We start from the raw sequence: 244,439 nt of genomic DNA, 5'->3' as shown, positions 1-244,439 counted from the left end.
CTTTCCAATCACCACTTGCTAGGAGGTTATTGCCAGATCTGAGGACAGGAGGGTATTACAAACCCTGCCATTACACCACAGCAGACAGGACGACTTCTTAAAGTCCTCAGGGAAACAAATGCCAAGGTATGGGCCCAAGTGTCCAGCAAAGCACTTAGGTGTGTGCCTAAGTCTATTCCTATTCATCAAAGCAGGTGCTTAAGTTAAGCAGGTGCTTAAGTCCCATTGAAGTCAATAGCAAAACTCCCATTTTCTTATCTTAAAGATGAACCTCGACTCAAAGAGACATGGAATCACCAATGTACGTGTTCTGAGTGTCAGCTACTGTTATACAGGAAAGCAGCACTGGCCAGTGATAATGTGGGTCAGAGTTGAGATTGTGTTTGATCTTTCAACTCAATTTCATACATTTAAGGAAATGAAGTTTAACCTTCGCTCAGATTTTCCCGCCTTTCCACAGATCGTTGTGATGGTAACAAGGTTTCCCCCTTAGCTTAGTGCAATGTCTTTCCAGCCTTCACATCACCTCAAAGGGCACTCTGAAAGGCAACGATGTAAAAACAGCACTTCTTACGCATCACCCCGTTCCCTGTGCATAGTCAGTGCTCTGTGTGGTGCTCACGTTAGTGACAGAAATACATGTTACAGAGCCCCTCAGGAGCCAACAAGGCAAAGTGCGTGCAGGGCTGTATTCTGTTTCTTCTCGTGCAATGGCAATGGTTTACTAGGGCTTGTCTACATTACCAGCAGGATCGACAGGCAGCGATCAATCCAGCAGGGGTTGATTTATCGTGTCTAGTCTAGATGCGATAAATCAACCACCGAGCGCTCTCCCGTCGACTCTGGTACTCCACCAGAGCAAGAGGCACAGGCAGAGTTGACAGGGGAGCGTCAGCTATTGACTCACTACAGTGAAGACACCGCTGTGAGTAAATCTAAGTACGTCAACTTCAGCTACGTTATTCATGTAGCTGAAGTTGCAAAACTGAGATCGACCCCGCCCCCCAGTGTAGACCAGGCCTAAGTTCCTCTGGTCATTGGAGCAGGGACAGGAACATGAGGTCTCCCCCTCCTCAGATGAATGCCCTGACCATCCAGCTATAGAGTCACTCTCAGTCTGGCTCACTTTGGTCCAGTTACTAGTCACATATTTTATACAAAGCAGAACAGCTTAGGAAAGCTCTGCCCCAGAATATGCCAGCCCAGTGGCTAGGACACTCTCCTAGATGTGGGAGATCCAAGTGCAAATCTCTCCTCCCCATCAGGCAGAAGTGGGAATTGAACCGTACATTCCCACATCCCAGGTGAGTGCCCTAACCACTGGGCTCAAGGGGAGTAGGGAGCTGGTGCTGCCCCCACCCCCTCCAATGGCCGTTTTGTGCATAGCACCTAAATCCTGAAACAAAATATTTGCCAGAACTATCGGCAAGTTTGTGTCCAATTCAGGAATAGTTTTGGCTTGACTGAAACTGCATTTTTGGGTAAATAAACTAGTCAGCCAAAAAAATTCACCCCACTCTAGCCCTAAAGGTGGGGTCGAAGCATTTACCCAAAGACAGTTTCTTTTTTTTCTTCTTTCTTGTATCGGGAGTGCATGGCACAGCTAACATGTGGCATTGCTCTGAGAAAGGAGCTTTCATAGACGGTTTAGTGGACTTCTGCCCTAGGGTCCCAGCGCAGAGTGAGCTATGGCTGAAGATGAATGACTCGCATTGAACGGTCATGCTCATCGCCATTAGTCATGCAACGCCGAGTGCTTCGGTGCAGATCAGTTTCCGAGGAAGCAGATCCTGCTCAGGAAGCACATTCTGCCAAGACATCACGAGCAGCTTCTTTCTACAGAGTCAATTCTCACATGACCATGCCTTAAACATTCCCATCTGTTTCTGTACGGGGTGGCTTCACTCTCTCTCACTCACTTAGTCTTTTGCTAATCAAAAATTAAATAAATTAAAAAAAAATAAATAAAAATCACATTAAAACGCCCTGTTTTTGCCAATTTCCAGGGGCACCAGCTGGGATTTCTGAGCGCTGCTGCAATGAACCCACTTGGGTTCTCTCACATTGTGATCGGAGCTGGCTCCGAGGGGCCCCAGAGAGAGTCCATGTATCAGAGCTGTCATTTTAGAGCAGCAGGATTCTGTAGAGTCTGCACAAAGGTGCAGCAAAGCCTAGGAAAAGGAGACTAGCTCCATGCACCAGCAGGACTCTCCTAGTCACCACAGTAAAGAGATTTACCCACATTTACCAGGGCGGGGGGACACATGGAGGCTGATGATCAAAGGTAAGAAGCCTCTGAACATGGGCACTTTCCAGCCCATCAGCTCCTGTGAAAGCTAAAGAAGATTAGACAGCTCCCCTCTCTACTGACATCTTAGCTAATCACTGGGGCCCTTGCTCATGGCCAAGTAATCCCCTACTCTACAGCCATCTCAGGCCTAGATTACACTTCAAGGTTTTGCCAGCATAGCTGTGTCAGTCGGGGGGGGAGGGGGGGGGGGGAAATCACTCCCTAGCCAACACAGCTATGCCAGCAAAAACCCTAGTGGAGATGCAGTTACACCATCAAAACAGTCCTTTGGCCAGTATCACTTATCTCATTCACAGAGCTGCTATAAGCTGTACTGGCAAAAGACCTCTTTGGCCTGTACAAGAGAAGACTCCTCTAGCCCAGGGTTTCTCAACCCCTGGGTCAGGACCCAAAACTGAAGCACCAGAATATTTCAAAGGGTGGTGTGGCAGCTCCTGTCCCACGGGGCTGGCTAGGCTCACCTCCCTACTCCAGGCACCTCAACCTCTGGGGTCCCAGCACCCCCCAGGTGTGGCCCAGTCACCATGATGACAGGAGTCCGGGTAGGCCAAATATGAGTGAGTGGCACTGCAACCCCACGAGCCAGGTCACAGCTCCACTCACACACATTGGGTCTAGTCAGGGTTGCGGGCCCAAACCTGAGCCATGCTGCAGCCCCAGAGGTCATGCCTGGAGCAGAGAGCCAAGTCCAGCCAGCCCCACAGCACAGGAGCTGCAAGTAAGGTGACCAGACAGCAAGTGTGAAAAATCAGGAAAGGGGGTGGGGAGTAATAGGTGCCTATGTAAGAAAAAGCTCCAAAAATCGTGACTGTCCCTATAAAATCAGGACATCTGGTCACCGTAGCTGCAGGAGCCGCCATTGTGGGGTGAATGCCAGGCAGGACCCAACCCCCTCCCCCCGACCCCGGGTGGGGGGCAGGATCCGACAAACCACCCAGGGTGGGATGAGCAGGGCAGCTGCCCAGGGCGCAAAGCTGTGGGGGCAGCTCGGGCCGGCGACGCCAAGTGGCACAGGGCTCAGGGAGGGAGCGCCACCTCCACCCTGACTCACCTCAGCAGGCCACCAGCCTGTATGGGCTGGGGGGACACAACCAAAAAAATCTACGGGGGACACGTGACCCTGCGTGCTCCCCCCAGCATAGCCTGTGGCAGAGAGTGCAAATATACTTGCTCACCCCAGGGCCCAAAAATGCCTAGTTACAACTCTGCCCCAGGGCTTCCACTCCCAGACAACATACTGGGTGGTAACAGGCCAGAAACATTTACAAATGGGTCCTGAGCCCAAAAAGATTGAGAACCACTGCTCTCGGGGACTTTGCCGGTCTAGCTATATCAGAAAAGCTATACCAGCAAACTCTTTCTAATGCAGGCAAGTCACCACTCCACTACAGCGCCTCCAGGCACAGTATTGCAGCTCTCTCCTCTCTAGCACCTCCTGCTGACGGATGGCTGCTCCAGCCCAGCAGGGGTCTCTCTCCCTATAACTAGGCCTTCCAGCCAGGCCATGATTCAGTCCCACCCCTTTCGGAGTAACAAGTCCAAAGTCCAAATATCCTTACAAAAAGGTCCTCACAAGTCTGGCTCTGAGCTCCATGGTCCTCACACCCTCTTGGCTAAAGGCTTTCCAATGTCCTTAGCTTATATCAGGAGGCTTGATGCCACTTTCTCCGGTGGCTGGTAGGGAACCTGGGCCCTCCCACTCCACCAGGTCCCAGGCCAGGCGCCTGCTTGCTACAGGGAACGTCTGTCTATTCCAGTCTGCCCCTCCTGCCTCCCTGGGCTTCTTCCTACCTAGGGTTACCAATTCTGGTTGGACATACTCCTGGAGGTTTCATCACGTGATGTAATATTTAATTGAATATTAATCTTTAATTCTCTGAGACTCCAGGACAATCCTGGAGGGTTGGCAACCCTATTCCTACCACAGCCTTTTACCAGGTCTTCTGCCCATAACCTGTCTAGGTTCACCTTCTCTGGGGGCCAAGATTCACACCAGGCTCTTCCCGCAATCCCCCAACAAATCCCCACACTAAAAATACAAAAGTGAACTTCCTTCTGCCCTCCTTGGCCTTGGCTTTTCATCCCTTTCTGGCTCCTCAGCTGAACCGCTCCCAGGGCTCTCTGCCTGGCAAGCCAGACCCGGCCCCATTATCAGGGTGCACCACTGGAGCTTGATCCACGTCCCTTGGCTGCTCAGAGTCCCGTCTGGCTCCTTCTCTACTCAGGACAGGGTCACAGGGCCAACTCTCTCCCCAGGCCTGATCCTCTGGATCTCACTATTCTCTAGTTCCAGAGTAGGGTGACCAGATGTCCCGATTTTATAGGGACAGTCCCGATATTTGGGGCTTTTTCTTATATAGGCTCCTATTACCCCACACCCCCGTCCGGATTTTTCACACTTGCTGTCTGGTCACCCTATTCCAGGGTGACAACAAAGCTCCTCTCCCTGTCCCTGCAGCCCCTTCTGTTCTAAGCTTCTGCTGTTTATAGTCCCCTCACAGCCCCTCCCACCTCCCCAATACAGTCTGGTATGTTAAGTGGTCTGTCAGGTCCGCTTTAAGCTCTCCCTTGCCTGTGTGGGGTACACACAAGGCCTCATTGAAATCAACGGGACTACTTGCAGAGTAGGGGACTACCCAAAGTGAGGAAGGCGGGTAGAATGAGCGTATATTATTTGATATTACAAGATTCATGACCTGAATGCACGACTGTATGACACGCAGCCATGAATTCCTCTTTGCCGTCTGATTCAGATGCCATTTGAAAAGCAGTAGGCTTGATTTGCAGCGTCAGTCCCATCACAAAATCCAGCAGTTTCATTTCATTCAATGGCAAGGCTGTGTTACGATGCTCATTACCCGATTCAGCATCTTCAGTATAGCTTAGATTTGACCTTAATAGCATAACTTCAACCTGCTTAATACACCCATGCTGTGGATTCGAACTGCCCCTCTGCTACTTTTACTGTATGCGGGGGAATGTTCAACAGACAGACCCACTTGAGAGTTTGCATAATGCAGCTGGGCTCTAAATAGCAGTTTTAAATATCCAACACCATCACTTTAAAATAATGATAACCTCAAACAATAGCCATTGTAGGAACACATGTCAGTGAATATAACGATGGTCTCAAGACACTGGGCTGTGATTTTGCCAATGCATAAATGAGGAAGTTAAAGACAAAAATATAAGTTGTCTTCAAAAACCCACCTTAACACGACCGGCCAGACTCACCACTTCCCTGTGTCTTGTGTCAGCCCAGCCTTTACACCAGAGTGTGTGTACTGTAGATATAAAAACAGACATGAGTTTGTTTTAGCTACCAAAGTTCTGGTCCTGAAACTGGTGCACATGGACATGAAATTAAGGGGGCTGCACACAGCTCCACCTGGGCAAATCCATTTGGAGACTCAGGCCCTCTATAATTAACTCCCATAGCTTGCATTCCCTCCCTTCCCCTTAAGCTAATAGGGGTTGAGTTCATCAGACAGACATTCTGAATACACAGACCTAATGCAGCCCATCTCTCACACTAAGGGCAAAGAAGTGTGGAAATTAAAAAAAAAAAAATCAATCTATAATGAAAGAGGTGAATCCCATGCAGAGCCATGAGAACTGGCCTATAAAGAATGTGCAGTGTTTCGTTTATGTCCAGTAGAGAGCAGAATGTCATTGCAAATAAATTTCGCCCAGTAGGGAAAGCCTATGTGCAATGAGGAAGTGAGACCTTCCCCACAAAATAAAGCCAAGAGTGGTGGAAATCAAGTGTTACCTGGACAGACTGAAGATGATGACACTCAATGAGCATCATAATCCAGTCTTGCAATGGAAATGTATTCATGGTTTGTAATGCAAGTGATGCTTATTACTGTTGCTATCTACGTAGGTGAGGTTTCCCTGAAGAACTTTTTGCTGTAGTATCTAAGCACTGATCATTGTCCAAATCCTCCTTAAGAAATGCAGGTCTAATACACTATAGCTTTAAATTATTATGTGTACTGTATTATAGTCACACCAAGGAACCAGCTGAGAGAGGGGTTCCATTGTGCTAGATGTTTCACAGACACATAGACAAGACAGGCAAAGCATAGGAGGGGAAACAAGCACAGAGAGGTGAAATGACTTGACCCAAGTGACAGGCAGTACTGGGACTAGAACCCCAATCTCCTGGTTCCCAGTCCAGTGCCCTGTCCTCTGTGGCACACTGCCTCAAAATGAGAATTCATCATTAACATTTGAGATTCATTGCTGTGCCATGGTGAGCTCTGCACGGGGACAGAGGGGGAAGCCCACAGGTGACTGTATCTCCTCTGTATTGGGGCTGATGCAGACTGATTCACCCCAAATAGAGAAGAGTAAAGTCTGTAACTTCACCTGGCTGCCCAAAGCGCCTATGGGCTGTTCTGGCTACTAGGAGGCCTGCTCAGCCCAGGTTCAGGCTAAGCTCTTTGGGGAGTTCTCCGCACAGTCATTACAGCTGCAGGCTGGGAAGACGTCAGCCCTGAATTATGAGCAGAAGAATGTATGGGGATGGTCATGGTCCCAGTGTTGCAATCTCATTGCAATATTTGATGTTTTTGCTGAATCCCCAGCTGTGGAGTCATGTTATTGCAGGAGAATCTTAGCATGCTTTTTTTGTTTTTAAAGAAGTTTTTAGCCCACGTGGTTGGGAGAAAAGCTGAAAAAGGTCACCCTGCAAGGCTCAGACACCAGAAGACAAAGAAAACGAGCCACGTCTATTATTTGGTAAAAAGAACAGGAGTACTTGTGGCACCTTAGAGATTAACAAATAAGGTGCCACAAGTACTCCTGTTCGTTTTGCGGATACAAACTAATACAGCTGCTACTCTGAAACCCGTTATTTGGTAAAAGCCCATGATTTTTAAGCCAGTCTCAGGATATTCTAGAGTCTGACTCAAGGGGGATTGGCAATGCTACAGCTGCTAATTTGGGGTTGGGGGTAAGAGTCTTCTGCCTCTTTCCTCCTATTCCTACCACCAGTTTGGGGAGGGGAGACTGGAGGTAGGGGAGTGCACTGCAGGGAGCTGGATGCTGCTTTGGAAGAGATGCATATGCTGTGCCCTGGGGCTTTGTCTCTGCTGGGAGGAACAGGACCTAATTCTCCATGGCCCTGGGTTTCCCTCACAGTAACAACTGAGTTTAGAGGCTGCCCACAAGTTTAACCATCTAGTTTTTTAATTGTGTGTGACTTGGGGGCTACTGAATTCTCTCTCTCTCGCTCTCTCTCACCTACCCACCCACACTATTGCAGACAGACTAGTCTTGGACTATGGAAACTCAGGTTCTGATCCAAAGCCCACTCAAATCAGTGGAAGCCTTTCCATAGCTTCAACCGGGGATCATGGTGGATAATGGTACATAGCACCTGCTGATCTTTAATAAGAAGAGAGTGATTGGTTGCAATGAGTGCTTTCGCAAGTTTCCTCTTCAATGTTGTCTTTAATGAGAAATCAAAACTAATTCTGTGGTTTGTCAGGAACTGGTCTGGGCAAAAGTTTCTGGATGGGTTGCTTTGATGGAGATGGTGTGAATGGGTTTTGGGAAAAGCTTCACAATAGCTTTGAGCAAGGATGTGGTCTTAGTCTCTTAGGACTGGTCTACACAACCGCTTAAGTCAACATACTTTATGACACTTGGGGGTGTGAAAAAGTCAAGATCTGTAAGGGGATGTCTACACTTGGAAATTTACTGAAATAGCTATTCCAGAATAATCATACATAAAATAAAGTAATAAATGTAGTTATTTCAGAATAGTTAATTTTGTAAATTTCCAAGTGTAGATAAGTCTTTAGGGTTGGCTAGACTGGGATTAAAAGATGTGTTAGAAAATGTTAATTAATAGGTTCCAACTGCCCCCAAGTCTAGTGCAGATAAGGAGCGTATCCTGTCACGTGCTATGCTAGGAGAATTACAGCAATGGGAATGGGAAGAGATTTGGTTTCTGGCTGTGGGTTGCATCTGAAGAAGTGAGGTTTTTTACCCACGAAAGCTTATGCCCAAATAAATCTTTAAGGTGCCACCGGACTCCTTGTTGTCTGTGGGAAGATTCAGCAAATACCCAGGACTTTGGGAGACATCAAACTCTTATCTCCCTGATAATTTATTGCAAACGCACCAAGAGCCTGCCATGTGGGGGAGCAGACATGGAGCAGGCTGATACAGAGCCGTGCGCAAATGCTGGAGGAGCCTGCCCATGCCTGCTTGTGCCTCTTGCCAAACAAGGGAGATGCAAGCATCAAACAGCACAACTGTGATGACTTGAGAAACACTGACACTCCCTCCCACAGGAGTGGTCATGGCCCCTAGTGCAGACACTGAGTACAGGCAGGTGGAGCAAGGAACCGACTGGGTGGTAACTGAACACCCTCCACAATGGCCATGAGCCCAGCTGTGTCTCTGGAGGTGCCCTGGGACTTCCTGCATGAGCATTCTTGAAAGGATGAATTTCTCTAGGATGTACAGCTGTGCCAACAGATAGGCAATTACACTTTTCACCCAGCCACTGCAACCCGTAATTAACTAAGACCTGGTCTGCACTACAGATGTAAGGCAGCTTATGTCGTCCTAACTGTGTAAGCGTCTACACTAGAATGTCGCTCCTGCTGATGTAACTCGCCAACTACCCCGACTTAACTCCACCTCTGGGAGAGGCGGAGCACTTAGGTCGGTATAGGTAGGTCGATGCAGTGTCAGGGTAGACACTGTGTTGCTTTATATTGCCTGTTACTGACTTTCAAAAGCCATCCCACAGTGCCCCACACTGACCTTTCAATCGTGCAAGCGCTCCTGGTGAGGATGCGCACCGCTGACAAAGGAGCGCAGTGTGGACATGCAAAGCGATTATTACTGCAGTGGCTTTATGTCGCCGTAACTTAGGTCAACATAATTTTGTGGTGTAGACTTGCCCTAAGCATCAGGAAAGTGGTCAACTGGTAATGACCTTTACTACAATAGTCCCTGGCTGCCCAAGTGAAATCCTGGCCCCATTGCGCTGGTGCTGTAGAGACACTGGGGGTACGTCTACACTTAAACTGCTACAGCGCCGCTGTGCCACTGCAGTGTTTCAATGTAGACACTGCCTATGCTGATGGGAGGGGTTCTCCTGCTGCCATAGATAATCGCCTCCCTGAGAGGCAGTAGCTAGGTAAGGGAAGAATTCCTCTGTCAACCTGGGGCCGGCTGCACCGGTGGTTAGGTCGGCATAGCAATGTCTCTGAAGGGTGTGGGTTTTTCACCCACGTGAGAGACTGTCTCAGGGGGCAGCTTTCACAATGAAGGAAACAGGAAAAAGATTTATCAGGACAATATTTGCCCCCTACCTTATTTGTGTCGCTATTAATCATCTCTGAGCTTTAGTAGACACTCTCTCCCATCTCAACCTTTCTGGTAGCTTGTGCCTCTGCTTATGATCTCAGGCTGAAGTGTTCAGCACTAGTCTTTTGGGGTCCAGCTGGAGACAGATTTGTAGAGGAAGGTGGCTCTCTGCTTTCTGAAAGTCAGGCCCTTTAGTATGTCTCAAGCTAGGCATCCTGACCTGAGGCAGCCAAAATCACTAGGAACTCTGGCAAATTTAGGCTTCAGTCTTTAGCCACATGAGTTACTGTGTTGTAACAAAATTCCCCGATATAACTTAATTGCAGGGTCATATAGGAAAAGAGGAGGATAGGGGGAGGAGCAAACACCTAACTCACTGGTAATCACAATGGAAAAGTTAAGACAAACATGTATTAAAGAAATAGATTTATGTTGAAATTTGCCATTCAGAAATTCTCCCATCGAGCCATCTCCTTTCCTCCATGCCGAAAGCCCTGACAAACATATGCTAAACATCCAGGGGCGAAAGTAAGTTAAAGGACTTACCGGTATGCCGGAGTCCTGGGCAGGGGTGTGGCCTCAACCAGAAGAGGCGGGGCCTTTAAATCACTGCCGGAGCCCTGCCGCCGCTACCCCGGGACTCAGGCAGTGGGGCTCGGGAGGCAATTTAAAGGGCCCTAGGCTCTGGCCGCTGCAGGGAGCCCAAGGCCCTTTAAATCGCCAGCCTGGGGAAGCCAGTCGGTCCGGCACCGTGTACCGGCTCTTGCTGGTACGCCGTACCAGACCATACCGGCTTACTTTCACCTCTGTGAGCATCCCATGCTCATGTAGAGCTAGTGAGGATCCCAAATAACCACTGGACAAAACCATTTGTCACTCCATCGCTCTGGGCCTTAGTTTCCCTATCTGTAAAATGGGGATGAGAATCCTCTTCTCCCCACACCTTGTCTATGTCGATTGTAAATTCTTTGGGACTCCCTCTCACTAAGTGTCAGTGGCCAGAAGGGACCACTGTGATCAACTAATCTGACCCCCCCCGCTCAGGCCATGAGAATTTCCCCAAGCCGAGGTGCTGCACAGATGCCTGGCTGGGGCAGCTGTGTTCTACTCAAATACAAATACTAGTGATTAATAATCTGACATTCCTGGGTCTACTCCAAGCCTTTCGACACTTTTCACTAACTCTTGTAGCAACCCCCGAGCAAAAATAACTCTGTTTCTGCCAGTGTGGCTTTTTTCAGAGCATACTGAATCACAAAAGACTTTCGCTGGCATGGAGCTAACTTTCCTCCCTGCATGGCAACATGAAGCAGTAAGCGCTGGTATCTGCTGCTGATTCAGCCACTCATGTATCTGACTGGGTCTGAAGTTGATGCACATTCCAATGTGATGAAGCATTCCTGGGGGCAACTGCACAATATAAATCAACTCAGGTTCAAGAGAGGAAGCCTCCAGAAATCATCCTGCATCTGAACCCGACAACCAGCATGGAGGAGCAATGGGGTCAGACTGGTGTCAGTGCAAAGTCATTTCCTTACAAAATAGGAGGCTGCTAGGAGCTTCACTTCCCTGTTTGGAAATATTGGTCTAAACCCAGTAGGGGGCATGATCTGCTGGCCAATTCCCTGGATGGGCTGCTGATCCTGGGGGGGATGTCTACAGTGCCATTAAAAACCCGCGGCTGGCCCATGCCAGCTGACGAAGGCTCGCAGGGCTGTTTAATTGCAGCGAAGATGTCCAGCCTCGGGCTGAGACCTGGCTCTAGGACCCTGCAAGGTGAGAAAGTCCCAGAGCTGGGATGTCTAAGCCACAATTAAACAGCCCCACAGCCCAAGCCAGCTGGCACAGGCCAGCCTCAGGAGTCTAATTGCAGTGTTGACATGCCCACAGCTAGGTCTATCGGTATGTCCCCACAACTAGAGATGGAGTGGCTTTGCAGGATCAGGACTGTACCCTAGAACCCAGCAATGACACTGCTTGGGCCTGTTCACACTGTGTCTGGGCAAACTTTGTTCCATTTGTTCAGCTGGCACCAAATTAACTATTATGAAATAGCCAGTCACGTTTTATATTAAGGATCCATTTCTCAAGGGTTTGTGACAGGCTAATGCAGGATTACGGTGTTAATACACGGTTAATCAATTGGTACAGATGTTAATCTGGCCAGGCTTTCTCAAGGAATTTTCAAGCTATTTTTCAGCTGGGGTAGTTTCTTTAATTGAGTCTTTTTAATAAACCAATCAAATTCTTACTTCAACATCTGGGGAAACATAGCAGTCTTCTCCCCCGGTTAGTCTCTCACGCCTGTATTTCCAGCAACCAGATTTTCTGGCTCTTGTCTCAGCAATACAGATTCCCAACCTCTCTCCCCATTCATCTGTTTGGTTTTCTAGAGCAGTTCCCCTCAGCAGAGGCTTCAGCAGCAATCCATCAGGGCCTCTGACCCCTCAATTCCTTATTCCTTCACACTCCCTGCCACCCAGCACCAGTGCTGCTGAGAGAGAAGCCAACACCTTGGACTGTGAAGGAAGCTAAGAGACAAGAGACTCACGCCAATGTTAAAAGCCTCGGATTCCAAGGCTACCAGCTATTTTCATTTCCTTAGGCGCATTGCAGGAGATTTCTGACATACTCCGGTAACATCAGTGCCTGGGTTCACACAGCAATTCTCCCAGCTGCAACAGCCCTTTCCTCCCTCAGGTCTCTGGTGTTAAAAGCAGGCGACGCTCCCAACACTCAGCTGAGTGATATTCTTGTTTTCTGATTCTGGTCAAAAGCAAAATGCTGCTGCCACCATCCCACACCCCAGCCCCACCTGCCCGGGGAGCTAAGATCCTAAGCCACTGGGGCCCAGAGCCTCAAACGTAGGTAGGTGCCTAACTCCCACTGGAATCAATGAGAGTGAGAGGCTTACATACCTTTGAGTGGCTGGGTCTAGCAGAATAGAGGCCTGAACTGCGAGCCTCTTCCCAGGAGTAAGGAACATTTCCAGCATGGCTGTGTGAAAGGGATCAGCCCTGTTCTGTTAGAGCCGGATTGGCACCTTCCAGGCCGGCAGCGTGGAGCTGCACAGGACCCGCAGCCGGGCAGGGGCTCCCCCTCTGCGCTGGCTGGCATGCTGAGGGGACAGAGCTGAGGCTCGACCTACACCTCACCCTGGCCAACACACTGCCCACACACCTGCACGGGAAGAGGATGAATAAACAAAAATACTTTGCTAGTGCTTTGCATCCACAGCTCTCAAAGTGCTTTACAAAGGAGGTCATGGTATCACTAGTCCCATTTTCCAGAGGGGGAAACTGAGGCACCAAGGGGTAAAGGCACTTGCCCAAGGTCACCCAGCAGATCAGTGGCAGAGTCAGGTCTCCTGAGTCCCAGTCTTGTGCTTGATCCATTAGACAACACTGTCTGGCAGCAGCTACAGCCCTCGCCATCCCCCATGCTTGGACCAGCAAGGCAGGTAACCCATGCAGGGGAATGAGGCAGTGCCCTACAGTTTCCCCAACCCCCTTAACTCCCCTGTGAGGTGGGTATGGGAGGCAGCTCCCAAGTGAGCCCTTCCTAAGCGTGGATCTTAGCTCTGAGTGAGCGGGGTGGTAATTATGTTCCCTCAGACGGAAAGCAATGGTGAGCAGGGCTGGCCTCTGCGGGGACGATTCAAGTGCCATGAACACATCGCCAAGCCAAACCTTTGAAGTCCAAGCGCCCCTTCACTGAGCTGCCAACGCCTTTGTTCAGCAGCCTGTTCCCTGGTAACAGCTAAGGGCAGGACAAACGGCTGAGCCAGGCACTTGCCGCTCATGGCATCACTGTCATCAGCTGTTACTGGGGAAACTGAACCCTGAGTTCAGGTCTTGGCAGAAACAGGAAGGAAAAACTGAGCTGCAGAAACTCAGACTTGCGCTGTGTGAAGCAGGGTGAAAACGCCTTCTGTGAGCTATGTAGGAATGGAACCTTTTATTTTCATCCTCTAAAAAAATGTTTTGCTGTCGTTCTCCCCTGAAGGCAAATGCACAAGTGGTGTGAAAGAAACAAGCAAGCACCAAATGCCTTATTGATCCCATGCTCGATGCAGTGGGGACAGCTTTAACTGTTTGATCAGGCCCAGGTACTGATCTTGGGCTGCAGGACTTAAGCACCATGTCAGAAGTGATTTTTATGCTTGATCGGCTTTGGCTGTAAGCCATGCTCCAGCCCTGGTAATGAATTCTGTCAGAGCTTCAGATTGGAACCTCAGTCTCCTAAGGTGAGAAGAGAAGTATTCAAAGAGTAGGGTGGGATTGTTAGCTATGTGACTTCTATGCACCCTAACAAGCCCTCTGCAGCTAAAATCCCATCACAGCCATTAGCAAATGCATCACTTCCAAATATTATTCACTCAAAATAGGCCTCCCTTTTGCAAAACTCACACCACTTCCACTGCACATTTAACGCCTCTTCACAGTTGTTTCCCCCTTCCCCCCCCCCCCCCCCCCCACACTTAAGAATCAAGAAGGTTGTTGGGTTATTTTAACAGAAACATCCAGAGTCACAATGGTAAGGAAGAAAAACAGAAAAGCCCAGGAGGTTTGGTAGGGCTATAAGCCATCATGCAGTGTTGCCTAGTGGTTAAAGCACTGGACTGGAACACAAGAGACCTACATTCTATTCCTGGCTCTGTCACTGGCCTGCTGGACGCCCTTGAGCAAATCTGTGCCTCAGTTCCCCCATCTGTAAAACGGGGATAACAATACTGATCTCCTCTGTAAAATGCTTTGAGTTCTCCAGTTGCAAAATGCTAGATAAGAGCACGGTATTATTCATAAACCAACCCCTAACTAATGCGGGTCAGGAGCAATGTTTCCCCTGGGCCAGGTTACCCCATAACTGCCCACTGTGGGGCTTCTTGCTCCTTCGGCTGACGCAATGGGTGCTGTCCACTCTCAGAGATGGAATTCTGGACCCGATGGACCATTGTTCTGTGCAGAACGGTGACTCCTCTGGGCTTGGGTGTCTATGATTTAGGGAGAGCAAAGGCCTACTAGACATTGTTATACATGGGCACGTCTAGAATGGAATGATCACGGTCGGGGAACTCCTCAGGCTGCTGCTGGGGAGAGGGATAGCTCAGTGGTTTGAGTATTGGCCTGCTAAATCCAGGGTTGTGAGTTCAATCCTTGAGGGGGCCACTTAGGGATCTGGGGCAAAATCATTACTTAGTCCTGCTAATGAAGGCAGGGGGCTGGACTTGATGACCTTTCAAGGTCCCTTCCAGTTCTAGGAGATAGGATAGGATATCTCCATTAAATTCCAAGTTCAATCCTGGAGGGGGCCACTTAGGGATCTGAGGCAAAAATCTGTCTGGGGATTGGTCCTGCTTTGAGTAGGGGGTTGGACTAGATGACCTCCTGAGGTCCCTTCCAACCTTGATATTCTATGATTCTATGATCTTTCTGCCAGTCTGTCTGGAGTGGCACACAAATGGGAGTGCCAGCCTGAGAGCCAGGGCACAAACCCCAAACTGGCTAGGAGTTCTGTACTGAGGTTTCTCCAACCAAGTACCAAGCATGACCTGCTCAAGCCCTAGAACAGACTTACCATGAAGTCACAGACAGTTCCCTGGGGCAGTCCAGTCTATCTAAGCCTGCCTCTGTGGCACATGGCCCTTTACACCACAAATCACAGTAATATTCAGGTTACTCCCATTCCCAAAGGACCAGTCACACACCCCAGACCTTACATCCAAGACACTTGGAGCCAATCTTACAATAAACTTCAGATTTATTACCTAGGAAAAAGACATGAGAGTTATTTCCAAAGGTAAAGCAGGTAAGCATGCACACACAAATGAGTTCCAGTCTTAGGTTTCAAAAGGTAATAGAAGCTGCTGTAATATGCCAGCTCTATATGTTCTTTAGGGCTAACGAGCCAGGAATCCCTTGCTTATGCTTAGAAATTGCCCTCTCCAAATTCCAAGCCGCAGAGGGATCATTCCTACTTGACAGGGATTTGTGTTCCCTTCACCCAGCATAGTCTCCTCTTTTGGGGCATGGGGGAAGCAATCAACAGTCTTTTCTTCAGTGATGTTCCACATGGCTTGCCTGGTGTCTATGGGGCTTCTTTGGTTGCAGAGGAGATGACACCTCTTGTGGTAAACTAAACTAGTCTTTCACACTCAGTAATGCTTCTCTCCGGGAGGGAGGGGGGGAAAGAGGGGAAGAGAGGTTGTTTCCAGTTTTAGCAAATACTTAACTATTACCTTAGAACAAAGGGATACAGAGATACAGAAGATCAATACATGCAGCATCCTACAAGCATTTCATAAAGTCCAAACATTAAAGATATTCTTATAACGCTAACATCTATTTGAACAGTGCTAACACACAGGTGAGCCAGACTGGTTTCCAGCTGAGCATTTGTTAGTCGTCAGTGAGGCCTACGGCCTTGGCATGAGTTGGCGTCTGGTTTCCATTTCCGTTTCACTTTCCATTTGAGCTGAACCATTCAACCTTCCTCTCTCTCATGGCCTCTCTGCTGCTGGACAACAGCGGAAGCGAAATATCATTTTCGTCACAACTTTCTAGGGGACCTGCTGAGACCGGAACATGGCTGGGGCAGGTAGGAGCCACGTCTGCAAATAGCCTGGGGGGCAGCAGTTTCTGCAGTGTGCCAGCAGAGCTGCGGGTTGGTTACCAGGGGATTGAGAATCACACAGCTAGATCCCCATCGCGTCACACCCACTATGGGTAGAGCAGGGTGTTCCACGCAGGAGGATAGGGCGACAGGTTGCTTTGGACACGTCAGATTACTAGTTATCCTCACATGTGAGGATGGTGGCAGCTGAATAAGAGACTCTCTGAGCAGGCCCCAGCTTTGCCTGTGTTCTCAGCCCCGGCAGAGGGGAGGTAACAGGCGCATTCCCTCAAACAGGCCGCAGGAGATGGGAGGAATTGCGGACATTTACCTGAACTGAAGCAGCTGAGCAGATCCTCGCACCTTCTGTCCCAGTCTAACGCCACTCAGGACATGTCAGGAAGCCCCAGGCATTTCTTCCCAACGCTGTGTGTCTGTCTCCCTGCCATTAGGCCTCGCCAGGGACCAGCAGAAAACAAGCTCTTTTAGCTCCTTCCCGGATTACAGAGAAACGCCCCGAAAAGGGTCACTGTCAGACTGGCCCCTCCTCACTGGAGGGCCGGCCATTCTGAAAGGCAGGTCACACTGCCAGGCTATTGTGCCAGAGAGGCACAAAGGGAGGTTTCAAAACCCCAGGATCCAGTGTAGGGAGAAGATTTATTAAGATGGCAGAGGTACCCAATTCCCACTGAAAACCAGATTTCAATGGGGGTCGACACCTGCCTGCTACTTAGGGCTTTGAAAATCTTCCCTTCACTGGCAAAATACAGCAAAATACAGAGTTAGGCTCCTAACCTCAGGCCCCGATATTTAAAATAAGTCTCAGCCTTAGATTTTATTCCATACAGCAAAAAACTGTGTTAAAAGCTATTAAGATTGCAAAGTGAAGCACGCAAGCTTGGCCATAGTGCAGGGGCCTGGACTAGATGACCTCTTGGGGTCCCTTCCAGTCCTACAATTCTAGGATTCCATGACCAGGTGGCTTTCCCCATCTGTCTTCATTATAACACAGCCATCACATCCTCCCATGCCGTTTTTAACGCAGGGTCCCTGTCTCATTGCAGGTACCATGCATCCTGAATCAGCAGGCCCTATGGGTCATTTAAGCCATGTTTAAAGAGGTGCTTTGTGCCTTGTGCAGGCTCTCTGCTCCAGGAGGAATGTCATGCCAAGTGAGAGGCTGGCTGGTGCAGTGCATGCAGCAGCTGGCCAATATATATTTTTATCCTCTCAGGTTGCTGTGGGGCTCCATGCTCCCTAGACGGCACACTGTCCAACCCCTGCGCTGAATGAGGCAGGAGCCTGGTGGTTCAGACAGTATGTGATCAGCTAATTAAGGACAGTACATTCATGCACTCACTGATTACGCATTGTCCCAGGTCCTACAGAAAGAGTAGTTTAGGACCATGTCATGAAAGGCTGTGTTGTAAAGGGAGTGACATTTTTCTACCAAAATCTTTTTCTGCAAAAAATGCAGATTCAGTGACACCAAAACGTTTTGCAAATTTGAGTCAGTTTCGAGGGGGGTGGGGGAGAAGGTAAAAAAAAAAAAAAAAAAAGCTCTGGAAAAAATCAAGACGTTTAATTTTGACATTTTCAATATGAAATGTTTTGATTTTTTTGCTTTTTTCCTTTCAAAAGTTTCCTTTAATTTTACTTTGAAAAATTCAGAATCATTGTAAAGTGGTTAAGCTCAGAAGGAAACATTGCGATTTTGGGAAAACAATGTTTGGTTCAACCTGAAACCACATTTTCTTCTGACTTTTCCAACACTGCCAGAGAAGCGGAAACTCCATTCCTGGCCCAGCTCTGATGCACTGTACTGCATGTACACATGGTGTCAGGGTTACAGATCTCATTCTGCAATGAGCTACTTGTCAGCAGATCCCATCTCTCACATGACTCATTTCAACCATGCAGAAGATCAGGGCAGGATCTGGGTTCTCATTGCTAGATCACTTTCTACCCCAAATGCCTGAGGTGCTAGAGGTAATCAAAAAACAGTTTTTCCCTCCTATTCTGTACTTCAGAATGGCTGAATCCTTTCTGTTGAAATGCTCCCCAAACATGTGCTGCTGAGCTGTAAAGAAACATGGAAAATTTCAGCCCCAAAGCTGGACAAAGCTATAAGCAGCTAGGAAAAGGATCTTCACAGTGGAAACACTTGGACAAGCTTCCCTCTGTCCTCCACTCATCACGCATCTTTGTAGGCAACTCGTGTCATGTATTTCATTACCCTTGTACTGTAACAGGTCGCTATGGAATGTTTTCCATCAGCCAGCTTTGGCAGGAAAAAAAATGCGGTCTCTGAAGTGTCCCAGGATGCTTAAAAAAACATTGGGGGGGGGGGGAGTGCGGGGGGGGGGGGAGGAGAAACAAAACACCTTGTGTCATTTGGGGGGGGAAATCTTTTACCAAAGGAAACAATTTGCCTTGGATCCAACTCATCAAACCCCCCTTTCCTGATGCTCATGCCTGAAGTGCTGAGGAAAGAACTGCCAGTGGCCAATCAATCCTTCCGGCTGCGCATCAGAGAGGATGAAGGAAAGGCCAGGATTGGTGGAAGAGAATCCGTAGGGAGAAATCCCACTGAGATGGTTGGCTTTAGCAGAGGAGCTTTTGTAGTGAGCAAAACTAAACTCAAAGCCCACGTTAAAGCAAATTTTAACTACAGCGCAGTATCTAAAATAAGACATAAGTGTGGAGATGTCTCTCTCCCTACTCTGGGGGGTGCAGCTCAGAGTATGACAATATTGCCCAGTTCCGCCAAACGCTGGCAGGAGTTTACCTGTCAAAAGGAGGAAATGGGGACCCAACATTTCCATTGCAAAAAAACCTGGGTCATCTTCCCAGCGTTCCGACTGCCACCAAAATGGGGACTGGACCTTGAACTCCTCACATAGGCCCAGGTCAACCCATCCCCCGCAACGCTTCCACAATCCCCAAGATACCGGCTTTGCCACATGGAGAGGTTTTCCTGTCTGGCATACAGGAAGCCTCTCGATGAGCAGATGCCCTGGCTTCTGGGTGGAGCTCAGTGCATGTGTGTAGTGGTCAGGGGATCTCCTGTGCTCCTTGCCAGTGGCCTGACCCAAAGCCAATTGAAACCAATGGAAGTCTTTCCATCAAGGTCAATGGGTTTTGGATCAGGTCCCTTGCTTGGGCCTGTTCCCTGTCCATGCCCCTCCCCCCAACCCGCATGGAAGGTCACGTTGCTACTACTCCATTCACTCAATCCCACTGGAATGTGTTGGGGTGTGGTGTGGATCCATGGTCCATGTACATGTCTCAAGTGGGGTTCCACAGGGATCTGTTCTGGGTCCAGTGTCATTTAACATCTTTATTAATGATCTGGATGTAGGAGTAGAGAGCATAGTGATCAAATCTGCAGATGCTTGCGGGGGGAGGGGGTGTTCATAAACACTTTGGAGGATTGAGCTAAAATTCAAAGGGGTCTTGATACTTTGGAGAACTGGGCTAGACAACAAAATGAAATTCAACAAAAAGACAAATGTGAGGTGCTACACTTAGGGAAGAAAAACCAAATGCACAAATACAGAATGGGGGATAACTGTCTGGGCAGCAGCACTGCTGAGAAGGCTCTGGGAGTTGTGGTGGATCACAACCTCCACATGATTCAACAATGCAATGCTGTTGCCAAAAAATTCCCCAAACAAACCCAAAACAAACACACACAAATGCACTTTTAGGTGCATTAACAGAGAGGCACAGCATGCAAGTCACGGGAGGTGATAGTACCACTCTACTTGGCGCTGGTTAGGCCTCAGCTGGAGAACTGTGTTCAGTTTTGGTCACTGCTGCATAGAAAGGATGTAGAGAAACTGGAAAGGATCCAGAGGTGAGTGACAAAGATCAAAGGGATGGAACACAAGCCATATGAGCAAAGGCTGAGGGAACTGGGTATTGTGATACAGCATGGCCAGAGGGCAGCAGGATAGTAATAGATGGGAGATATGTAAGCCCCAGGATGATGAGAACCTTATTCCCGGTAGAGGGAAGAGAGGTTGCTATAGATTAATTAGAGCACCTGAATCCAGTCACCTGATAAAAAACCCCTGCTTCAATCAGAGAGAAAGGAGTTGAAGCAGAGTGGTTTAGTGTTGGAGCAGAGAGCAGTTTGGAGGAGAGCAGTTCGGAGAAGTGCTGTGGCGGGCCAGAAGACCAAGACCCTAGGTAAAGGAAAACCCAGTTTGTGCAGAGCAGAGGGACTCCACAGAGACAAGGGGTTGGGAGAAACTTGGCCCAAGTGGAGAGAGGGCAGGAAGCCCCCACAAGCTAGAGAACCGGAGAGGGAAGTAGCCCAGGGGAAGGAATCGCTAGTTCAAGTGGTCTGCTGCTATCCCTAGGGCCCCTGGGCTGTGACCCAGAGTAGAGGGAGGGCCCGGGTCCCTCTCTCTCCACTCCCCTTCTCTGGGACACTAGTGGGACAGTTGATACCCCAGATCAGAGGTGATAAACAGTGCCCTGAAACCCCCCACAAGAGGAGAAAGTGCGGGACCCATCATAATAGTGCCAGCAATTTGCCACAGTATGTTTAGTTTGGAAAGGAGGAGATTAAGGGGGGGGACAGGATAGCAGTGTTCAGATATTTGAAAGGCTGCCATAAAAAAGATGGAGAAAAGTTGTTCTCTTTTGACACGGGGCAGGACAAGAGGCAATGGGTTCAAACTACAGCAGAGCAGATTTAGATTAAATGTCAGAAAAACTTCCTACCTGTGAGAACAGTAGGACAATGGAACAGACTGCCTAGAGAGGTCGTGGAAGCTCCTTCACTGGAGGTTTTCAAGAGGAGGCTGGAGCCATCTGTCTTGGATGGTTTAGACACAACAAATCGTGCATCCTGACAGGGGATTGGACTAGAAAGATGGTCCTTGCAGGCCCTTCAAACCCTATGGGTCTAAGCAGAAGCCAGTCCCCAGCTCCCAGTAACACTGCCTTGGTACACCCCAGACAAACCCACACAGCCCCAGCTCCTGGCTGGCATGGAGGACATTCCACAGGCTGGGGGCAGAGGGGAGGGAGTGATGCTGCTCTGGATCCCCCCCAAGCTCATGTCATCCCCTCCACTTGGAGAAAGCAGGGCAGAGGTCTGAGTGCAGCTCTGTATCTTGGGAGTGGCTTCTTTCTGGGGGAGGGGAGAGAAGGGTACGGATCTAGCACATTTCTGAACTCGCAACAACAAAAACCCAGAAATATCTGATGGGGAGGGTAAGGGGAGGGCAAGTGAGAAACTGCTCTCTCCTTTCCCCTATATAGGAAACCCCCCACCCCGAGACACCCACACAAAGCCCTGCAGTCTAGAAACCACTGCAATTTAAACAGCGCTTAGTTCAGGCATTGGGATCCTCCCATTTCTACTTTTGGTTCTTTAAATAATACTTAAAAACCATGGGGTTTTTCTTTGACATTATCATAGAATATCAGGGTTGGAATATCAGGGATGACCTCAGGAGGTCATCTAGTCCAACCCCCTCAATGCAGGACCAATCCCAAGACAGATTTTTGCCCCAGATCCCTAAATGGCCCCCCTCAAGGATTGAGCTCACAACCCTGGGTTTAGCAGGCCAATACTCAAACCACTGAGCTATCCTTCCCCCCTGGAAGTAAATAAGGCCCCGATCCTTCAATTGAAGTCAAAAGGGCTCTGTACAGGGGCCTGGGAAGAGATCAGTGCAGTATCGGGCCCTAAAAGATTAAAACCAAACACGAAATGGGTTGTCTGTGTAATTGCAGGGGGTGTAGAGATCCAGAATGCACAGAAAAATGGCCCATGGCCAACGAGTAAAGCAGAGCAGTGATTAGATCATGGGGAAACGTTTGGGGGGAGGAAAAAGCCGCAGATGCGTCACAAAGAGTAAGATCCCATGACTGGTATGTGATGCAGCCCCTTTACATGTGACCATGCCAGCATCAGTTTCACTGTACTCGGAACACAACTTCTTTAGAAAGCCAAATGGATGGGAATCCTTCACTGCGCCTCAGGGCCGGAAGGCAGCTCAGACCCTGGTTCCTTCTGGTGATACAAGGGCTTTTATGGGGAAAAACTCCTCCGAACTCATGTCATTTCCCTCTCCCATCAAAGCCACAACTGTGACAGCATCACTGAGGTTAAAATGCGATGTGTTTGCATATATCTTAAGAATCCCTACAGCCGCATGCTACACAAACACAATAAAAACCATTCATTTAATGTTTAAAAACGCAAGGATGCTAGCTTGAGGCTCTGGCTGTGCAATCGCAAAATCTGAGCCCATGTGACAGCCAGGTCTGCATAATAATTAGCTCTGGGCAAATCAGTGAATTTTGCCTTTTTGGTTTGAGAGTTGCCTATGAACAAGCTCCAGTTTCAGTCAGATTTATTCATTATTCAAAATTAGGCACCAGGCAACTCGAGGGATGAACTCTGGGTCTGCCCATTGTTCTCAGGTGGTGGTTTGTTTCTGTTGGACTAGTTAATATTTGAACGTGGAGAGACGTTTGTTTGCTTTGACTCCACACACACACACACACACACGTCACAGGCAGCTGTGCTAAGGTTGGGTTCTCATTGGTTTCCCAACTCTCCGATTTAGAATAGTGAAATTTATCTTCATGGTGTCCACGTACATTGCTGCTAGTGAACTGGTCCTCTACAATCAGAGCCTGATCCTACTCAGACCTAGACACGTGCTAATTTCACGCACTGCCAGTAGCCCCGCTGAAATCAACCGGGAGGCACAGCCTCTTCTCTACTAAAGAAACTGGCCTATGCTGCACCATTCTAACAGTAAGAGGGCTATTTACAGTGGAAGGCTCCCCTTTGTTTGGGGTTTTAAATACTTCTATAACACCTGGCATTTTGATAGCACTTTATATGTACAGAGCACTGAGATGTTAAATTATTGATCTGTAAAACATGCCGGATAAATTGGTGGTTAAACTTTATCCTCCCCGGTTTACTGATTGGGAAATGGTCAGAAAGATGAAGCAACTTGCCCAGGTCAATGGAGTGACTCAGTGGCAGAGGTAGGATAAGGATTTAAGACCTCATGGCTCCTGTGCTCATCCCTCCAGATGTTGCTGTGACAGAGATGGCAACTTCCTGCCATAGCCTGGAGCAGGGCCAGATTAACTCTCCTGTGGGCCTGGGGCTATTAGATTTTGTGGGGCCTCTGTATGCAAGTCTTCCTCCTAATTTAAGACAAAATGATCACAATTGAGTTTAGGCTACTAACTCTATACTAAACTTGCCTTTTACTTAACATAAAGTCATTCTGTGGTTACATTTCAGTCTTAAAACATGTAGAACAGAGGTTCCCAACTTATTTGGCCTACCGCCCCCTTTTCAGAAAAAAAATTACTCAGCGCCCTCCTGGAAATCTACCTTCTTTAAGCTAACAAACAGAAAGATGCAGTGACAAATTTGCGTTCTTTTATGTATCTATATTTCTACCTACGTCCTACAATTTAGTAAAGAAAGATGTTGTTGTAAATAAGACACCTTGAAGCTTGAAATCATAAAATTATTTATTAAAATCAACCATAGTAAACATTTGCATTACACACAGAAAATTAAGATAACGAAGGATGATAATAAAATAAAAATTACGAACAACATTAAAAATAATCCTAATGAGAAGGATGAACCTGGTGCTGCTATCAATTTATTAATGTTCGGCTCTATTTTTGTCAGCAGCATTCTTAAATCACCGCAATTAGCTATTTGCAGTCGGTTTCTTTTTTTAGTTAACAGATTTGTGACCGCACTGAACCCACGTGCCACTAAATATGATGAAGGAAATGCAATTAAAAACTTTTGTACTATAGCCCTTAATCCAGGATAAAGTGTAGGTATCTGCTTTTGCAGCCAGAACTGTTGGTTGCCGTCTTTGAATTTAAATCTCAATTCCTCATTTGTTGTTACTTCTATCAGTTCTTCTTGTAATTTTGGAGATTCTTCTGTGTTTGTACTTGAAAAAGGGTCCAAAACCCAATCGAGTATGTTCATTTTAAGAATATCTTCAAATCGTTGATTGATGTCAGAATGGAGAGCCTCCAAGTGCTGACAATAGGTAAGCAAGTCTTCATCATGTTTTTCTACTGTTGATAAATTTGGAAACTGGCTGAATTCTCCTCGTCTTAAATTTTGTTTGTACAGAAGAAGTTTTGCCACAAACGCGGAAATACCAGTTTTTGTTTTGATTAAATTCAGCTCATCGCCTTGGAGCTGTAAATTTGTTTCATTAAATTTATTAAACAAGTCTGTCAAATAAGTTATGTCATTTTTGGAATCAATCAAGTTGGCTCGTAAAGCATCATCTTTGTTTTCTAGGAACTCTAGCACTGAGTCAAGGAGTTTATAAAACCAATCCAAGCAGGCACCTTTTGATAGCCAACGAACTTCTGTGTGAAGCAGCAAGCGATTGAATTCTTCATCGTTTTCAATACAAAGTTGTCCAAACAATCTGTCATTCAACGAATTGCTTCTGATTTTGTTGATTGCTTTAATGACATAACGTAATGACCTATGTAGGGGTTCACTCAGATTTTTGGCAACTAAATGTTGACAATGAATGACACAGTGTACAGCGAATAAATTCGGAACCGCTTTTTTTAAATATGCGAGAAAACCCCTATAGCGCCCTATCATCGCTGGAGCACGATCAGTAGCAACTGACAAGATATTACTCAGGGGGATTTCTTTTTCTTTAAAAAAAAAAAAAAAAAAAAAAACTCTTCCAATGCATAAAATATAGATTCTCCTTTAGTATCAGTTTGCAAATTTTTAGCAAATAATAATTCTTGGCAAATTATTTCTTCTTTTATGAATCGCATGTATGCTAAAAGTAAGGCTTCATTTCCTGGCAAAGTTGACTCATCAAGCTGTATAGAGAACTGGGATATTTTTAAATACTCACATAATGAGTCTTCAAAAGCTTTAGCCATTTCATCAATGTGTACTGTACTGACACAAGCCTGCTATGATTTTATTATTAGTAAGCACTAGAGACACAAACGTACGGTAGATATGTAAGAAAATGTATAAAAATACTCACGTGTAAATTGCTGTTTTATTGAAACAACAATAATACAATTTGCTTTGTATGTGATCCGTAATCCGTAAAGATTGAAGGTATCAAATATGAATAAAATTTTTTAAATACTTATTGCACTATTGTTAACTGCTTTTTACACAATTCAGAAACAATCTAAATTAGATTTCATACATGTCGCCTATTTATAGTATCGTATTGTAAACAAGTCATTACACGCACATATTCCTGCCGATGCATGCTGGACTTCCCGACAATGCGCGACACGCTCGCCTACCAACACTTGCTTGTTAAGAGCTGTTGGCGGACTTGACACCTGATCGGTTATAATTTGTGAATTGATTTGGAAAATAAAGTAATCGCTACAACTTTAACTCTGTTACACAACAGATGAAACATGTACGAACGTTTTTTCAAAATTTTCTTATATTCTCTTCTTTCTTTATGCTTCCACCGCCCCCTTATTTTTATTCAACACCCCAATTGCACCCGAGGCTACTATTGCCCCCCTGGATCGTTCCAGCGCCCCCCAGGGGGCGGTATTGCCCACTTTGGGAACCTCTGATGTAGAATATAGTTAATTCAAAATAGCCTTCTTCTTACCTTAGAACAGCTGCTATATTAGTTTCTTTCTGGGAGGGAGTTTGGGTGCAGGAGGGGCTCCAGGCTGGGGCAGAGTGTTGGGGTGCAGGAGAGGGTGAGAGGGGCGGACTCAGGGAGGGAGTTTGGTGCAGGAAGGGATTCTGACCTGGGGCAGGGGGTTGGGGTGCAGGAGGGGCTGCAAGGTGTAAGCTCCAGCCGGGAGGCGCTTACCACAGGCAGCTCCCGGCTAGCAGCGCAGCGGGGTTCTCAGGCAGGCTGCCTGCATGCCGTGGTCCCACACCACTCCCGGAAGCGACTGGCTGCTGGCATGTCTCTGGGCACCCCTTGGGGGAGGGGAACAGCGTGTCAATGTGCGCTGCCCTTGCCCGCAAGCACAGCCCCTGCAGCTGCCATTGGCCAGTTCCCAGCCAATGGGAGCTGCGGGTACGGTGCTGGTGGCAGCGTGCGGAGCTGCCTCCCCTCCCCCCCACCAGGAACCACAGAGAGGTGCCAGCAGCTGGCTGCTTCTGGGAGCCGTGTGGGGCCATGGCATGCAGGCAGCCTGCTGAGCCCAGCTGCGCCAGGGCCTTGGACTGCAGCCCCTAAAGCCCCTGCGTTAATCTGGCCTGGCCTGGAGAGACTTCATTGAATGAAGCGTGAGAATCTTTGGGGTCTGTTGTATTAAATTAATTTGGTATGGTTGTGGGCCGTGACTGCGTGTAACCTGGCGGGGGGCGGATCTGAGACTTGAATCACAGGGGAAACCCCAGGTGTGGTTTTGAAGGACTGACACCTACCAGAGTCCGAGGCTGGACTTGGGGTGACCTCTCGTAAGCTTTTTATCACGCTGGTGGGTTTTTTTGTTGGGTTTAGTGTTTTCTCTGGAATATTTTCACCTGAAGAATAAAGGTATTTGCTTATAGATAGCTGTGTCCCTTTTCCAGCTGCCTGTGGTAACTTAACCGCAGGAATTCCAGCTGTTCCGAGCCTCCGAAGAGCCACCCAAGGACAGATACTGGCCTGTTTAGGCAGGGAGCTGTGCACCCAGGAAGATTCCCTACCAGGAGGGAGAGAGATGCTAGCTGAGAAGCTGGGATCCCAGGGTGGATGCCCTTGGTGGATCGCAGAGGGGGAATGTGTGTACCGTTGATCTCACCTGTGACAAATGCCTTTTCCTAACTAGTGCCCCAAGTCTGGTTTGAGACAACTCAACATCATATTAGCTGCATTTTTTTTAACCCCTCAAAACAAACAAAACCTCGCAGCTACTTGCCCCAACATCTGCAATACTCTAGTGAGAAGGCCCAGCTAGTGCTATGAAAGAGTTGGCCACGTCTATTTCCATTGGTAAGAATTTCACCTTTCCACACGGGATCTTGCATTCCACCTGCAGAGCCTGCACATGTCCCGGTACCCAAAGGATGATTGCAAGTGCAAAGCCAGAAATAAAGTTCCTGGGACTGTAGGTGCAGCATCAAGTCTCTTCACTGGTTGTGTAACAGAACGGCTCTTCAAGTTCGCATGGATGACTCACTGTCTGGGAGGGCGCGCCTGACAGTAACGAGTGAGGTATTCTTAACCAGACTGTCTGCTGTAGAACTCAGGGCCGGGATTAATTATCACCTGCAGATGCATTTATAAACATGAGTGTTATTTCCAGTTAAGGGAGGAGATCTGGAGATAGCAACAGGCTGAAATGGGCCAGTCACAAAGTCAAGTTCTGCCAAGGAAAAGAACCATCCCAAGAGAACCTGCAGAGTAAGCATGGGGAGCAGAAAAGGGCGACACAGCTCAGGGACTGGCAGGAGCCGGCAGGCTGCTGGAGTGGTTGTGACCCAGGTCTGCAGTGATAAGTTATCACACAACTGTTTGCTACCCTAACGGAACTGAGTTCTCAGTGCAGTTCCTGGGGCACAAGGCTTTGTCTACACTAGAAACCAGTGTCTCTTTTCCAGCTGCCCAAGCACCAGCTAGAGCATTGGGATCAATTTTCAAAAGTACCTATGGAGTTAGATGTCCAACCTCCATGGACTTTGAAACCCTCTGACAAGAGCAAGTGTAGACCATCCTCAGGGGGTTTTCCAACTGACTCATGAAGCCCTGCTTTGCTCAACAGAACAGGGTTTTATAACCCTGTGGCAACACTGGCTGAGCCAGACTTTGCATCATTGCTGGCACTCCTGCAGCCACACAATTGCTGGGAAACAGGGAGGTCGTAGTGAGGCTTGGAAGGATTCGATTTTTTATCAGTAACGGTGTCGATTTCACCATGCATAGACCAGCAAAAAGGTATTTCAATTGATAATAATCAACATTTACAGAGAGGCAAAGAAAGAAATAGGCTGCTGGAGAACTTACACTGCTCTACAGCCAAAATGCTTCTGAAATAAATGTAGTCAAATTTTACTAATTCTGGGTCACTGAACGAAAACGATGCTTAAAATTGTTGATTGGCTCTAGTTTTCAAGATATGCTATTGGGTCAGTATATACGTCCCTTGACTTGGGAATGGCGGAGGATAAGTGAGTTATAAAGGGAAAGGATCTCAATTTAAACCAGAAATGACTAAAATACATCTTTGACTGGATCTATGAATAAATCTATGACTGGGTTTGGACAGTACTTGCTTTTTAAGCAAAACAACGAATGATGCAATCTGAAGCTGGTATTGCATCATACATGATATGAATTGCATCGTGTTATTCCTAGAAGTCATGGATGATGCAATCATAACGAAGCTTACATCACTCTGCTGAACAAATTGCCCTATATCAGCTCTAGAAATCATACAGTGTCGTGCTCTCTTATTTGTCAGTGTTTGATTTTGCAAAGGGACACATTTCTGTTTAGCCAAAGTGAGCACAGATGCCTTGTACTTGTGTGAACAGTGCAGATCACCACAAACATAGCAGAAGTTAAGTGACTTTTGCATCACAAAAGCCCAGTATAACCACTATGGTTAAGAAAACCTATCACCTTTATTTCGGCTGCAAAATTGGAGATCAGGACAAGAGGTGGGCCCCACACATATGCTGCAACACTTGTGCAACAAATCTTCGCCAGTGGTTGAACAGGAAAAGGAAATCTATACCTTTTGCAGTGCCAATGATTTGGAGAGAGCCAACAGATCATACCAGCAATTGTTACTTCTGCATGGTGCCTCCAGTTGGGAAAGGTGTGTCAAAGAAGAAAAAGTGGACTGTGCATTATCCAAACATTCTATCAGCTATATGCCCAGTATCCCATGGAGAAGGACTGCCGGTTCCTGATGCACCAGAATCATTCTCACTTGAGTCAGACGAGGAAGAGGAAGAGGATGAAACTTCTGGTCCTGAACTATCAATGTCACAGGACCCACATTTTCTCCCATCCTCCTCCTCTGAACCACACCTCATAACACAAGGTGAACTGAATGACCTTGTCAGGGATTTGGAACTACCCAAGAGTAAGGCAGAGCTGTTGGGCTCCAGACTACAGCAGTGGAATCTCCTGGCAGGTGATGTTAGGAGTTTCCATGTTCCGTGACCATCAAAAGGATCTTGTCCCATTCTTCTTCATGGAAGGTGATCTTGTAGCCTGCAAGAACATCGATGGTGTGATGGCAGCCCTCAACATCGTTCACGATCCACATGAGTGCAGACTGTTCATTGATTCATCGAAGACGAGTTTTAAAGCTGTTTTACTGCATAATGGCAATGTTTTGCCATCAATTCCAGTTGGTCATGCAGTCCATATGAAGGAAACCTATGACAACATGAAACAACTTTTGAGGTGCATAAACTATGACCAACATCAGTGGCAGCTTTGTGGCGATTTGAAGGTTGTTGCTCTCTTGCTTGGTCTGCAGACTGGATACACAAAGTACTGCTGTTTTCTCTGCGAATGGGATAGTCATGCAAGAGATTCTCACTACATCAAGAAAGATTGGCCACTCCGACAGTCATTGGAGCCTGGGAAGAAAAGTGTTCAGCATCCATCACTTGTTGAATCAAGGAAGATTTTGTTACCACCCTTACACATCAAGCTGGGTCTGATGAAGAACTTTGTCAAGGCCATTGACAAAACACAAGCAGCTTTCAAGTACCTCCATGGAAAATTTCCAAGGTTAAGTGAAGCTAAGATAAAGGAAGGTGTCTTTGTTGGTCCTCAGATTCGTGAACTTCTTCGAGATGATGCATTTGACCATGTACTGCGTGGCAAGGAAAAGACGGCATGGAAAGTCTTCCAGTTAGTGGCAATAAATTTTCTCGGAAACAACAAGGCAGACAACTACAGGTTGTTGGTGGAAAACCTTCAAGGCATACAAAAGCCTTGGTTGAAACATGTCACTAAAGATACATTTTTTGCACTCTCATCTAGATTTTTTTCCTCCGAACTGCAGAGCAGTGAGTGACGAGCACGGCGAGCGATTTCACCAGGACATTGCAACAATGGAGAAACGCTATCAGGGCAAATGGAGCCCATCAATGCTTGCAGACTATTGCTGGACAGTGACAAGAGATGCTCCATTTAATGAATACAAGAGACAAGCCAAGAAGCGCTGAGTAGACACTGAATAGGACTAAACTATGTACATAATAGTTTTTTGCCTTTTGTTTCATAATAAATTTTATTTATATAACCCTTTTGCTGATTTTTAAAGTGTTACATAAACAGGACAGGTGAAATATTATCACGTAAAGCAACCATAAACACATGAAAAGACCTAGGTTTACAATTTATGATTAAAACTCTACTATCTACACAATATACATAGACCTAAAATGTAAAAACTTAAATATCTTAGAAACAGTAGCCAATCAGTTGTTTTAATTGTCATATTTGAATTCAGCACATCAAAATACATAATAAATAGCTCATTTTATCTCTGAAGCAGGCGACTTCTCAAAAATTGTAGACCAGTGTTATTAGGGTTTGATTTAGGGCTATTCACTGTGTAGATTTTGACATGTGATGCTGACTATGTGTGATTTAACAGTTATAAAGCTTTAACGTTTTGAATCTCAACATCTCATATCATTAAACAATTACTGTCTGACCCCCAATTGTCTTACTCCTCAATTTCCCACAGCTGTAAACATTTAAACCAATGAAAACTGGGGGAAATACTTAAAAATAAACATTGCTATTAGCTGTCAAAATTAAAATAAAATAAAAAATTCTGCCAACCCCAATCATTTTTAGTGTACAGTAACTTCTCACTTAATGTTGTAGTTATGTTCCAGAGAAAGGCGACTTTAAGCGAAATGATGTTAAGCGAATCCAATTTCTCCATAAGAATTAATGTAAATGGGGGGGGGGTTAGGTTCCAGGGAAATTTTTTTCACCAGACAAAAGACATACGCACGCGCGCGCACACGCACACACACACACTCACTCACAGTATAAATTTTAAACAAACAATTTAATACTGTACACAGCAATGTTGGTTGTGAAGCTTGGTTCTGGTGGTGAAGTCAGAGGGTGGGCTATTTCCCAGGGAATGCCTTACAGCTAAATGATGAACTAGCAATCAACTGAGCCCTCAAGGGTTAACCCATTGTTGTTAATGTAGCCTCACACTCTACAAGGCAGCATGAATGGAGGGAGGGGAGACAGCTTGGAGACAGAGCCAGAGACACATACCCTGTGTGAGAGAGAGAGATGCGCATTGCCCCTTTAAGTAGGCTGACCCCACTGTAAGTATATTGCCTTTTTAATTAGATCATAGAATCATAGAATATCAGAGTTGGAAGGGACCTCAAGAGGTCATCTAGTCCAACCCCCTGCTCAAAGCAGGACCAATTCCCAGCTAAATCATCCCAGCCAGGGCTTTGTCAAGCCGGGCCTTAAAAACCTCCAAGGAAGAAGATTCCACCACCTCCCTAGGTAACGCATTCCAGTGTTTCACCACCCTCCTAGTGAAATAGTTTTTCCTGATATCCAACCTGGACCTCCCCCACTGCAACTTGAGACCATTGAGATCAGCAAGTTGAGACAGAAGCTGCTGCCAGGAAGCTCCCTCCGTCCTGAGGCTTGTCGTGTCCCCCCTCCCCCGCTCTATGAAAATGGGGTAAGTGGGGTGCAGGAGCAGGGGGGAGGGGGACACCGACATTAGCGCGCCCACTGCTCCCCCCACACAGCAAGCAGGAGGCTCCCGGGAGCAGCTCCAAGGCAGAGGGCAGGAGCAGCACATGGCAGTGGGGGGAGGGACAGCTGAACTGCCCAGCAATTGATAGCCTGCTGGGCGGCTGCCGCACAGGGAACTTAGGGGAGCGGGGAGCTGATGGGGGAGCTGATAGAGGGGCTGCCAGTCCATCCTGGTTCCAAGCCCCCACCCAGCTAGCTGCAATGGGCTGCTCTTCCTGCAAGCAGTGGACAAAGCAGGCGGCTGCCAAACAACGTTAGAAGGGAGCATTGCACAACTTTAAACGAGCATGTTTTCTACTAGATCAGTGACGTAACAACGAAACAACGTTAACCAGGACAACTTTAAATGAGGAGTTACTGTAGTAGCTTCCCATATAGCCTCATCTCTCTCTGTCACACACACACACCTCAGAGAGACCAAGAGCTGACTTGATATGGAAACTTCTTACCTGTAGAGGTCACCTCTGTAGGGCAGGTCTAAGGTGTGCTGGCAGGGCAGCGTGGGAAGGAGGTGGGCACTGCTGTGGTTTGTTCAGCTAAAAGCAAACTCAGGCTGTTGTGCCTAGAGCACTGGACTGGGACTCAGGAGATCTGGGTTTTGCCACTGGCTTGCCGGGTGACTGTGGGTAAGTCACTTCACCTCTCTGTGCACCTGTGAAATGGGAATAGTGAAACTGACCTGCTGTGTAAATGCTCGGAGATCTCTAGGTGAGGAGCGTGATATATAAGCTAGGGGTTAGTGACAGCGTGGTGCCACTTAGCAGCACTAGTGTTTGTTTTGTGGAAGGAACAGAAAGCATGCTTTACAAATAAAAGCAAACTACAACCCCTTTCCTCCCCTTCTCCTAACCTCACTAGGAATATCTCCATCACTCTCATCACTGCGCACAATCCAGAACAGCATGCCAAAGGCAGATCTCCAAGAAAGAAACCAGCAAAGGGTGCTGAGACATTTGTCCCTTCATTTATTGGCAGTAACAAGTGTTATTTTATTGCCTGTCTTTCCACTCAGAATAATAAGGCCGCATACCCAGGATCTGATGGTTTAAAATTCCAGAACCAGGTACACAATTTTTGGTCAGCTCCCACCTTCTGCCAGGCGGCAGGTCCTGTTCAAATCCTATCCCACCACCCATCAGCCAGCACCTCAATTGCACTAACTCTCTGGGCTGTTGGATCAGGGACAAGGTGGCATTCCAGAGCTCCGGAATCCTCACAGAGAACATCCTGCCAGCCAACCCCTCTGTGTCGCATCCAGGGGATCTGGCAAAGCCCCGTCCCCCCAGTTTATTGCCTAGGTCAATCTGTACCAGAAATGAAGGGGTTGAGTAAGTAAATGGAGAGCACAGTAGCCTTTCAACTCCGGAAGTCCAGATTAAAATCTTTCTTTAAACCACCAGTGAAAATAAAGTGCAGTAGGTTTGTCCTAGTGGCCGTGGGTAATGCATCACTCCCTCGATGTGGCAAAATAGGCACAAGCAGTGCTCGTGTTCGTGAAAGCGATGGTATGGCTGGAGGTCAGGGCTGAGGGGCCTTAGCAGAGCGAGGCCTGAAACTCTCACCTGGCCAGTCTGCAACATGCTTGGTCTGAACTCAACCTCCAGACTTCTCTTAACTAGATAAAACACAGACTAAGGAGTGGAAACGGGCAAGAAAATGCCCCCTTATAGATACCAGTATAAAACACACTTTTAACTATCAGACAAAATCAGCGGGGGTAAATAACTACTGACCCATGAAACTGATGGCTATTTTACATAACATTTTTGCCACTGAAATGACCTTGGCAAAAACAAGGGCTCTGAATCCAACCTAGTCCCTTCAGCGCTCAGACGCTAAGCTGAGGAGCTGAACTAAGGAAAGCCCAGTGACAGGCACTGGTAAAGCAAGCAGCATCCGTTGCTAAGCAACCTTCTATGGTTCATTTATTTCTCTCAGCTGGGGACCAGAATGTGTCCGGGTGACTTAGTCTGTACCAGACATGACTTCACAAAGCAATTGCTGAAAGCTTTAATTAATGTTCAGCAGGGGGGAATCCAAAGTGGGGCACAAACCCACAGTTAATTACACTCCAGAGCTACTCTTGCACTATATCCAGCTTTTGTCATAAAGGGTCAGTTTTCCTTACTCTTGGGGGGGAGGAGGTCAAAGTGAGAGTGTCTTGGTTCCTTGCCATGGATGCTTTAGAAATACATCTGAGATTAGATAAGGGAAAGCAGAGTAAAAAAAAAAAAAAAAAAGGACTTGTTGGAGACTCAAAACAGATAATTCACTTACTGCTAAAAGAACAGGAGTACTTGTGGCACCTTCGAGACTAACAAATTTATTAGAGCATAAGCTTTCATGGACTACAGCCCACGGTGCCACAAGTACTCCTGTTCTTTTTGCGGATACAGACTAACACGGCTGCTACTCTGAAACCTGTCACTTACTGCTGCTGAATTCAACCAAACGCCTTGTTTTGGCAAAGTGTGAATAGCCTTATGGAAAATCTTACTCATATGAAACACTGGGAAAATGTTTCCCCATATCACGCTCTTTGCCTTCCTTTCATTAGACATGCTGATTCTAATATGCAAGCAGGTAATATTTTTTGTCCTTTCCTCCATTGATTTCATGAATAACATTAAACACTTAACACTCTATTATGGTTATAGAATAATGCTTGTAATTATTGTATTGTTCACCACTTGTGGCTCATTTGTCCCTCGTGTTTTGCAACTTTATCCGGCGTTTGGTTTTCTGTGACTCAAGCAACATTTCTAATAAAAACAGGTGGTCATTTACAGCTCAGAAAGCAACGATTTTTGTAGTCAAATTACACAGGCGGCAAGGCGGCAGACATTGCAAAAATGCCATCCCTAAAGAACTCTATGGAAAGCCTGTTATCAAAGCGAGCAATCTGATGATCAGAGATGTGGCTGGGAGGTAGCCACTAATCTGCAGTGGGAGCCACAGTGCAAAAGAGGAGGACAGGCTCTGTTACTTTTCAGTAGCAAAACCCACATCTTACGAAGGATCAGGGCCGATTATGTTGATTTAGGTCATTTGAGCCCATGAGGGGGGAAAAAAAGGGAGCCCCTGGCCCAGACATGCCAGGATTGTTTAAGAAGCAGGGAGCTGGATGGTCTATTTATTATTGGCCATCTGTGCCTTGTTGCATTCAGGAACGAAAAACAATTAGAGCTTTGCAAGGGGCATTCTGTGCAGTCATGATAGCATGTGAGTGCATAATATGGACTGTGCTCTTACCACTCCCTCCTCTCACAAATCCTCTATTCCTCCTCCTCCATCCCCCAGGAGAGCTGGAGGGATCCACTCCCACTGGTCTTCAGCTCCAGAAGACAGCACCAGCACTCAGGGTAATCAGCTGTCCTCCCGGCTAGGAGACAGCGCCCCTTGTGGTGGTTAGGCCAAACAGCACCTTTAATGCAGAAAAGTGAGTTCATAGAATCATGGAAAATTAGGGTTGGAAGAGACCCATCAGGAGGTCATCTAGGCCTGACAAATGGATCATTATGGCTCAGGAATTGGATGTTCTCTTTTATTGGGCCCAACAGCAATTCACTGCATTCTTCGGCTTCATGTTTTCATGCAACTTCTCATCTACAGTGAGCAGCAATGTGGAGTGGCGAAGAGACCCCGGCGATGAGGGAGGGATAAAAACGTAGCACGAGAGAAGCCGCTTGAACAGTGCCTTACGTTCATGGATTGCTTTTCAGCCTGAGGGAGACTGAAGTGCAGCACCAGTGAAATGCAGCCACCTCTGGGCAGAACGGGGGGCATCCAAGCAGATTGCAGCACAAAGCCAAACATTTCCCTTCCCCTCACTAGGATACAAAAGCCAAAAAAGTTGATTCCTGGAGATCTTTAATATTTCTCAAGAGTCGGCAGGACCAGGATGTGAAATCCACTCCCCTCCCCTCCTCTCCCCAGATGCTGCTACATAGTCTGCCATGTATTTATGCTGGATGGATGAACGGCTGATTCACCGGGGGTTCCAGGGACAAGCAGATATTCCAAGCGCAATGCCTAGACCCCCCATTACCTCTCTGAGCTGAACTAAGACTTGTACTCAATCCACAAGACCAGTCTTGACCTCCATTGTCTTTATCTAAGCACAAGATTAGTTCAGCTGAAGCCTCTCCACACACAGGTTTGCGAATCCCATCCACTTCCTTGTGGAACAATGCTTGGACTTATTTATAGCTCCCCCCCGGAGCCAAGAACCAACCGCAAACTGGAAGTAGGGCCAAGCCAGCTGGTTGGGGAAAATGCTTATGTTATCACCAGCCAAACATTCTCCACCCCCCTCGCCCTCTTCCAGTCTGAGCTCCAGTACGTTACTGACACGACTCACGTGGGACCAAAGGCTGCTTCAGCCTGGAGCTGCAGCCGCTGGGCCTTTCCGCTCAACCAGGACGGGAGTGCGGGTTAAAACAAACATTTGTATTAAAACACCACTCAGCAAACTAACCTTTGCTGTCTTCTAATTTGCTCACGTCCTCTTCACACTTACTCTCCAGCATTACTATAATCAAAGGGGAGAAATAAGTTCTTTCAAGACACCTGCGACAGCCGGTTCTCCTGTGCCCCCGGAGCAAGTGCTTCCTGCTGGGCCAGACCCCAGCGGCTGTAAAGCAGCCCCCCGAAGTCAACGGGGTTATCCTGATTGACACGCTGCTGCTTCTTCGCAAGGACAGCTTTCACCACAAACAGGGAAGGCAAGATTAGCTATTCCATCTCGCTAACTGGGCTAGTGAGCATTTCAATCACAAACAGCGAACAACAAAAGCCAGCTGAATCAAGGGGACCGGAGCAAGTGTAACCCACACACCTTCTGGTTGTAGTGTTCTGTCCCATCTAGTGGCACCGAGACCACTTAAGAGAGAGACTCATTTTGTCTGCTCTACAGCCTTAGCTAAGAGCCAGTTGGCTTTTAGCTTATGTGGTAGAGTCTCATGCACTAAGCTCCAGAGGCCCCAGGTTCATTCTCGCCCGCTGACAACCGGGGTCTGTTGATGTTATACAAGCAGAATGAGATAACCTGCAGATCAAATGGCAATAGCTACTGACAGGGTGGAAGCCCACAAAGGGATCTCTGATCCTCGCCCGTAATTCCAGAGTTTCATTTAAAATGTTCATGGCAATCTGGACTTTCAGAGGCCAGGAGCTGTGGAGGACAAGGCAAGATTTTCAGAGATGTAGGCTTTTCTAGGGACACTGATAACCTAATGGGGACCAATTCTCTCTCTCCCCCCCCGGCCCAACATGGATTCTTTAGTCATTTAGAAAAGATGCTGAAAAATAATGATGCAAGATGATCACTTGATTTTGATGGCTTAAGCATAGGAGAAAATTGTGAGACTCCATTTCCAAGATGACCTTAACCGTAGCGTGTAGCTCCTACGATTGGTCCAGAGGTAGGAAAAAATAGCAAATAATTCCTTTTAAGTTAAGCGATAAGAGACAATCAGAGAAACTCATAACGGAAAGCAGCTCAAATGGAACAGAGAACTTTATGTAAGGCTACAGAACAGGAACCCACATTAATGTTTCCAAGCCTCCTCTATAATGAGAGGAATTTCAGGAGAGGTGGAACAATAAAGGGTGAGACAGTCACAAGGAGTGCACAGATGGTGGCACAACAGAAGGAAAAGCCCAACGATATAAGCAAGATGACTGAAGCATGGGGCTGGCTTTGATATCCAACATGTCACAATGCTCTCCTGTGCCAAGACACAGCCACTTAAGAGAGAGCCTCCCTGATTCCCACAGTGCATCTGTGCCAGCTTCCACTCACTGGCACAAGTTAGGGCAGACACAGGGCTGGTTATGCAGGGACTGGACTCCCATTAGGAAGGGGTGTAGCGAGCCACTGCCTCCCCCCAGCACGCCCCAATGCCACGGTGTGGGAGGGCACTCAGTGCAGGAGCCAGCTGCATCACTTCATGCCAACTCAAGGCTCTCCTGCCCCAGGGGAATTCTCAGCTGGCCGGTTGTTGGTGCAAAACAGCCAGAACAGAAGAGATGATTCTGGGGTGAGGACTTTGTATTTTGGGGGCGGGGCATGGTACCAATTTTCTCAGGTTCTTGTTTATTCCTAGATTCCAAGGCCAGAAGGGACCACTGTCATGTAATCTGACCTCCTATAACCTCTAGTTAGCCGCTTTCCCTCTTACCTCCCCGGTAGGGTGATCATATTTTCCCAAAGGGAAAACGGGATACCCCTGGGCTGGCCTGAGCTCCTCCCCGCCCTGCACGGGGCTGGCCCAAGCCCTCCCTATCTCCTATCCATGCAGGACTGGGTTGAAGTCCCCCTCCCCCTGGGCCAGCCTCAGCCCCCAGACTACCCGAGCCCTCCAGCCTCCAACCCACCCAGGGCCAGCCTGAGGTCCCCCTCGTAACTGGCACATGGGGCTGGCCTGAGCCCCCCTCACCACATGGGGGACTGGTCCTCCGAGCCACCCTGCTGCCAACGAGCCCCCTCCTTTCCCCGCGGTCCCCTTTCATCCTGCCAGCAGGGCTGGTAGTCCGAGCCCCCTTGCCACCTGCCCGCACCGGGCGGGCTGGCTTGCCCAAGCTGCTCTTCCTCCAGCGCAGGGCTAGTGTTGCCACTCACCATGCCCCCCATCCCTCTGGGCCCCACTAGGGGTCCCACCCCACATCAGTTGGAAAGAGCAAATGGGACAAATGCTCAGTTTTGTCAAAAAAGTTGGGACGGCTGGGACACAGACTAAAAAAGGGACTGTCCTGGCCAAAATGGGACATATGGTCATTCTACTCCCCAGTAATAATGATAATGCCTATTGTCACAATGCTCTCCTGTGCTGAGACACATTCACTTAGGAGAGAGCCTCCTAAAATAGGAGGAATAATGATTATGCCTATTGCATCTGTGCAAGCCCCGGGCATTGCGGTGCTCCACCGGAGGGAGGGAGTGGAGCTTAGCGAACAGCTGGTGAGACACACAGAGGATCAGACTCTCTCCCTGAGCCGCCTGGGCTCTGCAGGGGGAAAAATCAGTAAAACCTCCCGAGTGACCTTCACAGGGAGCGGGGCTGCCAAAGAAGCAACATGTTAAGTCATCCAATGCTGTAGGGCCAGACTTCCAAGCCACAGTGAATATACCCAATGCACACCCCTCCTCCCCTCAGCTATCCGTGATCGTGGGACAGATGTACGAACACGATTACCACTGAAAATCTGGGCTTTATAACGTACTAGTGCATTGTGCAGACTCTGAGCCCACGGCTCTTTTGAATGGCCTGGGTGAGTTTTCCTGTGGTCCAGGGCTATTCAGTTTTGCTGAGGTCCCGCTCGCTCTCCAAAGACACATTCCCTCTGAAAGCCAAGGCCAAGGAAGGGTCAGCCAAACAGCGCTGGGCACAACACCCAGGATCTTCTTACAAACATTTCCCTGAGCTGCGGCTTTGCAAACCTTCCATTTGCAGCATTTGGATTTGGGGAATTAATGTAATGCTGATGAAGGGGATGGATTAATATACCTGCCTCTACCTTGCCAACACCCACAAGCCAATACCAGCTATTCCAGCTCATGAATCCAGTACACCCCCTGCCTCCCCAAAAAATCATATGATTGGCTTAAAAATTGTGAGATTGGCAAAAAGTTGTGGGCTCTTTTAATTTGCCAGCTGGCTTTTGCGCTGGTAGTGGTCACATTTTCAAGATTTCCCCCTTGTGCTGAGAAGCTGAAATGCTCAGTGCTAGACATTTTCATTTCAATAGAGTTAAACTGAGATTCTCAGATGATCTTCTGACTCCAGGAGCTGGGGCTTTAAGAACATCAAATATCACTCGGGTCACACTGAAAGTCACAAGACTGGGCAACACTGTCTTGAAGTAGGTCTAACAGGCTGGCGCTACACAAAGCATTCCTGAATATCGCCGCGGCCTAGGCCCAGTGCTGAGACTCTTAAGTAGGGTTACCATACGTCCGGATTTTCCCGGACATGTCCGGCTTTTTGGGCTCCAAATCCCCATCCGGGGGGAAATCCCAAAAAGCCAGACATGTCCGGGAAAATTGGGACATGCGGGGCCGGCGGTGCTGGTGCTCGGGGGCCGGGCCGGCGGAGCAGTGCCAGGCCGGGGGTTCGGGGGCCAGGCTGAGGGAGCGGGGCCGGGGGCTCGGGGACCGGCGGTGCTGGGCGGGCCGGGGGTGCTCGGTTGGGCCCAGGGCCGGCACCCCAGGGCCCGAGCCGACCCAGGCTGGAGATGCCGGGGGGGGCAGATTGGGCCGCGCCTCCTCCCCCCACACCCCCCTTACCTGCTTCAGGCTTCCCGCGAATCAAATGTTCACGGGAAGCAGGGGAGGGGGCGGAGACTTTGGGGAAGGGGCGGAGTTGGGGCGTGGGTGGGGCTGGGGCGGGGCCGGGGCCCCGTGGAGTGTCCTCCTTTTGGAGGCACAAAATATGGTAACCCTATCTTAAGGGACAACTGCCAATCATGCAGAGTTGTGCCAAAGGGTGAGGTGGGCTTTCCCGGGTGCATAAACCAGGAGTAAAATGAAATCACCAGACCCAGTGCACTCACATGTGGTCTAGGTCAGCAGGCTGAATCCAACACACAGGCCAGTTTCAGAACATGGTGCAAGCTCAATTCATACCTCCAAAAGGTGCTGCAAATGTTTGCACCAGGCCCAAATTTGGCCACGTTTAGCTCATAAGCTTGCTTATATTGTTGTTAACCATCTTACAACACAGTTGGGAAACAGGGGGTGTTTGACTGTTCAGGTAAAAAACCAGAAGCTGTTTTACCGTTGATGTCACACCCAATGCTACTGGACCAGTAACACTAAAGAAGGTGAATCTTGGGGAATTGCTCTATCCTTGTTTGAATTTTTACACACACATTCCTCTTACTCAGGGGCTTTTTAGGAACCTTCCAACCAGTGATGAATTACCTGATCATTTTCTCCAGCCAGAAAAATGCAAGAGAAGCAGTTGAGTAATAAAAATGTCTGCCACAAAATATTGTAGCATATATCATTTCTCAGCCAAACTGCCTTTCATTTTTTAAAGTAAAATATTTTAGGCTTGTCTAGTATTTAAATGCAAATACCACCCTGGGGAGGGGGGAATGCAAATGATTTTACAGCTTGGAAAAAAATTAAACCTATGCAGATATTTGACTGTGAAGTTGCAACCTCGCTCTATCTTTGATGAGTTGCTTTTGAGGAGGGAAGTAGAACTTGGCTGAGAACTTGATGAAGGCACAAAGCTTCAAGGACAAATTCCTTGATATTGATTTTGTTTCTGTAAGGTACGCCAGGGATCGGAGCGGGGCTGATGGGTCAACCAGTTGCTGGAGGAAGAGATCATCCAATGGAAACCTAGAGAGAAGTTTCCAATACAGTCCTATGACTGAGGCAACCTCCCAGGAAACAGAACATATCAAGACCTCTCAGGAGTGTTCAAATAACGACTTTAATTGTAATATTTCTTCCCCCCCCGAAGATTTTTAAAAAACATTAGCTGTTAAGTACAATAAGCAATTGCTGTACATACCAAAGTAATGCAACATCCAGACCAAGGCTCCACAGCAGGGCCTGATAGTGGTGGGTGAAAGGCATTTGAACGGCACGTGGATTTTAACGTGTGAAAGGAGGTGGATTTTTAAATTAAAGGAAGAGGGAGAAAAAAATCACGTAGTGATTACGCTGACTCATTCCGAACCATTGCAGTTGTTTGGGCTAAAATGATTCTCAGGGAGGGGACAGAATGGTGGGTTTCGGCTTCTGTTGAAACGTCCAGCTGGGCGTACAGGACCTGAGGTAGTCAGAAAATCTGGGAAAACAAAACTAGCCAGTAATTTCCCATCTTGTAAGAATCCCTGGATGCTAAAGCATCTGTCTGATAGATTAAACACTGCTGTAAGAGCAATACAGCCACCCTGCCTCCCCACTGTCTTCATCGGCAGTAGGTTAGACCCTAATTCTCCAACTAGAGAACCTGTGCAAAGCTCCCGTTGAAGCGATTCAGCAAGTTCTGCCCAGGCCTCTGCAGATCCACTGGCAGGATCAGGGCCTTTTAAACAGCTAAAGCCAACAGCTTGCTGAAGAAAGCAACAAGTCTGTGCTTTGAACAGATACTTACAAGCCCTCTGCTGATGCACATGGCATCATTTGGCAGAGTGAACCCTTTAGGCAGGTCTGCTCTCTGCTTTTGGAATTCGCTGAACTTCGGCTTCCATTACATAAGGTATTCTAGCATTTCCACGTAGGGTTCAGGTTGGTGCATGAAAAAACCCCAATATTTAAGGTGGTCTGTTCCTTTAAATAAAAAAGGACCCAGTCTGTGAGCATTACTGTCTGCCAGGTTTTAACTCCGTGCTATAATAAGTTGCATAAGAAATACCTTAAAGCCCCTGAGGAGAATATCCATGATATTAAGGTGCTATTCTTCATTAGTGGGAGACTTGTTTCTAAGGGAAATTCTTTCAGGGTGACATTTGGAGGGGAAATTAGAGGCACAATCTCCATTACACTGTGTCTCCGTTCTTTGGAGGAGCGGAGTTCCCAGAAGCCATGTGTGTCTCACTTGTCGCTCTACTCTCAGGAGATTCTGGCAGTGCCTGCCCAGATACACAAGTCACAAGAGTACTTCTAAGGTCTGCCTGTCGCAGGGTGCAGGCAGACTGCATCAAGCAGTTTTTATTTTAGACACTGGATGAGATGGTCCTGTGATGCAAGCCAGCCAAACGGTTCAGAGCAAACCCACTGGACGGATGGATGACTGACGCCAGCTGTTGCCTCCTATGCCTGGTACGAACTTGACAATGGAGAAAAAAAAAGAATTGTGCCATTATCTCCTCACAACCTGTGATCATGGATCAGTCGATACAAGACCACGATGCTTCTAGCAAGGTCACACTAACCTCTTGCTCGTCGATATAAAGCTCAAGGAATAAAAATAGACTTCCAATCTCAGTGATCAACCCAGCAGAAACAGCTTTAATAGGGAACGTTTTCATCAGTTTTCCATTGCACGGGGCATTGTTATTGTGTTACGTGATTTCACACTCAAAATAAACATCTTCGTTCTGTGCAAAAATATGTTTTCCCCTGTGTGAAATATTTCAAAGGGGGAGGGAGAGAGGATCATTCAAAAGGCTGTTAAAAAAGGTAGTCGATGTCGCACGTGAAGGAACCCCAGAAGGGGTAAGATTTCAGCTCAGTGGAACCATTTCTCTGAGCGCGGATTATTTACATGACAGACTGGAGCTCAGTAGCCTTGAGGGGCCTGATCCAAAGCTCAGGGAAGTCACTGGCAGGCTCACCACCAACCTGAATGGGCTTTGGATCAGACCCTAAACTTTAAGGGGCTGACTGAAATGGCACCTAACCTAAATAACTCCCACAGACTCCAATGAGCTTTGGATCAGATCCCAACTTAGTAAAGACATTTTTTTAAATGATGTCTAATACAGCTCTTCTCTCCTGACCGCTTCTGGAGCATGCAGGTCCCCAGCAGAGATCACCAAGATGCTCTTATTGCAGTACAGAGCAGTCAGTAGAGAGAAAAGTTACCTTCAATGAGACTGGCACCTTTGTAGTTAATGTCCCTAAAAAAGCAAAAGGCAGAAGAAGAAGGGGAGGGAACACCACTGAACCAGAAATCTTTTCAGCTCCTTCCAGAATGCTCATTGTAGCAGCAGGCAGGAGGGATGCCTGAGTGCTAAAGGCAGCACTGACTCTTCAAGTTAAGAACTTAAGTGGTACATCTGAAAACTAGGTATTGTGTATTTCCAGATCTAGACATTAGAAAAAGTATATATATATAAAAAAAAACAGATCATGGAGAGCTACTGGGAAAAAAGTACAACTGCTTTTCTTTGTAACATTTTCTCAGAGGGTCAGAGTTACTGCAATGGTGAATACAAAACAGTGATTCCAGAGTCTCACACTATAGAAAACCTTGTAAGGGGTGGGGGGGGGGGGGGTCTGAGGGAATGGAAAGGAGAGATTCACACTGTGCTTTGTTTTAAATACATATTTACATGATTCATGGTCAATTTCAGAAGTTATTTAAAAAAGTTCCTACACAACATAAAAATGCAACAACTCTCCCATTGAAGTGGTTTCAACTTTTGCTGCTCATTAAAAAATTAGAGATTTATTTGCAAATGTCTTAAAAAAAAACGTGTTGGGGTCTCCCCCACCCACTGTTAAACTTTACAAATAGAAAGTTGTGTAACTGGTATCAACCCCTCAGCAGAGAAAACCCAGCTCTTCTGGACTCTTTCTACATGAGGGAGAACACTCAAAAGAAGTCCTGCTTCACTGTGCAATTCCAGTCCCAGAGCAAACGTTCAAACTTTGGCCTTTTGTCAGCTCCTGCCTGTTTTTTGTCCTCGCCATCAGATAGCAAAATCTTCATGGTCTGGAGGGCTAAAGGCGGCTGCACGGAGTATGTCCAAGGAATTAACTAAGATCAGGGTTCCTGTTAGATGTTTCCAGCGCTTGGTGATGGGGTTCTTCATCTTATCCAGCCCTATGTGCAGCTCCTGGATGACATCTCGGTAGCTATCTCCAATCTGATTGCTCCAGGTTAGCAGAAAGTCATAGGCTGGTTTCCACATGGCCTGTGTTCCATGCCGGAGAGGCAAAAAGAGAAAACAAACACAAACAGAATTGAGAGATCTGTTCTTGTTAGGTAGACTAGATACTGCTCTGCTACAGAAACGTAGTCGTTTGCTGGGAATTTCTGTGGCTGCTTCAGGGCACAGGAATGGCAATACCAGAACAAAAAGAACAGGAGTACTTGTGGCACCTTAGAGACTAACAAATTTATTAGAGCATAAACTTTCGTGGACTACAGCCCACTTCTTCGGATGCATATAGAATGGAACATATCTATCTCTATCTCCTCAATATATGTTCCATTCTATGTGCATCCGAAGAAGTGGGCTGTAGCCCACGAAAGTTTATGCTCTAATAAATTTGTTAGTCTCTAAGGTGCCACAAGTACTCCTGTTCTTTTTGCAGATACAGACTAACACGGCTGCTACTCTAACACCAGAACAGGCTCTGGTCCAACTGAATGCTTTGGAGAACACACAACACTGGAGCGATATCTGCCCATTCAGGCCCCACTTCAGCAAAGTGCTTGCGTCCATCCCTATTCGTAGGGCCTTACCAAATTCGTGGTCCATTTTGGTCAATTTCACAGTGATAGGATTTTAAAAATTGTAAATTTCATGATTTCAGCTATTTAAATCTGAAATTTCACCAGGTTGTAATTGTAGGGGTCCTGACCCTAAAATGAGTTGTGGGGTGGGAGAGGTCGCAAGGTTAGTGTGTGTGTGTGTGGGGGGGTTGTGGAACTGCTACCCTTACTTCTGCACTGCTGGTGGTGTGGTGCTGCCTTCAGAGCTGGACAGCTGGAGAGCAGTGGGTGCAGGCTGGGAGCCCAGCTCTGAAGGCAGAGCCACTGCCAGCAGCAACATAGAAGTAAGGATGGCATGGTATGGTCTTGCCACCCTTACTTCTGCTGCTACAGAGCTGGGCCCTCAGTCAGCAGCCGCCACTCTCTGGCCACCTAGGTCAGAAGGCAGCAGCGCAGAAGGGTGGCAATACCGCTCTTTCCCCTCCCTCCCCCCCCCATAACCTTGTGACCCTTTGCAACTCCCTTTTGGGTCAGAACTCCCAATTTGAGAAACGCTGGTCTCCCCCGTGAAATCTGTATAGCATAGGGTAAAAAAAAAACACGCAAAAGACCAGATTTCACGGTCTGTGACGCGTTTTTCATAGCCGTGAATTTGATAGGGCCCTACATATTCAGCAAGGGACTTGCACACGTTCAGCTTTGAGCAAGTGTTTAAATTAGGGCTGTCAAGCAGTTGACGTGATTAATCACACTTAATATTAGAATACCATTTATTTAAATATTTTTGGATGTTTTCTACATTTTCAAATATATTGATTTCAATTACAACAGAACACAAAGTGTACAGTGCTCACTTTATATTTATTTTTTATTACAAATATTTGTGCTATTAAAACAAAAGAATTCACCTCATACACGTACTGCAATACAATCTCTTTATCATGAAAGTTGAACTTACAAATGTAGAATTATGTACATAAAATAACTGCATTCAAAAATAAAACAATGTAAAACTTTACAGTCTAAAAATGTCCACTCAGTCCTACTTCTTGTTCAGTAAGTCACTCAGACAAACAAGTTTGTTTACATTTCGAGGAGATAATGCTGCCCACTTCTTGTTTACAATGTCACCAGAAAGTGAGAACAGGTGTTCGCATGGCACTGTTGTAGCCGGCATCATAAGATATTTACATGCCAGATTCGCTAAAGATTCATATGTCCCTTCAATACTTCAACCACCATTCTAGAGGGCATGCATCCATGCTAATAAGGGGTTCTGCTAGATAATGATCCAAACAGTGCAGACTGACGCATGTTCTCTTTCATCATCTGGTTCGTGTTCTGTAGTTTCAGCGCTGGAGTGCTGCTCTTTTAAGACTTGTGAAAGCATGCTCCACACCTCGTCCCTCTCAGATTTTGGAAGGCACTTCTGATTCTTAAACCTTGGGTCAAGCACTGTAGCTATCTTTAGAAATCTCACATTGGTACCTTCTTTGCCTTTTGTGAAATCTGCAGTGAAAGTGTTCTTAAAATGAAGATGTGCAGAGTCATCATCTGAGACTGCCATAACAGGAAATATATGGCAGAATGCGAGTAAAACAGAGCAGGGAACATACAATTCTCCCCCAAGGAGTTCAGTCACAAATTTAATTAACACATTTTTTTAATGAACATCATTAACATGGAAGCATGTCCTCTGGAATGGTGGCCAAAGCATGAAGGGACGTATGAATGTTTAGCATATCTGGCACATAAATACCTTGCAATGCTAGCTACAAAAGTGCCATTGTAAATAAGAAGCAGGCAGCATTATGTCCCGTAAATGTAAACAAACTTGTTTGTCTGAGCGACTGGCTGAACAAGTAGTAGGACTGAGTGGACTTGTAGGCTGTAAAGTTTTGCATTGTTTTGAGTGCAGTTATGTAACAACAACAAAAATCTACATTTGTAATTTGCACTTTCACGACAAAGAGATTGCACTATGTATGAGATGAACTGGAAAATACTATTTCTTTTGTTTATCATTTTTACAGTGCAAATATTTGTAATAATAATAATATAAAGTGAGCACTGTATACTTTGTATTCTATTGTTTAACAATGCGATTAAAATGGCAATCAATTTTTTTGAGTTAATCGCGTGAGTTAACTGTGACTAATCGACAGCCCTAGTTTAAATGCCATCAACTTCAGTGAGGCTCAAGCATGCGCTTTGCTGAATCAGGTCCAGATTCGGGCTGTCTGCTCATCAGCTCCTGATGCTTCATAGCAAGGCGACCCTGCTGCCACAACCCTGTAGCACGCCCAGCTACGCTGTGCAAAGCTGGACCCATGGGGGAAGAGAACGATTGCTGGAGCCCTGCAGTGGTCAGATCTCAGTCCAGAGCACTGGTCCCTATTTCCCCTAACAGAACATGAACAATGAACCCCACAAGAGCCACTGGTTTGGGGAAAAACCTCAACTCAAGCCGGGGGCAGTATCAGAGGGTGGGACAAACAGTTATTCAAACCGAAAGGGCCCTAGGATTTCAGTCAGTCATTGAGAGGTGCAACTTATTTTTAAAGGAACAGCAGAGAGATGATTGAAACTGACCAGCGTCCAGCCCACCCCAAACCAAAACCACCCCATGAGATGTGAGTACCGAGCCTACACTGGCAGGCTCATTGCTCCACTCCCATAGAGGTAGGTGTGTGTGCGGGGGGGGGAAGTGTGTCAATCACGAGCCATCAGCAGGAACACACTGATTTATCCCCCTTTCAGAAAGGGAAAATTGGACAATTGTGAAAATGATGAAACACTCACTCCCCCTGCAGGCAGCTTCTCAGACTCAAAGATCAATGGAGCTTCTCCTCTAGGGGCCACTTTCAGGCACTCACATCTCCCAGTGGGAAGGAACCTTGCTCTGGCTTGCCATCGCCAAAGAAGCGCTCTTATTTGCTGACACCTCAGCCAAAAAACCCAAAAGGCAGCCAAAATCAGCCCTCAAGTGTTTGCTTCCAGACCATTGCACAATGTGTCATGCTTTAAGGGATTGTCAAATCTAGTCTCACCTCACTGTCTACCGCTCCATTCCTGTCTCGGTGGGGGGCTTCGTAGGCGTCCATCTGTTGTTTGGAGACCTTGGCTAGCTTCTCTGCCAGCTCCCTCCAGCGCTGAGCCACTTCCACGGCTGTGGTCAGGAGCACAAAGTCCTGAATGAGCCTCACGACCAGCCCCTGGCAGTCTAATTTCAGTAAGGCCTGAGAGAAGACAGAGCAAACCAAACCAAGCAAAGGTCAGGTACAGTCCCAGGATTTCATCTTCTAGCAGCCACCAACAGTGTTCTCCTGCCACTCTGGCCCAGCAACAACTGAGAACAGTGACAACTCATTACTACAATGACAGCAGCACTTCATTCCTTGCTCTCAAACACGGAAGTGATAAAGCCTGTGAGAGAAGGAAGCCAAGGCCCTTCCTACCAAAATCCAACTCAATCTGAAACCCAGCAGCAAGGCAAGTCTTGCGTTCCCCTTTCTGGCTTCATGGCTGGTTAAACAACCTCGTCTGTGTGCACAGGGAAATCTCTTTAATCAATCATTAACTCCCCTCCCCCATACGACAGGTGGTGAAATACGGTCACTGGACCTGCAGGAAGAATTATCTCATTAAGTGGATAAAGCACTCTGCCTTGATGTTAGAGGTAGGATCTAGCCAGATCTTCTAGGCAAACGCACTAAATAATTAGCTCCATGATGCAGTTTAAGAACTGAGAAAAAAAAGCAGCATGTAATAAAGATAATTAACTCAATATGGTCAAAATAGGTTAGAGAAGAACAAACATGGCTTTCAATACAGAGAAAAAGAGGATGCAAAGAATAAATGAACCCAGGTACTTGTTAATAACCAGAACATCTGCCAACCCCGAGAAGGCGAGGCCTAGATCTGATGCCAGTGCTACCTGGGGGGAGGAACAGCTCAGTGGTTTGAGCATTGGCCTGCTAAACCCAGGGTTGTGAGTTCAATCCCTGAGGGGGCCACTTGGGATCTGGGGCAAAATCAGTACTTGGTCCTGCTAGTGAAGGCAGGGGGCTGGACTCGATGACCTTTCAAGGTCCCTTCCAGTTCTAGGAGATGGGATATCTCCATTAATTTCTAAATTTCAGCTGCCTGGGCAGGTCAGAGATTTAGGTGGTGTGAAGGAAGCAGTCATTCTGCTGAGGACTCTGGCTCACGTTACATGACTTTCATTCTGCACACTCCAACGTTCAGTTCATTAGTTTCTAAACTCTTAAAAGAGAAGAGTTTATTGATTTAAAAGCTGCGAATTCTGCAAACCCTTCCCTGTGGTTGCTTCAACTAGGGAACCTGGAGTGGGAAGTTTTCTGCCTCTCCTACCTAGCCAATTCTTTGACCAGTAAATGACTGACATTGAATGAATCCAGAATTCCAGTGAAATTAAAGACTCACAACACCATGTGACCACAGCCTGGTTTTGCATAAGACTGAGCAAAAAGGGATGCAACCTGCAAAAACAGACCTGCAAGTGCCAGGTAGGACTCTTACCCATGACTTTCAACTGGCCTAGGAAATTAAGGGCTTAAACAGTAATTAACAACACAGAATCACAGAATTGAGGTCACTTCCAGTCCTATGAGAGGTCATCTAGTCCAGTCCCCTGCACTCATGGCAGGATTAAGTATGATCAGACCATCCCTGACAGGTGTTTGTCTAACCTGCTCTTAACAATCTCCAATGATGGAGATTCCACAACCTCCCTAGGCAATTTATGCCAGTGCTTAACCACTCTGACAGTTAGGAAGTTTTTCCTAATGTCCAACCTAAACCTCCCTTGCTGCAATTTAAGCCCACTGCTTCTTGTCCTATCCTCAGCGGTTGAGAACAATTTACCTCCCTCCTCCTTCTAACAAACTTTTACATACTTGAAAACTTATGTCTCCTCTCAGTCTTCTCTTCTCCAGACTAAAACAAACCCAATTTTTTCAGTCTTCCCTCATAGGTCATGTTTTCTAGACCTTTAATCATTTCTGTTGCTCTTCTCTGGACTTTCTCCAATTTGTCCACATCTTTCCTGAAGTGGGGTGCCCAGAACTGGACACAATACTCCAGTTAAGGCCTAATCAGCACAGAGTAGAGCAGAAGAATTACTGCTCGTGTTTTGCTTACAACGCTCCTGCTAATACATCCCAGAATGATGTTCATTTTTTTGCAACAGCATTACACTATTGACTCATATTTAGCTTGTGATCCACTATGACCCCCAGATCCCTTTCCGCAGTGCTCCTTCCTAGGCAGTCATTTCCCATTTTGTATGTGTACAACTGATTGTTCCTTCCTAACTGGAGTACTTTGCATTTGTCCTTATTGAACATAGAAATGCCAGCCTGAATCAAACCTATGCTCCATCTAGTTCAACATGCTGGCTGCTAAACTGGCCAGTACCAGATGTTTCAGAGATTACGCAATAATCCATTCATGGACAATTACCTACCTATGGGGAAAATTTCATCTTCGCTTCAGGCAGTTAGTGACTGATTTGTGCTCTGAAGTATGAGAGTTTATATCCCTTATTTACACAGGATTTAAAAAACAATTAATAGTAGATGAGAACATCCACCAGTGTCTAATCATTCTTTATCTCCTAAGCCCTTGGCCTCAGGGATATCTTGTGGCAACGAGTTCCACTGGTTGTGTAAACATTCATTTCCTTTGCTCAGTTTTAAAGTTTGTTGCCTTTCAGATTCATTGGTTGCCCTCTGTTCTTGAGAGAGAAAAGGTAAGTGTCTCGAGACAGGCCGAGTGAAGGCTGTGGTTCCAGAGCTACCCAACGACATGCAGAACATGTCAAAGAACTTTAACAGGGATCTCAGCTCAACATTACTGTGAATCCAAACAATACAACAATCCTGGGAATGCACACAGACTGAAAGAGAGGCAAAGTGGATAAAATCCCCCAGCAGCATTTTAATTTTAAACCTGCTTGTATGTGAGTGTGCTACACGCGATAAAATACTTCCTCAAATTGCCATTCAACCCCCATAACACCATCCCGAGGAGGAAATCATACTGCCGACAGCATAGAGAACAGCACCCTAGGAGAGAGAAAAGCAATGTCTAGTTCCTAGGCTTTAAACTACCAAATCTCTCAGGACGAAGTTCCCAGAGGCCCACATATTTATCACCTAAGAGAGTGTATCCTGCTCCCCTGATAATCTCCCCTCCTGCTTGCCTTTTGAAATGAACCCTCTAGAAAGCAGCTACAGAGCACTTGCATTGTCTTGCTCTCTGGTAAGCAGAGGCAGAGGGAAGGAGGACTGCAATCAAGTTATGGCTGTGGAATTACATTAGCTCTTCTAACCAGAGTTCTCACTGTATTCCCGTATCAACAACGGAAGTAATAAACTCTCATGTTAAGCAAACAAGGTAAGAGATTAAGGGGTATAAAACTTTATAAGTGTTATAAACTGCTCAGATAGGAGAGCGATGAGCCACAGAAATATACGGGTGTATCCTGCAGTCATGGGCCGAACTCTGGAGTGACACTGTTGTATCAAGCCAATTGGGTCACTGCCATCATTTCCCGAGGAATATTGAAGACAGTCCTGACGGGGACTGGAACCAGCGTTTTCGCCTCCCGTCCCTCTCCTGGAAACTGCCAAACAACGGTTCAAGCGCAAGTCAGTACACTGAACAAGTATGAACTGTAGTATAGTTAACTATCAAACATGCCTACGCTCTCAGCTGTGAAAGCGCTCTCTGCATAATCACCTCTGTGCAGCGAACCCTGGATTGGTCCTCTCAGGCAGCAAACACGGGACCTCAGCATCCGAAGCAAGAGTGCCCTAGTTCAAGCAGCAGCTGCTGCAAGGAGAACGCCCCTCTTGCAGCCCACCCCTTCCTCAGGCACACTGTGCCTGTCACAGAGCTAGGGGGCGCACTCAGAGCCTGGGGCGCGTGGTGTGTGTGTGGAGTGGGGGGCAGGCTCTCTTTAGAGATGTCCCCAGAGTCCCTTGCAGCAAAGGCAGCCCAGCTGCTTAGCCCTTTCAGGCTCAGCAATCCCACCATTTCAGGGCCCAATGGCTGGATCATTACCAGGGGCTCCAACTCTATGGCTCCTCAATGCTACAAATCAGCTAGGAAGGAAGGAAGCCTGGCTTTGCAGTGGCAAGGCTGAGTCACTAATTGCACTTGAACACTAGCATTTTGCTGTGTTTCCTAGACAATCCGAGTTAATTACATACGCACAAACACAGAAACTACCCAGTACTTAGCAAACATTGCAGCAAGCCACTCTGATCTCTTCTCCAAGCAAGCCATGGCCGGCATGTTCAGGAGAAAAGATGCCTTGAGGAGGCAAAAGGCTACTGCCTCTTTATGCTTTAATCATTTGAATGGATAGTTAAATCTAATGGCAAGCCACAAGCATTATGACTTTAATTCGGATTTAGCAGCGTTAAATCGAATTAACCCTGCACCCGTCCACACAACGAAGCCATTTATTTTGAAATAAAGGGCTCTTAAAATCGATTTCTGTACTCCACCTCGATGAGCGGAGTAGCGCCAAAATCAATATGGTCATTTCGAATTAGGGTTAGTGTGGCCGCAATTCGATGGTATTGGCCTCCGGGAGCTATCCCGCAGTGCACCATTGTGACCGCTCTGGACAGCAATCTGAACTCGGATGCACGGGCCAGGTAGACAGGAAAAGCCACACGAACATTTGAATTTCATTTCCTGTTTGTCCAGCGTGGAGAGCACAGGTGATCACAGAGAGCTCATCAGCACAGGTAACCATGCAGGCCAATAATCAAAAAAGAGCACCAGCATGGACCATACGGGAGGTACTGGATCTGATCGCTATATGGGGAGAGGATTCAGTGCTAGCAGAACTTCGTTCGAAAAGACGAAATGCCAAAACTTTTGAAAAAATTTCCAAGGGCATGATGGAGAGAGGCCACAATAGGGACTCAGATCAATGCCACGTGAAAGTCAAGGAGCTCAGACAAGCCTATCAAAAAACAAAGGAGGCAAACGGTCACTCCGGGTCAGAGCTGCGGACATGCCGCTTCTATGTCAAGCTGCATGCAGTTCTGGGAGGGGCCGCCCACCACTACCCCACCTCTGACTGTGGATTCCGAGGAGGGGGTAATCTCATCAGCTACACCTGAGGATTCTGCGGACGGGGAGGAGGAGGAGGAGGAGGACGAGCTTGCGGAGAGCACACAGCACTCCATTCTCCCCAACAGCCAGGATCTTTTTCTCAGCCTGACTGAAGTACCCTCCCAAGCCAGTATCCAAGACCATGACCCCATGGAAGGGACCTCAGGTGAGTTTACCTTTTAAAATAAAAAACTTGTTTTAAAAGCGTTTTTTTAATGATTACTTTGCCCTGAGGATTTGGGATGCATTCGCAGCCAGTACAGCTACTGGAAAAGTCTGTTAACGTGTCTGGGGATGGAGCGGAAATCCTCCAGGGACATCTCCATGAAGCTCTCCTGGAGGTACTCCAAAAGCCTTGCCACAAGGTTTCTGGGCAGTGCAGCCTTATTCCGTCCTCCATGGTAGGACACTTGACCATGCCATGCTTGCTGATAATCTGGTATCATTGCATGACAAAGCCTGGCAGTGTATGGTCCCGGTGTTTGCTGGCATTCAAGCAACATCCGTTCTTTATCTCGCTGTGTAATCCTCAGGAGAGTGATATTGGTCATGGTAACCTGGTTGAAATACGGGAATTTAATTAAGGGGACAGAGGTGGCCGTTCCTACTGGGCTGTTTGCCTGTGGCTGAAAAATCCTTCCCTGCAGTTAGCCAAGCGCGGGGGGGGGGGGAGGGGGGGATTGGCCCTGAGTTTTTCGCGTTTGGCTAGCAGGGATCTTCCCTGATACCAGCCACGCGGTGGGGGGAGGGATAAAGCAATCATCCAGAGAATTGGGGGGGGGGGGTAGTTTGTTTTCTGCTGCTGAAGGTTAACAGGAAAACCGCAGCACTCAACGGGCTTTGCTTGGTATGTGGGAAAGGAGGACGCAGAAGCCGAAAGACAATGGCTTACCATGGCTGCATGCAAGCCGAATTCTGTTGCCCAGACCTGCGTCTGTGATCTCTAGCAGCAAAGCCACAGGCACTCAATATTAAGAGGCTAAATGCGACCTTGCACAGAAATCACATGTGCTATGTAATGTGAATAGTGTTGGTCACCGTGAAAGAGTATAAGCATTGTTCTGCAAAATGTATCTTTTAAAAAAATTCTCTCCTTTTTTCCCTCCCTCCTCCGTCCCGAAGGCTATCTCAGATAAGGCGTCGGAAAAAGAAGATGTGAGATGAGATGTTCGCAGAAATCATGGAATCCACCCGCGGTGAAAGAGCTCATCTGAATGAGTGGAAGGACACAGTTTCAAAGTATAGGAAAGAAGCCAGTGAATGTGGGGGGGTGGGGGTGGAGGCTCCGTACACCCTCCCATTCCACCCCAGTGGACAGCCCAAGCAAAAGGCTGTCATTTTTTAAACCATTTTTTAGTGGCCTTTTCCTTCCCGCCGATCCTCCTCACAAACCCCACCCGGGTTCTCTCCCTCTTTTTATAACCAATTAATAAAGAACACATGATTTTTAAACGATAGTGACTTTATTTCCTTTGAAAGCAAGCTGGGGGAAGGGGGAGGGTGAGTTCCTTACAAAGAATGAGTCCATAAAGGGGGTGGGTTTTCATGAAGGAGAAACAGAAATTTCACACTGTAGCCTGGCCAGCCATGAAACTGGTTTTCAAAGCTTCTCTGATGCGCAGCACTTCCTGGTGTGCTCTTCTAATCGCCCTGGTGTCTGGCTGCACATAATCAGCAGCCAGGCGATTTGCCTCAGCCTCCCACCCTGCCATAAAGGTCTCCCCATTACTTTCACAGAGATTGTGGCGCACACAGCAAGCAGCAATAACAATGGGGATATTGGTTTGGCTGAGGTGTGAGCGAGTCAGTAACGATCGCCAGTGACCTTTTAAATGGCCAAATGCACATTCTACCACCATTCTGCACTTGCTCAGCCTGTAGTTGAACAGCTCCTGACTCCTGTCCAGGCTGCCTGTGTATGGCTTCATGAGCCATGGCATTAAGGGGTAGGCTGGGTCCCCAATAACTATTGGCATTTCAACATCCCCAACGGTTATTTTCTGGTCCGGGAAGTAAGTCCCTTGCTGCAGCCGTTTAAACAGATTAGTGCTCCTGAAGACGCGAGCGTCATGAACCCTTCCCGGCCAGCCCATGCTGATGTTGATGAAATGTCCCTTGTGATGCACAAGTGCTTGCAGCACCATTGAAAAGTACCCCTTGCGGTTTATGTACTGGGTACCCTGGTGCTCCGGTACCAAGATAGGGATATGGGTTCCATCTATCGCCCCACCACAGTTAGGGAATCCCAATGCAGCAAAACCATCCACTATGACCTGCACATTTCCCAGAGTCACTACCTTTCGTAGCAGCAGCTCAGTGCTTGCTTTGGCTACTTGCATCACAGCAGCCCCCACAGTAGATTTGCCCACTCCAAATTGATTCCCGACTGACCGGTAGCTGTCTAGCGTTGCAAGCTTCCACAGGGCTATCGCCACTCGCTTCTCAACTGTGAGGGCTGCTCTCATCTTGGTATTCTGGTGCTTCAGGGCAGGGAAAAGCAAGTCACAAAGTTCCATGAAAGTGCCCTTACGCATGCAAAAGTTTCGCAGCCACTGGGAATCGTCCCACACCTGCAACACTATGCGGTCCCACCAGTCTGTGCTTGTTTCCCGGGCCCAGAATCGGTGTTCCACGGATAGAACCTGCCCCATTAACAACATGATCTCCAAAGCACCGGGGCCCGCGGTTTGAGAGAATTCTGTGTCCATGTCCATATCACTCTTGTCGCTGCGCTGCTGTCGCCGCCGCCTCCCCTCCTCGTTTTTCTGGTCCTGGCTCAGCATAAACTGCACGAGAACACGCGAGGTGTTTACAATGTTCGTGACTGCTGTCTTGAGCTGAGCGGGCTCCATGCTTGCCGTGGGATGGAGTCTGCAGTGTTCACCCAGGAAAAAAGGCGCGAAATGGTTGTCTGCCATTGCTTTCATGGAGGGAGGGGTGAGGCTGTACCCAGAACCACCTGCGACAATGTTTTTTGCCCCATCAGGCACTGGGATCTCAACCCAGAATTCCAGTGGGCAGGGGAGACTGCGGGAACTATGGGATAGCTATGGGATAACTACCCACAGTGCAAAGCTCTGGAAATCGACGCTAGCCCTGGTACATGGACACACACTGCCGAATTAATATGCTTAGTGTGGCTGCATACATTCGACTTTATACAATCTGTTTCCAAAATTTGAACTATATAAATTCGGATTAATCCCGTAGTGTAGACATACCCACACAGACTCTGGGAATTACCCAAAAACTCATTTACAGAGAAGTCATCATAAAGCTGTACTCATGAATAACCAAATTCATGAAATACTGAAAGAAACAGTCCCCTCTTTTTACTATGCCATCTTATCTGTAAGCAGTCAAAATAGAACTGATTTATTGCTCTAAAAGTCAGGCTGGGAAAATGCTGTCTGGTTTGGCACAGGGACCAGTTATATATTGTACACATTCAATGAATGAAAATTAGTAAATGATTCTGTTACAGACAGACACAATTACAATACTTGTTTTAAGGCGCCTGCGAAACTGCTTGCAACTGCAGATCTTAAAACAGTTTTTAAATAAGAGGCATAAAACAATCAGGGTTTTGTGCGTTTGAGAGTCCAGAGAATTCACGGAAGGACCCCCTTTTTTTGCAGGATCATGCCACAGAATCTCAGCTTTTCTGGCTGTTTCAAGCCTTCCACTTTTCCAGTGGAACTAAGAGTAAACGGATGACACCAAGTCTTAGGAGCAACCCGAAGCAACACGTATCTGAGAGGTGTGAACAGCCCCAATTCATCTCAGTGGATTAACTCTGAAACCTACAGATGATTAGAATATCCATGTCGCTCATGTCACCTCTGATCATTTTAGCAGAAACACCCAGCTCAGGTACTCTTTTGCTTATTGCATCATTCATTTCAGCTTATTGAAGTAATTCATCCCCCAGCCCTAGATTGCCTCTCATGGTGCTAAAACCCCAGCTGTCCCTTACCCAGGGGCAGTTTCACCCCTCTCCCCCCCCACTACAGCTAGGATGTTGCTATGAGTTGTAGATACAAAAAGGCACCAAAAGTGGAAAGTGTGGGGACAGAGTAAAATAGATAAAAAGTCAGCACAAATGTGCTGTTGTACTGAGGGTGCTATTCATGCGCCCTGGATGCAAACATGGCTGAAAGTGAAGCCAGACCACTGCAGGAAAGTAAAGCCAACCGAAGACTTAGCATTAGCAGAAGGGGCTTGGAGTAGAGACAGAGAAGGGAGGATGGCTGTGACAGAGAAAAGCAGCCACAATCCAAGTGGATGGGGTGATGGGTTGAGGAGCGAGAAGGGGATTATGGGACCAACCTCCCGCCCCACCTTGCCCCTTCTGCAGAATGCTGAAGTGAATGATGCAATAAGCAAAAGAACTTGATAGGTTAAAAAGGAGAAAAGAACAAGAATGCTAGTGTCCAGAGTCTGTCCAGCACTAAAACCAGGCCAGGGCCCATCAGGGCTGAGCCTTGATACTGCTTCACCCCAATAAATATGGCTGGAAATTCCCAGCCAATGAAGGCTATCCCTGGGGCTGAATCCCAACAGGCTCTGCTCTCTCTACATGACCATTGTCCTCTGCCTTGGACCTCACATCGTCATTCGCATGGGAGCCGTGGGAGCACAGCTGGTGCATGACGCCATCAGATCGGAAGGGCTGAGTTTTACATGCATTATGCATGGGTGAACAATGAGCCATGCTGCAAGGCAGTGGAGAATCAGGCCTTTGGTTCATAGGTAACCCTTATGCTGCAGCACTACAGGGAGCATCCTTGCTTTATTCCCTAGCACGAGGAGGGCCAAGAGGAGTCTGTTGACTGTTGCTGAGCAGGACAGAACAGCGAGGGCCGGCATGCGGGGTGGTCTGCAGGCGAGACTGGGCACGAATGAGCAAGGGGCCAGAAGAGTGGAGAGTCTATAAGAGCTTAATGGAAGATTGCAGAACCACAGCACTAGCAGGTCAAGTGTGAGATACTGGATTGAGAGAGGTGAACAACAGGAGAGGCACCTGGGGGTTTATCAGGGCAGGACACGTTCACAGCAGCCGAGCAATGTTTCATCCTCGTGCATCTACATCAGAAAGAGTCCATTAGTACCACCAAACACACACCCCCCCCCCCCCCCCCCCCCCACAAAGGCCAGAATGCGGCAGGGACCGTTCAGGACAGCAAGAGCAACTACAATAATAAAAGCAAATGCTGCAGATCATCTCTGGTCTTTGGACAGCTCATCCCCTTTGCTGCAAAAACACATACAATTAAATCACAGATACATTTGCTTTCAAAGCGATTATTGGTCCAGCTGGGATTAGCAGGATCACAATGGACCTTAATCCTGAATCAGGCTTTTGTAGCTACACTTGCTGCCTCCCCCCGACCCCAATACGAGATAGCAAAACACACAGATTCATCTCTTAAAATACACTCAAAATATTCTGGTTTCCACTGACATCAGGATAAATCTGCAGTCTAATCATGGCTGTACTATTATTGCCACTGCTTTAAAGCACTACATTGACAATGTTCATCAAAGTATTCATTAACCTCAGAGCTCCTTTTAGCCCTGCGACAAGAGACTAGCATGCAGTGCAGCACAGAACGGGGTTTGAGATTCAAATGATATTTCAAAGCAGTGCCAACGAAAACACATTTAAAAGACATCTAGAGACACAGTATTTGCATCCCAGCTCAGAAAGACAGAATCCCATTTCCAATCCTCTAATCATGGAAAATAGCATCTGAGCAAAAGAGGAGTGGATTGCCCAGAGGGGAATTCAGTACAAAGCTTTGGCTGCTATTGAGCGACACGTGCACTGCACACAATGGTGTTTGCAGAATCATGCAAATCTCACCTCCTCCCCTCAGATTAATTTACTGACTCTCTTCTACACTACTACATATTAGTCCGCATCCCACCTTTCTGTAGTGCCATAAATAAAGGTAGCTAGCAGGGAAGGCGATGGTGGTACAGTAATTTTCACTATTAGAAAACCCAGAGCTCTAAAGGGACGCTATCATAAAGGAGTGATCTAAAGTAAAGCTATGATAGAAAAGCTACCCACTGCCTTTGAGAACAATCCAGGAAGGAAGGGGCACATTACTCTGCTTTGTACACTGGATTTCTCTAGGGCCAGGACCTCTAGCCAGACAGCTGGGATGTGAGTTCACAAAACACTTTCCCCCGCACCCCCCAGATTAGAAACCTGCAGCCCCCTAGTGTCATGTGACACTTCTGCTTAGGTAAGCACTTATTTCCAAGACATCAGTAGTCAGGAGTGGAGCAGATGTTATCAATGAGGCCACGTGTCCCATTCAGCATGGCAGACCCAAGTTATGCAACAGGAAACCCAGCTTGATATGGCCCCAAGCTCACACCCTTTCCCCTCCTCCTGGCCCCCAGCACAGCATTCCTCCCCGCTTTATAGTATCATCACTTCAGTTCTACCCTGCCTAATCTTTCGATTTTTGGGGCACTATGGACTTTTGTATTGAACACACCCAATTGCTCTGTGGCTGAGGGCAGGGGGAAGCGACGGGGTTGGAGACAAGCACTTTGGGCACTGAAGAATACATCTCTCTCTCTCTCTCTCTCCACCTTTGGACAGGGGCAGAGGTGACCCTAAATTTGAGCTAGGAGGGCAATACTCCTTAGTCCACACTCCAACATACCTTGATAGTCACTAGCTGATCCTCCCCATCCCTTTGCAGGATCTGCCACTACAGCCCAGGCTGAAGGCGGCCATTAGCTTTCCATGTCCACACTTAACTAGTGCCCTGCTGACATAAAGTATACTCCTCACGCTGTCTGAAGAATAGAAGTCATCTGCTACTAAGCTGTCTGCTAACTGCAGCAGGCCCCCCAGCATCAGGTACTCTGGACACACTGTGAAAATGATTTTCACAATCAGTCAGAAGCACCGGAGGAGATTTATGTTTTTAAAACAAAGTGTAGATTTTGGAACAGCTCTAAATAAAAGCACAATTATAAACAATATGTCAGGACACGAGACCCTTTACCCTCTGCACAAGTAATGGGAGAACCTAAAAGCTTAGCATCAAAAGCAGCTGCCCTTTGATTATAACAGACAGTTAGGTCAGAGGGGGCTACTACCCCATACCTTTTATTTTGTGCATTTCACCTGGGCCAAACAGAAGTGCTGTGGCACCATTTTGCCTGACTGAGGAATATAGTTTCCTCCTGGAATTTAAACACTAAGAACCTTGGAGCCAAAGGCACACGTGCAGATGTTCTATGTCCATATTTCAGAGTAGCAGCCGTGTTAGTCTGTATCCGTAAAAAGAACAGGAGTACTCCTGTTCTTTTTATGTCCATATTAACATTGAGGAGCTTTGGAGAGAGTCCCATGTTGCTGCTCTGCAACTTTGTGCTAATTCAGCTGACTGGGGCTGAGCCCAAGAAGTGGGTAGGATGCTGCTGCAGTGCCCTTGGGATGGGAGGTCATGGGCAAGCTATTCCTTTGCCTTCTCAGCTCACGCGTGTTTGATGCATCGGGAGAATCATCCAGGGCCTGATCTTTTCCCAGCAGAACGATTCACACCAACATTAATTGTGAACTGCATCAGGCTCCTTAATTCATAATTGGGTCTTGCCTCCACCCTGGCCCCTACATGACGCTATCAGCATATAGGGACCTCAGCTGGTCAGGAGAGAATTCCCCCAGCATGAACCCAGTAGGGCCGCATGCATGACCCAATGCTGCCCCAGGGAGAAAGCTTGGTAGCACCCAGCACTATGGCAACCTGTTCAAACTTACACCACAACTGTTTTGGCCCTGCACCAGCCCAGAATGCAGGTGGTGCAAAGGAGGCGTGAGGCCATCTTTAGCTCTCTGCTACTCCGAAGCTGCATGTCTCAGGATGCGCTGCATAAGGTGTGCGCTTACTTTGTCCCTAGAATATAACTGTTACTCTGAGGACATCAACAGTGCCAGAACCTGTTTCCAGGTGTCTGAGTTAAACAACAACTCAAACAGCCTGATTTAATGGGATGGAAAATTCATTTTTTGTACAAACCTCAGTACTGGGCTAACCATCGTACTGTGAACGAGAAGTTATAAAATGCTGTGATTTTCTTCTCTTCTAGCATAACTAGTAGCACCCTGAAATACTGAATGTCAGGAAAGGGCTAGAATGATAAAAACACTAGAAATTCCAAAGGGAAGTCATTATCTCAAAGATACAACTCTGAAGAACCTGGCAGTGTAGTTACTGCTTAGTGAATCCACTGGAGTTTCACTTCATTGCTCCTTCTAGCAGCAACAGCTCGTAGCACATGCTGAGCTACTGGGCAAAATAAGAAGCAGATAAGTGCCTACGTCACTTTGAAAAATGCTACTTCGGAAAGTGTTACCCATTCTCTAACCAAGGCCTGATGTGGACTGAGAGTACATACGAGGCCTCTGAACTAGGAGCACGCTGGGCATCTTAAAACCAAAGGAGTACAAGAACTGTTCTACTGTTCTGAACCGATTCTGCAGTGCCCTTTGTCTTTTGTGGGTCTGGGAACCAGTGCATCACGCATAGGTCTCAGCTGAGCAGGGCACTTCAGCACATGCTTTAGGGCAGGGGTCGGCAACCTTTCAGAAGTGGTGTGCCGAGTCTTCATTTATTCATTCTGATTTAAGGTTTTGCGTGCCAATAATACATTTTAATGTTTTTAGAAGGTCTCTTTCTATAAGTCTATAATATATAACTAAACTATTGTTGTATGTAAAGTAAATAAGGTTTTTAAAATGTTTAAGAAGCTTCATTTAAAATTAAATTAAAATGCAGATCCTCCGGACCGGTGGCCAGGACTCGGGCAGTGTGAGTGCCACTGAAAATCAGCGCACGTGCTGCCTTTGGCACGCGTGCCATAGATTTCCTACCCCTGCTTTAGGGCTTCACCGAGTCAGGGATTTGTTTTTTTGCTCTTCCTAGAGTGAGACATGCCAGTGTCGTTTCTGATTTTGACATGATCTTTGCAGGGGAGTTGTGAAAGAGTTGTCTATTTGATTGGATGGCCCAGCTTCTGAAGACAGTCCCTTTTTCCCCTCAGGTATTACTGCTAATGCTAGATGAAAAACAGACTTAACAAGAAGCCTGGATGATGACATGGAGTTCACTTTTTTGTCTCATCAGCTTAGAGAGTCGAATTCCCAGGCCCAATGGAACAGGTGTGATCATCTAGTCTGATCTCCTGCAAAATACAGGCCAGAGAACTCCCCCAGAATAATTCCTTATGGAACTAGAGCCGAGCTTTTTTAGAACAGCCAATCTTGATTTAAAAAATAGCTACTGAAGGAGAATCTACCACAACACTTGGTAAAGTCTTTCAATGGTTAATGACTCTCACTGTTAAAAATTTACCCCTTATTTCCAGTCTGAATTTGTCTAGCTTCAGCTTCCAGACATTGGGTCATGTTAGACCTTTCTCTGCTAGGTCCATTGATGAATATTTTCCCCCAAGTAGGTATTTATAGACTCTAATCAAGTCAACCATTAACCTTCTCTTTATTAAGCTAAATAATAAAGTCCATTGAGTCCATCACTATAAGGCATGGTTTCTAAAACGTCCATTTTTGTGGCTCTTCCACAAGAATGATAAAATTTTTCATTCATATCATCCAATTTATCAACCTCCTTCTTGAACTGTGGACACCAGAACTGGACACAGGACTCCAGTAGCACCATTGCCAGATACAGAGAGAAAAAATATCTCCACTCTTACTCAAGATTCCTGTTTGTGCATCCAAGGATTGGACTAGCCCTTTTGACCATCGCATCGCACTGGCAGCGCATGTTCAACTGATTATTCACCATGACCCCAGAGTCCTTTCTTCCCAGGAGAGAGTTCCCCATCTTGTAAATACAGCCTACGTGCATCCATTTGCATTTGGGTGTATTAAAAACACATTGTTTGCTTGAGCCCAGCTTAGCAAGCAATCCAGATGGCTCTGAATCAGCGACCCCTTCTCTTCATTATTTACTACTCCCCCAATCTGCATATCACCTGCAAACTTTCCCACTCATCGTTTTGAGAAGCGCTTCCATTCCAAACTGTTTGTAGGTAGCTAGTTTTGCACACTGCTCCTTCACTTTTGGAACGTCATTTTTCTTGACTTTAGGATTAGAGAAGCCTGTATTTATTCCTTTTCCAAACCAAAAACCAATCTCAAAGTGAAATGGTGAGAGCAGAGTTTAATCCAAAAGGTGGTTCTTGCGAGCAGATACTGGACAGAAAAGAAAGATCATATCAATGGATACAAGAAAAATCACCACTTTTTAAATTAAAAAAAAATATATATTACCCTTGAATTCTCATGCCTTGAGTCTTTCCTTAGATCAAGCCAAATCATAATTGCTCAGGAAGCACAGGAGGATTATACATCTAAAACTGATTTCTGAAGAGGTATCCACTTGCTCCAGGATGCAAGCCCATCTTTTATCAATAGCATCTTTCACAGTCAAAAACCTTAAGTGGACTGAAGCCTTTGTGTAGAAGGCTGGGGTTGGTGCTAGCGACTCAAAAGATTTAAAACTCTTTGGGAGCAGTAGGTTTTTGGCAACTCACAACTCTCACCGTTATTTCATTATTTTGTGAATACTCAGACAGAGCATTTTCATCCTTTCCTTCTCATTTAGGTGAGGCACAGCAGCAACAAGACCTACAAGCCATCTTTGCCATTTAGAGCCAAAGACAACGAGTCCAAAGTAAAACCCATTTAACTACTACAGTTCTTCAATGCAATAACGCAAACTAAAAGAGCTCCTGAAGCATTTAAGAAGATGAATAAATATTTAATTTCGGTCTTATAAAGAGTCCGTTCACATCCATTAAACAGAACTACACACACTGAAAACAGGCTGTTTTTAAGACAAAACCATAACCACCTTCTGAACCCCATAGAGAACTTTCTACCTTCCCACCTCCACTCTCAAACCTGGTCTACACTGGGGGGCGGGGCATCGATCTAAGATACGCAACTTCAGCTACGAGAATAGCATAGCTGAAGTCGACGCATCTTAGATTGACTTAGAATTACTTGCGTTGCGTCCTCGCGGCGCAGGATTGATGGCCGCGGCTCCCCCGTCGACTTTGTTTCCGCCTCTCGCCGAGCTGGAGTTCAGCAGTCGATGGGAAAGCAATCGGGGGTCGATTTATCGCGTCTACACTACACGCGATAAATTGATCCCCAATAGATCAATCGCTACCCGCCGATCCGGCGGGTAGTTTAGACATACCCTCACACAACTTCCCCAGTAAGCAAAGTCATGCAGCACATCCTAATGTCACCAAACCCAGGTCTAGGGAAACCACGGGGAGGAATGCACAGTCCAGGGCCAAACCCCCCTGCCATGAGGATGTCTTGCCACCAGCGCTGTCTCATTTATAGCAAGAGTACTGTCATGGATGGATATAAACTGTTCAGGAAGGACAGGCAGGGCAGAAAAGGTGGGGGAGTTGCATTGTATGTAAGAGAGGAGTATGACTGCTCAGAGCTCCATAAGTTATCAAAGCAGAAGGGGACGCTACAGCTTTAAGACACTTCAGCTAAAAATGTCGCTCCTGTCTGTCAGAAATCTTCATCCATGGAGCAGAGGGATGCGCCTGGCAGCTCTCTGTCACCCTAACAACAGAGCAGGAATGGTGTGGCAGGAAGGAAAGAAAACTTGAAAACCCGATTCCCGGCCTTCCCCCACTTCCATGCACCACAATATATAACCCTGTGCAGGAGTCAAGAGCCCAGCAGCTTTCTTGGACCTCAACCTAGCCTCAATCCCCTCCCCCACCCACTCAGCATTCATCATCCTTGCTTTGGCCTTGTTTAAGCATAACATTTTCTGTTTAATATAATTTCTTGTCCAACTGCTGCTTCTCTTCCTATCGGCTGGCTTCTGTACAGACTCTGAATGGCTGCTAGTTTAAACAATGGGATCTTAGCTATCAAAAGTTTAACACTGCAGATTGTGGAATGATTTACAAAGGATCAAAGTGACAATTTAAATATGTCTAACCCCATCAATCTGTCACAGCAAGCTCTAGTTCGACAGCACTATTTATTTTTTAAGTTTCCTTCAAATAATGATATGAGCAACTTTCACTGTGAAGTTACAACAGACCACATACCTGAATTTGAGGAAATCTTGACTGAGCTTTTCAAAGCAATCCAGGGGATTTAGATACATTAGACTTAATAGCTGATGTTTCAAAATGCTCTAGACCAGTGGTTCTCAAAGCCGGTCCGTCGCTTGTTCAGGGAAAGCCCCTGGCGGGCCGGGCCAGTTTGTTTACCTGCCACGTCCGCAGGTTCGGCCGATCGCAGCTCCCATTGGCTGCGGTTCGCCGCTCCAGGCCAATGGGGGTTGCAGGAAGCGGCGTGGGCTGAGGGACGTGCTAGCCGCCCTTCCCGCAGCCCCCTTTGGCCTGGAGCAGCGAACCGCGGCCAGTGGGAGCCGCGATCGGCTGAACCTGCAGATGCGGCAGGTAAACAAACCGGCCCGGCCCGCCAGGGGCTTTCCCTGAACAAGCGGCGGACCAGCTTTGAGAACCACTGCTCTAGACTGCTTTGAAAAGTTCATCCCTAATTTTATGATTATTTATTTACTTTTAATTAGTTCATTAGGCGGCTCCTATGATCATGTGAATTCCAGTAAAACTCAAAGGGCTCCATCACTTTCTCTTTGGGGTCCAATATTTTCCCATTCTCCATAGTGATATCAAATGTAGGTAGGAGTTTTGAAAAGAGCTTTTTTAATTCTGCTGAGGTATTATAGGGAATAGTCACAAATGAATCCCTGAACACGCTAGATTGGGGAGCCATTACTCAACTACATCCTTTCTTCATGATAATGAAGACCGTTTACACCTAATCCTCAACATTCACCACTCCTATTAAATGACAAAGATGTGAGTTATTACATATTTCGACCCATTTTATCTATGAATAATTTAGTTCCCAGTCCTGAAACCATCAAGAGAAGCTTTTGCTATTCAATAGTTAAGTTTCCATTTTAAAAATGTGATTCTCTGTTGCTTAGTTATCTGCTTTTGTGAAAGAGACAATTTCAAGGACGAGGAGTGCCGCAAACCTGGTCTAAAATACAAGCCCTGAATGTCTTTGGCTTGTTTCCTGTGAACCACACAGAGATCCACTCTGCAACAACAAGTTTTCAGTGAGATTTTTTAAGGGCAACTAAGCGAGAATCACAGGATTCAAGTTTCCCTTGAATGCAAACAGAAGTTTATTAGCACATCGCTGGTTAAGCCATATTTTTAGATATTAGGTATAGTACAGACTAACATGGCTACCCCTCTGATACTATATGAGTACTCCATTGTTCAGGATGAGCCACCTAAATTCAAGCTGCTACAGTCACCCAGTCTACCTAATATGCTTAGAAGATGGTCAGGGAAAGAGACGAAGCAAATAGGTTCCTGATTAAAAATAACTGGCAGGAAAATCCTTTTTTAAAGAAGCCTGTTTTTTAATCCTATATAAAAGTGAAGATGCAGAATTCTTTCTTCCCAGTTGCAATATTTAGAAGAACCCTTTGCTATACTTCAGTGCACGAGGTTTTTTTAATTGACAGTTAACCAACATATTCCTGTACAGGAGTCGTTTTTAACTTCTTGCTATATGCCAGTTTGCTGTCTTATTACAAGCTCCCGCATAAAACCTCCAAATGGCTGTCGATGCCCAACAAGCTTTAACAAACTATTTTGGCTTTAAGTTGCTTCACCTCCGTGACTAGGAATTCTTCACGGTATTTATTTATTTATGGCTTCAGAGCACGAATAACCACTTTAAAGCCAAAGACCGACTAAAGCTAGTGGAACAACTTGCAATTATTTCAATGGGCTTTGGATCAGCTACCTTTTAAAATAAACACATACGTCTATGTATTTGCCTAAAACCCCACAGAGGCTCTGAACATACAGCGTCCACCACTCAAAGACAGAAGGATTGTGAAGGGCCTCTATAGCTATGTAACCATCAATGCCCCACCCTCCAATCTGGAGGTACAGCTTCATTTGCATTTTGATTAACATTTTAACTGTGGAACAGCGAGCGGCCTGTTCAAGATGTTTCACTGCAGCTATGGTGCAGTGCCCCACTATGCGTTACTGATCACGATAATTCCCTGTGCTGTTAGGGAATAGAAGACTCATAAACTGCCCTAGCAGTTAAGTCATTTTCACTGAACTCCACTGAGGCGCAAAGTTGTCTATTGGATGGTGCACTGGAAGGAACGTCAGGAGACCTGGGTTGGATTCCCAGGTTAGCCACCGACCTGGTGTGTGACTTGGACAAGTCACTTCAGCTTTCTGTGTCTCTGTGCCATGTTAGCTCTTCAGGATAAGGACTCTCTCTATGTGTATGTACAGCACCTAGCACACTGGGGTCCTGATCCCACTTGGGGATTTCTAGGCCCTGCTGTAATATGAATACAGTGAAGGATGGCCAGTTTCCCATCAAAATATGCTGCAAAAAACCCCCACAGAATCAGATGTACTTTTGTTTGTATGGACTGTTTACAAACACATTACATTCCTGTTTCTACTCCCAGTTCAGAACACATTTCTTAATAGATTAAGAACTTCTCCGACAGGCTGAGTACTCACCGCCATTAGCTCTTTCTGGAAAGATTTCCTCTCCTTGTTCTCGGTATTATTGCAGTCTTCTTTCAGCTTCTCCAGCACCGAGGCTACCCGTTCCGACTCGCTGTCTAGTTCTGCTCGACAGAAGAAAGTGAGTGGCAAGTTCATGTATCCCAAGGCGTCTGCGAACGAGCGCCAGCTGCTGATGTTCTCCATAAGCAGAGTCCTGACTGAGGCGTAGATATAGGTCAGAAATTTGCAAGGCCTCAGGATTTGCTCAAGCAATGCACTGGTGGTGAGATCAGGTCCAGAAAAATAGCTGGGCTTGACTTTCCCAACCACTAGCACGTTTTTGGCGTGAACAAGGCCGATTTTTCCTTGGTAGTAGCCAATGTACCATTCCTTGGTCCACAGCTGGCCTTTCAGTTTGATCTTCTCTTCACTGAGCAGCGCTATGACATCTCCTTTCTTATATTCCAGTAAATAATGGTTCTTGTTTTGGCGCACTACAGTTTTAAGCAGTTTGCCATACTTCAGGCTCGCAACTGGCCGCTCCTGAAAGACAGGATATTTGCTACTAGCAGCCAGGGAGGACAGAATGATCTTCCCAACCTCATTCTTCTTGAGGAACCTTCTCTGCCCAGTGGACTTGATGGCACTTTTAGGAGGTGGTTGTGGTGTTTGCACACAGAACTGGGTCAATATGGCGTCCTTGTCATCCTTGACCTGAATCCTCAATGTGAAGTCTGAGAGCTCATTGAAGTCATGGGACATGATTGGGAAGATGAGGCGGCTGACTTTCCCCAGCTTCATCTGGAAGCCTCTGATGATTTTGGCTTGTTCGCTGGCCTTCACCTCATAATTAGTCATGTTGGAAAACATGCAGAGTTTCAGGTCCTGTGGCTGGCCCAGAGCGAACTGGTGCTTGCCCCACAGCTGCAGGGCCACAGGCGCCACGCCGTGGATTTGCCGTGTAACCTCGGTCACTAAGAGAGTCTTTGGCGCACACTCGTGTCCAAAAATAGCCACTATGGTTTTAAAAGAAGGATGTATGTGTTTGGGGCCATAGACACCCACTGTGATCTTTTTACTGATGTAGTCCCAGACAGTGTAAGGATATATGACGTTCTGTCCTTGGGCTACAACAGCTACATACATACAAGGTTCCAGGTTATCCAATTGCACCTGTATCATGTCTCCATAGGAATAGCTGAGTTGCATTGGTGTATAGGGTCCTTCTTTTATGTCACTACGCAAGCACTGTAATCCCACCAAGCTCTGACTCACGATGTCATTCTTGACCTCCGCCGACACTTTCATCTCCAACATGATGAACGTTTTTACCTCCATGTTGCTCAGTTTAATCTCCAGCACTGGGCTTATGGTGCTGCATTTGTCACTGTTGAGCTCCAGGGGTGGGTCTAACAGGGCTTTCATGGAGATCTGCTGTGTTTCCCCTGGCGAGACATGTCCTTCTGGCACATGGATGCTGATGTTAGTATCTGGGAGCTGAACTGCTCCACCAGAACTATCCAGCTTGCAGACGATGTTGGTCTCCACAGGTTGTGTCTGACCCCAGCCAGGATTCTGGCCAAGCAAGTCCAAGTCGTGGCACGACCGTGCCAGCTTCCTGTGGTTCAGCCAGGCAGTTCTAAAATCTTCCCTGCTCTGGAACTGCTCCGGGGTAGGCGATTTTAATCCAGTAAAAAACCCTGATGATGCTGGCATTTCTGATTTTGCCTGAAGGACAGACAGCTCCGACAAACTGTACGAGCGTTTACTTCTGAAGAAGGGATTGTCCCGCCTCACAGGCTGTTCGAACTCCAATCCATTTGTGGATGGAAGTTCAACAAAGATGTTACTTATGCTGCTGTTCATTGCAGAACTGGCCCCTATAAATGGAGGAGCTGCCGTGTCAAACAGCAGTAAGTCCACAGTGGTTTTGGGGGTGCACTCTTTGTCTGAGCTGGGCATCATTTGCAAGTTCCCATTCAGAAACGGATTGGTTTGGACCCCATTTAAGAAAGGGTTGTTACTGTAGGTGTTGGCAGAGTTTCTCTTTACATCAGTCCACTCTCCAAGCAGATCTAGCTCTCTGACTCCTTCGTCAGGGCTTTCAAGCAGATTGTCTATCATGCCACTGTCAGTGAAGGAAGAGTTTCGGTAGTTTACAGGCTGGACGTAGGAGGAAGGTATGTAACCCATTTCCGTGGTATTATGAGCATACCACCACTCGCCTCCCGAGGTATCCAAGACGTAGAGGTGGTCACCCTTGGAGAACTTTAAGGTTGTGAAGTTAGTTGGGCAATAGTCCTTGATTGCTACAACTTCCTTTGCATTTCCAAAAGGCGTGGGATTGTCTACCAGCAAGGCACTAGGAGAAGGCACTGCAAAGTGAAAAGAAACAAGTATCACAAGCAACCTGCAGAAGTCATAACAGTTATTTACTAAACCTTCATCTTGGAAAAGCAATCCAATTACTTTGGCCAGAGAAGGCCAGACACAAGTTTTATCATATCATCTGATCATTTTACTTCTAATTTATTTAAAATTCATCCACCCAGTACTTTGGATGCTTTGATATGTAGTGAGAGCGAGCTTCTGCCCTGAAGATCTTACAATCTAAAGAGACCAGACAGTCCAAGGGCTGGAGGGAAACCAGGGATGTGACTTGGCCAACATCACCCAGCAGCCCAATGGCAGAATTGAGACTAGAACCCAGGACTCCTGACTCCCAATCCAATATTTTACCAATGAGACCACATTACCTCCCCTTTCAAGTAAGGTCCTAACAACCTCTTCTACAGGAGAATTTGGCACTCCATGCTCTTAAGTCAGTGCTTGGAAAGAAGGAAAAGGCTCTGATAAATGGCACATAAAGGAGATGATTTAATGGGGCTTTATCAGAGTCTTAAAGGAGTCGGACATCGGGAATGTCTTTTACCAACAGAATCGGCCTGTTCAGTCGGTTTCTTAATCTGGTGCTTGTTACCTTAGAATCTGAGCAGCTAAAAACAAACAAGTCTTATAGTCTGCAACCCTGGGGACTGCTGCACAGGGTCAGCAATATCTTAAAACGCTCTGGCTGATGATTCTTTGTAATCGCAGATTGCTCCTTGGGCTCAGTTAAATAGTATTACCAAGGAGAAAGTCAAGGTGGGGGAGGGAACATCTGTTCTTGGACCAACTTTTGTTGGAGAGAGAGAGAGAGAGACAAGCTCTTGAGCTGACACAGAACTCTTCCTCAGGTCTCTGATGATCAAAAAACCAACCTTCTAAAATCCCTGTTCCCCTGAATTGATTGTCGAAGGAGACTTTTTAAAAAACAAACAAGATTTTAGGATTTATTCACAAGGACAGATACCAATAGACTAAAAATCAATCCTTCAGCTAGGCCCCCGATCCAGCAAAACCAACTCATACTGGTCTTCAAACACGTGCTCAAGTCCTCATTGTCGTCAGTGTGCTTGTCTCAATCGAAGCGCTAGTCACTTGCTACAGAGTTCCGTGCTTTTTATTTTTTGTGGTACAACCAAAATCAGCGTGTTGTCAGCTTTTCCCTCCCCTTCCCCAACGTTTGCATTTCAAGGCTATTTAATAAAAATTAACTCCATGTGTAAAGAGAGGTCCATGTAATGGGAGCTCCCAAAATAAACACTGCAGCTTACCACTGCTGTATTATCATGAATTAACCAGTGTTTCCGAACTCATTTCCAATCATAGCATTCAGCTGCAGGCCAAACTGCATAGTATTTTGCCATAGTAACAAAGCTCCTGATACAAACCTAAAACAATACAATATAGCCTACAGATGGCCAGCCCGGTGTCAGCTTTTTTGCATTCATAGTTAGACCATGTTTGCTGCAATAAATGTTAAAGTAAAACTTGGATCTGTCACCAGCATTTTGTTATCTTGCTAGACAAACCAACGAGATTTTTGCCTAAGGGAAAAAAGTCCACTTTTGTAAGTACACACAGCCAAAAAAAAAAAAAAAAAAAAAAAATCTATTTTAAAAAATTGTTCAAGCTGGATTATCCCAGTATCAAGACTGAGGCAGAATCAAGATCCCGCCCCTCAAAATAAAAGGGTCATAGAAATTAATATATGCATAAAGCCACTAGCCCAATGTAATTCTATGCTGTCTGAATATAATGGTTTTAAAGACCGAGAAGGCACTTGAAAGGTTATTTTGATAAGCCATCTGTTACAACATGATGCTGTTATATCAGAAAAGAATTCAAAAAGTAAAGCTCCCAGGAGGTCTTTAAACACCTCTGCTAGCTCTTAGCTATTGCAGCCCATACGGTATACAGTATTACACATGGGTCTGATGTTCCCTGAAGTAACGTAGGCACAAAAAGTTGACATTTAAATGCTTGTTTTCTCTAAGAGACTTGTGGGTCCCTTTGCTTTCTATTGTTGCTTTGTGCTACCCTAGATGGGGGAACATCTTACTTTAAATACAAAAATGTAGCTCTGCTACTGTAATTCTAGAAACTTTATAAAGTTTAAGGACAAACTCCTGCAAAGATCAGAGGGGTAGCCATGTTAGTCTGAATCTGTAAAAAGCAACAGAGGGTCCTGTGGCACCTTTAAGACTAACAGAAGTACTGGGAGCATAAGCTTTCGTGGGTAAGAACCTCACTTCTTCAGATGCAAGGTGTGAGATGCAGCCATTGCTCTGGGTTACTGGCTACTTCTCTATTTGACACCAATTCTACCAGCGCAGCTGTGCTGTCCCTGGTCTCAGGTAGTTAACCTGACTTTGTGACTTGGTCGCCCAGCTCTGGGGCTGGGGTTTGCTCTGTTAATGTCACGAACGTCACTAGATACAACGCAGCCATAGCTGCATCTTCTCTCTAGATCACTTCTGGCTACTAAGCACCCATCGAGTATCTAGATCAACTGCTCTGTAGAGACCTGATCCTGCCAGGTGCTGGGCATCCAAGCACCAATCCAGCCAAACTCTTAAGCATATGCTTCACTGTAAGTGTGGGAGGCTCGGTCTTCACTAGCTGCGTTCTGAACTCGTGTTAGCTAACAGGGAAACCCTAGTGAAGACAGTTTTAACACGAGTTAGGAGGTTCAGGGAAACCATAGGCCCCCTCCATACTCTATCTTGACCTGCTAACTCATTTTTAAACTACCTTGTCTTCACCAGGATTTCACCTGGGCTTAGTTACCAGCTGTTAGCTCAGAGGTAGGTAGCAGAACAGAGGAAAACAACACACTCTCGGGACGGGCAGGGGCACATTTGCAGAATGTGGCAAGTGCCATCTGGGAAGCCTAGGTGGAGGACGGACCCAGGAGCTCTGCATTGGCATTACCTCCCACTTCCTGCACAGAGGGAAAAGCCACTGTCATGAAGATCTCCTAAGCCATGTAGGAGTGACGCTGCGCTCCTGCATAGTTTATGAGCACTGCACAGCTCCACATCCTCTAGCTGCACCCCTTGCCCTCTGGCACGCCCGCTGGGCGGCAGGGCTGGCTGAATAGAAAAAAGAAAAAAAAAAAAAGTGTAAAGAAGTTGTGAATGTTGCTCACAGTTCCCCCCCTCCATCAAACATTTGACAGACAACTTGGTCTATTAGCTTCCCAATGCAAACTGACCCCACCACGCACCCAGATGGAGTCTATTCGTCTGCTACAGTGTACAAATCACATGCAGACATTAGGTCTTCTTCATTCTACAGTGCCTGGAACTTAATTAATAGTGCCATCATTCCCACAATGCTGCCAGGAGCCTGACCACGTCTCGAAAGGCTAGCGTGCTAGACAGTACGAGCCTCAACTACAAGCTAACAGCAGCATGAGTAACAGAAGCAGTGCGTCTTCCCCCTCTTTAAAATGCTGACGATATTTTTCACCTCCAGCACAGACACGTTCCCTGAAAGGAACATTTTAGCAATTCCAGCCAGAGGCAAGAGAACCCGCCCAGCTGTGTGTGTTCTTGGGGGGTGCAGAGAAGGCAACAAACATGAGTTATGACATCTTCCAGGCTCTGATCTCGCTGGAACTGAAACACAAAAATTAAAAGCACCTCTTGACACGAACAGCAAGGGATGTGGCGGTTCCCTGGGCACTGTTCTGCACTGCGCTTAGGCCTTGCTTGTACTTGAGACACACTGGGCACAACTCGTGCAAGATCCTGTGGTAGTGATGGGCTTGGGCTTCAGAGGCCAAGCTCCAGTCCAAGATAGAATGCTTACCCGGCTATTTTTAGCATCCTAGCATGAGCTTAAGGCAGGGGTGGGCAAACTATGGCCCAGGGGCCACATCAGATGTTTTAGTCTGGCCCTTGAGCACCTGCCAGGGAGCAGGGTACAGGGCTTGCCCTGCTCCGGCGCTCCAGCTGGGGAGTGGGTCGGGGGCTTGTCCCACTCCACACGTGCTGTGGCTCCGCCTGGCTCCAAGCAGCAGCAGCAGGTCCCCCATCCAGCTCCTACACACAGGGGCAGCCAGGGGGCTCCAGACGCTGCCCCCGCCCCAAGCACCGCCTCCACAGCTCCCATTGGCCGCAGTTCCCGGCCAATAGGAGTTTCCTGGCTGCGCCTCCGTGAAGGAGACAGAGGGGGGATATGCTACTGTTTCCAGGAGCTGCTTGAGGTAAGCGCCAACTGGAGCCTGACCCCCTCCCATGTCCCAACCCCCTGCCCCAGCCCTGATCCCCTCCTGCCCTGAACCCCTTGGTCCCAGCCCGGAGCACCCTCCTGCACCCCCAACCCCTCATCCCTAGCCCCACCCCAGAGCCCACAGCCCCAGCTGGAGCCACACCCTAACCTCTTGACCTAGCTGGGGAGCCTCCTCCTGCACCCTGAACTCCTCATTTCTGGCTCCACCCCAGAGTCTGCACCCCCAGCCAGAGCCCTCACCCCCTCCCACACCCCAATTTCATGAGCATTCATGGCCCGCCATACAATTTCCATACCCAGATGTGGCCATCGGGCCAAAAAGTTTGCCCACCCCTGGCCTAAGGGCTAGTCTACACTATGGCTTGACTACACTACAGCTTGACTACATTGCTCAGGGCTGTGAAAAGTGTCATGCCCTGTGTGACAGACTCATAGGTAAGGCTGTGAATGTGTCACAGAGGTCATGGAAGTCACAGATTTCTCTCCACCCCCCTCACCCAGCACTCCCGGAACACCCCCTCCCCTGACTATCCCCACACCCCCATGAGCACCCTCCCACCCCAAGATTTAGTCAGGGGTATATAGTAGATCTAGAAGTAGCCATGGACAGGTCACAGGCCGTGAATTTTTGTTTACTGCCCATGACCTGTCCATGACTTTTACTAAAAATACCCGTGACTAAAACGTAGCCTTACTCACAGGACTTGAAGGTCAGAAGGGACCATCATGATCATCTAGTCTGACGTCCTGCACATTGTGGGGCACAGAACCTCACCCACCCACTCCTGTAACAGACCCCTAAGCTCTGGCTGACTTACTGAAGTCGCCAAATCATGGTTTAAAGACTTCAAGTTACAGAGAATTCACCATTTACACCAGTTCAAACCTGCAAGTGACCCATGCCCCACGCTGCAAAGGAAGGTGAAAAACCCTGGCGAAAGACCCACCAATCTGACCTGAGGGAAAATTCCTTCCGGTCTCCAAATATGGAATCAGTTAGACCCTGAGCATTTCAGCAAGACCCACCAGACACACACCTGGGAAAGAATTCTCTGTAGTAACTCGGAGCCCTTCTCATCTAGTGTCCAGTCTCCAGCCGTTGGGGAATTTTTGCTACTGGTAGTCGCTGATGGACCACATGCCATCATAGGCAGTCCCATCATACCTTTGCCTCCATAAACTTATCAAGCTCAGTCTTTAAGCCAGTTTGTTTGTTTTTTTTTGCCTCCACTGCTCTCCATGGAAGACTGTTCCAGAACTTCACTCCTCTGATGGTTAGAAACCTTCATCTAATTTTAAACCTAAACTTGTTGATGGCCAGTTTATATCCATTTCTTCTTGTGTCCACATTGGCTCAAGTTAAATACCTCCTTTCTTTCCCTGGTATTTATACAGAGGGATCCTATCTCCCCTCAGCCTTCATTTGGTTAGGCTAAACAAGCCAAGCTCTGAGTCTCCTCTCATAAGAGAAAGTTACTCACCTTGCAGTAACTGAAGTTCTTTGAGATGTGTGTCCCTGTGGGTGCTCCACTCCAGGTGACAGTGCATCCCGGCGCCATTGATCGGAGATCTTTGGTAGCAGTGCCTGGCCAGGACTCACGTGCTCAGCTGCTGTCTCGTGGTCTCAGAGTCTGCCTGAACATGCGCATCCTGCACCCCCCTCCAGTCCTTCTCTACCGTGGAGAGGTCAGAATAGTACTTCAAAGTAGAGGGGAGGAGGGCGGGGAGTGGAGCACCCACAGGGACACACATCTCAAAGAACCTTAGTTACTGCAAGGTGAGTAACTTCCCCTTCTTTGAGTGCTGTCCCTGTGAGTGCTCCATTCCAGGTGAATGTGAAGCAGTACCCACTATGGCTGGTGAGACTTTGCAGATGCAGTAGTGAGTAGAAGTACTGTATGGCCTTCTATGGTGTCTGCCGTGGTATCCTGCATGATAGCATAGTGTTTGGTAAATGTGTGTTCGGATGAGCACGTGGCTGCCTTACAGATATCAGGAATGGGTACATTATGGAGGAAGGCAATGGATGTTGACATGGCTTGAGTAGAATGAGTTCTGATACCTTTGGGCGGTTGAGCATTCTGAATGCAGTAACAGGATCAGATGCAGTCAGAGATCCACTTGGAAAGGCCCTGTTTAGAAATGGCTGCACCATTTGATCTCTCGGTAATGGAGACAAACAGTCGCGAGGACTTACAAAATGGTTTAGTCCTGTCTAAATAGAAGGCAATTGCTCATCTGACGTCGAGGGATGCAGAGTCTCATGAGGTTTAGGATAGAATGTAGGTAAGTATATAGGTTGGTTAAGGTGGACACCACCTTAGGGAGAAATTTAGAGTGTGGGTCGCAGGGTAACTTTGTCTTTAGAGAAGGTTGTGTAGGGAGGGTAGGCCATCAGGGTGCTTATTTCCCCTACCCTCCTTGCTGATGTTACAGCAACCAAGAAAGCTACCTTCATGCACATAAGAAGAGATGAGGTAGCTGAGGCTTGAATGGAGGTTTCGCGAAGAACAAGATTGAGATTGAATGCAGCTGCTGATGGATAAATCTTGGGGTAGAGATTTTGTAGGCCCACGAGAAAGCGTTTTATGGTGGGGTAGGCAAAGAGTGAATAGCTGTCTAACGAACTGTGGAAGGTGGTAAGGGACACGAGGTGTAAGCTGATGGAGCTGAGCGAGAGTCCATCCTGTTTTAGTTTCAGGAGGTAGTCTAGGATGTTAGGGAGAGTCACAATATGGGGTGATAAGTGTTTATTTGAGCACCACAGGGAGAAGCGCTTCCACTTTTATGAGTGGAGGCTTTTCTACTATGCAGGAGGACATATCGGACTCGCTCAGAACAGGCTAATTCGTGGGTCTGGAACCATGAACGAATCATGCTGTCAGGTGGAGTTTCTGGAGCGGAGGGTGAAGAATTCGTCTGTTGTCCTGAGAAAGCAGATCTGATCTGTTGGGGAGAGACTGTGGAGGACGAGCAGACCCATGGAGCAGGCAAGGATACCATGTCTGTCTCGGCCAAGCTGGGGCAATGAGCATGACCTGGGCCTTGTCGTCTCTGATCTTGCGTAGGACCCTGTGTATCAGAGGGATTGATGGAAAGGCATACATGAGAGAGTTGTGCCACGGGATGAGGAACATGTCTCCTAGGGATGCAGTCCCAAATCCCACTCTGGAGCAAAATAGGTGACATTTGTGATTCTGGGTTGTGGCAAAGAGGTCTATTGACAGGATGCCCCTTGGGAGAAGAGCTGTTGTTGTATCGCGGGGTGCAATTCCCATTCATGTTCTTTGGAGAAGTGTCTGCTGAGTGTGTCAGCGGTAGTGTTGTGACAGCCGGGTAGGTACGATGCAATCATTTGTATGTGGTGTTGTATGCACCAATTCCACAATCGGATGTCCTCCATGCATAGGGAGTGCAATCGTGCTCGCCCGTCTGTAGACGTAAAACATACATGCTGTATTGTCCGTTAGGACCCGGATAGGTTTGTTCTTTATGAGGGGAAGAAAGTGAAGGCAGGCTTGTCTCACTGCTCTGAGCTCTAGGAGATTTATGTGTAGACACGTCTCTGGCGCGGACCAGCAGCCTTGTGCGCTCCCCAACCAATCAGGGAAGTGTCCGTGGTGAGCATGAGCATCAGGAATCATTGCTGGAAGGGAATGCCCATGCAAAGGTTCTCTGGTCTTGTCCACCATTGCAGGGAAGCTAGTACGTTCGCTGGAGGAGTTAGCATGCAGAGGCTGTGTCTGCTGGGTTTGTAGCTGGAGTTGAGCCAACCCTGAAGACATCTCATGTGCAGCCTGGCATACTTGACCATGAAGGTGGTGGCTGCCATGTGGCCAAGGAGCTGTAGGCAAATACTTGCCTTTATCCTGGGATGAACAGAGAGCGTACGTATGAGGTGTATGATAGTGAGGAATCTGTTGTGTGGGAGTGAGGCTCTGGTTCAAACTGAGTCCAAGTAAACTCCAATGAATTCGATCTGCTGTGTAGGTGTCAGGGTGGATTTTTGGATGTTTATTTTCAGGCCCAAGCTGTGGAAGAGGGAGATGGCGAAATGGGTAGCATGTAGCATCTCGTCGTATGAGGCAATCGTCTAGGTAGGGGAAAAGTATGTTCCCGTGTCTGCGGAGGTGGGCCACGACTACAGCTAGGGTCTTGGAGAATACTCTCGGTGCTGTGGAGAGTCCGAAAGGGAGTACCCTGTACTAGAAATGGTCGTGACCGATTGTGAACTGTAGGAAGCGTCTGAGCTGGATGAATGGATATATGAAAATAGGCATCCTGTAGGTCGAGGGCTGCGAACCAGCCCCCTTGATCCAGCGCAGGTATTATTGTGCCCAGTGTGACCATCTTGAATTTCTGTACCCATATGAATTTGTTCAGTAGGCGTAGGTCTAGTATAGGCCTCCATCCCCCGGTATTTTTCTGGGTCAGAAAGTAATGGGAGTAGAACCCTTTCCCTAGATGTTGTGTCGGCACAGGTTCCACTGAACCTAGCTGGAGAAGATGAGCCACTTCTACACGAAGTAGGTGCTTGTGAGAGGGGTCCCTGAAGAGGGATGGGGAAGGGTAGGAGGATAGGATATAAAAAGGGATAGTTCAGTTACTCTATTTCCAGGACCCAACGGTCCTGTGTAATCTGCTGCCAGGCATGGCGGAAAACCTGGAGGCAGTGGCCAAACGGGTAAGTAGGCAGTGGAGTCAAGGGGTGGTCGTGCAGACCCTTGACAAATGCTTCAAATTGTTGTTTATTTCCCGATGGGTGGGAGGTAGCTGTTTGCGCTTGATTTTGTCTGCGCCTAGGAAGCAGAGCGCAATTCCTGGGTATGGTCTGTTCTGAGGCCGGTGATACTGTTGTGTGCGTGGCCTCTGGTAGGGTTGATACCGTTGTCTCCTGGGAAGGGATAGATAGATGCCCAGGGTCGCTCTAGAGTCTCTCACAGTGTGAAGGACTTTGTCTGTTTTCTTGGAAAAGAGTTTGTCTTTATCAAAGGGGAGGTCCTCCACTTTGACCTGCAGGTCTTTGGGGATACCGGATGCAGAGAGCCAGGAAGATCTGCTCATAACCACTGCAGTTGCAGTTCTCTAGGCTCTGACTCCGCTGCACGCAATCTGTGCTCAGAGGCGTGCACAGACTTCTGTTTGGCTTTTCCCGGTGCCGCGGGTCTTTTGTAGGCGCCTTGTGGGAGGTCCACTCCTGCTATTTGAGCGGCAGGCAGGCTCAGTGCCGACAGTCTTTTCAGCACCGGGGCAGAGCGTGCTGTCAACACCGGGTTTATTTTCAGTGCCAAAGGGATCGACCTTCCCAGCACAGGAAGTCAGGTTCTCATAGACTCATAGACTTTAAGGTCAGAAGGGACCAGTATGATCATCTGGTCTGACCCCCTGCATGCTGCAGGCCACAATACCGTCCCTACCCCTTCCCTGGACTCTGCTGTTGAAGTCCCCAATCCTGTGTTTTAGTGACTTCAATTGGCAGAGACCCTCCTGCTAGTGATCCCTGCCCCATGCTGCGGAGGAAGGCGAAAAACCTCCAGAGGCTCAGCCAATCTACCCTGGAGGAAAATTCCTTCCCGACCCCAAATATGGCGATCAGTAAGACCCCGAGCATGTAGGCAAGAGTCTCTAGCCTGACCCCTGTTAGCCATTATACTATTTACCTACCATTGCTTGGTATTCCTTGGCTACTATGTTTTACCATTAAACCATTCCCTCCATAAACTTATCTAACTTAATCTTAAAACCAGTCAGGTCCGTCGCCCCCACCGTTTCCCTCGGAAGGCCGTTCCAATATTTCACCCCTCTGACGGTCAGAAACCTTCGTCTAATTTCAAGCCTGAATTTCCCCATGGCCAGTTTATATCCATTCGTTCTCGTGTCCACATTTGTACTAAGCTGGAATAATTCCTCTCCCTCCCTTGTATTTATCCCTCTGATATATTTAAAGATAGCAATCATATCCCCCCTCAGCCTTCGTTTTGTCAGACTAAACAACCCAAGCTCCTCTAGTCTCCTTTCATACGACAGGTTTTCCATTCCTCTGATCATCCTAGTACTCCAAATGAGGTCTCACCAGCGCCTTATACAACGGAAGCAGGTTCCTGCCTCTGCGCTCCATGGGAGCCGTGGCTGAGGTGCTGGGATGGTCGGAGGCACCTGCCTTCGGCGCTGTCAGTACCGAGGGTAAGGATCTCTTTACCCTTGTGAAAGTCTCTGCTTGGAGAGAGTTGGGCTTCTTGCCTCTTCGCCTGAGAAGGTGAAGCCATGCTCCCAATTGGTTCGGACCTGGCCGGGGAGCGTGAAGGAGAGTGTTTGACATTGCCCATCTCCAGAGGCAGCTGCAGGGATTTCTGCATGAGAAGCATTTTCAGTCGCAGGTCCCTGTCACGACGAGCCCTGGCTTTGAGGCTCGTGCAATGGACACACTTGGCAGGAACGTGTGTCTCGCCGAGGCACTTCACACAACGTGAGTATCCATTGGACCTTGGCATAGAGTCCTGACAGGAAGCACATTTCTTGAATCCTGAAGCCCCTGGCACTAGGAGTGCCGGGGGAGAGAGTGTCTCTGCGGGAGACAAGCTTGAGGGGGAATTTTTTTTTTTTTTTAAACTAAGTAACTATTCTAAGTGAAGGGAAACAACTGGGATGTTACTAACTAACTATTTCTATATTCTTTGTAATTGTTTCCTTCAGAGATCAGGGAAGAGGATCAGCACTGCCCCAAGTCCTGTCTTCAGTCGAGGACGGCTGAGAAGGAACTGAGGGGGATGCGGGATGCGTGCGCTTAGGCAGACTAACTAGACAGCAGCTGAGCACATGCATCCCGACCAGGCACTGCTACCGAAGATCTCCGATCAACGGTGCTGGGATGCACTGTCACCTGGAGTGGAGCACCCACAGGGACAGCACTCGAAGAAGGTAGGTAGGTTTTCCATTCCTCGGATCATCCTAGCAGCCCTTCTCTGCACCTATTCCACTTTGAATTCATCTTTCTTAAATATGGGAGATCAGAATTGCACACAGCATTCCAGATGGGGTCTCACCAGTCCTTGTGTAATGGTACGAACACTTCCCTGTCTACTGGAAATATCTCACCTGATGCATCCTAGTATTGTATTAGCCTTTTTCACGGCCGCATCACATTGACGGCTCAGTCATCCTGAGAATGACCAATACACCCAGGTCTTTTTCCTCCTCTGTCACTTCCAACTGATAAGTCCCCAGTTTACAGCAAAAATTCTTGTTGTTAGTCCCTAAGTGCATGACCTTGCACTTTGCACCGTTAAATACCCCATTTCTATTACTCCGGTTTACAAAGTCATCCAGATCTTCTTGTATAGATTCCAGTCCTCTTCTGTATTGGCAATGACTCCCAACTGTGTCATCTGCAAATTTCATTAGCACACTCCCACTTTTTATACCAAGGTCATGAATGAAAACGAGAAGATTGGTCCCAAGTCTGATCCCTGAGGAACTCCACTAACAACCTCCCTCCAGTCTGACAGATCATTTTTTGGTATGACCCGTTAAAGTCTCCCCTTTAGCCAGTTCCTTACCCACTTTTCAATTCTTAAATTGGAAAAGATAGGGATTAATACAACTGATAATTTCCCACATGAAACTGTATCAAATGCCTTACTGAAATCCAGGTAGATTAGATCTACTACATTTCCTTTCTCCACAAAATCTTCTCAAAGATAATGATCAGGTTGGTCTGGCATGGTCAACCTTTTGTAAACCATGTTTTATTTTATCCCAATTACCATTCACCACTATGTCCTTAACTACTTTCTGTTTCAAAATTAGTTCTAAGACCTTGCATATAATTGAGGTCAAATTAACGGGCCTGTAGTTTCCTGGATCACTTCTCCCCCCACCCCTTCTTAAAAAATAGGAACTATAGTAACAATTGTCCAGTCACAGGGTCCGACCCCAGAGTTTACAGATTCATGAAAAATCCTTGCTATTGGACTTGCAGTTTCATCTGCCAGTTCCTTTAATAGTCTTGGATGGAGATTATCCGGGGCCCCCGGTTTGGTCCCATTAAACTGTTTGACTTCGTCCTTGGATGTGGTAATTTCTACTTCATATCCTCATTGCCATTAGCCACCCTGCCACTACCCCCAAGCTCTTCATTAGCCTCATTAAAAACTGAGGCAATATACTAATTTTGGTGTTGGGCCATGCCTAGATTATCTTTAATCTCCACTCCATCCTCAGCGTTTAGCAGTCCCACTTCTTTCCGTGCTCTCTTTTTACAGAACATTTTACTATTGGTTTTAATTCCCGTTGCAAAGTCCAACTCTGCTTGGCTTTTGGCAGTTCTCACTTTTCCCTTACGCTTTCTGACCTCCAAGAAGTAGCCTTCCTTGCTGATCCATCCCTTCTTCTATTCCTCATAGACTGTCTGCTTTCTCTCAATCACCTGTCTGAGATGCTTGCGCATCCAACAAGACCTGCAACCTTTCCCTAAGAATTTTTTCCCCTAGCTTGGGATGCAGGCTTCAGGTAGCTTCTGCAACTTTGATTTAAAATAATTCAGCCAACCTCAGCCCCAATGTAGATACTGTGACATCAATGAAAGAATTCTTCCATCAACCTAGCTACTGTGTCTTGGAGAGATAGATTAAAATTTTTTATTAAAGTTAATGTTTAAAATTAAATATACGCAAGGGGTCATCTGGGGTCAGGCTCGAGTTATGAGGGATTACAGGAATTGGTCACAAGGTTCATGAAATACATACATATCACATAACCAGCATAGACCCAGATTAGGGTGTGGGAGTTTTTAAAGCGTCAGTGGACAAGTGGGCTCGGATACGCCACCCATGGAATGTATTAAGAGGCCAAATCAGTATCAGTGTAGTGAATAAGTACATGGGTGGGGTGTGTCCCTTAGTTCATCAGGGAAGGAAGCGGGTTATTTCCCTGGTCCTTGGTTACTTGAGCTGGTACTGGAGGTGTCCCGTGATGGGTTCTGTATAGATGTCTCTGGACCACCTGATGGTGTCTGACACCATGAGCTGTCTCATGAGCTGGGCATAGCATTAACCGACTCTGCACGCTCTCAGTATCGGTTCGTTGTGGGGGGGTCTCACGTGCCCAAGGCTCCCACAATCAGGGCATGTCTCTGGACCTCATAGTCCTGGGCTCTCAGGGTGTCAGCCAGCGGGGTGTACTTCAAACACCTTCCGTGCTCAGGCCTCGTGGAAGGACGGTGACCTGTTTTCAAATGGCACCGTGACATCTACCATGAGGACCTTCTTCGCAGTCTGTCCTGGGGATGGCAGAATCGACGGTGATCTTCCCCAGGGATGGCGGGATGGCTTTCACCAGCCGGTTCTGGATGGCATTGTGGTGGTGCCGTCAGGAGTGCTGTTTGCATCCGTTGAGGGGAATGCAGTTGAGTCAGGCCTGGTGGACGAACCGCCAGTCGGTGAACCTGGTGAAGCTGCCCCCGGGGACAAAGTGGCTTCTGGCGTCCCACTTGATGGACACCTTGAACACCTTGCCCTGGTCTGGCTTCCACTTGAGGTTCTCAGCATAGTAGCAGTGGATGGCATCTTTCAGGGTCCTTTCCAACATCATTCTGGCAGTCGGGGTGACGATGGTGTGGTCCGAGGTCTTTATGTGCAGTACCAATATTCCCAGCTCCCGGTGCTCCTCGCACCACTTCCAGCGGCAGCCGATCCTCTTTTCTAGGCGTCTTGGGACCAGAGAGAGGACAGGTCTCCTCCCTTTCTCCCAAAGTCAGCCTCCAGGGAGCTGCAGAGGTAGATGGCGACATCCTTCTTGGAGGGGGCCCTGGCAATGCGTTTCCTGACTATGTCCCGTACAGCTTCATACGCGATACTCCGCACTGTCGGGTTCGGGCAGGAGGCGGAAGGCGCGGGTGATCACCGTCGCGTTGCACAGGTCGCCCATTCGAGGTATGTTGGCGCTGCCCTGCCTGTGGGAAATGTAAATGATGTTGGTGCTGGCCCTCTGGGGAAGGTAGAGCCATGTCTTCACCAGCTGCCTGATAGTGCTGTCGGCCGTGTTCAGGGGCACCTTGGCAAGAGCCGATCCCCTGAAGACGAAGGAGATGCGGGGAAGGTATTGAGGGTGTTGATCTTTTGCCAGGGGGCGAGCAGGGAGGAGTCGATGTGGACTGCGTCCCGCAGGATCTCCATGATGGTGTCTTTGGGGGTCTGTCGGATGCAGACTCCTGAGGGTGTGCCCAGGTGTTGGTATACCTCAACCTCCTCGAGGGAGGCCATGGGCTTGCCCTGGATCAGGAAACGTGATGCCTAGACCAGAGCCCTGGCACTGCCATTGATGTGGAGGGAGGCGCACTTTATAGAGTTGAAGCGGAGGCCCATCCACTCGGCTTGGCTGGCAACGTTGAGCATCTGCTGGAGGCTTTCCGAGCTGTTGATGACCAGGGCCAGATCATCCGAGTAGGCCAGGATGCTGATTCTCTTGCCGTGCAGGTTGAAGCCAGTCGGGCCGCTGGAGAGGACTTGGATGAGCGGTTCCATTGCCGGGTTGAAGATGATGGGGCTGAGGGGGCAGCCCTGTTTCACACTGCAGCGGATGGGGATGGCATCCATCTCTCTGTCCGTGGTGCGGATGGTGGTGGTGGTTCAGTCCTTGTAGAGATCCCGGAGGATCTGGATAAAGGTTTCCGGCATCCCAAACTCTCCCAGGTGGCGAAGATGTGATTGTGGGGTATGGACTCGAAGACCCTGGTCAGGTTGAGCCATGCTATGGTGCACTGCCTCCTGAACCTCCTGGCCACCTGGATGGCCGTCTGAAGAAGGAAGTTGTGCTCGTAGCATCCCTTGTAGGACATGAAGCCCTTCTGTGCTGAGCTGACGGCGCCCCTGCACACTGACCAGTCCGTGATCCTTGCAGCAAGGCAGTTGGCATACAGCTTGTAGATGGTGGAGCACAGGGAGATGGGTCTCCAGTTGCCGGGGTCGTCTCGTTCCCCTTTTTTGTGGACAAACATCATCATGGATTTTTTCCAGGAGCGGGGAACGCAGCGGAACTGCTTGCATTTGTTGAAGATGGTGGCGACTACCAAGCAGTCGAGGTCTCGCTTCTTCAGCGGGTGGTAGTGGATGCCATCTTTTCCAGGGGCGGTGTTTTTGTCCTCATCAACCTCGCCAGCACCTCCTGCGGGGAAAAGTCGCACTGCAGGTCCTCTGTGAGTTTGATCCGATGTAGCGGGAGAAGACACTCTGGGCGTCACATGTCGGTCTGGGCCTCGCGATCGAACACATCCTTGAAGTAGGAATAGAGCCTTTCAGGCTGGATGGTGCAGTAGGATGAGGTCCCATCAAGGATCTCCCTCAGGCCTTTCAGGCGGTTCGTCCTGTATAGTTTCTGGATACGGGATGCGGCCGCTGGATCATAGCTACAGTGATACAGACACTGTATCTGATGCTGTAGTGTCCACAATGCAGTACAGCAGCTGTGCTGCTGTGGCATTTCTGGTGTAGACATATCTTGAGTCTGTAGACCCAGACTCTGCGACTCACTGCTGTGGGTTTTTGTTTTGTTTGTTTGTTTTTTTTGCAGTGTAGACATACCCACGTGATCCTGCAGTGTCCTTAACTCCCAGAATGCTCTGCTCCATGAGCATGTACCCACAGCAACTAGGGTTAACAAACCCAGTATGAACACCATGTTCTTCATACAACTCAACAGGACTAGCGTGGAGACACCAAACCCAAGTGCCTGGCTGAATCACAACCTTAACAAACAATCTACTAAGTTAACATTTTCAAACAAAAGCCCAGCTGACAGCTACAATGACTTTTGTTATTACGTAAGAACATAAGAACGGACGTACTGGGTCAGACCAAAGGTCCAGCTAGCCCAGTATCCCGTCTGCCGACAGTGGGATGCCCCAGAGGGAGTGAACCTAACAAGTAATGATCAAGTGATCTCTCTCCTGCCAGCCATCTCCACCCTCTGACAGACAGAGTCTAGGGACACCATTCCTTACCCTCCTGGCTAATAGCCATTAATGGACTTAACCTACCATATTCAATTCTACATTCAGCTACTCTTGAAACAAAGCCACCAATGGGGGGTTTTGTTGTTGCTTTTAACTACACCTATCATTTGCCAGCATTTGCCTCACTGTAACTGAAGTTATTTCTCACGGCTCATTTAGACAAAGCAGTGTCGAGATTATCTGGCCTTGAGTACTGAACTACCCTGGGTACAATGAGATTATTTTAAAAAAGGATCCAAACATCCATTCTATTCCATTTTCTTAGACTGCACTTCACTGGGGAAAGAAGAAACCCCAACACCTGGTTCTCCTTAGGAAAAGCTCTTAAACATTCCCTGCTTCTGTGTGAGGAAAAGTTAAAGACGCCGTCTCAATGGTGTATACCTTTCCTAGTCGGACATTAGCTACTCTGTACCCTTCCCACCTTAATGGAATCAGAGGAATTGCAAAAAGGTTTGAAGCTGCCACACCTTTAAGATAAATTGTCTGTTCATAAATGAAAGTGCTTCATTGATGTATTTAATGTAAACAAGTGGTAGGGAATGGTTAATGCCATTTTAGGGTTCAGCCTAAGAGTGATGAAACAAGGAAAGCAAGGAAGCAGTCAGTCTCCAGCCAACAAACAAGCAGGTTAACCTTATGCACTGTTCAGTACATCATACGGGAGAAGGGTGAGGTTCTTCACTTCAGGGAGGTGTGCACACTTGTGCTCAAGGAGGGAAGGGGAGGGGAAACAAGTAAACCTCACACTAGGAACTTAAAGCTGAGTAAAGAGCAAGTTCCAAAGAAATCAGCATTGCATGGTTACTCCGCAGGTCAGCACTGGGGTCTCAATTACAGAGCTAAAGTCCTAATGATTCAGGTATTCCCACAGGAAAGGCTGCTCTGAAGTTTGGCCAGGCTGGACCCAGTCTTAGGGCTTGCATACACAGGGAAATTGACTGGCATAGCTAGTACAGAATAACTGCTCTGGAATAAGGGTGTCCACATAGGGAGTAAAGCTAAAGTGCTTTACATTCATACCCTACCTTATTCGAAATAACGTAAATAACCTTTTACATTCCTTCATCGGGCAAACTGTCAGCATTGCCAACTCTTATGATCTCATCATAAATCTCACGAGCGATCATTTTAAAGTCCCAAAGTCATGTAATTAGGGGGGGAAAAATCTCATCTTTCATTCTAGAAAAAAGATAAGTTCCTACCCTTTATGATTGGAGTAAAATGCATGAAAATACAGTTCAAGGACACCCTAAAGACTCAGAAGCTATAAAAAGTAATATGTGGGGAGGAGGGGAGTTTTCTTTTGAAATCTCATGATTGTGTGTGGCCTGACTCATGATTTTTGAATGCCTGAGATTGGCAATACTGCCAATGTTATATGTGCGCTAAAGAGTCTGCATTGTTTTATAGCATCAAAACTCATGCCAGGCCTACTTGATCGCTGAAGTGCAGCCTGCCATTAGGACTTGTGATTTTCAAAGGGTATGTGGGGAAAGGGAAGGAAGAAATGGATTAAGGAAAGATGGGAAAGGAGCATTTCTTTGTCCTCTGTATATTGCTGCCAAGAGAACACCCAAACTTTTCTGGTTATTTTTCTTCTTCTGTCCCCCCCAGCTATACGGGCCGCCTCAGCTTCACAGTACTCAGGGTATGAAGCTGACAAAGAACTGGGTCAGCAAGCTGGTCTAGAAGAAAACACCATGCCATCTGCGTAAGCAGCAGCTGATGAGTCACAAGGACCTTTGCCACTAGTATCCGGTGGAAACAAAGAAGTAATTATTAGAGCCTGGAAAAGGGCCACATCTCCCACAGATGTGGAGTGGGCAAAATGGAGATGGTTTATTCTGCTGATGGGACATGTTTCAGTTGGTCTCCACTTGATGCTTTACGCTGGGCTGGGAGACCCAAAGGTGACTGGTTTTCTCCAAAGATGCCGAGGCCTTTGTGTGTTACCACCATCTGCACAATCCCAAAGACAGCCATCGCTTTGGCTGACAATCCATTTCCAATTTCTGATACTCCCCCTACTCACCTCGGTAGTGGGTGCTGTGGGTTCCGTTCTCGTTTTTGATTATTCACTAACCAGTTCATTTGTTGCAAGATAAAACTGACGCGTTCCAGGCAGGAGGCGACGCATACGAGGCCTGTGGTTAGTGCCGCAATGGAAGGTCCATCGCTGTCCTTCCGCCTGCGTGAGGAGCAGCCTGGAGCCAGAGGATGGCTCTGTCATTTCATGTAACGGGCCCCACAGGCCAGGGAGGGGAGACCAGCTCAACCGCAAAGCCAAGGATACATCTTCTCCCTCCATCCAGCTAGCCCCCTAACTAGAACACAAGAGTTATTCTGTAGCCACTTGCTTCCAGTGAGCGAAACGAGAAGAGGGTGGAATGCCTGTCCTCTGATTGACAAGGAACAGAGCCAATCTACTGAAGGAGAAGGAGCACCTAAGCAAGATCATAAGTGACCGTTGCTAAACAAAAGCCATGTTTATTTCAGTTCCATTTGTACCAGACTAACCCCCCCCCCCCCAAGAACATACAAACGAACATACTGGGTCTAGTCCAGTATCCTGTTTTCCCACTGTGGCCGGTGCTAGGTGCTTCAGAGGGAGCGAACAGAACTGGGCAATTTCGAGTGATCCATCTTCTGTCATTCAGTCCCAGCTTCTGGCGGTCAGAGGCCAGGGACACCCAGAGCATGGGGTTGCGTTTCTGAACATCTTGGCTAATAGCCATTGGTAGACCTATCCTCCATGAACTTATTTCATTCTGTTTTGAACCCAGTTATACTTTCAGCCTTCCAACATCCCCTGGCAATGAGTTCCACAGGCTGACTGTGCTCTGGGTGAAGAGGCAAACTGCACAACCTACTTTCCTGCCACTCACAAATCAATATTTGTTAGATAATGAACTAAACACAATTGTAATAAATTAGTTGAAAGTGTCCCTTTCAGGAGAGGACAATGGAAATCAATCAGGAGCCTAGTCTATTTTCACTTGCTTCCACCATACCAGTTAGGGTCTGTGTTCACACAGCCCTTGACTCCAAACTGCCTTGACACGGAGTGCTCCAGTCAGCTGTAGAAGATCCCAGGTCTTTCTAAGTGTTTACAAACCCCCCTCAAAACTTTGACCCCCTTAAGGAGGAGATATTTTAAACTAGAAAATTAGGAAAATCAAATTGCAGGGGAAAGCAGTCGGTGCTGGTTAAGGGACTAAACAGGGACTCAAGATTGAGGTTCAATTCCTAGTTCTGCCCCAGGCTCCTTGTGGGACCTTGAGCATGTTACTTCACCCCTTCATTTCCCACCTGAAGAGTCAGTTTACCACCATTCCTTTCTCCCCGTGCCCCCTTCGTATGTCTTGTCCAGTACTGTCTTATTATATGTACATACAGAGCCTAATGCTATGGGACGCTGGTCTTAGTCAGAGCCACCTGCTACTGTAATACAAATATCAAATGCTGCAAAATCCTGCTCACCTTTGACGTCACTAAAGCTGGTTTCCGAAAACCCTTCGCTGAGGTCGATCAGCGTCCCCTCGGACTTGCAGCGCGGGAGGCCACTGGAGTTGGCAGCACGAATCCTCTGGGCTGCCATCCTGAAACCTTGCCCTGTCCTGGGAAATGCTAGTGGGCCATGTTTCCTCTCGGGGGGCTTGCCGCAGGCACTATACCATCCAGCGTGGAAATTCCAGCTGCCAAGAGGACTGTGTCCAGGTGCAATTTTTTACAGGCCGAACAACCTGAAAGGAGAATAAAAGAGCTGGTTAGTGTGGGTATTCACGGCTCACTTGTAGAAATAATCAGGTGGCTGGCTGTAGAAAGGATGAACATGTGGTTATAGCACTGAGCTGCATCTCAAGAGATTTTGGCTCAAGCTCTCGTGGGTAGGGATGTCCCCTCCCATGTCTCTAGCATAACAGGGCCCCGATCACAGGTGCTACATGTACCATTTACAAACAGAAAAATGGTTCCTGAATTCTCCTTGGGCATCAAGAACTAACTCCTGTACCGCTTCTAGCGCAAGCCACCAGTTCTGAGGAGCTGAAAGCTCTGCTACCGAGGATAACTTGACTTTGGGCCTCATTTCTTACTGCTGATAACGGAGTCTCTTTTTTGTAGAACATAACCAATGCTCCTCCTTTTAAGGACCAGTTCAGGGTGTCAGTTCTCAGAGTTATAAATTAGTCCTTCCTTCCCACTCAGAGGCACTATACTCTAGGGTATGTTACAATCCGATAGTACGTATTGTAAACTGTGTGGTCTTGAGCTGTGGATTCCTGAAATGCCGAATTATTAGAGTCAACTCACTGAGGGCACTCCTGGAGTCATTTTCTGCAAGTAAAACCAGGCTGTTCCTGCCTCCTAGTGAAGTACCATGATGTTCTTGACACTTCTCGTTAAGATTTCATTACTGAGAGTTCCCAGGCTTTAGAATATATTTAAATACAGATACTACAAAGGCAGGCACTGGAATGCTTAAATCTCCTGTGTCTTGCAGGCAAGAGAATGGCTAAGTGTCATATGTCCTCCACAGCCAGCTTGTGAGAGGACATGGGAAAGGGCTGATCCCAGAGACTACCTATCCACGGTGCAGCCACACTTCACCAGGACGGTACTTACACTGTAATGATCAATTAGTAACCCACTGCAAACCCAACAGGTAGAAGTTCAATCTGCCATACAGGGGAACAGCAGCCATTGGCACAAAGCGCACTAGCACGTTCCACAGCATCAGGTAGATAAGTCATAAAGGGGATTAATGCATACCCAGGTCGGCGGTGTACTACATTCGGATAACCTGTTGTACAGACAGCCCACAGGTTTTTTTTTTTTGGCAAGTTTGGTGCTTGAGGCAGTGACAGATCATTAGAACTAGCTACCTCACCTCCAACCTGTATCACCCACTTTGCTGTTCCAGGTTTGCAGAGATGCTTTTAAGTGTTCCTTCCAACACAGATACATGACAGTTCTACACTGGTCCATGACTGGGAGAAAGGGGGCTCATGGAACATCACTCATTAGGTAAATCTCTACTTTTTGACTTGCTCAAAGGTGAGAAGTTTCTCTTCTCTGTACCTTTAACTCCACAGCCTTGTTAATTTTTTTAATTTACTTTAATCTAAAATTCTAACGTCGTATTTAAAGCAATGGACAAACAAAGATTTCCAGGTACTTCCTATCAAAATATCCAGAGAACTTGTAACTAAACATGCATGGACTTCCCAGATTAGCGCACATTGTTGCCAAAGCAAACAAGGGAAATAAGTAACCCTGCCCACTTCCCTTAAGGCTGCAGCACAGAGAACCTCAAACCCTCTTCTACCATGGCCACAGGACAGCTACGAACAGCACTCCTGTTTTTTCTTTTCTCACAAAGGGGAAGGAGCTTGTGACACTTCAATACGTGGAAACTCATGTTTCTGTTAATTGTGGGGTTGCATACCTCTGGGGAGGGAGAGAATTAGAGCATCAGATTTTCATTTCTAGCATCCAAATATCTGTCTACAAATTTAATGAAAATCAAAATTTGCCCCACTAGATACTGAAGCAAATGGTCAACAATTACTTCTTCAATCATTGAGTTCTAATGTTTGCCTCAACTGAAGTCATTACCTGCTTATCTATTTATGCAAAGCACCAATTACTATACTTGGCTTGAAAAAATCCAAACATACTCAAGAGCTTTCCCTACTGGAGCCTCAGACCCCATTCCTATAAGATTTAAGATCTAATGCAAAACAGCGTAATGTCTAGCCCTTGTGGTTACGAAGAATCTTCCTTCCAAATGTGAACCAGATCAGTATTGCCTTCCTCACTGCTCAGAGCCAGAGCTTCTGCAACTGCCCATAGATGCCACAAAGTGAAATTAACATGAGATTCTGGTCAGTTTCACAGCTGCCATTCCAAACCCTTTGGAAAGCAGCGAGAAATATCCAGAATAATTTTCCTGCAGGGTCCAGAGACAACAACCTGGTAGAAATCTCTGCAACTTCCCCCTTCTAACAGGTGGGTAAGGCCAAGGTGATGGTTGGGTTTCTAACACATTTTATATGTCCATTATATAGATGTGTAAATCCAAGCACAGATCTTTCATTATCTGCCCAAAACCAAAATATGTTAATGGCAGAGCTGAGAAGAGAATCCCAAAACCTCACTCCCAAGTACATCTCTTTCATAAGGCTCATCTTTCACCCCAGCTTCATGGCCAGAACAGAGTTTCATTTAAGAACATAAGAATGGCCCTACTAGGTCAGACCAAAGGTCCATCTAGCCCAGGATCCTGTCATCCAACAGTGGCCAATGCCAGGTGCCCCTAAGGAAATGAACAGACAGGTAATCATCTAGTGATCAATCCCCTGTCGCTCATTCCCAGCTTCTGGCAAACAGAGGCTAGGGACACCATTCCTGCCCACAGAAAAGCAGAATATCAGCTCCAGACATCTCTCCCAATTGCCCCAATGCCATATCCACTCAGGACTGGCTCGTAAGACAGCCCAAACACTTTGACAAATCTCCAGGTTTATAACACAGCTGTGCACACGCCCCATATACACAAAGCAGGAAACACGTGCAATGGAACGGATCACCCATACTAAGAGCTCTCTAAAAAGACTGCTCGGATATAGTGCAAAACTTCATCACAAAGGAAGAGGCAGAGTTATAGTTAAGACTTACAACCTTTATCTTTGAGGAGACCCCATCTAGACGTGTACTGCTGAGACCGAAAAGGCTTACTGGAAAAGCAAAGCAAGAGCTCTTTGGGCTTACATAGCCTCAAGCTTCCTTTTCTTTTCTCCTCTCCCTTCTAATCAAACCAGGTAGAGCAATCTGGATTCGTCATTTTGAGAAACTACCCTTAGGTCTGGCCCTGGTGCCACGTGGCTGGTAATTGGATTTCAGGCCAGTGCTCCATTCCACCTCAGCCCTTGCAAAGCTTTCCAACACCTCACTGGTCTGCTACATGCAAACTGAGTGGCACTGGCCATTGAACAATTAGAAACCGATTTTCACAACCCACCCGACCTGAAGTGGCCCACACCAAAGAAGAGCTCTCTATGGCTTGAAAGCTTGCCTCTCCCAGCAGAAGTTGGTCCAATAAAAGATATTACCACTCGCACCCGGTCTCTCTAATATCCTGGGACTGACACAGCTACAACTACACTGCATCCCAACTCTAACCAGCCTTGAAACGCCCATCAAGACGGAGTGACCCTTGCTGTCTTGGTTTCTCATGAAGTTTTCAAGCCACTATGGCTAAGTTTTTAGAACCTGGAGCTTTCCCCAGCAGACTCCTAGGTTAATTAAAAGCATAACCTCATCCAAAGGAAGTTACTCCTGGTAATCTCTCCAATTTCAGCCTCTCTGTGGTTCTCTCTTTTTCTCTCGCTCTTTTTTTTTTTTTTCCAGCAAGACATCCCAAATGAACTCTTAAGTGGACAGCAGCATATTTCCTAACACTCAACAGTAGTAAATCTAGGATGCGCCTCACAGGCTCCTGGGATAAGTAGCACAGAGCCTACCTGCAGGATGAAAGAGGAGCAAAGAAAGCAGGACTGATCTAATGGAGGTGGCTTTGCAAACCAAGCGGGGTAGGGATGGGGGAAGGTTTAAACAATTGCACCCCAGGTATTTTTGGATTCCTTTCAAGGGCTTTAAAATGCAGATACCCTGTAGAGTCATGAAGAAAAGGACAATGCAAACCTCAGCCTCTCTATCCCATGTCACAGTTATGCTCATCTACACAGTAATGCGGGCATAACCAGAGCCACACACACACACACACACACACACACACTTCTCCATCCTCTTTTTAAAGACTTCAGGTGCACCTGCACTGAAACTGCTACCATGGCATAGCTGCACTGCTGGAGTGCTTCCGTGTAGACATTACCGACACCAATGGGAGGGGTTCTCTTGTCAGCACAGTTAATCCACCTCCCTGAGAGGTGGTAACTTCTCCCCTCGACCTAGTAATGTCTACACCGGGGTCAGGGCAGCATAGCTATGTCTCTCAGGTTGTGGATTTTTCACACCTGAGACATGTAGTTATACCAATACCCAGTGCTGTGTGTAGACTGAGCATCCAGGGTGGTGGAGGAAGCTTCCTATATAAATATCTTTGAACAAAAAACCACATCAAATAAAACTATCTATTTACTCCAGAGGGGAGTATCAGACAGGTCAGAGTCACGGCATGGATAAATACCCCAGAACCAAGGAAGAAAACTAAGCAACTGCAGACTGCTGGGAGCCATCACCTGGCACAAATTAGCTCTTGATCCAGGGAGCGCCCACACCACCCAGGAGTCGGACAACCACTCCTGCATGATTGATCAAAGCACTTTCTGGGGCTCCAGAGACTATGGTGAGGAGTGCCTAGAGATGGGCGCCCATGGATGTACCTAGGCAGGCAGCAAGTGGGCAGGCTGCAGATGGGAATTCAAACAGACCTCCAGGCTTTGGAGATAGAAGGCATGCAGCAGCATAGAAGCCGACAGTGTATGAAATATATTTTACTCATTTGTACCAGACAGCCAACCTAGGTGCAGTGCCACTGCAGATAACACTCTTGGCATTCATCCTCCAGCCTGCCTAGCACAACATAGGCCGGTTCTGCTTATGGTATATTTACCCGTCCATTACTGAGGAGACTGAACACTGTTTTCACTTGAGATCCCAGAAACTATACACTCTCCCTGCACCCCCAGTTAAATGGCATCTCTTTGAAGACAGCTGTCTTCGTTATTATACTGGTACCCCAGAAGCACCTAGATATCCGTTCCCAATACGATAGCTCCACTGTGCTAGGTGCAGTACAAACATCTAGTAAGGGAAAGCCCTGGCCCTAAAGAACGTATGCTATAAGGAAGCAAGGCAGGTAAAGGATGGGAGGGGAAGGGGGGCTGAAGTGTCTTGCCCCAGGCCACAGCTGGGAGCAGAATCCTTGTTTTCTGATGCCCAGTCCAGGCCCAATCAACTAGACCACATTGCCTCTCAAACAGCTGCCTCGTCACCCTAGCATCTCATAGACTCATAGACTTTAAGGTCAGAAAGGACCATTATGATCAGCTAGTCTGACCTCCCGCATGATGCAGGCCACAAAGCCGTCCCAACCCCTTTCCCTTGACTCTGCTGTTGAAGTCCCCAAATCCTGTGGTTTAGAGACTTCAAGTAGCAGAGGATCCTCCAGCTAGCACCTCACCGTCTTTGATGTATTTATTCTCAATAACTTTGTGGGGTAGGGAGTGCTATTATCCCCATTGTACAGCTGGGCAACTGAGGCACAAAGCAGCTAAGGGTTTGTCTACACTATGAAACTTAAGTCGGCCTAGCCACATGGACATAGCCCACACAGGAAGACACAGCCTATGCCAACAGAAGATGTTCTGTCGGTGGAGGAACAGCACCTCTATCAAGGACGTTAGCAATGCCCATAGAAGTACTTTTCTGTCGACATAGGTGTATGTACACTGGGGGGCTGGAGGATGGCTATCTGCATAGTTATATCAGTCGGGGGTGATTTTTTTCACCTCCCGCACCAGCATGGCTATGCTGAGATAACATTTAAGCATAGACCAAGACCAAGTCATTTGCCTAATTCACACAAGACGTCTGTGGAGGAGCAGGGAATTCATCCCTGGCGAGAGCTAGGGTTACCATACGTCTGGTTTTTCCCGGACATGTCCGGCTTTTCGGCAATCAAACCCCCATCTGGGGGGAACTGCCAAAAAGACAAACATGTCCAGGAAAATGCCGGCTAGGCACTTCCCCTCCCGCGGCTGCTCTGCTCCTCCCCTGACTCTTCGGCTCTGTTTAAGAGCCGACCGCTACGGGTTTTGGGCAGCTCCCATATCTCCGGACCCTGCGCCGCCAGAGCCCGGGAGGGGAAGTGCCCGGCTGGGGGCGCAGGGTCCGGAGGCATAGGGGCTGCCTGAAGCTCGAGCGCTACCGGCTTCACGGTTTGCCGCGCAGCCTCCAGACCCTGCGCCCTCGGCTGGGTGCTTCCCCTCCCGGGCTCCAGCTGTGCTGGGGAAGCGCCGGCCAGGGGCCCAGGGTCTGCCCGGCAAACCGTGAAGCCGGTAGCGCTCGGGCAGCCCTTTTCGTGTGGCTGGGAGTGGGAGGGAGGAGGGGGCGGAGTTAGGGCGGGGAGTGGGAAATGGGCGGGGCCAGGGCCCCGTGGAGGGTCCTCTTTTTTTATTTGTTAAATATGGTAACCCTATGAGAGCGTTACCCACTGGACCATCCCACCGGCTCTGCCTAACACAGTGCACTTAAATTATACCAAAAATTAGAATGATTTGACATTTTGAGAGTCAGAAGCCCAGACAAAGCTGAAGTTGCTTCCAATACTTTTCTTTTAAACTTTCTGCTCACAAATGGAAAAAAAAAAAAAACAAGACTTGTAACTTTTAGGAAATACACACAGATCAGAACCCCTTAGACGGGGCAGGGCTTTGATAGGAACAGTGAGATAATAGTAAACATGAAGACAAGCTTTTTACTCCTCTAACAATCCTGGTTGAGGCTGAATGTTAACTGCTAGGTTTCTCCCAGGAGGAACGAGTGTACCCTTAAGGATAGAGTGCTTTTGCTGGAATGCAATGAAAGGAAATTTACATTTGAGGACTGATGGTTAAAACACTTGTATTCAATGTGTTTCAACACAATCTTTCCCATCTCAACATGTCTGGAATGTGGCTAATGAAAGGGGAAGGAGAGATGCATTAGGTTTAGACAGACGATTACCCCCAAGTTTTGTGTAATTTTTGTTTTAATGACATTGTTTCAGGACATGCCACCAACATTCCAGAGCTAGGACTCAGAGATTTACAAATAAACTAAGCTCGAGTTGGAATAACAGACTGTATTGATCAAAAGGCTTCAGTCAGGAAATACAACAGAGAAAAGTAACTCCATCAACAAGAAGGGCAGATGAAGTTGTCAGGGAGAAGAAATGTGGAAAAAACTGTTCCTTTAAAAGAGTAAATTTACACATTGCTAATTTTTGAGACATGCAATTAATCCAAGCGTATCTTGCATTTATTTATTGGCGGTGATACAAGCAGAAGGGTGTAACCTTTCCTATCTCTTAGTATGGAAGCTAGCAAGCAATACTACAGAAAGCTGTATTAATAGTCCAGCTGTAAGATGCTCCAGTGAACAAGCATAACAAATGCTACAGAGCTCTCTCTTGTTCATGAATTTCATATATAAAGGAGAAATAAGGTTTAGATAACATCTTCCAACTTGGACACGCACATCTGAACAGCTTTGTTGCTGCCCATCCCTGTATTAACCACATCTTGGCTGCCAGGGCAAGCTTGACAGTCGATTATTCAACTAGGATACATTTAAGTAGCAACCCAGAGAAGCATAAGGGTTTCCCAAGGGAGAAGGATAATTTACAGACCACTTGGTATAGGCTTTATGCTGCTTTACTTGCCATTCAGCCAACTGGACCCTTCCATTCACCAACATTCTCAACCAGCAAACTTTAGCCATCGAGCCACGAAAAGAGAAACCAACCTTTGCTTTCACAGGCACATGCTACAGAAGTTGAGTGCATGTATAGTAAAACAATGGCATAGAGGGGAAGACTAACAGTCCCAAAATGAAGCCTACCTTATGTACATTTCGTACTACATGTGTATGTATACTCAAAGACACTGCTCCTGACTTTGGGGCGGGGAGGGACGGATCACATCCATCAATTTTCCCAAAACGAGATCTGAAATATGGATCTAATGCAAACTTCTCCACTGAGCAACCTTAGGCCTTGGCTACACTCGCAGATTCACAGCGCTGCCACGTGGTCGCGCCGCCAGCACTGCGAGAGCTCTCTCGCGGCGCTGCAAGTACTCCACCTCTCCGAGGGGAATAGCTTGTAGCACTGCGAGCGAGCGTGCAGCGCTGATTACATTGGCACTTTACAGCCCTGCACTCGCTGCGCTCAGGGGGGATGTTTTTTCACACCCCTGAGCGCAGCAAGTGCAGCGCTGTGAATTGCCAGTGTAGCCAAGGCCTTAGAATAACTCTCCCAGACTACAGATTTCAAAGTAGCAGCCGTGTTAATCTGTATCCGCAAAAACAACAGGCACCTTAGAGACTAACAAATTTATTTGAGCATAAGCTTTCATGGGCTACAGTTGATCTCAATTGATTGGCCTTTTACAGTTGGTATGGCTACTTCCACCTTTTCATGTTCTCTGGATGTATAAATATCTTCTTTCTGTGTGTTCCATTCTATGCATCCGATGAAGTGGGCTGTAGCCCACGAAAGCTTATGCTCAAATAAATTTGTTAGTCTCTAAGGTGCCACAAGTACTCCTGTTCTTTCTCCCAGACTAAACTAACGTTGCTTTGTGATCACACATGTGCATGAATGCATATTCCAAACAGTCACACATTATGCTGTCAATCTACCGGGTTGTTTCTAACACTGTAGGCAAAGCATTGAGATAGTCAAGAATCCTGTTTCCCTGAAGCATCCGCTTTGACATCAGGATTTATACATATGCTAAGTGTGGAGCAGACAGGCAGAGCAACGCAGACAGCAATGCAGCTAATGTCTTTCCATTTTAGACCTAGACACAGGGCGGGCGCAAGGATGTTTCGTGCCCTAGGCAAAACTTCCACCTTGTGCCCCCCCCGAGCCCTGTGGCAGCTCCCCACCCCCCCTCCGCCCTAAGGCACACCCCCCCCCGCGGCAGCTCCCCACCCCCCTCAGGGCCCCCCCCGCGGCAGCTCCTCCCAGCCTGGGGAGCCATGCAGCAGCTCCCCGCCCCAGCTCACCTCTGCTCCGCCTCCTCCCCGAGCATGCTGTCGCCGCTCCTCCCGCCTCCCAGGCTTGCGGCGCCAATCAGCTGTTTGGCACCGCAAGCCTGGGAGGGAGAGAAGCAGAGCGGGGCGGTGTGCTCAGGGGAGGAGGTGAAGCAGAGGTGAGCTGGGGCGGGGAGTTCCCCTGCGTGCCGCACCACCCCCCCCTTACGTGCTGCAGGTGGCCCTCCCCGCACCCCCTTGCCCCAGCTCCCTCCGCCTAAATGCTGATAACAACCGGGGCGGCCGAAGATCCGGCCGCAGCGGTCACCACCAAAGGACCCAAAATGCCGCCCCCCAAATGCTAGTGCCCTAGGCGACCGCCTAGGTCGCTTAATGGGTTGCACCAGCCACGCCTAGACACTGAGTGTCCTGCAAGTAGCTGAGGAAATTCTTGGAATTAAGATATTAAAATGTATTGGGGGGATGGGATAAGATATTGGGGGTGTGCCAGGGCTCTGAGGTGGCACTGTGCAGTCTCTCTCTCTCTCTGTCGGGAGCATGGTCTCACTGATCACCATATGTGGGGCCTGGAAGGAATTTCCACCAGGTCAGATTGGCAGGGACTGGCAGTGGGGTGTTTTAATAATCTATTAGAGTTCTTTGAAGAGGTCAAACAAACATGTGGACATGGTGGATTCAGTGGAAATACTGTACTTAGATTTCCAGAAAGCCTTTGACAAGGTCCCTCACCAAAGGCTCTTACATAAATTAAGTTGTCATGGGATAAGAGGGAAGATCCTTTCATGGATTGAGAACGTTTAGAAGACAGGGAACAAAGGGTAGGAATAAATGGTAATTTTTCAGAATAGAGAGGGGTAACAAGTGGTGTCCCCCAAGGGTCCTAGGACCAATCCTATTCAACTTAATCATAAATGATCTGGAGCAAGGGGTAAAAAGTGAGGTGGCAAAGTTTGCAGATGATACTAAACTGCTCAAGATAGTTAAGATCAAAGCAGACTGTGAAGAACTTCAAAAAGATCTCACAAAATTAAGTAATTGGGCAACAAAATGGCAAATTACATTTATCCACATTAAATTTCAAGTAATACACATTGGAAGAAATAACCCCAACTATACATACAATATGATGGGGGCTAATTTAGCTACAACAAATCAGGAAAAAGATCTTTGAGTCATCTTGGATAGTTCTCTGAAGACGTCCACGCAGTGTGCAGCGGCAGTCAAAAAAAGCAAACAGGATGTTGGGAATCATTAAAACGGGGACAGAAAATAAGACAGAGAGTATCTTATTGCCCTTGTATAAATCCATGGTACGCCCACATCTTGAAGACTGCGTACAGATGTCGCCTCCTCATCTCAAAAAAGATATACTGGCATTAGAAAAAGTTCAGAGAAGGACAACTAAAATGATTAGAGGTTTGGAACGGGTCCCATATGACGAGAGATTAAAGAGGCTAGGACTTTTCAGCTTGGAAAAGAGGAGACTAAGGGGGGATATGATAGAGGTATATAAAATCATGAGTGATGTAGAGAAAGTAAATAAGGAAAAGTTATTTACTTGTTCCCATAATACAAGAACTAGGGGCCACCAAATAAAATTAATGGGCAGCAGGTTTAAAACAAATAAAAGGAAGTTCTTCTTCACACAACGCACAGTCAACTTGTGGAAGTCCTTGCCTGAGGAAGTTGTGAAGGCTAGGACTATAACAGGGAGGGATAGCTCAGTGGTTTGAGCATTGGCCTGCTAAACCCAGGGTTGTGAATTTAATCCTTGAGGGGGCCATTTAGGGAACTGGGGTAAAAATCTGTCTGGGGATTAGTCCTGCTTTGAGTAGGGGGTTGGACTAGATGACCTCCTGAGGTCCCTTCCAATCCTGATATTCTATGAACAGGATTTAAGACAGAACTAGATAAATTCATGGAGGTTAAGTCCGTTAATGGATATTAGCCAGGATGGGTAAGGAATGGTGTCCCTAGCCTCTGTTTGTCAGAGGGTGGAAATGGATGGCAGGAGAGAGATCACTTGTTGGGTTCACTCCCTCTGGGGCACCTGGCATTGGCCACTGTCAGTAGACAGGATACTGGGCTAGATGGACCTAGGTCTGACCCAGTACGGATGTTTTAAGTGTTCTGTGACACTTTTGTATTTTTATGTCTGATTTTGTAAGCAAGTGAGGTGAAACTTGGGGGTACGCAAGACAAATCATACTCCTGAAAGGGGGACAGTAGTCTGGAAAGGTTGAGAGCCACCTTAGGGTAATCACTTTCAGGCTACTGATCTGCCCCATATGGCATGAATGCCCAACAAAAAGTAAGGGACCATTCTTTAGTGAGAAGATAAAGTGTCCTGCTAATGCAGGAGCGGGAAAACTTTTTGGCCTGAGGGCTGCATCGGGTTTCCAAAATTGTGTGGAGGGCCGGTTAGGGTAAGCTGTGCTCTGACCCCTATCCACACCCCCACTCCCTGACCACCACCCCGAACTCCTCTGCCCTCTATCCAACCCCCCCGCTCCCTGCCCCCTTACCATGCTGCCTGGAACATTGGTGTCTGGCGACGCTACAGCCGTGCCGCCCAGAGCACCAGGACAGGCAGCCACACCACTGCGCAGCACAGAGCACCGGGTCAGGCCACTCTGCAGCCACGCAACCCAGCAAGACCTCGCAGCTCCGCCGCCCAGGGCATTGTGCTGGCGGTGCAGTGAGCTGAGACTGCAGGGCAGGGGGAACAGCAGGGGAGGGGCCAGGGGCGAGCCTCCCAGGCCAGGAGCCAGGCAGGAGGGTCCTGCGGGCCGGATGTGGCCCACGAGCCGTAGTTTGCCCATCTCTGTGCTAAAGCATGGAGGTTTGAGACATAGGAGTTGACGTAGGACCGGATTCCCATTAATGGGAACGTGTTAGCCACATCTACCACGGTCCAGCAGTTGCAGGCTTCCCCAATTAAGAAGCTTCATACATATTCTTGCATTTTACAGAAAACACGCTTCCTAAAAACTAATCTTTCTAGCTGTGAAGACATGTTAGACCTGTTAGTCCGTCTGAAAGGACTGTGAATTTAAAGCTTATACACTCAACATCAAGCTCAAGTACAGCCTCAATTTTGAGTCTGACACTCTTCTGCAATACCAAGTACCTCTGTGTGATCCCAGTTTTAGCAGACTCCCACACAAAACCCCATATCCTCTCAAATCAATCTGGAAGCAGCTTTGCTAGCTCAAATCTGTTCAGCAGGTATTATGAGCACATTAACCAGGCATCATGAGCAAACTTGCGGCAGAGCTGCTGATTTGGGGGAAATTGGCTTTTATAACCATGAATATTGTTACGTGTGCCCCCTGTGGCAGATCAGTTCCCATCTATCAGTTGCTCATATTTAACATAAACAACTATAAAACCAGTGTTGCCAACTCTTGTGTTTGTATCACAAGTCTCGCAATGAAAGTTCATTCATGCCCCAGCTTCCAGACTTACGTAAGCATATGGGAATCTCAGATTTCATCAAAAAGTTCTAGCCATCATAATAGTGTGGAGGGAGTAAAAAAGCCTGAAAATGTATTCCAAGTGCACCCTAAAGACGCAACCTAGAAGGCAAATAAATCAATTTAAGAATCAATTTTTAGCCCATCTCATATTTTTGGGGGGCTTGACTCATGAATTTTGAAGGTTTGGGGTTGGCAGTGTTGCGAAACTGACATAAACCCTGTGCTTCTAAACTCTGATACAAGGCAAACCACCATCTGGAATCAGGTTGTCGCCTCCACTCAGAACAATCAACTTGTAAAAACAAAGAGCAGACAGCCTGGGAGTGGGGGATGCTTGTTGGGAAATCAAATACACAGGTGGGCTTGGAGACAACAATTGTGTGGGCACTCCTTCAAAAGAAGTTAAAAAGAAAACAGGAAAAGCAACCCAATTTGTTTATCCACAGTGAAAAATAATATCCTGAATAGATGTGGGAAACAATGGATGCATCATAAGGAACTCCATCTCCTCCTCAGTGGGCATGTCTGACCATTGCCAGAGGGAGACAAGAGGTGGCAGAATGGTATAACAGACCACAGAGAGGGACAAGGACGAGATACTGTCGGACATGCTGCTTCATACTTGGGGGCAAGTTCAGAAACAACTGAAACAATATCTTCCTTCCTGGAGAGAAAGGAAACTGTAGGGTGACAGGAGAGGGAAATTGGATTCATTTTCCCACAAATTTAATGTTTGGTTTCACAAACAGTACATTTACTGATATGAGTAATACATGATGCCACAGTATTTCTGCAATAGGTGGTACCCAATTAAAACAAACAAAACAAAAAACAGCCCTGTTCTACAAATAAAGCAAACGGATTTCCAACAGCAATTCTAGCTCCAGCCTTGTCAGTCTGTTTACCAAGGGCTGTGCTCTGTCTGGAACACTGTGCGGAACAAAGACCTCTAGTGGTTGAACAATACACTGCAACTAAACATGTTAGAGCAGGGGCGGGCAAACTTTTTGGCCTGAGGGCCGCATCGGGTTTCCGAAATTGTATGGAGGGTCGGTTAGGGGAGGCTGTGCATCCCCAAACAGCCACGTGTGACCTGGCCCACGACCCCTATCCGACCCCCCGCGGCTTCTCATCCCCTGATGCTCCCCCTGCCCCGGGACTCCTGCCCCATCCACCCCCCCCCCGCTCTCTGTCCCCTGACTGCCCCCGGACCCCCGCGCCTAACTGCCCCCCCCGCCCGCCGCCCCATCCAACAGGTCCCTTCCAACCCTGATATCACTGCTCTACAGCCAAAATGCTTCTGAAATAAATGTAGTCAAACTTTACTAATTCTAGGTCACTGAAAACGAAAATGATGCTTAAAATTGTTGATTGGCTCTAGTTTTCAAGATATGCTATTGGATCAGTATACACGACCCTTGACTTGGGAATGGCGGAGGATAAGTGAGTTATAAAGGGAAGGGATCTCAATTTAAACCAGAAATGACTAAAATACATCTTTGACTGGATCTATGAATAAATCTATGACTGGGTTTGGACAGTACTTGCTTTTTAGGCAAAACAATGAATGATGCAATCTGAAGCTGGTATTGCGTCATACATGATATGAATTGCATCATGTTATTCCTAGAAGTCATGGATGATGCAATCATAACCAAGCTTACATCACTCTGCTGAACAAATTGCCCTATATCAGCTCTAGAAATCATACAGTGTCGTGCTCTCTTATTTGTCAGTGTTTGATTTTGCAAAGGGACACATTTCTGTTTAGCCAAAGTGAGCAGAGATGCCTCGTACTTGTGTGAACAGTGCAAATAACTTTGTGCTATGTTTGTGGTGAAGTGACTTTTGCATCACAAAAGCGCAGTATAACCACTATGGTTAAGAAAGCCTATCATCTTTATTTTGGCTGCAAAATTGGAGATCAGGACAAGAGGTGGGCCCCACACATATGCTGCAACACTTGTGCAACAAACCTTCGCCAGTGGTTGAACAGGAAAAGGAAATCTATGCCTTTTGCAGTGCCAATGATTTGGAGAGAGCCAACAGATCATACCAGCAATTGTTACTTCTGCATGGTGCCTCCAGTTGGGAAAAGGTGTGTCAAAGAAGACAACGTGGACTGTGCATTATCCAAACATTCCATCAGCTATACGCCCAGTACCCCACGGAGAAGGACTGTCGGTTCCTGATGCACCAGAATCCTTCTCACTTGAGTCAGACGAGGAAGAGAAAGAGGATGAAACTTCTGGTCCTGAACCATCAATGTCACAGGACCCACATTTTCTCCCATCCTCCTCCTCTGAACCACACCTCATAACACAAGGTGAACTGAATGACCTTGTCAGGGATTTGGAACTACCTAAGAGTAAGGCAGAGCTGTTGGGCTCCAGACTACAGCAGTGGAATCTCCTGGCAAGTGATGTTAGGGTTTCCATGTTCCGTGACCATCAAAAGGATCTTGTCCCATTCTTCTTCATGGAAGGTGATCTTGTAGCCTGCAACAACATCAATGGTATGATGGCAGCCCTCAACGTCCTTCACGATCCAGATGAGTGGAGACTGTTCATTGATTCATCGAAGACGAGTCTTAATGCTGTTTTACTGCATAATGGCAATGTTTTCCCATGAATTCCAGTTGGTCATGCAGTCCATATGAAGGAAACCTATGACAACATGAAACAACTTTTGAGGTGCATAAACTATGACCAACATCAGTGGCAGCTTTCTGGCGATTTGAAGGTTGTTGTGTATCCAGTCTGCAGACCAAGCAAGAGAGCAAAGTACTGCTGTTTTCTCTGCGAATGGGATAGTCGTGCAAGAGATTCCCACTACATCAAGAAAGATTGGCCACTCTGACAGTCATTGGAGCCTGGGAGGAAAAGTGTTCAGCATCCACTATTTCTTGAATCAAGGAAGATTTTGTTACCACCCTTACACATCAAGCTGAGTCTGATGAAAAACTTTGTCAAGGCCATTGACAAAACACAAGCAGCTTTCAAGTACCTCCATGGAAAATTTCCAAGGTTAAGTGAAGCTAAGATAAAGGAAGGTGTCTTTGTTGGTCCTCAGATTCGTGAACTTCTTCGAGATGATGCATTTGACCATGTACTGCGTGGCAAGGAAAAGACGGCATGGAAAGCCTTCCAGTTAGTGGCAATACATTTTCTCGGAAACAACAAGGCAGACAACTACAGGTTGTTGGTGGAAAACCTCCTCAAGGCATACAAAAGCCTTGGTTGCAACATGTCACTAAAGATACATTTTTTGCACTCTCAACTAGATTTTTTTCCACCGAACTGCGGAGCAGTGAGTGACGAGCACGGCGAGCGATTTCACCAGGACATTGCAACAATGGAGAAACGCTATCAGGGCAAATGGAGCCCATCAATGCTTGCAGACTATTGCTGGACAGTGACAAGAGATGCTCCGTTTAATGAATACAAGAGACAAGCCAAGAAGCGCCGAGTAGACACTGAATAGGACTAAACTATGTACATAATAGTTTTTTGCCTTTTGTTTCATAATAAATTTTATTTATATAACCCTTTTGCTGATTTTTAAAGTGTTACATAAACAGGACAGGTGAAATATTATCATGTAAAGCAACCATAAACACATGAAAAGACCTAGGTTTACAATTTATGATTAAAACTCTACTATCTACACAATATACATAGACCTAAAATGTAAAAACTTAAATATCTTAGAAACAGTAGCCAGTTGTCTTAATTGTCATATTTGAATTCAGCACATCAAAATACATAATAAATAGCACATTTTATCTCTGAAGCAGATGACTTCTCAAAAATTGTAGACCAGTGTATTCTATGACTGACCCCTGCTGCCCCATCCAACCCCTTCTCACATTCCTAATGGCTCCCCCGGAACCCCTGCCCCATCCTCCCCCCCTGCTCCCTGTCCCAACTGTCCCCCGCCACCTCATCCAGTCTCCCCTCTCCTTCCTGACTGCCCCCCCAGGACCCCTGCCCCCATTCAACCCTCCTGTTCCCCACCATCTGACCGCCCTGCCCCCTGACCACCACCACCGCGAACTCCCCTGCTCTCTATCCAACCCCCCCCCCCCGCGCGCCCTGCCCCCCTACCTCACTCCCTGGAGCACCAGTGGCTGGTGGCACAGCTGCACCAGGACAGGCAGTGGTGCCACCTGGCTGCAACCAGCCACGCATCGCGCAGCTCAGAGCACCGGGTCAGGCCCCGGCTCTGCAGCTGCACTGCCCCAGGAGCTCACAACCCCGCCGCCCAGAGCATTGCGACGGCAGCACAGTGAGCTGAGGCTGCGGGGCAGGGGGAACAGCAGGGGAGGGGCTGGAGGGCTAGCCTCCCGGGCCAGGAGCAGGGCAGGAGGGTCCTGCAGGCCGGATGTGGCTTGCGGGCCGTAGTTTGCCCACCTCTGTGTTAGACCCATAATGCATAACACAGAAGCTACACACCACCAGGGACTGTTTAACAACCTGAAAATAAGTAATCAGACTACATTGGGTGTTGGGAGGAATAAAATGAGAACATCCTCAACACCCCAAAGGGACCATGAGAACTGCTTGCACACTTTACAAGTTTGCTTAATAACTGAGCTAGCACCTGCATTAATGCCCAAACAAGTTAAAGAGTGCAGCACAGAGATGAGATGCTCAATCACAGTATTCAAATTCACACTCCATCCTCAGTTTAACTGACTCACATAAAAGCTTTTCGCCCCTTCCCCGCAATTTGCTTTTGTTAGATTTCTCTTCATTTTCTGCAAGAGAGTCTGCATCCTGGGATAGTTAGAGATAGAGATCAGCCTTAAATTATTTTTAAAAGTAACTTGCAGGACAGTTACAGTTTGGCATCAGCTTGCGCTGTCAATACCAATGCAGAGGAAAAACAATCAACGCTCTTTAAACAAATTATAATCGAGAGCAACAATGCTTTTTAAAGGGATATCGGTCTTCGGATAAAACAGCTGTCACAAAATATATTTGCATTCCCAAAATACCGGTTTTAGGAGAAAGCAGATTACAGAAATGAAAGCCCAAAGACCGCTAACTATTATGCGTCCACAGGTGTACTGTGCTTTGAGATCCACCAACACTGGCCCTGGATATGCAGGATCAGATCCTCAACCGGTATGAATCGACACAGCTCCACTGTAAGTCAGCATAACTGGCTTCTGTCAGGTGAGGATGTGGCCCAACACCTTGTTACTACAGATTTCAAAGCAAACATATCAAGTGCTGGGTGAAATATTACTGACCTGGTGATAATCCGGTGCCTTCCACATGATTGCAGGGCATAAAATACTGTTATGCTGGGGAAGTTATTGGCTGCCAGCAAGCGTGCCTGATCTACTGGCAATCACAGCTCTCTCTGAAGCTGACAGGCATGCTAGCCACCACTCAGCTAACTAGATGGAAGAGACATTTCAACTCCTTTATGAAGTAGAGCTCAAACAACAGATGCCATCTCCTAAGGCGCTGGATTGCAGGGGAAGGCCTGAGCAAGAATTAATTCAGGAAAATAGGGGAGGTTTTCCTGGGACTGAGTCATTGATTGGTTGAGCTGCATGTGCGTCAGAAGCAGAAAGGAACCAAGCAGACAGAGAAGACCTACAACTAAGCCAAGAGCTTCTTTGGGCAGATGACTACCTGCAAATCAGGCTTGGATTTTGGAACAAGGAGACTGCCCGCTGTTTGTTCCTTTGTGTGCAGTCTGCATAAACAAACAGAACTGCGTCAAAAAATACCTGACTTATATTACCAATTTTCTCAGCCTCATGGAAACCACCAGGCCAGGCCCCAAATAACCTCAGACTCCTGCACGGTTGAAGAATGCCCTTTGAGCCACAATAAGCTCACTCGCAGACAGAGCTTCTGGCCAAGGCTGTACTTGGCAGAGATGGGATAGGAGCAAAACAGTCTCTCACCTGGAGAGCCTGAGGCAGATCCTAAAGACCATGCCTTTAGTACCACAGGATTTTTCTGACAGCAACACCAACACAACACATAATATCTTTGAGTACAGACACTCCCCGACTTAGGCAAGCGTTCCATTCTGGAACGCCTTGTGGAACTCAAATTTTGCGTAAGTCGGAAACGTATCCCGACCATTATGCAAAAAAACAAAACAAAACAAAAACACACCACACACACACACAAATCTATTTTCTAGCTTACGGAACTATTTCCACAAGTGCAGATTTACGTAAGTCGGGTTTGCGTAAACGAGGGGCATCTAATTTAAAAATCTTATTGATGGCTGGCGGGATTTGAAAGGGATAGTTCCCATTATATCCAGATGGAGCAATAGCAACGACGTGTACTTTCATCTGGTCCCTGCTGCCAACAGAGAGGAAATTTTAAAATCAGATAAATCACAGAACTTATTGTAGGTTTCCACCCCCCCTCACTATTAGCTCACTCAGTGGTTCTCAAACTTTTGTATTGGTGACCCCTTTCACACAGCAAGCCTCTGAGAGTGTCCCACTCCCCTTATAAATTAAAAACACTTTTTTTATATATTGAACACTATTGTAAATGCTGAAGGCAAAGCAGAGTTTGGGAATGGAAGCTGATAGCTCACGACCCCCTGAGGAATCACTACCCCCAGTTTGAGAACCCCTGAGCTAACTGGATCCCACAGTGGCATGGAGATGGATCAGTCACCCAGGTACACTGACCAGACAGAGGCAGCGTATTTCTGAGGTAGGGCGCTGGGCGGGGAATCAGAAGAAAATAAGAATGGCAATACTGGGTCAGACCAAAGGTCCATCAAGCCCAGTATCCTGTCCTCTGACAGTGGCCAATGGCAGGTGCTCCAAAGGGAATGAACAGACAGTTTATCATCAATTGATCCATGTCCTGTCACCCAATCCCAGTTTCTGGCAAACAGAGGCAAGGGACACCACTCCTGCCCATCCTGGCTAATACCTCCAGGAATCTATCTAGCTCCCTTTTGAAGCCCGTTATAGTATTGGCCTTCACAACACTCTCTGGCAAGGAGTTCCAGAGGTTGACTGTGCGTTGCATGAAAAAATACTTTCTTGTGTTTATTTTAAATCTGCTACCTGTTAATTTCATTTGGTGGCCCTTATTCTTGTATTATGAGAAGGAGTGAATAACACTTCCTTATTTACTTTCTCTATACCACTCATGATTTTATAGACCCCTATCATATCCGCCCTTAGTCGCCTCTTTTCCAAGCTGAAAAGTCCCAGTCTTTTTAATCTCTCCTCATACGGAAGCTGTTCTATACCCCTAATCATTTTTGTTGCCCTTTTCTGAACCTTTTCCAATATATCCTTTCTGAGATGGGGCGACCACATCTGCACGCAGTATTCAAGGTGTGGGCACACCCTGGATTTATACAGAGGCAATGATATTTTCTGTCTTATTATCTATCCCTTTCTTGATGATTCCCAACATTCTGTTTGCTTTTTGGACAGCCGCTGCACATTGAGTGGATGATTTCAGAGAACTATCCACAACGAATCCAAGATCTCTTTCTTGAGTGGTAATGGCTAATTTAGACCCCATCATTGTATATGTATAGTTAGGATTATGTTTTCCAATGTGCATTACTTTCAATTTATCAGCATTAAATTACATCTGCCATTTTGTTGCCCAGTCACCCAATTTTGTGAGATCCTTTTGTAGCTCTCCACAGTCTGCCTGGGACTTAACTATCTTGAGTCAAGAGAGCTGGGTTCTAATCTCTGCTGTGCCACTACAAGGGTGGGGTATGATTTTTGGACTTCATCTCTCTGGGGCTCTGCTTCCCCTCCCTCCCGCCCGCTTTTGTGTACTGAGGTCATGAACTTGTGGGCAGAGGACACTCCAGCTGTTTTTAGAGGAGCACAACGGGGCTGTGATCTCCACTGGGACCTGAAGGCATGACCTACAATACAAATAGAGGATATGAAATAAATACACCAACTGTACCATGTGGTGATATGTCTCTTGCCAAACATCACAAGAACTACTTGTTGCTTATGTAAATTTGCTGGTAGTGACAAAAAAGGTGGACACTTATGTAATTCAAAAGTAGTCAGAACAGGTAACAGAAGGAACACTAGCCTGACAGCAGGGATTACACTGTAGCCTTGTGTTCACAACGCACAGCAAGGTACTGAGGAGCAGTGCAGGACCCATGCTTTCTGACAGACGGCTGGCTTGCAGGTTACCAGGGCAACTGAAGAGCGGCTGGCAATCTAGTAGGATGCCCATGGGACGATGGGATTGAGAATCCTGCATTAGTTGACACTGTACCTGCCCCAGTAGGCATTGCAAACCCTTTCCAAAGCACCCTGTGGCCAGTTGCACAATGGGATAGTTACCCACAATGCACTGCTCTGTGTCGATGCAAGAGCTGGTATTGTGGATGCACTCCACCGACACAAGGAGCGTAGTGTGAACATGCAACAGCAGTTTAACTACAGCTGTGGCTGTACGTTGCCGTAACTTAAGTTGACTTAACTCTGTGGTGTAGACATAGGCCAAAATTTACCACCTGACCAAAGAACTCCAGCCCAAATTCAACAGGACATAAACTGCCATCCCCCCTACAATCTGCTTATCTTCTGAGGCCTCCTCAGAGGCTGGAAAAGGAGAAACCTAGATTGCTTCATTGCCAGGAAGGGGAGGGTGAGGTTCTCTCCGACAACAGTTGCAGAGAGAAGCTCTGTAATGGTAGCTCCCCCACCCTCCCCTTCCCGGCAATGAAGCAATCTAGGCTTCTCCTTTTGTCTCAGTAAATATAAGTTATGAAATGATCAATTAAATCTGCAGCGATGTTAAGTTCAGCTCTGCCTTCTAAAATGGGGACGTGGGGCCTTGCTGTAGATTTAAGTCTAGTGCATCGTACACCACACAGGGCCTTGCTTGAAAGGAACCCACCAATGCAGGATTGAAACTAGACCAGATAACATAGGCCTTTCCCACATCAAATGGTCACAATTTGATTACTGAGGTAAATGCAAATGCCATGGTCTTGACTTTGCAGCATGGAAATGGACCGTTCATAGATGCATTAATCTTTGTACAGTAGGACGAGCTAATTCTGAACTCCTTGACAGAAGGTTGTTAAAGGACCTGTACAACTTTAGCAGGTGAATAGGTCATCTAAAATTTTGGGGGTTGTCAACACATCCCTTGAACAGGGCTTTCCTTGTGCATATAGCGGCAATCCAATTGGTGTGGTAGGGACACACAGAGGCCAGCAGTCACTCTATGTAGATTCTACAGTTAAGCTGATAACATACATTTCCCTTGGTGTCAGTGGTAAGAGACCAGATAGGACCCCAGCCACTACAACTGAGGTCCTATCATATTGGAAGCAATGTAGATGCTCCAACTACTGTAACGGTGTCATGAGCAAAGCCACTGCTAGAGCCATTATATCTTACTGATTTTTTTATTTAAATAGACTGTAAATGAACAGAAAGCCACAGTGTATGGTGAAAGACAATATAGTTACTTCTCCATATCACTCACTGCAGGGTTCTTAAAATTACCACATAAATAACTACAATCCAAAGTCTGCCATTGGCAGGCATCAGTTTGGGAGAAAAGCATGCTTGGGCCTGGTCTGAAGTCCATTGACTTCATTGGGCTTTGGATCAGGCCCTCAATGCTGCTTTAAAAACAAAGGGCAGCTGAGGATCTACACCAGCTGAGGACCTGGCCCCAAAACATTAGTGGTTATTGGGTAAAAACTAGAAGAGTCTCTGTATGTGTGTTGAAGATCCTCTGATGTTCGATGACTGTGGGAGCAGGCTGGGAACTGATCTACAACCTTACAATGGGCAGGAGCCCAGCAGTATGTTCAGAAAGAGTTTCAAATGTTTTTTTAAAATGTGTGTCACGGTAGTGCAGGGGTTGGAAGTGATCAGCATCAGGGAATCCTAGAAATCTGTTTGCCACAGAAAAACACGGAATTTGCATTTTTACAGAAAATAGTTAGTTTTTACATTTTGTGCAAAAACTAACATTTTACAGTGAAACCCCAATGATCCTATCTGAGTGGGACCAGGGCCAGATCAGATAATCAAAAACTCAAATAATCAGGAGAATGGACAGGGCTTGGCTGTCAGTTTAAAATTGTAAATCTATCAATAAAACATTGTGGTCTATTGATACCAAGATATATTGTGGCTAGGGCCACTAAAGTTCAGCATTTAATTTTAATGGTGGAATAATGCAGATTTCTATGGTTTTTTTAAAATCAGAGAATTTTAGAGGTTTTATCATGGAAAACTAGGATCCCTGATCTTCATGACATGAAATGTTAATAGTATAACACCCAGTTTTTACAGGGCTGGCCCCATCTCCCCTGGGAGTTTGTCATCCACAGATCTCCAAGCAGCTTTACAAAGGAACTCACTCTCATGATCCTAGTTTTACAGCCAGGCAAAGAGGGGAAGGAAGGTCAGCTAGCCAGCCAGTGGGAGAAGAGAAGGCAGGTCTCCCGGGTGCCAGTCCGGTGCTCTAACCACTAAACCACACTGCACTAAGAGACTTCAGCTTTAGCGACTTGTGTTAAAAGGCAGAAGAGTGAGAAACATTAACAAATGCACAGACGCTCTCCCTCCCCCCCATGCTGTGCTGCTACAGCTCACACACATCCCTTTGTACACTGCTGCTGGGTGAGTGCCTTCAGCTGCAGTGAGGCATGGGCCCAACCTCATAACTCAGAGGGAGAGAGAGAGGGAAAGTTAAGGAAGCAAGCTGTTTAATTGGAAGGGAGAGATGGCCAATCATTACCATTCTTTGCATTTATATAGCAGCTTTGGAGGACAAATCTCCAAGCGCTTTTATAGATTAATTAAGCCCCAGGGCCCCATGAGGCAGAAGAAAGAATAACCAAAAGAAACTCGCACACCCACTGCCAGTTTCTCTCAACAACAGTGCAATTAGTGCTGCACCCTCCTCTCTCATCGGAAAAGGGGCATGTCAGCGGGGGGTAACACCCCCCCATCATGAAAAAAAACAAAAACGTGAAACCCTCACTAGCATGTGCAGAATTTTACTTCCAATGAATTCAATAAAGCAAGTACAAGGCTCATTCCCCTGGCTTATCCTCAGTTCTGTTTATACTGAGCACCCTGAAAAACACTCTGTTCTTTAATACTAGTCCGCCCCAAAAAACTGCTTTTTCTTTTCCACGGTGATGGGAGGACTGTGAGCCAGGGACCTCGTGATGCCAACTGGCAGAGGGGTACATCAGGGCTACAGGGATCCCCTGGGTCTGGTCTCTATGTACTAGTTCATCAAAGGGTATCATGGGAGGTCCTTCTTGAAAGCTCATGCCCTGACCGCAGAAGGGTCTATTTACCCCCAGCCCTCCAATGCTTACTCGTGTTGTGGTGAAAGGTGCATCAAGCCATGTGAGCTGAGGGATCCTCTGGCACTGATTGCAAACACAGGGCTAGGGGACTGCTGGGTTGGAACAGTAAAAGAGGGAGGCAGAAAAGTGAGAGAAGCAGTGGTGGTGAGTGAGGCCACCAAAGGGACAGAGCTCCTTGTGGCACAGGATTGATTGGAGAGGAGAGCTTGGAAACTGAGTAAAGAAACTGCCGGCTCTTTGTTCCTACTGTGTTCAGGCAAACAGGACTTTGATGCAGTCCTGTTTCTTTACAATGAATGTACACAAAGTACAAACTGACAACCTCTGGGCTGACTGAAATTCAGGATTTTCATTGTACCAGAAGTTTAGATTTTCCAAAATCTGGTTTTCGCCAATTTTTTCCAAACCTTCCAGAAATGCCGAACCCTTTGTTTTAGAGACACCAAAACATTGTTTCGGAGAGGAAATATGCAAAATTACATTCTTGTCAGCTTAGCTGCTGCCACTCACTGAACAGCGGCAAGTGAAACTGACTACATCACCACCAGTTTCAGTGGAGCCGCTGCCAGGGTCTGTGGCTCCAGGAGTCTGCAAGCCCTGGGGTCCCTGGCCAGTCTGCATGCGGGGCTGCTTTGGACCCCAGAAGCTGGACTCATTACTTTCAGGCAGTTCAGAGAGCCCCAGCTTGGCTGGGTTCTCAGGTCTTCCAGGCTTCCCTGCTGTAGACCTGGGAAAAGAGCCCTGGCTTGACCCAGGGCTCCATGGGCTTTCGGGCTCTTGTCTCCAAGCAGGGAGTCAGGAACCTGGCATGGTGGGGCTGCCCAGGAGTTCTGGATGGTGCTAGGGTTTCTAGCTGTCCCAATCTACAGCAGGTAGACTAGCTAACCTGACAGCCCCTGCTCCAGTCATGGCTGCCAGGCTCCATGGCTGGACCCCAGGGTAGCCCACATGGTAGGGCTGCCTCAGATCTGTGGACCCTGGAACCTGGGCTCCCCGGCAGGCCACAAGGAATCCAGCACGCTTCCAATGGACGCTGCCTGCCTGAGTTTTGTTGAAACAGTAATGGAGTCAAAAATACATTTCATTTCCTCAGATAAGTGTTTTCCAACCAGTTCAATCTATTTCTCATCCTAAACAACCCAGCAAGGCCCTCAACAGTGGCTAACTGCTTCAGCCATAAAGGACAACACCTAGAACCATTTCAGTAACTTGTACTGCTGAGAAGTCCTCCTGACCTACGTAAATCGGAATATGAGTGCCAATCAAATATCACATCCCTTCGCCTCCCACGCCCCCCAAGGAAACGAAAGAGCTCTGCGAACACTACAAAATACCCAAACTGATTCCACCGTTAGAGTGGATATTAACTATCTTGTATCACGTCTCCTTGGGCATCATAAAGCATTCCATTTTTTGTATGACAAATTCAATAATCCATCTCCGACTCACATGCACATGTATGCTCTCCTCTCCTGACTCCCATTATTTAGAAAGGGATACGGATGTGCATTTACTGATTGATTCAGTGGTTGAGTAAAGACAAGGAAGCGATCATTTTCAAAGAAATGCAGTCCTGGGTTACAAACCAAAGCTATAATTTGATCTTGAGGTTCGCTGCCATCTGTAAATTGGCTGTGCTGCACTTGTGGGAGGGGGGATCGTTAGCAGAACGCATTAACTGAATTAAAACTTTGTACAGTAGATTCTTAGAGTTAGGAAACGATTGGTCAACCACACCCCTCATTTGGAACTGGAAGTACACAATCATGCAGCTGCAAAGAAAAAAATACAGTACAGTATTGTGCTAAATGTAAACTACTAAAAAACAAAGGGAAAGTTTTAATAAACATATTTGACAAGGCAAGGAAGCTTTCTGAGCTTGTTTCATTTAAGTTAAGATGGTTAAAAGCATTTTTCTTCTGCATAGTAAAGTTTCAAAGCTGTATTAAGTCAATGTTGAATTGTAAACTTTTGAAAGAACAACCCTAACATTTTATTCAGTTATGAACAACCTCCATTCCTGAGGAGCTAGTCACTCAGTGGTTTGACGGTATTGACTCTCAGACGACGCTGTGTACTGACAGTGGCTAGAATTCTATAGGTAAGCAACAGTGGCAGTATTTCCACTGTACATTTTAATTTTGGGGGAGCCGGGGGGGGGGGTAGTTATAACTGGGATCCATACAAATAGACTGATCTAGAACTACAGTAGGCAAGAACTAAAATGGTTTGTCTTAAATCAGCAACTGCCCTCCCTCTCCCAAACTAATGGGCCAGGGGCAGAGTCTCCAGTGGATAGAGGCAGAAGCCAAAAGTGCACTGAGGGAGAGGAAATAAAGTAGGGTCCAGCCAGGGGCCGCCTGTCCTCCCAGCAACTCCTGGACCCAGGACTGTGCAAGGGCCACATTCTGCCCCACTACCCCCACCCCACATGTTCGTGGAGGAGAAGTGCCAAGAGCAACCAGCCCGAGACTCCAAGGAACGGAAGCAGCTGCAGAAGTAGCCAAGCAGGGACCTTCAGCCAGTCTGAACTTCCATCAATTTGACTGGACTTTCTCTACACTGTGCTGAAGGGCTGTCCGCACCGACTCGCCTGTTCTCACCCCCTTCCCTGTTTTCTTTTCATTTAGCTGATCTCTTCCTAAGTAAACCCACGCACCTGCCCACCTCTGCAAAATCCTGGCACTATCATGCTGTCTGCCACCACTCCACTGCTCACTCCACTCTGCTGGGGGGTTCTACCCCTTCACCACCCTGGGTCTGGTTCATCTGTTTGGCTGGTCAGACTGTGGGCTACTGTGTGTTTGAAAACTGCCTGGCACAGTGGGGCCACATTCTTGGTTGAGCCTGAATTATGTTTATGACAGTGGGGGCCTATTAACATTCACCCTCAGCTGGGGTGAGCTTGATTTCAATGGAGCTATGATAGTTTTCACCAACTGAGGATTTGCCCTTCGATGTTTGTCTACAAAGGATAAAGGGAGGTCTAAAGGTTACATGAGAAGTTAAAACAATGCAAAAAATGGATCTCCCCCCCCCAAAAAAGAGTAAGACTTTAGAATTAGGTACTGAATGACCGAAACAAGAACAGGACAGAGTATTTCTGTATAGAACGTACTGATTTTATATCCTCTTCAACTATATGTACAGCTTTCCCCGAGCGGCTTGCCACCTCACAACTCTGAGGCTGGAGTCCCACTGTGCTATGCTCGGTGTGAGCACACAGGAAGAGACGAGGTCCCTGGCCTGGACAGTTTGTAATCTACATTCAGCGCTGCCAAAACTCCTAGTGATCCAAAGTGTTGCAATTTCAGGGGGCAGGTAGTTCCAAGTTGTTTCTTTTCTTGCAGATGTTTTATTTAAAAAGTATCTTTACATTTTAGCTTGTTTGGGCCGCCAATTTCCACTGCATGTGCCAGGCCGGTGTTTGGCTTGGAGGTAGTTTGATTTAGAAGGCTCTGATGTGTTTGTAAGAACAAACTGTTCTGCAGATTGCAAACAAACAGCGGATGAACATTGTAACCAAGTGCACTGAACAAAGTCAAGCAGGCAGCAGCCACCCTTCCCAGCATGTCCGAGAGAACATTGTTTTCCCCGTGAGACTCCCTTTTCCTCAGATCAGGCACAGTTCTAACAGCACAGACAGCAGCACTGAACGCCAAACCACGCCTCTACAGCTCACCACTGACGGTGCAGCCCCAGAGGAGAGGACTAAAAAGGGTTTTAAGCTGTCTTGGGGCTGGACAGTCCCCTGATTTATTTTGCCAGCTGGGGGGGCCTATGTTATGATAACCTCCTCTGGGTCGCCCCAGTGCTGCCTGGAGTCTCACAGCAGTGGCCTCACCTTGACGTACCCCTTACCCAACATGCCCCTTTGGGCTAGAATTGGGAGGCAGGTGGGAGCAAAGGAGGCAGCCGCTTTATAGAGACCTTCTGCAGCACCGATGCCAGGGAATCCTCCAGATACAGGCCTTTCAGGGCCACCTGTATCCCACAAGAAGGTTGGAGCAGCGCTAAGGGGCCACAGGAGGAGTGTGGATCTCACCCTGGGGGTGAAGTTAATCTCCCTAAAAGCATCAGGTAACAGACTGTTTCTCTACTGACCGAGCTATATCCTCACCGGGGCTCAGGTCGGCTTAACAACCACGCTCGGGCGGGTGAGTATGTGTCAGCCCTGAGTCCCACACAGTGGCAGAACAACAGATTTGCTGCCTCTAGGCCCTGAAAAAATTGCCCCCCTCCCCCCCGCGCACCAGCTCATCTCTGCTCCCTCGCGGCAAGCCTGGGAGAGAGGGGGAGAAGGGGAGTTGCGGTCTGCTCGGGTGGTGGCGGCGGTGGAGCGGAGGTGAGCTGGGGCGGGGAGCGGTTCCCTACCCTCCTCCCCCCAAGGGTTACTCCCCACGCCCACCGGCCCCAGCTCACCTCTGCTCCACCTCTTAGTGCACCGCTACTCGCTTCTCCCTCCCTCCCTCCCAGCGCTTTCGAGCAGCAAGCCTGGGAGGGAGGTAGAAGGAGGGAAGCGTGGCGCGCCCGGGGGAAGAGGTGGGCAGGGGATTTGGGGAAGGGGCGGATTTGGGATGGGGCCAGGGAGGGAGCGAGCAAATTTGCCGCCCTAGGCCTAGGCAATAATACGCCGCTGGTCCCACAGCTTTAAGTGGAGACCAGGCCCCAAAACACCATTTGTCCTCTCATCTGCTCCTGGCGTGGTGAGGCTCTGGCCTGCCCCCAACTCAGAGCAGACTGGAGACTAACTACCCAGCCCTTCTGCGGCTTTAGAAACCATTCAATAATCCCAACTCTTTAGCTCTATCGATAAAAACCACCAACCACCCCCTTCCCCGCCATTAACCACCAGGAGCCATTTGTTTTCAGACGACACCTGCTCAAAATTAATATGTTCTTGGAAAAGTGGGTTTTTTGGCTTTTGCCTCTCACCCTTTTTGCCTCTCTCTCCTGCCGCCCCCCTTTTTTGGTGGGGGGGGGGATTTGTTTTAACATTTTCTTCTTTGTTTGTTTAAAAAACATCTAAAAATTCTCCAAGTGAAGACTGTCGGGGGGTGGGGGGGGTGCTTTTGGTCAAAAGCTTTGAACAAAATAATTCAGCCAGCTCTCCCAATCATCCCTGTTTCCCACCCTCCCACTCACACAAACATTCCCACTGGAAGGTTAAGAGCCCCCCCTCTGTAGCACTTCTTATTTTTAAAAACATGGTAGCCTGAAAGCTGTGAATTAAGTTCTTATCCAAGTCATTTGATTTCTCCTTCCTCGCACCCCGGGTTTTAGAGACGACACACCCAGTCCTACTTAATCCTTCCTTGTGTTCAGGAATCACCAATGAAATTAACACTCTTTTGCAGGCAACTATGAAACTAGTTCAAAGTTTTAAATTTAGAAAGCAGCAACGCAGACAGGACGTGCAAATTACAGAGCTCATTTGCAAGCGTCAAAGAGAACTTGTGCAAGTGAGAAACCGCTACTAAATTCTGTGTTCCAATGCCAAACAGATAAGGAGTACAATTTTTGAAAAGCGCGTGACTGAGTAAGAAATCCAAGTCCCATTTGAATAAGGGAATCAATGAGACTTCAGGCCATGGGGGAAGTGGGACTCAGGCCCTTTGGAAAGTTTTACCAGACATCTCATTTTCCAAAAATCTCACGCTCTAAATTGCCATAAGGCATGAACGCCTATCTCCTCCCCCAGCCCCCATGGAATGCCATTGACTTGAATGGGGGGCAGGATTTCACCGAAGTTATTTTTGCAATATGTAACACTGACACATAACCCTATCTCATTCTATAGAAGACAGTCTACTTCACTTCTCAGAGGTTGGAGTATACATTAATGTGAGGTCAATCTGTTCCTCCTCCCTTCTTGGATCTCAAAGAGCTACCTGGGCCATTTATCTATAAGGAGATACCGACTGGATTTCTTAAATTAGATGCATGAAAGAAACCTGCATTCACCATTCATCATCTTAGCTTGTACAATCTATTTTTTGTTTGCTCAAGTCTTCTATATGGGCTGCAGATACCACATTCAAGAGCCACGTGTACTCTCACAAGCTCAAGTGACTAGCTGATAACCCAGATTGCTGGGTATGTGCTTCATCCATCCCAGATGATGGATCATTACCACTAGTTTTTCCAGGCAGATAGGAATTCAGTTTGACTGAGAACAGGGAAATGTCACCAAGGTAAGTACAAGTATGGGCACAGATGGACATTACTCTCTGCCTTTGTTTAAGAAGTAGCCTTGGTGACAGGGATCACATAAAGGCAAAGAGGATTTGCCCAAGTTTCAAATTCTCCATAACCGATTGGAAACCTCAGACTATTGACCCACATTAATATTCAAGTGGTGCCCAGATGACACACGGTCAGCCTCTGGAACTCATTGTCAGGGGGATGTTATGAAGGCCAAAAGTATAACTTGGTTCAAAAAAGCATTAGATAAGATCAATGGTTATTAGTCAAAATGGTCAGGGATGCAACCCCATGCTCTGGATGTCTCTAAACCTCCGACTGCAGAGGGAGTTACTCCAAAATAGCTTCAATGGAATAGTTACAATGGAAATGCAATGCTTCCCCAATTTCTCCAGGTAGACAAACCCTAAAACTTTATACATCAGATGGGAACAGTGAATAAAACATGCTTTTCTTTTTTTAAACTTTGCAGCTCATCTTTGATTTTGCAGGGAAGTACTACACGAACATGGTCAAGGGTTATACATCATTTAAAAACAATTTGTTGCTAACAGTTTCATAACACAAAACAGATTTCTAAGTCATATTCTCCGCCCCACTCCCGCTCTTTTGCTGCAACCTCAGTTGCAATTCTAACTAGAGAAGAGATAAACAATAGCTTTTGCAGGGGTGCCAAGTTTCTTGCGTCTTAATGATTTCCAGAGCAAGTGGCACGGTTCACTACCTGAGCTGTTAGACAAGCTAGATTTATTTCTGCCCCATGGATCCTTCATCACTGAAAAAATCCTGTAGGCAAAATCCTGCCCTCGGCTATGCCCGTGCAAGCTCACGTCCCTCAGACTCCACAGAGATGGGCTCAAAGAAGGGTCAAATGGTGGAAGAGGGAGCTGGGACAGTACAAAATACAGGTCGGCAACCTTTCAGAAGCGGTGTGCCGCGTCTTCATTTATTCACTTTAATTTAAGGTTTCGCGTGCCGGTAATACATTTTAATGTTTTTTAGAAGGTCTCTCTCTATAAGTCTATATAATTAAATTGTTGTTGTATTGTAAAATAAACAAGGTTTTCAAAATGTTTAAGAAGCTTCATTTAAAATTAAATTAAAATGTTGATCTTACACTGCCGGCCCGCTCAGCCCACGGCTGGTCTGGGGTTCTGTTCACCTAGGCCGGCACTGGGCTGAGCGGGGCCTGCGGCCAGGACCCCGGCTGGCAAGGGTCCGGCAGCCAGAACCCCAGACCGGTAACGGGCTGTGTGGGGCTGGTGGCCGGGACCCCAGACCGGCAGTGGGCTGTGCGGCTCAGGCTAGTGCCGCTCAGGGGTTCCATCCGCTGGCTCCTACCAGCTGGGATCCCGGCTGCCGGACCCGCTCAGCCCACTGCCGGCCTGGGGTCCCGGCCCTGCCCATATACAATGGGTACCTACCTTCTCCCTGGTTCTGGCCCTTTTTCTGCACTGAGTTGAGGGTGGGAGTGCATTGAGCACAGGGCTGGGGGTGAAGGAGCAGGCTGGGGGTTGGGGTATAGGGTCTGGCCAGGAGCTAGAATGAGGGAGGGGGCTCAGGGTTGGGGCAGGAGATTTGGGTGTGGGGCACTTACGTGGGCAGCTCCCATTTGGTGGGAGGAGTGGGGATGTGGGGGGTTCATGGGGTGGCTGGAGATGTGTGGGGGGTGCAAGAGTCAGGGTATGGGGGGGCTGGGTATGTGGGGGGGTGCCAGAGTCAGGGCTGGGGTCGTGGGGGGGGGTGAAGGAGTCAAGCAGAGGTCTGGGTGTGTATGAGGGGGGTACAGGGCTCAGGGCAGAGGGCTGGGGTGTGTGCGTGGGGGGGGGTGTCAGTGCAGGGGGCTGGAAGGGATATTCCCCTATTCCACCCCCACCCCCCCCTTCCCCAAGGCCCTGCCCCTACTTCTCTGCCTCTGCCGGGAGCAGCAAGAACTCTGACTCTGCTCCTTCCAGACCCCCTCCCTCGCAAGGGCCATCAGCTGATCCGCCGGCAGGGAGGGAGAGGAGGAGGAGGGGCAGGAACCCAGCACACTGCGGGAAGAGGCAGGGGAGCCGGCAGGATCAAGCTTCTGCCCCTTGCCCCCGCGGTAGGGGGCAGAGAAGAGCGGGCTGGTCCAGGCTGGGCAGGATTTTTAATGGCACGCTGCTGCCTGCCGGGACTCTGGCATGCCATAGGTTGCCGACCCCTGTACAGAATAAAGTGTGTGGATTTCCAAGAGCAGTCAACACCCTTGGCAGCATGAAGACATTAATGCTCTGCAAGAGGCCCGAGGTATCTGTAGCAGCCAGTCACAGCTGCCAAGGAGCCCAGAGACTCACTTCACACCTAGGTTAATGAAAACTCCTGACTTTACCTGTCCTCCAGCAGTTTCCCACCTGGGGGGTGTTGGCGGGGGCTGGTACTGCACAGGAGGTCAGACCAGATGAACTGCCAGTCTGATCTGGCCTTAAACTCTAGGACTCTGGTGTAAATCAGCATATCTTCATAGACTTCAATGGCACTACCTTGTTTTACACCAGCTGAGGATGACACCTTAATCCCGCCCAGCGTTGCTAACACTCACAATATTGAGGTTCCATCTAAAACCCCCAGCTCCAGGAGGTAGGTGATGATGAGACAAGGTGGGTGAGGTAATATCTTGGACCAACTTCTGCTGGGAAAAGAGACCAGCTTTCGAACTTGCAGAGCTCTTCTTCAGGTCTGGAAACAGTTTAATTTATTTTCAACGAAAACTAAAAGTTCGGAGCACTCACGGCTGCAGAGAAAAGTCTGAAAATGTGACTCAAGTGCACCCTTAAAAGGTTCAAAAAACTAGAATAGCCCCAAATTTATAACTTTTTAAAAATCTCACAATTTTTAAGCCAGTCTCATGATTTTCTGGGCCTAACTCAGGCTTGGGGGTTTATTGTGCATGTTTGGGGTTGGGAAGCCTGCCCCAATGAATCCTGACCATTTTGCCTCTATGGTATCTCCATGCCCGTGCCCATTAACAAACAGGAACAGTTTTAGATAGTAAATTCCCCACTCGGCAGCAGGAGCACCCAAACAATGGAATGACAACTCAAGAAGGAGGGATAATGTGATGTTTGATACTGTCCCCTTAGTTCTCAGATTTATAAAACAGAAAAAAATATTTTCACCTTCAAGAATATACAAAAAACTTTTCTTAGAAGATGTTAAATACAGGCTCTCTGTAGATATAAAAACAAGCTAATATGAACTCCCATGCATCCAGTGATAAATTTTCTGGAGCAGCTGGTATGATAGAACAAAAGGAGGATATTTTAATCCAATTGACTCATTTTAAAAAGCCTGAGTTGCAAGAAGTAGAGGGACTAAAGAAAGAAAGCACAGGATTCCTAATCAGACTCTCCTCCCCTTTCACAATTCAACCTAACAACCTGGCATCAACAGTGCGGTCCCAATAGGACACATTCCCTGCTCCTCCAAAGACTGCCCGCAGCACGGCAGAATCACACTAAGCCGTGCTACCCCAACAAGCAGGCTGGAAGTGGAGTAGCAGGCTGAAGGCTTGAGATAAGAGCTGAAACGCTCAGACAGAAAGAACCGTGACACAGCCGAGAACCAAATTAACTTGCAGAAATATGAAGTTTTCCATGAACAAAGGATGGACGTGGGAATGTTCCGGGATGGGGCGGCTGTGAAATTTCTTGGCCCAGAGCAGGGACAGTCACTCACCACTGGCATAGCACAGGCACTGCCTAGGGGAGCACCCCTCTGGAGTGCAACTCAGTTCCACTTCCTTACTGCATGGCTTATATGTTTGATTGTTGAAAATTTGGCCTCAATATCTTTTTTTTTTTTTTTTTTTTTTTAAAAGATGGGGAGCAGAGCTCTGCAAACACTCGCTGTTTTGATGTCTAAACAAGAAACCAGATCCTCCAGAGCACACAGCAGCTCACGTTCTGCTCAGTGGGAGCAGAGCACGCCTGAAAACCTAGTCTCATGGGCTCTAATTCCATGTAGTGTTGCCTTTGCTGATGCTAAGCAAGGCCAGTTCAACCTCATTGTCCTCAACAGGGCAAAGCAGGAAATGAGCAATGGTAAGTCTAAGCAAGAGGGAGGCTCTTCAGTTGAGCTATACTACCTGACCAGAATACTGGAAGAACTTCATGGTTTACATGCATATCAGTTACATAAAAAATGTCACAGACTTGGACTATGATCCACAAAGCACCTAGGAGCAGAACCCCGTTAGTTATGGAGGTTGGCAGCAGTTTGGGCAGGGACTGTCTTTTTGTTCTGTGTTTGAGCAGCACCTACAGGGGTACCAGTCCACGCCTAAAGCTCCAACGGGCCACCGTAATACAAAACGGTGTGCAAGCACAACAAATTGCAGGTTTGGGGTCTTTTTTTCTGCCAGTTATCCTCCTAGAATCATAGAACTGGAAGGGACCTTGAGAGGTCATCTAGTCCAATCCCCTGCACTTATAGCAGGACTAAGTATTATCTAGACCAGTGGTACTCAAACTTTTGTACTGGTGACCCCTTTCAAATAGCAAGCCTCTGAGTGCAACCCCCCTTATAAGTTAAATATATTTTTTTAAAAAGTGTTTTTAATGCCATTATAAATGCTGGATTCAAAGCGGGATTTGGGGTGGAGGCTGACAGCTCATGACCCCCCATGTAATAACCTCACGACCCCTTGAGGGGTCCCAACCCCCAGTTTGAGAACCCCCGAACTAGACCATCCCTGACAGGTGTTTGTCTAACCTGCTCTTAACAATTTCCAATGATGGAGATTCCACAACCTCCCTAGGCAATTTAGTCCAGTGCTTAACCACCCTGACAGTTAGGAAGTTTTTCCTAATGTCCAACCTAAACCTCCCTTGCTGCAATTTAAGCCTCTTGCTTTTTGTCCTATCCTTAGAGGTTGAGAAGAACAATTTTTCTACCTCCTCTTTGTAACAACCTTTTATGTACTTGAAAACTGTTACGTCTCCTCTCAGTAGTCTCTTTTCCAGACTAAACAAACCCAATTTTTTCAATCTTCCCTCATAGGTCATGTTTTCTAGATCTTTATAGTTTTTGTCGCTCTTCTCTGGACTTTCTCCAATTTGTCCCCATCTTCCCTGAAATGTGGCGCACAGGACTGGACACAATACTCCAGCTGAGGCCTAATCAGCATGGAGTAGAGTAGAAGAATGACTTCTTGTGTCTTGCTTACAACATTTCTGCTAATACATCCCAGAATGATGGGTTTTTTTGCAACAGCATTATACTGTTGACTCATATTTAGCTTGTGATCCACTATGACCCCCAGATCCCTTTCCGCAGTACTCCTTCCTAGGCAGTCATTTCCCATTTTGTATGTGTACAACTGATTGTTCCTTCCTAAGTGGAGTACTTTGCATTTGTCCTTTTTGAATTTCATCCTATTTACTTCAGACCATTTCTCCAGATCATTCTGAATTTTAATCCTATCCTCCAAAGCACCTGCAACCCCTCCCAGCTTGGTATCATCCACAAAGTGTATAAGTGTACTCTCTATGCCATTATCTAAATCGTTGATTAAGATATTGAACAGAACCGGACCCAGAACTGATCCCTGCGGGACCCCACTTGTTATGCCCTTCCAGCATGACTGTGTGGCCAGAATGAGTATTGCATAACTGCACACTCCCTCACCCATTCTGCAACGAATTTCAGAACAAACTAATCTGGGAAAACCCCAAACGCTTCTTGTTCCTTCCATCAAGATGAGGCAGCTGGGCTCTCCAATAGCTTGCCATGGATCTCAAGTCTTGGCATACTGTGGCCAAAATTTTCAAACCTGGAGGTTTAAAGTTAGGCTCTTACATGGAAATGGCTGATTGGGAGGGAAAGGAAAAATAAAAATCAGGCCACACCCATTTTGGTACCACAATATGATTCCACATGGCATTTAAGCACTTGCTTAACTTTAAGTATATGAATAATTCCATCCCTGTTCAAAGCTTTTAAGCATATGCTTCTATCTGACCAACTTAATACAACTTAAACACACACTTAAAGTTAAGCACACGCTACATCAGGGCCTCTGAGACTAATTTTAGGCACTCAGGTTTGAAAATGTTGGCCTGTGGTCCTTGCTCTGTGTCTTATTGTACAAGTGCTACTCCAGTTGGTCTGTATTAGGAGCTAGAGTAAACTGGAACCAAACTGTACATTCATATTCTATCCTCTCCTTAACTGCACCACTGAACACAGGAGCTGAAAGCCACTTCCAATTAGGGCTCTTTAGTGATGTGAGTGACCCTTTTCTTGGTGATTTCAGCTTGAAAAAGTCTGAGGATTTGGCGCTTCCAAACAGACTCAGACACAGCTAATGTGGAAAATAATGTAAACATTAAAACAAAATTATTGCAGAGCAAGTGGCATCCAGCTTCTCCCAGAGCCAGGAGGAAAGGGAAGTAGACTCAAGAATTAAAGATATCTTTTCAGTGAATTATGATTAAAAAATAAACTTCAAATGATGGGTAGGATTAAGTGATTTAGCTGCCCAAATCCCATGGAAAGTCAATGTTAAAATAGAAGCTAAGTACAGATCAGGCACCTTTGAAAATTCATTCTCCATGAGTTTAGTGCGATTGCTTTAATGATTTCCACAAGGCCGCTTCCCATTGGTTTTAGTTATCCCATCCTGGCTTCACCACCAATAAACTATTGAGTCAGTGGATATATAAAGCCCAGGGCAGGTGTAACTGCACTTGTCCATTGCAGAAACTGGTGAAATCCATTCTGTCACAAGGTCTGAAATAACAAAGCTATTCTGGAAACTGGGTCAAGTATTCACGTACTTTGCGTAATCTATATTGAGAACACCTCAATAGCAAACTATTATTAATTACACACGATTAAAAAGGTTTCTTGAATTAGCCCTCGATCCACCATGGCAGCTAAACACATGCTAAGCTTTAAGCATGAGTAGCCCCATTAAATTCAGCATGTGCTTCACTGGATTGGGGCCTTAGTGTAGTATCTGTGCAGACATTGAGAAGTCAGAGGTTGGTGATATGGGAGAAAGGGAAAAGTTATTAACAGGAGGAGATTGGAGAGACTTTCTAACCATGACAAAACAGTTAGGAACTTGGAGCACCTACAGCTACAGCCTTGTTCCCACCAATTTTCTCTGCCAGAATAAATATAGGAAAAAGGATATTTGCAAAAATCCCAATTAAAGAAAAAGGACAGACTAGACCAGGGTTCTCAAACTGGGGGTCAGGACCCCTCAGGGGGTCACGAGGCTATTACATGGGGGTGGGTCGCGAGTGGTCAGCCTCCACCCCAAACCATGCTTTGCCTCCAGCATTTATAATGGTGTTGAATATATAACAGCATGTTTTTAATTTATGGGCGGGGGGGTGTCCCACTCAGAGGCTTGCTGTGTGAAAGGGGTCACCAGTAAAAACGTTTGAGAATCACTGGGCTAGACCCTCCACTGAAGAATAGTACAATGTGTATGTATAGCAGTAGTTCTCAAATCAGTGCGGTGAAAGATGCTTCTTTACAGGGTGATAGAGAGGAGTGCTTTACAGCCCTGGGAACGTGATTCACAGCAGCAGAAATAGAAAAGGACATGCAGAGCTTTGGAAGAATAGAAGGAAGCTGAAATTTCTAAAGAGTAAAAGTGCAACCTACTGGGATTGGAACAGACTGAATGGAGATAAATGCCCTTATTTAAATCAGTGTTTTCTGTACTTTAAGAAGGGCAGTACACAGAATGACATTCCTAGGATAAAATCCAGGCTCCAGAATAAACCGGCTCAATACCTCTTCTTAAGCATTGAGTGTTATGATGACCCTCTATCATTCGCAACCCGAGACCTAACACCTGACACCCGCCTGGTGTCACAGGAGAAAATATTTTCCTGGAGACCATTTAAAGCAGCAACAATACTCTGCACTTCTCAGCTGAGGATCTCAAAGCATCGTCACAAACAATTCATCCAGCCTGGTGGTGGCAGCATGTCAGTTTCACACATGGGGAAACTGAGGCCCAGAGACACTAAGTGACTTGTCTCCCAGGTGTCATACGCAGCCTACGGCAGAGCTGGGAAGAGACCCTCAGACCGCTGAACACCTACCAAGAGGTTCTACCTTTTCCTGATTGAATGTCCCAGCCCGAGGCAGGCAGGTGATCCATCGCCACGCACAGCCTTGGTTTCCAACAGTCTTTATTGGACACTCCTGTTGCAAATTTAGCTCAGTCTTCCAGACTGTGCGAACAGAGCCGCCGTCTTTACAAGCCTTCCACTCACTGCCAACACAAAAATGCTTACCCAGGCACTGAATGGTACAACTAGCCGTGATACACTCATTCTGCCAGGGGAGCACTGATTAACACAGATATGGGCGCTAGGGGACCTTAACTAAGAACCTCAGAGACAAATCACTGGATTTCATCAGGGTCACATAGGGTTAAATCTCTGGCAATATTCAATGTGCAGCAAGGTTAACATTGTCCTTTGTAGAGTTTATAATGTCATAAAAAGGACTCTCCTCCCAGGTTATTCTACAGCACCAGAGCCAGTAATAAAGCATTTATACGCATGCAAGTCTGTCACACACAGTCACAGGCCATTTGACAAATGAGCAAATGAAATAAAAGTTTCTGTCTCGTTGTTATATACCATGGTTCAGAGACTTCAGATACGATGGATTATTATAGCCATCTAGTCTGACCTCCCATATAACAGGCCAGAGAAGATCACCCAGCAATTCCTGCACCCAGACAAAAACTTGCGACAGAACCACAGCATAGCTAGCTAAACACGTGTTAGGTGGTGATCTCAAACAAGTTTTATTTTCCCTCCCTCTCCCATAAAAAAAAAAAAATAGTACAGGTCAAACATCTGACATTCTTGACTGAATTCTTTGAGACAGAATTCAAATGCAGACACTCAGAACCACATATATATGAAAAAAAGTTTGCTCTCTCTAGACCAGAGAACAGGAGAGCTTGTTCTGTTCCCAGCTGTGACTACTAATGTGCTGCGAGACCTTGGAACCTACTGGGAGAGACAGGCTGATCTGAAGAAGAGTTCGCAAGTTGGTCTATGGGGATTCCCACCAGCCCACAGGCCCGGGTTTCTTCCTCTCCATCCCTCCTATTGACATAATGGACAGCGACCAGGGCTGCCCACCCCTCCATGGTGCAATGGAAAGTTTGACTGTCATACCATAAAGCCAGCAGTTGCACTCCCTTTGAGACTTCCGCTTTAGCAAACGTCGGTGGTTAGAGCAGGGGACTGGGAGCTGACAGGGGACTGAGCCTCACTGCCCCTGAAGTCCTCTGTACCTCAAGTTAGCTTGTTTGTTAAAGGGGGTAGGATAGCAGCCACATGGGCATTAAAGGATTGGAAGGGAGACTGAGTCACAAAGTGAAAATGGGTGTAGAATTGTTACTCTCCAGTTTAGCTTTGGGGGGGAGGACAGTTGCTTCAGCATGGCTTTGCCCCATAAGAGGATTTTTGGGGGTGATGTTTGAGTAAAATCTTTTTAGCTGTTTGAATTCTGGGAGGACGAACACACTGTTCCCAATTCAAAAAAATATACAGATTCTGGCCTCCTTAATTTCAAAACAGGAAAAAAACTCAAATGGCAAGGGACTTTTTTTGTTGTGTGTTTGTACAATGCCCAGCACACCAGGCTCCTAAACCAGGACTGGGATTTGTAGTTGCTATGGTAATATACATAAATGTTACACTTGTCACACAAAAAGGCATTACATTAGCAGTATGTGATTTGCAAAGTTTGAAATAAAAATCTAGTCTTATAATACAATTAGGCATGTCTGAAAGAATGGGACTATGCATGCAGCGTCAGAAATTCTAGGATGTGCACACTGCATTTGCTAGTAAAGTGCATAGCTGTACGGGCATGTAGTTTCCCAAATCTGCTAGCAAAGGCAGATGAGCCTTTAAGGTTTATGAGCCGATTATCTCCGAATTATAAGGTTCAGTTCTCCTTCAAGGCCTAAAAACAAACCCAAAATCCTAGCATTAAGGCAGCATTAAGATAGCGAGATCAGGTACTCAGAGTAGGGAGCTCCAAAAGCAAAGGTGGTTCTGACAACATGAACACTGCCCCAGTGCTGTGCGTCCAATTCCTCTTTGGCCTGTTGAACATAAGCCTCTATGTACTGCCTTATTATTAGCACCTATTAGCGTGCCTCATAACATGGGCAACAGGGGTGACCTAGAATTGCTTAGAGTGCTGTTCTAATCACAAATGGCACTTCATTAATGAAGTTACTGGTCAGGACCAATAAATGGCCCGCCTTGATCTTTCTGAAGGGAGAGCAACCGGGGATGCAGAGAGGGGAGCGTTTAGGGCCTCGACTGAGATACACACTCTTCCTACCTGCAGGGATAACCCCAACCAGGTAGACCCCTGCATCAGCAGCAACTGCCTGAAGGGAAGTTAAGGACTCCTGCAGCTACAGAAACCACAACACTAGAGCCCTGGGGAGCAGGACCCCTTAAGAATCCCTAGGACCCAGGGGACAGGTAGGCACCCAGGGGACATCCCTCCTGTCTAAGAAGAGAGGGGATGTCTAAGGAGCACTGTTCATGCCAAGTGACCCCACAAAGGCCAGAGTGTGAAAAACTCAATCAATAGAAGTTACAGCAAACGTGGGACTCCAGAAACTGGTCTGTTAAAAAGAAAAGCCACAGAAACTGGGACAAAGCTCCAAGAAAGGAAACAGTGGGTGGGTCCTTACTGTGCCCACAAAGGCGAACAGAAGCCTTGCTCCAAGGGATCATGAGAGATTGTGGAACGAGCTATCTCCCTGCCCCACCCCCACCCCGTCCCTGCGCCATGTGCAAACTGGGCCTCGCGCTTGCCAATGTGTGATTATTAGCTAACAGAAAAGTAACAAGAAGAGCAGAGGCATCTGGCCCGGATCTGCTGCTGCAAGGCATAAATTAACAACTGTTGTGCAAATCATCTTCTCACCCATCCCCATGCCCTTAGGGTGCACCAGGAGGAGACAATTACATTCAACGGGATGGGGGTGGAGAAGCAGAAAAGGCAGCACTTGGAAGCTAGCAGGTTGTTCTTAATCGCGCTTCCACACCTTGCATCCATTAAAATAACCGTAACCTGGGGATATATATATTTAGCACTGACGCAAAGACAGAATATAGGAGGCAGTTCTGTCACAAAGTTCTTTATATATTGTAGGGGAGAAGTGTTGATTAGTCCCTTATTAGTCCGAGTGTTCAGAGACCCCAGCTTCTCCACTCCTCCGAACAGTTAGAAAGGAGGAGCACAGTCAATGGTTCCCTCTGAATTGTGTGTGATGTAAGAGGTTTTCCCATCACTGTAGGAACTCCAGCTCCCTGAGTGGCAGTAGGTAGGTCTATGGAAACAGTCATCAATTGACCTGGCTGCATCTACACCGGAGGGCAGGTTGGCATAGCTACCGAGTGAAGAGGTGAAGATTTTTCTTCCCCCTCACCGCTGTAGCTATGTTGACCTGAGTGTTCAGTATAGGACAACCTTAAGCATTGCATCTGTATAATGGGTTTAAAAATAATTCCCTGCCTCACGGGGGTAGGGAACAGTTTTATCAATGCATGTGGGCTGCTCGGTGACTACGGGGATGAGTGCCACAGAAAAGCCTCTACATGGCCCCTTGAGGAGCCATTTAGGGATCTGGGGCAAAAATTGGGGATTGGTCCTGCTTTGAGTAGGGGGTTGGACTAGATGACCTCCTGAGGTCCCTTCCAACCCTGATATTCTATGATTCTATGAAATGGAGATTAAAATACGGCTGCATTGAGGAATGCAAACCTGGTGCACCTCTGTTTTGTCTTTTCCCTTGGAGAGTCTGCCACCCAAGGTCTGACCAGGCCCTATCTTGGTTAGCTAGGGAGCTCTGACAAGATCATAGCATGGAAAAATATGGCTGCAGGCTACATAGTCTTCATTTTAGTCATGGAAACGCTAGGGAGCATGAATCAAGCCCAGGTCTCATGCTGCACCCCCAGTCACTGGGCCGGTAGGAAAACACACAACATACATCAGCTGAGCAGCAAGCAATTATCCCTATATCTTTGCTACTGAACTGGCTGGTTTACACTCTCCTGAGTGACCTCTCCAAGCACTTTGAACCAGGCCTGAGCTTGCTTAGCTTAAAACGAAATCAGAGAAGATTCAGTACAGTTGACTCAAGCAAGACATTCCCTTTAGAGCCTCTACATGCTGTCAGGACATTTGGAACCTACCCTATCCCGCCGCAAAACTAACCTCAGAGATGCCGCCTACTCTACTCTAACCAAGCATGCTAATCCCCTGAGCATTGTGAGCAGCTGAGCAGGGGACAAATTCAAATGCTAAGGACGGTTCAGGAGAAGGACAATAGCCTTGGGCACGGCTGACCCAAAGCAAAACAGTCTCTGCAGCAGGGGTTCTCAAACTATTTTTGCTGGGCTCCCCCTTTGAAAAATATTTCAGGCTTTGACAACCCCCCTCCAAAAAAAGTGATAGCAAATTACTGTATGTACTCATAGGAGCACTAAATGAAGCATGTAATCATTATCCCTAGAAGATAATGGCCTACTGGCCTAGAAGAACTGCATCACGCCACTGAAGATGCCATTGCTTCGCTAGATGACTATGCACACGCTCAATAAATAATTATCCCTGCGGTCAAAGGCACTGAAGCCTTTCAAAAAGTGTATAGTAGGGTGACCATATTTCAAGTTCTCAAATAGAGGACTCCGCTGGTGAGTGGGGAAGGAGGTTGCAGCAATACCATACCATGCCACCCTTACTTCTGTACTGCTGCTGGAGTGGTGCTGCCTTCAGAGCTGGGTGCCCGGCCAGCAGCTGCCACTCTCCGCCACCCAGGTCTGAAGGCAAAGCCTCCACTAGTAGCAGCGCAGAAGTAAGGGTGGCAATACCACACCATCTCGTGCCCCCCCCCCCTACAATAGCCTGGAACCCCTTCTTGGATCAGGACCCCCCCAATTTGACAAACACTGCTCTACAGCTTGAAGTGTTCATATGCCCCAACATGTTTAAAGAAGGCCTGTGAGTGATCTGATCCCAGCACTTCCAAAACTGGCTTGGTACCCTTCCATCCCTCAAAATACAGCTGAGTCAGGTGTATAATGAGCAGCAATATGCAAACAAAGGCTAAAAACTCACAGTCCAGTAAAAACCTTCTCCAGGCAGCCCTGGATAAGGAATTTTGTTTGCCCCCAGAGGACTCCAGAGCCCCGCTCTCTCTCTCGGGAGTCTCTGCACTAGCACTTGGGCGCAGTATGCTCGTACACAGACTAAGCGACACTGAACCACTGAAGTGCTGGGCCCCCCGGAACAGAGCAGATTTCATTCGTTCAGTCACAGTTTCAGAGCTCTGTGCATCTCCCCGAGAGAACACATTTTTTTGTCTTCGTAAAAAGAAGCAGGCCATGCTTAGCTGTGACCAATCACTGTCACACCAGAGAGAGCAGCTCGCTGCCCCATTCCCAACGGTAAGGCTGGGAAACCAACCCCTTTGGTGGGAGAGAAAGGAGAGGGTATGCAAGAGGAATAACTAGAGATTCACCCAGCTGCATGCCTGGGATGCCAGGCTGAGTCCCCTGATCAATCCAGGCATGGAGAATAGGTGGAAATGGCTTCAGAGAAACACTAGGATAAGTCACTCATTTCATTCCAACAATGAGCTATTTTCAGTCACAATGAAGTCGTACAGGAAACCAAGCTGGGTGGGTGGGTGTGTGGTTTATTATGGCCACAGCAAGTGACAGGAAGAGGCATTTCATGGGAACCTCAGAGGGTAGAAGAGGGAACAATTCCCTTTTCCCACTTCCTTAAAAATGAGATCATCCTCTACATCACCACCAACACCGAACAAGGCCATGAAGCCTGCAGAAATCTTACTGGCAGCACAGGACTCTAGCTGCATAGAATCTTGGGGGGGGGGGGGGGGGGGGGGGGGGGGGGGGAAGGGGAGAGGGGGGGAAGAGGGAGGGGCCTCTGCAGAAGTGGAGTAGGTGGTTTCTGGTCTGGTTCTGGGGGGAGAGGTGGATTTAAAAGGAAGAAGGAGCTTGAACTTTGTAAACCCTCTAAACCCTTTCAGAATTCAGATCCATTTGGAGGAGAGCTCTACGTCCCTCAAGTGTAAAATGCAGCCACAGGTCCCTCCCCACTCAGGCTGTTTGTTAAGAGACTATTTTTAACCTCTTTTTATAAGATTTTCATTGAGATGCTACTTCTACCAGGATGCCCTAGTAAAGCTCAAACCTAGCATTGCCTGGGTGATGGTTTTCCTACAATCTTAGGTGTTTGAGAAACTATATGTGGGGGTGCAGAGGGAGAGTAAATAGATTTTCTTTGGATGATTTTAGAGTTATTCAGGACTGACTAGGGCGACTGCTTCCACCAAGCACCAGGCGATAAATATCCCTGCCTTCAAAGCCCTGCATCAGGGCACATCTCTGATCTATTCTCCTTTGGCGTTGCAACCAATCTCACCCTGGATGCCCTACTCCTTCCACAGGCACCTCGGTAGCTTCTTCCATGCTGCCTTCTATGTTTGCAATCCCCCCTTCCCATTATCCAAGCCATTTCACCCGACACATTCAAACTCCCCTTGAAAGTTCCCATCAGCCACACCTCTTAGAAACCAAACACGAAATGAAGACTGTTTCTTAAGAAAGGAATCGAACCAGGAAAGTGTGGCCACACCCTACCAAGGAAAGGGGAGCTCTGACCATCACCTTTGTCCTTCCTCTTCCCCTCGTCCATTCATGACCCTCACTTGCAGTCATGTCAGATCAGAGCTGTACACTCATCAGGGTAAGGATCTCCTACCTTTCTTGCAGGGGAGGTGCCCAGCACATAGAATAGTCAAAAAAAACCCACCACACAGTCTCAGTCACCCTTTCTGATGCCTGCGTACACTAGTGTCCACAGCTGTTTTCAATACCATTGGCAGCCACAGCTTTCAATTCCCTGGATACGCAAAAACCTCCATGTCCACAGGAAGGTCGTACTGCCCCTTCTGACACCAGCATTGTCCTTTGCCGAGCAGTAGCAGGCACCCAGGACCTCACAAGTCAGCTCCCCAGTGGAGGATAAGTCAGTGATGTGGAGTCTGGGTATACCCTAAATGGAAGTTGCTTTATTTACAAACATACAGCAGTTCTGGAACAGAGGCAGTCACAAACAGCATGCAGGAAGCCACTGCTTCCTGGAACCTCAGCTGAGCTCCTGTGCCCACTTCCGAGGAAGCAACCTCACCTCAAGAATTCACTCTAATCAGAGACCAAGGCAGACAGCAAACTTCCCTGCTGCTTGCACAGCTCCCTTTACTGAGAATCTTGAATATACCGCATGTCTTCCCAAGACTAAACATTTGCTCTCACACACACACACACACACACACACACACACACACACACACAAAGAAATTTGGAGAATTAAGTGTAACAGCACCACCTAGTGACACCTGTCTAAGCCCACTAAAAATTTGCCCTAGGAAGTTGCTGGAATTATCGACTGACAATGAACACACAAATGCTGAGTATAGAAGCATTTATAATCCATATATATATATATATATATATATATATATATATATATATATATATATATATATATATATATATATATATATATACACACACACACACACACAAGCTGGGAGTCAGGGGAGTAACCCCTGTGACCACCCCCATGACCCCACCCCTAGCTTGGGACCCCCACTCTCCCCATCCCATCCCTTCCCACCTTATCTGGGGAGAGCCAGGGGATGTCTCTGATCCGGCTGGAGCTGCTCCGGCAGGCTGGGCAGCGTGGCCACAGCCTGCTCCAGAGGGCCAGAAGGGGCGGGGCGGCTGCAGCATGTTCCAGCGGGCTGGGCGGCACGGCCACAGCCTGCTCGATCATAAACCAGTTCGTTTATAAGCCGACCCAAGATGGATAAGTAAAAATGGAAAATTTTTATAACCTGTTCATAAACCGACCCTATAATTCAGGGGTCAGCAAACTTTGGCTCCCGGGCTATCAGGATAAGCCGCTGGTGGGCCAAGATGGTTTGTTTACCTAGAGCGTCCGCAGGCACGGAGGTAAACCTAAGTAAACAAAGTGTCCCGGGACAGCAACTGGTGGGGAATTTTTTTTTTTTTTGGGGGGGGGGGGGGAAGAGAAGCCCGTTCATAAGCCGACCCCCTTCTCTGGTGCTTCCCTTTTTTACTACAAAAATTCGGCTTTTGAACGAGTATATATGGTATCTCTATCCACATTTTTACAGACAGGGAGACTTGGACACCGAGGGTGGGATTCTTCAGAAGCACTTGGTCTAACTCTGCTCCCATTGAGGTCAGCAGGAGAACTCCTTCCAGCTTCAATGGGAACAGTGTTAGGGCAGTGCTGAGTGCTTTTGAAAATCCTGCCCAGAGATTAATTGACTTATCCAAAACCAAAGTAAATCAGTCCAAGCAAGACTACAACCCAGGATTCCTGATGTCCCATTTTATGCCCTATCCGGGCCATAATTCCTGCTGTGGCATCTAATCCCCATTCACTCTGAAGACGTTTACAGCCTCTGCAGACAGTTTCCTCAGTTGTTGGCGATACTTGCAAAGATCCTGAACAACAATGCACAGAATCGGGCCCTTTGGGGTGCATGCACACCCGCATGCATGGCCTTGAAGCTATGGAAATAGTGATTATTCTAAAAGTCTTACAGTCAAATTCTCGCCTCTGCTGTTACACATAGCCAGGGAAGTACTTTAATGTTCACTGAATAATCAGTGTCCTGAAACCTTGGCTTACAAGCCCTCTTTAACATTAAGGATCTTTTGATCAAAGATTGGCAGGTTAAGTCCTTTCTCCCCCTCTCCCCTCCGAGGAGATTCATTTTGTCTTTGCTCATGAGCCTGGACATGAGCCCCACTTCAGGCTGTTTATTGGCATCACAAAAATTCAGAATGGCCACAATGTGTATTTCAATCCAAGGCTACAGAAACTAGACTTCTGACTGGAAGAAGCCTGCTGCTGCACTCATATTGTATCTGTCACTGTAACCTGCATTCTTTACAGCTGTTTATACAGAGAAAGCATCCCTCACTGGGCTCTTGCAACTGCAGTTTTAAGGATGAGTCAACAGTGTGATGCTATTGCAAAAAGCAAATGCAGTTTTAGGTTGCATTAACAGAGGCACAGCATGCAAGTTACACGAGGCGATAGTACTGCTCTACTCGGCACTGGTTAGGCCTCAGCTGGAGTACATGTTTAATTTTGGTCACCAATATCTAGAAAGCAGGGCCGGCTCCAGGCACCAGCCCACCAAAGCTTGTGCTTGGGGCGGCACCTGGAGGGGGGCGGCGCGGTGCTCCGGCTCCGGCTGCCGGGGAGAGCGGGGCCACGGCCGGGGCTCGCCGCCCTCCCCCAGGGGCTCCGGCCGCCCTCCCCTGCCGAGCTGGGGGGTGGGGCGCGGGCGGCCGGAGGCTTTTTTGCCTGGGGCGGCAAAAAAGCCAAAGCCGGCCCTGCTAGAAAGGATGTAGAGAAACTGGAAAGGGTCCAGAGGTGAGCGACGAAGATGATCAAAGGGATGAAGGGAGGGATAGCTCAGTGGTTTGAGCATTAGCCTGCTAAACCTAGGGTTGTGAGTTCAATCCTTGAGGGTGCCATTGAAGGATCTGGGGCAAAAATCTGTCTGGGGATTGGTCCTGCTTTTAGCAGAGGGTTGGACTAGATGACCTCCTGAGATCCCTTCCAACCCTGATATTGTATGATGGAACACAAGCCATATGAGCAAAGGCTAAAGGAACTGGGTATGTTTAGTTTGGAAAAAGGGGAGATTAAGGGGGGACATGATAGTCTTCAAATACTTGAAAGGCTGCCATAAAAAAAGATGGAGAAAAATTGTTCTCTCTTGCCAGAGAGGGCAGGACAAGAGGCAATAGGTTCAAACTACAGCAGAGCAGATTTAGATTAAATTTCAGGAAGAACTCCCTCACTGTGAGAACAGTAGGACAATGGAACAGACTGTGTAGGGAGGTCATGGAAGCTCCTTCCCTGGAGGTTTTCAAGAGGAGGCTGGAGCCATCTGTCTTGGATGGTTTAGACACAACAAAGCCCGCATCCTGGCAGCGCACTGGTCAATCCCAATGGGTTTGGGAGACCCCTTTCATTCCGGGCTATTTTTCTCCCAGTACGTCCATTCTCATTAAGCCTCAGTGAGTTTGTAATGTGCCCATATAGCCATTAAAAGCCCCCCACTGTCCTATCAATGACCGTCCTCCCCAATTGCTGACACAGTTCATTCCCAGTCAGATATTCCCACAAAAGGATGGAACATATTCCAAGAAAGCATATTTGCCAGCAGCCTGATCCTCATCAAGGCCCTGTTGTCCTTACTTTAAACACCAGGAACAATGGAGGAAGCAACCCACAGGCAAGCGACTAATGGACATGGACAGGCAGGGAGAGACATATAGTTCCTTTTAGTGATGCTCCCTTCAAATGCACTAAGGGATACCAAAGACTGGCTACCATAGGGCACTAGCACAATGAAGGGCCAAACATGCAGCAGGCTCAAGGAACACCAAGAGCAGAGTGTCACACCAGGATCCTGAGAGCACATTTCTGCTGAATCAGATTGCTAGCACCTGGCCTCCAGTCAGCATTTCTCAAGCTAGACAAATGCCAACAGACACTGCCACGGCAGCTCCAACATACTAGCAGCGGCTGTCAGACGGCTCCTCGCAGCCTCCTCCAAGCTGAACCTTTTCCCAGAAAGCAAATAGCGCCTTGGAGGTTTAAACAATTTAACTCACAGCTGCCAGGGGATCAGAAACCCTGACACTCCCTGGGAAAGGCTGGCCTCAGAACCTTTGGCCTGACTGAAAATAATACTTGTTCTCATCAGCTTTCCAGTCTTAGGCTGTGTTTGCACTGCAGGCTGTAGTGTAGATACTTCCTACAGTGACAGAAGAGGTTTTTCCCATCAACGTAGGTAATCCACCTTCCCGAGCGGTGGTAGCTAGGTCATAGGTCATCCATCAACCCAGCTGAAATACACCGGAGGTAAGGTTGGCATACCTGTGTCACTCAGGTGTGGATCTGTCACACCCAAATGCCATAGTTATGCTGCCCTAACTGTTAAGTGTGGACCAAGCCTTACTTTGCACACCACCCAGGATGGCGTTTGGGCTGAAATCTGAACTTGGGCCCTTCTCTATGCCTTCAGAGACCACCCATCACTAACGTAGCTCGAGTTCAGACAGGCACAACTAGCGGGGAGAGAGGGGGGCTGGATGCCGAGCAATTTTGAGTCTTGGTCCACCTGTTGCACTGTTACTCCATCCCCTAGATGTTCTATTTGGACACTAAGTGTTCTAAATTTAGCTGTCATCTTCTTGCTAGCAAATAAACCTTTTTGGATTATGAGACAGGAAAAAAAGTTCAATTAAGTAATAGCTTCTTTAAAAGCTTAACCTTGATTTAATGTTCTTACATACAATTTAATTATTCCAGGTACTGTTCTCAGTTTATCTTTTAGTGGATTACACCCTACCTTCAGGTACTCCATATACCGCTAGGGACTGTCCTCTACATTTGAACCAGGGCTATTTGGCATTCAGACAACAGGTGTGTTTAAAACAAAAGCCAATCCAAACCAGGACTTTTAATCACATCTTTTCTGAAAATAGCACCTTGCAGGGAGCCAAACTGATTGTTACATTTGCAAGATGAGGTTTTTGCTATACCTGGGTCTCGAGTACCTAAACTGGTTGGCATAGCTAGCACTGTTTTCTCGTGAATGCACAGAAAGGAATCTAATCTGACTGACTATGGGTCAGGGATTTTGTTCCAAGTTCACTGCTCTGCCCATGCAGCCCCATTCCAGACATGAAGATTCCCAGGTGCCATCAACACATGCTGGATGCAACAAGCAATGCTTGTCAGCCTGGTGTGCAACATCGAGGCTCACGAAATCCCCCTTAAATATAGAATGCCATCTGGGATCCCATCCACAGTGCTTCTCTCTTTTCCACTAGAGGTAGGTGAAAGTTTTAAGGCACATGATGGACTCAGGAGATTTGGCTTTTGAAGTTCCTGGCTCTGAGTTGGGACTGACTGTGTAACAGTTTGCGCAATCTGTGCCTAAAAGTTTACCTACTTGTATATATTGAGATGATGACACTTACCCACCTTTGTGAACTGTTAGGACATCTACAGATGGCAAGTGCTGCTCAGTATTATTGTTTACTCATTAACCACAGAATCACGAGATCAATTTACAAATCAGCATCTTTGAGACTGCTTTTCCACAGCTTTTCTGGAGAGCAGAAGTTTTAGTCCTCTCGGGTTTCATTCCTTCCCCCTGGCCTTAGGCACTGCTTGAGGAACTCTCCAATTCAAACCTTAAGGGCTAATCCCAAAAGCTTGTCTCCAGAAAGATGCATTGGTTCAGTTTAAGTTGTAATTTTAGACAGATGTAGTCAACAAATGCAAAAGGCTGAGCGGCAATCTGATTTCAGTTTAAGTGAGGTTTATTTTGGTTTAGCTTCAATCTGCTCCTGGTTGACTAAGGGCTTGTCCATCTTAAAATCTTGCACACCGGGCTATTCCAGAATAGCAGGGTCAGGAAGTTTCCAAGTGCACACAAGCCTTTATCCATGCAGTTTCTCCTGCAGCACTTACCTACCAGTAACAGCAGTACACTGTCAAAAACAAACATGCATAGGTTTCTTTAGTAAACCTGACAAGACCCTGGAAGCAATGTAAGGGCTTCTAAGACCTTGGCTACACTTGTGAGTTACAGTACTGTAAAGGCTCCCCCAGCGCTGTAACTCACTCCCCGTCCACACTGGCAAGGCATTTGCAGCGCTGCATGTACTCCACCTCTCCGAGAGGAATAGCAAGTATTGCACTGCCGCTGCAGCACTGCGGCGCCAGTGCGGCCGCCCAACGTGCTGTGAATGGCCTCCAGAATTATTCGGCAGTATCCCACAATGCCTGTCCTGGCCACTCTAGTCATCAGTTCAAACTCTACTGCCCTTGCTTCCCAGGTCACCCTCAGCAGCGAGATATCGTCCAGGACGAACTCCTGTGGAAAGTGTTGGGACAGTGTTCAGTGTAGGTACCCCCTGAAGCTGTCAGCTCTCCCCAAGGCACAGAAACCCAGAGGACAGTGCAGCCCTGAAACAATCGGTCCCTCTTACTCACCATTTTGAGGCTCACGTGGGATGTGTGTGCTCTGTTTCGGACGGGAAAATTATGCTATTGTGTAGACCCTATGTGTTTTCTACTCCTTAAGTGCAGGGGACTCATTACTCTGTCTGGTATAAACAATGCTGCCTCTGTTAAATGTTGCATTTTTGCCTATACAGCTGCATCAACCTTGAGACCTCAGCCGTCCCTCTTATCGCCTGCTCAGAGACTGCAAAGACTCAGGAAGAGACCGCGAAAAAGCAAAGAAGACATGCTGCGAGAAGTGATGTGGCAATCTATTAAAGAGAACGAGAAAGCACAGAACTGGAGGGAGAGAGAAAGCAGGATGCGCCAGGAAAATGCAGCGCACCGACGGCAAAGCACGGAGCACCGGCAGCAAAGTACTGATGGGCTCATAAGCATCCTGGAGCGCCAAGCAGACTCTATCCAGGAGCTCGTAGCCATGCAGAAAGAGGAGCAGTACCGCAAACGCCACCCCCTCCCCCACAGCCCTTGTCCCAAAACTCTTTCCGTTGTGCCCCACTGTCACCTCCAACCCACTTTCCCCAACTTCCGTGTTCTTCACGCCACCCGCTCCCTCCAACACCAGTATCTTCACCACCCAGCCCTGAAAACCACGGCCCTTACCCTCTGCACTCAACCCCCATCACCACACAGTATAGCTGTCCTGAAGTGCAGCACTCACTGCACAGCACACCAGATAGGACATACGCGAATCTGTGATTGTTCTGTTCCCCACTCCACCCCCTTGTTTCTTTTCAATAAATAATTTTTTTTCTCTTTTCAATAAATGGATTTTTTGGCTTTGAAAACATTCTTTATTATTGCATAAAGTAAAAGACTCCTTAGCCCAGGAAATAAACAGGCACTGCAAGTCTGCTTGTCTGCTTAGCAAACACTGATTCCTAAAGATTGGAACTACTGCACTTCACTCCCGTGCAAGGCACCAGATATCACTGCTGGTTTTCAGCCTCAAATTGCTCCCTCAAGGCATCCCTAATCCTTGCAGCCCCGCGCTGGGCCCCTGTAATAGCCCTGCTCTCTGGCTGTGCAAATTCAGCCTCCAGGTGTTGAACCTCAGAGGTCCATGCCTGAGTGAAGCTTTCACCCTTCCCTTCACAAATATTATGGAGGGCACAGCACGCAGATATAACCACAGGGATGCTGTTTTCGGCCAAGTCCAGCTTCCCATACAGAGATCCCCAGCGGGCCTTTAAACGGCCAAAGGCACACTCCACAGTCGTTCGGCACCGGCTCAGCCTGTAGTTGAACCGTTCCTTGCTGCTGTCAAGGCTCCCTGTGTAGGGTTTCATGAGCCACGACATTAACGGGTAAGCAGGATCTCCAAGGATCACAATGGGCATTTCAACTTCCCCTACCGTGATCTTCTACTCTGGGAAAAAAGTCCCGGCCTGCATCTTCCTGAACAGCCAACTGTTCCGAAAGATGCGTGCATCATGCACGTTTCCGGGCCAGCCTGTGTTAATGTCAATGAAACGCCCACGGTGATCCACAAGCGCCTGGAGAACCATAGAGAAATACCCCTTCCGATTAACGTACTCTGATCCTAGGTGGGGTGGTGCCAGAATAGGAATGCGCGTCCCATCTATCGCCCCTCCACAGTTAGGGAACCCCATTTGTGCAAAGCCATCCACTATTTCCTGCACGTTACCCAGAGTCACGGTTCTTCTGAGTAGGATGCAAGTAATGTCCTTGGAATCGTGTTGATGCAAGTTTGCAACGGTCAACTTTCCCACTCCAAACTGGTTTGCGACCGACAGCTGTCTGGAGTTGCCAGCTTCCAGATTGCAATAGCCACCCGCTTCTCCACTGGCTGGGCAGCTCTCAATCTCGTGTCCTTGTGCCGCAGGGTGGGGGCAAGCTCCTCACACAGTCCCATGAAAGTGGCTTTTCTCATCCGAAAGTTCTGCAGCCACTGCTCGTCATCCCAGACTTCCATGACGATGTGATCCCACCACTCGGTGCTTGTTTTCCGAGCCCAAAAGCAGCATTCCACAGTGCTGAGCATGTCCAAGAATGCCACAAGCAATTTCGTGTTGTACGCGTTACGCGGCCCAATAGCATCATCGGACCCCTCACCCTCACTGTCACTTTGGATCTTAAGGAATAGTTCGAGAGCCAAACATGACGTGCTGGCGAGACTGGTCAGCATACGCCTCAGCAATTCGGACTTCATTTCCCGCAGACAGATCGTGCTGCACAGAAACTGTTGAAAGATGGCGCCAAAGGTGGACGGAAACAAAGGGATTTCTGGGATGCGAAGCGATGCATCACGGGGCATTGGGACAGGACCCAGAATCCCCTGCACCCATGCCCCCTTCCCACAACCCACGGCTCCAGAATGGGAAAAGGTGCTCTGTGGGATAGCTGCCCATAATGCAGCGCTATTGGGAGCGGTGCAATTGCCGCAAATGTGGCCACGACAGTGCGCTGGGCAGCTGTCAGTGTGGACAGACTGCAGCGCTTTCCCTACTCGGCTGCACGAAGTCAGGTTTAACGCAGCGCTGTACATCTGCAAGTGTAGCCAAGGCCTAAGTCTCCTCACAGGCCAGGATATCTGATAAAATGAGATTTAAATAAACAAACAAACAAACAGAGCCAAGCTTGCTTCTAAAGGGAAGACTCCAAGGGGAGTGAAGCCAAACTAACTAAAGGTGTGAATTCACATTGCATCAAAGCTCATTAGAACCATGGGGATGCCCTCATTTCTGAAGTGAAGTGGCTTTAGCTGCCTTTAGCTTATAGTCAACTAGGCTAAACTGAACTACGGCTGCTTTACTTCTGCAGCAGCATCCCCACGCAGGGGTTTAAAGTGTTGGAACAAACATGCTGTGAATTCACACCTCTTGTTAATTCAGCTTAGCTCCCCATGTCAACAAGCCCCAAGATTTCACTGTTTAGCCTCGGTCCTTCTCAGGTTCACATCAATAGGGGCACAAACAAGCTCATCGGCTGCTCTCAACTTGGAGCAGCTAGTTATGATCCCACAGAATTCAGTGGAACTATTCATGTGCTTCAAGGTAGACACTGGCCATGCCAAGTCAGGGCCTAAATCCCAGAATCAGTCTTTTCTGAATAAAGATGGGGCAGAGCTAAAGCAACATCTAAAATATGCTTGAAGTTGACAAGAAACCCCATGCATTTAAAATATTTTTTGCCTGAGTTTCTTATTCTGTGGAGTTCCAATAAAGAAGGCAATCTAGTCTATGCAGATTCTCCAACAACCCTCCTCAAGGTAGCACCTGAGCGCCTTCCCATCATGCATTAAGTGACACAACTAACGCCCGTCACATGTGGTTCATTCTCTCCCTCATCCTCTCAGCAGGGCAAGAATTGCACGCGCAGGAGGTATTTTGCTCTGGTAGGATTTTGATCTCATTTTTCAAATGCGCACTTAGCAAGGAAGGTGGAGTGGTTCGGCGTTGGCCCTGGTTTCCCCGGCACAGATGAGCGTCACCCTTTTTGTCTGAAGAACCCTTGGTGCTAGTGGAGCAGAATTATTATTCACAGTCCTTATCCCACAGCTTCAGGAGATCGCTTAGACACTCTGGGCCAGCCTGGCCCGCCGTGAAGAGAAGGACTGAGATCTTGACTCACTGTTCCTCAGGAAGCAAGCATAGAGAGCTGAAGACAAGCTTGAAAGACGGCGTGAAAAGGTATATTGTGTCGACTCAGCCAGACCTAGTACGTTAATGGTAAAGCGTGTGTGTCAATGTTAGGTGCATGTCTTACACTCAGGCTCTATTCCAACAAAGCAATTAAACACATGCTTAAACCCTACTGAAGTCAACGGAGTCCATTTACACACATAGCTGTGTATATTTAGAGTAGAGGCTAGTCTCTGAATATCTTACACCCGCATTTGAAAGCTGTACAAGTCTCCCCCCTTCACTGCTATGTAAGCCTGACAATCTAGTAAGCAAAGTTCATAACAGAAGTTGTGCCGTAGAGTCGCCTCCCACATCCCGTCTGGAGTTCTGCACCTATCAAGTCGATGTGTCCCCACAGCTTTCTGCTGGCAGTTACTTAACAAATAATTCATCCCCTGAAGAGAAATATTTCACCAGAGTAAAAATCCAACACGTGTTTACCTTTCAGGTGTCGGAACTAGTATTCCTTACCATTTTGCTAATCATTTGTCAGAAGTTTATTTACAAATTCTCCCTTGCACTAGCATCTTCTGCAGTAATTTATACCTGCATAACAGAGCATCTCCTTTAAACTCCTCTGCATTCTGATTGGATGGCCTTTCACATCTCCTTTGAAAAGATGTACCATTCCAAGCTGGAGAGCCCTTTAGATTGCGCCCCGGAGGCTCCCACTGCTCTTCTGTTTCAGCAGAATACCGCTACATTTGTCACCACAAGGATTTCTAACTGGGCAAACTACAGCCCGCAGGCCACATCCAGCCTGGACAACTGTCCTGCCCGGCCCCTGAGCTCCTGGCCCAGCAGGCTAGCCCCTGGCCCCTACCTTGCTGTCCCCCATCCCCCGCAGCCTCAGCTTGCTCACTCCGCCGCCGGCGCAATGCTCTGGGCAGCTGGACTGCGAGTTCCTGGGGCAGTGCAGCTGCAGAGCCTGGCCTGACCCTATGCTGTGTGGTGGCAGCGGCACCATGGCCCGGCTGTAGTGCCACCAGCCACTGGTGCTCCAGGCAGTGCGGTAAGGGGGCACAGAGCAGGGGGAGGGGTGAATAGAGAGCAGGGGAGTTCAGGGTGGTGGTCAGGGGGCAGGGGTGTGGATAGGGGTGGGGGGGAGTAGGGGGTTGGATGGGGCAGGGGACCCGGGGGACCATCGGGAATGAAAGGAGGGGTTGGATTGGGCGGCGGGTGTCCGGAGGCACTCAGGGGACAGGGAGGTGTGTGGATGGGGCAGGAGTCCCGGGGGTGGGCAGATAGGAGGTGAGGGCCGGGCCATGACTAACCAGCCCTCCATACAATTTCTGAAACCCGATGCGGCCCTCAGACCAAAAAGTTTGCCCGCCCCTGGACGACACTGTCAAATACATGATTGTGAGGATGACTTAACCCCAAGATCCAGCAGAGTAATAAAAGCTGTGCTGTTACAGGAAAAGATTTTTATACAAACACAGACCTCGTCCAAAAAAGTTACTAACAGCCAGTCAGAGAGATGCAGAAAGCTGCAGGAAAACTAGACCGATTTTTAACTTGTGTTGTTGTGATGGGGCACAACCTGAGGCATCTGTCCTGGAACAGAGAATAAGCAGGATACTTGGTACTTTCCCTTCAGCAGCAACGGCATAGACTCACCAATAAGATGATCAAATGCTGACCAGCAAAGGCCTGACCCTAAAAAGACGTGTTCAGCTTTACTCATGCAACTAGTTCCATCAAAGCTATTTACGGAGGTCATGCATAAGTTTCTGCAGGATCAAACCCCAAGGCCTGGCCTGTACATGTTTTTTGTACTGCTGTAACTATATCAATTAGCGGTGCAATGAATCTACTTATACTAATACAACCCATAGTGTGGATGTGATTATACCAGTATAAAAGGGTACCTTATATCCATATAGCTTATTACATCAGTTTACAGGCAGTGGAAAGGTGCTGATACCAGTATAACTGAATCTAGTCTGGGATCCATTATACTGCTACAACTCAGGTGTTTAGAAAAGCCCTTGGAGATCCTGCTTGAGGCAGCCAGCGGGTCAGAGAGCTTAAGTGCTCTTGCAACCAAAATTAGCTGTGACTTATCTGTATACAAAGCACCTTGATTCAGCGATGCAAATAACTTCTTAAATTATTTTAAATGGAGCGCTTTTTTTAAAAAAAAAAAAAAAGAGAGAGAGAGACACAGACAGACGTCCCAGAGTACAGGAGAGTTCTACACCTAGAAACTGAACTGAAACAGGACACTTCTAGTTAGAGAAAAAATTAAAATGTTTTATGTTGCTTAAAAAATACAAAACCAAAACCAACAAACCCCACTCCACCTCGGCACTGCACCCACCCATATCTCCGCCTCTTGCTACTTTCCGGCAAGTCTCACCTTCTTGGGTGTCTCTCTTACAGTCCTGGCTTCTAGAGTTACCCGCTGCATGAAAATCTCAGCTCTCTTTATTTAACGAAGTTTCTAGCTCTCACGCTTGCAGATGAAAGCTGGATAATGTGGCCTCTAACAGCTCCAGAGTCAGAATGCAGATAAAAACTACCCAACATTTATTATTGTTTTAAATCTCAGGTTGACTGCTTGGGGTCAGCAATACTGCACCACAGTTACTCCACCCCACTCGGCGGGGGGAGCCAGTGAATGCCAAGCCTATTGTTTTGGAATTTATTTTGAAATCATTTGGAGGTTGCATAGTTTGGGGCTGTGCTAGAAACTTTGGCCAGGTCAGTTGGGAGGACTCTTTCCGAGTTTAAGGACACCTACACCAGCTAAACCCCTAGCGTAGCTCCAGTTATACCAGCACACAAGTGCTTTTGACGGCATCGCATATTTCACCCGCCAAACTGCTACTTAGATTGGAAGCTCGGGGGGCTGGGGGTGGGGGGGAAAAAGGGCAGGGACCTTCTCTTTGTTCTGTTTGTACAGCACCTAGCACAACAGGGTCCTGGTTCATATTTAGGCTCCTAGTCGCTATGGTAGTACAAAGAAATAAAGTTGCAAGAGTGCTTTTGCCAGTACAAGCTGTGCCCCCACTGGGCAGGTTGACCAGTATAGCTATACAGGCAAACTATTCCTAATGTAAAAACAAATAATCCAGCAGAGAGACTATGTTGCATTGGGCTATAGCAGATAGAAACTGAGATTTCAAGAGAAGTTCAGCAGATAAAGGAATTCAGCAGGATTTCTGCACACATTCTATCAGCAAACCAACATTACATCTAACAGGATCTGTACGAAGAAATATCCCTAAATGCCGGATGAATTCACAGCAGATCCCAGATTTTTTAATTGATGATTTAGGGTATGTCTACACTATGAAATTAGGTCGATTTTATAGAAGCCGACTTTTAGAAATAGATTTTATACAGTCAATTGTGTATGTCCACCCTACGCGCATTTAGTCGGAGAGCGTCCTCACTACCGTGGCTAGCATCGACTTACATAGCGGTGCACTGTGGGTAGCTATCCCACAGTTCCCGCAGTCTCCACCTCCCAGTGGAGTTCTGGGTTAAGCTCCCAATGCCTAATGGGACAAAAACATTGTTGCAGGTGGTTTTGGGTACATGTTGTCATTCGCCCCTCCCTCTATGAAAGCAATGTCAGACAATTCTTTCGCGCCTTTTTTCCGTGCAGACGCCATACCACGGCAAGCCTGCAGTCCGCTTAGCTCAGCTCAGCTCACTGACACCGCCGTTGTTGTGTCCTGGGTGCTGCGGTCAGCAGACAGTGCAGTAGGACTGCTAATCATCGTCATACACCGCTTCCGCTGCAACTCTGCTCTGCTGCTCGTCTCAATAGCAAATTTCTCCATGTTGTCTGTCATGGGCTTCCAAGTACGTGTGTTCTTCCTCGGGAAACGTGCGTGGTGCTAACCATCATCCTCCACCACTTCCGCTGCAACGCTGCTCTCCTGGTGCCATGAATCCACCTCGCAGGTCCTCTCATTAAGCTGTATAAATATCTATTCTCGTGGCATCCACCACTTCCGCTGCAACTCTGCTTACCACTGCTGTTATGAGCATTGTAAACACCTCGCGCATTATCTTGCGGTATGTGCAGAACCTGCAAAAGCAGGCAAGGAAGCACACGATCATAATAGTGATGAGGACATGGACACAGACTTCTCTCAAAGCACGGGCCCTGGCAATTTGGACATCATAGTGGTAATGGGGCAGATTCCTGCCGTGGAACGCCGATTCTGGGCCCGGGAAACAAGCACAGACTGGTGGGACCGCATAGTGTTGCGGGTCTGGGGTGATTCCCAGTGGCTGCAAAACTTGCGCATGTGTAAGGAAACTTTCATGGAACTTTGTGACTTGCTTTCCCCTGCCCTGAAGAGCAAGAATACCAAGATGAGAGCAGCCCTCACAGTTGAGAAGCGAGTGGCGATAGCCTTCTGGAAGCTTGCAACACGAGACAGTTACCGGGAAGTTAGGAATCAATTTGGAGTGGGCAAATCTACTGTGGGGGCTGCTGATTCAAGTAGCCAATACAATCAATCACTGAGCTGCTGCTATCAAGGGTAGTGACTCTGGGAAATGTGCAGGTCATAGTGGATGGCTTTGCTGCAATGGGGTTCCCTAATTGTGGTGGGGCGATAGATGGAACACATATCCCTATCTTGGAACCAGACCACCTTGGCAGCCAGTACGTAAAGCGCAACTAGTACTTTTCAATGGTGCTGCAAGCACTGGTGGATCACAAGGGACATTTCACCGACATCAATGTGGGATGACACTCGCATCTTCAGGAACTCTGGTCTGTTTGAACAGCTACAGGAAGGAACTTACTTCCCAGACCAGAAAATTACCATTGGGGATACTGAAATGCCTATAGTTATCCTTGGGGACCCAGCCTACTCCTTAATGCCATGGCTCATGAAGCCATACACAGGCACCCTGGACAGTATTAAGGAGCAGTTCAACTATAGGCTGAGCAAGTGCAGAATGGTGGTAGAATGTGCATTTGGACGTTTAAAAGCACGCTGGTGCAGTTTACTGACTAGGTTAGACCTCAACTAAACCCATATTCCCATTGTTATTGCTGCTTGCTGTGTGCTCCACAATGTCTGTGAGAGTAAGGTGAAGAAGTTTATGGTGGGGTGGGAGGTTGTGGCATATCGCCTGGTGGCCGATTGCACTGCTCTACAGCCAAAATGCTTCTGAAATAAATGTAGTCAAACTTTACTAATTCTGGGTCACTGAGAACGAAAATGATGCTTAAAATTGTTGATTGGCTCTAGTTTTCAAGATATGCTATTGGGTCAGTATATATGACCCTTGACTTGGGAATGGTGGAGGATAAGTGAGTTATAAAGGGAAGGGATCTCAATTTAAACCAGAAATGACTAAAATAGATCTTTGACTGGATCTATGAATAAATCTATGACTGGGTTTGGACAGTACTTGCTTTTTAGGCAAAACAATGAATGATGCAATCTGAAGCTGGTATTGCGTCATACATGATATGAATTGCATCATGTTATTCCTAGAAGTCATGGATGATGCAATCATAACCAAGCTTACATCACTCTGCTGAACAAATTGCCCTATATCAGCTCTAGAAATCATACAGTGTCGTGCTCTCTTATTTGTCAGTGTTTGATTTTGCAAAGGGACACATTTCTGTTTAGCCAAAGTGAGCACAGAGGCCTTGTACTTGTGTGAACAGTGCAGATAACTTCTGCTATGTTTGTGGTGAAGTGACTTTTGCATCACAAAAGCGCAGTATAACCACTATGGTTAAGAAAGCCTATCATCTTTATTTTGGCCGCAAAATTGGAGATCAGGACAAGAGGTGGGCCCCACACATATGCTGCAACACTTGTGCAACAAATCTTCGCCAGTGGTTGAACAGGAAAAGGAAATCTATGCTTTTTGCAGTGCCAACGATTTGGAGAAAGCCAACAGATCATACCAGCAATTGTTACTTCTGCATGGTGCCTCCAGTTGGGAAAGGTGTGTCAAAGAAGAAAATGTGGACTGTGCATTATCCAAAAACATTCCATCAGCTTTACGCCCAGTACCCCACGGAGAAGGGCTGTCGGTTCCTGATGCACCAGAATCACTCTCACTTGAGTCAGACGAGGAAGAGGAACAGGATGAAACTTCTGGTCCTGAACCATCAATGTCACAGGACCCACATTTTCTCCCATCCTCCTCCTCTGAACCACACTTCATAACACAAGGTGAACTGAATGACCTTGTCAGGGATTTGGAACTACCCAAGAGTAAGGCAGAGCTGTTGGGCTCCAGACTACAGCAGTGGAATCTCCTGGCAGGTGATATTAGGGTTTCCATGTTCCGTGACCATCAAAAGGATCTTGTCCCATTCTTCTTCATGGAAGGTGATCTTGTAGCCTGCAACAACATCGATGGTGTGATGGCAGCCCTCAACATCCTTCACGATCCAGATGAGTGGAGACTGTTCATTGATTCATCGAAGACGAGTCTTAATGTTGTTTTACTGCATAATGGCAATGTTTTCCCATGAATTCCAGTTGGTCATGCAGTCCATATGAAGGAAACCTATGACAACATGAAACAACTTTAGAGGTGCATACACTATGACCAACAACAGTGGCAGCTTTGTGGCGATTTGAAGGTTGTTGCTCTCTTGCTTGGTCTGCAGACTGGATACACAAAGTACTGCTGTTTTCTCTGCGAATGGGAGTCGTGCAAGAGATTCCCACTACATCAAGAAAGATTGGCCACTCCGACAGTCATTGGAGCCTGGGAGGAAAAGTGTTCAGCATCCACCACTTGTTGAATCAAGGAAGATTTTGTTACCACCCTTACACATCAAGCTGGGTCTGATGAAGAACTTTGTCAAGACCATTGACAAAACACAAGCAGCTTTCAAGTAACCTTGGAAATTTTCCACAGAGGTAAGTGAAGCTAAGATAAAGGAAGGTGTCTTTGTTGGTCCTCAGATTCGTGAACTTCTTCGAGATGATGCATTTGACCATGCACTGCGTGGCAAGGAAAAGACGGCATGGAAAGCCTTCCAGTTAGTGGCAATAAATTTTCTCGGAAACAACAAGGCAGACAACTACAGGTTGTTGGTGGAAAACCTCCTCAAGGCATACAAAAGCCTTGGTTGCAACATGTCACTAAAGATACATGTTTTGCACTCTCATCTAGATTTTTTTCCACCGAACTGCGGAGCAGTGAGTGACGAGCGATTTCACCAGGACATTTCAACAATGGAGAAACGCTATCAGGGCAAATGGAGCCCATCAATGCTTGCAGACTATTGCTGGACAGTGACAAGAGATGCTCCATTTAATGAATACAAGAGACAAGCCAAGAAGCGCTGAGTAGACACGGAATAGGACTAAACTATGTACATAATAGTTTTTTGCCTTTTGTTTCATAATACATTTTATTTATATAACCCTTTTGCTGATTTTTAAAGTGTTACATAAACAGGACAGGTGAAATATTATCATGTAAAGCAACCATAAACACATGAAAAGACCTAGGTTTACAATTTATGATTAAAACTCTACTATCTACACAATATACATAGACCTAAAATGTAAAAACTTAAATATCTTAGAAACAGTAGCCAATCAGTTGTTTTAATTGTCATGTTTGAATTCAGCACATCAAAATACATAATAAATAGCACATTTTATCTCTGAAGCAGACAACTTCTCAAAAATTGTAGACAGTGTTACGCACAGCCAGACACCAGGCGGTTAGAAGAGCACAGCTGGGCGCCCTGTGCATCAGAGAAGTTTTGAAAACCAGTTTAATGACTGGCCAGGCTACAGTGTGATAGTTCTCTTTGTTTCTCCTTGATGAAAACCCGCCCCCTAGGTTGACTCTACTTCCCTGTAAGTCAGCTGACCTCCCCCTTCCAACACCACTTTCAGAGGCAATAAAGTCATTATTGTTTCAAAATCATGCATTCTTTATTAATTCATCACACAAATAGGGGGAAAACTTGCAAGGTAGCCCGAGAGGGGTGGGTGAGGAGGGAAGCATCTGGTGGGGTACTGGATGAAGGGAGGAGGGAAGGACAAGGCCACACTACAGTTCAAAAAATTAGCCTCAACATTGCATCCTGCCTCCTCTCATTGTGTTCACTTAATGCTTTCCTAGACTCTGCCATTGTTTGCCTCCACGCATTCTGCTGAGCTCTTTCAGTGCGGGAGAACTGCACGAGCTCTGGGAACATGTCATCACAAGTGCGTTTTTTTTGCCTTCTAATCTGCGCTAGCCTCTGGGACGGAGACGATAGGGGGAGTGTAGAAACATTTGCAGTTGCGGGAGAAAAAAAAGCAAAGCCTATTTCACACTGAATCAAGTGATTCACATTACATAGCACATGTGCTTTTGGTACAAGGTCACATTTTGCCTCTTATATTGAATGCCTGCCGATGTGGTGTGAGACATCACACGCTCGGCTGGGCAACAGAATTCAGCTTGCAGGCAGCCATGGTAAGGCAAAGAGTTTCGGCTTCTTCAAACAGCAGTGCCCTCCAAAGCCCATTGGGTTGGCCATTTAAAAGGAGGGGCTGCGGTTTTAGGGTGAATGTGCAGCACAACCCAACCATCCCCTCCCCCCCCCCCCAATTATCTGTGATCATTGCTTCACCACACACACCCCACGTGGCTAGTATCAGGGAAGATCCCTATCAGCCAAACGGGAACAGCTCAGCATGAATGGGCCTCCCCCCACCACGTGACTAACAGCGGGGATGATTTCTTTTCAGCCAAAGGCAAACAGCCCAGCAGGAACGGGCACCTCTGAATGTCCCCTTAAACAAATTTCCCGTATTTCAACCGCAACCATGAATGATATCACTCTCCTGAGGCTAACACAGAGAGATAAAGAACGGATGTTACTTGAATGCCACCAAAGCCCAGGCCCATTCGCTGCAATGCTTTGCTCTGCAATGATTCCAGACTACTTGCTACTGGCTTGGTGTGGTAAAGTGTCCTACCATGGAGGATGGAATAAGGCAGCCCTCCCCAGAAACCTTCTCCAAAGGCTTTTAGAGTACCTCCAGGAGAGTTTCATGGAGATGTCCCTGGAGGATTTCCGCTCCATCCCCAGACATGTTAACCAACTTTTCCAGTAGCTGTACTGGCCGCGAATGCATCCCAAGTCCTCAGGACAAATTATTCATTAAACACGCTTGCTTTTAAACCCTGTATTATATTTACAAAGATACACTCACCAGAGGTGCCTTCTCCGGCTTCATGGTCCGGGAGTCTGCCTTGGGAGGGTATTGGCTCCAGAGTGATGAACAGTTCCTGGCGGCCGGGGAGAAGGGATTCTCCGCTTGCCTGCTGTGTGCTATCCTCAACCTCCTCCTCCTCCTCCTCATCTTCCTCATCCAAAAACTCCTCATCCCTGTTGCGTGAGACTCCCCCTTTTCAGGTGTCCACGGACAGTAGTGGGGTAGTGGTATGGTCCCCCTCCCCCCAGAATGGCATCCAGCTCATCATAGAAGCGGCATGTATGGGGCTCTGACACGGAGCGACCGTTTGCCTCCCTTTTTTTTTTTTTTTTTATTAAATAGGCTTGCCTGAGCTCCTTAAATTTCATGCAGCACTGCTGTGTGTCCCTGTTGTAGCCTTTGTCCAGCATGCCCTTGGAGATTTTGGCAAATACATTGGCATTTTGTCTTTTGGAACAGAGTTCTGCCTGCACGGATTCTTCTCCCCATACAGCGATCAGATCCAGTACCTCCCGTTCAGTCCATGCTGGAGCTCTTTTGCGATTCTGGGACTGCATGATCACCTCTGCTGATGAGCTCTGCATGGTCACCTGTGCTGATCAGTTTGCCATGCTGGCCAAACAGGAAATGAAATTCAAAAGGTCCCAGGGCTTTTCCTGTCTACCTGGCCAGTGCATCTGAGAGTTGAGAGTGCTGTCCACAGCTGTCACAATGGAGCACTCTGGGATAGCTCCTGGAGGCCAATACCGTTGAATTGCATCCACACTACCCCAAATTCGACCTAGCGAGGTCGATTTTAGCGCTAAACCTCTCGCCGGGGAGAAGTACAGAAATCGATTTTAAGAGCCCTTTAAGTCAACAAAACAGGCTTGGTCATGTGGATGGGTGCAGGGTTAAATCAAACTAACGCTGCTAAATTCGACCTAAACTTGTAGTGTAGACCAGGGCTTAGCATCGTCACAGCCAGTTTCAATGTACTCAGAATATTTTAGTACTTCAGAGTAGAGAACATACAGTGATGATCAGAAAAAAGCCAATTGCAAGTTCTACAGGCTGGAGTTTTACTATGTCAAAGAGGCAAAATGCAGAATATGAAGAACTTAAAACACACTTTTTTTTTTGGAAAGTGTTTTTTAAAAAACATTTTCTTCTGTATTATTCATTTGAAGAAAAAAACAGAGCTCTAGGATCATAAGCCAAACCCTTTTGTAGCCAACACTAATGTTCAACCATACTTGTCCTATTTTCAAAAAAGCAATTTTTTTTTGCCAAAAACACCCCACAACAACATGTCTTTTTCCTACATGACTTAAATTAAAGTAAGTTAGAGAGTTCAGAGATGTAATTAGGATTTCTGCTGCAGGGCCGCCCAGAGGGGGGGGGGCAAGTGGGGCAATTTGCCCCAGGCCCCGCAGGGACCCCGAGAGCCCTGTCCCGGTGGCGGTCCGGGTCTTCGGCGGCGGGAGCCCCACGAGCCCCAGCCCGGCAGCGGTCCAGGTCTTCGGCGGCAGGGGTCCCCTTCAGTGCTGCCAAAGACGCGGAGCGACTGAAGGGCTCCCCACTGCCAAAATGCCGCCAAAGACCCGGACCGCTGCCGGGTGAGTACAAGTGCTGCAGCTCCCCCGCTTTGCTCCAGGCCCCCTGAATCCTCTGGGCAGCCCTGTTCTGCTGATTGGGCTTCCTCTTCAAGCAGCCAACAATCCAGATTCACCACACACAAGCAAATATAGAAAGTTTTAGAGAAATACAGCTGGTAAGAAGACCTTTTCGCTTGCAAATAATAATCATCATCATCATCATCAAATACCAATTATTTCAGGTACTGCATTAGTAATAAAGCTTTAAAGCAAAAACCATCAGTGCTGCTTTACATTTGTGCCACACTTTGAAGGCATTGCAAATTCATCATGGCTTTCATCTGCCAGACCTTCCTATCTTGATCAGCTTCACTGGGGAAGGGCTAGGACCTTCAGCAAGATTACGTGCCCTAAAGGGATATTGAATTTAAACAGGGAGATGAATAGGAATAAACAAACGTCTCTGAACACCTAGAAACCGACTGCAATACCTTATCAAGAATTGTGACATACTAGATTTTTAAACGTGTTTCTCACTTCACAGCTGATCTTCCATCAGCTGCAAGCCATTCAGGCCAAAAATCCTCCTAGAAACAAAATTCCCACTGCAGATGCAATGCTAATGATTAGGTTTGCACAGAAATATCTCAATCCAAAATACCTGGTCAGAGTTCAAGCACATCAGGTTTCAACACATACCAGGACACTGATCTTTTCTCACATTGCACTAACCCAAGACCCTGGGGGTTTGTTTAACCACACAAACAGTGATGCAAGAAAGTCATTCACTCCATATCCCTTCCCCCAAAGCCTTTTCTGCTTACAGCTGTAAGATGCACACAAATGGTGACCACTGTCACATGGCAGAGAGGTAGCAGGCCCTGTACCGAAGACTCTAGGGCAGCCACTACTGATGTATTCAGAGTAGCAGCCGTGTTAGTCTGTATCCGCAAAAAGAATAGGAGTACTTGTGGCACCTTAGGCCTTGGCTACACTGGCGGATTCACAGCGCTGCCGCGGCAGCGCTGTGAAGCGCAAGTGTAGTTGCGCCGCCAGCACTGCGAGAGCTCTCTCGCAGCGCTGCAAGTACTCCACCCCTCCGAGGGGAATAGCTTTGCAGCGCTGCGAGCGACCGTGCAGCGCTGCAGGCGCTGATTACACTGGTACTTTACAGCGCTGCACTCGCTGCGCTCAGAGGGGGTGTTTTTTCACACCCCTGAGCGCAGCAAGTGCAGCGCTGTGAATTGCCAGTGTAGCCAAGGCTTTAGAGACTAACAAATTTATTAGAGCATAAGCTTTCGTGGACTACAGCCCACTTCCTCTATATGCATCCGAGGAAGTGAGCTGTAGTCCACGAAAGCTTATGCTCTAATAAATTTGTTAGTCTCTAAGGTGCCACAAGTATTCCTGTTGTTCTTACTACTGATGTACTGCACTTGCTTCTCGGTATCTTGTTCTGAGAAAGCTAAAAAGTGACAGACTAGATCCTACCGAGATCTAATCCAACTCCAAAGTCAACAGACAAACTGACTTCTGTGGGAATCTAACTGGCGGGGGGTTTCCTCCTACGCCGCCCCCCATGAATTTTGGGAGATGATCTCAGAATTTTATTCCCACCTAATTCCAAGTGGAAAAGGTTTGTAGGAGCATCACTTCTCTCCAGTTCTCCCAACACCAGGCCTCCATAGTGGAAGAGAAAGAAGCTTTTTGCATATACGCCTCTGATCTAGCTTATCAAAACCAGCAGCCACAGAAGCAATCTCACTTAATACGCTACATCAGCCTGGCACTATGTCACACAGGAAGCTGAAAGGAAGAGCTAGGAGAGGCTACAGAGTGCCACACTGGCTATGCAAGGCTAGTCCACTTCATCGGGCAGCCAGTTCCACATGGACAACGCTATTGTGTGGTTGCTACTAGCGCTGTCAATTGAATGGAGCTCAACTCCGAGGCCATGGTCCACCGCAGGTGTCAGGACTGGTGCTTGGGAATTGTAATGGGTACTCACGCCTCACTGGAGACCAAGAATGGATAGGGGAAAAAAAAAAAAAAAAATAAAGTCATGCTTAAATGCTATAGGGGTGAGCAGCATTGTCATGCTGGTTCTTTTCTCGCCATTGGCCCTGCGAGACACCACACCGGACGAGTACTCAAAATCACCTAGATGATAGTGAGCTGCAAGATTTTTTAAAGAAAACAAAACTAAATTATTTACAGCAGCTCAGAAGTCTCAGCCCAAGCGACGTGGCCTCCCAATGCCCATTAAACCAAACCGAATTTGGATATCCTAATCCCCTAGACAGCATTGAAAATCTCCATCTAAATGCTAAGTTCTGACACAGCAGGAATAAGGGGGCCAGACCCGCAGCTGGTACAAATCAGCACAGTTCCACTCAAGCCAACAGGACTACTTGCAGAATAAGGTGCTAGCTAGCATAAGGGTGGCAAGTACCTGGCGCAGCACGTGCCCTCAAGTGTAAGCAGTTTGAGTCTGTGGCTGTAATGAGTTAGTTACAAGATCAGAGCTTCAGCAGGTCTCAGAGGAACCAACTCACAAGCACCTGCTTTAAAAAAGTTACAGACAGCCTCATTTTGGGCAGATTTTCTCAAGGTTCCAGCCCCTGTGTGCAGGCAAGTGAGCAGGTTGGGTAAGCACAGGCACACTGCAGGTGCGACCTTGGAAAGCGTGGGTCTAACCCTAAATTCAATTAAAATGTGGGCACCCGACCCCCTGAAGGCTCCTTTGAGAAGCCAGCCTCACCTCTGCCACATACAGAATTATGGAGCTAGGGTTTTAATCAGGGTTTCTTCACTGCCCATCCTCCAAAACTATCCAGTTTGCTCTTAAAGCAATACATTTCTCTAATCCCCAAATATTTTGTGCAACATCCGGACCAGGAATCTCTATTTCTCCAGGATGCTCATGTACAGCCCCCCACCCCCTCCCTTGACAGAACAGCATGGTGCAGGGAACAGTGTTATCAAACACAATAACTACAAATAGCTCCCAACAGACACATAACAAAAACACGAGAAGAATGAGCTGGTGCATTGCCAACAATAAGTTTCCTTTGTACTGCTGCACAGCCGGTCACTAAGATATACAATAAATATGAAAGGGGTGGCTGGGAGGCGGGCCAGGCTGTGTATGCTTTGCTCGCCTCGGGGAACACACATAGATTCATAGATTCTAGGACTGGAAGGGACCTCGAGAGGTCATCGAGTCCAGTCCCCTGCCCGCATGGGGGTAGTTCACAGGGAGTAGTCTCACCGACTGCAATGAGCATGGCGAGGCCAACGCTGCTGCGTCTGGGCCCTCCTTTCTGATTCCGTAAGGGATTGTTTTGTAGTTCTCCTCCGCAGCTAACTACAAAGCCCAATGGCTGCCTTTTCATCTGCTTTGGCCAGCATGCACTTCCCCAAGCTGTGCACACGCTGGGTCCAAGCGCACAGCTCCCAGCTTCAGGCCACAAGCCTTCGGGGTGTGCCCACGACAGAAGTCAAGTTGCCCTACACTTGGACAAAATCAAAGCCATCTTACAGAGAGATCAAACCATGCAATGGTTATTTAGGTTATGCCTAGAGGCTGCAGCCAGGATCAAGGCTCTGTTGTGCTAGGCACCGTGCAAGCACAGAGACAGTCCCAGGCCCAAAATGCTTACGATCCAAACAGACAAGACAGAGGGCGGGAGGGGAAACAGCAGCACAGAGAGGTGAAGTGACTTGCCCAAGGTCCTATAGAAAGGGAGTGGCAGAGCCAGGAACAGAACATGAGCCTCCTGGGTCCCAGTCTAAGGCCACAGCTACTAGGCCCTGCTGCCTCTCTAGAGGCCTGATTGACAGCATCTTTCAGCTGTAAAACCTGGCCCCAACAGGGAGAAATCCTGCATCTGTGCAGACACCCATTGACCAGTGGGGCTCTGCAGGCACACGGGGATGTACCACAGAATTGGGGCTCCAAGGTGTTTCTGACAGACCACAGAGCAGCCCTGTTCAAGAGAAGTAACACCCAAAGATTTTCAAGTGGGATAAAGGTCCCCCTCTCCCCCACACAGACACCTCACAAAAATGGAGTAAGATATTCCTCAAACTTTGCACACAAAAAAGGAGTCTTAATTCCCTTTGGGAAGAAAAAGGCTAGTAAATTCTGCCCAGAAAGGCATTTAGGAAAGTGAGATGAGGAGGGTTAGGATGGGAACTGCTGAGCAACTAACTGCAGTGGTTGGGAATTCCGCAATATAGGGTAATTACATGTGAAGTTGCCAAATCCTGCTTGGACTTCTCTGCTTGCACCCCAGTCCAGCAGTTACGAATTGACTAGTCATCCACGCACCTCATTTGGAACCGGAAGTATGCAATCAGGGAGCAGCAGAAAGAAAATAAAAAAATACAGTACAGTGCTGTGTTAAATGTAAACTACTAAAAGAAAGTGAAGGGAAAGCAGCATTTTTATTCTGCATAGCAAAGTTTCAAAGCTGTATTAAGTCAATGTCAGTTGTAAACTTTTGAAAGAACAACCATAACGTTTTGTTCAGAGTTAGGAATATTTCAGAGTTACAAACAACCTTCATTTCCGAGATGTTCGTAACTGAGGTTCTACTGTAGTTTAAACCTACAAGTGACCCGTGCCCCATGCTGCAGAGGAAGGCAAAAAACTCCCAGGGTTTCTGCCATTCTGATCTTGGGGGGTGGGGGAGGAGAATTCCTTCCTGACCCCAAACAGGGCCACCAATTAGACCCTGAGCATGTAGGCTAGACCCACCAGGCAGACACATGGGAAAGAATTCTCTGTAGTGTCCCATCACCGACCGTTGGTGTTCCCACAGCTGGTCTAGGCCCAGAAGATATTGCTAGGTTATCTTTTCAAATATTAGAGCAAACAAGTCCTCTAGCTAAGCCAGGAAGAGGGGGAAAGTCTTTACCCTCCCCATGATTTCTAAGGTCATTTATTTTAAAAAATTCAAGTTTTCTTTGCAAGTAAAGCAGCACAAAAAGGGGACACAAACCTAGGGCCCTTAAAGACCCATCCTAAGGCACAAAAAGGGTGTGTTTGGAATTTCCCACTGTTATAATCCTTGAGTCTGCTACTGTATTGCCTAGGGTTACCATATTTTGAGCCTCCAAAAGGAGGACACTCCACAGTGCCCCGGCCCCGCCCCCAGCCCCGCCCACGCCCCACCTCCACCCCTTCCCCAAAGTCCCCGCCCCAACTCTGCCCCCTCCCCTGCTTCCCGCGAACATTTGATTCGCGGGAAGCCTGAAGCAGGTAAGGGGGGTGTGGGGGGAGGAGGCGCAGCCCAGTCTGGCCCCCCCCGGTGTCTCCAGCCTGGGTCGGCTTGGGCTCTGGGGTGCCGGCACCGGGCCCGAGCACCCCTGGCCCCCGGCCGAGCAGCCCGGGGCCACTCGGCACCGCCGACCCCCGGCCCAGCCCCGATTTTCCCGGAAATGTCTGGCTTTTTTGGGATTTCCCCCCGGACGGGGATTTGGAGCCCAAAAAGCCGGACATGTCCGGGAAAATCCGGACGTATGGTAACCCTAGTATTGCCACATTAACACCTGTTAGCACTAACAAAGCGTTTTGCTTTACAGAAGGAGTTCAAAACAGCCCTTTATACGCAATTTGCAATCAGCTCTGCAGTTCACTGCTAACAGAAATTACCAAGGGCCTCAGCCAGTGTTCAAGGCTCAGAACGGCTCCCTGACACACCTACTAAATCGAATAGACCCAGCCATGGAGCAGCGTATAGTCTCCCTTAGTGCTTTATTGGCTCTGCTCATCCTCACGGCAAAGTTCCTGGGCAGTGCTCAGGTGCTGCTGAGGGCTAGCGTACATACAGGGAGAAAAAACCTAACGTGGTCATTATTGAGAGAGTTGCTCTCTTAGGGGAAGTTATAGAAATATCTGCAATAACTGAGGGCCTTATTCTGGCCAGGAGCAGCACAATCTACCATGATGTGTCTGTAACTAAAGAGGGGCCCAAGGTTTGCAGCACTAAAGGAGTAGCAAGATTGTCAGCCAAACATGCACACAGCCCTTCAATATACTCCACAAAAAGATCGATTTTTAGTTACCACTGAGATTTTTTTTTCCAGGGGTAGGAAACATATCGAGACCATCTGATGCTTTGGCTCTCATCTCTCTCTGGAGTCCTGCAAGGTGTTATCTTGGCTAGAGCCCAAGCGGAGATTCAACAAGAGAGGTCTCACATGTGCACCACAGGCCCAGTTCTAATTACACCCCAGAAAGCCCGGGTTTGTACACAGATATCTTGTTAAGTGACAACAGCGAAGGAGAGAAATTCCAGCTACGTAGGAAGGTTCCAGAACATTTTTTCCTTCTGCTATTGTAGGAGGAGGTAAAATGAAGGACTAAAAAGGGGCAGTGACTTACAATCCAAGATTTTCTCCCCACACACAGACAGCACCTCCTTAGCATGAGCTCTCATCACCATCACTAGTGAGGCGAGAGCAGAAGTTCAGATGCCACTCAGGGTACGTCTTCACTACCAGCCGTATTGGCGGGTAGCAATCGATTGATCCGGGATCGATATATCGCGTCTTAACGAGATGTGATATATTGATCCCCGAATGTGCTCACCGTCGACTCCAGAACTCCACCAGAGCGAGCGGAGGTAGCACAGTCGATGGGGGAGCCACGGCCGTCGATCCCGCGCCGTGTGGACCCCAGGTAATTCGATCTAAAATACTTTGACTTCAGCTACACTATTCACATAGCTGAAGTTGCGTATCTTAGATCGATCCTCCCCCGCTCCCAGTGTAGACCAGCCCTCAGTTTCCACTAGGAACTGCATTCTGTCTCTTCCACTCACATTAAGTTGTACCTTTACTTTGTCCCTGCAATCTACCTGGGGCTGTTTGCAATCTGGGGGAAATGGTACAGCTCAGTGTGATTAAAAGGTGGCAGAATTAGATCTTCAGTTCTTATCTGAAATACTGAATCAAAATCTTACTCTCATTGTAAGAAGCTAGAATGAGCATTAGGAGGCTGTGGGGCTGGAGATGGGGACCTGGACTGGGGCTCAGATAACACCTTGCAGGACTCCAGAGGAGACCTGGGTGCTATTCCAGGCTCTGCCACTTGGGCTACTGGGTGACCCTGGGAAAGTCACTGCCCTGCCCCATGCCTCAGTTTCCTCATCTGTGAAATGGGGGATAAGAAGACTAACTTCTCCTTTGTAAAGTGCTTTGAGATCTACAAAGAGGCCAACACCACTTAGCTCTTATATGAATTATTACCCCACAACTCTAGATAAGGTCTTTCTGATAAGCATACCATCTACTACGTCTCAAACACACACCTCTCTCTAACAGGCTGATGACAACAGTGGGTATTTAAGAAGAGCTGTAACTCATTAACAAGTTGGCATGGACAGAATAATTCTTTTATGTTTACAGAACAAATATGTTTCCAGACGCCTATCAGGTGAAGTCTTGATATCAAAGTCAGGATTATGCTCAAGCCCAATCACTAACAGGGCATAGGGGATTTCTGAGCAGGCTGCTGCCCTGAGGTCTCAGTAGTGATCTCCCCCCACATCGATCTTTTAGATCAGCTTCCTGATAGCACGTCTGAAGATTTTTTGAGCTCTGGTACATTTATCAATCAATCAGATTTATTCCAGCAGTGCCTTTGGATCAACAGAGCTCAGACCCGCACTGTGCCGCAGAAACAGTAGTGCACACTCCCATCCCCAAAGGGCTGACAGTCTATAAATAAATATTTAGCTCAACTAATCAAGAGCTACCCATGACCACATCCAGCCACTGCACTAGGGGAAGTGCTCCTCATTTAAAAAGGAAGAAGTGGCCCTTTTATGGCGATAACTTCAGAATGGAAAAATTTGCTTTCTTCCGTCCTGACCGACGGGATGCCAAGTGTAGGTCTCCCCAGAGAAGTTATTAACACGAGGCATTCCAACCCCCATTCGAACTGCAAGCAAACTGACAGAGCTAGAGACAAGATGCAAAGGCCACTTCATTTCTATTGCCGTGAAAATGCATTTATAGAAAGAGTGCCACTCCAGCCCCAGCCCCACCCCCACCCCTTCTCCAGCTCAGGAGCAGGGCACATTCCTCTGCCAAAGAAGTATGCTAGCCTAAGATTTCCCTCACCAGGCCTGGTCACGTCTTGCATCCTGGAATGTGAACTTGTGCATGTTTCAATGGCTCCTATTAACAGCCACAGTAACAGCTGCTGCCTTTCCCAGGTCTGCTGGTAATCACACCTTAAAGTTGCCGCCAGGCCATTCCGTCAGGCCGGACAGGGAAAACGTGGGTGCAGATGAGCTTGTCTCTCTCCAGAGGGAAATGCTGCATGCACCAAATGCTGCGGAAGATTCACCGGCCACCTCTCAAGTGACATTTAAAGTTCCTTGTTCCACTATATCCCCAACAGCCAAGCGCAAAGGATTTTACCCACCTCTTTGGAGATGCACCAGCCCAATCAGAAAAACCCAGCTACTGGCTGATTTCTCGCAGAGATGAGGTTGTCCTGGGCTGCTCTGGAACTGGTCGATTTTAGACGCAGGAAGGGCTATGTAGTGACAACCTCGGCACTTCTTAGCAAAGCTAAAGTCCAGGACACTCGCTCCCAAAAGCGGGCAGACAAGGTTAACATATCCACTGTAGCTATTCTGGGCGCTGGGTTTTAGTGTTGATGTGCAATTATTACTGAACTGGCTGACGATGTACACTTGGAAAGATGTCAGGTTTTCCATTGGAGAACTGCCGACATGTGTTTACAGTACAGTCAGTTAAAGGAGCAGAATACACTGGCAATGGGCTCTGTGAAGATTATATGCCACATGCTCAGTCGCAGCCTGCGGGGAGGGGAAGGCAAGATGCTTCTAGTCTAGCTTACAAGTGCTCTGCTGGCCTGTTGAAGGGTGATGGAGGTGGGCTCTGAAGGCTACATGTGCCATATTATAATAGAGGCTTGAAGGAAGGGATGTAAAGGAGATCGGTAAAAGATTTCCCTCTGGATCCTGAAACATCAGCCTGCTCCAATTCACCCAGTGTCCACTGCCCAAGATGCACACATCACCAGAAAGGGTTACATTCTAAATACAGTCAAACGGGAAATGCCTCTGGATCAGAAAACGCTCCAGCAAACAGAAAATGAAAGAGCATCCAGACACTCAGTGCCTGTCCCATCACTACTGGATCACAACACCAAGCACCCACCCGGGAGAAGAGACTAACTGGTAAGTGACCCCGGATTGCTAAAGGGCACAGCTCCGAGCCGTTACACAGGGTTTAGCTAAGCACTGCCAGAGTCCAGCTGGACTGCCTGGCTAACGGACACAATTAAAATGTTTTCTGTGGCGATTCACTTTCACGTCCCGCTCTTTATGAATCTTTCCAAAAGGCAGAATACAAGGAGCTATTAAATTGGTCCCTTAGCTTTCCAAGCCTCCATAGCAATATGAAATATAGGAACAATTACTTCAGCACTCACTGATTTCACACTGCAATTGCTCAGCGGTAATTTGAGTCCACGCAGCTGAAGAGGGCAAAAGAAAAGATTCTGTATACACCTTACATGGACATGTATGCTATAAACTGTAACATGCATCTGCCAGAAGCCGGAGCTGGATCGATCACTCGATAAGTTGCCCTTTTCTGTTCACTCCCTCTGAAGTATCTGGCCACTGTTGGAAGGCAGGATACTGGGCTAGACGGACCATTGCCCTGACCCAGTACGGCCATTCTTATGTGCAGCTAATACTAGAGATCTGCTATGAGAGAAGAAAGTAACACACCCACACTAGCGCATTGTGGCTTTGTTCCCCTCTAGTGGCTGGTCCACATAGATAGGTTTGAGCCAGCTACTGCTTCCAAGCCCAGGGACATGGTCCTTCAGCTCAAATGGTGAAGAATTAGGCTTCTAGAGGTAGGTGTTCTGGCCCAGGGTGCCATAACAAAAGCACACAAAACAATGGGATTCTGGGCCATACCAAGGGCTCCTAGACACTACGGAATACAAATAACAGTGCCTCAATTATTTGAAGTTGTTTGTGTGTGTTTGGGAGCCCTTTGTGCAGTCTGTTTCCGTGGCCAGTGCAAGTCTTACCCACCTGCAGAGAAGAGAGACATCTGAAGATGGAAAATGTGGTTGTCAGCAGGGCTCAGGGACAGAAGCAGCGAGGTCACTAGGACCTGCAGACTGAAGTTACATCTCATTTGTTGGGGCGGGGGGGCAGATTGCGGTTTGTTCTGTTGTTAAATAGGCTTGATTGTTGGCTTCCTTTTACAATTCCATTTAGTTAGGTCCAAAAGCAAGACCTTTATAGCAAAAATATACACTTTGTCCACATCATACAACCCCCTCACCTTCTCCCCCCTCCCCCCCGGGACATTGGTTGGTTTTCTGCACCTACAGCCCACAAATGTGAACTGGCCAAAGAGATGACATATCAGAGAGCCAGCTCTGCACTCTTCTGACCCTGCTCTCCCCTGCCCCAGCCCTGCCTTTTGACTGCTCACTGTGAGATACCAGCCTCTGAAATGTGGAGTACCACATCCCACTTGCTGCCCTGTTTCCCACCTCTACACAACCACAGCTCACATGTCGCTGGGTCCACTCAGCTTACAAAAAGCTACTGCTATCATCTATATGACCCTCATTGTAGTCCTGGGAGATGGGGATGCATTAACTGCATTGTGCAGAACAGAATCACGGAAGGTAAGTAGCTTGCGCAAAGATGCAGAGTGAGGAATAGTACCCGTAACTCCTAGCGCCGTAACCACAAGCCCGTCCTTCCACTCCACTAGCATGTTGCCCACATGACAAGCCATGAGCAACGTTCCTAGTAGGGCTGTCAAGTGATTAAAAAAATTAATTGTGATTAATCGCACTGTTAAACAATATTAGAATACTATTTATTTTTCTACATTTTCAAATATATTGATTTCAATTACAACACAGAATACAAAGTGTAGAGTGCTCACTTCATATTTATTTTTGATTAAATATTTGCACTGTAAAAGAGAAATTGTATTTTTCAATTTACCTCATACAAGTACTGTAGTGCAATCTCTTGATCATGAAAGTTGAACTTACAAATGTAGAATTATGTACAAAAAAAACTGCATTCAAAAATAAAACAATGTAAAACTTCAGAGCCTGCAAGTCCACTCAGTTTTACTTCTTGTTCAGCCAATTGCTCAGACAAACAAGTTTGTTTACATTTGCAGGAGATAATGCTGCCTCCTTCGTGTTTACAATGTCACCTGAAAGTGAGAACAGTCGTTCACATGGCACTGTTGTAGCAGGTGTCGCAAGCTATTTACATGCCAGATGTGCTAAAGATTCATATGCCCCTTTACGCTTCAACCACCATTCCAAAGGCCATGTTTCCATGCTTACGATGCGCGTTTAAAAAAATACATTTAATTAAATTTCTGACTGAATTCTTTGAGGAAGAATTGTATGTCTTGTGCTCTGTGACTGTACCCCCATTCTGCCATATATTTCATGTTACAGCAGTCACAGATGACCCAGCACATGTTCGTTTTCAGAACACTTTCACTGCGGATTTGACAAAACACAAAGAAAGTACCAATGTGAAATTTCTAAAGATAGCTACTAACTCAACCCAAGGTTTAAGAATCTGAAGTGCCTTCCAAAATCTGAGAGGGATGAGGCGCGGAACATGCTTTCAGAAATCTTAAAAGAGCAACACTCTGATGCAGAAACTACAGAACCTAAACCTCCAAAAAGAAAATCAACCTTCTGCTGGTGGCATCTGACTCAGATGAGGAAAATGAACATGTGTTGGCCCAAACTGCTTTGGATCGTTATCGAGCAGAACCCATCATCAGCATGAATAAGAAGTAGGACTGAGTGGACTTGTAGGCTCTAAAGTTTTACATTGTTTTGTTTTTGAGTGCAGTTATGTAACAAATAATATAAAGTGAGCACTGTACACGTTGTATTCTGTGTTGTAATTGGAAATTAATATTAAAAATGTAGAAGAATCCAAAGATATTAAATAAGTTTCAATTGGTATTCTATTGTTTAACAGTGCAATTAAAACTGATTAATCACAATTAATTTTTTAATTGCTATTAATTTGAGTTAATCGTGAGAGTTAACAGCAATTAATCAACAACCCTAGTTTCTACATCATGGGAGTTTGGGACTGGCCAAGACCATCTTAGCCAGCAGCACTGAAGCAGGACACTTGAGGTACGTTGCTGTGGAGCCAACATCTAGCTCCCAAGGGGAGCAAATACTTTGTCTTTCAGTCACTTGCCTAGCAATGACCGAGGAGCATTCACAGGTGTCAACGGGAGTTTCATCCAGGCCTCTGCTAGGGGCAGAGCAGCTGTGATGCAGAACAAAGAGGAGATATTCTCAAGGACAGTACCATACACACGCTGATCAGGCTTTTCCAAGAAGCTTTCAAGTTCTCTATAAACAGATTTGTGGAGATCTTCCGATTTCAAGGCAGTTTCTCAACAGTGCAGATTTCAAAACAGTCTCTCAGCAGGCTGTCCGCACCCATATCCTGATCAGCAGTGGAAATTTTAAAACAAATTTAGGAAGGTGGCTGGATTGGATGGACCAGTCCCATTGCAGGAACTCACCACACGGCAGGACTAGACAGGTGAAAAATAAATAGGTGAGACATCCACAATATCACTCAGGTCTGGGGATCTTCACCCAAGGATTCAAGTAACAACCCTGAGTTGGGCCTTATCTGCACAAGAAAGCGGCACCAGTCTAACTACAGGTGAGATTAACCAATTGAGCTCAACTGGTGCAAACGCATCGATACTTATTTTGGTTTAAGTCAAGTTTATTTCAAGTTAGCTTAAAATCGATTAAGCAGAGGTTTAAGCTACACCGGAACAAGCACGTCCACACAAGGGTTTGTACTGGTTTATAACGAAACCAGTCAAAGTCAGGTAAGCACATGTGTCAATAAGGCCTAAAGTTTTTCAAAAGCCTGCACAGAGGGCGAGAGCTTTCCGAGGAGGAAAATGTCAGAACAGAAACCTGACAGACAGTCTCCAACAAGCTTGCAGAGATTTAAGCAGCCCCTTTTTTTAAAGGAACAAACCAAGCTACATACCAGTTTTCTGCCTGGCCAATCAAACCCGATGCATAGGGTCTGAAAAGCTAGTTAATGCGTATTCATTACAACGTGCAAACGCACAGAGAATGTGCAAACACACAGTACATGCTATTTTCAGTGAGAGATGCATTTTTGCCTCCACGCCATGCCTGGCCCCTCCAACTGTAGCTGGCAAGGACACTACTTCCTGCAGAGTGGGAAATGGCTGGTAGAGGGACAAGCCTGACAACCAGTGCCAAGAATCCAATGTTGCCATGCGCAGAGGTGGCACCCATCTAAGACTCTGCGTCCAGTCTTTCCCAAGTCCATGGAAATTTTAATACAACTACCCAAGAGTCCCACCATAAGACCATTGCAGCCAGTTTCCTGAACGCCTCAGCAAGAGCCCCTAGCGCAGGACTGAAATAGAATATGCAAGTGTATCTGATCCCAAACCCACTAAAGTTCATAGAAAGAGTCTTATTGACTTTTGTGTGCGTTGGTTCAAGACCTTTCTGAGAGGACCAAGGACCAGTCCCTCAGCTGATTTAAAGCAGGGTAGCTCCACTGACTGCATTAGAGCGAGGACCCACTCACTCCAGCCAGAGGTCTGATCCGTAGTCCATTGTATGCAGGTGTAATTAGAGTAACCAGACAGCAAATGTGAAAAATCAGGACACAGGGTAGGGAGTAATAGGTGCCTATATAAGACAAAGCCCCAAATATCAGGATTGTCCCTATAAAAAAAAAAAAAAAAAAAAAAATCACCCTTGGTGCAACACTCACCCAAGGTACACCACATAGTACTGGATGAGTGAGCAGAGACCCCCTCAGAGAAACGGAGTGTTCATCACTACTCCTCTCAAGTGTCAACTTCTTTAAAAATAAATAAAACTCCTCCCAGTGATGAAGTGAAGATCTGCACAAAGCTTTACTTGAATGTCGCAAAAATCAGGTAATGCCGTTAGCATTTAAGACAGTTCTTCTGAGGCTGGCTTGTCTGTGTGGGGGAGAGGCAGGAAGGGACGTTACAAGCCAAATTTCTCCTCTTAAACATGCTTTTGTGGCAAAAATTAAAAATATATATATAATGGTGTAAGCACCATTTTTTCAGTCTCAATTACATTTTTCTCTAGGCTTTTTCCAATCACTATGTCTACATACCCTCTCAAATACACAGTCCACAGACATTTCACCTACCTGCTAACTGCTGTGAATAAAATAGCTGCTTTTGCATGACTGTAGCAATCTTCAAGGGCTTGCCTAGGCTAGGAGAAAAGGGTATTTTAACAAGGTGTTAATGTTTAAAGAATACTCGGATGTAGATAGGGCTAGCTGCATTTTAAACATGTTAGCTGGCACAGGTCAACCCTAAGCTAAAACATGTTAGCCAACACGATTAAAAATACACCTTCTCCCCTAGTTAATCCAGCCCTTGGTGGATTAAACTGACAGTGAGTACTTTACCAAGAAAGTGCATCTTCTGAAGGCAGATAAAACTACAAATAATCTCCCCAAATACCTGTACACAGGAACAAACCATCATTCACTTGGACCTGCTGGTGGAAGTTACAGTTGCATGCATTTTGTGTTTCTTCACAAGAGTGGCAGGTTGTCAACAATTAATTATTTACAGACTAGATTCATTAGGAATATCTTCCACGCTTTATTACAGACTTCAAGTTAGCTTATAGTTCCACTTCCACCAGTGACATTATATTTAGAAAATTCTTGATTGCAAATCCTTTGCAAGAGGAAAATGTGTTGTTGTTTTTCATGGTTGGAGGTAAGGGGAGCAACTCACTCATTTCCACAGTTCAGCGCCTACCCTGACTTCCACCTAGAGAACCCTGCACATTCATTTTGAAGCCAGCTCCACCCTGGGTATCACTGACCTGATTTCAGTTTTTAAATGCTACAGTCAGGATGCTATTGACTGAAAAAGAGGGTGGTGAGAAGAGAAAGAAAGAGAGGAAATGCCATGAATGTGAGGAAATGATTTGGCAAGGCTGACTTTTGTTTTGTTTTCCTCTAGTTGCTGTTTTTTGGAAGCAGGATCAGTTGCAGGAATAAAGTTTCATTTTGTTTAATTATAGCTCTTACAATTCTCTGACCACAGGAGCTAGTTCAATAGTTTTCTCCTGGCTTTATGTGAACATTTGAACAGTGCAAATGTTAAAGTTTAACTTCTCCCATTAACACAGGACTTGAACTCATAATTGAAATAGATTATTGTTATTCACTTGGCCAACTTGGCAACATCCAGCCACTGCAAACTGCCAAAATTCAAGATAACAGCATGACAGATTTCATGCAACAGCATCTAGCAATAAGTTTTCTCAATCCTGTTTCTCAATGTATATTTTGATACACCACCAAAAACTACAACAAATTTGAAGTCAAGAACATAAAACAACTGAATGATGGCTGATCACTTCAATTGGGATCAAAGCCCAATTTATAACTACAGCAAGGCAGAGTGGATTGATTTAAATCCAGGCAATTTAAATCACCAAGTGGAAAGCCTCAATTTAAATAATTGATTTTAATCAACTTTTCCATTTGTACTTTAGTTATTTTCTAAAGAAAGGTGCACTCTCTCTGATTGATATAGCTGTTCAAACAGGGTTCTCAGACTTTTGTACTGGTGACACCTTTCACACAGCAAGCCTCTGATTGCGACCCCCCCTTATGCATTAAAACACACTTTTTTATATATTGAACACCATTATAAATGCTGGAGGCAAAGCAGGGTTTAGGGTGGAGAGTGACAGCTCGCGACCCCTTCCCCCCCCCATGTAGTAACCTCACGACCCTCTGAGGGGTCCCGATCCCCAGTTTGAGAATCCCTGCGTTAAAACAAGTTGATTACAACCAAATGGAGTCTTGGAAAGTAAGTTTCCCTGGTGGGTGGAGTCACAAGTATTAATAATTTGAGAACTGAGCCCATCAGCGCTTAGGCAGGCAAAAACTATAAAATAGGAGTGTGAAATCACCAGGCAGGGCTTAGTGGATGATCCTGATGAAATCAGGAGACACCATCCTGTAAATCAGAGACTGGGTCTCAATGCCTGTGATGACTTTGCCAGTCTCTTTCATCCAATAGCACAGCCTCTGGGACTCCCACAGGATCAAGCTCTTAATACAAGAGTACTTGTGGCACCTTAGAGACTAACAAATTTATTAGAGCATAAGCTTTCGTGGGCTACAACCCACTTCTTCGGATGCATAAGAAGAAGTGGGTTGTAGCCCACGAAAGCTTATGCTCTAATAAATTTGTTAGTCTCTAAGGTGCCACAAGTACTCTTGTTCTTTTTGAGGATACAGACTAACACGGCTGCTACTCTGAAACCTGCTCTTAATACAGTACATGACCAGTGCTGCCTATTTATAAAGCTTGACCTCACAAGATAGATATTTTCTTTATATAGAAAGCAGCCTTTAACTCAAAGTTTTTGAGAGAGGCTCATGGATTCAGCATGTTTATTTTTTATTTAAAATAGTTTAAGTGATCCTCATAAGATTGTGCCTTCACATATTTTGTATTATTTCCGACTTAATTTTAAAACAGGTTTATTTTAAAGGAAAGAAACTTAAAATGAAAAAACCCACTGATTTTTATGCACTGTGAAGCAAAGCCTTGAATTTGATTTAGCACTAGAGTCTGAAAGGAGGCTTTTGCAATATTAAGCAACTAACAGGCAGAAGTAGTAATGGTCCCCTATGTTTAGAAAAAAAGCTTGTCTCTCTTGAAATACTGCCTTTTAAACCTGGGAGGTTTCTCATACTGTTAACTGACCAGCATGTGGTTCACAAAGCACTGTCTGAAGACATACTGTTCTGGTGGCATGGAAGAACAATACAAAGACAATACTAACTTCAGTAATAAAAAAAAAAAAAAAAAAAGTAAACCTAATCATAAGTTGGCTGAAGCCTGTAGGACCTGCTTAGGTAAATCAGTGCATAAAACTAGAACAGCTAATTTCTGAATTATTTTTCAGCTGAATGAGCTATAAACATAGATGGTCACTGTGTCATTCAACTGACGTTTTATTACCAAAGAAATCCTGTGTCCACAGAAACTTCCACATCTCTTCAGATAAGGCCCCCTAGAAACTGCCTTCCAAGGGTCTCCCTCCCAATCAAGACCTCTTGGATCTTATTAAGAGTCATAACTGGTACTGTACAGGTAGACAAAGCTAGAAAAATGCTGCTTGAGAACTTATTAGCATTTGCTTTGAAGCTATTCATTTTGTATCTTTTTTGGGGGGGGGGTGATTCTGACGATTGGTTTTAACGGTTATGAAGCTTTAACTTCTTGAATCTCAATGTCTGCTGTCACTCATTATTGTCTCCCCCATCCCTTCCATAATTTCCTGCAACTGTGAAAATTGAAATGCTTAAAAATGCAGATGTTGTTCACTGAAGTTATATAAAATTTAATTCTGCCATGCCTAGCTGTGCGGACAGAAGCACTCTCTTGGGCCTGTATAAGCTGCCTCAACCCTTGGAGGGTTTGCTGGTATAGCTAAGGTATGTCTACACAGCAGCTGTGAGGCATAATTGACAGCTCATGCAGATATATTTAGGCAGGCTCTGCTCAAGGTGAAGAAGGCAGTGTGGCCATGGCAGCCTGGGTGTGGCAGCTCAGGCTGTCCAGATGCAATCCTGGCCCGGGTTGGTGCTTGATCAGCTGCCCATGCCGTCATAGCAGCACTGCCGTTTTTAGGCGCCAGCTGGAGCACAGCCAGTGCGTGTGCATCTAACTGTACTGAGAATTACACCTCCCAATTGCAATGGAGACACACCACAATCCCACAAAAGCCTTTCTAGCGTAGACCTGACTGAGGCCGGGCGAGGTTGGAGGAAATGACAAAGGATTATGTGGCAGTGGCGAATAGACTGGATCTCTTAATGCTTCGTTTGCAGATAATCTAGTGTTTGGGGCTTTTTTCAAAGATGTGGAATGTAAGAAAAGTGTCTGGTTGATTGGAGGAGGCTTTAGCTTGATTCCATTGGGAAAGATTTTCAGCCTGAACTTTTTTGGCCCCACTTTCTTGTGAGGTGGTTAAGGGGGGGAGGCTATTGTTAAGGGGTCGTCTTTCTGCTTTGACTGGTTGTTAATGTGTTTGTGTATGATTATTTTTGCCGCTTCGTGGTCATCACTTACTGCTGGGATGCCAATGAATTGGTAAGGCCCCTAGAACTTTTTTTTTTTTGTTTTAATTGTTTAAATAAATCAATTTGGGATCTAGTGCTAAAAACATCTAAGCTCATTTACAAGGTTATTTTAAGTCTGCTTTATACTGCATGTTATGCCGCTGTACCTGAATCCTAGAATCATGGAATATCAGGGTTGGAAGGGACCTCAGGAGGTCATCTAGTCCAACCCCCTGCTCAAAGGAGGACCAATCCTGGAGAAGATAATGCTTGAGGACTATTGGCCAAAGGAATTCATATATTAAAATGTGGCAGATAAATAGAGACAGGGTGGGTGAGGGAATATCTTTTATTGGGCTAACTTGTGTTGGTGAAAGAGACAAGCTTTCAAGCTCACACAGAGCTCTTCTGCAGGTCTGGGTAAATATAGTTATGTATTGCTGTCTTCGTTCGCATGATTCTGACAGGTGCATACAGATGGAGGATGAGAAAATAACTTTATAGCTATATTTCATATATATTTTCAAAATATAGGTTTGAGGCTTAAAAGTTTTCTCATCTGCCTGCATTTGTAGCTTTTCTAGCTTATCTAGGCACTTACATGGGCTGCAGGGCCAGTAAGATTCTGTCCATTAGAAATCATCTTAAACTGCCAGTGGAAACTTGCAGTAGGAGAATTCTCCGGGCTACATGATTTTCTTCAGCCTTCTAAATTATTTCCTTCCCATCCTCTATGGTTTCAGACCACCCTTGCTCTATTGAATGTAACTCTGGGTATACTTCAGAGTACTGGCATTCTTTTGACGGGGCCATCTCTACCACAAAATTAAACCATATGGTCTAGCTGACTCAAAATATCTTCGGAGTGTAACCAGGGACGCTTGCTATGGTATATGTTCATTATACTGGGATGGTTCCCTGTAGTGGTATCATGCAGTTGACGGCATGGTGCAGAGTAACCCGGTATGAAACTGTTGCATTGCTCACTGCGTATTCCCCAGACCATAAAATATGTCAGAATTCTGACAGTGTAAATACAGTGGTTCCCTGCCTAGTCAACCTGTTCTGACTCTCAATAAGACCCAAGAGGTCTTGATTGAGAGGGAGACCCTTGGACGGCAGTTTCTAGGGGGCCTTATCTGAAGAGATGTGGAAGTTTCTGTGGACACAGGATTTCTTTGGTAATAAAACGTCAGTTGAATGACACAGTAACCATCTATGTTTATAGCTCATTCAGCTAAAAAATAATTCAGAAATTAGCTGTTCTAGTTTTATGCACTGATTTACCTAAGCAGGTCCTACAGGCTTCAGCCAACTTATGATTAGGTTTACTTTTTTTTTTTTTTATTGTTACTGAAGTTAGTATTGTCTTTGTATCGCTCTTCCATGCCACCAGAACAGTATGTCTTCAGACAGTGCTTTGTGAACCGCATGCTGGTCAGTTAACAGTATGAGAAACCTCCCAGGTTTAAAAGGCAGTATTTCAAGAGAGACAAGCTTTTTTCTAAACATAGGGGACCATTATACTTACGCCTGTTAGTTGCTTAATATTGCAAAAGCCTCCTTTCAGACTCTAGTGCTAAATCAAATTCAAGGCTTTGCAGTTTGCATTTTCATCAATACTTACTGATAAAAATCTAAATCTTCCAAGCCTACATTGACCTTATACCCATTCACTGAGCAACATAAGGTATACACTTCTACCCTGATCTAACGCGACCCGATATAACACTAATTCGGATAAAACGTGGTAAAGCAGTGCTCCAGGGGGGTGGGGCTGCGCACTCCGGTGGATCAAAGCAAGTTCGATATAACGCGGTTTCACCTATAACGCGGTAAGATATTTTGGTTCCCAAGGACCGCATTATATCAGGGTAGAGATGTAGCAGCAAAAGCACTTTTATTACAATATAAGCTGCCTCTACAATAGGGCTTTTCCCAGTATAGGAAGGTCATTAAAAATAATAGTTCCAAATTGACAAAACTATTTTGGTAAAAGTTTCTACTGTAGACCAGACCTAACCCCTCTATTCAACTGCCATGCTGCTCCCTACATTGTGCAAAAGCATGAAGGACAATCAAAACAACATGTTACCAACATGTTCTTAATTCCCAAGAAGCCTAGTAACTCAGTAAGCCCCAGTTAACCACTCCCCGGTCTACCTAAGATCAGTACATCACAAGTTAGTTTCCATGTTAATACACACACAATTTCCCCTCTCATCTCCCAAAAATACTGAAGAGGCATCTCAGTAAGGCAGACAAAACAAATTTGGAGTTTCTACACCAAGACATGTTAATGCAAATTAAAAAAAAAAAAAAAAAAAAAAAGTTACACACAGCATGTATCTGAAGTGAAAGAGGAGTCCGGTGGCACCTTAAAGACTTCTTCAGGGTTTTTTACCCATGAAAGCTTATGCCTCAATAAATCTGTTAGTCTTTAAGGTGCCACTGGACTCCTCATTGTTTTTGTGGAAAGAGACTAACACAGCTACCCCGATATCTGAAGTGCTTTGCACAACGCAGCCTTAATCCTTAATTACTGCCCCTATACGCTAACTACAGTACAAACCACCACCTCATCAGATGTATTTTGAAGACAACATGGGTTTGATGCTCCTCTCAAGAGCAGCTCCACTGAACAATGGAATTACACTCAGGAGAATCAGCTGCTTAACTTTAAAACTCCTTTTCTTATTGTTAACCAAGCGTTCCAGAAAAACCACCATCTTTGGATGAGATGCAGCTTGCAAAGTGTCAGATCACTGCATTTCCAAACAAGTTTGGAAGAGGAATGCTTGAAAATATCAAGCTTATAATAGCACTGCCAATCTCAACCACTAAAATAAAATAAATCAATCAATCGCATCACATCCTCCCAAAGAAATCTTAAGAAAAAGATTAGGGTCCTTTGTGTTTGCCAGCTACTTAGAACCTTTAGTGTGCACCTGGTTCAAAACTGCAAGCTTCTCTCTGCAAGCACAAGGAACAGAAACTTTAATTTACAAAAATAAAAGCAAGCTGAAATCACTTGACCCCAGGAGCTGTAACATAAAGACAGCCACCAAATGTCACAGTACTCACAAGTCATGAGATGGTAACACCGGCCTAACAGGAAGCTAGTTCACCTTAACCATAGATCAGCTCCCTAATGAACATGCATGCTGTTGACCAAATCCCTTTTCCTAAGACACCCTTTGCTCGAGCATGTCTGAATAGGTAGCACTTTTGCCCTCGGGCTGGACCATAGAGTTGTGAGTTAGTCCCATACTAGGGACAGTGCTGCACAGGCTGAGAGGTTATCCTGCCAGGGAGAGAGCAAACAGAGGTCTCCTTGGTGTCAACAGATGGAAGTTAAGGATCTCATGACACTTTTGGGGTACAAATGTGAGGGGAACGCTAGGATCCTCAGAGTCACCCCTCAATGAAACAGGCTCTAATATGCAAAACTGACTGTGCCTATCGCTGGAGTGCTCAAAGGTTGCTGCATTGTCAGATTACTTGGTAAAATGCCAAGACACAACTTGAGTAGGAAACCCCCCCACTAAAACCAAATTCAACTGCTTGATCTGCTGAGAATAAATCTCTCCTTGCCAGGAAGCCAGGTATTTGGGCCGGGAGGAAAGGGGAGGGAGCTTACAGAGAAAATGAGAGTTGGGCAAAAAAATTAAAGAAAAAAAAAAGAAAAGAAAAGAAAAGAAAATATTTGAAAGCATCTACTACAACTAGAAAAAGAAGCCATTTCAGCTCCTAAAGGCACTTTTATGTCTTCTTATTTATTGCCTCTAACAGAACACAGGCTGTAATTCATATTTCTGAAAGTTATACATTCTGCAGCTTGTTAATTAGACACAGGGCTGTCCTTTATGTCAATACATGAACCCTCTGGGTACTTCAGGTACATATCAGATTCATACCCTCAGTGGTGAATGCTGCAAGAGAAAACAGCCACCGAGAGCTGGAGCGGTGCCCTCTGACACACTTACATTTATTAAAGTCGACCAATGTTATTCTTCAAAATCATATATATGGAGGATTTGGAGGGGGGAGAAGGGGAAGAGGAGAGAGAGGTCTCTTGTGTCTGCACCCTGACCGCATTCTTCATCCCCTCCATGGATTAAAAGATGTTACATCACCTTCAGCAGCCCCTGACAATGAAAACCCAGGACCTGAAGTTGTATTCATGCTTTACTCACATGCAGGAAAAAAATGGTAGGTAGCAATTCCAGTCCTAGAGAAAGCCAAGCAACATTACAGTTGTGTATAGCAATTTGCTCCTTACAAATATATACTGTATATACTAGTTCATAAGCCAAATTTTTTTAGTAAAAAAAAAAAAAAAGGGAAGCACCAGAGAAGGGGGTCGGCTTATGAACGGGTATAGAGAGAGACAGGTGGGACACAGTCACTCCCCGCACAACAGAGGGAGCAAAGAGAGGCAGCACAGCCAGCAGAGACATAAGGGGTGGAGGTAGGGCCAGAGTCTCTCCGCTTCTGGCCACGCTGCTCTCCCACCAGCCTCCAAAGCAGGCTGCACCCGCACAGCCCGGCCGCGGCCCACCGGAGCAGGCTGCGGCCAGGTCAGAGACATCCTCCTCTAGCCCTCCCCAGATAAGGTGGGAAGGGATGGGGAGGGGTGGGGCGGTCACAGGTGTTACTCCCGACTCCCAGCTTCTCCCCCCCAAAAAATTTCCCCACCAGTTGCTGTCCTGGCCCATCAGGGTTAGCAGCTGGCGCACCGGGACACTTTGTTTACTTAGATTTACCTCCGTGCTTGCGGACGCTTGAGGTAAACAAACCATCTTGGCCCACCAGCGGGTTATCCTGATGGCCCGGGAGCCAAAGTTTGCTGACCCCTGAATTATAGGGTCGGTTTATGAATGGGTTATAAAAATTTTTTCCATTTTTACTTATCGATCGGGGGGGGGGGGGGTGTTGGCTTATAAACTAACCAGATTATGATAGAGTGTATACGGTAAGCTAATATTTGAGCAAAACTAAACATTGTTTAGAATTTAAGACGTCTCATTTGACAGCAATTCCTGATAATGTGTAGACGGTGTTACCAGCTTGACTGATCAGCCTCTTACTGTTCAAGTATTTCTTCAGTTTATGCCTTAGCATCTGAAAGAATTCATGTGCGCTGAATGTGGGGAAGCAGCACGGCCTAGTGGATAGAACAGTGGACTGTAAGCATTTGGATTCTGCTCCTGGCTCTTCCACTGGGTCTGATGGGAGACCTTGGCTAAGACACTTTACCCTATGAATTGTTTCCCAACCCACCCATTGTCTGCATGGGTTATTCTGATTGCCCGCTCTTCAGAGCAGGGGATGTCTCTCTCTGTGTATGTACAGGCCTTGCACAATAGGGCCTCAGCCTCGGAGTCTATTATTTATATTACAGTACTACATAGATTCAGTTGCTGGAAGTGATGTGTACAGACCCATTCCACAGCCCTTCTCACCTGCCCTGACCCCACTCCATCACTCAATCAACATCTGGTATGTAACTTGGCCTCAAACAGTTGCCATGCAACAAACAACGCTAGCGGCAAGCACATAAAAATACTTTGCAAAGGGAAACGCTGCACAGTAAAGTGGCCTAGAATTGCACCATTAACATTTCACTCTGTAGCCAGGCTCCCCTATAAAAGCACACAGGCATGGCATTGCTTGGGCAGCCACTGCTATCTTGTCAAGACACAGGGCCAGATCCTTGGTTGGTGCAAATCAGTAAGGTCCCATTGACATCACTATATTAAGAGACGGGACAATAGGAAGATGTTTAATCCAGACTCTTAGGTCCCCTAACGAAACTAAATGAGACTGGGAAGCCCAGCAGATGCAACAACTACAATGAATGACATTTTTTCCTGGAATAACCACGAGTAGGTTTTGGGGACTGATCCTCCTGTTGTGAACCGGTACCAGTTAGTCACCAAGAAGTCAACATTTACCCACAATGACGGCCACCATCTGAGCCAACACATCGGGGACTGAACCGGGGATCTCCAGAGCTACAAGTATGAGCTGCTACAGCTTAAGCTATGCAGAAAAGGGGTCCATAGCATTGGGGCAATGACACTCATTGCATCTATGGATTGGACACAGAGAGGGAGCCGTACCATCCATTCACCAGTGAGCTACAGTGGCAGGTAAGTGTTCTCTCAGATCTCACTGTGGGTAGAGAACCACATGCAAACAGCAACTACTGCACTTGTCTGCGTTGGCCAGGGTTCCTGAAAACCGTGTCCAATGTTCCAGTTTTTATTCAAGAAACCCCTGAGAGCCCTCTACCCCAATGCTGTTGAATAATATTATATCCTTTACAATGAAGTTCAACCAGGGTCCTGACTTGAGATAGGTCAATATCCAGCTTGCCTGCTGTTTGCAAAGCTCAGTCACTAAGGACGGGGGCAAAGGGGGGGGGGAGAATGGGGGGGAAATATAGCAAGAGCATCAGAACACAGGATTAGGTATGTATTTTTTCTATTTATTTCAAAGGCATCAGCCTTTAAAAATTCCTAGTCTTTGTACCACATATGAATGTACGACAACTTGCAACACACTCTCGAAAAAAAATTGTATGAAGATGCTCTTTTTCTAGACAAGGTTATGTTCATATTTTTCCTGATCTCCAATGCTGCATAAGTAGCACTTCATACACAAACCAATTGCCTTGGCACAGAAAGGTTTACATGTTATAATACAATTAATGAAAGGCTTCTTATGATGTTTAAATGCATTTCTTTTTTAAAAATAATATGCTATTAAAGAATTAGATTAAACAGTCTCATCTGAATAATCCCAGCAGGTTAAAAAAAATGCTTTTTGCTTTACAAACCAATTTCTGCTTAAAGTGAAAATAGAATTATGTTGTCGAGCACAGAGTCAAAGACTGGGTTTAATCACTCCATAATGTACTATCCTAATGTATATTTGATTAAAAACAAAAGCAATTCTATTTTAAAACAGCAGTCTTCCAATTCATGCACCTACCCCCTTATAGAAAGTCATGAGACAGGAACAAATTACTTCCTGCACCTCGCAAGCAATACGATTATGCCCGTTTCAAACAGCAAGGTTAAACTTCCCCTTGTACCAGTCAGAGGCAGTGTGTATAGGGCACTGGGCTGGTACTTGGAAGGCCTGGGTTCTCTTCCCAGCTCTGCCACTGGCCAGCTGAGTGATGCCAGGCAAGTCACTTCCCCCACTGTGTGCCTCAGTTTCCCCATTTGTAAGTGGGGGTAATGATGCTGACCTCCTTTGTAGAGTGCTTTGAGATCTGCTGATAAAAGCACCGCGTATTCTCATTTTTTAAACAGCTTGCATAGCTGCAAGCGTACTACAGCAAAGGGCACCCCCACTTCCCCTTGTCCTTCCCATACTGCTAGATCCTGGCATGGAAGAGATTAAGCATCAGTGTTTCAAAGGTGCAATGTGATCAGATTTTTTTTTAAAAATCCCAAAGCTATTTGACAGTGGCTCCCACACACTCTCTCTCCCAGCGACGTCTCCAACGTGAAGGCTGTCCACCACCACCTTCCATCTTCTATGGTTGCGACAGAATTGTAAAACTTCCACTGTCCTGTGGACACCAGCCAATCTGGTGAGGTTTCTGACCTAGCTGGCTCTGTTTTCTTCCTGGCTTCCCTGTCATCTTGCCCAATAGTATAAGTGCCGGAATCAAGTCGCTCTGCGATCGACGAGCTACATGTCCACTGAAAGATGTTCTTCTTTCACCTAGGGTCTCAAGTAACTGCTCTTTTTAAACTCATCTTTGTCATCGCCCTTCATAGCTTTGGTCATCCAGCTAATTTTTAAACACAGTTTACTCGACACTGAGACACAACTCAGTTCTACTTACATCCAGATGTAGCCCTTCAGCAATCTAATACACATGCGTAGCTTTCAATCTCACCACCACCAAAGTCTTTGGAAGTTGTTGGATAAATTTTTTGCAAGCTGCATCCTCTCTTGATTTCTTCAACACATCTTCCACCTGATGTTACTAGACTCCCTAAGTAGCAATGCAAAAGGTAGGCAACACCTATACCTCAACAGTCAAGTGGTGGACCAAAGGAATAGCTTCCCCTAATAATACACCATCTAAGTGTATTTGAACAGTGGTTTCTTCTACTAGTTTTAGATGTAATGGTTTGCAGTTTCACTGAGTGACCCCTTTAGCTGGGTCTTAAGAAAGAGCAGCGAATCCTTGTTATTATATCCTTCATTAAATCCCCCTCCTTCACACACGTTTTCTTTCTAGGCTAATTAATCCCAATTTTGTGATCTCATTACACAGTGTATAAACTCAGCCATGGCTCTAATCATGCTATTTGCTTTTCTGCAAGCAAGCCTTTTCAATCTTTTATGTATTTCATGAGGCGAGGTAAACTGAACTAAACACAATGTTCAGATGACAGCCAAACCATCAGTCTATAGGGCATCAGAGAACTGACTTATTTCTAGCCCATTTTTAGAGAATCCAGGCATAGCATGGTTGCTTTAACAGTTGCTGCACATTGGCCACACATCTGCACTGAGCTATCCAGGATAGCTCATAGATCTTTTCCCTGAGTCAACCAGACAATTTCTTTAGAAGTCTGGAGACAGAATTTACATGACTATTTCTCTGGCATGCCTACTCCAGGCTATGAATTTCCTGTATAGCCACTCGAAATGATGGCTCTTTGACACGAGCCCTCTCTTGGAAAGCTAGAAGCAAAGGAGGAAGAGCTTCTCTCCACAGCTCCATAGCACATGCATCACGCGAGCATCACTTGGCAAAAGCATGAGGGTCGGATCCAAAGTCAATGAAAACATGGCAACTGCCATCTTGGCCAACACCCAGGACTGGACAAGGGACCTCCCAACTCAGAGCAGGAGTCTCTACAGCTGGAGTTAGGCTCTCAAGCTGAGAGCAGTAAGAGATTAGTATCCTTTTTGGAAGAGGCACGGCGAGCATGCTGTTAACACCCACTGACCAGTGGGTTACAAACACCCATTAGCTTTGAAGCAGTCCCATACACAGTACAGAGTACTTCTGTGTGCAACCCAGAATACAGCAAAAATTCCCAAAGTGAGCTCTTGGCCCTCCAGTTGCATCAATTGTGCACTTTGTCTAAACAAAGAAGATTTAGCAGCAAACAGAGGAAGTTTAGCGGTCAACAGGCCAAAAATTAAAACCTCTCAGGGATGCTGTAGCATTAGCTGTGCTGGTACATGAGACAAGCTGGCTGAGGTAAATATACATTAGCTCACCCACCTTGTCCAATTTATCAAGGGGTCAGCATCATAAGTAATTTTGCTAAGAGAAGTTTCTTTGGGAAGACAATGCTAGGCTGCTATTTCAGCCTCTACGCATACCTCAGAGAGATTACTCCAGCTCAGGATCCGTCCTTAAACTGACACAGCTCCACTGACTTCACCAGAGCTACAGTAGTTTACACAAACGGAAGATGTGGCCCTGTATAACGTCCTGCAAACCCTCAAACAAGATACTGGTGCACGTGCGTAGCTTCAAGTAGGTGAGCTGTCCCACTGGCGTCAACAAGCCAAATCCTGAGCCAGTGCAACCAATGACGGTCTTGCCATTTACTTTTGCAGGGTCAGGATTTCACTCAACTGGCCTACTCACGTGTTTAGATCTAAGCGCCCTGTTGAACAGGATCTCGTGCACATGACTGGATTTATACAAGCAGTACTAGTGAAGTTACACAGATGGTTAGGTGACTGCTGGCCTGGATGAAGAACTACAGCAATAAAATTATAACTCAAAACCTGCACCAATCCAGAAGGATGTTCTCTCACCACATGTATCAAAGCCCTCCGTTAACATGCTCTAACCACCACAACGCAAACAAAAAGGGTGAAGAAGATAAAATATCTTAAATCTAAGCAACAGTCAAACAGCTGACAGATGAGCGCAACAGAAGCATTCACTTACATCTTTGAGATTGGTGCTTTGGAGAGATGGTTATTTTGCTAGCTGATTATCACCCACAACAGGTAAGCCTCACCCAGCTGGCAGAGATTACCTCAGACAGAACCTGCGTTTAATCAACCTTCAGGGTATTGTGCAAGGCCTGTCTCCTAGACCAGCATTTCTGCTTCATGGGGGCAACCTATTCTCAAAGCCTCTATAGCTTGAGGGTGGGATTCCAGGGTGGTTCTGTTCTTGGGGAGGAAACAGGACGAATAATGTCAGACACTGCATTTTGCCAATGCATTTAGCAAGCAAGTATATTTCAAGCAAAGCATGGAGTGTCATCCACACATCTACCACACTCCATGACACCCTGCCGCATAGAAAGAGCAACAGCCAAGCCAACGAGGACAGACTCACTGCATCATGAGGGAAGTCTGGCTCAGTATGCCGGCACTGGGAGCATCACATCAAGAAACATAGGGGGGAGAGAGGGGGAAAAAAAAAAAAAAAAAGAAAAAGAAAAATCAGCCTGTCCTTATACAAACCCCCTCTTTGTTAGGGGAAGAGCCATCCCTGCCCGCTCCACACTGCCATGGGAATCTAAAGGATGGTCAGAGATCCCCTATGGAAGCTCTGGCACAGACGGAAGTGGAACAACTCCTGCTCCACTGAAGCGGGTCAGCAGAAACATGGAAGGTGGCTGGGCAGGGCGCACATGCCATATTTAATGTATAATAAGAGGATCAAGAAATAGGCATAAAAATGTACAGAGCCCCACAGCCATATTATTGCAGCCCACTGTTTCCGGGGCTGCTTGGGTCATGTCTATAATTAGGATGGGAACCAAAGCCCGCTGAAGTGAATTGAAGAATTCCAGCTGACTCCAGCGGGCTCCAGTGCAGGCCCTTAGAGCAGGGGTAGACAACTTATGGCACATGTGCCAAAGGTGGCACACGAGCTGATTTTCAGTGTCACTCACACTGCCCAGGTCCTGGCCACCGGTCCAGGGGGCTCTGCATTTTAATTTAATTTTAAATTAAGCTTCTTAAACATTTTAAAAACCTTATTTACTTTACATACAACACTAGTTTAGTTATATATTATAGACTTATAGAAAGAGACCTTCTAAAAAACGTTAAAATGTGTTACCAACACGCAAAACCTTAAATTAGAGTGAATAAATGAAGACTCGACACACCACTTCTGAAAGGTTGCCGACCCCTGCCTTAGAGTGAGCTCTTCAGGGGAGAGATTGTGTCTACTCTACTTATCGGTAAAGCAGCTAGTGTTAGTCTGGGAGCTAGATAAATAACCACAACATGTAACCTCTCTATGGTAAATCCTACTCACTCTCTCCCTCCACCCCTAACCCACAGACCACCCACTCACCCCTTCCCCCCACCCAAAGCCCAGCACAGGAGTAGCCAGGCAGCACACCCTGACAGGCAACAACTTCAGGCTCTGATGACGAAACTCAGCAGTTCCCACTTTGTCCCTGCGTTGACTGTTTGCTTTGGGCCTTGAATACAAAACTCCCACTGCTTGCAACATGAATACCCAGCAGTTCAGTGCAAAGCACCCAGCCATGGAGGGAATTAAGGAACAAGAAGGGAACACCACCACATGAACAGCTGTAGGCATCTCCCTACTATAACCCTTAAGAAGTCTATTGTCCACAGTTCTCAGGGTCTTTCTGCTCCCCATTCTATGGATGACATTTTTTAATTTTGTGTTTTAATAAATCAAGTTCTGAGAAACAAAGGGATGGGGTGGAAATAAACCGAAGTCTTCAAACCATTTTTAAAAGTTTCCAAGTTCCAGGATCAGGAGAAGCTTCCAAGGTAACTTCCAAATGTGCACCCCAAATTTCTGAGAAGGACTGAGAGCTCCACCCACACCATCCGACTCTACATTTAAGATCTGTTATTTATTCACCTCCAACACAAACATCTGAAGTGAAATGCCACTCCTGAAACATTTCGTTACCAAATCAAACTACAGGTGAGGCTCCATTTCCCAGGCTAACACAGGTCCTGCAGAATGTAACTGTCTGAAATGCTGGATCAAGCAGGAGCCATGGAAAAGCAGCTTCTCGTACACATTCAGTGCAACAGCCTAGAAAGCAGGGATACTGGGGATGTCACAATACTGAATCGCTGTGAAATAAGCAAGAAATCAGACCCACCCTCTCAATCTTAGGCCTGAACTGTTCAGATGTAAGACAAAACAAGGATCAGCATCATCATAAAAAGAGGATTGGCACTTGTTTCCAAATCCACATTGCATTTTAGAAAGAACTATGGCACCATCTTTTGTTATTCAAGGGTCTCTCCTAGTCAGTGTTTCCTGTAATCCGATTGATACCAAAAGAGATCTAGATGCAATTATTAGTCACAAATAGCATATGATTATGGGCCTGGCAACAGTCTTAGCAGCTTCCTATGTCAATGGGATCTGATGGAAAGTGTGACTAGGCCCTATTTGACCAAAGGAGCGATAACAGGAAGTTTTGTCTTGACAAGAGATTGGGTTTTCTTAAAAGAATGGACAATATGTGGGAGCAGTGAGCCAGTTTTTAAGAGCCAGACACTATTGTACAGACACTTTGAACTTGCTTTGTCTGTTCAGAAATGCAAAGTGCAAAAATAACCCGAGTCATTTTAGGGCCTTCACTCAATGCCAACTTTTTATTACTATAGAATCACAGAAGATTAGGGTGGGAAGAGACCTCAGGAGAACATCTAGTCCAACGCCCTGCTCAAAGCAGGACCAACTCCAACTAAATCATCCCAGCCAGGGGGTGGGTGTGTGGGTGTGGGTGTGTAACAGCAGCACCTCAAAACCCCAACTGAGACTGAAGCCCCACAGTGCTATGTACAAACAGGGACACAGAGTCCCTGCTGCTACAACCTTTCAGTTTAAAGAGAGACAAGGCAGTCATCCTGGCAGGGGAGTGAGTCACAGAGGTGAAATGATTTGCCCAATGTCACCCAGCAGGCCAGTGGAAGAACTGGGAATAGAACCTAGTTCTCCTGACTCCCAGTCCTGTGCTCCATCCACTGGGCGGCACTGCCCCCTCTCTCTTTGGGGTTAGACTATATATCAATATTTGTAAAGCACCCCTTAGCTACAAAGGGTTAACCACAGGAGATGAATGCTAAGGGACCCTCCACACAGAACGATCATCATTTACAATCTATGTTAAAAATGTAGCTTAGTTTTCTAAAAGACACAAATCTGTAGAACTGACTATGTATCAAAGCAGGCTCACTTTCCTATTGGAGGACTGCACAAGTGTTTTAGAGAACTAGTGGAAAGAGCTTCCTCCGTTATATACAGTAGAAGTTTGGCAGAGTTAGGTTACTCAACAACTGCTGTCGTAACGTTTATTGACAAGGAAGATGACACACATACATAGCATCTGTACGGTGTCAGCTAGCAAATGGGATGGTTTAAGATTCCAGCACTCCTACAGAAGCTTTAGGTCCTTCAAAAACATAATATTCCACAAGTATGAGAAACCTGTTTTCCCTATCTGAAAACTAACGTTTTTACATTTCCTTCACACAAACAAATGCTTTTGGAGCAGGGCTTTGGAGAGGAGCCCAGAGCTGGAGCGCGGAGCAACTCCGGAGCAGTGGAGCTGCAGGTTTTTGCCTGGAGCTGGAGCGGAACCGGAGCTACCTTTGGAGGTAACTTAAAACTGGTGTTTCCTAAGAAAATATGAAGAACCTCAATAACAGCTTAATACAGTTTCTGTCTCCATACACTGCCATTTAATTTGACAAGAGATTGAAGGACTTAAGAGTATATTTTTGCCATGCCACTCCTGCATAAAGGTGTTGTTACATCACACAGGCTGTGAACAACCAAAACAAATCATCCTTTGAAAATTCAAGACCTCTAAGGATACCAAAACAAAGCAAACCTCTGAACAGAGAAATTACCTTTTATAAAGAAACAGACTATGTTTTAGAGACCCCTCAGCAGATCCTCGCTGGTGTAAATGGATTTGATTTCACTGAAACTATGTCAATGAGCCGAGTTTCTCCCCTGCCCCACTTGGTTCACTGCCTCACTCAAAATGCTATTAGCTGAACTGATTTAATCATTTCCCCTTTTAAACAGAGGATACCAATAAACTTAGTTCTCCTTAATTTTTATGACACGAAGTAGAGCATAATCAGGAACACCGTGATATCGTGTACTGAAGCAAACCATGGCTAACTGGTGATAAAAGTTTAATATACTGCTGCATTACTCTTTTGGGGGGGGGGGGGGAGGGAGGAGAGAACAGCTCAGTGGTTTGAGCATTGGCCTGTTAAACCCAGGGTTGTGAGTTCAATCCTTGAGGGGGCCATTGAGGGATCTGGGGCAAAAATCTGTCTGGGGATTGGTCCTGGTTTGAGCAGGGGAGTGGACTAGATGACCTCCTGAGGTCCCCTCCAACCCTGATATTCTATGATTTCCCTACTGCCACATGCAGAGCCTGGGAAAACCGATTCCATCTCATTCCTCCTTCCCCAATGAAGATTTCAGCTGTGAAGCCCAGAAAACAACAAGGGCTTTCAATGCAGCTACTCCTCTCCCCTGACTCTCTCCATGACAATAATAAACCCAAGCCCACCACAGTGCAAGTTACTTCCCAAATCCCCCTTTAAGTGAAGATCCTGTCCCTGAGCTCAGGGACTGGCAGGGGAAGCCAAAAGGAGACCCACCCTTGTGCTCCAGACACAAATGACCAGGAACTAAAACTCATTTAAACCATGGACAAGCCACTGTAGGGTGCAAGAAAGGGGAACTTTGACAGTGGAGAATCCAATGTTCCCCCAAACCCAGCCAACACCCCCCCACCCACCCCCACTGCCCCTTTGGGTTTAGGGTGACCAGATGTCCCAATTTTATAGGGACAGTGGCAATTTTGGGGTCTTTTTCTTATATAGGCTCCTATTACCCCCCACCCCCATCCTGATTTTTCACACTTGCTATTTGAGTTTCGTTTGCTAAAGCCCCGAGACAAACTTCACATGACAAGAGGCTGGGGGGGATGGAACAAAACAGAGTTTGACCCTCCCAGAGACACCACCGCAGAGAGCCCCACTCCCCTCTAGCTGACAGCCTAAGGAGGGAGTGCACTAAGTCACCTCCCTGTTTACACCAGCCCTGACTCCAGTTCCCATTCACGCCTCAGCAGCGGCACTAACGGCACCACACACACACACACACACACACACACACACACACTCTCTCTCTCTCTCTCTCCAGGAGTTTCTTCCCTACTTACAGCCCACCAGCTGCCCTGACTCCAGCCGCTCGCTCCCCGTTTACACGCGCCCGAGCGCGATGCGAATCAGGCCGGGCGCCCCCGCCTTACCCGGTGCCGCGCGCTACTCGCTGCGATGGCCGCGGCGCACGGTGCCCGGCGCGGGGGAGCAGCAGCCCCGCCCCAGCGCAGCCAGCCCAGCTCCAGCTCGCCGGGGGAGCCGCGCTGATGTCACTGGCGGGGCAGGCAGAGGGCGGTGCTAGCGGCGGCCACTCGCACGGTCGGGGCGGAGCGGTGCCCACGTGCGCGGAGGGGGACTAACTCACCCCCCGCCGGAGCCAGGCGTGTAGGGTCGGGGCTAGCGAGGCAGTGGGATCCGGAGGGGAAGGGGCTGGAATAGCGAGTAGGGCGAGCCCTGCTGCACGGGGAAGCACACAGAAGCCGAGCGCACGAGACCCCTGTGAGCTGGGCCGGCTCTAGGTTTTTTGGAGCCCCAAGCAAAAAAAATGTTGGCTGCCCCCCACCCCAGCCCTGGGCTCTCACCCCACCCCCACCCCCTGCTGCCCTAGCCCTGGGCTCTCTCTTCCCCCCCCCCCACACACACACCCTGCCGCCCCAGCCCTGGGGTCGTCCCCCCCAGTGCTGACTCCGCCCACTCCGCCCTTGCCTCCAGCCGGTCCGGCACTGGCAGGGTCGGGGTAAGCAGCAGAGCTTCCGGGCCGCGCCTAAGCCCAGGGTCCCTCCAGCCAGGGCTCCCGCCTCCAGGACCGTCCGGGACCCGGGAGGGCAGAGCCGGGGGATCACCCTGGCAGGGGGCTGAGGAGCCGGGGCAGGGTAGCCCCAGAGGGAGTGGAGCTCCGGAGAGCGGGACGTGGGCCCCATGGCAGCGCCCTGCCCTCTATGGCCCTGCTGCTGCTTCTGGCCGCCCAGCTGCAGTCCCTGGACTGCGGCAGGGCGGCCAGTGGCACCTGCAGGCAGCTCCGTGTGCCCCCAGTGAGTGTCCCCCTATGGGAGCCTAACCGGCCCAGCCACAAGGTGCGGCACTGCTCCCCCGCGGCGCGAACCGCAGCAGTCCCAGGGCGCCCCCCACGCACAATGCGCTGCTGCTGCCAGGGCTGGCTCTAGGCTTTTGCCGCCGGAAGCAGGGCCGGCTCCAGGCACCAGCCGACCAAGCACTTCTTGGGGCGGCACCTTGTAAGGGATGGCCAATCTTGGGGGGGGGCGCTTGGGTTTTTTTTGTTGTTGTTTTTGTTTCGGCCGGGCGGCACTTGGGGGGGTGGGTTGTTTGTCTTTCGGCGGCGTGGCGTGGCACTGGGGGGGGGGTGTTTCAGCGGCGCGGCACTGGGGAGGGGGGTGTTTCAGCGGCGCGGCACTCTTTTTTTTTGTTTGGGGCGGCAAAAAAGTTAGAGCCGGCCCTGGCCGGAAGCAATAAATAAATAAAAATGGCCAGAATGCCACCCCAAGCACGTTAAACCGGTTCAAACCCCTTTATGGACACACGTACACTGGTTAAAAACTGGCTCCATCTGTGTAGTTTGCACTTGCACACTTACAATGAACCCCTAAAAAACATTCAAAGCAAACAAAAAAAGGTTTTCATCAATTATTTTCACAGGAGACAAAAACCAACCACCTCCCTTCCCAAAGAGAATCACAACTTTAGTTAAACTGGTGCAACTTTTGCATAGAGTGACAGTCTGGCTTCTCTCTGGGGCTGGCTGGTAAGGATTCAGACACCATCACCCCCTCTTACCATGCTGAAAACACCTCTCCATTCTAGCAGTGCTGGTGCAGATCTTTTAGTTTCCCAGCATTTATTAGTAACAAAAGTATTTCCTCCGCAAATGGCCCTTCCAAATATTTATGTTGCAGAGGGTCCCTTGATGAAAATTAGTTCATGGAAATGCCAGAAGCATGTGAACCTCTGGAAAAAGGCTGTTGCCTTGGTTAGTAAATTTAAAAGACAGTATTAAAAGGAGATCTGTGGTGTGAACATTCAAAATGTTTTCTTGGTGGATTTGGGAGGTTAGCAGAGACTGTCTCTTGCTGTGGGTGTGTCATCACTACCAAGTTTGCTCAATTGCCCTCATGTTACTTCCCTGGTCCTAACCTGCCATGAGAAATAGCAGCTACACTGAAGAATGACAGTCCAGTTGCTGTAATGTCCAAAATCAATTTGGTGAGTTGTTTTCAGGAGACATGTGAGCCCTTGTGTTTAAGAGCTTCAATATATAAAATCAAGTGGCTTCCTTTTGTGTTGCAAAGTAGCTGTGGGTGCATGTGTCTGATATTGTGTATCCACAGCTCAGGGGCAGTTTCATGTTTGGTCCTTATAAGCTATATAAACACAAGTCCCTGGAGTTATTCTGTCTTTAAACCCAGCAGAACTGAGGGCAGAATTTGGCCCATTGTCTTTTATTTGCCTGGAAAGAGGCATGCCTGTTCATAGATTTTTAAGGCCAGAAAAGACCATTAGATACTCTAGTCTGACTCCCTGCACATTATAGGCCATGGACACATTATGCCACTGAACAAGATAAATACAATCATAATACTAGGATTAAAAATAGTGGGCCAAATGGAGGAAATAGGGTGACCAGATGTCCCGATTTTATAGGGACAGTCCCGATATTTGGGGCTTTGTCTTATATAGGTGCCTATTACCCCCCCACTCCCTGTCCCGATTTTTCACCCTTGCTATTTGGTCACCCTAGGAGGAACACACTTTCAGCTCTTCGGGAGGAAGGTTTTCCCTTCTCCTGGGGAGGAGCAGCAGGTCTGGCCTTGAGATTGGGGATCTACCAGAGGCTGGGACCACCCATGAGGTGTGCCTCTACCCCAGCTCTGCTTTCCCTAGCAATATGATCTCCTTGTATGTTTCCTGCAGATAGAGCTCTCCAAGAGCTGTGACACAGATTAGTGTGTTTGCTATTTAACACACTGGATCATGGCAAAAGCTGAATTAGGACATTCAAACTTCCAAGGATGGGTGCGACGGTCACTCAAGATGCGTGCTCGAGTGAGAGCTAAAATCCTAGTTTAACCCGAACTGTCTTGGTCAGATGTCAGGTTTAATCATCGTGAATATCAGGACCATATTGTTATTAGTCATTATTTGTGTTGCAGTAACACCAGGTGAGCTCAGGGCTCTCATGTGTTAGGCACTGTGGAAACACATAATAACCCAGAGTTTACAATCTAAATAGACAACACGCAAGTGGTGTTCTCGTCCATCCTCCCTGTGCAAGGAAAAGGCCGGGGTAGAGACCGTCGAATCGTGGAAGTCAACGAATGGCTACGCAGGTGGTGTCGGAGAGAAGGCTTTGGATTCTTCGACCATGGGATGGTGTTCCAAGAAGAAGGAGTGCTAGGCAGAGACGGGCTCCACCTAACGAAGAGAGGGAAGAGCATCTTCGCCAGCAGGCTGGCTAACCTAGTGAGGAGGGCTTTAAACTAGGTTCACCGGGGGAAGGAGACCAAAGCCCTGAGGTAAGTGGGGAAATGGGATCCTGGGAGGAAGCACAAGCAGGAGAGCGCAAGAGGGGAGGACTCCTGTCTCATGCTGAGAAAGAGGGACGATCGATGAGTTATCTTAAGTGCCTATACACAAATGCAAGAAGCCTGGGAAACAAGCAGGGAGAACTGGAAGTCCTGGCACAGTCAGGGAACTATGATGTGATTGGAATAACAGAGACTTGGTGGGATAACTCACATGACTGGAGTACAGTCATGGATGGATATAAACTGTTCAGGAAGGACAGGCAGGGCAGAAAAGGTGGGGGAGTTGCGTTGTATGTAAGAGAGGAGTATGACTGCTCAGAGCTCCGGTATGAAACTGCAGAAAAACCTGAGAGTCTCTGGATAAAGTTGAGAAGTGTGAGCAACAAGGGTGATGTCGTGGTTGGAGTCTGCTATAGACCACCAGACCAGGGGGATGAGGTGGACGAGGCTTTCTTCTGGCAACTAGCAGAAGTTGCTAGATTGCAGGCCCTGGTTCTCATGGGAGACTTTAATCACCCTGATATCTGCTGGGAGAGCAATACAGCGGTGCACAGGCAATCCAGGAAATTTTTGGATAGTGTAGGGGACAATTTCCTGGTGCAAGTGCTGGAGGAACCAACTAGGGGCAAAGCTTTTCTTGACCTGCTACTCACAAACAGGGAAGAACTAGTAGGGGAAGCAAAAGTGGATGGGAACCTGGGAGGCAGTGACCATGAGATGGCCGAGTTCAGGATCCTGACACAAGGAAGAAAGGAGAGCAGCAGAATACGGACCCTGGACTTCAGAAAAGAAGACTTTGACTCCCTCAGGGAACAGATGGGCAGGATCCCCTGGGAGAATAACATGAAGGGCAAAGGGGTCCAGGAGAGCTGGCTGTATTTTAAAGAATCCTTATTGAGGTTGCAGGAACAAACCATCCCGATGTGTAGAAAGAATAGTAAATATGGCAGGCGACCAGCTTGGCTAAACAGTGAAATCCTTGCTGATCTTAAACGCAAAAAAGAGGCTTATAAGAAGTGGAAGATTGGACAAATGACCAGGGAGGAATATAAAAATATTGCTCAGGCGTGCAGGAGTGAAATCAGGAAGGCCAAATCACACTTGGAGTTGCAGTTAGCAAGAGATGTTAAGAGTAACAAGAAGGGTTTCTTCAGGTATGTTAGCAACAAGAAGAAAATCAAGGAAAGTGTGGGCCCCTTACTGAACGAGGGAGGCAACCTAGTGACCGAGGATGTGGAAAAAGCTAATGTACTCAATGATTTTTTTGCCTCTGTCTTCACGCACAAGGTCAGCTCCCAGATTGCTGCACTGGGCAGTACAGCATGGGGAGAAGGTGACCAGCCCTCTGAGGAGAAAGAAGTGGTTCGGGACTATTTAGAAAAACTGGACGTGCACAAGTCCATGGGGCCGGATGCGCTGCATCCGAGGGTGCTAAAGGAGTTGGCGGGTGAGATTGCAGAGCCATTAGCCATTATTTTTGAAAACTCATGGCGATCGGGGGAGGTCCCAGATGACTGGAAAAAGGCTAATGTAGTGCCCATCGTTAAAAAAGGGAAGAAGGAGGATCCGGGGAACTACAGGCCAGTCAGCCTCACCTCAGTCCCTGGAAAAATTATGGAGCAGGTCCTCAAGGAATCAATTATGAAACATTTAGAGGAAAGGAAAGTGATCAGGAACAGTCAGCATGGATTCACGAAGGGGAAGTCGTGCCTGACTAACCTAATTGCCTTCTATGATGAGATAACTGGCTCTGTGGATGAGGGGAAAGCAGTGGATGTGTTATTTCTTGACTTTAGCAAAGCTTTTGATACTGTCTCCCACAGTATTCTTGCCACCAAGTTAAAGAAGTATGGGCTGGATGAATGGACTGTAAGGTGGATAGAAAGCTGGCTAGATCGTCGGGCTCAACGGGTAGTGATCAATGGCTCCATGTCTAGTTGGCAGCCGGTTTCAAGTGGAGTGCCCCAAGGGTCGGTCCTGGGGCCGGTTTTGTTTAATATCTTTATTAATGATCTGGAGGATGGTGTGGACTGCACTCTCAGCAAGTTTGCAGATGACACTAAACTAGGAGGCGTGGTAGATACACTAGAGGGTAGGGATCGGATACAGAGGGACCTAGACAAATTAGAGGATTGGGCAGAAAAAAACCTGATGAGGTTCAACAAGGACAAGTGCAGAGTCCTGCACTTAGGACGGAAGAATCCCATGCACTGCTACAGACTAGGGACCGAATGGCTAGGTAGCAGTTCTGCTGAAAAGGACCTAGGGGTCACAGTGGACGAGAAGCTGGATATGAGTCAACAGTGTGCTCTTGTTGCCAAGAAGGCCAACGGCATTTTGGGCTGTATAAGTAGGGGCATTGCCAGCAGATCGAGGAACGTGATCGTTCCCCTTTATTCGACATTGGTGAGGCCTCATCTGGAATACTGTGTCCAGTTTTGGGCCCCACACTACAAGAAGGATGTGGAAAAATTGGAAAGAGTCCAGCGGAGGGCAACAAAAATGATTAGGGGTCTGGAGCACATGACTTATGAGGAGAGGCTGAGAGAACTGGGATTGTTTAGTCTCCAGAAGAGAAGAATGAGGGGGGATTTGATAGCAGCCTTCAACTACCTGAAGGGGGGTTCCAAAGAGGATGGAGCTCGGCTGTTCTCAGTGGTGGCAGATGACAGAACAAGGAGCAATGGTCTCAAGTTGCGGTGGGGGAGGTCCAGGTTGGATATCAGGAAAAACTATTTCACTAGGAGGGTGGTGAAACACTGGAATGCGTTACCTAGGGAGGTGGTGGAGTCTCCTTCCTTGGAGGTTTTTAAGGCCCGGCTTGACAAAGCCCTGGCTGGGATGATTTAGCTGGGAATTGGTCCTGCTTTGAGCAGGGGGTTGGACTAGATGACCTCTTGAGGTCCCTTCCAACTCTGATATTCTATGATTCTATGATTCTAAGGCAGGCAAAGAGTGGGAGGGGAAAGAGTGGGGGAAAGTGTCTTGTCCAAAGTCACAGAGCAGGTCAATGGCAGGTCTTCTGACTGCTAATCCAGTGCTCTGTCCGTTAGGCCATACTGCATCTCAATCAGGTTGATTGTCCCTTAAGTTTTATAGACACCTAACTGCGCTTTGGGCATGGATGTCATCTTGCATCTGCATTTAACACCAGGTGGGCTGTATCTATTTTGAATTTATTCTTCTTTATCTTTAGCCCCACTGGTTTTGGGATCTGTTCAGAAAGCGCTTGTCGGACAGGGATTTTCCATTCCGTCAGGGAGAGCCAGGCATTACGTACTGAGTTGGAAGCAGCTCTTTTCAACATCTGTAGCTTTCTCCTCCCAATACATGACGGGTGTCTGCTAGAGCTGATTCGGACATTGATGCTCCTGCCCTCCCCCCGACACCCCACTATCTGTTGAGTCTCAAATGTGTCTACACTTTCCGTTAGGATTGCAGAGGCATTTTGATTACTGGAAACTTACTCTCTGTTACCAGGGCTAAATTTAAGGTAACTTCTTGCCTGACCTTGATAGCCAGGCTGCCTGGATCCACCCTTTTAGCACAGTATTGCTAATCCCAAGCAGTTTAAAATGACAAAAATCATGGGCTAGGCTCAAAAATCATGAGATGTCTAGAAATAATAAATTTGGGTTTCTGTTTATTTACCTTCTGTTTTCTGAACTGTTAGAGTCACAGTCAGGCTGCGATTCAAGCATTCCTCTGCAACCATGGGGGCTAGAAAAAATGAAAGCTGGGGTTCTCACATAATCACTTAATTCCATCAGGGCTTTAAGGAAAACACCAAATATCATGAGACTCATGGTTAAAATGTGAGAGTTGACAACAGAGTTATTGTCTTCCTGATCTGCTCCCATTCTTTCAGAGCTGTGAGGTTTGAAGTCAAATTTAGCCAGGTTCGTATATCCAAAAGGGATCCCACGGAGTCTTAGAAAGCTAATTCTGTGATCAGGTTGATTGGGGAGGCAAAGATTAACACCTGAAATGATCTTTAAAAGATTCAGCTGGGAGATCGCAGGGACATGGCTGCGATGCAGCATGTGACCCACAAAATAACATTTCTTCCAGCTGTTTTTTTCAAGTCATTTGCATTAAACACAAATAAAGTGGCAGAGCCTCCTTTACATTAAGGCTTCTTTACAGTGCGCCAGCAGGGTAAAAGGGCCTGAAAGTGAGCGTACATGTAATATATTCCCACTTTAAGGCCCCTTTATACTCTCAGTGGCAGCATTGTCAGCTTGTTGTTTTTCTTAAAGCCCAAACTCCTGGCGTTATGGGATTATGGGAGAATCTCAGCTTTCAATCAAAAATAAAAATAAGTTTCTCTCCTTCATGGCTGCAGAGAAAAGCTTGAAAACATGAACCCTGTATGCTCTAACACCAGCAGGCAAATACTAATAAAAGAAACCAAATGTACGGTTTGGTTTGGTTTTTAAGCCTCATGATTTTTAAAGCCATGATTTTTTGAGACCTAACTCATGATTTTTGAATGGTGGAGAATAATGGTGTGGTGTGGAAAGGCCTCAGTACAAGTGAGAGCCAGACCCAACCAGTTTCAAATACTTAGTGCAAAAATAAGAACATAAGAATGGCCCTACTGGGTCAGACTAAAGGTCCATCTAGCCCAGTATCCTGTCTTCTGACAGTGGCCAATGCCAGGTGCCCCAGAGGGAATGAACAGAACAGTTAATCAGCAAGTGATCCATCCCCTGTTGCTCATCCCCAGCTTCTGGCAAACAGAGGCTAGGGACTCCATTCCTGCCCATCCTGGCTAATAGCCATTGATGGACCTATCCTCCATGAATTCATCTAGTTCTTTTTTGAACCCTGTTATGGTCTTGGCCTTCACAATATCCTCTGGCAATGAGTTCCACAGGTTGACTGCAGGTTGTGTGAAGAAATACTTCCTTTTATTTGTTTTAAATCTGCTGCCTATTAATTTCATTTGGTGACCCTTAGTTCTTGTAAACAACACTTCCTTATCTATTTTCTCTATACCAGTCATGATTTTATGACGTCAATCATATCTCCCCTTAGCTGTCTCTTTTCCAAGCTGAAAAGTCCCAGTCTTAATAATCTCTCCTCAGACAGAAGCCGTTCCATAAGCCTAATCATTTTTGTTGTCCTTTTCTGAACCTTTTCCAATCACTTTCCCTTTAAACTAATCAGGTTTCACTTCTATGATATGTGGTGAGACCACCGCCTACCACGCTGACTAATATTATCTCCTTGTTTCCTTGTACTCCCCCATCGATCTGTATCTGTCTATGGTCTCTTGTCTTATACTTACATTGTAAGTTCCTTGGGACAGAGACTGTCTTTGTGTCCTGTGTTAGTACAGCGCCTGGCACAATGGGGTCTGAGTCCGTGGTTGGGCTCATAGGCACCATGATAAATACGGGTAAATAATAATATGCTATATGTGATGTCATAAGCATATTAATTCTCTAGCATAGGCACTGGAACTAGGGGTGCTGGGAGTGCGGCAGCACCCACTGGCTTGAAGTGGTTTCCATCATATCCCGGGTTTACAGTTTGATTCAATGGCTCTCAGCACCCCCACTATACAAATTGTTCCGGCACCTCTGTTCTCTAGTCATCCATAATGTATTCCAAGAATAACAGGACTGGCAAGACATGAATTTCCAGTGCAATAAATGAGCAGGGGAACATTTTGTGTGTGTGTGTGTGTGTGTGTGAAGAAAATTGTGTCTTTATTCTTCACACACACATTCTTTATTGCGCTCAGTGTAGCATGTATGATTACTTGCCCTGTGGGCGGGTGGCATATGTGAGCTTTCGGTGCAAGGAGCTCCTGGCCCTCAGAGACCGCGTATGGGCTTTGGAGGCCAGGGTGGTGGAACTGGAGGACCTAAGGGAGGCAGAGAGGTATGTTGATGAGTCTTTTTGGGACACTGTAGATTTTTCCCACCTCCAGTCAGACAGCCCCTGCACTGTTAAGGAGGATGAAAGGCTCAGGGAAGGAGAGCAGTCAACGGGAGCAGAGGGAAACCTTCCCATAGTTGGGACCCTCCTTCCAGAGGATGTTTGAGTATCCTCTCACACTGAGGGAAAAGTCATTAGGAAAAGGCAGGTGTTAGTAATGGGAGATTCAATCATTAGAAACATAGATAGCTGGGTTTGTGATGATTGGGAGAACCATATGGTGACTTGCCTGCCTGGTGTGAAAGTTGTGGATCTCTCGAGGCGTCTAGACAGACTTATGTGTAGTGCTGGGGAGGAGCATGTAGGTACCAATGACATAGGGAACAGTAGGAGAGATGTCTGGGAGGCCAAATTTAGGCTGCTAGAAAAGAGACTGAAATCCAGGACCTCTATGGTAAGGAGAGGGGGAGGGGGAGCTCAGTGGTTTGAGTATTGGCCTGCTAAACCCAGCGTTCTGAGTTCAATCCTTGAGGGGGGTCATTTGGGGCAAAAATCTATCTGGGGATTGGTCCTGCTTTGAGCAAGAGGTTGGACTAGATGACCTCCTGAGGTCCCTTCTAACCCTAATATTCTATGGTAGCATTCTGAAAAATGCTTCCAGTTCCATGCACAGGGCCAGGTAGGCAGACAGAGCTTCAGAGTCTCGATGCATGGATGAGATGATGGGGTAAAAAGGAGAGGTTTAGATTCATTAGGAACTGGGGAAACTTTTGGGTTAGGGGGAGCTTATACAGGAAGGATGGGCTCCACCTAAACCAAAGTGGATCCAGACTGCTGGCACTTAACATTAAAAAGGTTGCAGAGCAGTTTTTAAACTAGGAGATGGGGAAAGCTGACTGCTGCCGCGAAGCACATGGATCGGACAGAGACTTCTCTTAGAGGAGAGTCTATTGATAGAGATTCTCTTGGTTTTAGTCAGGAGGAGAGGATGGAAGAGGATAAAGTATGGGCCAGATCAGACAAGAAACATTCACATAAAAAAGAATCTGACACTTCAGAAAAGGGCAGACAAATAAACAATGACAATTTTTTAAAGTGCTTGTCCACAAATGCTAGAAGTGTAAATAATAAGATGGGTGAACTAGAGTGCCTCGTGTTAAAGGAGGTAGGCATCACAGAAACCTGGTGGAGTGAGGACAATCAATGGGACACAATCATTCCAGGGTAAAAAATATATTGAAAGGACAGAACAGGTCGGGGAGGGGGGGGTAGAGGGAGAAGTGGCACTATATGTGAAAGAAAATGTAGAATCAAATGAAGTAAAAATCTTAAATGAATCCACATGTTCCATAGAATCTCTATGGTTAGTAATTCTATGCTCTAATAAGAATATAACAGTAGGAATCTATTATCGACCACCTGACCAGGACAGTGATCGTGATGATGAAATGCTAAGGGAGATTAGAGAGGCTATCAAAATAAAGAACTCATTAATAGTGGGGGATTTCAATTATCCCCACATTGACTGGGTACATGTCACCTCAGGACGAAATGCAGAGACAAAATTTCTCAATACTTTAAATGACTGCTTCTTGGAGCAGCTGGTACAGGAACCCACAAGAGGCAATTCTCGATTTAGTCCTGAGTGGACCGCAGGATCTGGTCCAACAGGTAACTATAAGAGGACCGCTTGGAAATAATGACCATAATATAATACCATTTAACATTCCTGTGGTGGGAAGAACATCTCAACTGCCCAACACTGTGGCATTTAATTTCAGAAAGGGCAAAAATGAGGAGGTTAGAAATTAAAAGGTATGGTGACTAGAGTGAAATACCTGCAAGCTGCATGGACACTTTTCAAAGACACCATAATAGAGGCCCAACTTAAATGTATACCCAAATTAAAAAACACAGTAAAAGAACTAAAGAAGAGCCACTGTGGCTTAACGACCATGTAAAAGAAGCAGTGAGAGATAAAAAGGCATCTTTTAAAAAGAGGAAGTCAAATCCTAGTGAGGTAAATAGAAAGGAGTATAAACACTGCCTAATTAAGTGTAAAAATGTAATAAGAAAAGCCAAAAAGGAGTTTGAAGAACAGCTAGCCAGAAACTCAAAAGGTAATAACAAAATGTTTTTAAGTACATCAGAAGCAGGAAGCCTGCTAAACAACCAGTGGGGCCCCTGGACCATCAAGATACAAAAGGAGCACTTAAAGACGATAAAGTCATTGTGGAGAAACTAAATGGATTCTTTGCTTCAGTCTTCACAGCTGAGGATGTTAGGGACATTCCCAAACCTGAGCCATCCTTTGTAGGTGACAAATCTGAGGAATTGTCACAGATTGAAGTGTCACTAGAGGAGGTTTTGGAATTAATTGATAAACTTAACAGTAACAAGTCACCGGGACTAGATGGCATTCACCCAAGAGTTCTGAAAGAACTCAAATGTGAAATTGCGGAACTGTTAACTATGGTTTGTAACCTGTTCTTTAAATCAGCTTCTGTACCCAATGACTGGAAGATAGCTAATGTAATGCCAATATTTAAAAAGGCTCTAGAGGTGATCCTGGCAATTAACGTCAGTACTGGGCAAATTAGTTGAAACTAACTAAAGAATAAAATTGTCAGACACATAGAAGAACATAAATTGTTGGACAAAAGTCAACATGGTTTCTGTAAAGGGAAATCGTGTCTTACTAATCTATTAGAGTTCTTTGAAGGGGTCAACAAACATGTGGACAAGGGGGATGCAGTGGACATAGTGTACTTAGATTTCCAGAAAGCCTTTGACAAGGTCCCTCACCAAAGGCTCTTACGTAAATTAAGTTGTCATGGGATAAGAGGGAAGATCCTTTCATGGATTGAGAACTGTTTAAAAGACAGGGAACAAAGGGTAGGAATTAATGGTAATTTTTCAGAATGGAGAGGGGTAACTAGTGGAGTTCCCCAAGGGTCAGTCCTAGGACCAATCCTATTCAACTTATTCATAAATGGTCTGGAGAAAGGGGTAAACAGTGAGGTGGCAAAGTTTGCAGATGATACTAAACTGCTCAAGATAGTTAAGATCAAAGCAGACTGTGAAGAACTTCAAAAAGATCTCACAAAACTAAATGATTGGGCAACAAAATGGCAAATGAAATTTAATGTGGATAAATGTAAAGTAATGAACATTGGAAAAAATAACCCCAACTGTACATACAATATGATGGGGGCTAATTTAGCTATAACTAATCAGGAAAGAGCTCATGGAGTCACCGTGGATAGTTCTCTGAAGACGTCCACGCAGTGTGCAGTGGCAGTCAAAAAAGCAAACACGATGTTAGGAATCATTAAAAAAGGGATAGAGAATAAGACGGAGAATATCTTATTGCCTTTATATAAATCCTTGGTACGCCCACATCTTGAATACTGCATACAGATGTGGTCTCCTCATCTCAAAGGGGTCATCTTAGGGGGGGAGGGATAGCTCAGTGGTTTGAGCATCGACCTGCTAAATCCAGGGTTGTAAATTTAATCCTTGAGGGGGCCACCCTAGGGATCTGGGGCAAAATCAGTACTTGGTCCTGCTAGTGAAGGCAGGGGGCTGGACTCAATGACATTTCAAGGTCCCTTCCAGTTCTAGGAGATAGGATATCTCCATTTATATTTATTATTATATATATAAAAGATATACTGGCATTAAAAAAGGTTCAGAGAAGGGCAACTAAAATGATTAGGGGTTTAGAACGGGTCCCATATGTGGAGAGATTAAAGAGCCTAGGACTTTTCAGCTTGGAAAAGAGGAGACTAAGGGGGGATATGATAGAGATATATAAAATCATGAGTGGTGTGGAGAAAGTGAATAAGGAAAAATTATTTACTTATATAAATGAAATTAATGGGCAGCAGGTTTAAAACAAATAAAAGGAAGTTCTTCACACAGCGCATAGTCAACCTGTGGAACTCCTTGCCTGAGGAGATTGTGAAGGCTAGGATTATAACGGGGTTTAAAAGAGAACTAGATAAATTCGTGGAGGTTAGGTCCATTAACGGCTATTAGCCAGGATGGGTAAGGAATGGTGTCCCTAGCCTCTGTTTGTCAGAGAGTGGAGATGGATGGCAGGAGAGAGATCAGTTGATCATTACCTGTTAGGTTCACTCCCTCTGGGTCACCTGGCATTGGCCACTGTCAGTAGACTGGATACTAGGCTGGATGGAACTTTGATCTGACCCAGTCTGGCCATTCTTATGTTCTTACAAAGAAACAAACATGGGCACAAGTCCCCTTTTCCCATTGTAAATTGCCTTCAAAGTACCCAGTGTTCCTTGATACTTTTCTAGAATAGTTGGGGAGCAAAAGCTCGATCTTGAGTCCTCTGGCTGTGATCCAGTAAAGCATTTAAGCCCATGCTTAACTTTAAGTACTTGTAAAGTCTGTGGGACTACTCATGTACTTATACTATTAAGCATGATCTTAGGTGCTTTGCAGGATCAGGGCCAGAATACTCAGTACTTTGCAGGATCCTATCCTAGCAGTATTTTAGCAGGTAGCAGAGAGAAAAATCTCTCCCATAGTTAAAACTACAAAGGTAAATGAAATATTAGATACTAGACACATTTTATACAGTGCCAAGGTGATTTTGCTTCCTTCAAGAGACTTAGATTCAGCTAATGATTAAGAGCAGTCTAAGCAAATTAGAATTTATAGAGCCATTAGGGTAGCATGGAAAATGTAACCATGCTTAATTGAGGCTAAAAACCAAATAGAGCTACCTAGACTGTAATTAACTGTTCTAAATTAGCTACCTCTGTATGACAGAAGAGCTAAAAGAAACAGAATGTCCAAACTCATGAAAGCCTTCCTTCTGGTGTAATGGATCTGTCATTGAAATATACAACCCTACAATGGCAAATGCAAGGGAGAAATGTCGAATGCATTCAAAAAAGACAGTGGGGCACTTAGGAAAATAAAAGTAGAAAGAACCTAGAACCTAGAAATAGAAAAATAAATAAATAAACTCTGTCAACAGGAGCAGGAAGATGCTGCCCAAAGTAAGGAAGGAAATCAGAATTGCAAAGACAAGCTGAGAACCAGCTGTAGCTTCAGAGATGTCAAACATGACTCCAAAAGGTTGTTCCTGTAGTAGGAAACCACAGCTCTGTCAAGGAGGAAATACGACCCTTGTCAAATGGAAGACAAAATGAGATAATCAGCGTTGTTTATGGTACTCTACTAAAAGAATGCTTCCTTACTGTGGTGACATCACTCATGCCAAAGAACCAGGATAGGTGTGTACCTGGGCCAAAAGCTGTTATAGCAGGGATAAAGGAGAGAAGACAGAACTGAAGGGCCGGGGGGAATCAAATCAGTATCTTAGAAGTCTGTATACTAATACAAGAAGTATGGGGAATAAGCAGGAAGAACTCAAAATGCTAGTAAATAAACACAACTATGACATAGTTGGCATCACAGAGACCTGGTGGGAATACGCATGACTGGAATATTGGTATAGAATGGTACAGCAGCTTGCTTAGGAAGGACAGGCAGGGAAAAAAGGGAGGAGGTGTTGCCTTATATATGAAAAACGTATACACTTGGACTGAGTTTGAGATGGAAATAGGAGACAGACTTGTTGAAAGTCTCAGGGTAAGGATAAAAGTGGTAAAAAACAAGGATGTCATGGTAGGGGTCTATTACAGACCACCTAACCAGGAAGAAGGGGTGGATGAGGTTTTGTTTAAATAACTAACAAAATCATCCAAAGCACAGGACTTGGTGGTGATGGGGGACTTCAATTACTCAGACATCTGTTGGGAAAATAACACAGCAGGGCACAGATTATCCAACAAGTTCTTGAATGTATTGGAGACAATTTTTTATTTCAGAAGGTGACGAAAGCTACTAGGGGAGAGGCTGTACTGGATTTGATTTTCACAAATAGGGAGAACTGGTTGAGAATTTGAAAGTGGAAAGCAGCTTGGGTGGAAGTGATCATGAAATGATAGAGTTCATGATTCTAAGGAATGGTAGGAGGGAGAACAGCAAAATAAAGGTAGTGGATTTCAAGAAGGCAGACTTTAGCAAACTCAGGGAGTTGGTAGGTAAGATCCCTTGGGAAGCAAGGCTAAGGGGAAAAGCAACTGAAGACAGATGGCAGTTTTTCAAAGAGACATTATTAAAGGTACAAGAGCAAACTATCCCACTGTGTAGGAAAGATAGGAAGTATGGCAAGAGACCACCATGGCTGAACCAAGAGATCTTCAATGATCTAAAAATCAAAAAAGAGTCCTACAAAAAGTGGAAACTAAGTCAAATTACAAAGCATGAATATAAACAAGTAACATAAGTATGTAAGGACAAAATTAGAAAGGCCAAGGCACAAAACGAGCTCAAAGTTGCTAGAGACATAAAGGGTAAGAAGAAAACATTCTGCAAATACATTAGAAGCAAGAGGAAGACCAAGGACAGGGTAGGCCTGTTACTCAATGGGGGGGGGGGAACAATAACAAAAAATGTGGAAATGGCAGAGATGCTTAATGACTTCTTTGTTTCACCAAGATAGAGTTCATGGTGTTTGGACCTCTAATATAGTGAATGCCAGTGAAAATGAAGTAGGATATCAGCTAAAATAGGAAAAGAACAAGTTACAAATTACTTAGACAAATTAGATGTCTTCAAGTCACCAGGGCCTGATGAAATATGTCCTAGAATACTCAAGGAGCTGACTGAGGAGATATCTGAGCCATTAGCGATTATCTTTGAAAAGTCATGGAAGACGGGAGAGATTCCAGAAGACTGGAAAAGGGCAAATATAGTGCCCATCTATAAAAAGGGAAATAAGGACAACTCAGGGAATTACAGACCAGTCAGCTTAACTTGTGTACCCGGAAAGATAATGGAGCAAATAATTAAGCAATCAATTTGCAAAGACAATAAGGTGATAAGTAAGTCCCTATGGATTTGTCAAGAACAAATTGTGTCAAACCAACCTGATAGCTTTCTTTGATAGGGTAATAAGCCTTGTGGATAGGGGGAAGCAGTAAACATGGTATATCTTGCCTTTAGTAAAGCTTCTGATATGGTCTCGCATGACCGTCTCATAAACAAACTAGGGAAATGCAACGTAGATGGAGCTACTATAAGGTGGGTGCAAAACTGGTTGGAAAACCATTCCCAGAGAGTAGTTATCAGTGGTTCACAGACATGCTGGAAGGACATAACAAGTTGGGTCCCGCAGGGATCAGTTCTGGGTCCGGTTCTGTTCAATATCTTCAATGGTTTAGATAATGGCATAGAGAGTACACTTATAAAGTTTGTGGACGATACCAAGCTGGGAGGGGTTGCAAGTGCTTTGGAGGATAGGATTAATATTCAAAATGACCTGGACAAACTGGAGAAATGGTCTGAAGTAAATAGGATGAAATTCAAAAGGGACAAATGCAAAGTACTCCATTTAGGAAGGAACAATCAGTTGCGCACATACAAAATCGGAAATGACTGCCTAGGAAGGAGTACTATGGAAAGGGATCTGGAGGTCATAGTGGACCACAAGCTAAATATGAGTTAACAGTGTAATGCTGTTGCAAAAAAATGAACATCATTCTGGGATGTATTAGCAGGAGTGTTGTAAGCAAGACACGAAAAGTAATTCTTTTGCTCTACTCTACGCTGATTATGTCTCAACTTGAGTATTGTGTCCAGTTCTGGGCGCCACATTTCAGGAAAGACGTGGACAAATTGGAGAAAGTCCAGAGAAGAGCAACAAAAATGATTAAAGGTCTAGAAAACATGACTTACGAGGGAAGATTGAAAATATTGGGTTTGTTTAGTCTGGAAAAGAGAAGACTAAGAGGGGACATGATAACAGTTTTCAAGTATGTAAAAGGTTGTTGAAAGGAGGAGGGAGAAAAATTGTTTATCTTAACCTCTGAGGATAGGACAAGAAGCAATGGGCTTAAATTGCAGCAAAGGGGGGTTAGGTTGGACATTAGGAAAAACTTCCTGTCAGGGTGGTTAAGCACTGAAATAAATTGCCTAGGGAGGTTGTGGAATCTCCATCATTGGAGATTTTTAAGAGCAGGTTAGACAAGCACCTGTCAGGGATGGTCTAGATAATACTTAGTCCTGCCATGAGTGCAGGGGACTGGACTAGATGACCTCTCAAGGTCCCTTCCAGTCCTATGATTCTATGATTCACTCAGCTGATTCAAAGCCATTGAAGTAAGTGGAAAACCTCTCATTGGCTCCAGTGGATGTTTGATCAGACCCTAACTTTGTATATTATTGTGCCTAACACTACTTAGGAATGTGTGTTTCTGCAATATCAGCCCTCTTCTTGCCAGATTCTGTGAGCAGGGCCTGCCTCTTGCTCATAAACTGACTTTGCTTCAGATCAGCAAAGTGTAGACTACTACTTTAAAAAGCAACGGAGGGTCCTGTGGCACCTTTGAGACTAACAGAAGTATTGGGAGCATAAGCTTTCGTGGGTAAGAACCTCACTTCTTCAGACTAACACGGCTACCCCTCTGATAATACTACTTTAGTCCCTCATACCTGGCCTCTGACACAAAGCCTCAAGTCTCAGGCCCTCTTCTACTACATGGAGAATAATAAGTAAAAAATGCACATTTAATATCCTGCAGTGGTGGAGGCACAATCCTTACCATGTCTGACCTGTCCAGCTTGTGCTGGAATATGTGGGGGAGAACAGCACCATCCTGAGGGATTTTGGGGAAGACAGGTTAATTGAGGAGAAGCAAAACGCTTCCAGAGCCTGTAAAGGGGCCTTAGTGTAAATGAGAATCAGGGCCCTTCAACGTAGAGTGTTCCTTAGTCTGAGCGATCTGCACAGGTATCATCGTGCTTGGAGAGCAACGACGGTATATACAATAAATCCATAGCTTGGAGGTCATTTGCATTTTTAATAGACCGCCGCTGTGTGTTGCTCGGTAAAAGCAATGAGGATTCAAGCAGAAGTAGCTGACCAATGGAAGTGCAGGTCTTTGTCTAAAGCCAAACACACGTGGCAAATATATCTTCTTTCCCTCCCCCCTCCACCATTTGTTTCTTCCTGATTTTAATTTGACTCCTGTTCATTGTGATTATTAATTTCCTGTCCCTGGTGCTTTCTCCTGATGCATCCAACTATATTTTGCAGGAGTACAGTATGCTTTAGCTCAGGGTGGGCAAACTATGGCCTGGGGGCCACGTCCAGCCCTTCAGATGTTTTAATCTGGCCCTTGAGCTCCTGCCAGGGAGCAGAGTCGGGGGATTGCCCTGTTCCACGTGTGCCCCGGAAGCAGCAGCATGTCCCCCCTCTGGCTCCTACGTGTAGGGGCAGCCAGGGGGCTCTGCATGGGAACCATAGCCAATGGTAGCTGCAGGGGTGGTGCTTGCAGACAGGGCAGTGTGCAGAGCCGCTTGGCTGTTCCTCCGTATAAGAGCTGGAGGGGGGGATGACATGCTGCTGCTTCCGGGAGCTGCTTGAGGTAAGTGCCGCCCAGAGCCTGCATCCCTGACCCCCTCCTGTGCCCCAACCCCCTACTGCAGACCTGATCTCCCTCCTGCCCTCTGAACCCCTTGGTCCCAGCCCAGAAAACCCTCATACACCCCAAGCCCTTCATCCCCAACCCCACCCCAAAGCCCGCACCCCAACTGGAGCCCTCACCCCCACACACCCCAACCCCGTGCTCCAGCCCTGATCCCCCTCCCACACTCTGAACTCCTCATTTCTGGCCCCACCACAGAGCCCACTCCCCCAGCCAGAGCCCTCACCCCCTCCCATATCCCAACCCCCCATGGCCCGCCATACAATTTCCATACCCAGATGTGGCCCTCGGGCCAAAAAGTTTGCCCACCCTGCTTTAGCTGGAGTGAATAGTGAAACAAGACAATAGTTAGACCGATTCCGTGCACTGCCAAACAAGTGGCTGAGACAAGTCACCTCAAATAGCCCAGCTGATCAGTAGTTTTTGGCACATCATATGCTGATTGTTAATTAAATGAACTATGTAAACAGTGCAAAGTTAATATAAGAGCTAGTTTACATTGTCTGGCTTATAGATTTGGATTTATCAAAGCAAACTTCCCCACAGCTAGCTCACGATGTTCTCTTATTGAAACCAGTCATGTGGGGCTAGGTTTTTGGTGTATAATACTTGAATAGAGCCAAATATCCTGTTTTTTTTTTTTGTCAAATAGCTCATGCTCAGTTCTCTAACTGCATCTGAGCTCCCCTCACCCACAGGAGAATGGGGAGCTGTAAGGAGCCAGCTGCAGCTCCCGAATTCGGCGCCACCCACCACTGGCATTAATTAGAGCTGCAGAGGAGAAGTGGTAATTTACACCTCTGTTGTACAGTGTCTAAGTGACCTTACAGCAGCGGAGGGTCAGCACAGTAGAACTTCACTTCTCCACGCCCCATCGCAGCCTCTCCTGCCCCCAACACACCTCCTGCGCCAGGGCCAGAGGGTCGCTGATGCATAACACAACTATACACCAGTGGACAGACCCCCTGTCTACGGGAAATCCTCCACTGGCCGTTTTTGGCCAGTTCCCACCACTCCAGCAGTGCAGGTGAATGTAGCCAAGTGGCGAATCTAGCCCCATGTACCTGCCTGGGGATTTACATGGCAATGCTTAATGATTCTTCCAGGTTGGCCTCTTTGGATCATTGGAAGGTCAGGGATATCAGACTGGCAATGTAATAGTTTATTGGCCAAATGCGGCTCAACATATGAATTTTCCTCTGTGAAACTGGTGTATGAGGGCAGGGGTGTTTCAGGTAAAGAACTTTGTGAATTAGATCTGTGGAGATTTACTATGATAAACCAAAGTTTACTTTAATGAACCCAGTAAAATGTAAAGTCACTCTTAAACTAAACAGTTTAACTAAGCTATTTAATTTAAAATAAGTAAATCATGCACCAAAGACTATTGACCAGCTAGGCTGAGCAGGGCTGCAAAGCTATTTTAGGTGCCTTGTCGTAGCCTATAGATAGAGGCAAAGGCAGTATAAATACACACCCGTATTCTGGCCAATGCAGCCGCCAACACAGCAGTCCACACGGATCGCTCCTGCTGCTGCACAGTAGGTGTGACTAGCTATCGGTGCTGGATCAGTGATCTGATGCACTATAAGCCCAGGTTTCATTGCATTGTTTGGCGCTAGAATCAGAACTGGCAAACTCAGCCTTGCATTTGCCCTGCTTGGCCGTGGGATTGGCAGACACCTGTGTACAGCACGCCACCAGAACTCTGTGTATTTCATACATTTCTCTTGCCTCTGAATATACTTTAGCTGTTACTCTGTTTGTTGTGAAGGGCTGATGTGATGTGTTGCCGCTTGTGGATAGTGCCGTTATTACAACCGTCCTTTGCAAACACAGGCTTTGGGGCATTAGCCAAGGGCTCTGACTATTTAGTAACATTAAAGGAAAATATCAAACCACAGTCGGGAGCCAGACTTGTAATGGCCACAGTGCTGAATAGTTATTACCTGAATCAGTCTGCAAATTAGCGGGGCCATAAGCTGCCAAGAGGCTGTGGCTTGATTCTGCTTCTGTTGCTGTTATGGGCAGTCGTGTGCAAAACAGCTTGTATATGATCTTGCCTGTGCCTTCAGAGGGGTAGAAGCTGCAACCTTCCGTACTAACAATGTGAGTATCGCTTGCTTGAGGCAAAGAAGCAAGCCCTGTTGCATGTAGCTGTAGTACACTCTTCTCCTCCTCTGTGGTCCAGTCAAGAAGCACACTCTCTTAGGGCCTGCTCCAAAGCCCACTGAAGCCAAGTGAAAAGCTCCCAGTCTGTTAGTGTGGGCTACCCTTACCTGGAAAGCAGTTACTCCAGACAAGCCCTTCCTCCTGAGTTCTGCATCTTCCTATGGTGCTGTAGTGCAGCCCTGCCTACCCAAGAGCCTGTTAGCCAGATCAGAAGGCAGCATGTGTGCTAATAGTATCTGTTCTGCTTTGCCTGGCTTCCAACTTCGTGTCCTTCCTTTCTGAGGACACTTTTCAGGGGTGCTTAACCTTGGCAGATATGGAATAACAATAGCCATACTATTGAGCAATAATGTCAGGAAACAGGCGTTTCAGTACTAGAATCCAAAAGGCATAGAGCCCTGGACTAGTTCAATTTCCATACACTGACTCCCAGTTTTAGAACCGTTTCACCTTTGGAACCATGTTGTTTGCGTTTCCCGTGTGGGGAACACTTCAGGAAGTGATACTTTGGAGCAATTAGGCTCAAACAGGATGCTATAACAACGCCATGGGTTTATAAGAAACTGAAAATAAGCTTAGAGGAATGCCAAGCTAAAGTTCATTGAAGATTTTCTATAACACTGTTTCCCTGTGGTGCCTATCAATTATTTAAGCAGAACTTCTTAATACATTGAATTGAAAATATATTAAAGCCATTACATTGGCTTCATTTAACCTAATTATTAATTAGGAAGAGGCCAGTTTTACTAAACGATGCCTGTTATTCATAAGAGCACCCTTGCCCCTTTCTTATCTTGGCTGGAGGTGCTGATGGCATTTCTGAAAATGCAGTTAACAATGGAACAGAGGACTCCAAAGACATTAGGTTTGGATAGGGCTAAATATTTTAAGGTGCTACAGCATCACTGAGCACAAAGGGTGGGTTTTCGAAAGCTCTTATTGGTGACAGACTTCTGTCCCCATTGATTTCAGTGCTGAGCGCTTCTGAAAATACCACCCAAGCACTTTTGAAAATACCATCCAAACACTTGAAGGTGGAGTGCAGAAAGATGCTCACTGATTTGCATTAATGGCTTGGTGGCTGTGCAGTACCAGCACCAAGTTCCTAAAGCCATACACACACCAGTATTTGCCAGAGCCGACCGCTACGGGCTTTGGGCAGCCCCCATGGCTCCAGACTCTGCGCCGCCGGAGCCCGGGAGGGGAAGCGCCCAGCCGGGGGCGCAGGGTCTGGAGGCTGCCTGGCAAACCGTGAAGCCGGTAGCACTTGGGCTTCGGGCAGCCCCTATGCCTCCGGACCCTGCGCCCCCAGCCGGGCACTTCCCCTCCCGGGCTCCGGCGGCGCAGAGTCTGGAGCCATGGGGGCTGCCCAAAGCCCGTAGCGGTCGGCTCTTAAACAGAGCCGAAGAGTCAGGGGAGGAGCAGAGCCTCCGGCCACGGCAGCTCTGCTCCTCCCCTGACTCTTCGGCTCTGTTTAAGAGCCGAGCTGCCCAAGTGCTACCGGCTTCGGGCAGCCCCCCTGGTAAACGCTGTGGCACATTGTGCAATTTTCTGCTTTATTGACCCCTTTTAAGAGCACCATTCACTAGGACAGAGCCTCTTCCTCCCTTGCAGCCAGTGGGAAAGCTCCCCTGGGCTTTTAATGGCAGCAGAATGTGGGCGGTCAGTGTGAGTTGCTTTTGCATTATGGTGGCAGACAAGCAGCATCTGGCCTGGCCTTCGTGAATGTTTTCTCCGTGTTTAAATATGAACTAGCATGAACCAAAGAACAGAGAGGCTGAAGCAGTGCACTTTCCACAGCTTCAGGGGCCTTGCAGATCCAGCAGGCACCCATGGGGCCTTTGTGGTGGGTTAACCCATTCAGAGAAAAGGTCAGGCTGACAAAGCAGCATCCCCTCCCTCTATCAAAGGCTTGCAGAGCAGTCCTGAGGAAGGAGAACTCATGCACATCAGTTTACCATGATACCCAGCCCAGATTCCTCCTGCCTGTCCACCCGTGCACCCAAGGCAGCTCAGACCAGGGTATGAATCACGCTGAATAAATCCCCTGGCTAGCCCAGGTGGCCATATGGGGCTGAGCTTTGGGCTCTGAGCAAAAAGAGCATAGCCATTCTGAGCATCCAAGTTTGGGCTGTGGGATGCGTGGGGAGTCTTTTAGGGGTACATCTAGCCTTTGAGCTGGGGGTGCAATCCCAGCTCAAGGAGACACAGCTATGCTTGCTCGTATGGAGCTAACACACTACAAATAGAAATGCTGTGGTGACACGAGTGGCAGGAGAGGCTCCCCACCCCAAGCATGATCCCTTCCGAGGCACTACATATGTACTCAGGTGACTGGCCGCTGGTGCTGTGTTTAGCACACCAGCTCCACCAACGCTAACGTGGATGGCTCCTCACCTTCCCGCTCCAGGGCAGATGTGCCCTTAGTATTGCTGATACTGTGTCAACATGGATTGATTTGTTCAAATATTGCTTCAGCAAGTAACTAAGCTTTACAGCCAGCATACATTGAATGAACAAACCATATATGTCATGTCTCATTGAAAAAACATTGACCCACAAAAGTTAATAAGGAACAATCTTTGATTTATTCCCAAGGTGCAACCAAAGAGTCATCCTCCTTCTGCCACGCTCCCCAGACAGACTTTTCTGCTTCATTTTCTGAATGAGATTACGCTGGGCTGTCATGAAAACAGGAAAAATGTACGTCTCCAACACAACGCTCTCCTGTGGATGTGAGTTCCTCCTTTGTTTGTACAGCCACCATTTTTGATTCCTATCCCAGCTCCGCATTATATACATTACACAAGATTTCCACCTAGTACATTGGCTAACGGGAAAACTAATAGTTTGATGGGTTTCTTGAGATTTCTAGTGCAGTACCCCAAGGTGAAGGGAAATGTCCACTTGGACACTCACTGGAGCGTGGGAGTGTATGCATTTCTCTCCAGTCCAATACATTTGAGATGATGTCCACTGAACTGCCAAGTGGAAATCTATGCAAAATGAACATTGCCTGTGAACACTGTGGCAGAGGAGATGCACACAATGGACTTCTAGGCCAATCCACCTAACAGCTGGGGCTTGAATGCTCTTTTAATTTGAGTTCCTTGGCCCGAGGCTCACTGCATTGATCTGTGATTGCAGGGGACTTTGCACTGATATATATTAATGCCGATTGCCTGCACTGGTATGACATTAAAGAACCAGCTGGGTAAGGATAAATTCCCACTCCCAATGGGAGAAATGATTTTTTTAGACATAGGCGGAAATGAGCAAAGCTAATTAAAGGGTTCCTTGAATTGGTTTAATTTCTTTTGCTGCATGTGGATGATCACTGTGCTAATGGGTGAGCCAACAAAAGGCCTGGAGGTTCAGTCTGAATGAGGTTTGACTATTTAGCCTGAAAAGGTTTGCATTTTTCACCCTGCTCTCTCTGACGTCATCCCATCCTTCTCCTTCCTCGTTCCTACCTCAGCCAGATCCTTCTGCTCCCTCCATTGCCCCCAGCCGCCCTCTGTCTGCAGTCAGCTCATCTCAGGCTGTATGTAGTAGCTTTCCACACACCACCAGTGGTCTCTGCTGTGGTCTCTCCTGTTGCTTGTCTTCTCCAGATTTCACATATTATGCAGCTTCCCTGGGGCAGAGGTGATGATGAGAATATCTAGTTCGTAAAGAGCACTCTTCATCAGTACACCTCAAAGCACTTTACAAAGGAGGGCAGTATCATCACCCCATTTTACAGATGGGGAAACTGAGGCATGCAGGAGGGACAGGACTTGCCTGATGTCACCCAGGAAGTTAGTGGCAGAGTTGGGACTAGAACCCAGGTCTCCTGAGTTCCCATGCAATGCCCTACCTCCTGGGCCTCACTGCCCTGGGTAGTGCTAACCTCACAGAGCCTCACACCATGCACAATTGGAAGAGAGTAGCCATGCAGCCGTTCATCCTCCTCTTTAATAAAGCCCTTTGGGGGTGTGAACTCAGTGCCCCTGGAAGGGAAGCAGACCTCCAGTTCTCCGCACAGCATAAGCAGCGGGGTCGCAAGCTGCAGCCTCATCCCACCCAGGTGCTTCTGTCTGATTGTGAGACCAGCATGCCAGAAGATTCCCACTTCCATTGCTGCTGCAACTGCACACAAGAATATGACTTGGACTGTTATTTACAGGTATTATAGAAGCACTGAGAGGCCCCATTCACACCCCACAGTCCAGTGGCCTATCCACAGAGCCCCACTGCCTCCCTGCTGCAGCATTTGTGAGATGCATACCTCTTGCCTAGCAACCAGAGAGAGACGACCATGCTCCTTTCCTATAGGCTGCTGAGAATCCATGGCTGTAAATCACTATTGACCTGGGCTGGATTTAAACTATCTGCCTAGAGATAAAAGGCTCCAGATCCCATTACTAATCCCATGAAATATCCAGTCCCTTTATGCATGCTCTTTTAGACAGGTGCTATTCAGGAATTTAAAGCCATATCAAGGTAAAACTAGAAGCAAAGTGCTGCCATTTCAAAATCAGATAAAAGCCTGGCAATTTGGGGAGAGTTATGAATTAGCTAATCGTGACGCTGAACCAAGGGACAGATGTAGAGCAGAGAGTGTATTAACTAATTAGGCTGACTGCATCGGCGTGTAATAAGGCATGCAGGTAGTGCACAACGTCTGTGTACCACCCTGATCAGGAGCAGTTAGTGCTCCAAAAGTTGGCACCGGAGTCTTGCTGAGAATAACCTCTGGATAATTTAAACTCAACATAAAGCTCACCCTTAGTATGATCATCCCCAAAGGTCTCCAGAAACAGATCAAGGGGCATCCACATTTTAAATAAAGTACATAAAGTTCCCAGACTATAGACAGTGGGCTAAGCAGCTGGGCAAAGGAGTGGGAGGGTGCCAAGAGTCTCTGGTGCTTTGCCTGGGTTGGTGCAGATCTCTGCTGCCCACAGTGGAGGTGTGACCCAGGCTAACCAAGCACAGCTCTCAGACACAGCCAATGGAGAGGGTCAAGGAGCCTTCCCCAGCCAGTGAGCTGACAGGGCTAGGTCCTTTATCCCAGGCGTAAAGACTCGTGCTTTTAGGATTCAGAAGTCCTGGGTTCAAAATGACCCGTGTAGGGACATCACGTTCCATAGCACAGTGGCTAAAAGCCACAACCAGCCCTAACACCGACATCACAGTAACACGGTAGCTCCTGATCCTGCAACTGGCAGCACACAGGTTGGTCAGCAGATGGATGCCGAGTGCCTTCAGGAAATGTGGATGCACAGAGATGCAGCAGTCTGCCCATGCACTATCCTTCAAAGCACCAGGGTTTTATTTGGTACTGAATCACGCCCAAGAAATCTAGTCATTTGTTGTCCCATTTAAACCATATTGCTTTCTCATAGCCTGGGCAAGAGCCAGCAACACAGGGGAAACACACTTCCTGGAAGCTGTGTTCTCCTCAAAACGTGTCTGCTCACTTCCCGAACAGGATACTGAGCATATGGCTAGGCCAGCTCAGGGTTCCTGGAGACCTGAGTGGGAAATCCAGGGACCGCCTCCCCCGGGTGTGCTCTGGTCCATGTTGGCCTATTGCAAAGCTGGAGAGTTTGCGCTTTTGAAGTAGTTAGATAAGCCCCATTGTAGGTTTCTCCCTGTCGAGGTCAGGGTGCCCCCTACCTGCGGCTTCGGCAAGTCAGTAGGTTGGCTGGAAGTTTGTCAGGGTGGCCTGCCTTGTGGCTGCACAACTGCCCGATGAACACTTCCCTTCCCCACCGGAGGGCCCAGCTCACCACCCAGTGGCGGGGATCCCCAGTCCCTGGTTGGGGTGCATACCAACAGTCTATGACTCTAGCCCTTTGGGGCCTGGGGATTGAAACAGTCTATGGTCTCAGCCTCCTGGCTGGGCAAATAGCTCCCACGTGTGGGCTGAGCAATTACATAGTCTTTGACCCGCAGCCTCCTGGCTGGGGCAAGCAACCACAGTGTGGGGCTCTGGGCCTCTGGGCAGGGCGGAGCAGGCAAACAGTCTATAGCCTGCAGCCTCCTGGCTGGGGCAGGCAACAACCAAACAGTCTCGGGCTCAGGCCCCTTTGGGAGTGTGGGCCAGGCTCCGCTTCACAGGCTCGTGGCTGGGCAGCCATTCCTCTGGCCTGGCTCCGGGGTCTTCGTCCTACTCAGCCCTTCAGTTTGGTGGCAGCATTTTAACTAGGGGCTCCCCCGAGCACCCTGCTGCCTACAACTGGCGGAGCTGGCCAGGCACACCATGTGTGTTTGACGGGAGCAGTGATCAGACTACAGCATGCCGCCAGAGGGTGTGGGATACGTGTCCCACCTGCACTGTGGGGAGCACCGCAGGGGAATGTGCCCCACCAATGCTAACTGGCACTGGGAAGCCTTTACCAAACAGGAGTAAGCAGCAGCAACACTAGTTACTGAGAGCGTTTGCTTGCTGACTATGATCAAGACGCCTTGAAGACTTTCTTGCTCCTGGATTCCCAGGATGCCGAGCTGCCTGTGGCACTTTTTTACATCTATGGCTGGCCGAGAGATTGAGAAGCAACTGCTCTAGTTTGGACTTGGCAGCAGCTAACCCTGCCCCTGTGCCTTTCGGGCCAGGTTGCAATGATCTGCACGTAGGGTTAGCTTTTGAGACCAGCAGAATGCTCCATTAATTCAGCGCTCTTAGTAGTGCCGTCCATTATGTGCAATGCTTTGAACGGGCTTCCTGCTCATTGCAGGGTGTTGGAGGCAAACTCCAAAGCCCTGCATGCTCTGAGAGCTGCCACCTGCCACCTTAGCCCTCACCTGGCCCAGGAAAGCAGCTAGAAGTCCACGCAGGAGTTGAGCTCTCCAGGGAGAGCAGTGGGGTTTCCCGGCAGCCTCTGGAACTCACTGTCTTCGTTGGCATCCCTGAACTGGAGCTGGGCGGTGTCAGAGCAAAATGTCATCTGGACTCCTCGGCTCCACGCCCGCATCTCTACTTGTGGCACACAATAGTTTAGTCTCCTGAAGGCCGCACCACTTTGCTCTAAATCCAGTTGTTGGGTTTAGTGTGCAGGTGTTGGGTGGGATGAGTGTTCTCCTTGGCATGTACCATTTTGTGCATCGGCCATTGTGGATTTTACACTGTGCTGTACATGAGGTTAGACTGGCTGATCTGGTGGGTGCTTCTGGCTTTCCCTTCTAGGGCTATCCTCTTGGGCAGGTGAGCTATTTTTGGTTGGTTGATGCTGGCCAACAGAAGGTTAAATATAATAACTCGGAGCCTGAGGCAACTAACTCAGGCATGCGCTGCAGGGCTAAAGATAGCTGTGTAGACGTTCGGGCTCTGAAAGCCAACAAGGTGGGAGGCAGGGCCGGCTTTAGGACCTATGGGGCCCAATTTGAATACCTGGCGGCGGTCCGGATCTTTGGCAGCACTTCGGCGGTGGAGGGGTCCGCTCTGGGTCTTCCGTGGCACTGAAGGACACCCCCCCCCCCCGCCGCTGAAATGCCACCAAAGACCCGGAGCGGACCCCCCCATCACCGAAGTGTCACCAAAGACCTGGAGCAGACCCCCCGCCGCCGAAGACCCAGAGTGGACAGCCGCCGGGTGAGTAAAAAAGATTAAAAAGGCGCCTAAGGCGCGGGGCCCTCTTAGGCGCAGGGCCTGATTCCGGGGAATCGGCAAAAAGCTGGCCCTGGTGGGAGGGTCTCAGAGCCCAGGCTCTGGCCCCCACCTGAAAGTCCACACGTCTATTTTTAGCCTCATAGCACAAGCCCAACAAGCCTGAGTCAGCTGACCTGAGCTCTGAGACTCACTGCCCAAGTCCACACAGGTATTGCCACTGAAATCAGGGGAAGTTAGGAGCCTAAATACCTTAGTCTGGCTGTGCTTCTGTTCCCATCTGTCCAGGGGGCTAACAGCATTGCCCTGCCCCATGGGGAGGGGTGCATGTGTGAGGGCAAACGCATTAAGGATTGTGAGGCTCTCAGACACTACAGTGATGTGGGCCAGCGATGAACCTTTGACCTGGTCTACACTACAAGTTTAGGTCGACTTTAGCAGCGTTAAATTGAATTAAGCCTGGACACGTTCACACGACGAAGTCCTTTCTTTCGACTTAAAGGGCCCTTTAAACCGGTTTCTTTACACCACCTTCGATGAGGGGATTAGCGATAAAATCGGCCTTTGCGGGTCAGAATTGGGGTAGTGTGGATGGAATTCGACGTTATTGGCCTCCGGGAGCTATCCCACAGTGCTTCATTGTGACCGCTCTGGACAGCACTCTCAACTCAGATGCACTGACCAGGTAGACAGGAAAAGACCCGCAAACGTTTGAATTTCATTTCCTGTTTGCCCAGTGTGGAGAGCACAGGTAACCACGCAGAGCTCATCAGCACAGGTAACCGTGATGGAGTCCCAGGATCGCAAAAGAGCTCCAGCATGGACCGAACAGGAGGTACGGGATCTGCTTACCATATGGGGAGATGAATCAGTGCTAGCTGAACTCCATAGCAGTAAAAGAAATGGCAAAGTATTAGAAAAGGTCTCCAAGGCCATGAAGGACAGAGGGCATAACAGGGACACACAGCAGTGCCGCATGAAAATTAAGGAGCTACGGCAAGCCTACCACAAAGCCAGAGAAGCAAACGGAAGGTCCGGGGCAGAGCAATGTAGCAATGCAGTACCACGTCTGCCGGCACCCAGATGACATATGGTGACGGTGAGCTGATCTGAGCGGGCTCCATGCTTGCCGTGGTATGTTGTCTGCACAGGTAACCCAGGTAAAAAGGTGCGAATCTATTGTCTGCCGATGCTCTGACAGAGGGGGAGGGGCCTGACGACATGTACCCAGAACCCCCCGCGACACTGTTTTGCATCATTCGGGGAATTGGGATTTCAACCCAGAATTCCAATGGGCGGTGGAGACTGCGGGAACTGTGGGATAGCTACCCATAGTGCAATGCTCCAGAAGTCGACGCTAGCCTCCGTACTGTGGACGTGGTCCGCTGACTAGAGCACTTAGAGCATTTTATGTGGGGACACACACAATCGGCTGTATACAACCGATTTCTATAAAACCGGCTTCTATAAATTTGACCTAATTTCGTAGTGTAGACATACCCTTTGACAGGTACATTATAGCTGTCTTAGAATACAGACAGGCAATAATTTATGCAAAGAAATTCGGTCTTTGGAGGCTGAAGACAGAGCTCTGAAGATGTGTTCTCTGCCTCACACTGCAAGGGAGCTCAGGCTGAGGCTTGGCCAGCTCAGGTGTGCCTGAGGGGGGACCATATACCGAGTGCTTTCCAGCTGTGCATTAAATGATGTGACCAACTCTCATCCTCTGCCTAGAGGGAGAGTAGTGTGTGCAGTGAAGGGTTTGGTTCTGAAATTGTAAATGGAAGTGTTTCGCTTTGGAATTATAGATCTCTAATGGATACCCTTTCCCTTTAGGAAATAATATTGACATGGAACAGTAATATTTAAATGAAGTATTTGAGCTAAATAGCAATCTGAAGTCTTCTTTCCCCTCTTCTGATATAAAGTAAGCAATCAGATCATAAATCCCAGCCTTGCTAGCCAACTTAGCATGTTGACTGAACTGGAATGATTGCAATATGTGAGTTAATGGCATTGCCTTCCATACAGACTTGATTTTCCTCCCCAAGCCTAAATTACACAAACGAAAATAGGTTTTGTTCATGATGGATATTCTCCTGGCAGCAGAATGACTGAAGCTGCAAAAATGTCATGGCTCAATGACAGTTCTGTCTAGAACTAAAAGCTGAGATTAGTCCATTTTATCTTAGTTAGGAAGAAAGTGTCATGCTAATGAGAAAGGGAAAACTACTGGTATTTAACGATGGCTCTCCTGTTAGGAGACTATCCCTGCATAGCATGAAAGGGATAAGAAATGGTCTGACTGTAATGTGCCTATGTCAGTTTATTGTTACTCTGAAATTAGGCATTAGAATAGAAAAATTCTGAAATCTACATGAATAGTGCCCCATGCTATACTATGACATTGAACTGGATTAAGAGATTTGGGGCTGGTCTACACTACCGTGAAAAAGACACCTCTCTGAGTGACACAAGTTACATCCACAAGGCGCTGTCCACACCAGCACTATGTCGACAGCAGACGCTCTCTCCTGGGCATAGTGCATCTTCACCAGACACACTACAGTGTTACAGCTGTTAGTGTAGACCTGCCCTTGGAGTCTGACCCACAGTCCACTGAAGACAATGCCATAGACTTCAACACACTTTAGATCAGGTCTGTCATCCTCAGAAGTTACATATCACTCAGACTTCTTATCTGGCAAAGTGAATCCTCTGAACTTGGCTGAGTGACAGAAAGGTCCATTGCCAGTTTCTAGCCCAACCCCTGTTCGTCTTACTCAGGCTTCTAAACTCCCTGTGACTTCAGTGTGAACAAAGAGAGCAGCACTGAGGTGTGCAGAGGATCGTGTTCTGAAGAGCCAACCAGAATATGTACTGGATAGGGCTTGATGCAAATGAGTCACCTTATTTGAAAGTGCCAACACCTTTTGCTCCAGAGCCATGGGAGCTACCACTGTTCAAATGGCTGTGTCACTGTATTTCTGGATCTGGATGTACAATATTCAACATGTGTTGTAGGTTTCTCTAGCTACTCTGTGTTTTTGAAACCCATTCTCATGAGAAAAAGCAAAAGACGGATGTAAGCAGAGTCAGGATGGGCTCTACCCTGACATCTGGTGGTGAATTATGGCGAGGGTGGAAAAGAACTTCAAGGGCTGATCTTGTTTGCATAGGCACACCCACCCACCTAGCATGAGACAACAGCAACTGAAAGTGGTATCCCCAGTTTCTCTGTTATTGGGGCAGGAAGAATAAAGTGTTGTTACCCTGATTCTGTGAATCAAGGCCAGTGGAACTGTTGTATGACAGAGGGACTCACCATTAACTAAGTGGCACTTGCTAAACAAGGGGTATGAGTTACAAAACCCAGTGAATTGAGAAGGGTTGGAGATAGGTATTTGTACCTGATGGCATAGGCACCTTTTGAGGGCCTGAAACACCAATTGCACCATCTCCCCTCTCCACTGTTGAATAGCAGAGCTAATTTTTATTCTATTAAGAGTCTAATTACAGGTGGCTATGCTGAATTCACTTTGGGCCAATAGTGCACCAGCACTGGGGCTCCCCTACTACAAGCTGAAATCACTATGAGCTGAGATCACTGAGTGTTGTGTTAATTAGTGGGGGAACCTGAAGATTTCTTGCTAAGCAGTGAGTGGAGCTGAGCAGTTGGTGCGACCTACAGGATGGCGAGCAGAGCAGTTTGTGGGATGGCTGGAGCAGTGAGCACCCAGGCTTGGGGAGGGGAGGGTAAGACTGCAGATAAATTTGAACTCTGGGGCTGCACTGACCGGGGCAGAGACTTTTGGGGTGTTGGACTTTTGGGAGTTTTGGGGGTGGGTCTTTTGCTCATGGTTTGTGCTATGAATCCTGTTTGTGGTGTATTCCCAATTTAATGCTGATGTCATTTACCTCATGTTATTAAACACTTTCTGCTACGCTCAGACTCCATGCGTGCGAGAGGGGAAGTATTGCCTCTTAGAGGCGCCCAGGGGGGTGGTATGTAATTGTCCCAGGTCACTGGGTTGGGGCTCGAGCCAGTTTTGCATTGCGTTATTGAAACGGAACCCCTAGATACTGAACCCGGCCCTTGTTGCTGCCAATTCAGATGGGCAGAAGGGTTACACGTATACAGGAGCAGAGTGCCAAATGCTCTCCCTGTTTAACTTCAGTCATTGTTCTATGGAGAAAGAAGTCTCCAGGGGAAGTACAACATTCAGCAAATGCTTCCTATGCTATGCTACCAAGGGCCTTCATCTATGACCCAAAGGGGGCCAGCTTTAGGTGAGAGAGGGTAATTCAGTAGCTACACTTAGCCAAAAGCTGCCTGTGCTGTGACAGCTACAGGGTGCCAGCTGTGATGTGCCAGGAGGGTGCAGTCGTTGGGGCTGACCCACAAGTTTGGAGACCAGACTTTAATCTGCCGCAGATTTCCCGTTTGACTGTCAGTAAGTAACTCAGTATCACGGGACTCAGTTCTACTTCTGTAAAATAGTGACAGCGGCAGCCCTTCCCTACCTCACAGAGCTGTGGGGAGGATAAAGGCTGGAGTTTATCAAGAATTTCCCAGTCAAGTATTTTTCCTCAGAAAATGCTGATTAGTCAAAACAGAAGCTTTGCAGGAAAGGTTCATTTTCAATACATCTCCCAATTTAAAAAATATGAAAAAAAGTTCTGAAAGTTTTTAAATTAAAAGTTTTATTTTTTTAGTTTGAAACATTAAACAACTTTTATTAATTTATACTCAAAACTATTTTTAAAAGCCCAAATCAGAACAAACTGTTTCAATTGGCTCACTCCAATATATTTTTCAGATTATTGATTTGCAGAAAATGTCAAGATTTCAACTTGTCCCAGTCAGCACAGGAATTTTTTCTAAAATCTCAACAATTCTCATGGGACAGGCAAACCATTTCCCACCCAGCTATAGTAAATCCACTGAAGAGCACAAGGGGTCATGTATGTGCCTTTAAGTGGATATTAGAGCTGCACAGACAGGAGGACTAAATTGGACTGCTAATCTGTAGCATTCCCTTCAGTTAAAAGAGCAGTCCCTCCCCTGAAACGCCACACCTCAGAAACATGTTCCCATCTCCAAAGAACAGGTTTTGCTACCAGAAAAATCTCCCCTGTTCCTGGGTCATACATGCAAAATTGAGGGTGCACACAGCATCCTTTGGAGGAATTTAGTGAAGTAAAACTCCAAATGAGTATTAATTGTGCTAGGGAGTGACTAATCTTGGGATAATTTCTCATTTATTTGAATGTGGGTGGGATGCTTTGAGACTTTGAAACTGTGTCTGAACAAAATTGGTGACTGTTTTCAGTCTTGTCTTACCCCAGTTGATCATGTTCAAGTGACAGTCCGCCTCACTCATGAAGTTTGCTGCTATACTGTATTTATCAATGTAGTTAATTGAATTGATAATTATACTTGCCTGTGTTAGGCACAGCTGTTACAGATTATTAGGGACACTTAATATGATGATCTGTCAAAAGTGTTAGCTACAGTCATTTCCACTGTGAAGCAAATTATTTGAACTCCCAGTTCAATATCTGGGAAGCTCTTTGCTGCAGCGAGTAATGTATTCAGATCTATGCCTCCTGCACCGGCCGTGAGCTCCCAGTGCTGCACAATACAAGCACGGGCTCTGTCCTCAGGAGACAGAGCCAGCAAAGAATCATCAGGCTCACAACTAACCCTCTTCTTGTACTGTCCTATGCTCTGCCTCCCAGTCCTGCCTGTTGATTGTCAGGATGAAGTCCTGGTCCCATTGAAGTCAGTGGTAAAAGTCCCACCCAGGATTTCACCTGCAAAATCTTTAACGACCTTACACATCAGAGCGCTAATCAGAGGCCTAGGTGCTCTGTTGATATCAGTCTGACCTTGATTACTAGCTTCTAATAATCTAATAATAATAATTGTGGAATCTCCATCACTGGAGGTTTTTAAGGGCAGGTTAGACAAGCACCTGTCAGGGATAATACTTAGTCCTGCCATGCGTGCAGGGGGCTGGACTGGATGACCTCTCGAGGTCATCTTATGATTCTATAATTCTCCCCATGGCTCTTGGATTCAGATTCCTGGCACTTGTTCCCTAGCCGTGACAACTTAAGGACTCTTCCTCTTGGCTGACACACGTAAGTACTTTGAATCAGATAGAGGCATTGACATGTTAAAATCAAGACAGGACTTCATCCCTCCAGGCCACGCTACGGATCTGGATGGGAGGCGGGTGGTACACCAAACATAGTGATAGCTATTCTGAACTCCAAAGGGGATAGACAAGCAATTGCACATTGTACTGTTCTGAAAGCAAAACCCCAGGCTGTCATTAACTGAGGGACTACAATGTGCACAATGCTGAACAAGTGCAGAGAAGCACAGGGTCAGTGCCCTTAGAGTTCACAGGCTAATTCAGACACACATGCATGGCTTGAGGACCCAATCTCATGGTGGGTTAGGTGCTAAACTAAATTAAGTGTGTGGACACCACGACTTTCCAGGAGGGATGCGAACCAAGAGGGACGCTGTTCGGTACCCAGAGCAATGGAAAGAGGCAAGTTCCAAGTTTAAAAGGCGGCACAGAAGCAGTACCCTATGGTGTCATTATGAGAGCTAGAAGAATGTGTGCAGCTGCTACCTGCTCTGCCAGGTGTAATGTCAGATTCATTGGTGTTAAACATACAAGTGTGTTGTTGCAGACATTTCAGTAAAGATCACAGCTCAGAGCAAATCAATTACAGCATTGCCACCTCTCATGATTTGGTGTTTTACTTAAAGCCCCAGAGATGAGAAGCTCACCTTTCATTAAAAAAAGACAGTTTCTAGTCCTTCTGGTTGTGGAGAAAATCTGGAATACATGACCCAAAGGGTTCAAAACCAAGAAGGCAAACAGAAAGACCCCACATCTATTATTTGTAACAAGGGCAAAAATGAACAGACTGATCACATCTGGGCCAGGCAAGAAGTTGCACAATAGCAGGGTGATGTGTGCAGGCACTGTAATGGGATGGGCATTTTGGTGTCCCTCTCTGCTAGCAATATATGCTGTAGGAGACATTTGGTAGACCAGGGCTCTGCATGTGTGATAGATCACTGTATTGCCTATAGCCTCCATTACGTTGTGCTTTTTGTTTACTTTGTGAAGATAATATTGCCATAAATCATCAGCATACATCTCCTGATTGCTACTGTGACATTACGGATTGGGCCAGTGCTCCATCAGCTGTTGTTCCAACTGTCATTACTGCATGATATATGTCTGTGATCTCCCATGTATCCTCCTAGATTACTAAACCAATTCCTCACTCCACTTTTTAGGTGCCTCTGAGACTTTAGGATTTTTTTATATATATATATTTCAACAATTAGAGGCTTTTGGGGGGTGGATTTTGAGGGACATCTGTGCTTCTGGACAAACCATGAAAGCAGTGGATGACTTCATCTATTTAGGCAGTAAACTGTCACGAAACAGGCACAGCCCATGCTAAGGGGAATTGGTTTAGCAGCCTCAGCCATGAAGGAGCTGCAGAGGGCCTGGAGCCAAAATAGGGTGACCAGACAGCAAGTGTGAAAAATCGGGACAGGGGGTGGAGGGTAATAGGAGCCTATATAAGAAAAAGACCCAAAAATCGGGACTGTCCCTATAAAATCGGGACATCTGGTCACCCTAAGCCAAAAGAAGGTGAAATTATATATAAAAATACGGCTTTAGCAAACCTGCGTACTTGTGATCTTATATGGATCTGAAACCTGGATGTTGCTTGCACGGGTCATCAGGTGGTTGGAGACATTCCGTATGCATTGCCGGTGACAACTACAGGGTTTAAGGTGGTTTGACTTTATCAGTAATAGGGGTAATATAGGCGAACTAGGCAGTTTAACCTGTCTGGTCATTCAGTGACAGACCTGCGGGTGGCTATCTTACAACAGAAAAACAGACTCCAACGAGAGACTGCTGAGCTGGAATTGATATGCAAACTAGACACAATCAACTCCGGTTTGAATAAGGACTGGGAATGGCTGAGCCATTACAAACATTGATTCTATCTCCCCTTGTAAGTATTCTCACACTTCTTATCACACTGTCTGTACTGGCTATCTTGATTATCACTTCAAAAGTTTTTTTTCTCTTAATTAATTGGCCTTTCAGAGTTGGTAAGACAACTCCCACCTGTTTATGCTCTCTGTATGTGTGTATATATATCTCCTCAATATATGTTCCATTCTATATGCATCCGAAGAAGTGGGCTGTAGTCCACGAAATCTTATGCTCTAATAAATTTGTTAGTCTCTAAGGTGCCACAAGTACTCCTGTTCTTCTTTTTGCGGATACACACTAACACGGCTGCTACTCTGAAACCTTTTTTTTGTCAGTACATTCAGAAACTGACAGTAGATACCTGGGGGTTGGCAAATGCCTGTTAAATGTCTTCATTACCCCTTGAATGGCTCTTTAACAGTTTCAGTGTTGTGCTAATAGGTCTGGCAGGCTGGAGACTGTTTCTCTTTTAACTACTAGATCCCCTTCCCAGGAAGACTCAGAGCCGGCAGGAAGGGTCAGAACAGGATAGGAAAACGAGGAGGGTGGACACTAAGACCCAGTGGTGACCCAAATTTTCAGGTGCCCTACCCAGCTGCCTATGCCTAAGAACAGCCCTGGGTGCCCCCAACCACTTGCCGCCCTAGGCCACTGCCTAGTTCGCCTAGTGGTTGCACTGGCCCTGGATAGGAAAGTATGATCCCCATTATACAGGAAATAAATTTGTTAGTCTCTAAGGTGTCACAAGTATTCCTGTTCATTATACAGGAGGGGGACTGAAGCACAGGGAGATTAGGGCTAAACTTTGCAAATGTGTCTGCTAATTTTGGGTGCCCAACCTGAGGCCTGACTTTTCCAAGAGCACTGAATATTTTTAAAGCATTTTGTATATTCAAAGCACTGTGGCTACTCAACTGTATTAACACGGGTAACCAGCTGGAAGGGGACAGACCCTTCAATGGAAGGCACTTCCTTGCCAGAGATTGACTCTCACATCCCTCTATCTGCAGCCTCTTCTGGCCAGCTGTGATAAATGAAGGGGGTGGGAGTAGCTCCTTTTTATGGACACCCAGCCAGCCAGTTAGCTATAAAGTTCCTCTTGGGGGCTGTTCTCTAGGGTTACCATATGTCCTCTTTTTCCCGGACATGTCCGGCTTTTCGGCACTCAACCCCCCGTCCGGGGGGAACTGCCAAAAAGCCAAACATGTCCGGGAAAATGGCAGCTCTGCTCCTCCCCTGACTCTTCGGCTCTGTTTAAGAGCGGAGCTGCCCGAGCGCTATGGGCTTCAAGCAGCCCCCTTGCCTCCGGTCCCCAGCCGCCGGCCGGGCACTTCCCCTCCCGGGCTCCGGCGGCGCAGGGTACAGAGGCATGGGGGCTGCCCGAAGCCGGTAGCGCTGGGGAAGCTCGGCTCTTAAACAGAGCCGAAGAGTCAAGGGAGGAGCAGAGCCTCCAGCCGTGGCGGCTCTGCTCCTCCCTGACTCTTCGGCTCTGTTTAAGAGCCGAGCGCTACGGGCTTTGGGCAGCCCCCATATCTCCGGACCCTGTTGTGACAGTGTACCCCATAAGGCTTTATGGGGAGGGGGTGCTTATAAATGTATGTATGACATAACTGGAATATGTTTTGTGCTGCCTGTGCCATGTAACATATCTCCATAAGGCTTATGATCTACTATATCTATTCATCCTATTTGTACATATATATCATTTTCTACTCGAGGTTAAGAATATGGGCTGTATGCTTGCCTGATTTCTAAGTAAGCTTTGTGAGGCATTTGGTCAGCTTCTTTAGGAAGGAATGCACCAGGTTAAGTACCTGATCAGGAGACACTTGGGGAACAATGCATCTTGGAATGCTCCAATCCACATGAGAAGTCTTCCTGGAGACATGCAAGATGCCATGTGGACAATGGCGTTGGCCTGCAAAGACTGAGTCATGCAGGGGCATGTGACTTGCCCAGGTGACTCCAAAACTCCATCTTGGAGCAGGACTTTGCATAGGAGGGAGGAGGGGGGTCTCCACCCACAAGAGAGAGTCTATTTAAACCTGTGGGAGACCCCTCCAGTTTGTCTTCAGCTGGCTAAAGAAGGAGCCTCTCCACCCCCCCCCCCCCAGGATACTTGAAGGAGACTGAAACAAAGGACAGTAACTACAGGGGGTGTGAGTGATTGCTGGACCCAGGCTAAAAGGAGATTAGCCTGTAAAAGGGAGCATTCTGGAACTGGTGAGGAAATTATCTGTATTCAGTTTGATTAGGCATAGGTTTGCGCATTTTATTTTATTTTGCTTGGTGACTTACTTTGTTCTGTCTGTTACTGCTTTGAACCACTTAAATCCTATTGTCTGTATTTAATAAAATCACTTTTTATTTAGTAATTTACTCAGAGTGTGTATTAATACCTGAGGGAGCAAACAACTGTGCATATCTCTCTATCAGTGTTATAGAGGGCGAACAATTTATGAGTTTGCCCTGCATAAGCTTTATGCAGGGTAAAACGGATTTATCTGGGTTTAGACCCCATTGGGAGTTGGGCATCTGAGTGCTAAAGACAAGCATACTACCGTGAGCTGTTTTCAGGTAAACCTGCAGCTTTGGGACAAGTGATTCAGACCCTGGGTCTGTGTTAGAGCCAGACAGGAGTGGCTGGCTCAACAAGACAGGGTGCTGGAGTCCTGAGCTGGCAGGGAAAACAGAAGCAGGGGTAGTCTTTGCACATCGGGTGGCAGCTCCCAAGGGGGTTTCTGTGATCCAACCCGTCACACCTGTGCCGCCGGAGCCTGGGAGGGGAAGTGCCCGGCTGGGGGTGCAGGGTCCGGAGGCATGGGGGCTGCCCGAAGCCGGTAGCGCTCGGGCAACTCAGCTCTTAAACAGAGCCCCTGTTTAAGAGCCGAGCGCTACGGGCTTTGGGCAGCCCCCATATCTCCAGACCCTGCGCCGCCGGAGCCCGGGAGGGGAAGTGCCCGGCTGGGGGCACGCGAGCCGATTTTGAGTGGCACACAACTCCCTGCTGCAGTCACGGCCCCCAGCCCCACTCAGCCCCCCCGCTCACCGCTCTCCCCTGCGGGGGCAGGAGGCAGAAGCTTGGTCCTGCGGCAGCCAAGCTTCCCCCCTCCCCTGCTTCTTCCCCCCAGCGTGTGCTTTCCTGCTCCACCTCCTCTCCGTCCCTGGCCAGTCAGCTGATGGCCCTAGTGAGAGGGAGGGGGAAGAGTGGCAGTGTGCACACAGCTCGTAGAGGACGCAGAGAGGTAGGGACGGAGCCTGGGGGGAAGGCGGTGGAACAGGGCATATCCCTTCCAGCCCCCTGCCATGAGCCGCTCAGGGCAGGGGGCTGGGAGCACCCCCACGAGCCGAGCACCCCCACGAGCCGAGCACCCCAGCCTTTGCCCCGCACCCCCCACCCCTCTGCCCTGACCCCCCATCCCAACACACAGCCAGGCCTTGCCCTGCACCCCCCCACACACCCAGCCCTCTGCCCTGAACCTCCCCAGCCCCCAGCCCTCTGACCTGACCTTTGAACCCCCCACATATCCAGCCTTCTGCCCTGCACCCCCCCAGCCCTCTACCCTGATCTCTGAACTCCCCCACACCCCCCCAGCCTTCTGCCCTGAACCCCCCAACACACACCCAGCCTTCTGCCCTGCACCCCCCACAGCCCCCAGCCCTCTGACCTGACCTTTGAAACCCATACACACCCAGCCTTCTGCCCTGCACCCCTCCAGCCCTCTGCCCTGATCCCTGAACCCCCTCCCCCAGCCCTCTGCCCTGACCCCCGAAACACCCTCCCCCCCGGGGTCTGGGGTCCTGGCCGCAGGCCCGGATCAGCCCGCTGCTGGCCCAGGTGAACAGAACCCCAGGCTGGCAACGAGCTGAGCAGGCTGGTGGCGTAAGATCAGCATTTTAATTTAATTTTAAATGACACTTCTTAAACATTTTGAAAACCTTGCTTACTTTACATACAATAGTTTAGTTATATAATATACACTTATAGAAAGAGACCTTCTAAAAACATTAAAATGTATTACCGGCACGCGAAACCTTAAATTAGAGTGAATAAATAAAGACGCGGCACACCACTTCTGAAAGGTTGCCGACCCCTGTTGTAACCTTTAAGCTGAACCTCAAGAGAGCTATCTTGTTGCTTAATTTTTGTAATGGTTTCTTTTAAGATCTAGCAAAAAGCCTAAGTTTCAAATGTATTTCCTTTCTTTTTTGTTTTTAATAACATTTACCTTTTTTAAGAACAGGATTGGATTTTTGGTGTCCTAAGAGGTTTGTGCATGTTGTTTAATTAGCTGGTGGCAACAGCTAATTTCCTTTGTTTTCTTTCTCAGCTCTTCCCCATGGGGTGTGTGTGTGTGTATGTGTGAGTGAGTGAAAGGGCTTGAGGGTACCCCACAGGAAGGAATTTCCAAGTGCACCTTCCTGTGCTCCAAAAAGGGATTTTGCATTTGGGTGGTGGCAGAGTTTACCAAGCCAAGGTCAGAGAAAAGCTGTAACCTTGGGAGTTTAATAGAAGCCTGGAGTGGTCAGTATTAATTTTCAGGGCTGCCCGGGGGGGGCAAGTGGGGCAATTTCCCCCAGGCATCAGGCCCTGCAGGGGCTCCCATGAGAATGTCGGAGGCTCCCCCTACCTCCGCCTTCCCCCATCCCCCGGCGCCTCGGTGCACCGCGTCCAGGAGCGGCCCTGGACAGTGCTACAGCGGCGAGGCCCAGGCGGGGCCTGAGGTCCTCCCACTCAGAGCTGTGTGGTAAGGGGGTGGGGCTGCGAGCTCCGGCGGGCCAAGCAGCAGGAGCTCCTGGATGTGGCTTGCTGAGGCTCTGGGAGAGGGGGTAAGCGACATGGTAAGCCCCTCTGAGCCGGGCACCCCCTGACCCCCAGCTCTGAGCCCAGCCCCTCTGAGCTGGGCACTCCCCGACCCCATCCCCCACCGCCCTGACCCCCAGCTCCGAGCCCTGCCCCTCTGAACCGGACACCCCCCAACCCCATCCCCCCCAGCCCTGACCCCCAGCTCCGAGCCCAGCCCCTCTGAGCCGGGCACCCCCCGACCCCATCCCCCCACAGCCCTGACCCCTAGCTCCGAGCCCAGTCCCTCTGAGCTGGGCAACCCCCTGACACCATCCCCTCACAGCCCTGACCCCCAGCTCCGAGCCCAGCCCATCTGAGCCGGACACTCCCCAACCCCATCTCCCCTCCCCACCCCAGTCCTGACCCCCAGCTCCGAGCCCAGCCCCTCTGAGCTGGGCATCCCCTGACCCAGAGCCCAGCTCCCCATCCAGCCCTGGGCAACAGTAGCACCACCTCCAGGCAGCGACAGCCCATTGGCATCAACCATCAACCAGCGACAGCCCATTATGTAATTGCAAATGTATACATACCATTAAAGCATTTAATGTTTTTAAATAATGTATTTTGTGTATTTTCAAATTATTAAAAATTAATTTTTGAATATATTTCTCCGGTTAATTTTTACATTTACAAATACATGTTACTATAGTATTGCAATTTTTTTTTAATGGAAGGGGCCCCCAAAATTGCTTTGCCCCAGGCCCCCTGAATCCTCTGGGCAGCCCTGTTAGTTTTTAAGAGTCCTTGTGGGCCCCCACCTTCTGCACTCGAAGTGCCAGAGCGGGAAATCAGCCTTGACACCAGCAATGCGGAAGTCTTCTCTGATGGTGATCCTGGGTCTCCTTATATAAACCAGTAACAGCTTCAGAGGCCATTGTCAGCCAACCAATCTCCACTGGCAGCCTGCAGAAACAGTTTGCTTAGGATTGAAACCAAGAGATGGGCTTAATTTCCCTGCCTGATTCTTTTAAGTGAAGTAAGAGAATTTGACGGTGTGACCGAGGGCTGGGCAACAGCAGCTGATCCAGCACTCTGGTGACTGCAGCTCTAATCAGTTGCTCTAGAGTAGACCTGTGCCTGGATTGGGCTGGGCTGAGGAGAGCTAAGAGGCTGCTTAGCCCATTAGGCAGAAGGTAGAAAAGACCCAGGAAGGAAGCGCAAAGGGGACGAGGCTTTCAGAGCCTGTGGTGGGGAGGACGTTATGAAATACATCTCAAGAGGTGCTTATCAGAAGAAGGTCTGCGTCCGAGCTGTTTGTAATGTGAAAAGAGACACACACAGGATCCTGCCCTGTCCCAGGCTGCTTGCTGAACACAATCTCCCAGAATGCTGATTCTAGGGCCCTTAGGGTGACCAGACAGCAAGTGTGAAAAATTGGAACGGGAGTGGGGGGTAATAGGAGCCTATGTAAGAAAAAGCCTCAAATATTGGGACTGTCCCTAAAAAATTGGGACATCTGGTCACCCTAAGGGCCCTTCTCAGTGAGAAGCTCTCTAGAAAGAAGATTTCCAAATCAAATGCTGAACTCCTTTGAGAGCAAGCTCTGAACACTGTCAGGCAGTCCCTCCGCTGGGGTAAATGGCACAGCTCCATTAGCAGGTTCATGGCTCCAGCTGAGACTGCCACAATGTTCCTAGCAAGTGCTAGTCCTCTCAATCAGCTGCCTGGTTTTTACAAATAAATGCAACAAGAAGTTCCCGAAGGAATGGCTCTTTCTAGGTTTGGTGGGAAGGACCCAAACCGGTGGCCCTCCTGCCAAAGGAGTCCCCAGCTCTCCCTCGCTAAAAGAACAAGCAGTGAAAGTTTCAGATGACGTACACTTTGGAGAGAGGTCTTTACAGGGAAACATAAAAGATTCAAAAATCACTAAGGGCCCATAATCTGAGAGCATTTGAGAACTGAACCAGCATCTCCAAAGACAGTAACACTTCTGGAATAGTTTGAACCCAAGATCAAACATTTGCTTTGCTATAGTGTCTTTCAGGGTTGTTGCAAGTTTTCCCCTTTCAGATACAGACTGATCCAACTGAAGCACAGGAAGAATTCTAGGTGGGCAGGATGTAATTATCTGAGCTGGATTTGAACCAGGACATCCCTATTCTTTGGGAAAATGTCATGGAATATTTAATAAGCACAAGCTGTGGTCAGGGCCTCAATTTGAACTCTCCCCTGAAATCTGCAAGACTTTTTATAACCCAGCAATAGCTTTGCATGGGCCTAATCCTGCAGAGTGCTGAGTGCCCAACACTCCCAGTGACTAAAGGCAGTCGAGGGTGCTCAGTATGCATGCATGCAGCACCGGCAGCATCAGGTCCTATACTGGGAAAATTCAAGTTCAAAATGCCATGTAATGATTAATTTTAAAAAATAAACCGAGTAAGACTATCTGACAGCTTCTATTAATTTGGGGTATTGCATCTGTGTGAGTATTGAAGAACATGTCAGCTTAATATTGCTGCCTGCTGCTGGTAGGCTAGTATTAATATTGCAAATATTAGCTGTGTACAGCCATAGAATGGTTACAGAGAGAGTGTTGCAACCCGGCCGTGTGAGTGCCTTTCATTTTGTTGGGGCTCATTTGGGTATACAGTGTTGGTTCATATATTTTAAGGCCAGGAAGGGCCCCGATGATCATTGAGTCTGGCTGGAAAACAAGAATTCTATTTTGGGGAAAATGTTCTTGTTTCAACATTTGTCTCCGTTCAACATCCGGCTAAAAAGGAGCCCTTTCCAAAACGTTCCTGAGAAAAAGAGAGACCCACCCCACATCAGCTCACTGGGAGACCCCGGTTCAAGCCCCTATTGCCAATCAGCCAGAGCAGGGACTTGAATCTGGGTCTCTCACATCTCCAGCGCATGCCTTACCACAGTGGTTCCCAAACTGGGGTCTGCGAGGGTACTCCAGGGGTTCCACAAGTCATATCCGGGGCTGCTGGCCCCACTGATCAACTCCTCCCCCTCTCTCCCAGTGCCTCCTGCATGCCAGGGAACAGCTGTTCAGCGGGAGGAGCAGGGACAGGATGTGCTCAGGGGAGGGGGCAAAAAGAGGTGGGGTTGAGGAGCAGGGGCGGGAAGAGGTGAGAGTGTGGGTGGGACCTTGGGGGAAGGGGTGGAGTGGGGGCAGGGCCTAGATCTGAGCGGGGGTTGAGCACCCTTGGGAAAATTAGAAGCCAGCATGGGGGTCCGTGAAAATTTTTAAATCGGGTTGCTGAAGTTTGAGAACCGCTGCCTTAACCCATTGGCTATTCTGGGATGGGCCCTACTTGCTGGTTTAGATCAGAAATTCCATCCCAGACCTGAGAAACCTTCCTGAAGAAAGTTGGATTGAAACGCTACGTTTCCGTGAAAACTTTCAATGAATTGTCAATTTCCGATGAAAAATCGTTTTGTCAAAAGCTGCCCGACTAGCTGTAGGTCAAACCTCCTACGTAACACGGGCCAGAGAATTTCACCCACTGAGGCCTGCACTGAGCCCAGCTGCCACTGGTGGCAATGGAACAGGCCATTCAGATGCCTGGCAGGGATATTCAAGCCAGTGCTCTGAATTCCTGCAGGCTGCAGGCTGGCCCTTTATGGCCAGGAGCTAATGTCAAACCTCTTTGGAAGAGCTTTGATCCCCTCCCCTGCAGTCACCATGGTAACAGAATGTGGTGCTTTGACAAGATAAGACACAGAACATTCCAAAGGATTGCGGTGGTAATTCCACCAGATAAGCTCTCAGGAAGACACTCCTCCAGGTCTAACCTCATGCTTGTTTCAAGAATAAAGGAAAAAAAGCAACTGAAGTCATTCATCATATGAAGAAGCTGAAACAAATCCAAGGGTCACTGGTGATTCGGTCCCAGCTAAAAATGAGTGAATCATTTGTAACATTTTTTTTTCTGGACAGATCTGGCCTATTTCCACTAGCGTGAGTGACCGCCGCTGAATTGAGTGCTTGAATTGAAGCGAATATCTTTTCACAATGTTTTTTTTGTTCTGATGTGGTCGCACCCACTGACCACTTAAAATGCAAGCTGTGTGGCTTGTGCAGCTGCCCTCCAGTTGGGTTGTTAGCAGGAAATGAACCCAGAACTTTTAGCTCCAAAGCATAAGCCTCCACCACTTGAGCTAAGAGGCCTAAACCCATTGCCTAGAAGGAGGAGCAGCCTGATATCCTCTTAGCCACTAGCCGTGAGGTGGGGGCACCTGAGCACCACTAAGGGGGAATCATTCCTTCAGAGCCCACCAGAGGATTCAGAGTAGCAGTCGTGTTAGTCTGTATCCGCAAAAAGAACAGGAGTACTTGTGGCACCTTAGAGACTAACAAATTTATTAGAGCATAAGCTTTCGTGGACTACAGCCCACTTCTTCGGATGCATATAGAGTGGAATAAATATTGAGGAGATATATATACACACATACAGAGAGCATAAACAGGCGGGAGTTGTCTTACCAACTCTGAGAGGCCAATTAAGTAAGAGAGAAAAAAAAAACTTTTGAAGTGATAATCAAGATAGCCCAGTACAGACAGTTTGATAAGAAGTGTGAGAGTACTTACAAGGGGAGATAGATTCAATATTTGTAATGGCTCAGCCATTCCCAGTCCTTATTCAATCCTGAGTTGATTGTGTCTAGTTTGCATATCAATTCCAGCTCAGCAGTCTCTCGTTGGAGTCTGTTTTTGAAGTTTTTCTGTTGTAAGATAGCCACCCGCAGGTCTGACATTGAATGACCAGACAGGTTAAAGTGTTCTCCCACTGGTTTTTGAGTATTATGATTCCTGATGTCAGATTTGTGTCCATTAATTCTTTTGCGTAGAGACTGTCCGGTTTGGCCAATGTACATGGCAGAGGGGCATTGCTGGCACATGATGGCATATATCACATTGGTAGATGTGCAGGTGAAGGAGCCCCTGATGGTATGGCTGATGATATGATTAGGTCCTATGATGATGTCACTTGAATAGATATGTGGACAGAGTTGGCATCGGGCTTTGTTACAAGGATAGGTTCCTGGGTCAGTGTTTTTGTTCAGTGATGTGTGGTTGCTGGTGAGTATTTGCTTTAGGTTGGGGGGTTGTCTGTAAGCGAGGACAGGTCTGTCTCCCAAGATCTGTGAGAGTAAAGGATCATCTTTCAGGATAGGTTGTAGATCTCTGATGATGCGCTGGAGAGGTTTTAGTTGGGGGCTGAAGGTGACAGCTAGTGGTGTTTTGTTATTTTCTTTGTTGGGCCTGTCTCGTAGGAGGTGACTTCTGGGTACTCGTCTGGCTCTGTCAAACTGTTTTTTCACTTCAGCAGGTGGGTATTGTAGTTTTAAGAATGCTTGATAGAGATCTTGTAGGTGCTTGTCTCTATCTGAGGGATTGGAGCAAATGCGGTTATATCTTAGAGCTTGGCTGTAGACAATGGATCGTGTGGTGTGTCCTGGATGGAAGCTGGAGGCATGTAGGTAAGTGTAGCGGTCAGTAGGTTTCCGGTATAGGGTGGTAATTATGTGACCATCGCTTATTAGCACAGTAGTGTCCAGGAAATGGACCGCTTGTGTGAATTGATCTAGGCTGAGGTTGATGGTGGGATGGAAATTATTGAAATCATGGTGAAATTCCTCAAGGGCTTCTTTTCCATGGGTCCAGATGATGAAGATGTCATCAATGTAGCGCAAGTAGAGTAGGGGCGTTAGGGGACGAGAGCTAAGGAAGCGTTGTTCTAAGTCAGCCATAAAAATGTTGGCATATTGTGGGGCCATGCGGGTACCCATAGCAGTGCCGCTGACTTGAAGGTATATATTGTCCCCAAATGTGAAATAGTTGTGGGTGAGGACAAAGTCACAAAGTTCAGCCACCAGGTTAGCTGTGACATTATCGGGGATACTGTTCCTGATAGCTTGTAGTCCATCTTTGTGTGGAATATTGGTGTAGAGGGCTTCTACGTCCATAGTGGCCAGGATGGTGTTTTCTGGAAGATCACCGATGGATTGTAGTTTCCTCAGGAAGTCAGTGGTGTCTCGAAGATAGCTGGGAGTGCTGGTAGCGTAGGGTCTGAGGAGAGAGTCCACATAACCAGACAAGCCTGATGTTAGGGTGCCAATGCCTGAGATGATGGGGCGTCCAGGATTTCCAGGTTTATGGATCTTGGGTAGCAAATAGAATACCCCTGGTCGGGGTTCTAGGCATGTGTCTGTACAGATTTGTTCCTGTGCTTTGTCAGCCCTGCCCATCTCATCCAGACTAGCACCTATCCCCTGAGCTGTGGGAGTCTGACCTTCTCAGCTGGTGGGTGGGGACCAGGTGGTTCCCACGCTGCCTATCAGGGCTGCTCCGGGAGTCTGCCTGCAGACTCAGGCAGACATTGCTGTATCAGTTACACACGGCTCTCATTTTCAAGCTTGTTTTCCTCCACCATGAAGGTTAGAAACATGACAGCCGAGCTTTTGATGTTATCACATATACTCTAGGCCCTGTGGCCTGAGACATGTGTTTATACTGCTTGTATATTAATCTGAACCCACAGAGGAGGAGCGGCTCCTGAGGAGCCAGCCGACTCCACAGGCTCATGTTTGGAACACTTGCATGATCTCCTGATAGCGGCAGCTGATTTGGGCTTCTCATGTGGGCGGTGCTCAGTTCATAGGCCGTGCACAGGAGCATATCGTTCCTTTCCTCACATTGGAGCCCTGTGCAGAGGTGTCAGGCACTGGTTCCAGGCCTGGTGGTTGGAGTGCAGGTCAGAGCCGGACATAGGGTTGGGACCGGTCCAAAGGCAGTGCTGGAACCGGGATCCAGAGACAGGCCATGGGTCAGAACCAAGGTCAGAGTGCATAAGCAAGCCTAGTCAGTATCGTAGCCGGAGTCCAGATGCACGCCAAAGATCTAAGCTGCAGTCTGAGGGCCTGGGGGTCAGGAGGCAGATGCAGGGCTGGAGCAAGGTCAGAGTAGGGCAAAGACAAGGCTAGGGCAGGCTGGAACAGGGCTCCGGCCAGGCTGGGGCAGGAACGGGAACCGGATCTAGAGCAGGCTGGGTGCCTAGGGGGTCTGTTACATCTCGAGGCAGCAGGAGGGTTCCTGGTGGGGTGGCAGCACTGCTGAAGGGGTGAGTCATGGCCACTGAGTGAGCAGCCCTGGTCTGGCTGCAGGTCTGCCTTCCAAGTAGGGTTGTCAGGTGTCCAGTTTTCAACCACAATGCCTGGTCGAAAAGGGACCCTGGCAGCTCCAGTCAGCACTGCTGACCAGGCCATTAAAAGTCCAGTCGGTGGTGCAGCGGAGCTAAGGCAGGCTCCCTGCCTTCTCTGGCTCAGCGCAGCTCCCGGATGCAGTGGCATGTCCCTTCTCCGGCTCCTAGGCATAGGGGCAGCCAGGGGGCTCTGCGCACTGCCCCCGCCCCAAGCGCCAGCTCCACAGGTCCCACTGACGGGAACCGTGGCCAATGGGAGCTGTGGGGGCGGCACCTACGGACAGTAGGGTTACCATTCGTCCGGATTCCCCCGGACATGTCCAGCTTTTTGAGCTAAAAATAGCGTCTGGGGGGAATTTGTAAATGTCCGGACTTCCCCCCCACACCATGCAGAGCGCGCACGGCTAACAGGGCAGCCGGCCGGATGGTGTCACTTACATGGGGCTCCGACAGCCGGAGAGAGCCCCTCCTCTCCCCTGCAGCTGAGAGCACTCCCTCCCTCCCTCCCTCTCTGCATTCGCAGATCGCCTCCGGCAGTCTGGAGCTCCTCCCCAGCTCCTCCTCCCCTGCCAGCCAGCCTGCCGGGATGAATGGCTCACAGAGACGTTAGGCGAAGGCCAACAACAAGGGGAGGTTTTGGAGCGGGCAGTCAAGAGACGGGGAGGGTCTGGGAGTTCGGGGAGGGGTCTGTCTCGGGGTGTGGATAAGGTTTTGGGCAATCAGGGTACAGGTAGGGGGTTGGGTCCTGGGGGGGCAGTTGGGGGGGTCTTAGGAGGGGGCAGTTAGGGGACAAGGAACAGGGAGGCTTAGGTAGGGGGTGGGATTCTGGGGGGCAATTAGGAGCAGGGGTCCCAGGAGGGGGCAGTCAGGGGACAAGGAGTGTGGGGGGGTTGGGAGTTCTGGGGGCGGGGCTGTCAGGGGCAGGAGTGGGGAGAGGGATCGGAGCAGTCAGGGGACAGGGAGCAGAGGGGTTTAGATGGGTCGGGAGTTCTGGGGGGGGGCTGTCAGGAGGTGGGGAGTGGTTGGATTGGGCGTGGGAGTCCCAGGGGTCTGTCTGGGGGTGGGGGTGTGGATAAGGGTTGGGGCAGTCAGGGTGCAGGTAGGGGGTAGGGTTCTAGGGGGCCAGTTAGGATGGGGGGAGGGTCTCAGGAGGGGGCAGTCAGGGGACAAGAGGCAGGGAGGCTTAGGTAGGGGGTGGAGTCCTGAGGGGCAGTTAGGGGCAGGGGTCCCAGGAGGGGGCAGTCAGGGGACAAGGAGCGGGGGGAGAGTTGGGGGCTCTGAGGGGAGCGGAAAGTGGGAGGGGCAGGGGCGGGGCTAGGGCAGGACGGGGCGGGGCTAGGGCGGGGCTCCTCCCGTCCTCCATTTTGCTTGCTGAAATATGGTAACCCTAGCGGACAGGGCAGCGTGCAGGGCCACCTGGCCACACCTCCATGTAGGAGCCAGAGCGGGGACATGCCGCTGCTTCTGGGAACTGCCTGAGGTAAGTGCCGCCTGGAGACTGCACTCCTGATCCCCTCCCACACTAGTTTTCATAGAATATCAGGGTTGGAAGGGACCTCAGGAGGTCATCTAGTCCAACCCCCTGCTCAAAGCAGGACCAATTCCCAACTAAATCATCCCAGCCAGGGCTTTGTCAAGCCGGGCCTTAAAAACCTCCAAGGAAGGAGACTCCACCACCTCCCTAGGTAACGCATTCCAGTGCTTCATCACCCTCCTAGTGAAATAGTGTTTCCTAATATCCAACCTGGACCTCCCCCACTGCAACTTGAGACCATTGCTCCTTGTTCTGTCATCTGCCACCACTGAGAACAGCCGAGCTCCATCCTCTTTGGAACCCCCCTTCAGATAGTTGAAGGCTGCTATCAAATCCTCCATCATTCTTCTCTTCTGGAGACTAAACAATCCCAGTTCCCTCAGCCTCTCCTCATAAGTCATGTGCTCCAGACCCCTAATCACACCCCAACCCCCTGTCCCAGCCCTAGCCCTGATCCCGCTCCCGCACTCCAAACCCCTCATCCCCAGCCCAGAGCCCCTCCTGCACCCCAAACCCCTCATCCCCAGCCCCACCCCAGAGTCTGCACACCCAGATGGAGCCCTCACCCCCCCCACCTCAACCCCCTACCCCAGCCAGGAGCCCCCTCCTGCACCCTGAGCCCTTCTTTTCTGGCCCCACCCCTGGAACCCGCACCCCCAGCTGGAGCCCTCACCCCCTCTAGCATCCCAACCCACTGCCTCAGCCCAGAGCCCCCTCCTGCATTCTGAACTCCTCATTTCTGGCCCCACCCTGGAGCCCTCTCCCCCTCCCACACCCCAACCCCCTGCCCCAGCCCGGTGAAAATGAGCGAGTGAGTGAGGGTGGGGAGTAGGGTGACCAGATCACCCAGGTGAAATATCGGGACGCGGGGGGGCGCAAAAAAAAAGCCGCCGGAGCTCCACGCCCCGCCCCCCCCCCCCCAGCTTGCCTCCGCTCCATCTCGGAGACACTGTGCCGCAGCTCAGCCGTCGTGGGCCCATGCCCGCCCAGCTTGCCCCCCCCCAAACACACACACACACCCCTGCACAGACACCGGTCACCCCGTCCCACGCACACACACAGAGCCCTGCACAGCTCCACTAGTCACTAGACCTGCCCCTTTCTCAGCTAGCAGCTCTGGTGTCCCCAGACCAAAGCTCCCCAACCCCCGACCCCTGTGCACCCCGTGAGGAAAGCCAGTCCTCCTTTCCGGCTCCCCGGGGACTGTCTGGGACTTGCCCTCAGGCCAGATTCGAGTCCAACACACCCAGCAAGCAGTGCCCCGGGCCAACTTCCAGCAGTGGCTGGGCCCGCAGAGCCGGAGGGCGGCGCAGCCCAGTGTGGAAGGTGTCTCGGGCTGGGCGGCCCGCGGGGGCAGGTTTGAGAAACCCCTTCCCGGGCTGGGGGCTGCTCCGGCTGCTGGCGGAGAAACCCCGGGGTGGCTCGAGAGGCAGGCGAGGTCCCGGGAAGACGCGCGGCCGCGGAGGGCTGAGCTCCTGCCTCGCCTCGGGACCCCCTGGTGTGGCGGCTGCAAACGCATCTCGTTCGCTCCAGCCCAGGCTGAGCCCCTCCCGCCACCGCTCACTACCCAGCCCAGTGCGCCTCATCCCTGCGGCAGGACAGGCAGGGGACCGGCTCCCCCACCCGCTGAGGAAGAGGCTCTGCGTGCCAGCAGCCAAGCTCCGGCTTCCGGACCCTCCTCAGTCACCCACCCCACACGCTGAGACAGCTGCGGCCAGGGGAGCAGACTGGGCTGGCTGCAGCGTGCCCAGAGAGTGCTTGGGGAAGAGGCGGGGTCAGGGCAGGGATTTGGGGAGGGATCCAATGGGGGAAGGAGGGGGCGGAGTCGGGACGCAAGCACCGGAGCGGAGGGCAAAATCGTTTGTTTGTCCAGTGTCCCGGCCGAACATCAGTCGGGACGCGGGACAAACAAGCAGATATCGGGACAGTCCCGATAAAATCTGGACGTCTGGTCACCCTAGTGGGGAAAGCAAGCGACAGAGGGAGGGGGGATGGAGTGAATGGGGGGGTGGGGCCTCAGAGGAGGGGCGGGGCAGGGCAAGGGTGTTCGGTTTTGTGGTAGTAGAAAGTTGGCAACCCTACTTCCAAGAAGTGTTGTGTTAGTCCAGTGTGAGGACTGAGCATTAGATCATTAAGTGTTTGCACACTGTTTATTGCACGTGAAATATACTATGCCACATGCACTCGGTAACAGCACCCTTACGGATAATCTTTATGACTATTCCAGAGAGCTCCTGCAATTCCAAGAAGCATAATGTCAGGCATGCAGATGCTAGGCACCAAAACACAATAGCCCTGTGTCAGTGATTGTGCCAAACTCAGAAGGGTAGAGTGCACTGTAATTAAAGTATATCACTTTAAAATGATGTGAAATGTCAGACGTGCCTTTGGTGCTGCCATAGTAATCCCAGGTGCTATTCCACACAGCAGAGATGTAAACTTCCACAAATTGTGTTTTTTATGACGTTCTTAACAAAGGGCGCCCTGTAAAAGCTCTGCTTGGATGAGATTTAAACCATTAGAGATAACCACTTGGCTATTTCTTACTAGGACCGGAATAGTTCGTATTGCATGTTAAAACACATTGCCTTTCTATATCAGTGGGTTTGCTTTGCAATGCTTCATTGTGTTTCAAGGTCACAGTGAATCAAGCAGTTTGGTTGACTGCTCAGGAAAGAAACTAAGTGGAAAGAATATTTTTTAATGAATGCTTATGCCAAGTTAAAATTTGATTTTATTTTCTGATTGACAAGTTAAGGAGAGGGTAAAAAGCTTTTTATTTTTTTAATAGATTTATTTCTGACTGCCCATTCTTTGAAATGCCTTCCTGGAAGCTTAACAATAAAATGTTTGCTCCTTAACGATTTTGTCCAAACACTGAGATCTTGGTTTCAAGGAGAAGGGGATTATTTGCCTTCTGTGCTGTCTGCATATATCTGATAACACTAGGAAAAATTCTGAGCTGTCATACTAATCTTCTTCAAAGGTAATTCCACTGAAATGAACAGAGTTGTTCCTGATTTAGACCAGTGTAAATAAGAGCAGAAATTAACACAAAGTTGTTAATGTAGGTAAATGCAGCTACAGAAAAAACAAAAGCAGCACAAAATCAAAGTTTTTGGTTTCACAAAAACAGTGGCAAGTATGGTTATTGGTTTCTTCATGATACAATAGTCTGAGTTATAAAAAGAAAGGACGGCTATTCAGGCACTGGTTCACTATTGCATTATGCCAATTTTATCCTGGTATACTTCCAGTGACTTCAGTAGAGCGACACTGACATAAGAATGGAATAGCACAGTGGCAAATCAAGCCCTTAGGGTGAAACCCTGGCTCCCGTGAAGTCAATGGCAAAACTCCTATTAACTTCAATAGGGCCAGGGTGTTACCCTTAGAATCCAAAAGACTTCACCCATCTGTTTACATCAACAGTAAGACAAGGTCACGTTTTGGGCCTGTACTTTTGGATGGTGCCCCTTTCAGATGTCATTTGGGTTGTTAAATAGATTTCTGTGTCCATAAGCCATTGTCTACTTTATATCTCAACTTTGTCATCTAGCAAATGAGGTAGATTTAAAGGGTGTTAAATCCATAGTGGTAAAGTTTCTAAATGGGCACTCTTGCAATTTCATGTATACACAGCCCAATAACTGACCGAGCTATGTGTATTCGTTTATTCAAACTGATAGACGAAGAGCCTAACCCTTAGGTGTGGAAGGCACCTAAAGAACTATCTGACTTTCCCCATATGGGGCTCATCATGATGGATTCCAATGCCATTGAGACAATTTATACTGGCTAAGAAGCTAATCCTATAGCATTGGGATCCAAATCACTTTTACCCTGGCATGTACTCTTGTTCATTCATAGATTCCACAGCCAGAAGGGACCACTGTGATCATCTGGGGGGGGGGGGGGGGGAGGGATAGCTCAGTGGTTTGAGCATTGGCCTGCTAAACCCAGGGTTGTGAGTTCAATCCTTGAGGGGGCCATTTAGGGATCTGGGGCAAAAAATCTGTCTGGGGATTGGTCCTGCTTTGAGCAGGGGGTTGGACTAGATGACCTCCTGAGGTCCCTTCCAACCCTGATATTCTAGTCTAACCTGTGCTTTATTCTAGTCTGACCTCCTGTATAACCCGTGCTTAATTTGTGCCAGGGCTTGCCAGTGCTGAGTTCCAGCACCTCTAGGCTGGGCAGTTCATAGCCTCTGGGATTGCCACATCAGTTATGAAAGTAAAAAAATTGCTTGAGCCTCAGCAACTAATTGCTTGGGCCCCAGCATCTTTCATTACAAATTAAGCACTGTGTATAAGGCAGACAAGAGAAGAGCCCCAAATGAATTCCTGTGTGAACACTGTGGTACGGTGGCTGGAAATTATTTTTTATTTAAATCAGAACGATCCACTGAACCAACTGCTTTGGACACAGGCCTTGTGAAAAGGGTGAGATGATCTAGGCCTGGTCTACACTGGGGGAGTGGGGGTGGGGGAACGATCTAAGTTAAGCAACTTCAGCTCTGTGAATAACGTGGCTGAAGTCGACGTACTTAGATTTACTTACTGCGGTGTCTTCACTACGGTGAGTCGACTGCTGCTGCTCCCCCGTCGACTCTGCCTGCGCCTCTGTCAACAGGAGAGCACTCGGGGATCGATTTATCGCATCTAGACTAGACACAATAAATCGATCCCCGCTGGCTCGATCGCTGCCTGCCGATCCGGCCAGTAGTG

General features: G+C 47.3%; 1 protein-coding gene across 4 annotated transcripts; it reads right to left on the bottom strand.

Moving 5' to 3' along the window:
• Window positions 1-5,521: 5,521 nt before the first annotated feature.
• On the bottom strand, window positions 5,522-189,633 carry SH3BP4 (SH3 domain binding protein 4). 4 transcript variants are annotated; one of them, XM_054044144.1, is made up of 5 exons: window positions 189,553-189,633; window positions 90,046-90,308; window positions 67,947-70,309; window positions 48,200-48,388; window positions 41,450-44,625 (listed from the first exon to the last, which is right to left on the bottom strand). In XM_054044144.1, the coding sequence occupies exons 2-5, from the start codon at window positions 90,161-90,163 to the stop codon at window positions 44,401-44,403; spliced, it is 2,895 nt and encodes a 964-aa protein (XP_053900119.1). In that variant the 5' UTR covers window positions 90,164-90,308; window positions 189,553-189,633; the 3' UTR covers window positions 41,450-44,400. The 4 variants fall into 4 exon arrangements, with proteins under 4 accessions (XP_053900122.1, XP_053900119.1, XP_053900121.1 ...); XM_054044146.1 differs by lacking the exon at window positions 189,553-189,633 and adding an exon at window positions 164,446-164,565; XM_054044145.1 differs by lacking the exon at window positions 189,553-189,633 and adding an exon at window positions 154,426-154,816.
• Between the last annotated feature and the right edge of the window lie 54,806 nt (window positions 189,634-244,439).

Source organism: Malaclemys terrapin, chromosome 11, assembly GCF_027887155.1.
Source record: "Malaclemys terrapin pileata isolate rMalTer1 chromosome 11, rMalTer1.hap1, whole genome shotgun sequence".
NCBI lineage: Eukaryota > Metazoa > Chordata > Testudines > Emydidae > Malaclemys > Malaclemys terrapin.
Note: the sequence above shows the minus strand (reverse complement) of the source record. Positions and strands in the feature narration are given on the sequence as shown.

Excerpts from the sequence above, each read along its gene's own strand:
- SH3BP4 (XM_054044144.1), bottom strand. The coding sequence starts at position 90,163 with ATGGCAGCCCAGAGGATTCGTGCTGCCAACTCCAGTGGCCTCCCGCGC. Across the intron at positions 48,389-67,946 it reads TCCAGAAAGAGCTAATGGCG|GCCTTACTGAAATTAGACTG; the intron begins GTGAGTACTCAG and ends GTCTTCTCTCAG. Across the intron at positions 44,626-48,199 it reads ATGGAGCGGTAGACAGTGAG|GCCATGTGGAAACCAGCCTA; the intron begins GTGAGACTAGAT and ends CATGGAACACAG.